The 288,358-nt window shown below is 39.1% G+C and overlaps 1 protein-coding gene across 1 annotated transcript; it reads left to right on the top strand.

Annotated features, from left to right (window-relative positions):
• The first annotated feature begins 66,213 nt into the window (after nt 1-66,213).
• Nucleotides 66,214-267,498, top strand: GADL1 (glutamate decarboxylase like 1). Its single transcript, XM_075212378.1, has 15 exons — nt 66,214-66,465; nt 115,649-115,821; nt 121,878-122,004; nt 135,004-135,094; nt 139,721-139,827; nt 140,201-140,316; nt 147,604-147,683; nt 160,008-160,062; nt 172,926-173,042; nt 175,189-175,253; nt 175,344-175,425; nt 198,936-199,135; nt 208,514-208,565; nt 217,572-217,661; nt 263,997-267,498. Exons 1-15 carry the CDS (start codon nt 66,423-66,425, stop codon nt 264,168-264,170), a joined length of 1,572 nt encoding a protein of 523 aa, XP_075068479.1. The 5' UTR covers nt 66,214-66,422; the 3' UTR covers nt 264,171-267,498.
• The last annotated feature ends 20,860 nt before the right edge of the window (nt 267,499-288,358 follow it).

The raw sequence follows: 288,358 nt of genomic DNA, 5'->3' as shown, positions 1-288,358 counted from the left end.
CCAAGCCACATCAAGACCTGTTCTGCCACAAACCAGTGGCACCTTTAAAAATACTAAATACAAAAAATAATACTCTGCAGTACTCAGCTCTCTGATTGGTATGGGCGCGCTCACTTTTCATGCGGATCTTTCAGACAGCTGTGTGTGTTAAAATTTTTGTACCTTTTTCCTGCAATAAAAATGTTGCTTGAACAATGTGGTTTATTCTGCGTTCTTCACAATTATAAGTTAATCAAGGTTAATATAACTTTAATAGGTTATAAAGGTATAAGTGTATAAAGAGTAAATATGAATAACACACGTGCTTTACACAAGTGTAATGGTCTGCAGCCAGACAGGTGCAATATACATCGATACAAAACACAAGTCACTGATGTGTGGATTCCGCACCATGAGGGACTGGGACAGACATAAAAAAATTAACATACACACGCCCCCCAGGTCGAGGAAGTATCGGAGAATTGTCGTGGATCGGTCGGAAGTTTATACACACTACACAGCGGAAACGAGATTGGAACGAAAATATTAAACGGTACGACCAACCAAATGAGGCGACAATCGTCCATTTGGGCAGACTTTCGACCATCGTGTCACTGCACACACTGACCCGACTTTTGTACGAGCGGCCGTATGTCGGCTGATTCAGCTGATTATTGGACGAAAACCGTGAAGTGTGTATCCAGCTTTAGAGACACTGCAGTCACCGCCTTGATGACTTGTGCCCAATCCTGAAGTTTCAAGATATCTGGAACCCACCAAGGGTGTATACCAACATTGTGGGTTACAGGTACCTTAAAAATAAAGAACTGGATGGATCTCATTTGTTCTATGCTGGAGATTGGTGATGGTGTTTCGGCTTCCACCAACTCTATTTGGAACGATTGTGAAGAATATGCTATTTATGCAAGTCGTGCATAAACCTCTGATCCAGTGGTGTTATTTCCATCAGGAGAAATCTGTGGTTCTGATATACTGGTGTGCCTACAGGAGTAGGTTGACTGGGTGTCAGTTCCCTAACTAGCTGGTAAAAGGTGACGTGGCCAATGAGCCGGGATTCACAAGAGTACATCTCTACCCATAAAAAAGTGTCCGGATTTGACATCAATTGGGGGGATTGGCTGCGGACCTGGACTTACTTCCTACATCACTCATGATGATTGTATTGCTTTCATTAGTTAAGCTATATCATTCAGAGACTGTGTAAACAAGGGTACTACCTAAAGGGTTGGTGACTTATATCGCTATTGTTAAGTGTGTTGTTACCAACAACCTATTGTTGTTACTGTTTTGCAATATCATTGTATTTTGCAATAAAATATACTGTTGTATTTTACCTATCTACTGTACCTGTGTGACCTGTCAACCTAGTTAATAGGTTTTATAGAGTGAGCTACACCATGACATATAGATAAGCCTTTGGCGTGAAAATAAAATAGTATCCCTAGTAAATGATTACTCCTTGCACTAAATAATTATCTCCAAAATGCAGGGTCAAATTTTAAAACTAGCATTTCAATTCCCCAAAGAGAAAATGCAGTGACAATTTCCAATTGTGGAATACCATTGCTAACCAAGCAAATTAAGCTAGGAAAATTATCTGTTGTTATATGATTACAAATTAGGAAATTTCCACTTATACCTCTAAACTTTAATTATGGCATTGGTATTTTATAACCACTGTAAATATCCATTATAGTGAATACTGTTATCATCACGTATCTTAATCTTGTTTTAAATATGATATACAATAAATAATACATACTGCTAGCATTAGCAGTATGATTTATAATGCAAAACATTTAACTAAACATAATTAAACATTGGTTGCTTATATTGCAAGAGTTTCTAACAGAATTGCTAAGTTCTTTAGATGTTTCAAAAACAATGAACTTCTACAAGTATGCAAATGACATTATTTAATCATATAAATAATAGAAATACTTCATAGATAATGAGATGTTCATAAAGAACACAATATTTGCATATTCTACGGATCAAAAATATGGTCAGAGTTTTGCAACTAAGCATTTATGATTTTAGCACAGAGACACATTTATAATTATCTGTCTGGAGGACAAATCAGGAGTTTAGCAAATTCCAAGTATTCCAAAGTGGTTTTTTTATTCTCATTTGAAATACAAAAGGATAACAAAATAAAATCTAATTATGTACATGTCATTAAGATTGCATTATACTACTTTATTTAGATCATTTTGCTGTGAATTCTGCATTGCAGATCCTACTGGCAGCTGAAAAATGTAGTATGATTCCAAGTTTAAAAATAACTTAAAAAATAATTCTGTTGGAGACATCATTTGCTGACTACTTATGTAAATATGAGCTAAAGAACATGAAAGCTTTCTGGATTTGTCAGAATTTGGATGATTTTAGTCTATGAACAATTTGGTGAAAATAAATACAGTTGAAAAACATATTTTTTAAGAAAGAAATGAAAATGCTATAAGAAACCTCCTGCCATTTCAGTGAAATATTATTTGGTTTCAATAGCTACTACTATCATTGACATTAGAAGTGAACAGAGTGGCTGCAAGGAACTTTTCATAGCCTGCAATGACAAGGTCAGGAACGATTTGAAACAGAAGTATAGAGTCTCCAGCGCTATTGACTGTAATCACAAGTAGAGATGAGCGCACTCGGATTTCTGAAATCCGAGCCCACCCGAACTTTGCCGATCCGAGTCGGATCCGAGACAGATCCGGGTATTGGCGCCAAATTCAAATCTGAAACTGAGGCTCTGACTCATAATCCCATTGTCGGATCTCGCGATACTCGGATCCTATAAATTTCCCGCTAGTCGCCGCCATCTTCACTCGGGCATTGATCAGGGTAGAGGGAGGGTGTGTTAGGTGGTCCTCTGTCCTGCTATATCTCGTGCTGTTCAGTTCTGTGCTGTGCTGTGCTGTGCTCAGTCCAGTGGTGCTGTGTCCTGTGCTCTGTCCTTCTGAGGTCAGTGGTGCTGCTGGGTCCTGTGCTGTGTCCTGTTCAGTCCAGTGGTGCTTTGTCCTGTGCTCTGTGCTTCTAAGGGCATAGTTATTTCCCCAATATTCCCAAGTGTTTAAAAAAAATAAAAAAAAGTTTTTTTAAAAAATACAAAAAAATAATTTAAATTTTTTTTAATTACAACAAAATTTGCACAACCAATCCTGCAGTATAAGCCCATTGGTACTGTAATATTACCAAGTTCACACATTCAGCAGTAAAAGTCCAGTGGTACTGCAATATTACAAAGTTCACACATTCTGCAGTATCAGTCCAGTGGTGTTGTGTGCTGTGCTCTGTCAATTTTGAGTTCAGTGGTGCTGCTGGGTCCTGTGCTGTGTCCTGTTCAGTCCAGTGGTGCTGTGTCCTGTGCTCTGTGCTTCTAAGGGCATATTTATTTCCCCATTATTCCCAAGTTTTTAAAAAATAAAAAAAAAGTTATCAAAAAAAAAAAAAAATTATAACCAAATTTGCAAAAACAATCCAGCAGTATAAGTCCATTGGTACTGCGATATTACCAAGTTCACTGATTCAGCAGTATAAGTCCAGTGGTACTGCTATTACAAAGTTCACTGATTCAGCAGTATAAGTCCAGTGGTACTGCTATTACAAAGTTCACTGATTCAGCAGTATAAGTCCAGTGCTACTCTCCTGTGCCGCATATATTTTTTAAAGGCTTTGCCGAGTGTGTGTGGCTTAGGGGTATGCTCTCTTGTGCTACATATAATAGAAAACCAAAATTTGGAGGATAAAGTAGGGAAAGATCAAGACCCACTTCCTCCTAATGCTGAAGCTGCTGCCACTAGTCATGACATAGACGATGAAATGCCATCAACGTCGTCTGGCAAGCCCGATGCCCAATCTCCTAGTACAGGGCATGTAAAATCCAAAAAGCCCAAGTTCTCAAAAAATAGCAAAAAAAGAAACTTAAAATCATCTGAGGAGAAACGTAAAGTTGGCAATATGCCATTTACGACACGTAGTGGCAAGGAACGGCTTAGGCCCTGGCCCGTGTTCATGACTAGTGGTCCAGCTTCACCCAAGGATCTCCCCCCCTACAACATCTCTCCTCCTCCCCCCCTACAAAAAATTTAAGAGAGTTATGCTGTCAGCAACAACAACAAAACAGCAAAGAACTCTGCCTTCTAAACAGATGACATCACAAATCCCCAAGGCGAGTCCAAGGGTGTTGTTGGTTGTGAACCCTGACCTTCCCATCACTGTACGGGAAGAGGTGACTCCATCCAGCATTTGCAGCACGCCCTCTGCATATGCTGGAAGGATCACCCACAGTCCAGTTACAGATTTGGCTAATGAAGGTGTGAATGTTGTACACCGGGAGGAGGATATTGATGTAGCTGGCGCTGAGGAGGATGTTGATGATTATGATGCAGACAGATACCAAATTGCCCTTCTCAATTTCTATTTATATTCTAGATTATATAACGGCTGAATAGTTTTCTGTTTTACTCCTAGTGGAGAGGGGATCTGATGCAGACAGATACCAAACTGCCTTTGTCCATTTCTCTGTATATTTGAATTTCTAGTTCTACAGTCTATGCAGGCTGCTTTATTTATATTCAACTACAAGTGTAGGGGGGGGGGGGGGCATATATAGCCACCAAAGTAACGTGGTCCATTTAATTTCACTTTCTAGCTCCACAGTCTGTGCAGCCTGCTTTTTTTATCTTCAAAGTATTTATATTTACAAGCCTTGCAATCTAAATTAACTAGAGGTAGTGACGTGGTAGAACTCCAAAAGGCAGTTTGGAAGCCCCTGTACAAACTGGCTCTATTTTTTAACTGAGTTGTCCCCCCTCCAGTGTGTACTCGGAAAGAGTTTTTAGTGCAGCGGGGAACCTGGTCAGTGAGCGGCGAAGGAGGTTGCTTCCTCACAACGTTGAAAAAATGATGTTTATAAAAATGAATAATCAATTCCTCAATGAAGTACAGCACTGCCCTCCAGACAGTACAGAGGGACTTGTGGTTGTGGAGTCCAGCGGGGACGAATTGATAATGTGTGAGGAGGAGGAAGTACACACTGTAGGGGGAGAGGAATCAGAGGTTGAGGATGAGGACGACATCTTTCCTCAGTAGAGCCTGTTTAGTTTGTGCAGGGAGAGATAAATTGTTTTATTGGTGTGGGGGCCCAAACAAACCAATCATTTCAGCCAAAGTTGTTTGGTAGGCCCTGTCGCTGAAATGATTGGTTTGTTAAAGTGTGCATGTCCTATTTCAACAACATAAGGGTGGGTGAGAGGGCCCAAGGACAATTCCATCTTGGAACTTTTTTTTTTGCATTATATGACCAATCAACAGTCGTTTGCCATGTATAAAAAGTAAAACCAAATTTAAACAAATTCAAGAAATTAAACCAAAAGTAAAATGCCCTGTCATAATTTAAAACAAGAGGGATTGACATGCTCTAGAACTACTGTATTGTTGTTTATATTTTATAAACACTACACTTGAAAGCTTGAGTCTTTCAATGACAAAGTAACTCTCCATTGCATGAATATTTGCAACAGGGACAATTTTAGGGTTAAGAAAGTCAACAAATAACACTTCGACGCTATCTGTCTTTATAAACACTACACTTGGAAGTTGGAAGAGGTATTGTGGCCCCGGCACCAAATTTACTACCACTCCACTGTGCAGTCCATATTTAGGTGTATAAGATATTAAACAACGGTGACAGTTGATGCCCAATTTTTAAATTATATTGTTGGCGCTGTAAAAAATTGTGTTCTGGGCACACCACACTACGCAGTCCATACCCTTTTTTGGTGGAATTCTGACCCGTGGAGGGTTTCTTAATTATATTGTGGCCTTGGTACCAAATTGTGTACCGGGGCCACCACACTACGCAGTCAAGAAAGATAGATGCGTATCATAGATAAAGTACATTCAGTGTTGTGGGACAAATTGAAAAATATTCGAAATGCACTGTCATTATCAAAAACAAGGGGTTTTCACACGCTGAAACTCCAACATGTATATGATGGAGAGGATGGAGGAGCAGCCGTATGTGCAGGGTAATGCAGACCTGTTGAAGGTTTTTTATATATTTTATTGTGGTGGCCAGTGGCCAGTCCTCTACGCAGTCCAGATACTATTTTTGGGTGTAATGCAGACCTGTTGAAGGTTTTCTATATATTATATTGTGGTGGCCAGTGGCCAGTCCTCTACGCAGTCCAGATACTATTTTTGGGTGTAATGCAGACCTGTTAAAATTTTTCTATATATTTTATTGTGGTGCCCAGTGGCCAGTCCTCTACGCAGTCCAGATACAATTTTTGGGTGTAATGCAGACCTGTTAAAGGTTTTCTATATATTTTTTATTGTGGTGCCCAGTGCCCACTACTCTACGCAGTCCAGATACTATTTTTTGGTGTAATGCAGACCGGTTGATGGGTTTTTAATTATATTGTGGGGAACACTCCTCTACGCAGTCCAGAAAGACACCTCGTTGCAACGTTTTGTACTAAAAAAAAATAAATATTGTGAGGTGTTAGGTGTTCAGAATAGCCTTTAAATTAGTGGAAATGATTGTTATTGAATGTTATTGAGGTTAATAATAGCGTAGGAGTCAAAATAAGCCCAAAAACTTTATTTTTACACTTTTTAGTTTTTTTTCAAAAAAAATCAGAATCCATAACCTTAAATCCGAACCAAAACCTTTCGGTAGGTGTTTTGCGAAACAAATCCGAACCCAAAACATCGCGAAAATCCGGATCCAAAACACAAAACACGAGACCTCAAAAGTCGCCGGTGCACATCCCTAATCACAAGAACATACAATTAAAACAAACAAGTAGAAAAATACTTAAATTTATCTTGAGGATTTCTCAATCTCTCTTCCAATTGAAAGACATTCGCTCAAGATTTTTCCAGTGCATTGTTGCATGTGAAGAAAAAAACAAAAAATAGAAACATAGCATTATACTGTTATACAAATTTGTTAGTGCTCTCCCTCAACACTTAAAATTCTGTGATATCTTTAATTAGTATACAGAAAAACTTATTTGTTCCTATTTTCCAATAGAGACACACTTACTAGAAATATAAATAATTAGTGCTTTGTATCTTCTATTGTCACAATCATTCTGCCTTCACCATCCATCAACAATTGTGATTGCCCTTACAAAAATTAGGATATTTGAGAGCATTGTATATCATTCCTTTAACAACCCTTGCTGTTGTTGTTTTTCTGGTAATTTTCAACTAAATTAGGAAAGGAAAAAATGTACATCAAACTTTAACAAAATTAACAACTGCATAAAATCCAAGGTAAGTAAAATACAGGTGCTTTCCTACCAGAAGGAGACAATGATAGACATTGTAATTAACATTGAAGTTCCCGGGATTCTCACAATGTTGAATCCTCCAGTTGTTGAAATTCCAGGTAGTGGTGTTTTCATATCCGTAGGGGAAAATGACCCTGAATATCAATGTGTTTCAACCTTTGAGGCAGGTCTTTTTCAAGGATGAGGCTCCCTTGTCTCTTCACTCCCTTTTATACTGATAGTGTCCATAAGTATGATTAGAGGGTCAAAGCTCATAATTATAACTATTGTTGTACTATGTAGAACTTTAAAAATACATTTATGGGGGCGTGGCTAGGCAGCCATTTCAGGTGGTCACTTTCCACATCAGCTCCTGCACTTAAATCAGGTATTTGGGGAATTACCTGTAAATTCTCGGCTCATTCTCCCTGAATCTGGCACCAGAGGATTGGGGCACTACCCTGGATATCCCAGCTGCAGCTGGTCACTCACCTCCCCCTCCCGACGGTACCGCAACTGGTTCCCGCCGCGCTGGGCCTCTCAGCTCCTGACCGCCCATACAAAGGACAACTCCCTGGGGCTTCTTTAAGCGGAGCTCCGCTTCCCATCGAGCCCCCACGGCACTCGCAGCCACAGACGCCGCCATCTGACAGGATTGGGTGAGCGGGACCCGGAGGCCTACTTCCGGAGAAGGCCTGGGGCTCAATTTAAGACCTACCCGGCGGACATCTCCACTTCCGGTTCTACCGCGGGGACTTTCCGGTCGGGCGATTCGTCCCAGGGCTTCCTGCGCTGGGCCGTCAGCTCAGCTTAGAGCCTATGACTGGGCTGGAGCTCGTAGGTTCCTACCATCAGGGGTCTGCCATTAGCTAACCACCAGGCGCACTTCTGCCCTGACAATCAGAGGCGCAGGTATATCCCCCAGCGGTGCTGGACCAGAGGACACGGGCCAAGCTTGCAGCTGAAGATCCCCGAAGAAAAAGCACCCGGACTGGCGAGGAGACTGGAGAAACCACCCACTGCCAGCGCCCAACCACAGGAGCCAGGTTAGTGTGAAAAAACCTGCTACACACGGGGCAACTACACTACCCCTGCCCATTCTGCCTGTCTCCTTCAAGTATTCTGAGATTCTTCTAAGACTTCAGGCTTCACACCTCCTGAATCACTATAGTTCTAACCCATATTGTATTTTACCTATTATTGGAGCCGACCCCAGAGTTCCAGGGGTGCGCAATGACCCTGTAACCCCCTAAAGTGCTGACAGGGGCGGGAAGTCTTTTCCATGCTATTTACACTCAGACCCATGTGAATTCTCTTCCCTATGTGGGCCCACCCATTGTAATTTACTCTACTATCCGGTTTGCTCACACAGCCCCTCTTACTGCCTGACAGCCCTGCCTTTGAGGATCCTCCACAATGCCTAAGGGCAGTAAGAAATCCCACCCCAAAAGCCTCCCTCAATATTTCTCGAAGCAATCAACCTCAACCCCGCATCGGTCGAGGACGGGTTCCCCTCACACTTCTGCTGAATCTGACTCAGAGGAAGATGATACGTCCCCGATAACCAGACGGGACTTCCTAACGTTAATTAAAGAAATGAAAGAACTGAAATCTTCCGTGCACTCAGAAGTACAAGCTGCCCTCCACTCACTGCGGACAGAGGTGGCTTCAATAGGAACCCGCACTGACCAAGTTGAACAAAGATTAGAGACGGTGGTGTCCTCTCAGACAGGCATGGAGGAAGACATTGTACGCCTACGAAGTGACTTGACATCTGTCCAGGAACATCAAGAGGATATGGACAATCGGGCGAGGCGGAACAATCTGCGCCTAAAGGGCATTCCAGAAACGGTCGAACCTGCGCATCTGGACCAATACTTGAAGAAGCTTTTCTCCCAATTGGCCCCTGAGGTCCCGGAGGACCACTTATTACTGGACAGAGCCCATAGGGCCCTAAAGCCCAGATCTACCGACCAGAACCAGCCTAGAGATGTCATCTTACGACTTCACTTCTATACTACCAAAGAGATGGTCTTGCGCGGAGCCAGAAAATTACATACCTTAACACTCGAGGGTCACAACATACAGATCTTCCAGGACTTGTCACCAACCACTCTGGCCAGACGTCGGGAGCTTGCCCCGGTAACGCAAGTCCTACGAGATCATAATGTCCGTTATCTCTGGGGCTTCCCCTTCCGCCTGTTCCTCTGGCACCAGGAGAGACAGATTTCCGCCCGCACACTACCGGAGGCTCAGGCCCTCCTACACCGCTTAGGCCTTGCTCCTGAGCCCCCTACGGGCGCCTCTCATTCATCTACCTCGAGCAACCAGGATATAAACCCACGGCCCCAAAGAGCTCCGCGAGGTGAATGGTCTACAGTACAAAAGTCCTCCACTCCTCGCAAGACCTAGTAATTTATATCCCTGACTGTCTTTTAGGAATCAGAAACTCCCCACCCAGGGAAGGTCAATCTGATCCGATCCAGGGCTACTGTAAGCCGTTCCTGACCGCCTAATGGCCATTTCTACCGAAGGACATTTGAGGAACTATACTTACCCGGAGACGAGCCCTCCGAAATGTCCATATGTTACCTAATTTCTCAATATATTGTTCACATGCCTGAGGTCTGGGGTTTCTGTTTGCCCTGCCTTGTTTTTTGCTTTCTCCGTATACAGGTGGATTTCCATACCCATGGCCTTCTAGGAGTTACAGCGGAATGCCGCTATGGACCCCCCTGGGAAAGGCTGCATCTCCCCCATGACCATCGGCAGGCATGTTTATCTGTTTTTTGGGCCCATTTGGACTCGTTATGTAATTGTTTTTTGTTTAATTGTTGAAATTCTCTATACGCTCACAGTGGTTCAAATTGGCATTTGTAAGCATTCGTTTGTTATCTCTGTACCCTCTGGTTCAACAATGTTACATAGTTAATCCATATGTTTATATGTTTACATGATGTGGCCCCACCTTACTGATACAGCCCTCTCTGTCATCCCCTCCTCCCCCACACCCACACACATGGGCCCACTGGGTAGCAGATATCCACCTCCCGCCCCCCCCCACCCCTGTCAGCCATCTACCTTTCGCCCTCCCGATTGGTAAGCCCTAGCCACCTCCCCCATAGAGCTTGGCTGCTCTCAGCTGGTCCCCGGGTACCTAGAGTACCGTTCCTTCTGCCCCACCAGCATCCTGGATGGGTTCCCTGCACCACTCCCGTCCTCCTTTCCCCACTCTCCCACCACACCTACAATGTCTCCCCAACCATGGTCGTCTCTGGCATCTATCCCTTCAGCAAGTCAAAACTACAATTCACTACATATATTTTCACCTCCTGACTCTCCCACTTTGACTTTCTCATGACACTCCGTCTGATTTCTTTCAATGTTAAAGGTCTTAACTCTCCCCAAAAAAGAGGCAAACTCTACGCTTCTTTACAGGCCCTTAAGGGCGACCTAGTATTCCTACAGGAGACCCATTTTATCAAACACTTGCACCCGGAACTTAAATCCAAGAGATTCCCCCTTTCTTATCATGCTTGTGACTCTGCCAAGAAGAGATGCGGGGTGGCAATCCTCTTCTCACATAATCTTGTCTTTGATCTCGCAGACTCACACAGAGATAAAGAAGGTAGATACATTATCCTAATAGGTAAATTGAACAACCTCCCGTGCACACTAGTGAATATCTATGCCCCAAACCAAGACCAGCACAAATTCTTTAGGCGCCTGGGAGCTACACTCTCTCAGGTTCGCAAGGGAGAATTGATAGTGGGAGGAGACTTTAACGCGGTCCTCACCCCCCATTTGGATAGGTCTGCCCCTTCAACTGCTCCTTCCGACGGGAGGGACAGGAGGAACTCTAGGGCCTTGCAAGATTTCATGAAACTGCACAATCTGTACGATACTTGGAGAATCTCTGACCCCTTGGCCCGGGATTATTCTTTCTACTCCTCAGTCCATAACACCTATTCCCGAATCGATATGATCCTGCTCAGCCACGACCTGACCCTCAAACTCACTAATTCCACTATCCATTCAATTACATGGTCTGACCATGCCCCAATTTCGGCGGACCTCTCCTCCCTAGTATCTCGCTCCTCCACTTTCTCCTGGAGACTCAACGAGTCCCTTCTCCACGACAAAAATACAGTAGCTCATATTAAATCCCTAATATCCGAATATTTTGAAACAAATGAATCTCCTGATATCTCCCCCTCTACTCTCTGGAATGCTCATAAGGCGGTCATTAGAGGCCATCTAATGGCTTCGGCAGCAAATGCTTAGAGGGCTAGGGTGGCCGAGACCATGCGTCTCTCCACGACCCTCCACCAGTTGGAGGAACAACATAAATCTAACCCTGACCCTGCTTTATTTGAACAAATGGCCTCTGTGAGGGGTGAACTTAACCTACTTCTCTCCCACCGAGTGGCCAACAAGCTGAAATGGCTGAACCAGCGCTTTTACGAAAAAGGTGATAAGGCGGACAAGCTCTTGGCCACTCGTCTGCGGACCAAAGTCTCGGCCCGTAATCTTATGGCTATTAGGGATCCCTCCGGAACTCTGGTCTATGACCCAAAATTAATCCGCTCAGAATTCCAGAATTACTATTTAAAATTATACAACCTCCCTCAACCCCCCAACACTTCGGCCCATCGGGAACAGTCAGAGCGTATAGATAAGTTCCTGGAGGACGCTCGCCTTCCGAAGCTTACTCCCCAGGCTGCAGACCGCCTTAGTGAACCCATCTCCCTGGAGGAGGTAGTGCAGGTTATTAAGGCTCAGAAAACAGGAAAGGCACCTGGTCCTGATGGGTTTTCAGCAGCCTACTATAAGAAATTCGTTGCTCTTCTGGGCCCTCAACTCTCCACTCTTTTTAACTCTATCCTAAAGGGCAAACCCTGGCCTAAAGAATCTCTGGAGGCTCGGATAACCCTGATCCACAAGGAAGGCAAAGAAGTCCATAATTGTGCTAGTTATCGCCCAATATTCCTCCTTAATAATGACTTGAAACTTTACGCTAAGATCCTGGCCAATCGCCTAAACACTGTACTCCCCGGGCTAGTTCACTATGATCAGGTGGGGTTTGTCCCTGGTAGGCAGGCCAGGGATAACACAAGGAGAACTATCGACCTCATTCATATAATTAACACTAGGAAAACTCCCTCCATCATTTTATCCTTGGATGCCGAAAAGGCCTTCGACAGGATCTCCTGGCAGTTCATGACTCATACCCTCAAGCATTTCGGTCTGTCTGGGGATTTCTTGTCGGGGGTCCAGGCCTTGTATTCTCACCCCTCTGCTAAGGTTATGGTCAATGGTTCTCCTTCTGATCCCGTCCCAATAAGTAATGGCACCCGCCAAGGATGCCCACTCTCCCCTTTAATTTTTGCCCTGGTCATTGAGCCTCTGGCAGCCACTATCAGAGCCTCCCCAGATATCAGAGGAGTGGAGACAGGGTTCCTGGAGAGTAAGCTCTCACTATTTGCTGACGATATACTCCTCACGCTCCAGCAACCAAGAATATCTCTGCCCAACCTGTTCTGCCTCCTCTCGAGATATGGCGACCTGTCCGGGTATAAAATCAACATAACAAAATCCGAAGCCCTATTTCTTAATGTGCCCTCACAGGACTGCTATGATCTCACCTCCCATTTTCACTTTAGATGGCAGAAGAAAAAAAAATACCTGGGAGTATATATAACCACCTCATATGAATCCCTGTATCAGGAGAACTATCCAGCCCTCTTCCACAAACTCAAATCAGACATTTTCTCCTGGCGAACCCTAATCATCTCGTGGCTGGGCAGGATCATTGCGGTTAAAATGACTGTTCTCCCTCAACTTCTTTACCTTTTCCAGACACTGCCTGTGAGAATACCCCTAACTGAAATTTACTCTATGCAACAACACCTTTCTAAATTTGTTTGGCGAGGCAGGTCTCCCAGGCTCCGATTGGCACTACTTAAAAAACCTAAGGGCTGTGGAGGCAGGGGCTTCCCCGACCTCAAGGCCTACTACTGGGCAGCTCAGCTTAGCTCAATAGCTTCCTCATTTGCTCCTCCGGCATCTCATGCATGGGCAGACCTGGAGGCTGCCTACCTTTCCATACCCGACTTGTCAGGCCTTTGGGGAGTCCCTTCTGATATTCGGAAGGTCCTAACCAAACGTTTTCCAACTCTGGAATTTGCAGCTCGGATCTGGGAGACCTGCAAGGGTCATCTCTCTATCTTTCCCAACCCTCTGCATATTATACCCCTGTGGCATAACCCCACCTTCCCTCCGGGAAAGTCCCGATCTTTCTCTCGGCTATGGACTAGGGCAGGTTTCCGTTTTGCCGGGAGCCTTCTTGAGCGAGGAAGGCCCATATCCTATGACGCCCTCTGCTCCAGAGTCCCTAACTTTCACCCGCCGTTCTACCAATACCTGCAGGTTCGGCACTTCCTCCTGTCACTCCTGTCGGACAATTCACCTCACTCCCCCTCCCAATTTGAATCTCTCTGCCTCTCTTCCCCTCTGCGAAGGGGGTATGATCTCGTCCTTGTATAGTCTACTACTAGGAAGACTGATTCCCTCCGGGAACGCACATGAAAGGGAGTGGGAGAGGGATCTGGGCCCTCCCCCGGAGGAGGACTGCTGGGAGACCATCAGGCTGAATGTGGCTTCTAGTTCCATCTCCACATTAATTAAGGAAAATGCGTACAAAGTCTACTACAGGTGGTATCTCACACCTGACAGGCTCGCAAAAATGTACCAGTCAGCCTCTCCCGATTGCTGGAGAAATTGTGGCCATCGAGGCACCTTCGTGCATATTTGGTGGTCATGCCCGGTTATCTCCTCCTTCTGGGACAGGGTATCGAGACTTCTTTCCTCCCTCCTCCAATGCCCTATCAGAAAGGATCCATGGTCCTTCCTCCTCTGTTATCCTATACAAGACCTAGGCACCCACTCCGCAAAACTTGCCTCACATGTTCTGGCAGCCGCCAGATGTCTGATTGCTAAGTTCTGGAAGCAGGCGAACCCCCCCCGCATCTCTTCTCTTAAATCTTATATATGGTTTATTGCCAACATGGAAAAAATCACGTCGCTGCTGCGAGACAAAGAAGACAAATTTCATCAAATCTGGGCCCCCTGGCTTTATGCCTAAGATCCCCGTAGCTTTCTCTTCCTCCAAATAGTTTCTCCCTTCACAACTCCAGATAACATTGACCCCTTTACTCCTTTAAAACACTCCCATGCAGATATGACAGCACCCCCTTCTGAAGGTGAACATGCTCTTCTCAAGTATATCCTATGATTCGACCATCTCCCCCCCCCCTTACCTACCCTACACCTCCTCCTCTTCCTCCAATGCCCATTCCCTCTCCCTCCCGCCCCTCACCCATTACCATTCTGTTATATTGCAATATACTTTACTGTTTTATGAGTGACATTGCTGGATATCTACTATGCTTTATGATTATTCCAATCAATATGCTTGTTGTCTAAAGTCTATGTCATTCATACTTTATTATACAATAAAAATTTTGAGTTAAAAATACATTTATGTAAATAGATATTATAATTAAAAACAATTCCTACTCATTATTCAAACATTAAAAATACCTTTCTATTCTATTGATTTTCAAGTGGGTGTGTCTGTTTACTGTAATTCTCCTTTAATGGTGATTAAAAATAATGGTTTGATTAAAATGGTTATATGGCTTACAACTGAGAAATCATTGACAAAACATCTGTAGTAGTTTCTAAAATTACTCCATGCCTGATCTCCTCACCTCTCTTCCCCTGTCACTTCTTTCTCTCTCTTCTTGCGCTAGATCCCCTCCACTGATTCCCCATTGTGCCTGCTGTCTGTTTGCCCTCCCTTTAGGATGTAAGCTCTTACGAGCAGGGCCCTCTTCCCTCCTGTCTCTACTCATGTTCTATAACTAGCTATGCTTGGAACTCTTGGAGTCTTGGTATTATTTGTTTATTGTTCTGTACTGTTTTACCCTGTATGGTCTACTGTTTGTATTTTGTAGGGCGCTGCGGAAATCATGTGGTGCTTTATAAATAAAGGATAATAATAATAATAGTAATAATAATAATAATAATAATAATAATAATAAAACCTCACATACCTCTGAATTGCCTTGATCTCTTTGGGCACTGGTCATTGAAGCACAATGGAGAGCTTCTGTACCATGTGTTGAATCTTTGGACTGATTTATGGAGCATTTCTCCATCTTGGCAAATATTTGACCATCCAGTCATCTCTCACATGTGGTCATCATGTTCCACAAGGATGCTGGAGAAAATGTGGATATCATCTGGCATGACCCAGTATGCAGTGTCCATCCTTCATATTGACGGTTGACTTATGCACAGGTTTTGGAAAGAATGTTGACTAGCACCAAGAGGCCAAATTCTCAGGATGAAAAGATAGCAGCCAGGAGACAGAGACGCCAACATCCTTGCTTCCATGGATCATCTAATACATAGAAGTGTTGCTCCGGCACATATAGATCCTTGAAACTCCAGTATTAAATTAAAAACAATTATAATATAGTATAATATAATTATACTCAACTATTATTGGCGGTCTATGCACTTTGAACATTTGTAAGCTGGTGGGTGTATGGAGTAACACTTTTGGTCCCGCATCTCAAGGGGTGCTTTAATCTCTGGGTTGTTAATTTTCTATGGGCTGTGTGTCCCCAAACAAGAAAAGCAGACACATCAGTGTACACAGTGGAGCATAGAGGATTGTGCAAAATTTAATTTTTATGCACTCACACGAATTAAAAGAATATTATGCTTTGGACATTCAATATACCGATATACCTCAGTACCTCAGTAGCCGTAGTGGAATACTCTCAGAATAAAATCTTTTCATATACATATGAATAAGTATTCTTTTATCAGGAGAACAAAATTAATGGAAACATTATTTGTATATAATTCAGATTTATTTCAAATAAAAAATGAGCAAACAAATGTAAACAAAACTACACTAATACAATAATAAAAGTTTTTTCAAAATAATCAAAGAATTTATACAATATATGTGGATAAAATACTTCTCCTCCACTCAGATACAATGCATTTCCCAGATCTCTGTCTGCTTACTCAGGTAGACTGCTGTAATTTTGTGTCAGGAATCTCCTTCACACTTTGGGGTTGCCATCAAAACTTTTGTTGTGCAAGGTGCTGAGGCTCCCAGTGTAGCCTCTCAGTCCTAATTTTCTTGATTCCTACCAGAACTGCATTATGTGTTAAATTACAGTGTTACAGTTGTAAGGTGTACTACCACATGTAATTTGTAGTCAGTATTGCAGCAGATCCTCATACGGTTGGTTTACTCACTCATTTCCTTCTTTTATTTTAAAGTATCTTTGTTTTACACTAATCATACCAAGCTACAAGCAAAGAACTAAGAAATCAATTTTAGCATGTTCTTCTCACAATAGCATCCTACTGACCCTTTTGAACAAGCCTTTGGTATTATTATACTAAGTTTCTAGGAGTACAGAATGGCAGGAAAGGAAGCCAGACAGAAATACATGCTGGAGGGTTAGACGAGTCACCCAGAGGATATGCAGCTGGTAGACATATGCAATATTGGATGGAAAGTAATGCTTTTGTAAATGTGCAAACAAGAAATAGAGCAGTAGCAATCTCAACAGGACCAGAGTACCAGGAAACCCAAAGTGGACAGAGAGGCTAGTGGTTTCCAAATTGCTTGGCGAGTCCCCAGTCGCAGTGTGTGTTTGAAAAAGGATGCACATGACAGCCATCTTATGCTGCATGTTGTTAGACCAGCCAGAACCCAAAATAAATAAAGGACAAGTTTGTCATCAAGAAAGTTTCCATTCTCCATGGTGCTTGCTCAAAATTTGACTGCAGACTGCACAGTGATTTATCAGTTATTTCTGCTGCTTATCTACTGCTAGCCTAGGGTTCATTAGCATCAGTTGCAACAGGTACAGTCAGGGCTGCCAAGAGGAATTTAGGGCCCAGGTACAGCAACTTTCTGGGCCCTCCTCCACACATAGTAGGAGAAGGGATGTTTGCCGCCGCGTAGCGTTGGCGCTGTCGAAGGGGGCATGATCAAATAGTGATGGGGGCGTGGTCAACATGTACAGTGGCTGTGCCTCCTTACACATGACATCATGAGGGGAATTCAATTAGCCACAAAGTGTCTCTGGAACGTCTGTGAGGCACTTTGTGGCGGAGATTTTGTCAGAAATGTCTGTGCGCCACATCACCAGCAATTGAATTTTCCCCATTTTGTATTAAAATGGGGTTGCTCTCACTTACCTGTTATTGCAGCTTTCACAACCTGGTACTGGATTTTTGTATGGATCCTGGAATGTTGGTACCTGTTTGGAAAATGTATAGGTACATGAAATATGGAAAATAATTGGTGAACACAACACACAGCACAGATCACGCGATATATAATTATATAGCAAGCAAAATATGTGTGATAAAATAATCATATATCCATATATGTTTGAAAATGGTCAGATAATGAAACACAATTGTAAGTGTATAAAAGAAATGGCTACCTCTAGGGGTTTTGCAACCCCACACAAAGATAAATGCACAATAAAAATTAAAAGGCACTCAAAACCCCTTAAACATAAATTCAATAATGAGAGAAAATGACATAACTCAAAACTAATTTATTCATAAAGTAATAATATGGCAGAGATTCAATTTCTGACGATGTGCCACACGGACATTGCGCTGCGCACATTGCTGCCAGTTACAGTTGGAATCTCAGTTGCGAGGTGTCCCGTGGACTATTCTATATATATAAAATTATGTTTTATTATAACGTATGCATTATATAAAAATTAAGAGGCGCTCAAATACCCTTAAAAACACACACACAGACACACACACATATATATGTGTAAGGGTTTTTGAGCGCCTTTTCACTTTTAGCATGCAATATATAAGACATACATTATAATAAAACATAACATTTAACACGTCACCCCCTCCAGCCACATCACAGCACCCCCCAGCCACATCACGCAACCCCCACAGAAACATTACGCCACAGCCACATTAAAACCCCCCCAGACACATCCTTACTCCCCCTAGACACATCATAACCACCCCAGACACATCATAACCCCCCCAGACACATCCTAACCCTCCCAGACATATCACAACCCCCCCAGACACATCATAAGCCCCCCCAGACACATCCCAAGCCCCCCAGACACATCCTAACCCCCCCAGACATATCATAAGCCCCCAGCAGACACATCATAAGCCCCCCAGAACCCCAGTAGACACATCATAACAACCCCCACAACCCCAGCCCAGCTCACTTACCTAAGTTGAGCAGGAACTCCTCCTCCTTGCTGCTGGGACAGTGTTTGAAGTCACAAACTGTCCGGGGACTGGGAGTTGTTGACAGCTGTCAGCTCGCTCCCTCCCTCCCCTTAGCATTACCTACAACTCCAAGTTGTGGGTGTGAGCTAGACTGACGTGCCCGGGTCCCCATGGCAGCCCGGGTAATTTGTACCTGTCCCCCCCCCTTCTTGGCACCCCTAGGTACAGTTGTGGCAGTATTTTGCTCCTCCTCATATATTGATCTCTGCATTGGAGGTAGTCATTATAATGACACTGATGATGCCGACAATGACTATACTGACAAAAAAAATCTGATTTGAAGAATGCCTATAAAAACTAAAGATGCTCACTGACCCTTGTGTTTTGGTTTTGGTTTTGGATCTGGATTACGTTTGGGTTTTGGTTTTGCCTTTGCCAAAATCGCCCTTGCGCTATTTGGTTTTGGTTTTGTTTAGCCATTTTTCACAAAATTCCATTTTTTAGGCTAAAATCACATGATTTAGGTATTATTTTGTACCTACATTATTATTAACCTCACTAACACTATATTCCAGTGATTTCCATTCAATTTTTACCATCTCACAGGTCACAATATGCTTTTCATACACTTTCAGCCAAATACTGCAGCGATCTGGCTGGATGGTAAGCGACAGAGCAATGACTCAAACCCACAGCAGTTCCTATCACATCTAGGACACATTGGCACACAGCAATGGCATAAAAGAAAAGTGGGGCAAGATGGAATTGTCCTTGGATCATGAAACCAGTTATGGTTCATTGGATCACTCTACCTGTTTCTTGGATAACTGAGGTAATTCTACAGCTAATACATGGCAACGAGCACTAACCTCCCCGGGATGCGTGCTTTTATCAGACATACACCAATCCAGGGTGCTAGACAATGCACTAAAAAGAGCCATTGAAATTCATAGCAAAAAGCCAGTTCATCAGTGAGCTTCGAATCATGTAAAGTGCTGATTACAAACACAACAAAACATGTGTGGGAGAATGTGGGCTCTAAGAGGCTGACTACTAGACACAAAGACATTGCATGGATGGCTATCCAGGGATGTCTGCCTCTCAGGATATTCATGCACTCCGGGAACCTGTGTCAATATGTCCTCTGCCCCTACTGCATCACCAGAAGGGAAGCAGCACAGCATTTTTTGGGGGACTGCCCCACTGCACAGGCACTATTGGATGCCTTGGAACATGACCTTAAGGACAATTTGCCCAGAACTTGCCTTTCATACTATTCATTATTTTATGGATTATTTCCTGGGACCCACATCATTGGGGCAATCCAGGAGGCCTGAAGCCTAATGAACTGCATTAAGGACGCTATTTGGCTTGCCAGGAATCGCCTCATCTTGAAAAGGGGGAAGATGACCATCCAGGACTGTTGCAGGCTGATCCACAGCCTACTAAGAGACTATAACATCATTGACAGTCCTGAGTAAGAGGAAGATGATTCATTTTCTGTCTCCATCTACTCCTTTTCCCCCTATGGGGCATATTCAGTTCTCGGCGGAAACGCCGAAAATCTCGCGGTCTGCGCACGATTACCATTATTACGGTAATCGTGCGTGGGAAAAACATTAATACGGTAATTTACTCGCTGGATTTCAGCTCGCAGCTCCCTGAGCCGCAAGTTGAAATCCAGCTATCTATTACCATATTAACGGTAATAGTTTTTCCGCGGTGCGGAAAAAAAAGAATTGAATATGCCCCTATGTGTCTGTTTATTCAATGTAACACTGTTGCATTTGCCTGCAAATTCTACAGACAAGCCTGCTTGTCTTCCTCTTCATCTTTGACTGTTAGCAATAGAGCACTCGTCTTTGGGTGTATATTAGACCCTACACTTATTAGTGCAAATTAAGAAAATAAGCCTGCAAAGACTTGTAGATTAATAAAAATGACCAAAGCAGCTCTTCTATATGGGTGTATGTATTACACCCTACACTTAATGCAAATTAAGAAAAATACAGTTTAATCACTGCTAGGCCCTCCCTAAACAAGCTAACCATCTGCTTGTTAGAGTAATGGCAGAAACACACATCAGTGCCAGGAAAGATTAATGGTGCAAGATGGAATTGTCCTTGGGATCTTACAAGGACATGTACACTGTAACAAACAAAGCACTTTAGCGACAAGGGCTGCCACTTTTGTGGCTGAAGTGCTTGGTTTGTTTGGGCCCCCACTAAACCAGCTATCAATGCCCTAAAGGCATGTTAGACCAACAGTGCTGTGAAATGAAACAACAACCCAATTATTATTATTATTAATAATAATATTATCATTATTAATATTATTGTTATTAATGTTGAATATGATTACGGTGCCAGTGTGCTGGAGTGCCAAACAGTGGGAAACAAAGGACATATATAAAACAGGGGCATACGCTATAAACAAAATAAATGCAGAAATAAAAACAAAGGGTTAGGGAAAGCTAGGGAGTTTGTATGTTCTCCACGTGTTTGCGTGGGTTTCCTCCGGGTGCTCCGGTTTCCTCCCACACTCCAAAAACATACTAGTAGGTTAATTGGCTGCTATCAAATTAACCCTAGTCTCTCTCTATGTCTGTATGTTTGTGTGTGTGTGTATTCGGAAATTTAGACTGTAACCTCCAATGGGGCAGGGATTGATGTGAATGAGTTTTCTGTACAGCGCTGTGGAATTAGTGGCGCTATATAAATAAATGGTGATGATGATAATGATGATGATGATGATGATGAAAGTCATGCTCATGAGACAGCCAACAGTCTAATATTAAAAGGACAGAGTTGTGATAAGAGAAGCGAGTCTAATTTAGAGTGGCGATTGGGACAGTTGTTGTCATTGGGGTGAGTATAATAGGTGTGAGTAGAGTAAGGTTTTAGAGAGTTTAAAGATTTGAAGGCTATGGAAGAGTCTGATCAGGCATGAGAGGGAATTGTATAGGTAGATAACTGCATTGGCGTGAGTAGAAGATTAGTCTTGCTAGGATGTATTGAAATAGGTGTGTGAGGGCAATTCCAGATAGGATGAGGTTTATGTAGTAGAGATTGGAGATAACAAGAGAATGAATAAGAGACAAGGGTTACACAAAGGCAGTGGACTTTGGTGACTGAGGAAATTGCTGTGTGATCACTCTGGGAGGAGTGAAAATAAAAAGCTGTTTTGGAGAAACTGTGCTTTTGGTAGCATTAGGACATCAATGTCAGTGAGCCAAGAACCAATCCTTGTGGACCTCAACAGAAAGTGGGAGTGGAGGAGAGAATGCACCAGGGGTAGAGGCACTGAAGTAGTGTTTGAATACTTAGAAAGTGAAACATGAAAGAACTGTGTCACAAAGGGTGTACAGGAGAAGGTGATAATCAACTGTGTTGAGAGGAATGTTTCTATGTTAATATTCTATGTTTCTTTATAATATGCTACTGCCACCATAAATGTTATACAATAAATGATCTATGTACTACAAGTATTTACCATCAAAAATAATAAAAAAAATTCCAGCACAAAAAAAATAGGACTTGGCATTATTTTAAACACTAGAAGAATTTGGGGAGTCATCTGTCCAGATTGTAAAATTATTAAAATTAAAATCAGACAGGTTTTGTAAAAACCTGAAAGTTTAGGATAAAAATGAGCTTTAAAACTGTCAGCTGAGCAAAACCTGAAGGCCAATCCTTAATTCCTTTTTACATATACTGTAGTTCCCATGTACTCTTATCTTCATTTTGAAGGTAGCAAACATGCCTGTGCCAAAAATAATTCCAAAGTGATAATAACAGTAAACATTAGGGAAGCAGTTTTGATATTTTGTACTGCAAATAGAAAAGCAGTAGCTTAAAGATCTGAATGGTTAGTTCAGGAGGATTAAGCCTTCAGCACTTGATAGATCTGTCGATTGAAACAATAGCCATGCATATATTTGTAAGAGTACGACAAAGGAAACTTACTAATTGCAATATCGAAAAATAACATAAAAAAAGTATTTTTAAATTTCAAACATTGACACACAGAGTTGGACTGGCCCACAGGGGTACTGGAAAATTCCACGGTGGGACCCACTGCCAGATGTCAGCCCCCTACAAAGGGTTGATTGACAGGCTTGGTTCATCCCCCTGTATCAGGGCCATCTTTTCCATTGGGCACGATGGGCAGGTGCCCGGGGGCCCCACGGGCAAGGGGGCCTCATAGGCAGGGCTCCTAATTAGAATAAATAATCCTGTAAAAGAAAAAACCTGCAAAAAAAAACTTCAAGGGTCACTGAGCAAGTACATCTATCTATCGCTATCTCTATATATCTATATCTGTATCTCTACACATGGTGCATACCACATGTTATGCACACTATCCCACGTGCGTAAGGGAAGAGATGAGGATGGAAGACCAAGCTTCTGCAGCTCCAGATGAAAGAAAGTGAGTGTGGGAAGAGGAGGGAATTTTATTGTAAAGTAATTGATTCTCCACCAGGGAGTCTTTGATAAATGGGCCCCCTAACAGAATGCCAAGTTGAACATTAGTGCAAGTAAAGAGAAAAGAGTAGAAAAGCATTCCTGTAAGTATGATAAAATAAAGGGTCCCAATTTCTCCCTCCCTTTTTTCATCTCTTTATTTTCTACTACCTCTTTTTTTCACGCCACCCCATTCCCACCCCCCCCCCCCCCCCCGCCCTCCTTGTTTCTATCATTTGTCTGTTTCTCCCATGCTTTTTTCCTTACCCTTTGCTTTTGGTTTATATGTATGTTTTGTGCTTTTTACATGTATTATTTTGTAACCTTCTCTGCAATTGTGGATTTATGTATATACAAGCTACATTCAACTTGGAGTACACAATATATATTTATTTATTTGTTGGTTACTTTTACATCATTTCCACACAATCACACACAAACCTACTACTTGCACCAGGGAAAATCTGTTTTAATTTTTGCATTCCTGTAAGTATGTATTTACAGGAACAACTTAAAAACTAGTTTTTCAGACACATTATCCAAAATCATAAATACTTTCCTACAGGGTCCCCTACCACTCCATTTCTGGTTGTCTATCATTTAAAGTAAAATACATTTTTGAAACATTAGGTACATTAATTAAATAGTAAGCAGACGTTTAAATAAATGCTAAATAAATTCTTAGGCAGAGCTGTGAGCTGGATGACAGAGAGAGTTGTACAAAACACCCTCTGATTTATACGCTACTAACACCTCAGCAAAGCAACACTCCATTTCCTGTGCTAAAGCATTTCTCATATAAATGTCAAGATGCAGCTTGTTAGGAGAGGATATTACCTAGATATCTTTGAGACTTCACAAGATGTCCCACCAGGACAGAACAACGGAGACCCTGAATGGGGCAAAGGTTGTGTCATCTTGTTGGCAAGAGGGGTGATTTTAATATAATGCATGGGCTATTAATTTAATGATGAGGGTGGGGGGTAATATTTAATAGTGGGTATAAGATATAAATTTATTGTTGGGGTTATGGCTGGGGCTATTAATTTAAAGAGGGGTAAAGGGACTATTTATTGCTGGGGTGGTTTGGGGCTCATAACTGAATGTAGGATGTTTGGGTAGAAGGAGGGCAATTTATTGAATGTTAATACTAATTATTTAAAGTCCAGGCTGTTTATGGAGAGAAATGGGTTAATTAATTAAATACTATTAATTTAATGTCAGGATGCACAGGCTTTTTTAAATGTGCATACTATTGAATTTTGGGGCTGCTTCGGGGTTAACCCTTTGTGTATATTTATTAAATGTTAATTCTGTTAATTTAATGTTGGGGTTGGTTGCAGAGAGTTAGGCCTTATTATTAATTGCAGGTTCTATCGATTTAATGTCTGGGCTGGTCAGGGAGCCTAAAGTGTTCACTCATTGCTAGTCTTTCCATATTTCATGTACCTATCCATTTTCAAACCAGGGCCTCAACATTCCAGGTTTCAGACAAGCAGCAACTAAGCATAAACCACCAGCAACTGCAGATAGTGAAAGCAGCAAGAACACATAGGAGAGAGCAGGACAGCCTGCCAACTGTTCTAATGCTGGTGGAACTGTCTCGATTTTGGGTGATCCGTCTGCTTCTGGATGGGGCTTAAATTGGTTACTCTTTACATGCACTCCAATGTTATATACCACACTTTGGCTAGCCATGTCCTGTATGGGCTGACCATACCAGTCTAGTCACATTGTCTGGCAGCAGGTCGTACCCCCTTTATTGGGCTCCTACCATTGTATCCCTCTGGTGGGCCCTTCAAGTCCCAGTCCGACACTGTTAACACATCTAAAGAACAAAAACTAAGAAACATTGTGTAACTTTATAGCAAAAACATAGCACAAGCAAACCAGAGCTCAGTTGCTGTGATTGCTCATATATTATTTACATTTACATTTGTGTATAATAACAAAATGAAAATCATTGCACTAGATCTGGCAGTGTATAAAATAAATTCTTTTAGGATGGGCTGGTAAGTAGTGCATAGTTATTGTAAATATTTTATGTGGCTGTGTGCCTGCTAACTATGCCTACGAAGCCTTTACAAACAGTTGTACATTAGATGTATTGTTCCGTATAAATCAGCTAGGTTGCAGTATAGCTGTTTAATCTCAGATGCCTGTACAAGAAATAATACTAAAAATAATATTTTTTTCCACCATATGGCTACAGGAAAAAAAATAGAAGGAGCCCTGATTCTCTAGCACGGCGACACAGCTGCTAGCTCATAATGGGTCTGCTCACTTTTCTGATAGCCCATTATTGTAAAGGTAAGCGGTGGACCGTTTATCTGTGCTTGTGGCTTCTCTTCCCAACAGGCCATTAGTTGCCAGCTATTTGTGCCTAGTCAAGTATGTGGTACGATCAATACTAGCAATAAACTATCTAGATTTAGTCTACTGGTAAAAGACATTACTTATATATTATGTGTTGTGGAAGTTCAAATAATGTGTTGTCAGTAAAAAGTCATATTTATAATCATATCAAATGTGTTAGAATTTCCATTTCCATCTTCATGTTTGTTATACTGTAGAAAATATGTTTGCCAATTGTGCTGAGCATTTGAAAAACATTGTTTTTTTATTCCACTTATTTTAACATAACTGTTTCTTTTTATAGGAACACATACATTTATAAAAACTGATGCACATATACAGGATATAAAATGATCTCTAACCCATAGTAACCAAACTAATGTTTGTCTTCACTTTCTAAACTGTATTAGAAAAACAACAAATACACTCTGATTAGTAACTATGGTTTACAAGACCTTTGCACAGTCATTTGTTAAACAGTCTTTGTGATATCACATATCTGTACCTAAACATTTTAAGATATTTTGCCAAATTGTTGATAATGTTCTTTCATTTTAAAGAATTATGAATAAAAGCAATGATTTTATTATAACCTGTATCAATTAACATTGAGGAATTGTGGAGTACCCCATAATATAAGAGAAACTTTTCCTTTATTTGTCATTGTATGAATATATCTTTTTCTTCTCTTGGGGTAGCACCCTCTGCTATAACTAATAAGGAATTAGATTATTATCAAATATTGTTTTCCTAAGCACATTTGAGCCGATTAATTTAATTAAATTAATATTTAATTCCTACATCCATTATAGGTAATTCTGTGCTGAGAGTTTTTCTCCTTTCTTCATTCGAGTAAACTACATGTTTCCTTGGACCCAGTGACTAGGACTGATGGGAAGATACATATAAAACCCTTGCTGAACAGAGAGTTTTCTCTATTCAGCCTGGACCAAATAGGTAAATTAAGTGTAGATAAACGATATGGTAAGAAAAAAACAAATTGTCAGCATATTTTTACCTTGTTTTTATGCAGCATATATACAATGTAATTAAAATATTACCCTTGTGAAACAGTGGAAAGAAAAATGTGTAGTGTAAAGTATAGAGCAAAATCATGAGAGACCCCTTTCCAGGTATAAATACCATATTTGTCTATTAAACAAATCCACTATTATTTATGATATTTCTGGAATAAACCACAGATAATTGATATATATAATTGATGGTGAAAGGTAATATCACATAACAAAGAAAGAACACATTACATCTTATCTCCAATGTACAGTATAAATTAGTTTTACCATTATTGTTTGCATTTGTTGAACAACTGGATACAAAGTAATACTAGGTTATTAAATTGCAACTGAATAATTCTTAGGCTATGGATTTAACATCCTTTAGAAGGGATTTAATTTGCCCATATATATAATAGTCACACTGTTTTTATGGTTGTTAAGCATTAGATAGTTTAAATTCATATACTGAGATGCAAAGACTCGCCTTCATAGAGAGGAAGGTATTCAAACTGTTTCTCTACGACTGAATTCATTAATTAGAGTTAAATGTTACCATGTCAGCAGGATATTATTAGCTTATTCAGTCACTTGTAATGAATTATAGTATTGCAGCGAAGATTGTGATATGTTTGTCATTGTCAGAAGCTTGTGTTATGCTGATAACCGCTGCCATGTATGCTAGTACTGTAACAATGGTTGCAGTTCCCTTACCACCAGGGCCGGATTAAGGGAATGGAGGCCCCTGGGCTAAGGGGGCCTCCATTCCCCTGTGAGGACGCCCCCCCGCGATCCGAGCTGCCCTTCCCCCGGCACTTACCTCCTTCTCCGGCGCGCTGTATGCTCTTTACTGAGGAGATCTCGTGAGAGTGAGACTCACCGATCAATACTGCTGCTGAGCACTTTCAAGGGCCCCCTGGATGCCATAGGCCCCTGGGCTGTAGCCCAGTTAGCCCTATGGTTAATCCGGCCCTGCTTACCACCACTATGATACTATCTGGGGATGCCCCCCAGCCCAGCCTACCCCTTGGTGCTATTGTTTTAGAGTCTAGTATAATGCAAACGCCTAATAAGAGACTTTGTCTTTTCTGTTTTGTAACCGAATAGATTCTGGTAAATTGTAGCAATAATTGTGTTATACTAACCACTGCTACTTATTAACTGGCATCAGGTCAGCTGCAAATGATGTCCCATTAGAAACATCATTGTTGATAGACCACATAGTTTTCACAAACTATTTAATTTTGGGCAGTAAGATGAGCTTCTGGAGTCCTAACCTATTTATAATGAAACTAGCCAATCATTGACTGGTATTTTATGATTGACAGGTTATAAGAATAGAACCAATCCCTGAGAACTTTACGGCACCAGGCACCACAGTTTGCTTTATTAGAGGCTGGGTGTGTCAAGCACTAATCAATTCCTTGTATTCACTCATTAAAGCATAGTGTAGGCCTCAGATCTTAATAATGTTATAAACTGTTTATGCCTAAATTAACTTTTAAGTGACTAGATATGAGTCCAACTTGGCCACCTGTTGTAAGGAATCATAGTATCTACAAATTCATGTGATGATAAATATTTTGCTCATAAGTTTAGCTTTAATCATCTAAATCATGAAGAAGATAATCATCACTATTATTTTTTGCTTTTGAAAGAGAATATTGCAATCCAGTAGAGGGTGCAACTTCTTGTTGATAATTACACACTAATCTTTCATCCTGTCCAATATAGTATATTATATAGTATATTGCTAATAAGGGTCATTTATATATCAAAGTGCAGTGCATATGAAATTTTGCAACAGTATGTACCTATTTTTGCATAAATGTACCCATAATAATGGGGAAGCAAATAGATTTGTGGAACAAATAGTGGTGCCATTTGCAGGGGTCCGTACTTGCCCATAAAACAGGTGCATATTTTAAAAATAAGACATGGCACATTGCAAAACAGCACATGTGTTATGATTTTGCTGCTTTATAAAGTTTTGGCCAAAAATGATGTCTGAGGTGATTTTGATGATTGACTCTAATAATTTTGGTTGTCTCAGAATAGTCACAAAAAAAATAAAATTAGGAAAAAATTAAAAATGTATTTTCTCATTAAAAAAATGGTTAAATATAGTTAATAATTGAGTATACCAAGTATGAAGGCACCAAACATAGATTATATAACTGTGTTGAAATATGACCTCACTCAACCAAAAAAATATTAGCAATATGAGTAAAATGTAATTTACAGGTCCAATGGCCATGACAAACACCAATAGTGGGATTGTATAAAATCATCAAGTGGGGATAAACTGTCCTTAAAATGGAGGTAAGTTATTCACAATGTCGACAATCACACTGCTAACATTTTGAAGCTGTCACCAGAATAGAAGTGTCTGCATTTTGCCTGCAGACGTTTTCATGTCTACATTTTTATTGTCATAAAGCTTACCACATCACAGAATAACTTATTATAGTGATCTATAAGGAGTTCAAGAGATTCTGTGTGTAAGAATACATATTGCATCACAGTCAAGTGCATCAGTGTTTATTTCTTAATGGTGCTTAAGCCTGTTCAGTGCAGCAAACATTAACAATATGTAAGGATGAAAGGATGAAAGGTAACACAAGTATCTAAGTATGCAGATTTAGTTTCAACCTTGTACATATTCAGTTTGTTCCGCTCTCACCTTTCCTGATATCAATATCTTCCACCCATGTTTACATGCCTACTCCTTTTGTAATTTGCGCTTTCTAGTTATCATTATTCCACCCTTTACCTACTTTTACACCTGTATTGACCTATGTGGTTAGTTCTGAATCATTCAACTCACAATATATAATAATTGCAGGTAATAATTTGTTTCTTAAACACGAGAAAAGAAAAATGAGCAAGAACAAGTCTTAAAACCTTGCAGTCTGCTTATCTGACTGTTTACATATAAAATATATATGTGATAATGCCCTTTTTACTGTACATTGTGTAGATATTAGAAACCACGCAAGGTTCTGTGACCATAAAATTGCACGACGCTGTAGGCTGCATTTCCTAAAATACATCTTCCTAATGAACATTTAAACAAGGACACCCCACCTCTGTGTGTATACATAAATTAGTGTTACTTATATACTATTAATAAAAAATTATAATCATGTACATACTGTAACAGTCAACCATCTAGTTTTCCTAAGGTAACAGTAATAATTAATTAAAATAAATGTTAAAATTATTTTAAAAAAGTCTCCATATATTTATAATAAAAGAGGAGCACGAGCTCCTTATTGGGCCATCAGTGGTCTGTTTCTACATTAAAACATATATCTTCATTGTGTTTAAATTAAAAATCAATATTATTGACTAAATGTACCAGCAGATAACTATAAGTAGTGAGTGAACGTGTAGCGATTGTGGTTAAAATTGCAGTAAAATTATCCAAGTGGCCATTGTATTTATAACAATTGTATAGGATTAAAGTCTCAATATTCTCTGAAACGTAAGAATAATATATATATTTTGAGTATAAGATTCAATAAATCACATTTCATAAAATTAAGTTTAAGAAAAGACCCTTCTATTTAATCCCCATCCATTTTACAAATTTTCAGGTGAGATTATCCAACCAACCTGATTATCCTCTAATTGGATATATTATCATATAATCAAATAGGGATAGTTAAATGTGCATATAAATTTGTGTAGCTTCAAATATCTGCTACTATTGCAATTTTAAAAGGGGTTTGAAATTGCAAAAAACATAACAATCAGGCTGTCCTTTTAGCTCATGTAGTTATAGACCAAATGGTAAATCACTCTTTTTGGATTATTCTACTGTAATGTATGTTGCAATAATGCTTCACTGACTATTAATAGAAAACAAGAGTGTAAGATCTGTATTGCCTTTGATTATTCATATCCTTGCACTAGTTAGGTGGTATTGCTACACTTAAGTTATTATTTGGAGACTGTGCGTACAGTAGGTTGTGGGTTTATAATCTCCAGTGCAGATTTATTGTGAGTTAAAAAAAGTTCAGACAAACTAAAAACTAAAGTAACTCCAACACAAATCTTAAAACACTGAGAAAAAAAAAATTATTTCAGGAAGTGTAAGCAGGGCATAGTTTGTTTTAGTCATTAAGTCCAAATCTTAATGTATAACTGAAAGCAAGCAATAAAACAATAAAGACTCTTACTTAAATGTGACAGCAAAGGGCCTAATTCATAAAGGCAAGTATTGTGAGTGCAACCCCCATTCAGTAATGATTATATGTGCAACATTTTATGAATGTAGGATACAATGTTATTGTGATTCAAATGATTTTAGTAGATTGGTTGTTGTTTGTTCTAATGAAAAAGAATATCTTTAACCATTTCATGAACTCATCTATGTGTATTGGCTTTTAGTTTCCAGCGCTGTTAACTCTTTGTTAAGCGTCTACCTTTTAAAAGAGCCCACAGACTCTTTCTACAGCTGCAGGAAACATAATTGCCTATTAGAGTGTTTTTTCAATCATTCTCAAAGTACATCCATCAATGCCAGGGACTTTTTTGCTTTTTAATAGTTTTTAAAAGTCTTTGTTTTACATGAAATACATTGTAATGCAATGTAAAAAACAAAATTGTCCCAAGAATTAAAGACAGTCTTCATGTCTCCTCCCTTTTATGATTAATGTCATAAATGAGGCTAAACCAAGCATCACTTTAGGAGAAAAAAACTGAAATGTTTACTTAATGAACGGGGTCCTCCTACACAGAACCCTGCTGCAGATATGAACCTGGAGAGGGAGGGTTTGGGCATATGTGACATGGTGAGAATGGTAAGGGAGCAAATGTGACAAGGGTATAGTGGGGAGAACATATGCTCCACACAATTCTCCAACTGTCACATACGCCAATAGGAAGGGTCATATGTGACAATGGGAAGGAAGGTAGGGACATGTGTGACAAGGGAGGATTGGGGGCTTAAAATGTAACCAAGAAAGAGGGGCATGCGGCAGGTTATAAATAGGTGAAGAGCTGAAGCTCTCATAACCTCCAGATGTTTCATTCAATTATCTCTTACATTGTCATAAGGGGGGGCTCTGGCTTATGCTAGGTTATGGTAAAATCTGAATATAATCTTAATATTTTATTACTGCACCAAAACTCAATTCCTTAATGCTATCATTACCTCAAAGTTTAAGAGTCAAAGCCTCAATATATAATGCAAATAAAAAAGTAAATTACTGACACCCCTGGTTAATGTATCAATGTAATGTAAAGGGAATGTACAATAGACTGGAGTCTGATGAAGCTAGTACCATATCCAATTTTTTCCATATATTTCCAGGAGAAATTTTACTCAGGGGAATCAAATGCCATCAAGGGAGGCTATCCCTGTCCCTTATGTTGTCATGTCATTATATATATATATATATATATATATATATATATATATATATATATACAAGTTAACCCGTGCATGATACTCATGCATTCTAGTCAAATCAAGCTACTTAAGGTGTTAAAAAGGTTCCCGTCATGCATTTGGGCCTAGCCCAGGCCTCCTCAGGGGAAGAGCGTTACTTCTCGACGCAAGCACCCTTTTTTAACGTGGTTTTGTCCACATGTCACCACCTCATCATTTTTCTCCATCACCTCATCCTTCATCTTCATCGCCACATCCTTCAACAAGCTACTTAAGGTGTTAAAAACTCCCCACTGTCACCCCCGGCAACCACCAACCACTCCCAACTGTCACTTCTCCTTCAAGAAATATATAGGTCAGTGTATAACTCTGCCCAGCAGGTGGCGCTGCAGCTTGGTTTCACGCCACTAGGCATTTATATATTAGATATATTAACTCTCCAAATATTAATTAAGGTCCCTATTACATCTGTGGGGTCATTACCTGATATTAAGAGTAATACTGTCATAGTGATGTTGGGATGATATTACCTTGAAAGGTTCTCTGAATTATATGCAATAACTGAGGTGTATATATGTATCTTTGTTATACCTGAATGGGCCAGAGGACTTATTTCTAGAAGGTCTCTGATGGCATCTTGGCATCTAAACTTACTTCTTGGTAAGCAGTGGGAAACAGACATACGCCAAGTTTCTAATTAGATCGGCCTCAGAGCTATGTGACTGTGGCATGTAAGGAGACATAGAAGTGTCTAAAACAGTTTGCAGTATACTCAGATCTATTGACTATATCACCCATTGAGTTTTCAATAGATGAGCTTATTGGGAAGCCTGCTTTTCCAAACACCATGTAGGCGAATAATTTACTAGATAAAATGCAATGTTCTTAGAAACACTGTTCATAGAAACAGTCCTTCATAAAGAACATTTTCTTTTTATATTTTTACTTAAGTAAAAAAAGAATATACCCTTTCCAGAAATTGTCATGGAATTGCTCTTCTATGGTGTCCTTAAAATATAATAACCTCCTACAACCACTTATTTCTATTGTCTTCAATATATACTTTTATTTGATGTAGTATTATTTCAGTGATTGCCAGAAGGCATTCAGCTTCCATGCTGTGATAGTCATATTTGTTTTAAGGGCCAAGGAGAGATTGTGATGAGTGATCCAATATACCCTTTGGCAAGTGTAAATCCTCCAGCAAACTGAATTGCATGCTAGGAACAGTGGTCTAGCCATTAGAGGATATGCCTTGCTGATGTATATGTTCACTTTGCTGGTGGTCAGAGTCTCCATCCATCTTTCCACCCTACTTCATATTAATTGGAGGAAGATGTGACAATTGTGTGGGAATTCACCAAGGCATGCATTCTATCAGTGCCAGCATTTTGCATTATATTACAATCCCCTATACATGTAACATGCAGAAGGAAAACTGCCTGGAGTATGTCAAATTGTTGATAATGTCTATTTTTATTTCTTACTGACAGATACAATGGATAATATATTTTTACAAAGCAAAACTTAACAATTCACAACCCTTTTACATCAGCTGCGAGAAATATTAAATATACCAGTCACGGTATAAAAATGCAAACAGTACTAGTTATAAATAAAGTTCAAATGAAAGATTACCCCGTGTACTGTTATTGCTTAAAGGACCAGAAATCTTTTCTCTTGAACCTGTACCTGAACAACACCTCTGTGCTGCCAGCCAGACATGAATAGCTGGCACCACAGTGAGTGAGAGAGAAAACAAAGGGGAACGCTGCATGGATACAACTTTACAACTTGGTAAATATTTAGTACTAATATATTTGGTGACCTGTACACTTTTCTCAAGTTACAGCACATGAATACACTTGAACCAAGATCACACACTAAGAGGTACATTTACTAAACTGCAGGCTTGAAAAAGTGGAGATGTTGCCTATAGCAACCAATCAGATTCTAGCTGACATTTTGTAGAATGTACTAAAGAAACGACAGCTAGAATCTGATTGGGTGCTATAGGCAACATCTCCACTTTTTGAAAACGACAGCATGACAAATTTAGATCTAAAGCTCTGACGACAGTATCATATTTCACTCTAATTATATTTTATTAAATTGTACAGAATTGATATGTATGGTGATCATTTATACTATACAATCTTATATAGATGGCCAAAATGATTGCTAATATGATCAATTTCATTCAAAAGGATCATACTCATTTCATAAAAATGTGTGTATTTTAATTGTGCATCTGTCATACATTGTGCATGAATTGAAAATGTGTTTCATTCTGCCAGATCAAAATTATGCAACCACTCATTATATTTTTACTTACAATCTTATAAATATGATCAAATTTAAAGCAAGCAGATTGTAATGTGTGTGCCTCAATTGTTCATTGGTGAGGTTGCATGGAAATGCAATCCTTCATACTGAAACCTAAAAATGTGATGCATGGCTATTAGCTTAAGAGAATGACATCAACTGGTTTCTTAATACTTATTGTGATTGGCTGAGGGACTCCGTAGCAGTAGGTTGCACCTGTCAAAATTTGCTGTGAGTGTCATGTGATTGGCAAAGCAACAAAGGGTTTCAAGCTCCATTATTGGATAATGAGGGGCGGGGGGGTAAACATTATATACTGTATCCAATAATGACACATTAAAGAGTGTAGTTGTCTGTTAAGTCAAGGTCCTATGATGCATTCCCCTTTAACACAGGTTACTGGGGAAAGTATTTTAAACTTGTTAAGATAACTTGAAAGTTTGCATTTCAGTTTAATTGTAATGTGCTGTATGATAATGACATTATTCCACTATATTTATATAAACCACTAATATTTGATTAACACCCAAATATGCATTGTATACTATTATATTTATTTGTGGGGAGGAAGTTATCAAACATTGAGAAGTTTATACACTTCAAAAGTTCTCAAATAATGAAACATCCATATAAAAATGTAAAAATGTTCTCCTATTTCATTCATGAGCAAACAGGGAAGAAGGTGTCAAAGAGTTCACACTGGCATGAAGCCAGGCATATTGAAAGAAGGGAACACAGAGACAGCTGTCGAAAAGTGAATGAGGGAGAGGTCGTCTGTGCTGCAGCTCAACAAAATTAAAAATAAATAGAATTTAAAGAAATTAAAACACAATATAAATATTTAAACATTCTACAATTCTTTCACTTGCCAATATAAGTCATTAGGACTTTTATATACATTTTCGATGTATATATTTAAAAAAAAATACAGCAGATGTAAATCTGTAGATCTTGGTTAAAAATAAAATTATATATATGAAAAAGCATACTGAAAGTGTCCATTAACCAGTTTTAGTGCTGCAGACCTCTGTCAGGAGGTAATTGCTCATGTTATTTCTGCTTCATATTGCCTCTGTACCACACGCACTGGCTGAGAGCTCATAGTGGAGATCAATGCTCATCAAATCAGCAGTAACAGTTTTAAGCAGAGGTAATTTGGGGAGCTTAAGAAGGAGTGCAGAATTTCTGTCACTATGGAAAGGCTTTTATGTGGTGAAAGTATTGTATTTTGCATCTGGGGGGCGGCCGGCCGGCCTACCCCCCCGGCCCGAGTAGCGGCCTGACCGAGCGGCCCCTTGCCCCCCGGGCCAGCCCGCCCCTGAATATGTGTAAGCTATACAAGGTCTTACTCCATAGAGTTCAGAAGCAAATGCATTTTTACTTATGTTATTCTGCCTCTGTTATATGTATACAATGCACACATATACAGTGAACATACAGTATATAGGCATGACTCAAAATCTCAACGTGTATCAGCATGTAACCAGTATATGTACGTAAATAAAATGCAGATTATTTTATTATAAGCATAGTAACAATCACATTAAAATCTATGTTTAACCAATATTAACATGTTTAATAGTCACAAGTCAGTAACTGTATTATATAATAGTAATAGTTTTAATGGTCATATTAATGATGGCTAAACATGTGGGTGCGTAAGTTCGATATATATATTTTTTACACAAAAATTCGATAGAGTATGTCGAAATCGTATAATTGGATGAACGAAAGTATATTGGTTAACATTGTTTTGCCGTGCGATTGCGATCAGTATGCCACGTAACACGTCGCGTAGCGCGATTGCATGGTAAAATATGCACGCACACACACGCACTCTAACATTTCGTTATTTATATATTTCATATTTATATTGATTCCATTCCACAGGGATTTGTGAGCAGATAGTATATAGTTTACATGCTGATTCCCGTGCAGCCCCCTTCACTGGAACGACCTCCCTCGTTCCATCCGTCTCTCTCCTACTCTGTGCTGCTTCAAACGTGCACTGAAAACTCACCTCTTCCGCATAGCCTACCAACTATCTACTTAACCCCTCATCTCCACCACTCGCTCTCCCTTCTGGCTCCCCTTGTGCCTGATTCTGTCTACCCTCCTTTAGGATGTAAGCTCACATGAGCAGGGCCCTCTTCCCTCCTGTCTCCTAACCTGTTCTTCTGCTCCGTGCTTATTGCAGCAGCCTGCCTGGAGTTCTGAAGTATTGGTATTTTTGTTTATTGTTCTGTACTGTTTCACCCTGTATAGTCTACTGTTTGTACTGTGTACGGCGCTGCGGAAATCTTGTGGCGCCTAACAAATAAATGATAATAATAATAATAATAATAATAGTTTATTATTAGTTTATATATTATGATTATATGTACCTTTTAGTGTTATTTAAGGTTCAGGTTACAGGAAATGTGTCATGTATGGTATCATTTTAATCCCCTATTCATCAGCAGTTATCCGGTTGCTTCGCCGAAGAGTTCGCACATTGCATACTCTAGTTAGCAATGTTAGGGAATAAATGTTTAAAGAAATACTAACTATAAAATGCTAATAGACTAGTTGTAACTGGATTCTTGGCGGGAAGGTAAGAGCATAACCCCTGGAGAGATGACCCCCACCTTTGAATATTTTGGTTTGAACTAGCCTATGACCTGCAGCACTTTGGACCTTCCTGATACCTGGACCAATAGAAGCAAGCCACACCATCTGCATTGTTTTCACTGTAACACTGAGTGTATATAATACAGCTCTAACTGGCACTGGCTTCAGTCTTCTCTGACCACAGTATTCTGGAGTGAAGTACTGTCCGCCCAGTGGGAGCACAGCTTAGCGAGCGCATGGGGGTGCGGTATGTATGTTTCTTTTTGGTATTGGCTGTACTGTATTATAATTATGTATTGAACTGCTAACTTTTACATCTGCTAAAATAAATTACTTTGTGCTTTGGAAACACAATATAATCACTTATGCAATGCTTATTTGAAAACGATAGAATTACTTTAATAAGTATATACAATGGGGCTGATTCATGTTTGGAGATATGTGTGTTTGCATGATGTATCTTGTGTGAAATAGCCCTGTGCATGCTCAGAAATGGACATTGCGCCAATGAACGCAATTGCAGTCAATTCCTGTCCAAAAGCAAATGACACTTGCTACTGCCTGTGACTTGAAGGGCAGAACAGGGGTGGGAAGGTCGAGTTGGACGTAGGTAATGTACAGTAAGGGTGTGCCGGCACTGACACAGCCAAATCAAGTCCTGGGATTCTCTGTAGTATGGTTGTTTTCAGACATATCACTTGCACCAACTACAGGGCAGGTGTAAGTGCTGACTGATAGTGATGACTGGCTCGGCATAGTCTTTGTTTGGAAAAGTACATGTATGCGTGCCACTAGATACACAGAATGAGCCAGAGTCAATAAGGAAAGCAAAGCATAAAAAGGAGTAACTTTGCACCTGGCAAAACAATGTTGCATTAGAAGGGGCGGGGGGTAAATTTAAAATGTGGGGACAGATTTATAGTTGGGATAGGGCATGCTCTAGATCAACTTTAAATTTCAGCGTAAAAATAAAGCTAGCAAGTATTTGTGTGCTAGACGAAAAAACAGCCAGTATTTAACTTATGTGCAAAATAATAAACTAGTTTGCATCCCTTGCATTGTAACATGGTTTGTCCTGGAGAACATTTGCTCCTTTTTGTCCCCTCATGCCCAGAATTTGTATGCAAGAAAGACAGATTATAAAAAACGCATTGTATGTACAGTACGCATTAATAACATCTTGATTTATGTATTTAATGTAAAAAAAAAAAAGATTAAAAAATATATATTATATTAAACCAACCATATTGGTAAAATGAGAATGTACAAGATATATGATAGAATCTGCTATGTGTAACTCCTACACTTTTCCTTTTTAGAAGGTTTAATAAATCTACCCCCTATTATTAGGTTAGTGGATTCATGTCTGGTGATATTTTGTGGTATTTGGAAGATTTGACATTTGAGAATCTGTTTTCATAAGTATATAGTGCTGTTGCCATCTATCATTAAGTGCAATGATCACATAATGTATGCTTAAATAGCATAATACTGGATTTCAATGTGTTTTCTTATGGGTATAAATAACTGACTCAAACAGAAATGATTTGAAATCTCTCCAGTGAACACAATCAACTTGGTACCTTACCATTAAAGATCTTGAAATGTTTTTGGCGCATTGACTGAGATTTCCTGCATTATTATTACTTCTCTGTGTGAATATTTCATGATTTTACAGAGGAACCAGAGTTTAAGTGAAACTAAAACATTCACTTCATACCTGTTGCAACAAAACGTGGTGCTACTGGACTGAGGACTTTTTATTCATCACCCTTTTCTTACAGTTTAATACACCTTTTAATCCTTGGCCCAGTCTAAGTATATACACCTAATCATTGGTGTATTATGTGTATTATTATTTTATGTTATAAGGTCCATTTTGCCTTGCTATTACCTGCAATATTGTATTATTAGAAATATAAGTAATATTGCCATATTGTGTGAAAATAACAGGACAGAAGTTTTTTTGCTTGTGTTAGCTAAGGTAATTTCCACTTGTCTCAAATGCCCATTGTCATAAGATGTGGCTTAGATATCCTTGGAAAAGTACATCAGGGGTTACCATATCTCCATAGGTAACACTCAGGAGTTGATTGAATTAAGATACCATTGTTATTTCTGTTTGCGCCCTATTGTCCACTAGTGAGCTCTACAGACAGCCAGGAGCCGGACCCAGCAGGTGTCACCTGAGGGAGGACACCTGGGGAGGTAGGGGAGGGGGCTGGATAGTGTGAGAAGCCCACCAATCAAGACTTTTTGCAACTCCCCTGGGCAGGCAGTTCCTACGGTGGAATTAGGAGATGATAAAAGAGGCTACCCTGGGAGCTGGAGACAGACGTGACTGCTTTTGGCCAAGAGGTGATGCTCTGCCAGAGATGTGCTGTGAAACCAATCTCACTGGATTTATTTGAACTGAATTCCTCACTTGTTGGACCTGCTATTGTTAAGGGGGCCGTGCTGTACCTATCCCACTGGATTTATTTGAATTGTTATGCGGAATAAATCATCCTCTTATGCGGAATAAATCATCCTTCTGTTTTTCCTCTAATACCGTGTCTGAGTGATTTGGGAACCACGTATCTTCACACCTGTGATTATTATCATATGAAGACAAGCTGGCAGGAGCTGCCATATTGGAACAGAGCTGACTTGTAAGACACATTAAATTACTCAAAATAATAACAATAGTGAGGAGTATAAGATAGTTTGACCTCCTCCAGAAAGTACCTGCAATTCCAAAATACATTTCTGTATGCTGCAACATTTTATTTCCTTAAGCATCCAAACTTGAGATATTGTCTCTTTAAGTCCTCCCCTTACCAAGAAACTACTTCAGCATTTCATACATTTCCAAGATATTCCTTTAGCATGTGTGTCCAATCTGCATTCCTCCACTAGATCAACTAGTACAGTATTTTGATTGGAAGGATTTACAATAAAGTTAGGCTTTGTAATTTAGTTTGGTAAGACATAAAGCACAACAATTAAATTTGCCTCATCACCATAGACACATACTGAATGGATGACAGAGGTCAGGTGAACATTCTGAATCATGCAGCATTGGAATGTCATTTGAAGGTCAGCATATCAAAGGGCTAGATTAAAGATCACTTAAATCAGGGCCAGCACTTAGACACATACAGTAGGAGATGACAATAATATGTTTAAACTTCACACACTGCTAGGTCAATCTTCTTCTTTTTGCCACTTTCAGTCTACTTGACAACTATCTTGGCCCAGATTTGTAGATTAGTGTGGTTCCAAAAATCCACTTTACAGTAAAAAAAAATATTTAATGCACCACATTCTTTTTATTCTGTAAATATACCTCCGCCATGCGAACATTAAAGAAAGTAGTGCTGCCCTAATATGCAAAAATATTTTTTTTGTGTGAATGTGCCTGATTTTATAATGCACAAGTTTGCATGGTAGTATAAGCTTGGGTGTAACATTTTGTATGTTCTGATGGAGGAGGCTGGACTGTTAGAGGGACTAATAATTAAATGCAGCACAGCTGCAGTTTTATAGGTCGCTGCAGAGTCCTTTCTCTTGACAAAAGTACTACATGGTAAAGAACTTTCAGTGACCATTTTATGTCAGTAGTTATCACAGGGCAGATTATAAACATGTATCTCAGCCTTCACTATGTTGAGAAGGACCAAGGGGCCTATTTATGAAATTGACAGGTGCCATAAATCATACAGAAACGGACGTTTCCACATAATTATGGCATTTTAAAGTTTTGTTTTCATTTATTAATGTTGTAACGCAGGAGACATCACAATTATTTCCTACTTTACTGTAATAGCCGATGTGGGCCACAGATGAGCCAGAATGAGAACGGCAGTCATGAGTTATTTAAGAAGTTTCATCTCAGGATGGCGTTTGCTGCTTCTTGGCACTGAAAATTTCACCTGTTAACGGAAAATGATTGGGGTAGACTGATCTTTTCAGATCCCTCCCATCTCTGCCAGCAGCTCATCCTCGCTTCCTCCACACTAATGGACCCCTGTCAACATGATTCAACACACAATATTGCCAGCAAGATAAGTCACGTTATGTTTAATTATTGTTATTACACTATAATAAAAATTACAATTAGCAGGAATGCTGTAATTTCTTTTTATTTACTTTTTCCATTTTCTTCACTGCATATAGTTATCATTTCTTTAACAACTATTAATTTATTGGTTTTTGGCCATCACATTTTAAATTTAGGGCTAGATTTACTAAGCTGCGGGTTTGAAAAAGTGGGGATGTTGCCTATAGCAACCAATCAGATTCTAGCTTTCATTTATTTAGTACCTTCTATAAAATGATAGCTAGAATCTGATTGGTTGCTATAGACAACATCCCCACTTTTTCAAGCCCGCAGCTTAGTAAATCTAGCCCTTAGACTCGGTTTTATATGTCAAGTTCTATGTTTATTTTTTTCTGTGTGCACCTAGTAAATTTATTTTCTGCTGCACTATCACAAAATAATGTTTTATATCAGGGTTGGGTACTATTTTATGGTGCGGATAATTCCGACACCAAGCAGTACTACAACTAAATTGCGAATGATTTAAAAAATGGAGTGTGCAATAATCAGACTTACCTGCATAGCGACACTGTAGATGTCCGATTGCATTATTATATTGACTTGAAGTAACTCCGACTATTGACATGTTAGTCAGTAGATGTTAACGTCAGCGCGACCTGTCTGACTTGTATTTTAAAGCGGCAATGTCGGGTTAAGTGTTTAAACACTTAACCTGAGGGCTCCTGACATTGCTGCTTTAAATTACAAGTGTGATGGTGGAAATTGAGGAATACTAGGTGCAATAGTGTTTGCACTGAAAATCAAAAGGAGGATTTATTTCCTATGAACTCATAAAAAACAAACCAACAACAGGTTTGCTTGATTAGCACAGCCTATCCATTTAAACACTTGGACAATATTCCACTATTATTAATGTGGACATTCAACCAGTTTAATACTGACAATATTGATAATCATCTTTATTGAGGTATTTACGATGAAAATGCATCACTATGTTTAATATTGTTATCACTATTATCCATATTTTATCGACCAACGTAGACATTGATCATTAGAAGTGTATACATTTGATCATTAGTTGGCACTATTAATATAGTTGAACATCATTTGCATTGCTTATTCAATATCCTAGTGTTTACCTTACTCCTATCCCTTTATTTGCGCCCATTCCATACCTTGTTTTACTATCCAAGGAGCCAAATCTGGTACAATTGGTGTCCTAAATGTTTAAGAGACTGGGAAAGATAGGGCACATTGTACAACAACATTTAAACGGGGGTCAGGAATGTTAAAAGAGAAGTTTTGATAAAAGTGATAACAATAATAATAATAATATTTTTTTAAACATTTTCATGAAAGCTTTATTCTTTCTTTACGTTTAACACTAAAAATGTTAACAAATTAGTAATTAATAAGAAAAATCATAGGCAGATCTTTTTTACTGCTCGTCCAATATCTCATTATTTTAATACACTTTATAAACCGATCTTACAAGAGATGCTGACAATTAAATTAATAAGTATGTTACTTTTTTTATTCTAATGCAGCAATAATACATAGTTTAAATAGTTGTAAATAAATTTGATTGTAAAATCATCTTATGAAACCTGTGGTTTTCCAGCCTATGTTTTTATCACACTAGATGACATGAGTTCAGATAACTTGTTACTTTAAACTCTGTATACAGTTTTCTCAGCTACATTTTGATGACACAACAAGATATTAAATACTGTGCTAATTAGTTACAATAATTTTTTTTAAATACTTCCAGCACTGATTTTTAACTTCTGGTGTAATAAGTAACTATGATTCTTTCTAATTCAAGTTTATTATTTCAGTTGAGCTGTGATTAAGGCTTTAAACATAAGCCATGTCACCCATGGAACAATGGTTTACTTGTATTTTCCAATTGCAATAATTTCAGTTGCAATTTTTAAAGTGTATCCTGTATTTTACCACTCCTAGAGCAGAATTAAGGTCAACTCATAAAAATATGCAAATACATTTTTGATGCAATTTTATTGAAAATTGATAAATAGACTCAATTTACGTTTAGAGCTTCTGAAACTGATTTCTCAAGAGAGACATTGCCTTCACACAACACTTTATCATTCTCCTGTGTCCATATTGTCTGAAACCTGAACAATGACAAGTGTTTTGCAAAACTTGACCACCTGTGTTAAAATCTGATATTCTAGGTGGCAATACTAATAACACAATATCAATATAACAAGAAAACAATTTACTAGGCGCTATACACCTTAACAATGATAAACAGTGCTAATCTCAGCTGTAGCTCTCAGAAGCAGGCTCTGCAATCGGTAGCAACCAAACAATAGCAAAAAAAATCAGGAGAACGCTAAGCTTAGATGAAATCTAAAAATTTTGTACATTATATTAGTATTAATAAAAACATGAAATATCAATGGCATTACTCGTGGAGTTGGATCAATGTAAACTTCAAGTGCAGCAATATATATTATAAATATCTCAGAAACTTTATATAGCACGATCCAGATTATTGCATTTGATGGTCAAAAAACTTCATTACACTACTGTGCAGAGAATAATAATAATAATAATATATATTATCTCCACTGGTTTAGGATACTGTATATAAAGTTCTCTTAGGCCAATGGTTCCCAAACTTTCTCAGTTTAAGGCACCCTTAGGGTCTCCATAATTTTTTCAAGGCAGCCCTAAGTCCAAAAAATTACGGGGTAGTCCCGATTTTTAAGTAGGTGGGTCAAAATACCATAATAAGTATTTAGGTCAGGACAGAAATACTTAAGTTGTTTGCAAAAATAATATACATAAATCCAAGGAAAATTGTTAAAAAAAACAATTATATTTATTTTAAAAGAATAATCAAACAAAATAAAACAACAATATGTACAAAAATGTGCTTGGTTGTTAAAGAATATTATAAAAATACCAAACTTATTATTATTTATTAATGGAGTGTGTGTGCATGATGTGCACTACAAAACTTTTCAAACCTTGGAATCAGCTTGGACACTGCCACCCTCATTTCCTGTTCAACATTCATTTTTGAACAGTACCTGCTTTTTATTACAGCAACAGCCGAAAACCCAGCTTCACACAGCTATGTTGTTGCAAATGGAACGAGGATTCACTGTGCTTTAACACTTAGCATTGGATATTCATCTTTAATGGATATCCAAAACTCTTTAAGTCCCATGCTGCTAAATTTTAGTTTTAAATACTTGTCACAGGAGAGCTCAGTGAGATTTTCTTCTTCTTTAGAAGTAAATTCAGATGGGGCATTAGTACTGAATGGGTCTTGGATCCATACAAATTTCTCCATATTCTCTGGAAAATATTTTCAAACTAATCACTGAGCTTTGTTAGATGCTGCTCAAAAACTGATTTAAGTTCACGTGTCAAGTAAACATCATTGGATGTAACAAACAGATGCAACAGGGGGAAACAGTCATTGTAACCAACTTCATTTAATTTTCTTTTGCATTGAAGCAGGTTTTTCCTAAAAGCTGATACTTTCTCAGACAGTTTAAGAATGTGTGTGCTGCTTCCCTGTAGTAAGAGATTCAATGCATTCAGTTTGTCAAAGAGATCACACAGGTATGCTAATTTGGACAAAAAAAATCAGTATCCAAGTAATTACTGGCACACTCGTGCACTTCTTCTTTGAGATAGGAGTAAAGTTCCTGCCGTAATTCAAAGACATGGGAAAGTACATTGCCACGGGAGAGCCATCGTGAGCTAGAGTAATACAAAAAAGATGTGTGCTCAGAGCCCATATCCTCACATTTTTGTAACAAACTGCCTTCTGTGTCCAAGGTTTTATGAAGTTCACCACTTTCAACACGCTTTCCATGACTGCATTCAGTGGAGGACTCAGTTGCTTTGATGCAAGGGCTTTACTGTGGATAATGCAGTGCGTCCACTGTGCATCAGGAACTTTGCTTCTTATGAGTACCTGCAATCCTCCATAACAGCCTGACATAGAGCGACCACCATCAGTACAGACACCAAAGCACTTTGTCCAGTCTAAGTTGTTTTCACTCATAAAACTGTTAATGATCTGAAACAAGTCTTGTGCCTATATACCTGCAGTGATACTTTTACAATAGAGAAGGTCTTCCACAATATTGTCTGTTGTCTCATCTAGTTGTAGTGCAAATTCCTTCCCTGTCATTTTTTCAATTAACTGGTCATTCAAATCTTCAGCCATATATCGGATTCTGTGACTCATGGTATTGTTGGAAAAAGATACCTTTGAAAGAAGCTTTCCCGCTGACTCCCCAACCATAATGGTGACCATATCCATTGCAGCCGGTAAAATCAGTTCTTCTGCGATGGTGTGAGGCTTTTTACATTTTGTAACTCTATATGCCACCTTGTAAGATGCTAGAAAAGCATTACTTGGTATGGATGTCTTTTTAAAAAATGTACCTTTTTTTTCTTTCAATTCTTTTAACTTTCTGGTGAAGTAATCACGTGATTTATTAGCCATGTCAGGGTGATTGGTCTATAAATGGTGTTTTAGTTTGCTTGGAATCCTCCATTCTGGAGACAATATTTTCAAGCATAATGCACACTGTGGACGCTCTTCCTGGTTGACATCGACAAACGTAAATCTGAAGGTCTAGGTTGGTATTGTTGTATCTGCGATGTTTCGTTTTCTTCACGACTTTGCCCCTGGTCTTGGGTTCGCCATCCTTTTCTTCACTAGTACGCTTCTTTCCAATGTTCAAAATTCTTCTTTCTTCTGTTCTGCTTTCTTCTGTCTTCTACTATTCTGTTTTTTTCTAACTTCAACTGTTCAGCATGAACAGACTTCTACTGTTCTGTCTTCTTCCATTCTGTGTTCTTGCTTTTTGCTGCACTGCTCTTCACTGAAAATGTCAGGCGTGATGACGTCACATCCGACATACAGTGCAAAAGAGCAGGGAGGAGTTTGCCTTTTTGTTTGGCGGGCCAGCGGACAAGCAGAGGGTGGCAGGAAGAGTGGAGCGACACCCCAGGGAGCCGCGTCGCAAAGTTTGGGAACCACTGTCCTAGGCTTAATCAACACTTTTCTCACAGCTGTGTGTGACTAAACTTTAGAATGATTGAAAACATAGTGTAGATATTGCAAGTGATAAAGATAATACTCATCCGTTTCTTCAGCTAGCAATATAGAGAGAAAACGTAGAGATCAGTCCCACAAAGATCCAGTGGTGTGAAACAAAAAATGTCCTGGTAGCAGATGAAGAAGTAACCTCGGGGTTTGAAACACACCAAGCTCAAAACTTCACAATCACCTGACGCGTTTCTCAGCTGTCAAGAAGCTGTTTCATCAGAGTTACCTACGTTTTCGCTCTATATTATTGGCTGAAGAAACAGATGAGTATTATTTTTATAACACATGCCCCCAATATTGTATATAGTATAAAGCTCAATCCCATATTAAATATATTACACAGCTACACAGCTATTATGTCCGTATCTATGGTTGAAGCACACAAATATCTCACATTTGAAAACAACATTATTTAAATAAATAGTAAATAAGAGATCATGTAATATATTTAAGAATGATCAGCAATAACAGTTGTCAGCTACATTATACAGATTCCAAGGCACAAACCATCCAGTGCGCAGACACTCCATGTTTTTTTTTAAACTAAAGTTTTTAGGCATTTGCTTTCCTATAATGAAGTTTTAGAAGAAGTGTAATGCAGCATTAAAAAAGTCACAACTGATGCCTAGTCTTATATGCAGTACCCAGGGCCTGATCAACCACTAGGCTGATCAGGCTACAGCCGGATCAGTCTAGCGCTACTGGGGCACTATGTCCTGGGGAGCGCAGCGTCGGCACACTAACAAGCATTTGTTTTGTTTTTTTCAAATGAAGTGATCCTACTCTAACGGGCCCACCCCTGGTCTTAAGAAGGTGGCCCTGCATGTCGATGTAACCAATCAGGCTGAGGCAGGCAGCTAACAGCAAATCAGATGCTGTAAGCTACCCTGCTAGTGCGACTGTGGTGCTCTGCTTAGTGTAGTCATGTGAGATCTCACATGTCATGTGACCACACTAATCACAGAGACCACACCTGCACGACAGGGCAGCTAACAGCAAAGTATTTGCTCCCGGAGCCTGAATAGAAGTGGAGCAGAAGACATCAAGGTAACTGCAGTTTGTTAAATATCAGGGGGGGGGGGAGACACATTGGCTGTGGAGGGGAGAAGATGACTTGGGGTGTTAATGAATTGGCTAAGGGGGGGATTAACGAAATGGAAATGAGGAGGTAATGAATTGGCTAGAGGGGGGTTAATAAATTAGCTAGTGTGGGTTAATGAAATGGCAATGGGAAGGTAATGAATTGGCTAGAGTGGGGGGGTTAATGAATTGCCTGGGGGGATTAATGAAATGGCAATGGGGAGGTAATGAATTGGATAGAGGGGTGTAAATGAATTGGCTAGGGTTGATTAATGAAGTGGCAATGCGGAGGTAATGAATTGGCAAGAGGGGGGTTAATGATTTGGCTAGGGGGGTTAATTAATTGGCTAGGGGGAGTTAATGTATTGGCTAGGGGGTTAATGAATTGGCGAGGGGTTTAATGAATTGGCTAGGGGGGATTAATTGGCAGGGGGTGGGTGAGCAAATGATTGGCTGGGTGGGTGATAAAATGAATTGGAGGGTCATAAACTGTCTGGTGAGGGTTGATAAAAAATTTTGGGGGGATGAATTGTCTGGCGGGGGGAGGTGATGAAATAGCTTGTTGGTGGATATGATCTCTGTATTGTGTGGCGATTATGTAGATGCTATCTGTGGTCTCAGTGGTCACTAGAATGCTAAATACTAGACAGACAGGGTTGGTAGATGTTAGTATATGCTTATAAATAATTTTCATATATTTTATTGTCTCTATATGCCTGTACTAGGGGGTTGTTTTATTTGGTCATAATGGAGTGTTGTGTTTGTGTTTGAATTATTCAGGGTTTGTTAACATTTTCCATTTTAATACAAATTTTGCACATTTTCAGTATTAGGACCCCAGGTTTCCAAAAGACAACAATGCTGCAAGAACAAGCAAGAGAGAACATCAGGTAGTCTAAGCTGTAAGATCAGGTAAGAGAGAGCGGCACAATTTATCTAACTTGAATGCAGAATTTTACTGTAATGATATATTAATATGTTTGCAGAATTAAGTGTTTTATGTATTAATTAACATCTCTGAATTTTGTATATGTATATATGTGAAGGATTTGTGTTTATTTAATAATAATATATACACAGTGGACTAAGTGGGCAGGTGGTATGCCATACCCGCCACTGCTACTGTCTTCATTGCAAAACTATTTAAAATTTTCACTTTGACCACTGTATATATATATATATATATATATATATATATATATATACAGTGGCGCACGCAGAGGGGGTTTCTGAGTCTCTAGAAACCCCCCCCCTGTGCTAACTAAGTGGCCACTGTCCTATACAGCGGCCGCGGCTGCTGTATAGAACAGCGCTGGAGAAACGGAGCTGCTGCGCATGAGCAGCAGCTCTCTCTCGGGGTTTTTTTTTTTGTGTCGGCGGGGGGAAACCCCCCCCCGACAATCCTCCGTGCGCCCCTGATATATATATATATATAATGATAGTTAAGAAGTTGCCCCCTTTTTGGGTTAGTAGAGAATTTTAAGCACTCTGTTCTGGATCTATAGGAATTATTAGCAATGTTAATGTCTTTGCAACATGTAATATATTGGTCTACAACATACTTGGAATAAGGAATAGATCTATAGCTAAATAGGTTCATTATTGCAATATTAGGTTTACATTTATTTTGTTTCCTATATAACATCTCACCTGGAGCTCTTTGTATTTTTAGTGACATTGTATTTTTTTTTTTCAATATTTTTTTTTATTAAAGCTTTTAATTACAGGGTATACACACACAAAAGAAAGAAAAAATACACACTTTAAATACAAAGAAGATGCAGGGGGGGAAGGGAAAAGGTGGAGGAAAAAAGGGAGGCAGTACATCTCCATACATATCAATAGCATCAGAAAGTACAATCCCAACATCTTAACAAATTACAAATCGTTCAAAATGCAGCTTGGGGGGCCACTTCCAGATATTACTGTGACGGATTATGGGGGGACCTCAAAGAGACTGGCTGAACTAGAGTTTTGGAGACATATTGATTCCAGTCAAACCATTTGATGTGGGAAGAGGAGGCAGAAGAGGTGTATGGTACTCCAATAGTTTCCTTGTCGCAGCTCAACTGAACCTTAGAGATTATTTTAGCTATGGAAGGTACCGTAGCTGATTTCCACGCTTGGGCTATCACCGCACGGGTAGCTATAAAAATGTGACCTATGACATACCGATCCCCTGATAAAACTCCTGGAGGAAAAAAAGTGTAAAAGTGCTACTTCCAGAGTATTAGGTATTGGAGTTTTGGACGACCTTAGATATCAAGGCATATACCTCTGCCCAGAGAGCAGAGGTATATTTCCTATTTCCCCACATTCGCGCCAACATGCCCTAGTCTGGGCCGGCCACATCTTATGCAATCTGTCAGGTGTCATATAGAGTCTGGTTCAAGCACTTTGACATCCTATGGGCATTCTGATAGACACAGTCCCATTGATCCAGTTCAAATTCCCGGCCAAGATCTCTCTCCCAGGCTAATTGGGAGGAGGCCTTTACCGACTGCTGACTTGTGTTGAGGTGAGTGTACCAGTAGGAGATAGCCGCTTTGTTGGTTCCAGTTGAGAGTCTCAAAAGGAAGAGGGCTGGAGTGTGTAGTAAAGGAGTGCCTAGTGTGTGCAAGGAATGTAACCAATGCCTAACTTGGAGATATTTATAGAAATCTTGGTAAGTTATTTGGAATTGTTCCCTCAAATCAGAGAAAGGCAATAGCGATGTGTCAGAATGAAGCATTTTGATATTGGTAATGCCCCTTGTACACCACAAGGATAGGTTTAAATTAGGTATGAGTTTAGCTAAGGCAAGGAGGGAGAGATTAGAGGTAGGAAGGGATACGAGATTAGATACCTTTAGAAATTTGTCCCAAATTATAAGGGCATCACTCGTAAGATGTGGTAGGGTAGCCTGAGAGGGCCTCTAGGACTTGGGAATCCAGAGAAGATCAGCCAATAGCAATGCATGATTAAGACCTCTTTCCAGGTCAACCCAAGGTTTGTGGGGACCTGGAAGGGACCAGTCTTGGAGCTGAGCTAAAATGTCCGCTTCCTGGTATTTTACCAGATTCGGTAGGGCAAGACCCCCAGTCTTTTTTGGATGGGACATAGTCGTATGAGTGAGTTTAGGTGGTTTCCCCTCCCATACGTAGGTGGTAAATAGGCCACATAATTTATCCATATAAAGTTTGGGCAGCTTAAAGGGCAAGGTCCTAAATAGATACATCATTTTGGGTAGGAGGGACATTTTAAACGCGGTTATCCTGCCTAGCCAGGAGACCTCATGGTGTTTCCACGATTTTGCTAAGGCGTTTAGTTGTATCAATAATGGAGTACAGTTAGTCTCAATCAAGGCGTCTAGAAGAGGAGTGATCATAATCCCAAGATAGGGCATAGAAAGGAACTTCCAAGAGTATGGAAAGGCCGCCTTCAGGCGCACAAGGAGAGAATCCGCTATATTAATAGGGACATTAAATTTTTAGTGATCTGTTTTTAGTTTTTTATTGTTCGTTTACATATTGGGTTGCATATGCATACTTTTTTAGAATATTTGTTGATATCATTTATTTGTTAATATTTGGTCCATGTACTTGATATCTACTAGGCAAACTTTTGGGAATGTAGATCTCCACACCCTATGATCGTCCGTGTACACAGGAACAATAAAGTTCCGTTTGTTTTTGTGTTTTTTGCTTTTTCATTACTGCTCATGCGAAGCTCCAGCAAATAAGAATGTTAAAATGTTCTTGGACAATAAAGTTTATATGGACTTGATTCCCGCGCATCCGCACTTGTACTGCCGAGTGCGCATGCGATACAATGGTGGAGCGCACTATATGAAGCCTCAATATCTTCTAAACAACACTCCTGATGAAATCTTGCTACAAGACGAAACGCGTTGAGGCATCCGATTATTATTATTATTATTATATTATATAGACTGTCTGAATCCAGCGGCCGAGGACTGTTCATGTGATCGGCGATGTAAGCCAGACTCATTCCTTCCACTGTGATCCCACGCTGGGCTATACAGATAAGCTTTTATTCTTTTAACTATGTGAGTGCAACCATTTGTACTGTACCTAATAAATTTGTTTTACATATTACACTACAGCCATCATTTTTGTTTTCTACATACCATCTGTGGAGAAAGCAAGGATACATCTATGTATAAGATGTTTTAGAGGATCGATGACAGATAAGCCATCTCTATTTTTTAATTATTTTTTTGGTATGCAGAACACCATTGGGTGACTCACAAGCACGAATTTCTGTGTGTTTTTTTTCACTGGTGAAGTGATTTGTAGAAAAGTGGCCAGTATATTTATTACCTGGTCTTACGGTATATATCCATGCATCACTGGGTGTTATCTTAAAATAATATACTATTACTGGTTTCCTTTGCTGTATCTTTTGTATGTGGTGAGACTCCAGGATATATTCTGATAACCGGAAGGACTGATAATTTGATATGACTGCTGACAAGTCTTAATCTGGTACGCATACCACTACCTTTATTTATATTTCTGTACTTTACAATACTACACTATGAGGCGCCTTCCCCTCTTAGTTTTTTATAACTTTTTTCTGGATTGACCATCTGGTTTCACGCAATTTGGCCGCTTGGAAGTAAGACTGTGTATGGGGTATTTTGGAAGATTCCATCCATATTGTTGTTTTCTGGACAGCAATATTATATTGGGACTGTATGTACATATTGAACTTGATTTTGTAATCAGCGCCATTCACACAATTTTTTTGTGTTATCCATATATATATATATATATATGTATATATATATATATATATATATATATATATATATATATATATATATGCATGTATATATATATATATATATATATATATATATATATATATACATGCATACATACATACATACATACATACATACATACATGTGTATGTATACATAAATATATATATATATATATATATATATATAAATATTGTGACAGAGTCACTGGAATTAATTTCATGTCTGTTTATAGTAAAAAGGTTTGATTTTATACACATTGGTTATCACATATTTGTTGGTTTATTTTATATTGAGAAAGATAAGATATAAATGACTCTGATCTGAGAGGACTGACCTTTTCCCATTTGCAAGTGTCTGATGCAAAGGTATAAGCGCTTTCATTTGAAAGTGTGGTCGGCCCTACTTTTTCCTGTCTATATAGTGGTGATTAGAAGCATAAAAGGATGTGTTTTTGTATGTGCAGCAGAGATTCCTGTAAATGCAAGAATTATGTTCATATTGTACAATAGGAATATATTGTATGAGATTGGATTTGTGTGAAGTGCTGATTCATGTTAGAATTACTGATACAATGTTAGTAGTAGTTTTAGAATTAAGGTAACACACCTGTTCAGGAGATTGGGTGTGAGCGTTGTTAAATAGGAAGGAAGCAGTATTCCCTGTATGCCTTGACAAAGATTTTCATAATCGAAATGCGTTGTTGAGTATAGACGTCTGCTAAGAAGCTCTTTATCCTAATTATCTGTGTCCTGGATTGCGGGCAATCTTAAGAGCGCTGATTCAATGCATTAATAACATCTTGTTTGGGTAAGAGTCCATCTTTAGAGATGTGTTCAGAGGAATTTTTTTCTTATTTTGTTTTATTACGAGGAATGTTTTTATAAGTGTCAAATAAAATCTTTTTAAGGAAAATAATGCACTATCAGCACTTTTTTATCTTTCCTTTCAAGTTCTGAATATACCATTGATCTCTGATGAGAGATATCACAGTGAAAGATTAACAGCACACTGATTGGGATTGAGGTGCGGGTTTGATACACAGTTTAAAGAACACTGTCTTCTGCGTAGTTGACATGAAGAGGATATGTTAATAAACACAGATGATCAGAATTTATAGTAGAACATTCATCAGAGACTGTTTTTTACCACCTTCACATGAAATTAGGACATTTATTATGAACCTATATTGCTGATCTTAAATCATATGCTGTTTTGCTTATTTAGATTTACCTTTTTAAGATAGTATATCCTCGAAACTCTAGCGCTTTATTTATGTTGCATATTCTGTTACCTGTAGTCTGTTATTCCTTACTCTATTGTGGATTAGAGTAGCAGCATAAGGCAGCTGTGAGTTCTAGGTCTGCGCTGATATATATCATCTTTATTTTTTGTAATTAGTGATACATAAGGCCCAATCCGGGTCTTCTGGTCTGCCAGAGACTGATCAGGAGATGAACCTGTGAGGTGCCTGTGAAAAGGCAGCTGGGATATGCAACCAGTGTCTCAGACCTGGGAAGGAGGTGAGTTGCCTCCTGGGACACTCTGCTATGGTGAGCAATATTATATTGACTGTGTGTTTGGACACAAGGTCCAACACCAGAGAGAGGGCCTTGCTAAAATGTATTAGTTAGTAGCCAGATGGCTAGGATTTTATTTATGTTTTGTTTTGTTTACAAGCTGGTGAATAAACTGTCTGTGGCTGTTATCCTGAAACCTCTGAACTTGTGTGGTTTACTGCTGCTATTCACTGCATCTTCCGCAAGGCGATAGTACCTATTCCCCTGATTATACTACATATAGTAGAGAATTGGTTTGCAAAGATCTGCGTATGTCAAGAATAGCAGCAGTTTTGGAGAAACTTGCAGAAACCAGCTCTGTGTGTGTGCTTGGAAAGTTTGAAAGGGACAGACACCGTGGTGAATTACATGCATGTCTTGTCATATGGATAAAAGAAAAGTTTAAAAAGGTACAGACACCGTGGAGAAATACGTGTATGTCTTGTCATGTAGATAAAAGTAGCTAAAAATTGGAATGTTTATGCACAGCAACAGGGGGAAACAGGGAACCACGTGGATGTGAGTAATAAATCCTACTGGTAAATACTGCTTAAACAAAGTTGCTGCATATATGATGATTTGAGAGGAGTTAAATATTGTCAGTGAAACTGGCTTTTTGTGTGTTTGCAAAGACCAATGAGACACAGATTAAAGGCAAAGAAATCAAGTGTTTTCATGAACTGAGTTTAATTGCTCTAAAGCAGGTGTGTTCATTAAGTCTGGGAAGAAAACCCAAATATATGTTACTGAAGATGTGTATTTCTACAAAGCACAAGTTGAGTGTGGCCTGGTTCTGTGCATAAGAAAAGAGCAAGAGACTTTAAAAAGGAAAGTTTATTGAGAATCTTTATCAGTGTAAAGTGGATGTTTCTATGTTGAAACAACAAGAAGCATGCAAATGTGTTTGCAAAACTATTGAGCAGAAGTTAAAGGAGGAAAAAAACAACTTTTTGCTCTGCAAAGGAAAAGTTTGAGACATATGCTGGGTGTTGTAGTGCCATACGTCTTAAGTCATGTGAGGTGCTCCTTCTATATAGAAAGTGCTTTGTTCGTATAAAGATAAAATTGGCTGCTTCTCACGCTACAGTGGGCAAGAAAGAGCAGAAGCCTACTGTCTAAACCCAGAAAGAGACTGTGTGAAAATGTAAAGGGACAAGCACCCAATTTTGGGAAAGTACTCTATATGACAAAGTCTTATGAACCCTAACCCGGGACATCGCCAGCTCATTAAGAAGGCTACATTCTGCCCTTTTCCTGCACCGGGAGGTAACATGGAAGATATAGTCAAAGCATTGTTACAATCTTCTGCAGCTCCTCAGAAAGCTACCAGGGTACAGCAGGCAGCTATTGCAGCTCTGCAGGAAATTAACAGGTTACAGAAGATAACCAATGAAGAGTCCCAGCAACAAGACCTTGAAACCTTGAAGACAGAGTGGCAAACAGTTCTGGCAACTGCAGACAGGGAGAAGAAATGGTCAGATGCAAAGTGGGACACAATTAAGAAGGAATTTGATGAAATGAAAGTAAAGAGCAGTACTCTTACTCAGTAAAAGGAGAAGCTGCAGGCAGAGAAAGTTCTGCTGCAGCAGCTGATTGAGGAGTTAAAGGGGCAGATGAGAAGTAGTCATGTACCAGCACAACTGCACACAGAATCCAAGAGAGCCTGCGAGGAGACCATTGCTCAACTAAGCCAAAAATTGGCAGAGTCAGAGCAGAATCACAGGAAGGCTGAGCTGGAGCAGGGCAAGTTACTGGTGGAGAAAAAGACACTAAAGGAGGTATGATGCTTCTCCAAACATCCTCCACTCCTTGCCAGGAGCATGAAAAATATATTAAGGATATGAAGTTAAGGATCATACAACTGGAGAAGCAGTTGGCAGATGTTTCACAGAAATGTGAAGAGGAGGCAAATAGAGGAAGCTCTCTCTTATCAGGAAAATTCCAGGCTGCGGGAAAACCACATACCGCTGACAACACACCTGCAAGCCTCTGCGGCACTGATTACAGAGTTGGAGAAAGCTAAAGCTGAGCTAGCCGTGATCAGAAAGCAACTGGAAAGTGAGACAAAAGACTTGACTGAGTTACGGACAGAGCAGCAGAGAGGTTACTATCAAGCAGCCCTGCAAGCTTAGTTGGACAGGGAGCTAGCTCTAAAATCAGAGTTGCAGACACAGCTGAAGAGTGGGGTTGGAGAAGAGTGGGGTTGGAAAAGAGGCAGGCTTGCAAGAAAGGCTGAAAAACGAGGCTGCAGTAAATGCAGAGTTGCAATATCAAATAACTAAAGAATCTATCATACATGTAGAATTGCAATCACAGTTACAGAAATTGATAGAACAGATGAGTTCTGACTATATGACGCGGAAGGAACATGAGGAGAAAGTGTCACAGCTGCAGAAATGCGAAGAACAGATGTAGCAAGAGTATATAAAGGCACATGACAATTATCAGAGTGAAAAAGTGAACGGTGAATTACCGCATCTTCAAGCTAAGATACAGAAGCTTGAAGCAAATATGTTACTGTTGCAAGAGTCTAACTCCAAACTCAGCAAGAGAAAAGAACTGTTGCTGGCGGTAAAGAAGTTTCATGAGGAAGGTGTAAAAAGTGGGAGGGCCCAAATACAGCAGCTTACTGCAGAGAATAGAAAGTTAAAAACTGATATTGCAAGGGTAATTGCAGCCCAGAATACAAATAAAGGTCAATGTCAAAGTGCAAAAGAGGTAGCAGAAAAACTGAGGAATGGAAAGAAAAGTCTGCAGAAAGAACTTGATGCCAAAGTCCCAGATATACAAGAGAAAATTAAAATCACGTCCCAGGTTGAAAATGTTGGAAAGCAATATAAGACTTAATATGAAGAATTAAAGATTCAGCATTATAAGTTGATTGCCAAAACCCTCCTAGCTCAGACAGCACCATTATCAGTTGGAGTACCGCAAGTCTCAGTGCTAGGTCCTCTGCTGTTCTCTATCTAAACTGCTTCTCTTGGAAATCTAATAAGTTCCTTTGGATTTCCGTATCATCTCTATGCGGATGATACCCAAATTTATCTATCCTCTCCTGATCTCACGACATCAGTGTTGTCCCTTATAACTGTCTTTCTGCCATATCATCTTGGATGTCCTCTCGCCAACTCAAACTTAATCTTTCTAAAACAGAGTTAATAATATTCCCACCCACCAAGAGCATATCTGACATTTCTATCTCTGTTGATAACATGACCATAAATCCCACCCCACAAGCTCGCTGCCTAGGTGTAATCCTTGACTCACACCTATCCTTTGTTCCCCATATAGACTGTATATCTAAATCATGTTACATACATCTAAAGAACATTTCCAGAATTCACACATATCTCAGACAAGACACTGCTAAAACCTTATTTCATGCATTTATCATCTCCCGCATTGACTATTGCAATTCCCTTCTTACTGGTCTTCCCCAAAACAGACTCAAACCCCTACAAACTATTTTGCACGCTGCTGCAAGATTGATTTTCCTTGCAAATCGTTATTCCTCTAATGAATCACTCTGTATGTCTCAACACTGGCTGTCTGTTTTCTACCGAATCCAATATAAAATATTTTTACTAACCTACAAGGCCATCAACAAAGCTGCACCAACATACATCTCCTCTCTTGTCTCAAAATATCTCCCAACTCGGCAACTCCGTTCCGCACAAGATATGCATCTCTCATCCATCCTCATTACATCCTCCCATTCCCGGTTACAGGACTTTTTCGGGCTGCACCCACTCTATTGAATTCACTCCCACGCACAATAAGACTCTCCTCTGGTCTACAAACTTTCAAGCGTTCTCTGAAAACCCACCTCTTCAGACAAGCTTATAATATTCCTCAACTACCCTCTTAACCTCACTACCTTACCCTATTACCCGTTACACAATTTCACACAAGACAACTACCCCCTGACCAACATTGTTGTGTGACAGGATCATTTAGCTTATGAGTCACTTTTACCTTTACAGCCTGGCTGGGCCGAAATGCAAAATGTAGACTTAGCCTTAGCCTCATGTGTCAAACTTCCATTGTCCCATAGATTTTAAACTTGCGAGCAGGGCCTTCTCACCTCTTTACCTGTTTTACCCTGTTTGTTTATTAGTTTACTATGTTTGTCCTCAATTGTATAGCGCTACTGAATATATTGGCGCTATATAAATAAATGATGATGAGGATGATGATGATGATTAGAAGAGCAAGCTTTTCAAACAGAAGTACAAGAGTTAAGAGAGTCCCATGTCCAGGCTGAAATAGAGATATCTGACCAACAAAAGATCAAGAGTCAATAAGTGGAAAAGGAAATGAAGGTAAAGGTCAATGGAGCAAACCACAAAAATTCTAGCAAAGTTGTCTACAGTGCAAAAAGAACTACAGAACGCTACTAAAGCTATTCAAGACAATGTCAGCAGAATACAAACTGTTAAAGAACTGGGAGAGGTTTGTCTATGGTTTTGAGACACCTTCCACTCGAGTTTCAGGAAAAGTAAAGCAGCCAAGTGATCCAGGATTGTCCAAGATTTTACCGGAGCCTCAAGTTACAAGAACTCAGGAAATTAATAATATGCTTTGAAAGGTGCGAAAGACAGCGAATATTACCAATTTGCATCTGCATCAGTTAGGTGGGCTGAAAAATCAGCCACGCCAGGAAGCTAAGTTCCTGTCCTCGTCTATTGCTCCACTGAAAGTGGTGCAGACAAAGTATGTTGCAACAAAAGAAATGAAGAATACACCACAAAATGCTCTGGTTCGGAAACGGCGATATCCAGTGGATTCTGGTAAGATTGTTCCAGGGAAAAAAGGTGCTGGGTGGTGGAATGAACTGAAATGTACAGAGACTGTAGGCTCAGAACCTGGAGATTGGCCAGTTATGCCAAGAAGGTTCCGGCCTCGTAAGAAATGTGATAAAAATGTAATTACTTGTTTTAGATGTGGTATCTTAGACCATATTGCTGCTATTTGTTCAAGTACCATTGAATCTATGCAAAATAATAATGGTTATGAACCTCATAGAAGGTGTTTATATGCCCAGCTAGCCTGTAATGCAGACAAACAGGCTGACAATATGATGTGTGAAGCCACCATAGAAGGTAAAAAGGTAAAGGCTCTGCTAGATTCTGGCAGTATGATTTCTCTTGTGAAAGCAGAGTTAGTGAGCCCCTTAAGATATCAAAAGAAAAATGTTGGGGTAACCTGCATACATGGGGATACACAGCATTCTGTTACCACGGAAGTAAACATAAAAACATTGTATGGTTTTGTGGTAGTCGCTGTGGGAGATATTGGGGAGAGACTTTTCCCACTTCTGGAAGCTACAGGAAACCCAGTTGGTTGGAAACATAAATAGACCAGCCCCGCATGACAATATTACTGATATAGTGGTAGCGGGAGTGTTCCCCAAGTCAAAACGGTTCCCTTTATCCAATGTGGTTGGTGAGTCAGGAAATTACAAGAGCAGCAGTAGAGTCTAGGATGTTGTACCTCCTATTGAAGGGGGGAATATGGTTGAACCTGTTGACTATGCACCTGGGGTTAAAGTAAGGAAAAATGTTTTTGCCTTAAAGCAGTTAAAATAACCTACCCTGGTAAGAGCCAGAGAAAGTGTGAGAATTATTAATGGGAAGCCAGTAGAACCTGGTAATAGATTGTCGTACCCTCACATGGCAATAACTCAGGGGTTATTGTGTCAGTTATTTAAAAGAGGAAAAGACATTTTGGAGCTGGTGGTAGTTCCTAAACTGTATAGAAGATCAGTGTTAGACTAGGCTCATAGTTCCACATCTAGGGGTAGGAAAAACCTTAGATAAAATTTTACAGCAGTTCTTCTGGCCAGGGGTTCGAAAAGATGTCTTTGATTGGTGGTCATCCTGCCCCGAGTGTCAGTGCCATGTTTCCAGGCCTCAGTATAAAAGTCCACTGGCAACTACCCCAGTTTGCCCATTAACTGTTATTTCTTTGGGTTTAAAGGGAGCTGTAGCCAATGACCTCACACACAGTCCATGGCATGAGTTGTTGGTAAGAAATGGAGGTGCATTGGAGGATTGTAGGTGTTCTGCCCATGGGGTGAAACAAAGGGGGGGATATGTGACAGAGTCCCTGGAATGAGGCTAAATGGCAGAGGTATGTGTCCCAGGCTTCCAGCATTGTGTACGTTAAGACACCAGGGAGAATATGTAGATGTGGGAAAAGCTTCCCACAGAGTGTTTCCATGTGGTACCATACATAAGGACCAGTCCGGGTCTTCTGGTTTGCCAGAGACTGATCAGGAGATGCACCTGTGAGGTGCCTGTGAAAAGGCAGCTAGTATAAGCAACCAGTGTCTCAGACCTGGGGAGAAGGTGAGTTGCCTCCTGAGACACTCTGCTATGGTGAGCAATAATATATTGACTGTGTGTGTGGACAAAGGTCCTAAACCAGAGAGAGGGTCTTGCTAAAATGAATTAGCTAGTAGCCAGATGGATAGGATTTTATTTATGTTTTGTTTTGTTTACAAGCTGGTGAATAAACTGACTGTGGCTGTTATCCTGAAACCTCTGGACTTGTGTGGTTTACTGCTGCTGTTCACCGCTTCTTCCTCAAGGAGATAATACCTATTCCCCTGATTATACTAATATATATATATATATATATATATATATATATATATATATATATATCTCTATATATATCTTGATGGGAGGGAGTTGGGAACTGGTGTATTAGCCTGGGGCGGCTGGAAGCCTTAATCAGGCCCTGGCAGTACCTTACCTGCTGGCAAATCTAATGGAAAATTAACCTCAAGAATTATTTTTATTTGTGTTGTGTGCAGGAATGTAAATGTGAAAGTACTTATTTTCCGAATGGAAGGGGAGTGGTGAGGAATGTACAAAAAAACCTTAATATATGATTTTATAAGATTTATATCTCTATTAAATGCATAATATAGTAAAGCTTTAAAAAATGTGGCAACTGAACCCTACTATGCAGATCCATAACTATTGCAAGACTAATATGCAGAGCCATATTTTGTGAAGGTATAAACCCCTGTCACTGTGTGTACGGTCCTGGGGGTTTATCAAACTGTGGGTTTGAAAAAGTGGAGATGTTTCCTATGGTAACCAATCAGATTCTAGTTCTCATTTTGTAGAATGTACTAAATAAATGATAATTTATGAATGTGATTGGTTGCTATAGGCAACATCTCCACTTTTTCAAACCCGCATGTTCATAAATTTACCCCCTGGGGTGCATAGGTGGGTAAAATACTTCCTTACTTACAGCTGCCCTTGCTAGCTCTCTGGCATGGTTATAAATTACCAGAGGGCCCCTGCACATGCAGGTTTTCTACAATGTCTCTTTAAGGGTACAGAGCAAACAGATGTCTCAACGAGTTTCCGTGCCAGACCATCTCTATAAATTTAAACTCTTTATTTACACTCCTTTTCACTCCAGCACCATACATCTCCTCTTCTGCCCGGGCCTTACCCCTTGAGCTATAGCACACATGCTCTCTCTGCCCCTCGATTCTGACACTCACTCGAATTTGTACAAGCTAACACTCTATGCAGCCCTCTAAGCCTTGCTTGGTAGATTTGACACTCTCATTAGTGTCCTCTTGCAGCCACTACATTCACCCCTTGGGCTATAATACCCTCTCTGGTGTCCTCTCTGGCCCTTTGGTTCACATTAAATAAAGCTACATTGCATCTTGGAGCAACCCTCTCCATAGGTTACGTTTACATGCTCTCCCCTCTTTAGACAAGGGGGGCTTGATTCATCATGTAATGTTCGTTTTGTCGCTACCAATAAACATTGTTAAATGTGATTATTGTGGTTCCAACGCACAAAGAGGTTTAATAGCAAAAGATAGCAAGATTTACAGCAAGCCATGATGATGCATAAAAGGTATAACAATAAACAGGAAAGCATAAACCAAATACATTACATTACACAAGTGCATCCTGGGACCAGGTCCAGATTCAGCCTTGTAGTCTGCAGTCAGGAAGAGAGAGCTTTACAGTGGCCCAGGGCCTTGCTTATATGCAGTTTGAATTAACATAAACAATTATGATGTCACAAATATACACAAATAACACTGAGAGGTCTTCATTGGTCCAGGGTTAATGAGGATCCAGTAGACTGCTGGTCATAGGTCAGTTCATTTGATCTCTTCTCCAAAGGTGGGGGCAACTTACTCCAACTGTTGCCTACGTGTCTTCCTGCCGAGAAAAACAGTTTAAACTGACCCATAAACAATGTACTTTTGAGTATTAATCTCATACCATTCATAACTTGCGATCACAATATGCGATCGTTTCTCTATTGACACCGGACTTCAGAGAGTAAAATACAGATTAATAAGAGACCAAAGTCCACACATTTCTGTGGACCTGAACCATAATTACCCTTACTGTATTATTATCTATGTATAAATAATCTCTAATACATTTTACTAATAAATAAATGTGGATTGGAATCTTAATAAATGTGTACAATTTACAAGTGTGTGAATGTAAATGTGTGTGTTATTAATCCATGCGATTACATCATTACTCGTGGCATACTAGTCGCAATCGCATGGTTAACCAATATTAATTTAGCTGACTTCATCCAATTATTTGACTTCCACAATCAACACATGCATTCTGAGCACAACCTGTGTTTAGTGTCAAACGCACATACTTCGGCTGTGCGCACTATCGAATTCATCAATGTGTGGATCTCAAGATACGTGTACTGTTGAAATAGGGGGCATGTCTGCTGTGCTCTACTACACAAGACACTGCTGAATATGGCCAATCCCTACGTAGATTGCACTGTATGTTCGCTAAAAAATGCACAGGAAAGAAACAAAGTTATGCAATTTATGTCACCAGTTAATAATATAGGCATTAGTGATAAAACAGTAAAAAAAAAAAAGTTTTTTCCCCCCCTGTGAAATACATTAATTATGATGTTGTTGATGCCTACAGAGGATAAAATACATATTAACAGTTACCTGTGATTGCAGACACAGGTTATGGCATGCATACAGGACTGTCATTACTAATGATCAGGACTTAGACTAGCCCTGTAGCTGATGCAGAAGAAAAACAAATAACTTTGAGATGGCCAGAGCTGAATTCAGACTTGACTGTGTGCGCTTGAGTTTGGCGCACCCTTACTATACAGTGACTATGGCAAAGGGCACTTACCTGCCCCGTTCACTCCTTGAAATCGTAGGCTGTTGTAAGTGTCCTTTGTGTTTGAAGATGGAGTGGACAAGGCTGCATCCACGACCCTATATCTCTTTCTTTGAATAATGTTTTCCTTCTGTACCTTGTTAAAACCCATGACATAGCTGTCATGTCCCCCCTTTCCCTTCTCTGCTCCAATCTATACATATTAAGATCTTTTAGTCTTTCTGGGTAAGTTTTAGTTGCCCTTCTATGTACAGTCTCTAATGTATTAATATGATTCTGGAGATATCGCCTCCTGAACTCAGTATTCTAGAGGAGGCCGGACCAATGACAGCCCAGCCTGCCTTCTCCCCTCCTTCCTTGGTTCCTAACTTTCACACTCTCCCTACACACTTCTCCTCAGCTCATACTAGCCTTATGTTGCTAAGCAACTGTCCCTGGTGTGTCACCACTGGTTCCTAGTGCTGAGCCAACACAGCCAATGGGAGGTATATGCCACAATGTCAGCTACATTATACAGATCCCAGATTCCCATAGTTGCTTTTGACTAAATTTTTTATGTATGCCTCCTCCTACAAGTTGGAGAGGAGGTGTGATGAAATGTTAAAAAAGTCATATCTTCAAAACCATATACCGCTAAATAAAGGCTAAATAAACCAATCAAAGGGATGGTAGTGAGCCTCTCTAAACCTCAGTTTCTCTGCACATATCTATATGTATACTGCACGGCTTTGTAATATTTCTAATGTCATTTGTTAAGTAAGATTTTCAACTTGGCAAAACCATATTGCGTTTAAAACCTGTGAACAGATTTAGAGTTTGGAGGGTGTCCCAGTATTGTAAAAGTAAAGATGCTTAGGTGCCTATTTATTAAGTAGTAGTACTAAAGTATACTTACCGTCATTCTGACGCAATTTGGAGTATTCCTCAAATTTATGAATGTTGCATCACAGCAGATATTGTGGATATCTGCTGCTTTGCATTCTATTTTGTTTTTTGAACAGTCACCATAAAGTAGTATGGTGACTGCTCCCTAACGCAATCTAACAAGTTCCAAAAAAGAGATTGAAGCTGAGCAGGAGCTGGCGTACATCATCGGAAATGAAGACTTCACTTCATTTTTCATTTATGTCCAGCTCTGCTCCGAAGAGTAGAGCTGGACAGCGCATGTGCGGAGGGATCATGTGATCCCTCCCTGTCACATGATATAATTTCTACTGTAGGGTTCCTGTGCGGAGGCTCCACATTTTCGTTCGGGACATACGCACATGCATTCTAAAGAGGAACGAAGAAAGAAGGAGATCCTGACATGAGCACATTACGAAGACGCTGTGGTAAGCATTTTTTTATCACAAAAACAGCAGTTTATCGGAACTGCTGTTCCTGTTTTGGTTTTTTAATATATATGATAAATAGTTCAATCCTTATCAATACGATAAGTATTGAAAACTATTTTTCATTTTTGCCATTGTTTGTTAAATAGGCCCCTATGTATCTGTCTAATACATTCAAAAGCATACATTATTTACCAGGTTCAGAAATAAAATTTGCATTCCACCATGGTCTGTCTAGGGGCAAATTTGCACCCTTGAGTTGGGTTTGCTTCTAACTCTAAATGAAGCTCAAAGTTTGCAATTTAAACTTTTCGTAAGGTTTGTAATTACCGTATATTGTATTACAGTTATTTACATAGTGTCTACATGTTACACAGGATTTTAAAGAGAATATATAGTCATTCAAATCAGTCCCTTCCCCAGGGATTACATTTGTCAGAAGCCAATTAACCTATCAATATGTCTTTCAGGTATGGAAGAAAACTGGAGCACTTGGAGGAAACCCACATACAAACATAGAACATACAAACTGTTCACAGATAGGGCAGGGCCATCTTAACAACATTATGGGCCCCCGGGCAAAGCAGTGCACCGGGGCCCCTAGATATAGATAAATAGATGTATACAGATACAGATATAGATATATAGAGATAGAGATAGATAGATGTACTTGCTCAGTGACCCTTGTAGGTTTTTTTTGCAGGTTTTTTTTCTTTTGCAGGATTATTTATTCTCATTAAGAGCCGTGCCTATGGGGCCCCCTTGCCCGTGGGGCCCCCGGGCAGCTGCCCATCGTGCCCAATGGAAAAGATGGCCCTGAGATAGGGCCCTGGTTGGAATCAAACACATGACCCTAGAGATGTAAGGCAGTGATTATAACCACTGTGCCACAGTGCTGCCAATTATGGTGACACATCTTATTAAAAAAGGGGTTCTGTGTTATATTATCCTACAGAATATGTTACAGTTCTATTTATGTGTTTTTTACTTGTTGTAGCGGTTATTTTTTGCTAAATGTAGATCTTGTCAGCACAAGTGACAGAAAAGGAGACATTTAGATTTCTCATATTAAGGAAGGTGCAAAAGCTGAAAAGAATCATCATTATTCATCATCATTTATTTATATAGCGCCAGCAAATTCCGTAGCGCTTTACAATTGGAAACAAACATTAATAAAACAATACTGGGTAATACATACAGACAAAGAGGTAAGAGAACCCTGCTCGCAAGCTTACAATCTATGGGATAGGCTCAGGTATGGTTTAAAACAAAATTGAATCATCTTTAAATAATCACATCCACATGACAAAATCTTATTTTTGCAAGTAAGTGCATAACTGGAGCATTGACTTAGCAAGGAACGCTCCAATCTGCGCAGCTCCTCTCATCAAAAGGTGCCACATTTTGCACAACCACAGGCTCTTCTTGGCCCCCAAATCACACAAAAATAGGAACAAAATTCAATGTGGAATTGTAGTTTTGCACTTTCAGAAGTGATGCTTAATGGGCGCACAAAATGCTCTGGGAATCAGGTAATTTTATGCACATTTGTAATTCTGCACTGTGCAGAAAAACATGAGCAATGATGCTATGCAAGATGCTAATATTTGCACATTACTTCTCATAAATGACTTCCATTGAGGCTTACTTATAGTGGTAAAATGCTGCTATGTGTGCAAATATGTGTAACCCATGGCAGCAAATTTTACTGCATTTTTCTAGTGCAGTTTAGAAAACTTGCATTACTGCATTGCACAATATTATTTTATAACAACCACTATGGGTTAAATGTATCAAGCTGAGAGTTTTCCGGTGGGTTTGAAAAGTGAAGATGTTGTCTATAGCAACCAATCAGATTCTAACTTTCATTTTGTAGAACGTACTAAATAAATGATAGCTAGAATCTGATTGGTTTTTCAAACTCGACGGAAAACTCTCAGCTTGATACAATTACCCCTATGTCTTTAGTTTAAATCTTATTCCAAACAATTTTTGCATCAAACTAGCACAGTCTATATTCAGCAAAGCTAACCTCCATTGCCTTTGCTATAAAAACAATCAGCACTTTTTTTATAACTTTTTTAAATACAGAAGTTGAAGGTCTGTGTTTTATTGCACTGAATTCATTCTGTCAACGTCAATTCACAACAAATAAGTATTTTCATTTTAAATCCCTGACTTTAAGAGGTAGAAAATCTGACAATGTAAAAAATCAAAACTTGTCAATCACACATACTGTAGGTCAGAGCTGTGTGTGTATTGCAGCTTTAAGTACTGCCCCTCCCTCTTGACCATCTGGTCTGGAATTTTTTATCCTCCCATTCTGTACAACTTGGACAAGGGCCAGATGGTATTTGTATTAATAGATGCCCTGGTTTGCTATTGGAGAGAAGCACTGAGGCAGCAGCTGCAGCCGCAGGACAGACCAAAGCCAGGGTGGAGACAGGGAGGCTGACACCAGACACCTGTAAATTATTCACTTGTGCAGTGAACACCCGCAGTGATTTCCCCAGAGACTGGCATTTCATTTGGGGAGCCCTTAGGCGAAGCAAGCAGAAGTCACCTTGAACAGCCAGAGGCATCAATGAGCAGCAGCCAGAACACACACACTGCCGGGCAGATGGAGGGTAACAGACTGCTTCTATCTATCTATCCTTCCAGCATCAGTTCATTAGGCAGCATGCTGCAGCTTAGATTCATATATAAGTTTGGTTTTACAATGACATTAGGAGCATAATCAATCATGTGTTTTCCTAATGGTGTGTCTATAACTAGTTGGTCATTTTATGTAGGTTTACTGTTTTCCATTCTGTATCAATTCAGAACTTGTTAATGTCATTTGCAGACGGGGACATTAAAGGGAGTGTACACGTCTACTGATAGCTGAGCTGCCTTGTGAAAGAACTAACTTTGCAAAAGTGCAGATTATTATATAAATAACTGGATATATTATGTTAAGCTGAAATCATTTCATAAATAGTATGCATCAAAAGGCGAAAAATATTTTTGCACTATTCCGACACATTATAAGGGACATTTATAAAAACTGGTGCCCAGTTAATTAGAAATAAAAACTACTGTAACTCATAAGGTTAAATCAGTTTCTAGATGTCATTTTTGTTGTACATATTACAAATGCAATACAAACATCTGACTGTTTGCTATTTTATTTTGCACCATTTTTCAGACATTCCAACCCCATATTGTATTTAGGTCTGTGATCATCTTGTAAGAGATTTTGCACATAGTGAATAAGATCCACCCATCCAAACTGTCACTAGTTAGATCAGTTATTGGCAACCTGGTACACTTCAGAGGCCACAGATGCGGCCCTCTAACCTTCACAATGGCTGCATATCACCCTTAATCTCAGTATTAAGTTAAGACATTTACTCAAAGAAAGAGGCACCTATCTGTAGTAACATGTTACCAGGCTTTTGTGGTGCTTAATGTACCTCTATATGTAAGACAAACAAGTGTTTAAATGAAGTTGGAGAGGAGGTGTGATGCAATATTAAAACAGTCATATCTACCAAGTCTAGTGTGCAAAGCCTTATCTGGTGCTTAGTATAGTATACCAAGCCTTTTATCGGTATACCTTATAATGTATTATACCAAAGATTTAGAATCAAACAAATCTGACATCAAAGCTGGAATGAGCTAGGAGCTGTAGGTGGAAGCCCAGAAGGCCATATGCAGCGCTATGGCAACCTGTTGCCGATCATTGACTTAGAGTCTAACGGGTATATTTACTAAACTGCGGGTTTGAAAAAGTGGAGATGTTGCCTATAGCAACCAATCAGATTCTAGCTGTCATTTTTTTAGTGCATTCTACAAAATGACAGCTAGAATCTGATTGGTTGCTATCGGCAACATCTCCACTTTTTCAAACCCACAGTTTAGTAAATCTAGCCCTAAGTCTAAGTCTTAGACAATGGTTCATATTAAGGAAAATTACATGGCTGACAACTTTACAAGCTAGCTGAATGTTGACGTTTATTGAATATAGCCATTATTAGCAATATTGTATCTATTTTTAGACATACTTTAATACCTTTTTTAATCTAAGTACCTAAAATTGGATTTACAACATTATGAAAAATAAAAAAGTATTTCCAAAAGTTGCACACTTTTATTAACCAATGAACAGATGCCACCAATTGTAAAACATAGTAAAAGGGACAATAACAACAGAAGGTAGGTGAAAAGGCGTTCAGGGCTGATTGCTTTTGACCATGGTCCCAGGGTCAAGTCCTTGCAGGACGTTAACTGCAGCATTTAAATAATAATAATTTATAAGTAGTAGGTTATGCAGCTCAGAAAATGTCAAGTGTCGTGCTCATCTATGATGTAATACTCTAATTTAGCATATGTTGCTTCTGCAATATACAAAACTTGCACTGTTTTTTTTTATTCGGAAAGAATAAAAATATAACCAGAGTCATTTACAAAAATACTGTAAAAGTACACGCAAAGAAGTGGTTCAGATGCAGTTATGTTGTTTTATAGTACAATGTATATACACCTTAATTTCACATCTGTATTGTGCACGAGAGGTGAATGTCTGAACTTCTCAAAGTATAGCATACATTCATTCACCTTTGAATCACCCCTACATTAATTTGAAATTTGTTCTCTGCCCCACCTCATTTATGAATGCCAAGGTTCACAACTTTTAATTTTGAGTTCTAAATTACATTTATAAGTATGTGTGCAGCTACTGATGTGAATCCTCTATAAAACAAATCCTAGATTTAGCAAAAGATCAGAAAATTATTGTGTAAGTTCCAATTGACATTATCTTCTAGGTGGCATAAAAATTCTGGTTGAAGGTTCTGTAGACTCCTTCTAAATTAAGGACCCCTCCAAACATGCACATTGTACACTGTTTGAAGTGCATAAGAATAATTTGTCCTGCGGATTTCTGAGCCATTTCATATGAAAAGGCCTATTCCTTGACTTCTATTTTCGTAACAATTTTCCAAAAACTTCTAGGTCAGTATCTAGAATCTATTTATATTTATTTACCGATTTATCTATACATTTTCCGTTATATGTCTGGAATTTATGCAGATTTAAATATCTGAACTTTTCACAAGACAGGGAACTTTCACATATATATATGATCATGATACCAAATAATGGAATTTGTTATTTAGCTATAGGTATGGTTTGCATGACAAGCATTCTTGAAAGCTAATCTTAATTACCCTTATCTTGTATTTACACAATTTACAAAGTGCTGCACATAACTGATGTGATTGCTTGTCTTGTTTATAATTAAATCTGAATAATTATAAACACCATTAAATTTAGTTCAGTAATTGCTTAGCCAGTCCACATTTCAGATGTTCCAAATAGTTTAAACATATGTCACAGGTCAGAAAGAAATGTTTAATTGGTCAGTATACCTGAAAACAGAAAATGAAACAATGGTAAAAGAGAAAGTTGAACTTATAGTTATAGAAATTAGGCTGCACCTATGCATTGTGCTTTTGCATGGAAATTTGTAATATAATTTTTAGGTGTATTTTATAGTACTATTTCATGTTCTTCTACTGTATAGGACCTGGATGCTAGTAAAAACCCATAAATGTGAAAAAATATTAAGTCCCTGGCCAGTTCTGGGGACTCTAAACCAGGATCTCCCTGGGAACTCCAACCTAGCTACCATCTAATTCCCAATCCAATCCTGTTTTTTTCATCTTTTGTTTTTCATTATCCTTCCATTCTTAATGTTGCTTGGGATAAAACAACATGTAGCCAATCAGATCATAGGAAACCTCACAGCATCCATGAGGAGACAATAAAGCTAATCTGGTGATTATTTTAATAGCTGCATATAGCATGAAGGAAGGAAATTGAGACAAGCTGTGAGCCAATAGAAGGCACAGGGCCCCCAACAGCCATTGAAATGAGGTTGTGTCAAATGGATACTGGAAGATTGTGGTGCTTAATGTACCACTGTATGAAACAAAGTTCATATATCTGGCTTGTTTAGGTTACACAGATTTCCATATTTTTCAAAGTGGCTTATGGCACAAAATGGTTTGTTCCAGTGTTTCCACTTTATATTGCAATTGGAGTAACCAATATTCCATATTAACTGTGGTTTAACATCAATTCAATAATTTGACTCAAGACCTTCTAACTAAATATGCAGCAAATCATGTTGCGTCACCTGCAGCAGATCACTAGGTATTATGTGAAAAGCAGTCATATGGTGAGACTCTCCCAAGTATCAGAAGGTGAAGAGTGTTGTTATAAAGATTGCACAGTGCATGCCCTTGCACAACTAGGGTTACAACTACCAATTGTGTACATTGACCTGTATTAAAAATACATGCAAAACACCTGCGTGGCTACAACGCAGATGGTAAATTATTATTAGTCTAACTTTGTTTGGACAGAGTAGGTAAGAGAAATTGTAATTCTTGCTTACAGTAAAATAATCGTGCCTGCTTATATTAATAAGTGACTATAACACTGTAAGAACAATGCAAAGGAAGCATAATTAAGGGCAAAACTTGAAGTGAGTTAATGGATGTGATCAGTTTAGAAAACATGGCATTTTGAGGACAATTGCAACATAATGCACATTATGATATATTGAATTGAATTGAATTAAACTGTATAAATGTCAGGTTTATTTATACTCAATTTTTATAAAATTGCTTTTATGCATATGTAGGGAACCAGACTGCTTATATTTTACATTGTGAGACTTTATAAATGTTAGAGAATGGATTTCTACGGTACTTAACTTGTTTAACATGTTATATACTGGTGAAATAAGTTGTGAAAAAGAAAGATAAAATAGATGACAGAGAGGTGTCAGAACTGTCTTTAGAGCAGTGCAGAGAAGGCATGGCAGCTGCTTGCAAGTGGGGCAGGAGGTCAGTGAAGGAAGACACTGAGAGATTGCCAGGGTGTACTTCAATACACTCAGCATTATTTTTTTTAAGGAAACTATGTGGTTTTTTACTGTGTGTCACTGTCATAATAAGTAATCATATAGCATATTTTGCTACAAGGCTTCAGAACATAAAATATTTACACGTCACTTGGACAGTCAGATATAGTAGTAAACAAATTAACAACCAATTTATAAACAGTAAGTTACCAGACAAGGAGATGTGCTGCCTAGTTGATTGATAAATAATAAAAGTGAAATACTAATAACCACACTGGGAGGGTTAGGTATTTACAAAACTGCGGTTTTAATCCTACTATAAATAAGATGCAACTTTAAAACTCAAGCCGCAGTATTTATTATCATACAGTTTTCATTATTTCTTATGTGATATATAGTGAATTGCAAAAACCCAAATCAAATGCCGTTTAGAGCAAACCACGCATGGTCTGGATCAAACTACTAGTTTTTAAAACAAGCTTCATGAAAATACTCTTTGTGTTTTAAACCAACTGTTTCAATGTGCAGTTTTCAATTGGCTCACCAAAAGACACAGGATGATAATCTCAGATTATAAGCAGAAAAAGGGAGTTTAAATAATATGCCTCTAGAGCAGGGCCACCATCAAGGTGGTAAAGGGGGTACTGTTGTATCGGGCTCGGGCTCACCAGGGGGCCCGCTGTCCTCCAGTACCCGGCGTCTCCGCTGCTGCTGTCAGGTAGCTCAATGCGGTCGCAGGGGAATAATTGCTCCGCCCCTGCGGTCATGTGATCTGCCTGTGACAGCCAGGCAGCTGTCAGTCGTGATCGCAGGGGAATGATTGCTCCACCCCTGCGATCATGTGATCTTCTCCCTGTCAGGTGATGGACTTCACACTGATGTTCCCGCCATCGGAAGAAGAAGCAGAAAGGCTGCAGCATCCAACTTCTGATAACTAATGTTATTTAGTTGCCTAATATTATATTATTATATTTATTGTGATAGGCTGTTGTGTATCTTCCACATTTTTACCATAATTTTTCTGCTTATTAATTATTAATCAATAATAGAAATATTCTCTTTATTTTCATTTGTATATATATATATATATATATATATATATATATATATATTGTAAATGTTTATATATGTTCATGTATTTACTCTCTAGTTGTGTATTGTTATATGTATATATATTCTTAGGTATTTTAAAGAGTTATTATAGGTTCAATATTTTATTATAGTTTTGAAGGATATGTGTATTGTATTGCATTTTTCACCAAATTAGTTATGAAAGTAGGAATCAAGGATCTTGCTAATTATCAACATATGAGACTGATTACTTAATGAGAGCTAGGGCTCTCTATTTAAGGATGGTTGGTGGAGAGTAAGTCACATTGCTTGAGAAAGTCTGCATTAAGCAGTCAAAACACGTAGCTATCTGCTAATATCTAATCCACCCAAGACTGTATGATTATGCGGGACTAAAGGACTGGTGACTTTGGCACTTTTATTTGGCTTATTTTGAAACCGCTGGCTATTAGCCGCTATATGGAGGAACTTTCCTGCAACTTCTAAGTTTTTGTCAAGACAGGTTATTTGGTGCAAACCACAGAGGAAGCCCTGATTGGCTATCATCAGTGAGCCGTTTTACAGAGATAGGAGCATACAAATGGAGAACTTTTTCATGTAGCTCCCGGCTCAGGGTGACTTTTTGACAACAGATAGAGGCATATTAACTGCAAGTCACTGTGCTTTAGTTCCGGAGGATGTGTGGATCACCAAACTTCACTCATGCTTGGTTCTGTAGATATGAACCATATTGCACTAGGGATGAGCGCACTCGGATTTATGAAATCCGAGCCCACCCGAACGTTGCGGATCTGAGTCGGATCCGAGACAGATCCGGGTATTGGCGCCAAATTCAAAAGTGAAACTGAGGCTCTGACTCATAATCCCGTTGTCGGATCTCGCGATACTCGGATCCTATAAATTCCCCGCTAGTCGCCGCCATCTTCACTCGGGCATTGATCAGGGTAGAGGGAGGGTGTGTTAGGTTAGGTGGTCCTCTGTGCTGTTTAGTTCTGTGCTGTGCTGTGCTGTGCTGTGTTCTGCAGTATCAGTCCAGTGGTGCTGTGTGCTGTGCTCTGTCCTTCTGAGGTCAGTGGTGCTGCTGGGTCCTGTGCTGTGTCCTGTTCAGTCCAGTGGTGCTGTGTCCTGTGCTCTGTGCTTCTAAGGGCATAGTTATTTCCCCATTATTCCCAAGTTTTTAAAAAATAAAAAAAAAGTAAAAAAAAATAAAAAATTTAAAAAAAAATAAAAATATATAATAATTATAACCAAATTTGCAAAACCAATCCAGCAGTATAAGTCCATTGGTACTGAATTATTTCCAAGTTCACACATTCTGCAGTATCAGTCCAGTGGTGCTGTGTCCTGTGCTCTGTCCTGCTGAGTTCCGTAGTGCTGCTGGGTCCTGTGCCGTGTCCTGTTCAGTCCAGTGGTGCTGTGTCCTGTGCTCTGTGCTTCTAAGGGCATAGTTATTTCCCCACTATTCCCAAGTTTTTTAAAAATAAAAAAAAAATAAAAAATTTAAAAAAAAAAAAATATATAATAATTATAACCAAATTTGCAAAACCAATCCAGCAGTATAAGTCCATTGGTACTGCAATATTACCAAGTTCACACATTCTGCAGTATCAGTCCAGTGGTGCTGTGTCCTGTGCTCTGTCCTGCTGAGTTCCGTAGTGCTGCTGGGTCCTGTGCCGTGTCCTGTTCAGTCCAGTGGTGCTGTGTCCTGTGCTCTGTGCTTCTAAGGGCATAGTTATTTCCCCACTATTCCCAAGTTTTTTAAAAATAAAAAAAAAGTAAAAAAAAAAAAAAATTTAAAAAAAAAAAATATATAATAATTAGAACCAAATTTGCAAAACCAATCCAGCAGTATAAGTCCATTGGTACTGCAATATTACCAAGTTCACACATTCTGCAGTATCAGTCCAGTGGTGCTGTGTCCTGTGCTCTGTCCTGCTGAGTTCCGTAGTGCTGCTGGGTCCTGTGCCGTGTCCTGTTCAGTCCAGTGGTGCTGTGTCCTGTGCTCTGTGCTTCTAAGGGCATAGTTATTTCCCCACTATTCCCAAGTTTTTTAAAAATAAAAAAAAAGTAAAAAAAAATAAAAAATTTAAAAAAAAAAAAAAATATATAATAATTATAACCAAATTTGCAAAACCAATCAGTATAAGTCCATTGGTACTGCAATATTACCAAGTTCACACATTCTGCAGTATCTTGTGCTACATATAATGGAGACCAAAAAATTGGAGGATAAAGTAGGGAAAGATCAAGACCCACTTCCTCCTAATGCTGAAGCTGCTGCCACTAGTCATGACATAGACGATGAAATGCCATCAACGTCGTCTTCCAAGCCCGATGCCCAATCTCGTAGTACCGGGCATGTAAAATCCAAAAAGCCCAAGTTAAGAAAAAGTAGCAAAAAGAGAAACTTTAAATCATCTGAGGAGAAACGTAAAGTTGCCAATATGCCATTTACGACACGGAGTGGCAAGGAACGGCTTAGGCCCTGGCCCGTGTTCATGACTAGTGGTTCAGCTTCACCCACGGATCTTAGCCCTCCTCCTCCTCCCCCCCCCTACAAAAAATTGAAGAGAGTTATGCTGTCAGCAACAAAACAGCAAACAACTCTGCCTTCTAAAGAGAAATTATCACAAATCCCCAAGGCGAGTCCAAGGGTGTTGGTGGTTGTCAAGCCTGACCTTCCCATCACTGTACGGGAAGAGGTGGCTCGGGAGGAGGCTATTGATGATGTAGCTGGCGCTGTGGAGGAACTTGATGATGAGGATGGTGATGTGGTTATTGTAAATGAGGCACCAGGGGGGGAAACAGCTGATGTCCATGGGATGAAAAAGCCCATCGTCATGCCTGGTCAGAAGACCAAAAAATGCACCTCTTCGGTCTGGAGTTATTTTTATCCAAATCCAGACAACCAATGTATGGCCATATGTAGCTTATGTAAAGCTCAAATAAGCAGGGGTAAGGATCTTGCCCACCTAGGAACATCCTCCCTTATACGTCACCTGAATAACCTTCATAGTTCAGTGGTTAGTTCAGGAACTGGGGCTAGGACCCTCATCGGTACAGGGACACCTAAATCCCGTGGTCCAGTTGGATACACACCAGCAACACCCTCCTCGTCAACTTCCTCCACAATCTCCATCAGATTCAGTCCTGCAGCCCAAGTCAGCAGCCAGACTGAGTCCTCCTCAATACGGGATTCATCCGAGGAATCCTGCAGCGGTACGCCTACTACTGCCACTGCTGCTGTTGCTGCTGTTAGTCGGTCATCTTCCCAGAGGGGAAGTCGTAAGACCGCTAAGTCTTTCACAAAACAATTGACCGTCCAACAGTCGTTTGCCATGACCACAAAATACGATAGTAGTCACCCTATTGCAAAGCGTATAACTGCGGCTGTAACTGCAATGTTGGTGTTAGACGTGCGCCCGGTGTCCGCCATCAGTGGAGTGGGATTTAGAGGGTTGATGGAGGTATTGTGTCCCCGGTACCAAATCCCCTCGAGATTCCACTTCACTAGGCAGGCGATACCAAAAATGTACAGAGAAGTACGATCAAGTGTCCTCAGTGCTCTTAAAAATGCGGTTGTACCCACTGTCCACTTAACCACGGACATGTGGACAAGTGGTTCTGGGCAAACGAAGGACTATATGACTGTGACAGCCCACTGGGTAGATGCATCCCCTTCCGCAGCAACAGCAACAGCTGCATCAGTAGCAGCATCTACAAAATGGCTGCTCATGCAAAGGCAGGCAACATTGTGCATTACAGGCTTTAATAAGAGGCACAACGCTGACAACATATTAGAGAAAATGAGGGAAATTATCTCCCAGTGGCTTACCCCACTTAGACTCTCATGGGGATTTGTGGTGTCAGACAATGCCAGTAACATTGTGCGGGCATTAAATATGGGCAATTTCCAGCACGTCCCATGTTTTGCCCACACCATTAATTTGGTGGTGCAGCATTACCTCAAGAGTGACAGGGGTGTGCAGGAGATGCTTGCGGTGGCGCGCAAAATTGCTGGACACTTTCGGCATTCAGCCAGTGCCTACCGCAGACTAGAGGCACATCAAAAAAGCATGAACCTGCCCTGCCATCACCTCAAACAAGAGGTTGTGACGCGCTGGAACTCCACCCTCTATATGCTGCAGAGGATGGAGGAGCAGCAAAAGGCCATTCAGGCCTACACAGCCACCTACGACATAGGCAAAGGAGTGGGGATGCGCCTCAGTCAAGCGCAGTGGAGACTGATTTCCGTGTTGTGCAAGGTTCTGCAGCCATTTGAACTTGCCACACGAGAAGTCAGTTCCGACACTGCCAGCTTGAGTCAGGTCATTCCCCTGATCAGGCTGTTGCAGAAGCAGCTGGAGAAAGTGAGGGAGGAGCTGGTAAGCCATTGCGATTACACCAAGCATGTAGCTCTTGTGGATGTAGCCCTTCGTACGCTTTGCCAGGATCCGAGGGTGGTCACTCTTTTAAAGTCAGAGGAATACATTCTGGCCACCGTGCTCGATCCTCGGTTTAAAGCGTATGTTGTGTCTCTGTTTCCGGCGGACACAAGTCTACAGCGGTGCAAAGACCTGCTGGTCAGGAGATTGTCCTCTGAAGAGGACCGTGACATGCCAACAGCTCCACCCTCATTTTCTTCCACATCTATGGCTGCGAGGAAAAAGCTCAGTTTTCCCAAAAGAGGCACTGGCGGGGATGCTGATAACATCTGGTCCGGACTGAAGGACCTGCCAACCATTGCAGACATGTCTACTCTCGCTGCATTGGATGCTGTCACAATAGAAAAAATTGTGGATGATTACTTTGCTGACACCATCCAAGTAGACATGTCAGACAGTCCATATTGTTACTGGCAGGAAAAAAAGGCAGTTTGGAAGCCCCTGTACAAACTGGCTCTATTTTACCTGAGTTGTCCCCCCTCCAGTGTGTACTCGGAAAGAGTTTTTAGTGCAGCGGGGAACCTGGTCAGTGAGCGGCGAAGGAGGTTGCTTCCTCACAACGTTGAAAAAATGATGTTTATAAAAATGAATAATCAATTCCTCAATGAAGTACAGCACTGCCCTCCAGATACTACAGAGGGACCTGTGGTTGTGGAGTCCAGCGGGGACGAATTGATAATGTGTGATGAGGAGGAAGTACACACTGTAGGGGGAGAGGAATCAGAGGTTGAGGATGAGGACGACATCTTGCCTCAGTAGAGCCTGTTTAGTCTGTACAGGGAGAGATGAATAGCTTTTTTGGTGTGGGGGCCCAAACAAACCAATCATTTCAGCCAAAGTTGTTTGGTAGGCCCTGTCGCTGAAATGATTGGTTTGTTAAAGTGTGCATGTCCTATTTAAACAACATAAGGGTGGGTGTGAGGGCCCAAGGACAATTCCATCTTGGACCTTTTTTTTTTGCATTATATGACCAATCAACAGTCGTTTGCCATGTTCAAAAAGTAAAACCAAATTTAAAAAAATACAAGAAATTAAACCAAAAGTAAAATGCCGTGTCATAATTTAAAACAAGAGGTATTGACGTGCTCTAAAACTACTGTATTGTTGTTTATATTTTATAAACACTACACTTGACAGCTTGAGTCTTTCAATAAAAAAGTAACTGTCCATTGCACGAATATTTGCAACAGGGACAATTTTAGGGTTAAGAAAGTCAACTAATAACACTTCGACGCTGTCTGTCTTTATAAACACTACACTTGGAAGTTGGAGGAGGTATTGTGGCCCCGGCACCAAATTTACTACCGGGGCCACTCCACTGTGCAGTCCATATTTAGGTGTATCAGATATTAAACAACGGTGACAGTTGATGCCCAATTTTTTAATTATATTGTGGCCTCGGTACCAAATTGTGTACCGGGGCCACCACAATACGCAGTCCAGATACTTGTTTGGTGGAATTCAGACCAGTTGAGGGTTTTATTATTATTATATTGTGTGGACCACTCTATCTATACCACACTACAACTCTATATACCACTCTATTTCATACTTTAATTCTATTTCATACTTTAATTCTATTTCATACTTTAATTCTATTTCATACTTTAATTCTATTTCATACTTTAATTCTATTACTAATTACCATAAAGAGGAACAAAATAAACCAATTTTACCAAAAGTATAATATGACTTAGACTTACAAACACTACACTTGAAAGATCGTGCCTTTAAATGAAAAAGTCAGTCTTCATTGCACGACTATGTGCAACAGGGACAGTTTTTTGCGTTTACAAAGTCAAACAATAACACTTTGACCCTGTCTGTCTGGGATCTCAATGACGAATTGTCTGTAGCATGTTTGGAGGAGGTATTGTGGCCCCGGTATCAAATTGGGTACCGGGGCCACCCCACTATGCAGTCCAGATACTTGTTTGGTGGAATTCTGACACGTGGAGGGTTTTATTATTATTATATTGTGTGGACCACTCTATCTATACCACACTACAACTCTATATACCACTCTATTTCATACTTTAATTCTATTTCATACTTTAATTCTATTTCATACTTTAATTCTATTTCATACTTTAATTCTATTACTAATTACCATAAAGAGGAACAAAATAAACCAATTTTACCAAAAGTATAATAGGACTTAGACTTACAAACACTACACTTGAAAGATCGTGCCTTTAAATGAAAAAGTCAGTCTTCATTGCACGACTATGTGACACAGGGACAGTTTTTTGCGTTTACAAAGTCAAACAATAACACTTTGACCCTGTCTGTCTGGGATCCCAATGACGAATTGTCTGTAGCATGTTTGGAGGAGGTATTGTGGCCCCGGTATCAAATTGGGTACCGGGGCCACCCCACTATGCAGTCCAGATACTTGTTTGGTGGAATTCTGACACGTGGAGGGTTTTTTAATTATATTGTGGCCTCGGTACCAAATTGTGTACCGGGGCCACCACACTACGCAGTCAAGATAGATAGATGCGTATTGCGTATCATAGATAAAGTACATTCAGTGGTGTGGGGCAAATTGAAAAATATTCAAAATGCACTGACATTATCAAAAACAAGAGGTTGTCACACGCTAAAACTCCAACATGTATATGATGGAGAGGATGGAGGAGCAGCTGTATGTGTAGTGTAATGCAGACCTGTTGAAGGTTTTTTATATATTTTATTGTGGTGCCCAGTGCCCACTCCTCTACGCAGTCCAGGTACATTTATTGGTGCGAATCATAAAAGTTCAGGGTTTTTAATATATATTGTGGTGACCCACTCCTCTACGCAGTCCAGGTACAATTATTGGTGCGATTCATAAAAGTTCAGGGTTTTTAAGATATTGTGGTGACCCACTCCTCTACGCAGTCCAGGTACATTTATTGGTGCGATTCATAAAAGTTCAGGGTTTTTAAGATATTGTGGTGACCCACTCCTCTACGCAGTCCAGGTACATTTATTGGTGCGATTCATAAAAGTTCAGGGTTTTTAAGATATTGTGGTGACCCACTCCTCTACGCAGTCCAGGTACATTTATTGGTGCGATTCATAAAAGTTCAGGGTTTTTAAGATATTGTGGTGACCCACTCCTCTACGCAGTCCAGGTACATTTATTGGTGCGATTCATAAAAGTTCAGGGTTTTTAAGATATTGTGGTGACCCACTCCTCTACGCAGTCCAGGTACATTTATTGGTGCGATTCATAAAAGTTCAGGGTTTTTAAGATATTGTGGTGACCCACTCCTCTACGCAGTCCAGGTACATTTATTGGTGCGATTCATAAAAGTTCGGGGTTTTTAAGATATTGTGGTGACCCACTCCTCTACGCAGTCCAGGTACATTTATTGGTGCGAATCAAACAAGTTGATGGTTTTCTTATTATATATATTGTGGTGACCCACTCCTCTACGCAGTCCAGGTACATTTATTGGTGCGATTCATAAAAGTTCGGGGTTTTTAAGATATTGTGGTGACCCACTCCTCTACGCAGTCCAGGTACATTTATTGGTGCGAATCATAAAAGTTCAGGGTTTTTAATATATATTGTGGTGACCCACTCCTTTACGCAGTCCAGGTACATTTATTGGTGCGAATCATAAAAGTTCAGGGTTTTTAAGATATTGTGGTGACCCACTCCTCTACGCAGTCCAGGTACAATTATTGGTGCGATTCATAAAAGTTCAGGGTTTTTAAGATATTGTGGTGACCCACTCCTCTACGCAGTCCAGGTACATTTATTGGTGCGATTCATAAAAGTTCAGGGTTTTTAAGATATTGTGGTGACCCACTCCTCTACGCAGTCCAGGTACATTTATTGGTGCGATTCATAAAAGTTCAGGGTTTTTAAGATATTGTGGTGACCCACTCCTCTACGCAGTCCAGGTACAATTATTGGTGCGATTCATAAAAGTTCAGGGTTTTTAAGATATTGTGGTGACCCACTCCTCTACGCAGTCCAGGTACATTTATTGGTGCGATTCATAAAAGTTCAGGGTTTTTAAGATATTGTGGTGACCCACTCCTCTACGCAGTCCAGGTACATTTATTGGTGCGATTCATAAAAGTTCAGGGTTTTTAAGATATTGTGGTGACCCACTCCTCTACGCAGTCCAGGTACATTTATTGGTGCGATTCATAAAAGTTCAGGGTTTTTAAGATATTGTGGTGACCCACTCCTCTACGCAGTCCAGGTACATTTATTGGTGCGATTCATAAAAGTTCAGGGTTTTTAAGATATTGTGGTGACCCACTCCTCTACGCAGTCCAGGTACAATTATTGGTGCGAATCATAAAAGTTCAGGGTTTTTAAGATATTGTGGTGACCCACTCCTCTACGCAGTCCAGGTACATTTATTAGTGCGATTCATAAAAGTTCGGGGTTTTTAAGATATTGTGGTGACCCACTCCTCTACGCAGTCCAGGTACATTTATTGGTGCGAATCAAACAAGTTGATGGTTTTCTTATTATATATATTGTGGTGACCCACTCCTCTACGCAGTCCAGGTACATTTATTGGTGCGATTCATAAAAGTTCGGGGTTTTTAAGATATTGTGGTGACCCACTCCTCTACGCAGTCCAGGTACATTTATTGGTGCGAATCATGAAAGTTCAGGGTTTTTATTATATATTGTGGTGACCCACTCCTCTACGCAGTCCAGGTACATTTATTGGTGCGAATCATAAAAGTTCAGGGTTTTTAATATATATTGTGGTGACCCACTCCTCTACGCAGTCCAGAAAGATACCTTGTTGCAACGTTTTGGACTAATAACTATATTGTGAGGTGTTCAGAATACACTGTAAATTAGTGGAAATGCTTGTTATTGAATGTTATTGAGGTTAATAATAGCCTAGGAGTGAAAATAAGCCCAAAAACTTGATTTTTAAACTTTTTATGTTTTTTTCAAAAAAAATCCGAATCCAAAACCTTAAATCCGAACCGAGACCTTTCGTCAAGTGTTTTGCGAGACAAATCCGAACCTCAAAAATAACGAAAATCCGGATCCAAAACACAAAACACGAGACCTCAAAAGTCGCCGGTGCACATCCCTATATTGCACATAATTCGAATGCCTTCACCCTATATATTTCTCATATGGATAAAGATAAGACTCATTAATTCCAAGACTTTTGAAGAAATCTGTCCACTCATTATAAATGGTATACTATGTGTTTTTTTTATTAGAGGAACAAACTCTCCTTGTCATGTTTATTTTATGCTGCTATTTTGTGTTAATCTATTTGTTTTTATGTAGTATACTGGGCCACCTGTATTTTTTTTTCTTTAAACTAGTCGGGGAAGGGGGATGGGACCCTGCCAGTTTCATTTGTACTGGATCCCACAATTTCTGACAGCAGCCCTGCTCTAGAGTAACAACCCTATATTGTTTATATTGTATATTTTTAATATGGTTCCTCACTTTGGGTAAATATAACTCTTTTGCTTGTAAGCGAAGTATTTTTCAGTGTTTTTTTTTTAATGACCTACTTCTACCACTGTGTAATAGCCATATCACCTCCTGGTAGTAATGCCAGTGCATCCTTGCTGTCCTCTGCTGCAACAGTAGGCCAACTTTGCAGTTTCTCAAACCACTTTGATACATTCAACCATTTGTATTTTTCCTAACTTGTAAAACCTGAAGTGCAGTATGAGCATTTTCAGTTTTAGCTCATGCAATATGATGTGCAATTTTGCCTTTGTCATATTATAAGAAAAAAATTGTCATCAGAAACTATAAATATAAAACTTGTCATTGTGCAGAGTAAAATCCTAGACCTAAGAGCTATTTATAGTGATCACTGAGATGTTATGCTGGTCATGGGAATGTAAAGTTATATGCAAATGTTTGGGAACCCCCTGGTTAAATTCCAGGTTTGATTTCAAAGTATGCTTTGGATTCTTAACTTGCTGAAATATCCAACATCTTTTGAACTTAAATTTCTTCACTGACATTGGAACATTAGCTACTAGGGTTTATTGATATTTAGAATCCATTCTTCCTTCCACCCAGACAACATTTTATGTGCCATTAGCTGCAACATAACCTCACAAGATAGCAAAAAAACGTAAGGGATTAACATTAACACGGTTAACAATTATTTAGGTTTTTTTTCATCTGTTCTTCAAATTTATCATTTGAGGTTGTGGTCAAAAAGTTACATTTTTGAGTCATCATTGAAAGCATCTTCTTCCACTAGGTTTCTGGCTTATCCAGTTTTTTATTTTTTTGAGTTATTCACTTTTGTCATATGGTCATAGGAAAGATATAATTCTGACAACTCTTCCGTGCAGAACATTTTTGTGTAACCAATACTATACTGAGCACCTGTGTAAAACTACTCGGAAGTAGGCTAAACCTTTCTGCATGTTCTTTGCAGTGATGTGGGCAGCTGCTTTGCAATTCTGACCAGATTACAGACAGGGTTTTTTACTTGGTCTTCAAGATCTTGCCTTGATTTCAATAGTTCCCCTAAACTTCCAGGTCTTAATGATATTTCTGACAGTGAAAGTCCCAATCTGGAAGTATTTAGATATCTTTTCATAGCTTTCTCTCGCTTTGTAAAGCTAGGTACACATTACAGTTTTCGTCCAATAATCGGCTCAAACAGCCGACATACGACCGCTCGTTCAAAAGTCGGGTTAGTGTGTGTAGTGACACAATGGTCGAAAGTCTGCCCAAATGGACGATTGTCACCTCATTTGGTTGGTCGCACCGTTTAATATTTTCGTTCCAATCTCGTTTCCGCTGTGTAGTGTGTATAAACTTTCGACCGATCCACAACAATCCTTCCTGTGTCAGTTATTATCATGCCAAGAGCTTGAGGGGAAATAGCCGTGCTGTATTTAAGATCTGAAAGTGTTCTCCCTGTTGCCAAAAATCTTAGTGTTGCCACCAGTCTTTGCTCTGGCAGTATGGGTCTCCTTAATTGGGTGTTCTCCATCTGAATGAGAAGGGTTACTAGTTGGAGCAGTTCCTGAAAAGTTGAATCATTCATATGAAGAAAATTCTTAAAGTCATCTGGGTTGTTGTCCCGTATCTCCTGTAGCAGGGGCATATGAGAGAACGTGTCTCTCCTCTTGAACCAATCTTTGCTCCAACAAGATCTACTCTTTCTCCTTCTTTCTCTTTGATTCCGTACCAGCAGTCTTCTTGCCACAGCAAGCAGGAAAAGTGCAGTTGCTTGTTCTTGTACTACTGTAGCCATTGTAGGTTTACAAATAGGAATGAATGAAGAGACAGTGTAGCCTTCTGTTTTTATGCTGTTTTGGGAGTTAACTATAGCGAAAGCTCTGCCCCTTTATGCTAATGTCTTTGGTATCTTATTACATTTCCCGCAGAATGTCGCTGCAGTGTGTACGAAATTAAAATCATTGCTCACAACAACATGGCAGTAAAAGTCGCTAAAGGGACGTCCGCTCTTCAGTTTATCGTCCTAAACAAGGCTAGTGTGTATGCAATCCATGGACCGAGCAATCGGACCATCGATCGCATGTAAAATCGCTCGGCATACAAAGTTGGTTGAAATTTCAGTAGTGTGTACCCAGCTTAACTGTCAATTATCTTTATTATCAAGTCCTCAGAGAGCTGCTTAGAGAAACCCATAGGTGTTGAGTGTTTAGAAGGGTCATTTAGTACGTATTCAGCTCTGGCATTGTATTCAGCATAAATTTATTTGGGTTGGGTATGTCTTTCTGGGTACCACAACCCCGACAATGACGATGTCTACAAAGAAACAATGATTTAAAAAAAAAAACTATATCAATATAAACAGACTTACCTACAAAGCGACGCTGCAGATTTCCGATGGGTAGATGATGCTGAACACAACTAATTCCGACGACAGACCTCTCTGGCACTTAACTTCCGCGTCACTCAACAGTGCGACCTAGGTAACTGTTCATTTAAAGCAGCAATGTGGGCACCCCGCAGGTTAAGTGACACTTTAAAAACGGTGTTTCTTTGTAGGTATCATCATTGTCAGGGTTGTGTAATCGTTTTTATGATTACCACCGATTAATTTAAGGCCTAATGAGTAAATCAAGTTTTTGAGGCCCTATACAAGTGTCAATGAATAAACCAGAGGGTTGCCCAAACATTCGCATACCACAATTAATTTTTTATATTTTAAATCTATTTAAATTCAACAAGTAAATATAAATTCTAAAATATACAATAATCAGTAATTTTTACCCTGCAGAGGTTGTGTCAAATTCTTTTCACATAGAGATTCAGTCAAACATAAAATTTGACCAAAAGCGCACAAAGTTTAGCATTCAATTGTGAGGTGGATGCAGATCATCATCATCATCATCATCATTTATTTATATAGCGCCAACATATTCCGTAGCGCTTTACAATTGGGGACAAACATAATAAACTAATAAACAAACTGGGTAAAACAGACAAAGAGGTGAGAAGGTCCTGCTCGCAAGCTTACAATCTATGGAACAGCAGTAGAAGGTACAGGTCTCATTAAAATGCAGAAAAACTTTGCATACATGATCAGTGACCCCAGTGGCTGTAGTATTTTCAGTGTGATTTGCTCTCGTAGGGCCTGATTCATCAAGGAGCGTAAATGACAATTATGTGCTTATCATCTGAAAAATCACTCTGTGCATGCCCACAACCGGTCCATACACCACAGAACGCAACCACGTTCAATTCATCTTCAAACGCAAAGGACACTAACTTCATCCTATCATTTCAGGAAGAGAAAGGGGCAGGGAAGGAGTGTTTACCCATAGTCAGTGTACAGTAAGGGTGTGCCAAACTCGAGCCCACACAGCAGCATCCAATCCAAGCTCTGTGCATCTCAAACGTTTTTCAGCAGTATCTCTTGCTCCACCTACAGGGCTAGTCCGAGTGCTGCTTACTAGTGATGATAGCTGTATATAACTGTAAAAATGCATTTTATGTATAGTAGACATTAATTATTAACATATTTTTATTTTTATTTTTTAATGTTTTGTCATTAATGTCTATATTATTACCATGTGATATTAATTCAGGTTTTTTTTTTCTGTGAGAATTTATATTCCACATAGTATTGGATCTATCTTGCAGTGTCCTGTGTAGAGCAAAGCAGACATACACCCGTATTAATCTGTGCTTGTATCTTCAGATTCAGTTCTTGTTGAATTTGAGCGTGTGCAGACCCAAATGACATGCGTTCTGAAACAAATGCACATTATGCTCAGTATGCATCAGGGCGTAGTGTTCTATTTTGAACTTGAGCATAAGATCTAAAAAATGCTCATCTGAACGAGCCCTGATGTAACCGAAGACCTGGCAGTGTATCGCTATGACCTGCTGCAACTGTCTGAGCAATACTTATTAGTTTGGCAAGGTCCCCCTCCCTCTTCGACATACATGCCCCCCTCCCTCTGCACAGTGCATGCCCCCTCAAACTGAAAACTACACGCACCCTCTCCCTTTTCATAGTACATGCCCCCTTTCCTCATCAAAGTAAATGCCTCCCCTCCCTCACTTCTCAGAGTACATGTTCCATTATCCCCTTTCCCATATCACAGTAAAGTCGCTGCACCCCTTCCCTCCCATATCACAGTAAATGCCCCCAATTCACTTACCTTGTTGTTGGTACAATGCAGCAGCTCTCAATCATTGATTGACTGGTAACGCGCCGCACAGCATTGACATCACTGGGATCTGCCGCATTACGGAGGGATAGGTGTCAGGCGGTCAAACTAAGGGGCCTGGACTAGCTGTACCCACCTGATAGTGGCCCTGTCTCTACCCTGCGAAACTACCACTGTGGATAGACTTTTAACTTGTCATCATGCAGCAGCATACTCCAGACACTATTCATCATCATCAACTTGATGACGATGAATGGCGTTTTGTGGCAAAAATGGTGATCTAAGCACCAGTGCTCACGGTGACAATTGTGGGTGATGATTAGCATGGGATTCCCCTTGTAAAAGCAACAACCAGCATCAGACTATAACAGGCTGGGCTGGTGACACTACCTGAGTCCTCAAATAAAAGATATATGCCCCCTCTCTTCTAAGAAAGCTTCATGCTCAAATCACTTGGGCTTTTCCAACACCAACACATGTCAGAAATCAGTGTGTTTAATAAGATATAATAAACTATGACGTGCCCTTATTTCTCTGCAATTGTACAGTGTGTGTGTGTGTGTGTGTGTGTGTATATATATATATATATATATATATTTCCAGTAAACCTACAGCAAGCACCACTGAACCTACAATTGAACATAATACCTAGCCCAATTCAGGGCACTGATCAGCTCTTTCTAACATTCTAGTCTCTCAGATCCTCTCAGGACCCTCTCAGGAGTCTTGTCTCTCAACTCCAGGGGCTTCCGTAGAACCGCCGAATCCCGACGCTTTAAAGTCATTTTTTAGATCTGCATTTTTATTAAAGACAATGCCCAATGATCGTTTCAGCATTCTACACTTTCTTCAGGCGCCACTGAAACAATCATTGGGCATGATTCTGGAACGTATTTTATACTCTTTGAAATGTTTTTATATTTTTGCAAAGCCTGTGCTGGTTTGTACATATATATTGAATATATATGGATTTATTTGACTTTTTATGGACTGTGCATGGTATAGATGACTTGAATTGAGTGCTGAACAAAAATGCAGCTGCTTCAATATCAACAGATAGTGCAGAGTAAAATTAGAGTGTAATAAATTGTTGTGGTAAAATACCCCCATTACACTCCATGAAAAGCCTGTGCTTGGCCCTGCTACATAGTAACCTAAACCTATGAATTGCATACAATTAATTCTACAACCTGTTTGCTAATTAATGGATTTTGTATTCAGGAACCTTTCCTTTTTTTAGATCACCATATTTTATTACAATTGACAGTAATTAACCGCACAAGGTTTTATTTACTCGCTAATAAGCACTGAATATTTTGCATTTACATCTGAGCTGCTGAAGAAAAGCATTGCACTTATGACTAGCATTCTCAGACCATTGCTGAGCTGAGCTTATTAGGAGTCTAGAGGGTTAATGCCAGTACTGCCACAAATTTAAATTACCTTATTTTAAGCTGCTTTTGCATATCTGCTTTTGTTAGACAATTATCAGTTAATGCTAAGGTCAGGGCACATTTACTCTAGGCATTATTATAGAGAGCATATCATATTCTTAATTTATAAGTATAATTTTTATAGCACTAGTTTTCCAATTTGATTCAGAGCATGGTATTGCTTCAATAAACTTTTTGCTTTTCCTCTGCTATATTATAACATATCCTATCTATTCTTAATATAGTTTCCCTGGGACTGGCTAGCAAGTTATGATTGTGGTTGTGTCGGATGGGCAAGTCCAGTAAGTGGTTCATAGTATCGAAGTACCAGCTATACATCACAATAGTACACCATAATGGGAAGGAATCTGAGCAAGTGCAAGAGTTTTGAAGAGGGGATTCCAACTTTGTCTTTTTTCAAAATATCCATATTAATGGGCCGGCTGGGCTGAGGGGTAGGGGAGCATCTGCCTCCTGTGCCCGTCCCATATTGGGCTAACTTGGGCTGGTCATTTTTTCTTCTTTAATAATTTCGTAATAGGCCACTGAGCTGAGTTTTGACATTGGGCTAAAATTTGCTAGCAAACCCCTTTCCATGTTCTATTTTTATAACTAGAATGACTTCATTCAGTATATTTAGCAAATATTATATATACATTGTGCTCTGACAAAGCCTATAAATAACATTTTCTTGAAAAATGGGGATAGTGCAAGTGATTTTGTGGGGCTCGATATACCACAACTTTTCTTTATATTTTACTTCCAAAATCTTGCCTTAAAGATGTATTCTGAGCAACTGTAATTTCCCCCTGAGCTTGTGTAGGTTATGACTATTTCCTCTCCTGAGTGAAGCCTTTTAGTGAAACCTGCTATATAATGGTTCATATGGGCTATAAGTAAATAGTAACCAAGTATATAATTGCTATCAGCAGTGACTGCGCTAAGTGACAACCGTCATCTGCAATGCAATTCCCCTACTGGTTCTGTTGTCAACTATAATAAACCTGACTTTTTAGTCATGCGAAGGTCATGCAAAAGCCCTTTTTGCCCTGTTCCTTGTGAGCCTTTCTAGATGATCGCTTTTCTTATAGCTGTCTCCACTTAGACACATTTTGCGATGCCGGAACACACATTCGGTTGCACACCCATGACATCCCTTACTTGACAATTTAATTCCGCTCTGCATGAACTCACATTCCTAAGCAACAGATTCTGTATCCTGGTTGCTTGTGCTCTATATCATTATTTTTTTTAAATAGTATCCTGCTGATTCTTTGTGTACTAACATGGCTTGTTCTGACCTATTGCCTTGTTTCCTGTACTACTTGAACTTTAATGTAGTTTACTGATTTTGCCCATGTACTGCTAGCCCTGACCTTAGTCTAGTTTCTAACCACACTCATGTTAGTCATAAGCTGCGTAGTGAGACCAGCTCTAGAGATGTGTTAATATCTGTCTGCCACGCATTTTCCTGGATGCTATTTTCTTCTTGTCTGGAGCTCTGGAAACTAGAAAATACTATCTAACTTCCTGAATTCACGAACCTCATCAGCAAGCCTTCCAGCGGCAACAGGTACTCTGCTGGAGTTCCATCCAAGAGTGGTTCACAATATTATAATCAGGACAACTTGTTCAAAAAGTATTGGCAAACATCACTATACAGGAAAAAGTCTAAAATGCTATTTTGCATGCTCCATTTCCATGCCTATACCTGAACACTTCTCCAAATTTTTCCAGAAGCCTTTAGGTAATACTTGAGTTTAAAGCCTCACACTTATCACACTGAGCAGGTCTCTATCGCATTTGTCCAACCCTTGCTTCACAGAAACCCCAAGTGTTTTGCTGGAACCCCATGAACCAGCAAACTGGATGCCTTCTTCCAGGCCATGGCCCTACTATACGAAGATACAGATAAGTAGGCATTTGCATCTGTTTCTCTATATGGTCTTGCTAGTTGAGGTTCTCTGTGCAGACTCATCCTCCGAATTCCACGGAAGGGAAATTATATTTCAATTAAATGATGTGGTCCTACACCATCAATACAGAAAAGGACTTTCAGAAGGAGTCAAAGATGCATTAGTTTATTTATTTTATTTTTTTATTTTAATTGACAGATGTCAATTAAAATGTCAAAAAAAGTATTTACAACTCCCACAACCTTACCCTTCAGAAACCAATTCTGCTAGATGCTACCTGATATATGCCAGAGTGAAGAGCTTGTAGGAGTCCTCAGGGATTTTTCATGTAATGCGGAGAGAAGGGGCACTTCCTCTTTCCTGTCTCAAGCATCTATGCAAAGCATGTGCTTTGTTGTATTTGGAGAGAGACTGATTGCTAATGCAACCCTCTCATTAGCAATTCCTACTCCCAGATACCATCAATTGACCCTCCAGTGACATTTTCATTTCAGCATTTTGGAATTTGGGGTGGATGGGAACTTTATGTATAAAGGTTTTGCTAGTTGTCATACTTTGCCATATTTGTTCAATAGATGTCTCCTGGCCATTGCAGGATTTCCACTTTCTTCTAGTCCTTCTTGGTTCTCCACTTCTGAGCTACACATCTCTGGGAGTATGCTACACCAATAAGTTATGGTCTTCCATCTAACCTTGTCTCATTCAAGTCCCATCATCCTATAGTAAATATGGCTCTGGCAGTATAATCCAGTACACTGACTGACATGGGTGTGTTATCTCAAAACCAAACCTGTTAAAATTACTTTTTCTCTACACCTCTCCTGTTAGCCACTGCCCTTTGCTAACAAGCTGCCGATAAATTGCTACCTCATAAATCCTGGCATTGTGCCATAGACCTATTTGCTGGAACACTGCTGCCACAGGGTAGAACCTATTCTCTATCATATCCATATCATATCCAGGGATTTGAGCAATGCAACAGTAGATCTAGGAGGATCTACAAAAATATTTATTTCACACTCCTACCTCTGCTTTGAAAACAGAGCACTGAACATGATTACTGTGAAGAACAGGTATCCCATTCATCTCAATACAGAATTATTTGACTGTGGACTAATTTTTTACCAAACTGGATCTTAGAATGTCTACAATTTGATCCATACCCACCAGGGCAGATGAGTGGAAGGCAGTGTTCAACACCGGAAATAGGCACTATAACTGCCTTGATATGCCCTTCAGGTTGTGCAATGCCCATGCAATCTTCCAAAATTTTGTAAGTTTCATCTTCTGAAATATCCTGGGACATTACATGGATGCATAGCACAATGACAGTTTGTTCTATTCATCTTCCACATTGGAGCATTTACACTTCACTGTAAGAGCATAAATTCCATGAATAATTAGTGAAATGTATATTTACGGTTTCTATGTGACCATCCTGAGACATATTAGTATAATGTACTAACTTTGCCCCATGTACTGCTAGTCCTGACCTTAGTTTGGTTTCTGACCACATTCATGTTAGTCAGAATCTGTTTAGCAAGACCAGCCTTGGAGATTTCTTAGTGAAGCCAATCACTTCTTTTTAAAAGTCCTTGTGTAAAGAATGTTTTTAAACCCATAATACTCCCCATCCTAAGTTTGAAAGGGCATATCACATAATTTTTGGCATTACATTCTCTTTTTTTACATATCACTACTTGAGCCTTGCATTGTTGATATTGATATTTATGATCAGTTATGGGAAGTGCAGTTTTGCACTACATGAACCAGGTTTAATTAGAATATGGCATCTTTCACCAAGATATGCTAAAGGGTTGTTCTGGTTTTCTGTTTAGGTAAAAACAAGAGTCTTATAGAGGCAAAAGCTTTTCTTGACAAATCTATTAAATTAATTTATTTTACAATTTTACAACTTTATGCACCTGACACACACCTTTACATCTTTTACATAGATTTCATTGCCACAGAATGTCTGTAGTAACATTCTGGTGGTTAATGATTCATTATCTTATATAAGTGTTGATATCAGTCTCAAAATCACATTGACTATGAGTCACATTGAGCTAATTTTTCACATTCAATATATGCTCTACTTTCATGATTATAGCATACAGTATACAATCATGTGTGTCGGTAACTCATGCGTTAACGATGCTGAATTTACTTCAAAGGCTAGTTGAATGTATATATTTGGGTAAGCTTGTTGTAATCTAAAGTGTCTATGTCTTGTCACATAGCTAGGTTATGTATATTTTGGTGAAACTGGACTCATCTACATAAATTTCCAATAAGATCAGCAGATCACATAAGGTTTTATGGTACCCTCCAGATATTGAGAGACAATATGAAAATTCTAAGTCTTTCTATATTATTGTTTTCAGGGAAGGTGCATGAATGTAATTAATATTTTATAATTGTAATTTTATATTCCATAACTTAGAGGACCACCATACATATTTATAATGTGGGGACCGAGCCCCAACAAATATGTCAACTATAACAAGACCGGGCAGAGCATACAGTTATAACTTATCTTTCTTATATTTCATAATGATGTACCATATGTATCTACACTGCATATGCTGCTCTGTTGATTGGATGTATTATTATATTTTATAATGCATCAAACAAAAGATATATAAGTCCTGCATAGTAATGTATTTTGAACAAAGAACATTAAAGGGTTCAAAATTCTGAGCAGCATACACATAGACCTTCTTTAAGTTACTTTACAATGAATGGAGAGGGTGGAGAACAAAATATTGCTTTCAAAATCATTAAAACATTCTCATTTCTTAGAGGTCAATCTGCTATTGGTCAGTCTATGTTTCAACCTACACGAAAGCATGTAAATTTTCAGTTTCTGTTTTTACTCCTGTTTAATTTATGGAACTGTTTAGCAGTAATTTTAGTGTATGTCCTTTTTATTATTGTTTTATACTTTAAGCATTGTGACTACCTTCATCATACTAAACTCTATTTAAACTCTGTTATAACGTCCTGTTTTTGTATTGTTAAAGATTCCATGTGGCTTGGTTATTCAGAAATGCTACATTTAAGAAATATAACTGTTTCGGTTACAGTGACTCTGATTAATTTGAGTTGCGAGTGTATTTTGAGATAAGTCAGGGGGTAACTGAATACTTCACCAAAGTGTCAGCTTTGGAACCAAATCTAAGTATTGACTAGGTGGTTTTTCTTTGATTAGCCTTTCCACAGCCACATGTCATGCATGCTCACGTGAGTCTTGTCATGATATCTACTCTATTTGAAAACTGCAAAAACCTCATAGACCAACATAGTCTCCTAGTTGAACTCTAGAAAAAAATCTCTTTCTGTTCTACCCGATTGTTTTCAGTCTAACTTCCATATACTTGCTTGAAAGACCTCAACACATGTTATATACCACTCCCCTTCATGTAATGCAAATAAGGCCAGTCACTGTTGATCAATTAACTTATTTTTAATGTGGAAAAAATTCATGAAGCTTTTTGGTACTATTAGCTTTAGCTTTCTGTACACAAACTGTTTATTTGACATTGCATACTTGCAAATTAAAAGGAGTTACAGGCAGTGAAATTCCAGGATCTAGACATTATGTTGCAAACATCCTCTTCTGAATTCTTAATGAGTAGATGAATGTCCCTCTTGTTCCATTTAAGAGAACCCTATGTGTTTTCATCAGAGATTACTTCTGAGTAATGCCACAAACCCCTCTTTTGGCAGTGATCACGAAACTCATAAGCGTTCAATGTGATATGCGCATTGAACATTTTGGCGCATAAATGAAGCTGCCAGCAGATCCTGGTTACCCAGGGGAGGTCATAGTCGCCAATATATGGCCGAGAAAGGATAAACGGAACATCCATGTTTTAAGCACATGTTCCTGGTCTTTCTTTAAATTTCAGAAACAGGTGCCTTTCATTACATGATAGTATAGAGGATGTTACCTTGGAAAATGTTTAAAGAAAGACAGGGAAGGGAAGGGAAGAGGCAGTCTAAAGTAGATCAAGTAATAGCATGTTTGTTTAATAGCAGTCAGATGCAGACCCACACAGATACACATATACAGCTGTAGCCATAACAATTGTGTTTTTGAGGGCAGGTGCAAATAGAGACTGATAATAATGACAGTCTCCAGCACTACCTAGCCTCTTCTCATTGTGGATTTACCCCTGAAGCAGATAGGTGTATCCTTTATTGATCATGCATATATTATATGATCTTGTGGGCATACTTTAGCAAGATTTTTTTTAATTTATACATGAAAAGTAGAGTTATACCTGCTGTATTTGAGTTATTTTTATTATATTATTCAAATTAAATAGCAGATGCATATTTCGCTATCAAAACAAAAGTTTGGGTATAAGTGTATCCAATCATGAGATACGTCCAAGTTTCCATGTTTGCACAATTACAGTAATTACTTTTTTAATGACAGCGTCCCAGGAAAGAAATCTATTACCTTACATTTGTTCAAGTGCCACAGTCTGTCTCTCTCGCTTTAAGTAATATGTTCATAATGGTTAAATTCAACACTGTAACAAAAGACCCACACCTGAATAATAAATAAGTAATGTTTATTCTTGATATAATAAGTGGCAATTATGAAACTATTTTGCAAAATCTTTTACAATTATGGTGCTCAGTAGAGTGCCATACCGAGAATGTGACGAAGTTTCCTGTGACATGGCACAAAAATGGTCAGGAATTAGAGAGAAAAGAGGTTGAGGTTATCAAAGGGAATTATATTTACAGCTGGTAAGTAACATTTGTGACAAACTGTCAAGGTGTTACCGTATATACTCGTGTTTAAGCCATCTTTTTCAGCACACTTTTTATGCTGAAAAAGCCCCACTCGGCTTATACTCGTGAGTCCCTGTTCTCCTGTCCATCAGCTCTTAACTTCCGCAGTGGAACGCATGTGCGTTCCACTAACAGGAAGTTCAGCATTTGGAACGCAAGTTTGTGTTCCAAAGTTAAGGACTGAAGAAAACACACACACACACACACACACACACACATATAGAGCTCCTCGTCAATGAGAAAGATATGCAAGATGTGTGTACTCTCCTAGAGACAGCCTAGTAGGAGATGGGCGCAGTACCTGGGGTGAGCAGTTTATCTAGTAATTATTAATGACAAACATATCCTCTCCAATATTTTCCAAATTGTGGCATCTGCTATCCCATGTGAACGCTATAGACACCTTACTAATAAGTTTGCTGATTTGTAAAGCACCTCTGCTCCGCAGCACCTGACATTGAGGAAAACAGGGATGTATATGAAACTTACTTGTCAATACGCACAGTTATGGAACTAGCTGTATATATGTTTATCTAATGCATAGAAGCCACCCCCCAATATTTTTATTTTTGAAATTTACCAGTAGCTGCTACATATCCCACTCTTTTTGTGTGGTATAATTAGGTGCCTCGGCTTATATTCGGGTTGGCTTATATTCGAGTATATACAGTATTTGGGGGACATTTATATAAACTGACAATGCAAATTTTATAAATGTAGGGAGTTTTGCAAATTAAAATATTTCAGTTTTGCAAGGTATTTCTGTGCAACAGTTTTTAGCATAATTCTATGTACTCAATTACAGTGTTTTTGAACCTGGACTATGGGCAAATAAATATTATACCTTTTGCTTTTAACATTCACTTCCTGGTGACTAAAAATAAGTAACTTTTAACTGAGAAATGTTTTGTTTAAAAATGTGTTGTATAGAAATGACAGTAATGTATTGTATAGTATTCAATTGTTCAAGATTTTTTTCCACCAGGAGCGCTGTAAGATTGCACTCTAAGGGGGAATTCAATTGACTGTGAGATATTTTTTAACATCGCGTTAAGCCATTTTAACGCTTTTTTTTTTTTTATCATTTTCGAGTGGTTTAACTTTACCCGTGATTCAAATCCATTTTTAACACTCAAGTTTTTTTCATGAAACGGCCATCTCGCGCTCCAGTAGAAGGTCTATTGAAAGTATGGGGTGGGTGAAAGCCCCACCGCGTTAAAAGCTATTCAATTGTTTTTTAACGTTGCGCGTTAAACAGGCCAACATACTGTTTTATCTCACACCTCTTTGGGGTGTGCTCAAAATACAAAACCTAAGAAAACTATTTGAAATCATGTAATAATGTAAAAAAAAGAAAAGGATAGACTATGTTTATCAGTAATGCATACATGTAAAAAGTTGATTTTGTTGTAGAAAATAATGAAAAAAAAAACCATAAATAAATAAATAAATTAAAATCACTAATTAAATATATTTATGTGTGTTTTTTGTACAAATATGAATGTACTAATGTGTTTTGACATGGTATAGATGATTCTATAGTGAACTAAAAAAATATGCTAAAGAAAGTACTTTAATGTAGATATTATTAAATAGAATGGTTGTGTAATGCAATCTATGCAAATGTATGCCTATGCTTTTATTTTGTTATACATGACCATGTTAAACACTCCCTTTCACTCCCCTAAAACTCACAAACAACTCGCGGGGCAGCATTACCTCTTTTTCAATTGAATTGCACGAGTTTTAACGCTGTGTTAACGAAAAATGGTTTCTATAGCAGTTAAAAACTTGTGTGGCATTTTTTTTTTATTTATTTTTTTACGCTGCAGGAAAAAAAATATCCCATGGTCAATTGAATTCCCTCCTAAATATAATAATTCAAGTTACTTTGGCAGGGCAAACAACATTGTAGTATCCATTCTTCTTATGAAATGAAAAAAAAAAATAATGCAGGTGGAAACTTAAATAAATATGACAGAAATTATGTTTCTCTATTTGTTTTTATTATATGTTAACAGTTTAGACACATTAATATGCCAGTAAAACAATCAGTTAAACATGTGAGACATATGTTGTTTGTGTAAGTAAATTTTGGCAACATGCCCAGAATAGTGTTATAACAATATGATACAAAATCTATAAACATTTAGTGTAAAGCATTATTGATTTATTGGCCTGGCAAGTTGCCTAGTGTAATGAATTGAAACATAATATGCCACTTGTCATTCTGTCAAAATGCCAAAAAGGTAAAAGATTCTATACCCAAATTGGGAAGACTTTTAAATGATCTGGATTGAGTCACATGGCCTAAATAACAAAATAGGATACACAGATTATGTACTTACTGTATGTTTCAACATAAACTACTATTATAGAAGCCGTGGGTTTAAGACAATGTGGTTGAGGTAAATTTTTATTACTGTTTCACTGTTTCCACATTTGTCCCTTAGATGAGGTATAGCTTAGTATTACCCTATCTTTTTGGCTTCTCATATATATAAGTGCAAAAGAGATAAACAACTTTACCTGGATGGCAAAAATACTTTGGTGAAAAACTTAGAAGATAATGAAAATAATGTGTGTAGCACAAGTTGCAGGAGAGCATTCATAAATCAATAAATAGGAAGCATCTGAAGGTAGACAATGTTTTTAATAGCTCTTCAAATAGTTGTAAATAAAAAAAAAATCACACATACATAGGTGATAGGCAAATAAATAAAAAAAATACAGTGACATTATTGGTTGCTATAGGCAACCAATCAGATTCTAGCAACCAATCAGCCACTTTTTCAAACCCACAGTTTAGTAAATCTAGCCCAAAGTATCAACTCTTCTTATCTTCCTACTCTACTACCTGTACTCTTGACCCTGTACCCTCACAAATCAGTTGTTGCCTGTCTCCTGCTCTCATTCCACCCCTAAGTAAAATCTATTCTCTCTCTCTCTCTCTCTCTCTCTCTCTCTCTCGTAGTGATTACTCCTATTCTGAACAAAACTAAATTCTGGCCTAAACTCTATGTCATTTTGTCTTGGATGTCTACCTCTAGGGACGGGCCAGGCTAGGGGGCAGGGGGGCATTCCCCCCCGGGCCAGTCACCCATAAAACATTTTGGCAAAACTGCACCAATATATATCTCCTCACTTGTCTCAAAATATCTCCCAACTCAACACATCTGTTCTGCACAAGGGGCCTGATTCATTAAGGATCTTAAATGAAGAAGATCCTTATTTCAGTCTCCTGGACAAAACCATGTTACAATGGAAGGGGTGCAAATGAGTGTTCTGTTTTGCATATAAGTTACATACTGACTGTTTTTTCATGTAACACACAAATACTTGATAGCTTATTTGTATACTGAAATTTAAAGTTGATATGTGTGTGCTACATGAAAAAACAGGCAGTATTTAATTTATGTGCAAAACAGAACACTCATTTGCACCCCTTCCATTGTAACATGGTTTTGTCCAGGAGACTGAAATAAGGATCCTCTCCATTTAAGATCCTTAATGAATCAGGCCCAAGATCTGCATCTCTCATCTACACTCATTTCCTGTTCCCATTCTTGGTTACATTTTTCGGGCTGCATCCTCTTTGTGGCATGCCCTCCCTCGTATAGCATGACCTTCCTTTAGTCTCCAAACCTTCAAGCGTTTGGAGACTAAAGGAGACCTCCTTGGAGACCTCTTCAGGCAGCTTATCAAATTCCTCAACCACACTCTTAACCTTGTAAGCATACCCTATTAACACCCCTTTACATAGTACACACAAGACTTACACAAACAACTCTCTAACCCCCTGGCCAACATTGCTGTGAGACTGCATCATATAGCCCACTAAGCACTTTGCAATCTGACTAGACCAATATGCAATATGTAGTACTCAACCTTTTGAATAAAACTTCTTTTGTCCTATAGATTGTAAGCTTGCGAACAGGGCCCTCTTATCTCTCTGGTTGTCTGTAATACCCATATTTGTATTATTACTGTGTTAGTTTCCCAATTGTAAAACCCTACAGAATATGTTTTATTTTATAAATAAATGTTAATAATAATGAAAGCGCAAAAGAGAGAGAATGAGAGAAAAGTGGGGAGAACGAAAAAAGGGGAGTGAAAGGTAGAGAGAGAAAGAGAGGGTGAGAGAGAAGTTGCGAGAGAGAATAATGGAGAGAGATAGAAATGGAGGGAGGAAGAGAGAGAACAAGAAGGGGGGAAGATTAAAGGAGACTGAGAGTGAGAGAGAAGGGAGACAGTTTGAAAGAAAGGGGGGAGTAAGAAAGACAGAGAAAGGGAGGGAGAGAAGGAAGTAAGAGAGAGATAAATTGAGAGAGAGAAAAAGGGAGAAAGAGGTAAAGATAGAGAGAGAGAGAAAGAAGGAACAGAAGGTTAGAGAGCGCAAGGGAGAGAAAGAAAAAGGAATGAGGGAGTAAGAGTAAAGGAAACAAAGAGAAGGAGAGTGAGAGTCTGTGTGCATACCTGAAATGACGACTAAAATGTTGGCCATTTTGGCAATAAAGATTTTAATTCTTCTGTTTGAAATGAATCTGTGAGTGTGTCTCTCCTCTACTCTTTTGCATTTCTTTGCTGAATAGCACCTGGGGAATGTATAATTTTACATGGTATACATAACTTTTTGAACTATATACTGATGAAAAACAATATATTAAATAACATATACTGAATTGACACTTATGGACACTCCGTTTAATAGTTTATAGCAATTGTTGCAATCTCTTTTAAGTGAAGATCATGTATAACATGTTTTTAACTTCAGTAGTGTTACCTGCTGAAGCCCAAGTCTATAAATGGTCATGTGATTAGCATTGCTGCTTCAAGAAAATAGAGATGAAAGCACTTGTGCGCGTTGCATTTTTGACAGTACCTTAGGCTATGAAAAATAATCAGTTCTTAGAAAAAAAACTTGGCACCCATGGCTGACAGGCATTCAAAAATAAGGTCAAATAAGGTAAATAATTGAATCTCATCCAAAAGCAAATGGATGACAGAAACAGCTAAAAAGGGCTGATTACTAAATATCAGGTTGAGGCAAACCTACTGTGGATAACTGTAAGGGAAAAACAGATTGAACAAGAGCATCCTGGTTTGGTAATTATACATATTCACATAATCCCTATAACAATTATAATAATTACAGTATATTCATTTTTTGAGAGAGGAAAGGTGTGGGCCGCTGTACTTATTATTTGTAATGTAACTTATTCAACAAGGAAATTACTTTTCTGACTTAATACAAGGGCTTGAAAAAGTGAATTTAGATATTTAAAAAAAAATCAGTAAATGAATCTAGATGTTAATGTTTAGCTTCATCTTTACTGATCATAATGCAATTTAAAAATATCAAAAAGAGTATATGATACTGATTTAATCCCGATAACATTGCGTAGGTGATTTAAGACTGAGGTTACTGTTGTATCAGGAGCTTCCTGTTAATTATAAAAACATGACAAATGTTTAAACAAAAAAACATTTTTTTTTTATCCAATTCTATCTTACTGAACAAAAATAAAAATTAATGATACATTTCCATGATTGTCAAAGTATAAAAAACTACAGCTTACAATGGGTGGTAATCGCTTCAACGATTACCACCTTACAATATGCCCAAAAAGTTCCAATGCTGCTTCAACAAAAGTGGCCTATGAGGCATACATTAAAATGAGTTATCTAACTGGAAGCGGAGACATGATTTTCCTTTACCTCAGAATAAAATTCCAATCATTTTACAGGGTTAAAAAGTGCTGTGAGGCATCCCACTAAACAGGAAACTCCCCCTAAATGATCCACTCCGTTACTTTTAATTTATATATACTCATCTGCAACAAAAAAAGTTTTTGCATGTAGGTGCAATTTTCAGCCTACACTCATCAAGGAATGGCCCAATTCTCCTAGCTCTTCCCAACAGAGAATGCTAAATTGTGCACACTTGCATGCGACACCATTTGGATCGCAAAACCATGCCCTTGCTTATAAAAATAGGTGCATTCATGTTGGTTTCCACGCTATCAGTGTGGCCCCACACCTATTTTTTCCCTCCTTTAATATGACCCAGCACAGATATCTAGGGCTGTCCAGTACTGGGACTGGATGAGGACTTTTTTGTGGTGCCAGAGCTGCCCATTTTTTGTATTATATTTTTTAAATATTCAGAAATTCATTCATTTTAATAGTCCAGTTTTTTCATTAGGTTATTTTCATGTAGTACACAAACCCAATTCATATGAATAGGCTACTGAAGTGAATATGAAATTCTCTGTGCCAACTGTGTTCTGAATGCATTTGCAAACTTATGTGAATGCACCCCTGGCATACCAACCACTGGAGCACCACTTGTGAACAGTGTATCAAAGGCATGCACAAACACATAGCATAGCACTTGCGATTTTTGGAACAAGTGGTTTCTCACTCTACTCAGCCAATCACAAAGGGCAGCTCTGTGATTGGCTCTGTGGGGCAATAAATCGTTTCTAATGCGTGGTAAGAATATTTGGGGTAAGGTTATTTGTTAATTAAAGTTTGTTTAAATAAGGTGTGAGTATCTATTTTTCATCTTTACAAGTGCCAATAAGCATTAACAGTCATTGGAATTCAGTGCATGCTAGCACTTGCAGTTCCATAATATATTTTTCAATCCAAATTTTACAATCATTACCATAATACTCAACAGCCAGGGTTAATAGCAAGAGATGATGCTCTTTAGGTGAGGGGACCTGCTTTCTTCTTCAGGTGCTCCCATAGAAGCTGAACATAATCCTGAACGGAATGGGCTGATATGTGCTAATGCAGGGAGAACACATGCTCTCTGTCTCCCTGTTAATAGTGTTAAAACTGCCAACTCTGTGTTTCCTGGTGTACCCAGGCAAACAGAACTTGCTATATAGCACTGGTGCTGTTTACTTATCGAAGGGGGGGGCAACATTTTTAAAAGTACTTCTTTTTATAAACCGTTTGCCCGGCTGAATGGCACCCACCCAATCTGTGAAGTCAGGAAGATGCTATCTCACCATCCACTCCAGATAACAAAAATTGAAATACTATTAAGGTCTTTCTACACATTTGTCCACACTATTACGTTACGCCCGTTTTTCTTTATGTGTCTATATCACAAATCACTTTATTTTCTATGGCTTAAGTAATTTAAGTTTAAAAACTGTACATTATATGATACTATAATGATATTAATAACAGCATCAATACTCCACAATATCTACTGAAACAGTATACAGTTACAATATTTCAAGCACAGATACAAGAAGGAACATCAAATCAAGTGTAAATGTTGCTGATAAACAAAAACATTTTAAAAATTAAAAGATTTTAAAGGTCGTTACCCAGGGATCCACATTATTCATCAGAGACTCAAGTCCAGAGTTCCTCATGTCAATGTGTTTACCAAACCTGAGCAGCTAGAGAATTTTGCTAAAACTAAAGTGAAAGAAGGTTGTTGGAACGTGCAAGCTGGACAAGCCACAATAAGACACAAATTGTCCAATCAACATTCATATGACACTCACTTTCCGCCACTATGAAAATTATTCAGGTTCAGGAGGAAGAGTTAAAATAAAGTTTTAATACCCTGAGCATGGATCTGAATAATGAACAGATCCCTCAGGCTTTTAGCAGTTGAATGATAGGTGGATTTATCTACATTTGTCAGATGCTTTAGTTCTTGAGAATATTTTGAAATTACGTTGTGTACCCAGTTACATTTAACTTTATTTGGGTTTATAATTTTCAAAATACATCAATGCACAAAATGATAAGATCATTGAAAGAAAGAAAGTATTTGTAGTTGGTCTTAGAAGTGTGGACCAATTCAATTCAATAAATTACATGAGCGTATAATAGTATTTAGGTAGAGATTATGTGTATGGGTAACTTAGGTATATGCCAGTGTACGATAAAGAAGGTTAATGGGTGTAATGGTAATGCAGGTGGGTCGGGGGAGAAAACAAGCTAACTTCAGGAACTCCACCGAAAACAGTTTATCATGTAATTATAGAAGCAAATACGTGAGATTTATTGTGTACCTGTTGACTGGAGGGGAGTTCTAGGATTTTTCGATTGATGTGCGACCAGACACTTAGCTGTATTAAGAAATTGTGTGGGCAATTTACCTGAGGGTTTGTCCAAGCCCTCTATTGATACACCCAGCAGAAAGGCCCAAGGGAGTTTTGGATAAATGTAAGGGTTATTTTGGATTAAAGGGTATTTATTTTATCCTAGAATTTGGCAATTTTAGGGCAGGACCATCAAATGTGGTATAAGGAACCCAATTCCCACTTCCTCTCCAACACAGTGGGGAAGTGCTTCCAAATATCCTTTGGAGACTAGTAGGAACTAGATACCATCTACAATAAATTTTGTAAGAATTTTCCTTAATACTAGTTGAGATCAAGGATTTTGACACCCTTTTATTGTGTAGCAGACTGTTTTGTACCTATCAGTATATTATTGAGCAATGAAATCATAGCTTTTGAGAGGGGCTATGGAAACAGTGGGACTCAAGTTGCGTCAGGGATTTTGCAATATGAGTCTATGGGAGGATAGATATATGATGTCCGACTAGATATTTAAAGAGACTTCCCAACCGGAGCCCAAATTTTTGTTGCAGATTCTCCAGTGAGGAATAATTGCCCCTATCCACGACATTCAACTCCATTCGAATGCCCCTGGAGGGGGTTGTGAGAAACAAAGATATATTATTATTTTCTTTTGGTATTAAATTGGAAAAATATTTAAAGTAGCATACTTGCTTAGACCTTTTTTCCTTTACATAGCAAGTTAAATACCTTTCAAGCATGCATCTGTTATTTTTCTTAGCTTCCTGCTACAAATAATGAGTTCCTTTTCAAAATTTCTCTGGAGTGAAGAGGAGCATGGTTGTCAGTCACATAAACTGACAGCATGTCATGTGATGGCAGAGACGGAAAAGGAGGGAACGATTATACAATGCACACTGGGCTCAGAGAGGGATTACATAGCCTCTCTGGTTGCCATAGCAGTCACAGGACACTGTGCAAAACTTCTGCAGATTTGTGTAAACTGTGCAGAATTATAAATCATTAATAGCAGTTTGAATAAACAAAGCAAGGACAAATGGTAATTATCGAGATTCTAATTATAGCCTTACACAACTATATGTTAAAATAAACCACTACATTACATTGTGGAAAAATGTTCATAAACAGAAGGACATTGCACTGATGAATTTTAAAGAGCATGTGTTAACCTACAGCAATATAATCTTATTTAACAGTGAAATATAAGCAGAAGTTACAGTACAGGTGGAAAATTGCAGCTCTGTGCTGTGATCCTAACAGTGTTAAAGTATTGTCAGTTGGGTTAAAGCACTGTCAGTTGTGGATGAGGTCCCAATTAACCTTGCATTTAAATTAAATTGCTATGCTGCTGTTAATTCCTTTGTTATGTCTATCTGACTGGATTTCCATGCATGGAGGTTGGTAGTGCGGTGGACACAAGATATTATACAATGGATGCAAACACACCTCCTTATCTAGCACATTGTTATATTCTGGAGACAAACAAAATACATCTGAGCTGACTTCTCTGATAAAAAAAAATGATATCAGCAGAGGAAAAAAACATTATTATCTGTGAATGTCTCCAGCGTTGTTCAGCATACAAAAATTACATATTGGTTTGTGTTAAACATTCTGACCAGTTTGTTAAAGAAAACTTTCAGTCAAAATAAAGGGAGGCAGGTTATTAGGTGGATTTCAGCAAAAACTTAAATTGTCTGCATACTCATTTTACAGTTTATAAATAACCTTTAAAGGTATTTAACCTCACTGTAAGCTTTTGATTCATTTTCAGATATTTTACCCTTATATTCTAGTTTCCTTTTCTGTATTGTGTATGTATGTGTGTATATATATGCTTCAATATGGAGTTTTTCCCCCTTTTGCAACAATAACAGCTTCCACTATTTTTGGGAGGCTTCCCACAAGATGTTGGAGTGTTTCTGTGGGAATTTGTGCCCATTCATTCTGTAGAGCGTCAGGGCTCAGTGTGGGCCAGTCAAGTTCTTTCACACCAAACTCATCAAACCATGTCCTTGTAGTCCTTGCTTTGTGTACTGGGGCACTGTCATGTTAGAATAGAAAGGGATCTACCCCAAACTGTTGCCACAAAGTTGGAAGCATGACTTGGTATGCTGAAGCATTAAGATTACCCTTCACTGATGATAAGGGGCCCAAAACCTGAAAAACAGCCCCATACCATTATCCCTTCTCCACCAAACTTTACAGTTGGCATAATGCAGTCAGGCAGGTAACATTCTCTCGGCATTTGCCAAACTCAGGGTGATCCATCTGACCGCCAAACAGAGAAGCCTGATTCGCCACGCCATAGAACACATTTCCATTGCTCCACAGTCCAGTGTTAGTGTACTTTAAACAACTCCATCTGCCGCTTGGCATTGGTCTTGGTGATGTGAGGCTTGCATGCAGCTGCTCGGCCATGGAAACCCATTCCACTAAGCTCCTGCCGTACAGTTTTTGTGCTTTCATTAATGCCAGTTGAAGTTCGGAACTCTTCAGCTATGGAATCAACAAAATGTTGGTGACTTTTATGCACCATGCGCCTTAGCAGTCGTTGACCCCGTTCTGTGATGTTACATTGTCTTCTGCTTTGTGGCTGAGTTTCTGTTGTTCCTAAATGCTTCCACTTTCTAATAATATCACTTATAGTTGACCGTGGAATATCCAGCATGGATGAAATTTCACAAACTGTCTTATTGCAAAGGTGGCATCCCATCACAGTACCACGCTTGTAGTCACTGAGCTCTTCAGATTGACCCATTTTGTATCACAAATATTTGGAAATGGAGACTGCATGGCTAGGTGCTTGATTTTATACATCTCTGGAAATGGGTCTGATTAAAACACCTCAATTCAATAATTAACATGTGTGGCCATATACTTTTGTCCATATAGTGTATATCTGTAAAAATCAAGGTGCTATTTATGTTTAGCGATCCTTTTGAATTGATCATATAAATTAAAACATAGTTTCTATTATAATACAAGAATATATGAGATAATTAGTGATTTTTAAATGAAGCTTGGGTCATTTTTTCAGGTGATATATAATGTTTATCTTAGTGTGCCATGCTATCAGAGAAATGTAAACATTTGTTACTAGAAAAATGTTTACAACTAAAAGGTACCTGCACTTAGCAGTAACAAAAGTTAATGCTGGTGTTTCAGGCAGTAACCCTGGGACCAGTCTTGTCCTATTCAAACTTAGGGGTATATTTATTAAAGAGAGCAAAGTCCTATTGGTCGAGAAAAAAGGTGTTTTCCCCTGAAATAGGGATTCACCCTATACATGAAGTGGATACCACTGGCGACAACAGTGCTACGGCTGGCGGTACTTCAAGCAATAACATTTGCCGGTGATAGCTTCCTTTTTCATGGGGGAGACAATTTTTCAAGCACTGTGGCGGTACTTGTACTGCTGCAATACTTGTTCTGTTATTACCATCTCAGGATGACAATAATTGAAGAAAATGAATGAAAAAATGTTTTATTCTTTAATTAAAACATTTTTTGTTGGATAATTTTTTTAAAATATTTGTATGTATTTTTTTTGCAATTTATTTGATTAACAGATTTTTCTATATTGGTGACACTGGAAACCCAATCCTGGGCTTTCAGTTCCACTGTGTATGCGCGAAACAACTAGCCAGGTAACACATGTGCATATCCCCAGAGACTGGCGCGGTTTTATTGATAAATTGAGATAACAGTTTTTTATTGTTCCGCAGTAAAGGAGTGATAAAAAAAATCATTCTTATTGCAGCTTGTTGATAGACAGGTCCCTTAGAGTTGCAAGTATGTCCTTGGCAAAACATAGAGTTTACTTAGATGGAGGGGCTTGCTGTATATTCATAAGAACATGGAGAAACTGATTAAAAGCACATTTTCAGTTTTGGATGAAATATGTAACTTGCTGCTTACAGTAAAACACTTTGGCTGAGAGACATATTATTCATTCCACTAAAAAATTAAACCCAACTGTTAAATAGAGAATATTGAAAACTGCATTATCATTTGAAGCTAGAGAGGGAGGGCTGGCGAATTTTATCTTGGTGGGCAAAACTCGACTCTGCAGCCTATTAGGAACATTTTAAAGGAAAAAAAATGCAGCTGGCCCAGTGACCCAGCCCAATGTAGCCTACTATGTGAACTGCCTGGGGAAAGATGCTCCCCTGCCCCCTAGCCCCCTAGCCCATAGTGCTCCTGTCCCCCACCATGAAGCACCAGGGTAACTCTATGCATCCATGTTTCCTGGGGTTCTGTGGTTCATTTCCCAATCCCGAACGGAAACCAAGGTTGTGTGTCTCTGGGAATGTAATTGAGAAAACCAATCAGAAGCTGCAATTTCTGTGATTGTGGCTTCTGATTGGTTCTCTAGTTCACTACCTCATTCCCCAGACATTTTAAGGGATGAACGAAAGATATAAAAGGATTATGATTGTTTCACTGAGTGAGTAGGAACTTGAAAAACATGTAGACTGGGACGATCTCTTGAGCATTAACCTTTACCATTGATATCTTTAATCTATTATTGCTTTGCAGGGGTGCTGAGGGATAAAAGCGACATGTGATTTGATCCTTTGGTGTTACAACACAGTTTTGCTTATAGTGTCACTGTATTATATAAAACCCAAATTTTTCTTTTAATGTTGTTTTAATCATTTTTATGTGTCCAATATACATGAAAGTTGGATATAATTGTGAATGAGCCCTGGGGGTAAATGTATCAAGCTGAGAGTTTTCCGGCGGGTTTGAAAAACCAATCAGATTCTAGCTATCATTTATTTAGTACATTCTACAAAATGACAGCTTGAATCCACTTTTCAAACCCGCCGACAAACTCTCAGCTTGATACGTTTACCCCCTGATGTATATACTTGACTATTTCATAATGATATAATATAATTAGTATTTTTTTTACCATATTTTTTAATTGCATGTTGGGTAAAATGTATTTTTTTTTTACATCCATAACATTTTTTTTGTTCTCCTGTTTAAACATCCTTATCAGTAACATATCTCCTTTGAATTAACTAATTAGATAGTGCTGTTTGAGGTATTAGTGCTACGGAATTAAATATCTGAACTCACCTTGCTGTTGGTAATCCAGAATCCCTGGCTTAGCCCATTTCTCTTTGATAATGTATCAGTGTTTCTAATCCTGCATTACATTATTGAAGTTACAGTGTATGCCTCCAATCTCCTACATCCATATTTTACTGCACAATTGAACACTTCTTCCCAGGTTGTTAAATATAAAAATAAATAAAACTGCTCTTGTCACAATATCTGTAAATTCACCATAATTCAAATAGAATCTCCCTATTGAGGTATGAACTCATAAAAACCATTAGAATGCTTTGTCATTTCAATTTAGTTGAACTGAACCAATCTAGCATCCACAAGGGAATAGCTGGGAAAAAAAATCAACAAACGCTTTCTGTTAGAAGTACATGATCTGGTTACACAGGTGATGAAGGGGTTAATGATGTGTGATATGAACAATGTTAGAGATGGATCATTGCTTTACAGCTTCGTTGCACTAACACATGTTTGCAAATAGTGCAGAAAGGATTTGAATAATTGAACGTCAAAGAAAGCTATTAATTACTGTCAAATATATGTATTTTCTGGAAAACAAAACCATTTGATACATAAATGCTTCTCGATAGTTTTTTAATATGCTAACAATTTGAGTTGTTTTCCATGCAATTTTTGTGCTTAGCACATTTTAATGTATGCTAATGGAGCAAGTGATAAATGAACAATTTTTTAAATAAAATCCTGTGAATTTAATGATATTTGGTGTTTCAAAACTACCAGAGAAATAATTCAATATTTACAGCATCTGTTTGCTTGTTCTGGTAACGTACAGTGGGCGAAGTGAAAATTTAGAAGTGGCAGGATTGAAATTTTAGAAGTGACGGTATGGAAAATGTAAATTAATGGAATTTGATAGGATTGCAATGAAGGCTGTAGGAGAATGTCACCACTGTATACCAGCTCACTTCAACCACTTGTAATATGTATATTCTTGTCCAACCACATGACAAACCATGTATGTAGAAGTTAGGTTTGTGTGGATGATTTGGTATCCAACCAAAACTTTAATGGCACCATTGTTAAATTTTCTCCCATATCCATGTTCACAAAATGCTCCTCGGTCCTCCTTTTTTAAACCAAGCTTCAGCAAGAACAATTACATTTTTTAAATCACCATTGCAGCCTGATGTGTCCTACCCTCCCAAACTACTATACACTAAGGAATAAATTTATCAAGCTGTGAGTGTCCAGCGGGTTTGAAAAATGGAGATGTTGCCTATAGCATCCAATCAGATTGTAGCTATCATTTTGTAGAATGTACTATATAAATGATAACTAAAGTCTGATTGATTGCTTCTTTCTCCACTCTAGAAATTCTTGTCTTCACCATTTGTGACACCTATTCTTCTAAACTTCACTACAGTTTCATCTCCGCTTCCTAAAGCCAAACTATAACAAATGATTTATTCTCCTATATGTCACTTCATCATTCCGTACACAACTCTGAAACTTATCAACTTTTATGCATTCCCCAGTCACTATTACATCTAACAGCTGTACCACATGTAGCACCACACTTTCTTAGGAATGGGTTATTATCATTAATATTAATTCAGATTATTATTTGACTGTGACACAGTCCAACAACTCTTCCCTTGCTCCTGCAGGCTCATTATCTCAATAGATAACATGCTGCTTGTGCATCTGCCTTAGCAGGAGCTACGAAAGCATCCCACATCATGGCAGATTTATTGGGGAAGACTCCTCACATCTGCTGAGCTAGGCTTTTTTCATAACAACATGCTGCCTTCAGGAGCAAGGAGAGCATCACCAGACCACATCAGACATCAGGGGAATGCTGAACCCCAGATAAGTAATATTCTGTACTAATGGTTAATTTATAGAACTCCACCAAAAACTAACTTGTGGCTATTGTCAGTTAATTTTCATTGTCATTGGAGTCTTTGCTACATACACTAATCACATGTCCTTGATAATAAAAATAAAGGTTTTGAAATTACATTGTATTTTATTACATTAGGTAATCTTGATCTAGCTTTTAAGATCCTTTATTAAGAAAAGAAGCATGCCATAAATCTATATTACTATGTATTATTTTGTCCAGACTGAGATTTCCCACATGCTAACTACAATACTCCTTGGGCTAGATTTACTAAGCTGCGGGTTTGAAAAAGTGGGGATGTTGCCTATAGCAACCAATCAAATTCTAGCTTTCATTTATTTAGTACTTTCTACAAAATGACAGCTAGAATCTGATTGGTTGCTATAGGCAACATCCCCACTTTTTCAAACCCGCAGTTTAGTAAATCTAGCCCCTTGTGTCTAACAGCAGCTTCAAATAGAGGCCAAATAGCAAATAATTAGAGATATACCACTATTATATGTCAGAAACAGGATTTGTAACATGTACTGTTGGCAAATAAATGACCCACTCCCCAGGACTAAACACAATTGAACAGCTGTCAATGACAACTGGTCTCAGTGCACTACAAGTAAATAATTTCAACGGACGCCGTCCCTGCACTTCCAATGGGTGCCGGGGATGGTCGTCCACTCTCTCTGTACAGCAGCGTCCCGTTATGTAGCAACGGGGCTCTTCCTCTCTGCCTGGGTCGGTGTCCAGCAAGTGCTTGCACAGTTATTTCTGTGTCCCAAAGCTAGGCTACGGGACATTATTAAGCTTCATTGTCATCAATCATCAATTGGCCAATCAAGCACCTGCTCCCTCTATATAGGAGGCTCTGGAACCACTAGGATGCCGGAGGATCAGGTCCCCTCAAGCTCCAGTGCTCCAGGTTCTGTTCCCGCTTACTGACTGACCTTTCGGCTTCTGACTCAGCTAATCCTGACACTGATCTTGGATTTTGCCTTGGACTGTATTTGTCTCTCCTGGTATTTGACATCTGGCTTCCTGGCTACCTTTTTGGTTTAACCCCTTATACCTCATATCCCACATGGCTTGATCTCAGAAAGTACAACCATGCCTATTCACTCACTACTTCGTTGGTGGCTGTCTTGGAGAACCGTGACCTGCGTGTCTCTTGCAGCAAAACCCATACTCTCTTTCGGGGGTCCTTAGCAAAGACCAGTCTAACCAGGCTCGTAACACCCTGAAATAGTGTGTGTCGCTACAAAGTGGCAGCGTGTTGTTGAAGGTGCGTGACCAGCCACCAGAGAGGCATTGCCAGCCTCTAGAGGTTATTGAAGGATAGAAGAAATGCCCTGGTCACATCAACTGAGTAATTCTTCCATCCTTCTAGCACAATGTGTGTGGAATGTAGCTATCATTTTAGCCAGTGAGAGGCTGCTATCCAACCCCTTCTCACCCACTTGAAATATATGAGCAATGCTTCATGCACAACTGTAAGGTGCTGTAATGTGCATGCAGCTTGCCATTCATGAAGAGAGTGATATGAAGTGGGACATGCATACCAACTGTCCCTTCAGTGGGGTAAAAGTCTTAATTGAGCAGGACAGTCATCCAAAATCAGGATTGTCCCACCAGAATCAGGACAACTGGCAGATTGACCTGCTTTCTACTGGTGTTTTAATATCAGTTGTTGCTTGTCTGAATCCTAGAATGTTTGAGTATTGTTGGAAAAAGAATAGGTACATGAAATATGGAAAGTATAGCAATGAGTGAAGTCTTCCAAACCATCCTCGACATTAAATGAATAGCATCAATATTTAATAAATAGGCCTCCCTTCCTGAAACCAGCCTAGACATATAATTAATACCATTCACATTTAATAAATAGACATATTCCCCCCAACACCATCTAACATTATAATAATAGTATTCACATTCACTAAATAAACCCACCAACCCCAGAAAGCCATGACAGCTAAAGAAAACTTTAAGAAAGCTTAATTTTTTTACACATTTTTGGGAGACAGAGGATTACAGTTCCTACATTGTCCCAGGAGATAAGGTGTGGTAATCCACCCAGAATCTTTGTCTTCAAGTACCAAGCATGAATTTTGGTCCATGATACATTGGCCTTTTGAGATCCTTAAAAAAATAATCTAGTGCCCTTCAAGTTGGAGTTACCAGCAGGTTCCTATTGTGTTTCTCATGTGTTTACATAAATCTATGGTGATCAAACATTTTTTCCTCTACCAGCTCTTCTCCTTCCTCCATCTCAGTATATCAGTAAGAGGAGTATGAAGTTAAACAGATCTTGGACTCTTGGACTTCAAAAAGTCATCTGCACTTCCTTGTGGACTGGAAGGGGGACTGTCCTGAGGAGAGTTGTTGGGTCAGGCCTCCTGAAACTCACACCCCTCATCTCCTGAAGAGTTTTCACACAAAAATTCCTGATAAGCCTTTTATGAGGTATCGGGAGTCCAGAAGAGGGAGGGTACTGTCACATTCCTGACACTTGGACCATCAAATGACAATGGGACTCCATGTCCAAAGCATCTGTTCTCATCTGAGCAGGTCCCAGTGCCCTGTGCCCGCCGCTGCCCGGTTCTGCTGTAACAACTGGAATGTGGCTGTCCTGAGAACTTGTACTGGTGGTCATGGAACCGCAGATATTTTAAACCCTGCTTTGTGAACTGTTCATTCTCAGAGTATTAGACTCCATATTTTGGCTATTCTTATGATTTCTCACCCGGACTGTTCCTGATCTATCTTCTACCTGTTATTTGATACTTCTTCTAACCCAGCTTGTTCTAATGCTCATTCTTTTATCCAATCTGGCACTCTGCAGTCCATCCATGTTCCATTTCTGGTTTTGTTGACCAGTCTCAACTATTGTCCATTACCAACTCATCACATCTGGAGGTAGTGCAAATGCAAACTCAGCCGCAGCAAATTCCAAATCTTTTCAAGGGTCTCTTGTAAAAACATTGTTAGTTACGTGCCTCTGTTACTGCCAGTGCTTGTTATGGCTAGCAGCTACTGACATAAGCTCCCAAAGCAGGTAGCAGAGGTCTTGCCCTATAGCAGCCACCTTTCCAGATAGGCTTGCTGTGCTCACAGGTACCTAGATGCCCCCTAGTCTTAACTCATAGCGTAGTGGAAGTTTATATACAATACCACAGCAGGTAGATTGGAGGCGGTAGCTAAGATAGAAGCGGATGGTCAGAAGCAGGCCGGGGTCAGGGGTCTGTAGTAGGCAGAATAGTCAGGAAAAGGCCAAAGAGTTGGGGCTGGCAGTGAACAAGGATATCCAAACAACAAAGCCAAAGGTCAGGGCAATCAGAGATCAAGCAGGGTCCAGAAACAAGCCAAGAGTCATAAAAGGAATCAATCAGGATTTCAGCAGAGTATCCACAGAACACACAGGAACACAATAGCAAGGCAAAAAATGCTCAACATAAACGCTATAACCTAAGCCCTCCCTGCCTTATATACAAGGGGACTGATCAAAAAGAAGGAGGTGCACATGGGATAATCAGTCTCAAGAAGCTGTTAATTAATTTTATATATTTGCACACACGCCTGTCTGCTTCTTCATACCGGCATGCGGCGCTAACTGACAGAGTATCCGACCGTTACCTTGGTGATGGCCGGACAAAGAGGAAGTGATGCACTGGTCATCATGGCGATGGTCGGGACACGACCCATAGCGGCGCTAGTCCAGTTTGGTGAGAGGGGAAGCCACTAAATCCATTAGACATATGAGAATGACTGCACCCAAATCATAAACAGTAAATAGAATATACCTCATTACAGACCCCACAAAAATGCAGCTAAATTATCTACACGTGCCACTACTCTTATGAACAAAAATGTTAAAAAGTATATATATAAATAATGAGCACTTTCTCTGGTTACACACAAAAAAAACCAAATGTATACCACTAAAAAGCCCCAATATGTATATTAAATGTCTTAAAATCTCATGAGGTATTCCTCAGTACAGGTAGAAAATCTTTCTTTACCAATGTAATAACCTGCTCTCCGATGTGTGAATAAACACGTAAAAGAAAGGAAATTAATAGTGCAATAAAATCTTTAAATAAGTGACTTTAAATGCACCAAGTGAATGAACTGCTTCTCATTGCTAATGCTCTCACATTAAGTTTACTTGCAATGTAGCACAGCTTGTGATGATTGCATCTTAAACACAGTCTGCACTACAATTCATTTTCAATAAATAGATTCACCTCTCATATAGCAAGGAAAAAAAAGAAAGCAATCTACCATAATATTTTTTTTTATTCATAAAACATTAAAAAGAAATGTTTCCAATTCACTCAAATTAAGTAACCATATATTATATTGAAGGAACATTTGAAATATCCTGAACTTTACAATAGAGCCTCCTAACAGAGATCAAACCGCACTTCTAAAGTCCACAGGAGCTGCGATGGAACCAGGGATGCTTTGCACAGCGGAAAGAGAAGCTTGATCAGATCCACAGATAGGAAGGTACATTAAATTTAATGGAATTACCGGAATTCTTCACTGTTGGGAATGAGCACTCAGGGCTGTAGAGTTCTTTAGGATGATACCATCTATTTACTTGTCCTTCATCATCATCATCATTATCATTTATTTATATAGCGCCACTAATTCTGCAGCACTATACAGAGAACTCACTCACATCAGTCCCTGCCCCATTGGAGCTTACAGTCTAAATTCCCTAATATAGACACACACTCGCACACAGACAGACAGAGAGGGAGACAGACATACAGGGAGACACTAGGGTCAATTTTTGACAGCAGCCAATTAACCTACCAGTATGTTTTTTGGAGTGTGGGAGGAAACCGGAGCACCCTGAGGAAACCCACACAAACACGGGGAGAACATACAAACTCCTCACAGATAAGGCCATGGTTGGAAATTGAACTCATGACCCCAGTGCTGTGAGGCAGAAGTGCTAACCACTACACCACCGTGCTGCGCCGTGATGTATGACATAATCTACTAAAATCTGAATATATTAATATAGTTTTAATGAGTGATGAAAATGTAGACTATGATGAGGAATTCTGTATTTTTGCAATTCATATTGAAATTCTAATAGTTTTGTATAGTGAGTGAAAAGGTTCTGAGTTTATTTCATATCAGAAATAGGTCAGAGCCCTTTATAGCAGCTGCAGACAGATAAATCACTTCAGTAAAAACACTGAAAGTCACCGGAATCTTGTTAATGGTGAGGGGTTCTAAGTAAAAGTCAGGGCAGTGACAATCCCTTATGTCTGTCTGACATAAGATTATCTATAAAGAAAGAGAAACTTTAATCCCTCCCTACCAGACAGTACATGCATGACTGGTGGGGAGTTATTATAGTGATCTGAGTCTTTGGAAATCACTGAACCATTGTCTTTTTCTTTTCCTTTTTCCTCCCGCCACATTATGCAGCACTTTAAAGAGAATATTTAATCATTCGCATCAGTCTCTGCCCTAATGGAGCGCATCTAAATTCACTTCCATAAAAACATATAGGGTCAAATTTTGTCAGAGGCCAATTAACCTACCAGTATGTTTTGAACTATGGAAGAAACTGGAGCACCTGGAAGAAACTCACACACACATGTAGCTGTTTCCCCATTGTTGTGAGGCAGCGATGCTAACTACTGTACTATGGTGCCATTGTGTTGTGTCTTTATAGTATTTTAAGACACTCACTAAGTACAGTGCTTTATAAATTTGCATTGACTTCCAGGGAAGACAAATAAAGAAGAGGTTACTGGGTAAATCAAGGTAACAAACCAATTAGCATTTAGGTGATATGTTTGGACCCTGCTTGTCACAGGTCTATTTGACAACTTTGCTCACAAAACTGGTAGTATGAGGAGGGTTTCAAGAGGTTGAAGATAAAATGTTAAGTAAATATTTAGATGTAGGATTTTCCACAACATAAGAAAATGGCTTTAGATGATATAAAGTCAATTACAAAAGGGATTAGAGAGCAACTTGGAGAACAGTAGATTAATAGGTCCATGGTCCTTGAATAAGCTTTTTTATCTTGATTCCAGGGCAAAACAAGCTATTTTTCATTTTTTTTTTAACATTGAACATAGCTTAACAAATATAAATACAACTGATAAACTAATTAAACTTCCATTAAAGAAAATAGCACTAATGTGGCAAAATTTACCAAACAACAACTTGTGAAATTTTAATTTGTCACATAGTACATTATCATTTTTTTTATTTTTTTTTAGAAATTACAGTTCAGTACGAAATCCTAAAGAAATCAGATATACTTGTTTTCACAAGTCAAGTCTAAAACTTGCTTGAGCTAACAATTGCTATATCATGATAACTATTCTAGTCACATTGTGTATGTTTATGCTAAAGAATTTCTGAATGCATTGATTTTCAGGTTTTATGACTGTAAATTTACATTGAACTTCTATTCATTAGACAAGATAGCTCCCCCATTTAGTAATAAAAAGCATAATAAAACCATTATTCTGTAGAAAAGATTTTATTTTAACAGGATTGTATACAATTATCTAGAATAATCTTTTTTCTAATTGAGATCATTTTGTTTGCAGCTGGTTCTAGCCCACGGGAAACAAGGAGAATGAAGAAGAATGCAGTACTTGTGGAAGGTGTTGTATTAAATGGACCAATAATTGATAGCAGTTCTGGAGAAAAATTTGTTGAAGAGGTATATAGGATAGTGATGAATGAGGCTGTATATAAAGCAACTGACGTCACTGAAAAGGTAAATGTGTTATAACTTCTCGTTGATTGAAATGTGCAATGTTGATGGTCATATATTCTAATGACATTAATTTTCTATTACTTTATTTATGTAAATGTGTTCACTCCAACCATCAGTGGTGGCTCTCTACTGTTAGACAACTTTAATGTAGTGACTTATATATGCCCCCAGCAGCGTATATCAAATTCATTGCTTTATCTTTTTGGCTTTATTATGTATTTTTTACCAAAGCTTTTATATTGTCTAGGCTCAGTGTTTCTATTGTTTCATTTGCCCTGGATTTTAAAACAAACATTTACTGACTATAAAGGTATCCAATGCACAGTACATCGAAAGGCATTTAAACCCCCTCTAAGGAAGTAGATCTTTTTTATTTTTTTATTTATTCTGTTCTTTGAAACCGTTGAAGGCAACAATAAAAAAAGAATATGCAGTAGAATATACATCCAGGGGAAGGTGAAAGATTGTGACCTAAACAACTGTACAAGAAAGAACAGATACAAAAATGGTGATGTTTAATAGTCAACAGCAGGAGAGGGAGAAAGGCAGGGACTAGAAGTGACAGGCGGCAGATAATAAAATAAACAGGGAGGGGGGGTACCATGTGGAGAGAAAGTGAGGCAAAGAACATGGCAGTGTAGCAGTGGATGTTTGTGGTAGGAAGCCCATGGAGCCCAAACTTTCTGGAAGGATATGGAGGAGCCCCTCAGGATTCTGGTCAAGTGCTCCATTTGGTATATGTGCCACATATGGTTGTAGATAGAGTGGACTGTGGGGGGGGGGTCTTCCAAGAGGCTGCTATCTGTCACTGCTCATATGATATGTCTAAGTAACTTATGGAAATGCATAGGGAGATCTGGAATAGGCAAGGGGAGCAGTACATATTTGGGATCTGAAGGGATGTGGAAGCCAATAATAGCAGTTGCCAAGCAAATAACTTCAGACCAGAAGGATTGGAATTTGGGACATGATGTGAGACTTAACAAAGTGGAAAAAATGCCTAACCAGCAGAAAGTGGTGGAATGGTCCCATCAAGAAACCAGGGGGTTAGACAGATCAGAGAATTGGGGGAAAATAGCCATTTGGAGAGGTTATTTAAAAGACTGACTCTAGCTCTAGCCTGTGAGGGGAAGCTGGGTTAGACCAGAGGGGAACCATAGTGGAGGGTGACGGGGAAAGGACGGCTATTCTATTACAGTGTGACCAAATGGACAGTGAGAGATTGATCACAGGCTGTATGCAAGCAGCCGCAGGCCTCTGTATGGAAGTCAGACAAAGAGCAGATCGGGAAGCACCTATCAGTGCTGATTCTATGTCTACCCAAACTCTGGTCCCAGGGGGTGAGTGCCATTGAACACACCAGGCTAATCGAGCTGAATAATAATAAAGAATTAGTATAGAGGAAACTTATGGTTGCCAGAGGCCAACACTATACTGAAAATATAAGGAATTCAAGTGAATTTTGATGGCCAGGGGCTCAATAAAGAGGGCAAAGATAAGGGGGATAGGGGATATTCTTGTTGAACCCCATTGTAAACCCAAAAGGGTTTACAGTTCACCTGGACTAATGTAGTGGGGCTGTGGTACAGTTCCGAGACACCCACAAGGAGTTTTGTCACAGAAACCATATGAAGCAAGAGCCCTCATCATGAAGGACACCCAATGTGGCGTCAAGCCTTTCCAGTGTCGAGAAGAAGAAAGAGAGATGACAGCCTGTGCTCATTAACATGGTGTATTAAATTAATGATCTATCTCGTATTGTCCGCAGATTGACGGTTATAGACAAAACCGACTTGATCTGTGTAGATTAAGGACGGAAGGATGAGGTTGACCCTATTCACCAGAAGTTTAGCAAAGATTTTGAGGTCAACATTCAATAAGGAGATGGGGCAATGTTTGCTACAATGAGATAGGTACATGTTTTGCAAGGGTCAAATCAAAGATCCCTCTGTCCAAAATAGAGTTGAATAGAGAGGTAAGTTTAGAACTTAGGACACCAGAAAACTTCTTATACTATGAGGCTGGAAGGTCATCAGGACCTAGGGTGGAGGAAACTTTCATGGAGCAGAGAGGGGCTATGGTGTCTTATCCTGAGATATCAGAATGAAGGAGATAACTTGGGGAGTTTGCATGAGAGCAAACTCAATCCTTTGTTCAACATCAGGGGGAGGGGGATGGGAGGCATCTAGATTTTAGAAGATAGAATAGAAAGTCTCAAGTTGCTTGACTATCAAAGCAGGGTGTTAAAGGGTCCTACCTCCCGAGCTTGTAATACAAGTCTTCTAGAAAGAAGAGAGTCGACCTTATCACTTTACTTCTAAAAAAGCTGTTGAGCCCACCTAAGTGACTGAGCAGTCTTCTTAGCTAGGATTGTGTTGAGGTGACCCCAAACAGATGATAACTCTGTAAGGTAGGCAGGGCTGAGGGATCCCTGATGTTGGGTGAGTGGAAAGAGGAGTTGGGACCCCAAGTTCACCATAAGATCTTTCTCTTCTTTGTTCCCAGCAGCAGCTATACAAATAAGCTTACCTCGAATGGTAGACTTGTGAGCTTCCCAGACCACTGAGGGAGCCATTTACGGAGATTCATTGAGTGAAATAGAGTCTATGAGGACATCTGTCAGCTCCCAACTATTAACAGGACTGAGCAGAACAGACTCATCCAAACTCTAGGTGGTCAGCCTTTGAGATGGATTGGTAATGTCAAGTTGGAGGGATGGTCGGTCCAGGCAAAACAGATGAACACTAGCACCAGAAATGTTGGTAGCAAGACAGAAATCAACAAGAAGATAATCAATACGGGTATAGACTCCATGAAAATGGGAATAGAATGTGTAACCTTTATCAGAGCCAAGTACTATCCACCAGTATGCAACAGAGTGTTCTTTTGGTAGGGTAGAAAACCAGAGTTGGGCGCATAGCAACAGTCTAAAGTGGGTAGCTGAGTCAAGATACCAACAAGCAAGAGGAATCTATCATCTGGATCTGCAACTGTGTGCTGTGCAACAAATGTATGTCTGAAAGTAACAGAAGCAAAATAGTCTGAGAGAAAGTTTACCTTGAAGTGACGGCTGCAACCAAAATGATAAAAGTTTCTTGCAAAAGAACAATGTCTGGCAGGACTTTTTGAGGGCCGCCAAAAAAATAGATAATTTTCTGGGAGTGTTCAACCCTTAGCATTAACAGTAAGTAGTTTAATAGTCATTGTAACAGGAGAGAGTGGGCAGGGGTCCTAAGAAACTCCTTTGTATCCAGGTAGGAAGCCCCAACCTGGATGCAGAGGAAGTATATATTTAATCGAGAGGCATATACAGTATATTTCCCTTTAATTGTTAAAGAAATTATTAAAATGAGTGTGTGTGTAATTGACACCAACTATTAGGCCCTGCAAAATAAATGATTTTAGTTTACTGTTAACCAACGTTGTTCTAGAATCACCAATTACATTTACTCATAAGTAGCTGTGTTTTAGAAAGCTATGTCCGTTGTCTTGCTCTAGGCATGAATTTAAAGATTACTTTACTTTTGTGCAAAACTGCAGACCCATGGATAATTCAATATTTCCTTAATTCAATCAAGGACTGTGAACTTTGTGTGACACAATTACAATTAATTAATGACTTAATGTCCTACCAGTAAATGATTTAAAAATAACATTTACGAGAAAACATTCTTACTGAACTAAGGCTACACTTGCGTTCCCCTTCCTTCCCCCATTCAGCCTATCTCAGCATAAGGAGTGCTAAGTGTAAGATGCGACACAGTCTGCATTTGGATGGAAGCATGAGCCTTGTTTGTGTGCATGCATGGTACAGAAATGCGTAATTCATGCAATAAAAAGTTGTGTATGTTCAACTCTACATGAGGCCCATATTGTTTAAATAAGTCTTTCTTAATTTACCCCCTTTCTGGGGCAGAAACATTATTTTCTACATCCTGTGATGGTTGTTTTTTCACAAATTATATTTGCATAAATATTTTATTGTTTCCATTATTTTATTAATCAAAGTACATGCAATATATGTGAACATATAAACTTTTATAGTACAGTTTGTGTGGCTTATCATATGTCCAATTTTAAGTTTATTTTCTTGCTTTAGAATAAATCATTTTTCATCTGGTAAATCTCGTATATTATGCAAATAACTTTATGAAAAAGGCATTATAATTTCACTCAATTTGTTATTACAAATATTCATTTCAAATATTTGTATTTCAATGTCCACATAATTGTCACTCAATGTTAATTGAGTAACAAAATGATTCTTTTGCAAAAGAGTTACCATGGCCAAAGAAAATTAATAGATAAAGATAATATCTAATAGACAAAGATAAATGTGGACATTAGTAAAAGTCTTATCTTAGAGTAAAAGTCCAATATAACCCTTTACTATCTGTACCTCACTTTAAATGTCAGCTTCTACCTAGTTATGTAACTCCACAAAGGCTTAGGTACTAGTTTTTAAGGTTTGTGCATAATTAGGTGTGTTAAACTCTGAACTCCAAGGATTTGACATAAAAACTCCCCTTATGTTTCTAATAGCAAGAGAAGGATATTTTGTAATGTGTTTACAGGTGAGAGCTTCGACAACCCTAAACAAAGCCCACTTAAACAAGAGGAAGAATCTCCTGCCCCGCCTTTAGGAAAAATCTACATCTAATTCCACTAAGTACTACATTTTTAGATTTGGATGGAGTTTGCCTTTAATTGGCTCAGTATCTTAACAATAGCAAATGTTCGGACCATCTGTAATTGTATCTAAAAATCGATGGAATAAGGGGGCACTTCCATAGTGTAAAATCATTAAAACATTTTATTATAAAAGAGATGCACAAATACAAAGAATGCACACGTACCGAATATCAGATGTATTAAGGCATATATCAACTCAAGGCTGTATATTCCTGGAAATTCCATTTCAGATATTATGGTCTAACATCACTAATAATTAGGCAATTTTTTAAAGTGAAAATTTCATAATTTTTTTTACCATAATGGGGCATACATCTGTGAATGTACATAGTGAACAAATTGCTGTCTATACACAAAAAAAAATATTGCTACTTCACACATTTTTTGCTGTTCCTAAATGACCCACACACACTACACTACCTATATACGGCACATATATATTTAAAGGGCTTTTCCAACCAGTGGTAGTCAATATAACAACACTCTAAAAGCAGACAGTACATACACACCGAAGACCTCATTACAGACAGACTGGTAAGACAGACTGCTTGAAACAGAGATTTAAAGAAATTGCGACTGCTCAAGATCCCGACACACTCTGATGACATCACATTTAAGGCCCACACTATAATGCGTGCTGTTAAGGTAGTAATTTAAGGAGGCTCCAGCTGTACAAGGTTCTTTACAAAGCTTTGCACATTCTACAGCCCCAGCCTCCTTAAATTACTAGTGATAGTGGGTGCCTTAAATGTGATGCCATCAGAGTGTGCCGGATTCTTCAGCAGTCGCATTTTCTTTAAGTCTCTGTTTCAAGCAGTCTGTCTTACCAGTCTCTCAGCAGTGAGGTATTCGGTGTGATCGCGTTGGGGTATGTACTGTCGGTGTTAGAGCGTCGTTATATAGTACCCAACCCTTTCCTACTAGAACATCAGTTTTACTAAAGAGCTTCCTTTACCTGCTTGAATTTGGCCAAATCTATTTTCCTTCTATGAATTTAGCTAGATTTTCTTAGCCTAACTAAAGTTTGAGAACTCATTGCAAGTTTTCAAACTTCAAAGCCAATTTGACAAATCAGTTTGAGAGCCACTTTGAAACAAATTGTGGCATCTCTTATCACAATGCTTTATTTTGTCAATTATAAACTAATACTGGGGAATGACATTTGATATATGTTTCAAGAATTAAGAAAAAAAATATTTGAAACTTCTATTTGCACAACACCATGATCTTTCATTGATCTTGGATAATTTGATTCTTTTGTAAGTAAAAACTGTGATTGTTATCACTATAGCAATGCAAAATATATTAGGATAGATTGTTACTGAAAACAGAAACATGAATCTTCTTTGTAATTGCTGTTTTAGGTTTGTGAATGGAAAGAACCTGAACAACTTAAGAAACTTCTGGATGTAAATATCAGAGACACTGGAGAGCCTCATCAGAAATTACTGCATCTTTGCCAGAATGTCATTAAATACAGCGTTAAAACAAGTGAGAATTTAAATATATTTTCCATATGTTGATAGTGAAAGCTAGTTTGGGAACTCATTTACATATTTAGTCTCTTTGAGTCTGATAGTTCACAAAGGACTGGAATATAGTATATCAAATAAGAAAAAGGAAAAGGAGCAAACAGGAGCATAACTAGACATTTGTGGGCCCTATAGCAAAATTTTGTAAAGGTCTCCATGTATCTTCCAAAGATGAATAACTGACATATGATGTATACATGGGGCATTGACAGGGAATATGGGCAATCCCCAGCTAAGGACCCCGTACTAGCTGTACCCCCTTCCCCTATGGTAGCAATGCCTTTGATGTAGACATACAGCCCTAAAATGTAGTTATTGCAATTGCTATTTCTTGCTATTTGCATGACATTTTATACAAGGTATAGTGGTAAGACTGTCTGTAAATAAATTTTAAAAAATTTGTTCAGAGTGATCCTCACAATCCCCCAACCAGTCCCAGTGCTATACATCCTGGGGCTGGTGTCCACTAAAAGAGGGATTCCCATGTGCGTGGAATCCTCCTACAACATTGGAAATCACCTCCAGACTGGGTCAGTTCCCTCCATAAAAGGGAATTCAGCAGTTTGGTTTCTCACTGTCATAGTGGAATCATCCCCAACCTTGTCAACTAAAGCCTTTATGGGAAGTAGGGGCTAACAAAACAGCACATCCTATGGGCTGTGACAACTGGGATAATGAGAAAGATTGGGACCCTTTGAGTGACAACTTTTGCACCTTCGTGGTCTCAGTATATAGGGATCCAATCCATTATACTATGACCATTGAGGTGGCAAGCTTGACAAAACAGGAGTACAAATCCTCTTCATTACCCCAGCTCCCACAAGAATCTTTTCATTGCAGGGTTGATAACCTCTGATGGGGGCCACTGATTTTTTTATAAATTGCACAGAGTACAAACCGCACATCTAACTGCATTAAAACTGCAAATTGTAGACTACCAAATCACCCCCCACATGTCTTCCTCTGATGAAACCATAGTAGCAGAGAAACATGTCATGATGGAGACTCTCTTTGATTTTTTTTCTAAAGCGCTGCTTTCCTCCTTTTTCTATGTTTGTTTCATTCAGGACTACAGAGTCCCCTATACAAATATACAATTAGCTGGCTTGTCTTTCATCTAAATGTATATATACTGTATTAGGAAGACCATTCTAGCTTTTACTGCCCCCTGAATCCCCTGTGGATTGGAAACATTCCTTAACGTTTCTGGTCCATGTTGACATGATAGTATCGCTTGCTGCAGATTTGTCAGCTGCATGTTCATGCTGCAGTTGTCCCTTTCTACAACATCCCAAAGATGCTCTAGTGGATTGAAATCTAATCACTGTGGAGGTGATGGAAGTAGACTGAGCTCATTGTATACTTAGCAGCTGTTTACACCTCCTCTCCGGGAGATCCCGAAGTGGAGGTGAAGTGAGAGGGTGGAAGGGGCATGGTGTGGCAAATCGCCTAATTTTGACTCCACCCTCGAGATGCAGTGATGCATCATTTTGCCACAGGGGGCAGGGCCAAAATGCTGAGATTCACAGATAATCACATCATGGAGATTTATATCCTACCCACTTCACTAGGAAGTGGACAGGATGAGGGAGAAAGGCCTGCTCTCCCGGGAGTCTGGGAAACCTATCTGGTATTCAGGAGTCTCCTGCACATTCTGGGAGAGTGGGCAAGTATAACTCATTGTTTGTGGAACTAGCCTCAGCTGATATGTGCTTTGCGACATGGAGCATATCCTGTTGGAAGTAGCCATTAGAAGATGGATAGAGTGTAGCCATAAAGGGATGCCCATGGCCATCAATAATACTCAGTTAAACTTTGGCAGCTAAAAAATGCTCAGTTGGTATCAAGGGGCCTAATGTATCAAGAAAATATTTCCAACACCATTACACAACCCCCACCTGCCTGCAAAGTTGACACAAGGCAGGATGGATCTATGGATTCATGTTGTTTATGCCAAATTGTGACACAACCATCTGCATGTTTAAGCAGAAATTGAGACTTGAGTTTTGGTGAGCCTGTGCCCACTGTAGCCTCAGATTCCCGTTCTTAGCTGACAGGAGTAGAATTTGGTGTAGTCTTCTACTGCTGTACCTCATCCATTTCAAAGTTTGCCATGCTGTGCGTCCAGGGATGATCTTCTCCATACCACTGTTGTAAAGCATGATTATTGGAGTGGCCTTGCTGTCAGCTATAAGCATTCTGGTCATTCTCCTCTAACCTCTCTCATTAACAAGGTGCTTACCCCCACAGAACTGTCACTGACAGGATGTTTTCTGTTTTGCACACTATTCTTTGTATACTCTAGAGACTGTTGTGCGTGAAAATCCCAGGAGATATTTAAACCACCAAATTTGGCACCAATAATAATTCCATGGTCAAAGTCACTTATATTAGAATTTAACCCCATTCTAATGTTTTGTCTGAACAAAAACTGAACCTCTTGGCCATGTCTGAATGCTTTTATGCATTGAGTTGCTGTCACATTTGCATTAATGAACAGGTGTACAGATGTACCTAATAAAGGTCACTGAGCATATATTTCATTATTGTTAAAGCTTTTATTTTTGTGATTTGCTATATTTAAAATAAAGCATTCATTTTTATCTTCAGGTGGAGAGTCTCTTTAAGACCTCTCCATATGAAAGCGAAATAATTCTATTTTATTTCTGTAGTTTATAATAGTAATGGAAATCTTTATAGTTCTCTCTTAAATGTATGTCATCTTTGACAGCCAGAAAGGGGCATTTTCTTGCATGTTACTAAAGTGGACTCAATATTCATCAGTTTCATCCATAGATACAGATTGTGTTATAGAAACATCAATAATTACATATAGACAAACATGTACTTTATATTTAATGTAGTATAGAAGTCACTAACTTCTGTGAATGTATGTCTAGTTTCATGCAATTAAAATGTCATGAATAGTATATACAGTACATACCTCTCTCTAGGAATTGAAGCCATAGAAATTCAGTAAAGTTAACATTAGATAGTTGCTCTTAGCTTCTGCTGCATCTCTGTCTGAACATTGCTGCTGTTTTCACAGTCAGACTCCCAGGCAGAAAAGTATTATTTCCAAAAGAGCAGCTTGCTGGGAGAACATTATATATGACACACTAAGGAATCTTTTTCAATTCAACATGTAATATTCCTGAAATTCTTCTGAAACACTCTGGTTTTGCTATTATTGATATAACTTCATCATGTATTTATATAACTCCAACATCAAAGTAGTAGCCCAGAGTTAGTATGAAGCACAAAAGCTTTTATTCAGTCTGTATTGTAAAGAAAAATACATTATGGTAACACAGTCTCTGAATAATGTAACTGCTCTTAGACTTCCAGAAAATTCAGCAGTCTTTCTGAGTCACTAAGGAGAGCAAAGCATAAAAAAGGAGTAACTTTGCACCTGGGCAAAACCATGTTTAAAATGTAGGGACAGATTTATAGTTGGGGTAGGGCATGTGCTAGATCAACTTTAAATTTCAGTGTAAAAATAAAGCTATCAAGTATTTGTGTGCTAGATGAAAAAACAGCCAATATTTAACTTATGTGCAAAATAATAAACTAATTTTCACCCCTTGTATTGTAACATGGATTGTCCCTGAGAACATTCATTTCTTTTTTTTGCCTATCTTTCCTTAGTGACTTAGGCCTACAGGGCCTGAGTCATTAAGGCACACATACTGAGCACATTGTGCAGTTGTTCACAACGGTTCGTAAATCAGCTCTGCATACCCCTGGAGTCAGCAAGGTGCGGATCTCAAGATATGTGTGGTGTTGACTGTGGGTGTAGGTTCACTCTGCTATACTAAACTAGACACTGTAGGATGCATACAATACGTCTGTGGAATCAGGGCCGGTGCTAGGGTCCACGGCGCCCTAGGCATTTTTAAAAAAGTGCCCCCCCCCCCGCAAAAATCCCCCCCCCCCCCCGCCGCCTCTCTGCTCTGTCTCCTCCCCTCCACTCACTGACACTAGTAAGTGGAGGGGAGGAGACGGAGCAGAGAGGCGGCGGTGGTGACAAAATAGCCTCTTCCCCCCCTCCCCGTGCATCTGAATGCTGTGCGGCGGCCGTGACAGGTATGGTCAGCGGTCGCCGCACAGTTTTAAAGTATTTTAGAATTCTGTGGCGCCCTCCAGGTGCCCTCCAGAGCCCGGCGCCCTAGGCAAGTGCCTAACCTTGCCTAATGGGAGCGCCGGGCCTATGTGGAATATGAAATCTCAAAAGAACGCACAGAAAAAAAGATATTACTCAATTAATGTTACCTGTCAATAATATAGTCATTTGTGATTAGAAATGGAAATTGTATAAAAAAAATATATATATATTTTTTTTTTTCCGTTGATAAACATTTATTAGACTGTCCTTAATGTCTACTGTACACAAAATACATTTTTACAGTTGCTCCTGATTGCAGACACATGTTATAGCATGCATACAATACTGACTCAGGACATAGACTAGACCCTTAGCTGGTGCAAGAGATACGACAGAAAAGCAAGAAACGTTCACAAACGCAGAGCCTCATTTTGACGTGGCTGCATTCGCTTCAGTTTAGCACGCCCACAGTGTGCATTGAGTACGGGCACACGCCCATTCCCCGCCCCGTTCACTCCCCGAAATCATAGACCGTCACAACTGTCATTTGCGTTGGCATACGCAGCAGTCTTGCTTTCATTGACGGCCGGGTGTCCTCGTTCTGGGCATGCGCAGAAGGGATTTGTGTACGATACGCACAAAATACAGAGATACGTCCCTTAATGACTCAGGCCCACAGTGTCTAAGAAATTCTAATCAATTAATTCACACTTCACATAAAGCTGCTTTCTATCCTTGGTGAGGAAAGCTAAAATGGTGCAATAATGCAAACCTAGAACAAATAATCACCAACTAAATTTTTTTTATATGAATCCTCAACACCCAAAGCCTCTTTGTCAACTAATTCTCCTGCTATATTATGCTTCTGACAGCTTCCTATGTGTGGAAACAGGGTGAGTTAGTACTAAGCTGAGGATTAATACTTGTCTTCCATGCACCCAACCCTACACCATCTGAGGTGGGGAGTAGTTGAACATCCATTATCCTAGACAGGGGAGGTTATTCTGGTTATATCTTTGCCTAACAATATTATTAACATCACTCCAGGATGGGATGGTAAGTCCAATCTAAGCGAAGATGGAGTTTTGGTAACGCCCTTCCCCATGCAGACCTGGTAAGGATGAGAAAAGTACCCTAATAAACAATGACAATACTCATGCATGTTGCTTTTACACCTAAAGTCACAGTTTATGTTTTATTCGCACACATCATTGCAAACATCTCCACATGAATCACACCATTATACATCATCTGTGTTCACTCTACTTCAAGTGCTAAGGTGTGAGTTGTTGTTTACATATCACCTGCATGATCAAATTGCTATAGAAATACAAGTTATAAACAATGTCACTTCCCCAGCATGAGGAATTTAAGCATCCTCTCCTTAACGTCGCCCCTGAAGCAATGACAGTCTTTATTAACTTCACTAATGCAACAGTGGGATGCTCTCATCGGTGTACAGCAGAGAATAAATCTCTTACAAGGGATTTAAACAAGGTGATGCTCATTATTTTGCATTTTCTTGGTTGATAGGGCAATTGTTTACTCAGGAAATGATTATAATATTAATATTATTATAATAAATAAATCATTTATATTGCTGGTCTTTGGTTAAAGCTGCATCTTTTAGGCATTCTGTCTCACTAAAGATATTGATTTAAAATTAAAGATACTGCTTTCTGTGTACAAGATTTTAGAATTTGGTGAATTGTTCGGCTCCCATATTAGATTCAGTATTTATGCAGGAACTATACAAGAACAATGTAGCGTTCATTTCAGAATTTGAATTGTGACATCAGTTCTAGTTAAGTCTCGATGCAGATACAGGGTTTGTTTTAGTTTTTTTTGGCCCAGCAAAGGTTCGACTGATGTCTCTTACACAAAATTTGCAGGATTGCAATATCTCTTTAAAGCCCTCCTTACTATTATTAGAATAAGATAAAGTGGTGTAGAGGGCACATTTTTTAGTGTGTTTCCGCTTCGCAAAAGGATTTCATTCATCAGCAGCTGTTTATATAGTGCCACTAATTCCACAGCACTGTACAAAGAACCCACATCAGTCCCTGCCCCATTGGAGATCAAAGTCTAAATTCCCTAACACAGATGCACACACCATCAAGGTCAATTTAATAACAGCCAATTAACATACCAGTATGTTTTTGGAGTGTGGGAGGAAACCCATGCATACATGGGGAGAAAATACAAACACCACACAGATAAGGCCATGGTTGGGAACCGAACGCATGACCCCAGTGCTGTGAGGCAGAAGTGCTAACCACTAAGCCACCATGCTGCCCATTTGTTACACAAGCTCTGAACTGATGGAGTTCAGGTCTTGTCCTATACTTTTAATGTAGCTCATGTTGTACCTCCCACTTTGTTTGTCCAATGTAACGCAAAGCTTTAAACACTCAATAGTGCATATGTAATCAGGACAGTCCCATTATCCCCTCACGCTTATGATTAATTTATACCACTTAGGCTAATTTCAGCAGTATTTTAGTATAAAAATTGTAACGTTTTATTTGGTGAATAGTGTGGTCCTAAAGTGGTTTGAGGTGACATATATGTTGTTACAGAGTGCGCCTCTTCAGAATTTCCTGCCTCTGCACATACCTAGACACACTACTACTTTGCAGATGGTCCAGCTTTCATGAGAGAAAGGGTAGCTGTGTTCTTTGCTGTTTGCATATTTAACCATTAGGTGGACCATCTGGATGTATAGATGCAAAATGAAATATGCTGCACCTCAAGTTCACTTTGTTAATGACCTTCATATATGAGAAGTGATAGAAGTAGTGAATGACAAAGATTGTGTGTAGTAAGTGATATTTGATGAACATTGAGGGCCTCATTTAGAGTCAGAGGCAAAGTCCATTTTAAGCGCATCCTGCACATTTCCATTGATGTGGCATGCGCAGTAAGCAACAGTTCCCTGCAGTTCCGTCTGCTTTTCAGATGCAAGTGTACAACAAGTACACAACAAGTACACAAGTTGCAAGTGCAACAGCTTGCGTCTCAGTATGAGAGAAAGAGTGGAACATGGAATTATGGAGTCATGACTGTGAATAATTCAGATACTATGGGCGTCTACCTGCAAAAACTACCCAACACGCAGGCGAAACACACGTCAAACAAGACTGAAAAAGTGCGTCAGGAATTAGGTGGCGCAAGTAGTTAGCTAGCTGCAGGAACTGGTAGCAGCCTGGTAGAGTATTACAAGTGGGACACAACTGGGGTTGCATGCCACACGTAATACCCTACCAAGCTGCAGCACACTCCCACTCCTACTCTTTCATGTAAGTCTTAGACGCACCTTGCGTCCGACTCTAAATGAAGCCCTGAGTGATTAGGGACAAGGAATGAGTTATAAGTGGTAAGGGATTAGTATTGAGTAACAGGGAACGAGTGGTAAGTGAGTATGAGAAGTGAATTAAACAGGTACGTATTATTCAGGCGCTCCTATGTATATGACCCCCTCAAAATCTTATATAAGCCAAAATTTAAACAAAATATACATACTTTGGTGCATACAAATATTAAAAAATATGATCATCAAGTGTGTGAAATTAAAAGGCCCTTAATAACAGTAGTTCCTTCTAGATATTCCTCAAGGCAAATGTGTATAATCTGTTGATGAGGAGCCTATGTTTTCCTAAATAAAGTTTCAAACATGGAAAACAGAGGGAAAAAAACAAACAAACCAATATGAGGTAGTAGGGTGGTCACAAGTCCTCCATCAGAAACAAAGTAGCTAGTTTATATAGAAGAATTCTGTAATAATTAATATGCAGTTCTTAGAGGTGTAGATGTCACTCCAAAGAGGGAAACCACATGATAGGAAAGCTAGCAATCATCCTTATCACTGTAATTGGGGCTGCCTTGATAAATAAGCCCCATGATGCCGTAAAATTAATATGAATCAATGCAGATTGTTATAGAAGAATGCATATTAAATATAAAGTATATTATCTGAAGTAAGATGTGGGATTCAAATAAATGGCATATTACCAGAGTAAAGTGCAGCTGCAGATAGATAAAATGTAAGATAGAGGTATACAATGGTTCAGCTTTATTCACATGATACAGAACACATATAAAGTCTAGAACACATGAACGCTTATCTGAAAACCCATATGTTGGCTGCTGGGAATGAAAAGCACCTGGTCTTTACTGCTGTCAGCTCATGTGGAAGCATTGCAAGGAGGAGAAGGTGGCTGTGCTGTAGCAAATGCTCAGGTGGCATTCACAGTAGGGTATTGAGCAAACAGCAAAACACTTGTCTTCACAGCATGACGTAGGCAAAACAATTATCAGAAAGCCACACCAGATGGTTTTCATATCTATGGATATCAACAGTGATTTCAGATAAGTGGAAGACACAAAAATGAAACTGCACTAGTTGATCGGTGCATTTTGACTGACTGAAAACCATTTCAAGTCATCATTTCAAACACATTATCTAAAGCATATGTAGTTAACATATTCAGTTAATGCTTCACTATAATCAGTATATATACTTAATACTTTTTCTCACAACCTTTTGCACTTACTGGTGTTACCAACAGGAATGTCAATATCGCATCTTCACATGTTCAAGGATACTTATCTCAGTGTGGCTCACAAATTTACTCACAGCACGTACTGAATTGTAATGAGAATATTACTTTAATAAAAAGCATGGATGCTCGGATCACATGCGTGGCTGGGGTGGATTAGAGGCATGGATCAAGCAGGTTGGGTTATATTTTGTTCAGATTTTTTTCAATTTACAATATTGGGATTTACCATTATTGCCAAATTATATCCCAATAGGGATATAAATTGCCATTATATATCCCTATTTTCCTGGGACAGACTTAGGTTTTAAAGTTGTAACTTCTAATTCTGTATATGTATGCCTTTAGCAGGGTTATTTATGAGCTAAGATTTATAAGTTAATCTTTATTGAAGAGAGCATTCAAAATACCAAAAATACATTATGGCTTAGTTTAGTAAAAATGTTATGATGGGGATTGTAATATACACAGTTTTGCCAAGCCAATATACTGAATATGGTTTTTAGATGCAGCTATTCCGCAGTAAAATATCCCTGGAAAATATTTTCAAACATTGATAGCCATAGAGTTATGCAAAGTTGTCCTGGGAGCAAAAGCCATGTGATGTAGTCTTTCTTATAAGCAATGCTTGCCCTTCTAGAGATATGTATTGTGGGTAAGGTTGGGGCTGGATGTTGTTTGATTTTATGGACCAGGTGTGAATGTTGGTTAGTGAAACCAGGAAAGTACAATTTTCCTGTTAAGCACAAAAATAAACACATGAACATATCTTTTACAAAACAAGTATATTCTGATGACTTTATGCCAGTCATCCTTATGGATGAAATAGCGTTTTCAATTGGGTTGCAGGTATTTAGGAGTTAGGTAGGACTGCAATGACTACACAGTGATGTGTCTAGCCATAGGTCCAATCATATGTTGAGTTACAATATTTTGGTCTGTGAAATTGTTTAGTAGTCAAAAATTTATTTTGTACCACTGTAAGGATTAGCGTATCATTATGGGCATGGGTGACAATTGTTTTTCCTACAAGATCTCATTGGTGTAACATTACACTTATCAGAGTTTACTGTTCCTCCTTTGTAGAACATATATAATTCTACAATATCTGACTAGAGTACACAGCTCTGTCTCATCTACCACGATATCAAGTGTATGTAATTTTATTTCGGACATCTCAAGTTTTCATAATTCCTAAATATCTGAAGTCCAGTACTATAAATCATTTCTTACAGGTTGACCTATAGTATGTCTCTTATTTGCACTACTGAGTAAGAGCAAAATTCTGTACTTAAGTGAAAGTAATAAAAAGTGAAATGATATAATAAAAATAGGAATGTGAAGGAAGGAAATATTGGGTGAAGCAAAAAATGGGAGTAAAAAACAAACTGAATAATAGATTATCATATGATGCTGTATATAAATGTTTGTATTTACATTTGGAAATATCCTTACTTAACAATCAAATGTTGAACAGGTTATTTATTTATTTATTTTTGTATTTGTTTGGTTCCGTTTTTTGTCTTTTTCTTACCAATTCTAACAACAACTCTGCTGTTGCCTCACTCTACCCTCAGCTAATAAGATACTGAATCTTTGTTATTGGTAAGGGTGACATAGATGAAATCTAATCTGAGAAGCAGAGACTAAAAGGGAAAAGGTTAATTGGAAACATGTCAGACTGAATGCATTCAAATATAAATACAATCATCTTAACTTCAAAGAGATAATTTAAAGTGCTGAAATGTATGCTGTGAATTCATGTGCACTTACCTACTTCATGTGGAAAATATCTTTTATTTAAGTCTTACTTTAATTCCTTCATATATGCAAAAAATAAAATATACTATACTATTCTGGTCTGAATTGTAATTTCATATACTAGTACAACTAAAAATCAAAGGGGCCTATTTATCAACCTCCAAAGAGGTTAAAATCCCCCCAAAACTGCGCTTTCAGGGGATTAACACATTAATTAGTAACAAGGCTATTTATGATTATAGGAACACAGTAGATATCGCCGCTATATGCTGCAATCCCAGCCTCATTGTTGGCAAATCCAGTCCCCATAGGTGTATATGAGGACTGCGATTATGCACTATATATCAAGCTCTGAAATTTGGAGCTTGAACCCAACAGCTAATGCCATCGTAAGCCGGTGTAAGCAGTTAGCCATTAGTGTTGAGATATTGATTCTGATGGAGCATATATAGCATAATCAGGCCTTTAGCCTTCAGCTTACACTTATACATGCTGTGCTTGTTTATACAACTCACTGTGACCTGGCAGATTTTGTAGACAATCATTTATCATATCTCTTTTTGTACAAAATAAAGGACATATAGAATTCTTTTTCATTGGCACTTTCTAGCATATGTGGGGGGCTTGTTTTGAGGCATAACGCTATTGGTACTCAGTAGCAGATCTTCTTTCTAAACAATTTCACAGGCCAATGCAAGATAGACCCAAGTTTTTCCATCTGCATATCCCTTAAAGAATTATTTTACGTTATATCATAGTAGGGGCTACCTTGACTTTAGGAAGTGTTTGGAAAAGAACCCAACCTTCTCTCCTTAGAGGTGTTAGAAAATATAAGAATAATTCCAACAAGTAATATGTCCTGAGTGGCTTCCTTGAGACAAATTCATCTTCTCACCAAGATGAAAACCTCTGATCATTATGATGGAATATTTGGTCTCCACAGATATAGATTGTGTATGTTTTTACTTTTTGCTTTCTCACCCACTAGCTCTTATCTGCGCTATCCTTGTGGCACCCCTCTTTTTCACTTTTCTTTTACTTTCCTTTCCCCACTTTCTACTGTCTTCCCTAGAGTTGCTTAGGACAATACATTACCATTTTATCAAAATTCTGCTATATGTATAAATATGGTAGTCGAAAAGACGAGTTTGTGAGTGTCAGCAAAACAGAGACTATTAGCTGCACCTCCTATTACAGAATTAAATTTAAACTCCTCACCCTCACCTTTAAAGCTCTTAGTCAATCTTCCCCTCCCTACATCTTCAATCTCATCTCTACCTACACTCCTAACCGCCCCCTCCGCTCTGCCCGTGACCGCCACCTCACTACTTCACTGATCACCTCCTCTCACTCTCGTCTTCAGGACTTTGCCCTAGCTGCTCCCCTGCTGTGGAACGATCTTCCACGTTCCATCAGGTTAGCATCTACTCTCAAAGGTTTCAAGCGTGCCCTTAAGGCTCATTTCTTTATTCAAGTCTATCAGTCCTCCTCCTAACTTCCTTGTCCTGGCTCTCTCCCCCAATTAGTACCACCCTTTATGTGTCTCCCCTTCCCTTTAGGATGTTAGCTCTCATGAGCAGGGCCCTCTTTCCTTGTGTGTTCCTTCTACTATTCCTTCACCCTCTGTACCTCTTGGCCTGCTTCACTAACCCTGTTTTCTTAAGCCTTGGCCTTCTTCTCCATCCCTTTCACTATCTGTCACAGAGTTGATGTGATTTGCTTTACCCTGTCACCTGTGTTTGTATATATTTTTGAATCATGTTGTGTCCTGGTTCTGTTTTCTGTATATGTAATGTACGGCACTGCGGACCCTTTGTGGCGCCTTATAAGTCAAAGATAAATATAATAATAATAATTGGGGGATTTAACCATCGTTCTGCAACAATGCCTGGCGCAGGAATCACCGTATACCTGTAAATGGAGAGTGCTGAAAGAGAGAAAGCATTTGATAGGTCAAGTGTATGTCTAACGCCGTCATTAATATAGTATTCAGACTTATACCACATGTATAGAAAAAGGCATATAAATGAGTCAGCTGACAAGAGCCTTGTGTCCTCCTCTGTTATGGTTATTGGATTTCTCTTTCTATATGCTATATGGAGACACTTCTGACAATGCTAACCAGCTGACCTTAAAACATTATATAAAGCACAGTTTTTGGGATTCTTGAGATTTTCAATCCCTCTCATTGATTATTTATTTGACCTCAGGATGTGTTTGATGTTTAGTAGGAAGGAGAAGGAAATACTTTATATCACCATACCTTTTTACATTGTGTTATTTTTTTTTAGGATAAGATCGGAGATTTCTTTTATCTCTCTGTCTCTTACATTAAACTTTAACTTTTTTAAGTTTAAATGTCCTTTAAAACCAATATATACAGGTTTTACATTATAAAATGTTTCACAACCAACCAGTATTCTGTTGTTTTTTTTAATATGAAGGCCATAAAATGCATTATATTTCTATACACCTAATTTAATACAGATATTATTACTGGCTAGCTGATCACATATTTTATTCTTTTGTAAAGGTCATCCAAGATTCTTCAATCAATTGTATGCTGGAATGGATCATTATTCTTTAGCAGCTCGTTTTATTACAGAAGCTTTGAACCCAAGTATGTAAGTACCATTACATCTATTAACAAATGAAATGATCACTTGATTCATAAAGAAATAACTTTCAGAAAAACGTAACTGTTTGAGTCAGGTTCTTAGGATAGGCATGTTAGACTAGCGCTAGATAAGATAAGCTGTCAAAGAACCCTTGTCTGTTTGGTGGGTAGGTAGCCAAAAGTGTATACTTACTTGTGCAGGTACAAGCAGGCAGAGCAATGTAGGGATGTATTGGCAGGTTAAGTTGGGTTTAGGTAACTCCAGTTAGTTAGCATATGGTGATTCAGTTGCATCGGTAAATGGTTCTGCAGGTAGGGGCAGGCTGGCATGATCCATTCCCTGTTGTCAATGTTGGACAATATCAAGCTTATTTCCTCCATAAGGTGCAAAGTCAGTATAGAATACAGAGCACATAGGTGGTCAATTGTACAAAAAATAGCCAATGTACCTTACAAAGCCCAATTAGTGTAGGTCGGTGTACCATATGGAGCCCAGCCCCTGGTGAATAGTGTGAAATATAAAGCCCAATCCCTTGTGACCAATATATCATACAAAGCCCAGCACCTTGTGGCATTTGTACATATGGATCACAGTCCCTGGGTTTCTGCAATTATTGTACACTATACAGCCTACTCCCTGGTGGCCACTGTAGAATATGTAAAGCATTCTCTGGTGACCAAGTATAAAAAAAGTGACCAGCCCTGGTGACCAGTATATAATAAAGGACTTAATCTCTAGTGTATAGAAATTAATTAACTCCATGCTCCTGCCAGGTCTCCAAACTGATAACAGTCTATTATATTGTCTACTCCAATTCTTCTCTTCAATTGATATTTTTGAGTTACTCAAAGTTTAGAAAACTCAATACTATCAGCTAATAATTGAAAAGTCTGATAGCTTTTAGTTAACTGTCCTGCACTGAATTCTACCTATATATTTCAGTGATTGAGAGGAAGCAGAGATTCTTTCAGCCAGTATAATAGAGGTTAGCACCTCCATGACCCAGTGGCAGCACTCAAACATTGACTGAGCCTTTCCTTTGGTTAGCTTTGGAATTGATGTGGGAAATTGTATTCCAGTAAATATGTGACAATATGGAATAGCGTGAAGATTATAGGTTACAATCTGTCCAACCTCAAATTGTTATTTATCTAGGAATACATGGTGTGTTGCCAAAATGGATTTCAGCAAGACTATTTTTAGAAAAATGGTTTATTGATGTAAAAAGAAAGAAATAGACAAACAAGATAGTCTCAAATAGAATCATAAAAAAAGTTCACTCTTAAAAAGTCAAGAAAAGAATTCTCAAAATGGTCCTTTCTTGGATCAAATAGTTTAAATGATCAAGATGCTAAGTATGTTCCACATGTCCGGCTTCGAACTCCTCACACCCCCACTCACAAAATGCGCTTGGCTGCCGAGACAGGAAGGATGGTGCCTAAATTCACGTTCCCCACTGCACTGCTGTCAGCCAATGTACCAGTCAATACCAGTGTCCACTCTCTTCATGGTAACAAGTACTTTGCCTCACTCTATCCTCAGCACTGTTCCCCCTTGCTCTTCTTACCTGCACACATGTGCAATCACTGGATCAAAGTCACATGAAGTATTGACTCCTGGGAAGGATATTTGATTATGTCCCCTGCTGATGCTGGAACGATAACCTTCATCTTCTCTTATACAATCCCTGCACTCGAGGAGCCTGGATGATTTTCTGTTTTCAGATTTGATCCCAGGTTCATTGTCTTTAATGTAAGCTGGGCTGTGTTCATCGGGGGCAGAGTAAGCCTACATTACATATAATAGATTGTACAACGAATCATGAGGGACACCAGTTTATTTACTTTCTCAAGCAGCAGAATGATTAGGCAAACTCCTGCTATAGTAAGCTCATTAGTGTCACTACCATCTTCACGCACGCAAAAATAATATTTTAAAACTTTGAAGATTTCTGAATGAATTTTTCAATTAATGGCTTTAACATCTTTTGATTAAGAATTTTTGTGTGCTACACACGTAGCAATAATTATCATCATCTAATATGATCACAGTGTGAAAAAATTTGTTATGTGCTTGGGCATCTAAAAGTCCTAGCTTTATTTTAGAATCTCAGTAACAATCACCATAGAGTTAATATTCATCACATTCTGCCACAAATACTAGCCCAACATCATATTTAGGGGCATTTATGAAAGTACTTTATGAGACTTATCATTTGCAATAATGTTACAAAGTAGAATTGGAATCCTATATAATTGGTTGCTGAAACTTGTAGCAAAGGCGGCAGGGCTTACATAAAAAAAGCAGGTGATCAGTTTGCAACATTTATGAAAGGTCACTAGCGCTTGCACCAATAACTTTGTACTTTTATTTGTACTAGTTATTTCCTCTTTGTCAGATTAGACCTTTTATAGGACAAGCACATGATGCTATTCAGATGACATTTATATATTAAAAAAAAAAAGTATTGGCACAATTGTTATAAATATGTGCATTTTTTGGTTGATCATTAACAGTTTTTAAACAGTACCTTCATATTCAGCACTTTACATTTAAAAATATTTAATTATTCGCATCACTCCCTGCCCAGTGGAGCTTCATACACACACAGGTTAATTTTGCCAATTAGCCTACCATGTATATCTGTGGACTGGGGGAGGAAACTGGAATACCCAGAAGGAACCCATGCAAACACCAAGAGAAGTCCACACAGATCAGGAATTAACTTATGACCCAATACTAGTTTTACTTGGTGTTCTAAATATCTGGAACATTTGCTTGTGTTATCAAAAATTAACACATATATTAAAGCAATTATTAATATTAACAGAAAAAGTGACTCAAATTACTGGAGCCACTTAATATGTAAAATAAATTCAAGTTACTGTTTCTTCTTTCTGGCAGCATTTTTATAATTTATTCCAGTTCATTTGTACAGTACTTCAGCATAGCTTCTGCACATGATCTAATGCTTTCATAACATTTCCCAAGTGCATTTCTTCTTCAAACCTCATTATTGCGGTGTTTTACTGAGTTTAGTGGTGCTGTAATAATAAGAAACGTTTGTCTCCTAATAAAGTGTGTTTGGCTATGCTGTTTAGCCTGGAATTATTTAATATTAAATGCACAGTAGTTAGTAGGTTGTGGCATGTGACATTCTACATTTTTTACCCCGCTGATTATGTACTTCGGGGCTCAATTATGAAACGCAAATAGGCTTGGGGTAAAATTCTCTTTGGAGGTGCTGTCTGCCCAGATTTTCATCAAAGTGCATGGGTTTATGAAGCAAGATATCAACATTTACAGTGTAGTAGAAGTTTGCACCAGCTGATGGGTCAAATTATTGAAATGGAATTCAGTGTCATCCCTTGATGTGCAAAACCACTTTCTATTCCACAAAACCATTTGATCTTTGCTTTAGCTCAGAGCTGGCAGAGATAGAATCTCGCACAATACTTTCAATGAGGTGCATATTGCACCTACCAGTTAAACTTCTAGATGCACGTTGCATGCTCGTGAATAATTTGTGCCATACATTAGGCTAAACAATCAGTATTTTAGTTAAAAAACTTTCTCAAAAATGTTTAATTCAGTTAATGAGATGTAGTGCAGTAAAGGGTGAACTTTTGAAGTGGCCTTTCACTTTTGTGGAGGAATTTTTTCTGTTTCATTTTGTGGAGGTGTTTTCTGAGAGCAGAGAGTAGGTATGTAACTTGCTGTGCACTGATTGGAGTATCAAGGTGCAGCGCTACCAAGCAATAAAAAAATTTAAGATATGCATCCAGGGCACTTTGTAAATGAGCTCCAATGACAGCAGATTAATATTGCTTGAGCTATTTGTGAAGTCTCATGGTTTCCAGGTGATTACAGAGAAAATAGAAAAGCTATGTTTTGTATTAGGTGCTCCACCATCTCTTTTGCAGAAACTGCTGCTTGGGCAGCTGCAATTGCATCCACTCAGTGTTCTTGATGCAATGAAATGTAAGGATGTGCATTCCATAGCCTTCTGTCTTCTCCAGTTGGCAGAAGGTGAGGCTATCTTGACAATTGACAATTTATTCTATTGCTTAGGGACGTTCTTCTCTATGTAGGAAATTGCAACCAAGTTAAAACATTCAGGGCCTGATTAAGGAACTTAAATGAAGAAGTTTCTGAGTTAAGGAACTTACGGTAAATTAAAAAGTTTCTTATTTAAGTCTCCTGGACAAAACCATGTTGCAATGCAAGGGGTGCAAATTAGTTTTCTGTTTTGCACATAAGTTAAATACTGACTGTTTTTTCATGTAGCACACAAATATCAACTTTAAATTTCAGTGTACAAATAAGCTATCAAGTATTTGTGTGCTACATGAAAAAACAGTCAGTATTTAACTTATGTGCAAAACAGAAAACTAATTTTCACCCCTTGCATTGCAACATGGTTTTGTCCAGGAGACTTAAATAAGAAATTTCTTAATTTAAGTTCCTGAATGAATCAGGCCCTCAGTGTGTCTTCATAACATTAATAATAATTAATCCCTAGTCAAATTGAACAAGTAGAGGAGTAAGCTAAAACTCTTGTACGTAACAGCCATTAGAATCATTGTGTTTTTTTAATTTTATTTATCATATATATTTTGTTTTATCTTGTAGATATACTTATGAAGTGTCCCCTGTATTTATACTAATTGAAGAGGCTGTTCTGTTAAAAATGACAGAATTTTTAGGTTGGAAGGAAGGTGACGGTATATTTAGTCCAGGTAAGCTTGCTTTACATTTTCTATTTGTAATACCATAGCACAGATTCGTAACTTAGAATTCTAGCGCCTGGGGCGAGAAAGACAAATGCCGCCCCCTAGCCCTCAATTTTAACCAAATGGACCTAAAATATTCATAAATTGTGCCCCCCTTCAGCGTTGCGCCCTGGGCGGTCGCCCCTGTCGCGCAGCCTTAGTTATGGTCCTGCCATAGCATATTAGGCGGTCTCAATCTGCTGATTTGTAGAGTGGTACCATATATATTAGGGGTGACTAGTGGGTCATTATAGTTTTCCAGACTCCCACTAGAAAAAACTTGATTACAAATATTTGTATATACATGAAAAACCTCTACCCTTTTATTTTTTGTCTCCAGGTGGTTCAGTGTCCAATATGTATGCAGTAAATTTAGCAAGGTACAAATATTGCCCTGACATAAAAGAGTACGGACTTTCAACGGCTCCCCGGCTTGTCATGTTTACTTCAGAAGAGGTACGGTATCACCCATTCAATGCTATTTCTTTCTCTTTCTGTTTGTGTCATGGACTGACTGAATTAATCTATTGTAAAATAGAAACTAAAGATAGATTCCAAGCTCCCTGAACATCACTAATGACACTCAAGGGTGTCTCCTAATGAAAAAAACTAAGATAAATTTTCAGTGCACAGTATATTCATGTTTAGGGAACACTAATCCTTTTCTGCAATTCAATGACTTCTCTAAATGGTTATTTGACAAAAGAATATTGAATTTGTTATACTTAGAACTAGTTTATTTTAAGGTGGTCTTTAAGCTATTGCAAGTGAATTGCATTAGCATTTATGGAAGTATTGTATAATGAATACAGATAAGCTAGACAACTGATTATTTTTCTAAATGCGTAAGAGATTAGATTTGCGACATGCAGATTGGATCAGATGTAAATTTGTGAAACTATTTTTGTTTATTTATGCCTTTATTTTCCCTAACCAAACTTAAAATCTTTGTTCAGTGTTTCAATTGCCTTTTATAGGGTTAAGTTGATGCATTTTTTACTATCCAATAATATTTACAATTCAGACAGTAAATAGATGGCACAGCTCATCTTGAACCATATTGAAATTCCAGGGATAACTACTATCTGGGATAAACAGAGCTATGTTTGGGATAGCTGTTGCTGTCTGTTATACATCCCTAAGGCATATATATATATCAGAATTCAGAATTAAATACAAATAACCCTTCTTCAAGGGCATCCCTATGTATACACACATCCCTGTGTATATACATGAGTTGAGTACATCATCAAAAATCATATAAAAAAAATCCTAAACATTACAATTTCCTGCAATAATTGCAAGTATTTAGCATGAAAAATTAAGCAGGCTGTGAAAGTCTTTGCTTTATAAAAGTCATATATTAAGAGCATAAGCATCCGAGCTGAAATACCTTAATTGTGTGATTCTGTATCTACTTGTGCATATTGTGGTGCTCAAACATGGGAAATCTATGTGATAGATGCCTCTGTATCAGATTTAATTAACCTAAAATGAAATCAACATAGAAAACTTCCGTGTCTGGGTTAATTTGTCAGCATAGCAAATATAACCGTTTTTTTTAACAACTGCAGGTACAGTATATATAAGAGTGTATGAAATAACATTTAAGTCTTGCTTGATACACATACCTTGGTCTTGTATACATCAGACAACTTCACTACCTGCTAACTTCAATGAATTTCTTTAATGTTGGCTTCAACACATGATGTGGGTTTGAACAGTAGACATTATACATTACTTTGCTCAAGTGCAGCAGAGTTGACCTTGTTCAAAGGGCAAAGGCTGGAAAATACCAGCAGTTCCCTTCAGACAATGATATGTGCTCTGCATCAACTCAAAGAGGCCACATTGTAGCAATTGGGTAGATCCATTGTTATGACTTGTGTCACATTTATAGTAAATGGCTTATCAACTGGCCTACAAGTGTTATTCATTTTAAAGGCACTCTCATCCCATATTTATAGCTTTCCTTATGATTTATTTAATTAAATTAGAAATAAATATATTAATACAAAAATTCTACATTATTTTTTTTTATTAATATTTTTTCCATTCTGGAACAGAGCCCCCTATCCAATCTGCAGTAAATAAATGTCAACGGTTATTTCCACTAGACAGCTGTGATCGCATACCATACCCCAGTTCTGTCTGTCACTTTTTTAGTTATAAGTATTTTGGGAGTGTTATTAGTATTGTAGTTAACAGTAGAGAGTGAAAGATTAGTAAATGATCAGGTATTAGTTTTTATTTTGTTTATACATGTAAAAACATAAATTAATCAGAATTGCAGTCTTATTGATTTGCACATTGCATTCATTATATGCTATAGTATGTTCTGCAGTGACGACCAGATCATAATATGAAAATGCTAATGAGCTTTTTGCATTTAAATAATAACCTCAATGGCCTAGAAAGACATAACCCAAGCATACACTAATTCTTACTTTCTTATTGCCACTAATTCTGCAGTGCTGTACAGAGAACTCACATCAGTCCCTGCCCCATTGGAGCTTGCAGTCTAAATTCCCAAACACACACATACACAGACCGAGAGCAATTGAGCTCAATTTAATAGCAGCCAATTAACCTACTAGTATGTTTTTAGAGTGTGGGAGGAAACTGAAGCACCGGAAGGAAACCCACACAAACACAGAAATAATATACAAATTCCATACAGATAAGACCACGGTCAGGAATTTAACTCATGACCCCAGTGCTGTGAGACAGAAGTGCTAACCACTGAGCCACCGTACTGCCCAACCAAATATGCAGAGATTTACTTCCTAGAAATATACCTCCTTTGACAAATCCACTTATTTATTTCAAGGCCACATTATATGTAAAGCAGAACAACCTGTACACACGTATAGTGTAAAATGTACAAATCCTCTGAGAACGACCATCACCTGGAGCCCCCTGGGTGCCCTTCTTTATGGGCCCAAATGGAAAAATAGTATGGGACCCCATTTCCCTACTGCAGTCCTCATACTAAACAGCTATACAGGGAGGATATTGTGGCCTGCAGAACATGGATTTCCAACATCGTCTGGTCAATTCAAAATTTTAAAATGAGAAATTTCAACTGGTTTTGGCAGTCATGCAATTGTAGCTAATAAATATAAAGATAAAAGTGATGTATGTATACTTGGCATCATACATACTGAGACCATTAGTACAATAGTGATGTAACTGAATTGTATTCTTACTTTATGTTTTACATTTCAGGGCATATCAATGCTAAATGCTCAAAACCTTCTTATATACTTATAACTGGTCTGCCTACCTGAGCAGCACCATAATTTACATCATCTAGTAAATGAAAATAATTAATTTCTGTCTGCCCTTGCTAGTACAAACATTTCCTATGATTAATATGAGTTTTCAGGGTCACATGATAGAATATTTTTTACATGTAAAGAGTTATTATAGTGCATGTGTTATTTTCTAGGCCCTCTAACAAGCTCTGACATGTATATGGTGTTCTAGTATACAACAGTAGTAGCTAAACACTCATTGCGCTGTGTTTCTCCAATTGTCAAAATTGTGTGTGAAATTGTATCACTCAAATTAAATGAAATCGAGAAGTAATCTCCATTTTAAAGTATAACATATAATTTATTGGTGATAATAGTGTTCTGAAAGTTTAGAGTCTCTGCAAGGGCTATAAAGAGCCACAAATTCCACAAAAGCAAAACTGCCACTTAAAAGCAAAAAATGCACATCATCGATTCAGGGCACTGTCATGTGTCCAACCAGCGAATAACACAAACTGCCCTGTTTCTTTAGTAGTATGTCAGGAAAACACAAATGCAGCAATATTAGAAAAAAAATATCTGTATGACCTTAAATGGCAGAAAAAATTAGCCGTTACAAATGTTCAATGTAAGATCGAGTAATTTTAGTGGTATTTCCGTTTTTCTGTCTCTGCTTCTGCAGACATGTCATAGTATGAGAAATATAATTTTAAATCATTTGAAATCTAAAATATACAACCTTTGTTAAAAGACCAGATAACTTTCCTCTATATTGAGAAATGGACATATTTGGGTTCCTTGTATTAAATAAAAACAGCAAAATAAATGTTTATATTTATGCAGTGCCATTATTAATTGATCACTGTTATCGGTGAAATCCAGGCAGAATACACTTTTATCATATTTTTTTAGCCTTAATTCTTTATATAACACAAACATTTTTGTTGTTTTAAAATATGTATATGCTGCTAAAATATATCCCTATCTGTCCAAAGAATTTATATAAAATACAGCTGTATAATGAAAGAAATAAATAGCAATTGTCAGTCTGTCACATTGTGAAGCCAGAAATGAACCTGGTCCGTTAAACCTGCAGGCAATGAAGTGATTAAACAGCCTGAATAAAGTACCATCATTTTCATTTTAAAAAAGACTTTCTCCTATTTTTGTGTCATAAAATACTAAGTCACCACCCCACCCCCATCTGTACCACTCCCCTTTCACACTGCAGATAAATGTTAGTGTCCTGGAAATAGAAATAAGAATAAGAATAAGAATTTAAACACTCAGGGCCTCTGAGTTGGACGCAATGTGCTTCTAAGATGTACATGCAAGAGCAGGAGTGGGAGTGTGCCGCAGCTTGGTAGGGTATTACGAGTGGCATGTAACCCCAGTTGCGTCCTACTCGTAATACCCTACCAAGCTGCGACTAGTTCCCACAGCTAGCTAACTACTTGCGCCACCTAATTCCTGACGCACTTTTTCTGTCTTTTTTGACATGTGTTCCGCCTGCATCTTGATCCGACTAGGGTTGATTTTGCGGGTAGACGCCCATAGTATCTAAATTTTTCATGGTCACGCCTACATAATTCCGTGTTCCGCCCCTTTCCCTCGTACTGAGACGCAAGCTGTCGCAAGTGTACACTGCGTATGAAAAGCAGACGGAACTGCAGGGAACTGTTGCTTTCTGCGCATGCCCGTCAGTGGAAATGTGCAGGATGCACCTGAAACGGACTTTGCGTCCGACTCTAAATGAGGCCCTCACTGGTAAAACCACGCATCATTAACTTCCATACTAGCAACCGAAAAAAGGCTTATTGAATTATGCAGTTCCATTAGATTGAAAGTTAAAACTTACAAAATAAAATTATATATATATATATATATATATATATATATATATATATATATGTTTTATTCCTTTTATTCCTCAAATAAAGTTCTTTAATATACAATTTGTCAAAAATTATGCATTTGTGCATAATCCCCAGTCTTTCAGTTTGATTTTCAGTAATTTATTTTTGCTGAAAAATCATAGTGTTTTGCAACTCAAATATATATTTTTATTTCCATTTCCATTTTCATTCATACAGATAAATTGTTTGGAAATATTTAGTTGGCACATTGTTTCTGTAAAACATTTAAATACAATTGATATATACACATTGTTAAGAAAAATAACATATGTACTTATCAATGAGGTAATTAAGCTTATGCACCAAAAAAGACCAGAAAAGATTTTCCCTGAACTCCATGAAAGAGTATTATCACAAAATTGAGAAACTAATAATCCATTTATTACAACAAAATCATTTCGTTTTGCAATTTTATTATTGTGTAAAATTGCAAATGAGAAAAATATATGAGGCCAGCTTTGCTTGTAATCCTTATAGTCAGCATTAGAATTCTTGCTAGGTGGTTGCTGGTGTCAGATTTTATGAAATTAGACTTAAACTTAAACTGCCTAATGAGAATTCTGAGGACTGATATATGACGTCATAGCAAAGTCTACCTAAAATCTATTATTATTTTTTTAAATTATTTTAGTAATTTACTTTTCAAGACGGAAAAGATAGAGAAAACAGGGGATAAAATGAGGACACAGAGAGAGATAGAAGGGAGAGAGAGAGACATCATGACATTAAGGGAAAGAGATTTATTATTTAAGTGGTGATAATAAAATGCCAGTGAATGCAACACAGATCCTTTAAATATTTCATGAAGCTAACAGCCTGGCCTGTGGAATGCAAATAGATAGATTTTTTTTTTTTGATTGTGAAAAACACTTTAGAGAATTATTTGAGTGAAAGTTAAACAGAAACCTAGACAAAGCCATAGTAATTAACATTTTTTTATCATATTCGCTGATTCATTTGAAGACACCAATTTTATAAAAACCATATTGGCTTGTCTCAAGAATACAACAACATATACACTTTGAGGAAACACTATTCAGAGTTTATTGGGAATCTGTCTCATTTAAATATATTTAAATGAGCTCATAGGAATGAATGTACATATTGAAAGATATCTTTATTAACTTTCTTCAGCTATTAATTTTCATGTAAAATACAGTAGGTTACTTCAGACATTACAGAAACAAGTGAAAACTGCACTGTGACATTCTACACATACATATATTTGTATCAAAATATATAATTAAGAACATTTGCTTCAGTTCGTATCCACTAAGTTTTAGTAAATACATGAAACTTTTCTTTAAATAGTTCATAGCAAGAATAGACATAGATAGATAAGTAGAAACAAATGTAAATGTACATACTACAGAAAGAGATAAATAGACTTTTACATACTGCCTTTCCTTTTAACAATACTTCTATATTATCTTCTTTATTCCTGTCTTTCTCATTCAGATTTACTTCAGCTAGACACTACGCTGCATAAAAAAAACACATAGCATCTCTTCCTGCAAGTAATCCCACTCCATCCCCATGCAGCAACTAAAGTGGTACATGTATGTGGAATGTGCTCAATAGATAATGCTATCATATCAAGCCTCAAATAGACTCAAACAAGTTTGAGACCTTTTGAACAGTCTTAAACCTGCTGGAACAGATTCAAATTGTCAAAACTTTCACACTTGCAAAAGTTTGAGTATTTTCTGTGATTTTCTTGAAGTTTTGCATAGATTCTACAAACTAGTTTGAGAACCATTTTCAAAATGGTTAGAGAATAATTTCCACAAGCTCTATAACTTTTATTTTTGATACAAGATTTGCTAAGAATAGTTATAAAGGTGACATCTTATATTGACTTTGATGTATATTTTGTGTTTTTATGACTTACTATTATTATTATTATTATTATTATTATTATTATTTTATAAGACACCCTCCTTACTAGGTAGTAGGTGATAAGAGGGCAATTAACCACAGACTTAAGAACCCATTTTCCCTTCAAAAAGACAAGTTTTTGTTTAAATTATAGCAAGGGCAAATGTTTATTTCTCCCTGACTATGTGGTATACATTTATGCCAAGATTGTAAATCTTCTCACAAGAAGGGGCATATTCAGTCGTTGGCGTTACATGTTAAAGTAACGCTACGTGCACACTATTGCCATCATTACGGTAATAGTGCGCGTAAATACCGTTATTACGTTACCTTTAATGCTGGATTTCATAGACATAGAATTACCGTAATAACGGTAATATATTTAACGCCGCGGGAAACGGCAACAATTGATTATGCCCCAAAGCATTTTAACAGAACATACCTGGAAGTGTTTGATGTTAAAATATGTTGCCATTTTTAAAATTTGTTAAACTGGTGAATATAATTTGCCTCCAGTCATACAGTTAAAATTAAACACAGAGTTCCTGCAATTTTTCATATTTCTATTAATTAATGAGAATCTGTTTTTGCCAAACATGCTATACTGTATTGCTCAATACTTTATGAGAAAAATTTATATTGTACTGTTCATTTGTCTTATGTATATACAGTCATTATTTTGTTTTCAACAGTGTCACTACTCCATGAAGAAAGCAGCTGCATTCCTTGGTATTGGCACACACAATGTGTATTTTGTTAAGGCTGATGATCAGTAAGTGGATATGCAATTTAAACCTTCATTTTTTAATTATACAAAGTGTTTGCAATTTTACAAAGTGTCATTCACATGCTTTATAAGCATATTCTTGACAGATACTTGCCTCAAAAAGAATGAGAGTTGGATTGTAGTTTGCATTTTCAATTATCATTGACTCTACTGGACAAATTCTTCAAAAAGAGTTACAGTTTAGTATTCCTCATTTGAAGTTGATAACTTTTAAGCAGTGTTATCCAAATGGATATAGTTGATATTTAGAGTTTAGAAGCATTTATATTGTTATCAAAATGTAATGAACATATAAAGGATTTAAACTTTAAATCAACTATTTGCAATGGTACGGGAGGTGATACTATTCTTTTTAACACTAGTATGTAGTGGAATGTTAAGTGTAAGAGAGAACAATGTATTTTTACCTTCATTGTACATATCTGAAAATAATCCTTTATTTTCAGATATGTACAATGAAGGTAAAAATACATTGTTCTCTCTTACACTTAACATTCCACTACAGGCTCTGTTAAAAAGAATAGTATCACCTCCCGTTCCATTGCAAATAGTTGAAAATCCTCACACAATATTTTAATGTCATAACGGAATGTGATATTGGTCAAACAGCTGTTAATACAGTAATTTGAAGATCAAGTCTGCCAAGCTGTCAATCACCTTGTCTAATAATAATATTTACAATCAAAAAGTGCTTTGCTGAAATACAGCACTTAAAGATAAACTCCACCCCAAACATATGTAACCAATAACAGCCATCTGCCATCACCTAACAGATTGGCGATTGTCAGCTATCTTCCCCCCATTCCCCCTCACTTTGTGAGGCACTTACCCTCACACTCTACAAAACTGAATTTCTGTATAGTTCCACTATATTACACAGCACTGGGAATATTACACATATTCTGGGAATATTGATTCATTCACATCAGCCCTTGACTCAATGGAGCCAACAGCCTAAATCACCATACCACACAAATACACACACACACTAGGGGCCACACACATACTATTGTCTTCTGGTTAGATGTCAATTAATATACTTGGACTATGGGATGAAAAAGAAGCACCTGGAGAATCCTACACAAACACAGGGAAAACATACAAATTCCAGACATATAGTGCCCTGATTGAAATCGAACCCATGTTGCTGTGAGACAGCATTGCTAGCCCCACAGTAACAGAATATATTTAGAGATAAGTGTAGTAATCTAAGTAGGAAAAGAGTCATAGAGGAAAGCAGTGGAGGGAATTTCACAGCGGAGAAGCTTAACAATACCATAATTTAGACATAGTTAAAGTAAATAATTTTAATTTACCATCATAGTCAATATTTGAGTACTTAAATATAGCTACAAATGTTTTATTTGTCTGTGGTAATTAAAGAGGAGCAAACGCAATCAAAATGCACTATGTTAATAATTATAAAAATTCAGAGGCTTACATTCTCTTTCAATGCAATGTCTTGCAGCTTTTATTCTGATAATAATTTCATTTAATTTGGTATTTGACTGCTAAGATCAGCAACATGTACAACATGTTTTGCATGATACAACATGCTTCACCAGATATAATCTCAACTGTGTTTATAATGTTCTATTTTTTAGTTTTGATTCCCCACCCCTAAATTGATGTCACAGTGAGTGTTTCCCCCAGACCATTAATATAGTTGGTAACACTGTTTAAATGACAGTGTAATGTCAGACTATTATTTTGGTTGTGCTAACTTAGATCTTTCTTAGCACTTTGACCTTTTGCATCTGACCAATTTCATCGAAGCATCTCTGTTACTATAGAAACAAATTCTGTTTTGTGACAGCTGCTGATGTTTTTGCTTTTACGCAGGTGAAATCAATTAAAAATCTCAGCAAGGAAGTAGAAGAAACAAGTTGCACACTGTGACATCGCTAATTAGCATGCAGGATTTTACCCTGTGCTAGCCCATGACTAGTACCTGTGCTTAACTGCTTCCTGACTGCCAACGTGTGTAAACAACAGACCACACTTCAATGAAGTCTCTACCATTTAAAAACAGCAGCATTTAAAGATGGCAGCAGATTGGGAGTCTCTTCTTTCAGCTCTGGAAACAGGTTTTCAGTAATAGGCTCCATTTTCAACACTGTACCCAGGAAATAATTGGCTCCCGGGTAACCAGTCACTCTTTATATAACCCCCTGTCACTGTGTAAGGTTTTGGGGGGCATGGGTTTGGTACTGCACCTCCTTCTCTAGCCCTGGATAGCTTTTTGGTGAATATAAATAAACAGGGAGACCCTGCACATGTAGGTTTTCCAGCAATGTCTCTTTAAATGTGTTGGGACACAGGGGTTGTAGTTTTGTGGTGCAAACAGATATCTCAATAAATTGGTGCCAGACCATCTCTATCAAAGTAAGCTCCTTTATTCTCCAGCCTACTTCTTTGTTTTAACAAAGAGTTTTCATTGAATTTTTTAGAGATAGCAAAAACAAGTATACAGACAATCACAATTTATGTGACAGATAAAAACATCAGGTATAAAAGACAAATATACATCAAACCAAAAAGACATATCAGGGGGTATCACAAACTACAGGGAAGAGGTGAGGAAAGGAGGGGGGGGGATGGGAGACGTCACCAGAGAGTGATCTAGCAGAGGAGTCGGTGAGACATACTGGCGATCCTTTGTTTAATAAGTTGAACAGAAAGGGGCTTTACTGAGACTTAGAAGATGAGGCTACAGCTGAATGGGTAGGATTATAATCAGACTAGGTGAACCACTTCATCAGGGAAGAGGAGGCTGAATAAGAACTTGAAACCAATGGTTTCCATTGTATAACTATGTTGAATTTTTGCTATGACTTTGGAAAGAGGCGGGGGAGCCGGGTTCTTCTATTGCTGGGCAATAGCCGCTCTAGTGGCAATTAGAATATGACCCATCACATACCGGTGGTTTTATGGAAAGTCAGATGGATATAGTTGGAGTAGAGCCAAAGTTGGTTGTGGTTCAATGACTAATGAAGTTACCTGCCGAATTAGATCAAACACTTCATCCCATAAGGATTTAATTTTGGGACAGAGTTCCAGCTTCCCCACACTCCCTCCAACAGATTTGAGATATCAAGGGCCAAATTCTATGCAGTTTAAATGGAGTGTAATACAAACTGTGGATCATTTTTATGAGCATCTCTGAGTGATTAATACATTTAGAGATTTTATATATATTCTTAAAAATACGTTCCCAGTCTTCCTCTATCAGGGGTTGACCAATATCAAGTTCCCATTGCACTTGTACAGTCATCTTACTATTTTCAGGTGCGGTTAGGAGGCACTGGTACCAAATTGATATACATCCAGCGTGGGAACGTGAGTGGGTCAAAAGCTTCACCAGTGGTGGGGAGGACGTAGTAAGGGCAAACCAGACCTCTGCTCTTGGATCCAATGGCGAGCCAGAAGGTATTTGTAAAAATCAGATGTCAGGATCTGGAAATGCTACTGAAGAGAGGAGAATGGCACCAGAACCCTTTGCTTATAAAGATCCGGTAAGCTAGTGAGTCCCCTGGAAATCCAAAGATCCAAGCGCAGATCTGGCATTAAAGATGGCACAGCAGAGAGGGAAAGTGGAGGAGATGGAAGAGAAAATTATGAACCACCCTTACCAACTTATCCAAACTAGCTAGAGAGTCTTTTACACTAGGCAGTATGGACAATGTGGTTGGTCTGGTCATCACCTCCAACCAAAGCAGGTCTTCAATTGGAAGTGGAGAAACAGTGTGGGCTACAATAGAAACCCATGTTTTGTGAGGATGGGAAGCCATCCAATCCCTAAGCTGGTCAAGCCTTGCGGCTTGTTGATAAAGAAAGTTCCAAGTAAGGGGCAGCAAGGCCAGCTCTTACTTTGTGAGGAAACAAATATCACCTGGCCAACCTGGGCCGCTTGCCTCTCCAGACAAATCTCAAGGTGCTTGAGTAAAACTTGTTAATTATTTGGAGGGGAACCAAAGCGGGTATGGACCTTAACAAGTACAATATTTTTGGTAAAACATCATTTTGAGCGCAGCTATCCTACCGAGCCACAAGACCTCAAACTCCGTCCATGAGGTAGTAAATGCTGAAAAATGGTTCAGAAGTGGGATATTATTAGAATCTATTAGGTCTTTTGGGTGAGAGGTGATATAAATGCCCAGGTATTTAAGTGATGAGGAGCACCAATGAAATTTGTAAGTAGCTTGAAGGGGAAGAAGACTGTCTTGCGAGGTTCCCACCCCCATGGCTTCTGATTTGGTAGAGTTAAATTTGTAGTAGGAAGCCTCAGAGTATGCCCGGTGGACTCCCTGTAAGGCGGGTAAAGAAGTCTCAGGCTCGGTCAGGAATAGGAGGACATCATCTTCAAACAAGCAGATCTTATGATGCATGTCACCAATCCTAGTGCCAGTTATAGCGGGCGTTGTTCGAATCTGTTCCGCTAATGGCTCCATTGCCAATGCAAAAATAAGCGGAGAGAGCGGGCAACCCTGCCTGGTTCCATTAGTAGTATCAAAAGGAGTTGATAGCAACCCATTACTAAGAACTCTAGCCGAAGGACAACTATAAAGGGTTCGGATTGCTTGAAGGAAGAGTCCACGAAACCCAAACCTGGCTAGGACGGCCATCAGGTAGTCCCAATGGATCCTGTCAAATGCCTATTCAGCATCCAACAAGAGAAGCAGCAGAGGCAGAGCTCGGGTCGTGTGGGCTGATAATAGATTGAGGACCCGGCTTGTGTTATCTGGGGCTTGTCTGCCCAATACAAACCTGGTCCAGATTAATTAGGCTTGGCAGGATGGGGTTCAGTCTATTGGTGATTAGCTTAACAAACAGCTTAAGATCTGTATTTAAGAGCTCTATTGGTATGTAGTTATGGCAGTGGGCTGGGTCCTTGCCAGGCTTGGGATGGTGACTATCCTTGCCGCCATCATCTCTTTAGGTAAATATGAATCTTCCGTAGCCTTGTTAAACAGGGTTTTAAGCACTGGACTGAGCGCTGCCCGAAAGGTAAGATAGATGCCATTTATGAGACCATCAGGCCCCTGAGCTTAAGGGATTTTATAGCCGTCTGAACTTCCTTCTCTGTCCAAGCAGAGCACGGATCAGATACTATATCCATTGTAACTGTTGGGAGCTGAAGGGAGTCCAGGAAATCCGCTATGGTAGCAGGACAAAGGTGGGGTTGAGAATCATCTGACCTAAGATTTTAGAGCTGCGTGTAGTAAGCGGCAAACTGATTAGCAATATCTGGTGGATTAGAGATATGAGTACCATGGGGACCAGCAAGGACTTTGATATTATTAATAGCATTCTTCCCTCTGAGTTTGCGGGCTTGAAGTTTGCTCGCCCAATTTCCGGGGGTATAGAACTTCTAATTTAACCTAGCCCTAGCTATAGAGTTGTTAACTTGCAGCAGTGCAATGGAATTTAACTTTTTATGGAGATCAGCCAAGGACGCTTTGATTGCAGGGTCAGAGGGGTTGAGCTTATGCCTCTGCTCCAATACAACAATCTTGGATACCTAGGATTCAATCACGTCTAATTGGATGCGTCTGACTCTAGCTGCGGTTTGTATGAGGTGTCCTCTGGAGTATTGGTCTGCAAATAGGAGTCTAGCGAATCACTCAATACCTGTTTACACACAGTGTGCAAGAGGATGTATTTGGCTATTCGCCAGGGTCAGGAGAGAGGGTCCCTAGCTGGGGCTTCCAAGGAATATTTTAGCGGAGTATGGTCCGACCAAGTTATGGGGTTAATCGAGATGTTAGAAACCCGCTGGAGAGACCATTTATCGTAAAGCAGCTATGTGGGAGATGGAGTTATGCATGGGGAAAAAGAACGTGTAATCTAGTTCTCCAGTGTATTTCTCTCTCCAGGTATCATATAGATCAAATTCAGCAAGCAGCTGAACAGAGTTATTGGTTAGGGGTGTAGCACAAGGGGATGAGCGATCAGAAGCGGGCGTGGATCTATCAAATCTGAAATCTGAAGCTACATTAAAATACCCCATATAAAATATATATGAACAGTTTGAAGAGTACGTTTCATAAACGTGATTTGCCGGGAATTTGGGGCATATATGGAGACCAATGTAATGGCCTGCTTGCCCAGGGAACCTACTAATATGAGATAACGCCCATTTTCTGTTAGCAAACCTCTTTTCCAGATTAAAAGGACATCCTGCTTTCAATAATATAGCTACTCCATTACGCTTTGAGGGACCACAGGCCACATAGGAGGCGGGGTACCTTTTGTTGTGCAAATTGAGGGGGAGAGTGCAGGGAGAAATGCATCTCTTGGACTCCAACTATATCCGCTTTATGTTTAGCAAAATATTTGAGAGCAATTTTGCACTTGTTGGGGGAGTTTATAGACATACATTAGACCATAGTGGAGGTTGATGAAAATGAGCAACAACTTTGAACATAACTTGAACAGTGGGGAAGATGCATCTAGTGATTGTCTCCATAGGGCTGGGGGAGTGTGATGGAAATGGGGAAACACTGGGGAAGGAACTAGCAGGGGGGAAAACACAAATAGTTTCCATAAGGAAACTAAGATTTTTTCCACAGGGAAGAGGAAAAAAAGTGGCAGAAAAGTGTAACAATTGTGGGAGGTGTAAATCTGGTCCTGGGTGACCTGACCCCAGGGTATTCAAACAAGAGTACCAAAATTTAACATAGACATGAAAATATACTATATATGATATACAAAACACAAAACGCAACACAAGCAGCAACTTATAGACAACTGGCCTAAAGAGAAACAGTGTTGTAAACATTCAACAACAAGATTTTGTTATACGTTCAAGAGAAGAATGGAACAAACTACATCAGGCATCAAGCATCGTGTCCGTCTCCCGGAGCCACAAGGGACCGGTCCGGAGCAAACCAAACAATTGCGTACCTCCGAGGAGAGAGACAGGGCTATGTAAATCCAAGTAACTAACACAGCAAGTGTTTATGCTAAAGTATCAAAATAATAGATCAGAACAGATTGTGAGGAAATATATGTAGGGAATAGATATGTAGATATGTAGGGAACCTACTACTGTAATTTAGGTAGGGTTCACACCAGAGGGAAAAGAAATCGTCCATCATGTAGCGGGTCTCGACCAATCCTTTCGAACCCTGGTAAGGGATGGTAGAGCCATCTCCTCTACAAGAACGTTCCACTCACGGAAAATAGAAGGGCCATTATCCAAGGTGGATATCACCACCTGAAATCCATTCTATTGGACAAGGAGATTAGTAGGAAATACCCAACGGTAGGGAATTTTTGCCAACCATAGAGCCATGGTGGTTTGGCAGGACAAGCGGCAATTGGCCAGCGTAGCATTTGAAATGTTAGGGAAAAGCTGGAGATTGCCAAGTGCCTCCTGGCTGGGGGAGGTAGGTAGGACTGTCCTCTGGATTTGTTCCTTGATGAGAAAGAAGTGTACCCGAAGCAAGGTATCTTTAGGGGTGGCCTCTGGGGCTTGGCAGTACGTAACGACATGTCAATTGAGCACCAGCCAATTCATCAATTCTACGTTTTCAATTTTTCTCGTAGAATACTGCTTTTTCAAGTTTAGAATAAATCATTAGAATAAGGTGACATCCATCATGACTATATTCTTTTCATATGCCAAAGTTGTAGTTTCTAACGTTCATTTCCATCAGAGTTTTGGGATCCTAAAGAGTATATACGCGTGTATACAGGGTCACATACATCTCAAAAAGAGTAGTATTTCGACATCAAGTGTACAATAATGTAGAGATGCAACTTGATATTATTAGTAGTAAATTAGTAACTGCATTATTCTATTCATCCAAAATATAATATATCCAAGAAAAAAGAGTGTTATTACAAGTGTTATTTATTGTAAGTCACAATTTACATGTAAAACATAATGAGATACAGGCATCCCACATATGTCATTTCCTACATTTCCATACATTCTTGGTAGTCCAAATGGAAATTAGAAATAAATAATTAAAATAGAGGGCCACAACTTAATATAATATACCCCCAATGCTAATGACTTCAGTACTATCAGATGATGGGATCAATATGCAAGCAGTCAATCAGAAGTAGCTAAATATTATTTACACCAGGCCTCCGGTACCCTCAAAAATAATGCCTCCTAAGAAGGGTATTTGGGGACGCGTGCAACACTCTCTAAGTTGCATTTGCAGGTGCAAGCCACACATCACTCTTATGGTATGAATGAGGTGCATTGAAATATTTTATTAATGGACCTCAATGATAAAATGATATATGCAACTCAAAATAACTAAGTAAGAGTACAACTTTGTGGCCTGCAATTTACATGTACATTGTGCTCAGCTCTAAATAAGCCACTAAGTTTCCAACCAACCACCCAACTATACTTTCCTTTCTGTTCATGACATTTATTGACACTATATGACTTTAATAGTATTTCATATACACACCGTTTTCACTATCTTTAATGTGCCTCAATAATTACTTGCCTACAAACGGAAAAATGTTAATTAGTTGCTATCTAAACTCATAAACAATCATACTCCAGTGCTGGTAATTTCACCAATTGTCTGCAAGTTTTATTACTTTTAAAGTTTTATCCACTTTTTTGGACTTTTTTTGGTAGACTAATGTATGTTAATAATCAAAGGATAATTTAAAGCCAATTACACCACCTACCTTTCTATACATACCTACATCGATACCTACCTTTCCACCAATCATCAGCATAAAATCATGTACACACATGATCAAGAAATTAAGTTACTGTTCAGACCAAATACTACAATGGGGAAAAAATGTGATCCAACTGACCTTGACTGTGGAATGATTCTTGGTGCTAGACAAGGTGGTTTTAGAATCTCATTAACTGCTGATCTTCTGGGATTTTCACATACAACAGTCTCTTGCAATTACAGAGAAGGGTGTACAAAACAAAAAACATCCCGTGAGCAGCAGTTCTGTGGCAAATTGCCTTGTTAAAGAGAAAGTTCAGAGAAGAAGGGCCAGACTGGTTCAAGCTGTCTTGACAGGCACCAATAACTCAAATAACCATGCGTTACACCAGAGTTATGCAGAAGTGCATCTCTGAACACACAGCACGTCAAACCTTGAAGTGGATGGGCTACAGCAAAACACCATACCAGGTTCCAGTCCTGTCAGATAAGAACAGAAAACTGAGGCTACAGTAGGAACAGGCTCACCAAAATTGGACCGAGTGGAAGAAATCTTGGTCTGATGAATGTCGATTTCTAATGCAACATGCAGATGGTAGTGTCAGAATTAGGCGTAAACAACATGAATCCATCCTGCCTTGTGTCAACAGTGAAGGCTAGTGGTGGTGGTACAGTGGTGTGGGAGATGTTTTCTTGGCACACATTAGGCCCTTTATTACAACTGAACATTATATAGTGCATGGTTAACAGTCTACGGGGTATTGTTGTTGACCATGTGCATCCCTTTATGGCCACAGTCTACCCATCTTCTAATGGCTATTTCCAGTAGGATAATGTGCCATGTCTCAAAGCATATTTCATTTTAAGTTAGTTCCACGAACATAACAATGAGTTCACTGCACTCCAATGTCCTCTACATTCGCCAAATCTCAACCCAATAGAGCACCTTTGGGATGTATTGGAAGTGGAGATTTGCAGCATGAATGTGTGGCCAGCAAATTTGCAACACCTGCATAATACAGTCATGTCAACATGGACCAGAATATCTAAGGAATGTTTTCAGTACATTGTTGAATCCATGCTATTAAGAATTCAGGTGATCCTGGGGAAAGGGAAATACATCCTACTCAGTACTTTGAAGGATGACCAATAAATCTATCTATCTATCTATCTATCTAGTCAAAGGAATAAACGGCACCCTTCATGGAAATGCGCTAAAATCATATGTGAAATTAACTACACATGCAATGGGTGATGTTTCGGGTATAAACAAAGTGGTAGTTTTTATTTTGGAATCAAAAAAATCTTTTTACTAGTAACATAATTTTTTGAAAAAAACATAGATTTCAAAAACGTTGTCAACCCCACAGGGTCGCCAAGAGAAATTTCAGGCTACAGTACAGCAACTACTTGGGTCCCCTTCCTTAGTCTCTGCAGGGGGCATAGCCATATTAGGATATAGCCTTCTCCCACTCGTAGGCAGCCCAGGGCCCCCAGACTTTCCCGGGGCCCAGTTCTTTATACCTGCTTCTGCCACCCTCTTGGCACCTCTGAACCCCATTATTAATATTTTGGTGAAGCCTCCACTGGCGCGAGTAACAGCACTGAGCCTCTTTCTTTAACGCTTGACAAGGTTGGAAAACACTTTTTGGACCACTCTTCAATGCAAACCATTTCCAGTTCCTTGATATTCTTGGGTTGCTACATGTGGACTGCCCTCTTTGATACACACCACATGTTTTAAATATGGTTTAAATCTGAAGACTAAGAGGGCCATTGCAAAACTTGGATTTTGTGTTCCCACAACCATTTCTGTGTGGATTGGGATTTGGGATCATTACCTCTGGTGAAAGTTTCACCAGCAGCTAAGTTTCAGCCTTCTGGCAGAGGCAGATTTTGGCCTAAAATATCCTGGTAATGAGTGGAATACATTATGCCAATGTTTTTTACAAGAGCTTCTGGACCACTAGCAGCAAAACAGCTCCAAAGCATCAATGATCCACCACCATATTTGACAGTGGGTTTTAAGTGCTTTTCTTTACATGCAATTCCTTTTTTTCTTCCTCCAAAAGTGAGGATGGTGTGCATGGCCAAAAAGTTACATTTTTGTCTCACCTGACCACAACACTTGATTCCATTTGCAGTTCCAATGACATTTTGCAAACTTCAGGTGCTGCATTGGTGTGCCTTGCTGTTAGGAAAAGCTTCATCCATGGAACTTAACAGCGAATTTTGAAATTTTAAAACTGCAGGATTGAACTAAACTGTACAGTTTTGAAACTGTGATCTTTCATCAACATCATCATCCACATTTATTTATATACTGCCAGCAGATTCTGTAATGCTTTATAATTAAATAATACAGGGTAATACATACAGAGATGTAAGAGGGCCCTGCTCACAAGTTTACAATCTATGGTATCTTTGGGTTCATCCTTGCCTCTGTTACCATCCACCTCACTGTACGTAGGGGCAGTATGCTCATGCATCCTCTAGCTGGCAAATTTCCAACTTTTCATGCTTTTTTTGTTTTTTTATTATTACACTGATTGTGCTTAATTGTAATTTCAACTGATTACTATTTTTTTTTATAACCTATTCCTAATCTGTGCAGGGCCACAGCTTCCTGTCTAATTGGAGTTGCCCGCACTTTGGTTTTAGCCATGTTGATGGATGACAAAGGAATTTTTCATGAGTGTATCTTCATATTTATACCCCAAGGAAACAGAAAATGATAATAGCCAACAATGATCCTGGAGACTAGGAGCAATAAAAAGACAGATTTTTTTTTTTACACTAAGATGCAAATGAGTTGGTTTTATTTAAAATATCATTTAGTGGTGTGAATAATTTTGTCCCATACGTTTTTGAAAAAAATACAATATTCTTGAACAACACTCTTGTAGGAATGATATCTGTTATATAAATTGTAAGAAATTTCTTCTAACATTTGTGAGGAACATTTGAACCATTATATGTATTGTTAATTCTATATGTTTGTTTTTGCCCAATTCTGAAGTTGACTATCTATCTATCTATCTATCTATCTATCTATCTATCTATCTATCTATCTATCTATCTATCACATAATGGTACTTATAAACAAGTCATCAATAGGTGTGTATGTATATAGGTTAATTGGCTGCTATCAAATTGACCCTAATCTCTCTCTCTCTCTCTCGTGTGTGTGTGTATGTTAGGGAATTTAGACTGTGAGCTCCAATGGGGCAAGGACTGATGTGAGTGAGTTCTCTGTACAGTGCTGCGGAATTAGTGGCGCTATATAAATAGATGATGATGATGATGATAGTGGTCAAAGTGGGCTGGTATTCAGTGGCATGCCATACCTTCTGATGGCTTGTTTATAAGTACTGTTATGCTCTAATATTTGCTGTATTATGTTCTATCATATTGGTATGCTATTGAATGTGATTTTGAAAGCAATTTGAAATAGTTCAGTGTTTTATTTCTGCCTTTGTTGTAGCTTAGTACTGTTTTATGTTTTCTGTAGTAGTGTGGTTTTCCTTTTCAATCTTACAATATTTTATTTATTTAGTATGTTTATTTATTCTATTTTATTTATTCATTCCTTTAAGCATTTTCTCATATATTCTGTATGATTTTTAATGTACCTCTGTTTTACACTTAGAGGCAAGATGATACCAGACGAACTGGAGAAGCAGGTGCAGAAAGCAAAAGAAGAAGTAAGTGGTCAAAAAAATAAATTTAATTACTTTTTTTTACTCAGAAAGAAAATATACACATAATGTAAATTACAGACTGAGGGCCTCATTTAGAGTCGGACGCAAAGTCCATTTCAGGTGCATTGTGCACATTTCCACTGACACGCATGCGCAGTAAGCACCAGTTCCATCTGCTTTTTAGACGCAGTGTACACTTACGACAGCTTGCGTCTCAGTACAAGGTAAAGGGTGGAACACAGTAACCGTGAATAATTTAGATACTATGGGTGTCTACACGCAAAAACAACCCTAGACGGATCAAGACGCAGACGGAACACACGTCAAAAAAGACTGAAAAAGTGCAGCAGGAATTAGGTGGTGCAAGTAGTTAGCTAGCTGCAGGAACTGGTCGCAGCTCAGTAGGGTATTACGAGCGGGATGCAACTGGGGTTGCATGCCACTCGTAATACCCTACCAAGCTGCGGCACACTCCCACTCCTGTTCTTGCACGTATGTCTTAAGCACATATTGCATTTGACTCTAAATAGGGCCCCAAGTGTGAAAAAAGACAACACCATCAGGTAGTCACATGTGTATATTGCACTAAAGACTAATGTTGTTGGTTGATTATTTATTTTTTTGCATTTTTTCTGTGCATTGAGAAAACACAAACCAGTCATTGGCTTTAGAGATTACCAAGCAAAGATGCAACTCTAGTGGATCACTAAAACAATATCCCAGTTTTGTACAAAACATTCCTTTCCCAAATTTAATTTAGAAATTAATAAACTAATAAAACTACATTGATACATTAAATTACTTAATAAGCTAATAAATACAGTGTGGAATCTAAAACACAAAAAATATGCAATGAAAATGTATAACCTAATAATTAAAATGTAAATTGCAACAATCAGAACCACTTATGTTAATATTTATTACAGTGAAAAATGGCTTGATGAACAGACACATTTCTTTTGCAAGTTGTATAATATAAACTAGTTTAAGTAGAAAATAATTTGTAGTATTTTTTACATAGAAAAAATATCTGCTTATAAAATCTGGTAAACAGACATATTTATGTTGTAGTTTGTATAATTAGAACAAAAAAAATGTCTGCAAGGCTAGGTAAACAAAAAGAGACATCTGTAAATAATAAAAAAAATGTATCTTAATTTATACAATATATATTATAAAAACTGGTACTGACTATTATGAAAATTATTACATGAAAAATATTTTTAAATGGTTACCATGTGGACAGACAGGTAAAACTGTTGCAATTTGCATAATGTAAATGTGGTGATCAGCTGGAGATTGTTGATTAACTGAGTAACTGAGGAATAATAGAACTAACAAAAAAGCATACAAGAGTATTTTGGGAGATTATGCAAAGAAGGTTTATGATTTAAGGACATAGCAAGGCTGATACAGCAACCAAGGGAAGGAGTCACAACAAGAGGATAATCCGCTAGGCCAAGGTCAGGAGTTCAGAGCAAGCATTAATATATCTAAGGGACAAACCAAAATAGTTAATCAGGCAGGCAGGTGTCAATACCAAGGGTCAAATGAAACCATAAACAGAGCACAGAAACAGCAAAGGATACCAGACAAGACTAAGACAGGAATAACAAATGATGGGCAAATACCTGTTATCCAAACCAATATTTAGGAACCAAGTTCAGGATCTCAGAGTGTTTTGGGACCTTTAGCAGCCACCTTTCTCCACGGGACCTCCCTTAGGAACCTCATGAGGGATGTCAGAGATAAAGCAGACACACAGATGTTGATAGGACCAGGAAAGAAAGAAAAGAACAGGTAGAGGCAAAATCAGAACAAAATAGACAGAGGTGAAATAATGTGACAGGGAAAATAGTATATACAAGACACAGAATAAAATAATGCAGAATACACAAAGCCACAGTCTAAGACATGGACTGATATTAAGAACATGCAGCAAGTTTAGATCCACAGATACAAAGCAGGACGAGATACAAGGACAGACCACAAAATGTTCCAACAAACTCCAGGGTTTTTGCAGGCCTTAGATACTCCTGAAGGTTGCTGGCAACTCATTATAGCTGGGCTCTTTAGGGTGGATGATATATATACACAATGGAAAGACAATATACACAAAAGGAAACAATGGAGAAATAAATACCACAGCACTTGTTTTAATTGACTATAGCCTAAGGAGTAGGCAGAGTCCCAGCAAACCATTACAGAATATTTCATGTTCAACATTCAAAACTCCTTTATACCTATTAAATATCTATTAAGAGTTAAAGCTGTAAAACAATAAGTAAGCAGACAAATACGTTATGTGTATATAGAGCAGTGTAGAAGAGTTAAGGACACATCTGAGAGTTTTCATCTATTATACAACCCAGGAAAAGTGTGTGTTAAAATGTCTGCTTGCTCCTTTTTTTAATTTATGGTCACGTGATGGCTGTTGCTGAGTTATTGGATCCTTTTGTATTAACTGTGATTGGTCTGATTTTGCTATGCATTCATGCTTACATTTGTACATTTTGATCAAATTAAGGACAGATTTATTTGGCAGTGTCAAATCTAAGAAATTCATATGAATTTTAGATTTGGCCAACTCAATACACTAATTTCTAGATGATGCAAGAGAGCTGGGCCTAGGGAGATTGGAATAAGGGATTCCACATAACATCATGACTCAAGATCCTCTGACACTAGTACCGCCCATTAGAATGTGTTTTATTATTCCTCAACACAAGGAGAGTCTGGTGCACTAACCTAACCACTGTGGCACTGTTTAATTTGTTGTGCTGATACAGGGTTTTTCCTGAAAGCTGATCCTAACAGGAGGCGGTTCTAGGGCAAATCCAATTGACTTGTATACACAGTACAGCAACATTCTTAAGAATGGATGGGGAGATCTTCTTTCTTCAAATAGTGTACAGCTGTCTCTTGTTCAACCAGACTCTAAAGAAGGCAAGCTGTGGCTTCAGCACTATTTAGGATCCTGACACATCCTGCATAGGAAGTGAAAATAGTACTTGTTAATTAAACAGGAACCACATGGAGTCCCGCCAGTCATTCAGTTATGTTGAGTATGGGTGATACCGGGATAGCTCTCTCCGGGAGTTCCCCAGTCTCCTCCCACCTGTCCCCATGTAAATGTAAACTGTATGAGTTTTGTGCCAATGATAGCCAAAGCAAAGGAAAAACATGATCTCACATATCTGATGACAGTTCACTAAAAAATAGTAAGAGCTTCCTTCATTCCTGCTAACTTTATCCACATATGCCCATCAAACATCTACTTGCCTGCAAACTGGTATTTAACTATTATCTTTGTAAGCACAGTGTTCAACGTTTGGTTGAGTTATGTTTTTAGGTTCTTGAACTTCAGATTTACTTTTTCTAAACTGTTTATTTTAAACTGCATCCGAAAATATACAAAGGACAACAATAGTATCAACATAGTAAAACATATAAGTTCCACATCATATCACAAACCCAAATTACTCCATATAACAAAAGTGAGTATTCATCTAAACAAAAATTAAATAAAAGCTAACAATAGGACAATACATAAAATACTGTGTGATTCAAAATGAAAGAGAACCATACTATCATGATGCAGTTTTTGGTTTATCAGGGTTTTTTTTCGGAAATGGGCTAGGTAAAGGGGTCAGGGGATGAAGTGAGAAATGGTGAGGGTGGGAGAAGGGAAGGAAAAACCAAAATAGTGAAAAAAAACAAGATCTGGATCTCCTATCTCACATTCAGAGCACTTCAGTCTAGGAATTCTAGATTGTGAAAAACTGTACCATGGTGACCATACCTTATGAAATTTGGCCATGGTATTATTAAGCAGACCAGAGATATATTTCATAGTGAAGACATAGTTTACCCTGTTTAGCAATTCTTATTGTGGGGGGGACTAGGCTGCTTCCAATGCCTGGCAATCAGGAATTTGGAGGCCTGTCAAACATGTTAAACCAATTTATCACCAAACTTGATCAGGAACGTAAGATGGCCATGAGCAGTAACATGTAAGATGGCCATGAGCTGTAACACGTAAGATGGCCATGAGCTGTAACACGTAAGATGGCCATGAGCTCTAACACCAGAATGTCTGTGGGTACCCGAATCTCTGTAATTTGTTTAATCAAATTAATGGTAAGAGGTCATAATTGCTGGATAATGGGACAGTCCCACCATATATGGAAAAACATTCCGATGGAGCTACACTCTCTCCAGCAGCTGTTAGAGGTAAGAAGGTAATTGCAATCTAGTTTTTTAGGACCATGTACCAATGAGGGTATATCTAATAGGAGTTTTCTTTAACACTCACATTTATACATGCCCATGCCATGCGTCCTCTGATGACTGACCATCCCTTCATGTCCAAGGAGCTTCCCAGGTCTCTCTCCCAAGCTTCCTTATAAAGTTCCAACAAAGGAACCTTCTTAACAAGTATTAAGTGGCAAATCAATCAGATCGTGCCCCGGTGACCAAGTGAATAAATGCAGTTCCTTTCAAAAGGGGAAAGTATGCGAAGAATTTTGGAATAAGTTTGTTATTGGATAAAACCATGAATTTGCAGATATTGGAAATGGAACAACAGAGGATAATTATATTTTTCTCCTATGTTTGTAAATGTAGCTTCTAGGTTTCCAAATAACGGCTACTGGGTCCGAGTGACCCGGAGGAAAGAGTTGGTGCTTCCATATCGGAGTTAAGGGAAAAGGATAAGTGGGCTGATTGTATTGAGCATTTACATTATCTCATATAGAGAGGGTAAAAGCAATTGCAGGGCAAGTGTATGCTAAGGTGGCTCTGCTGATCCTAGGCAACAACGGGAGATGTCAGAGACAATGGCATACTCAATGCCCACCCAATTCTTAAGCCCTGGGTTCATATGCCAAGACATAATATGATTAAACTGAGCTGCAAAATAGTAAAGTACAAGTAGAGGTACTACGAAGCCTCCCGCTAGACTCACCTTGGCTTGTATGTTTGTTTTTGCTGACACAATATTTTTTACCTCCCCAGAAAGATTTTTTGCAGACCACTTAAAGGGTCCTCTGGGTGGAAAGGGGAATATGTAGAGTAAATGTGGGAGCATCTTCCTATCCACGAGATATACATATGTCTTCAATTAGCAATATCCCTCAGGATTGTACAAATAAATGGCAATTAATTAAGCTGATACAGGCAGGAATAATTTTTAGAGATAACTACTCCAATATATATCGGAGTACCCGGGGGCACCAATGAAATTAAAATTAAGTTTCCAACCTTTACTTGACTTTCCAGGGAATGTTGATCACCAGAGCCGCTCTTACACCACTTTGGCATGATGTATGAAGTTTATGACTCTGCGAGTGTTATGTGACACTTGTCTATGAGGTATAAACCCCACCTGGTCTCGGTAAATGAGAGTGGGAAGGATCCAGCTCAATCTCGTACCTTGGATTTTCTCAAACAATTTGATATCGGGCATAGGGATAATAACAATCGGGGTAAAATTTTTGTTCTCTAAGAATGTGATTAAAGAACTGGGCAAGCCTAAGAATCAGGGCGGGGCAAACGTTTTGTAATAAACAATGGGGAAGCCATCAGGGCCAGTAGCCTTGAAGGGTTTTTGAGATTGAAGGGCTAACTAAATCTCTTCATCAGTGATTTCCTCATTCAGGGAAGAGGCATATACCAGATGAATGCATAATATAGATCCATCTCCATCTTTTTTTTTATTACCTTTTTGATAGTTTATCGCAGTATGGTTTAAATTTTTTATTAATCTTTCTAGGGTCACATGTCAAGGAGGCCTTATCATCTTGAAGTGCCGGGATAGTTGGTAACTCCATTTTGACTTGCATTTGGTTCACGAGAAGAGTGTCTGCTTTATTGGATTTTTTGTAAAATATTTGATCGAGCAAACAAAGGCTCCTGTCCATTTTTTCCACTAATAAGTTCTGTAATTCACTCCTAAATCTATCCAGCTCATCCAAATCATCACATATTCGGGTGCATTTATGGATTTGTTCTAGGGTGTGAATTCGGGAGGCAAAAGCATTCACCTGTGTATTCTGCTGTCGTTTATGATGAGTTGCAATTTTAATAATTTCACCCCGTATTACAGCTTTGTGTGCTTCCCAAGTCATAGAGAAATCAACTTCATCTGAGGTATTGACATAAAAATATCTCAAAATTTTGAGCTGTCCCCTAAATTAAGAAATTTTCATTAGGGTCTCATTGAGTCTTCAAGAGGGCCTACTACCAGAGAAGATATTGAGATCCAGACCAACCTTGATGGCAAATTAATCAGACCACGGATTGGTGTGAATGGAGGCTGATTGCAAAGAAGGAAGTAGGGGTGTATAGCAGTGAAAATGATCTATTATGAAATAAGTGTTGTGGGATTGGAGTAGAAGTTGTAGCCTCTGGCAGACAGATGCAAAACTTGGCAAGTATCCAACAGACTCACTTAGATACGGTGATTTAAAACCTGGGGTGGAAGTTACTACATGGCCTGACCCTGACCTCGCCAGGGACTGTGATAAAACAATATTAATATCCCCCGTTTTCAACACTATACAGAACTGGTGTTTATATAGTGTTTGGAAGAATGTGTGGAAGAAAGCAGCGTGGCCTGAATTCGGGTGTATAGGTTAGTCAAGGTTAAATTTTGTGGTCCTATTTTTACCCTGATGATAATGAAGCATCCTTCAGGAGTCGTGAATGCTCTCCAAAATCATCAATGGAACAGAGTTGCGAACCAATATACCCACTCCATTTTGCTTAGTATTGTGGGTGGAGAAAAAATCTGTCGGAAATCAACTGAAATACAGAGAGGGATGGTCCTCACCTTTCAAATGAGTTTCCTGCAGAAAAATCATGTCAGCATGAAGTTTTTGGACATAGGCATGTAGTAAAGAGCATTTTTCAGGGGTGTTAAGGCCCTTAATGTTAAGTTAAGGGAGAAACTTGAATGGCATAGCTCAGTCTAAGGCTCAAACAGCACTACAACTTCACGCTATAGCACGTACAGAAGGAGTGGAGATTAAAGCAGAGTGGAGAAAGCATGCTTGAGATATATACTAGTGAGGCAGGAGTTTCAGGGGGAAGGGAAAAAATAATAATAATAATAATAATCAAAAGAGGGGGGACACCAGTATAGGAGGCTACTAGGAAAAGGGAAGGTACAGATGACCGGCTTCTCTAAAGGAGCCCCTACAATAGAAGAGGAGGAAAGTCGGGATCAATAAACTGTCCAGAGAAATCCCTAATTGATGGAAAATGGTAATGACCTTCGCCTCCAGAGCACTTAGCATAAAACATAAACATGTAGAAACAGCTATAAATAGAATGAGAACATTGTAACAACTGTGTGAGAACTTGAACCTAGAGCATATGGGACAAGGCAGAAAATATTGTTCAAACAATTCGACCACACATAGCCACAGCATTAGGAAATGAATGATGCCAAAGCAGATCTGTCTTCATTTTGGAGGGGAGACTCACCCATGGGCGCATGAGCCTGCCGTTACAGCACCTAGAAGCAAAAAAAGAAAAGACAAATGACAAAAGAGAAAGGGCAAATTTCTTACACACGAAAACATCAGGAACAAGCACAATGTAGTCTCATCACTGGAATTGCTGGGAACCAGGTTTTGGTTCAGGTCTGACAAGATCCGATGCAGAAGGGAGATTCAGTTTTCTCAGAAGAGAATGGCAATCATCCAGAATCCTGATCGAGTATTGTCTGCTTCCAATGTCCACTATCAGATGGAATGAATACCCCCATCTATATTTATAGTCTTGCGCACGAAGGGTAAGAGTGACCTCCTTTAAGTCAAGCCAGTCTAGCTCCCTCAAAGAAATAGAGTTCCTGGCTGCTGAGAAGATTCTGCCCTTAATTTTAAAGGAGAGTAATTTTAGTACTATATCCTGAAGAGGGCAGAGTCCTAAGGCTTGAGTCTGAGCGCTCTGTGGGCTCTTTCAATGTGTTTTTGGGAATCGGAGATGAAAAGTACAGTGCCAGGTTGTTCAACTCGATTGATTTCATAATGTGTTGTATATGGAGGTTATTCCACCTTTCGCTGTTCTCTAGGTCTTCATTTTTATCTCTTAGGAATTCCAGCTCTTTACTGAAATAATCAAGATCCCTTCCTGTTTCCGTTCGTTTGAAAAGTATGAAGTTTGGAGGAAGAGTGCTCTAGGGGGAGGTACACTGGTTGAGGACGGCAATGCCTTTTTTGAGTTTTCCCACAGTTTTCTGGCATTTACTAGTAAAGGAGCTGTTAGGGATAAGGAAACGTAAATTAGTAATATCTTTTTGATCTCTCTTCCATGTCAGTATGTATATCCTATGAAACAGTGTATGGGGGAGAGGAAGGCCCAGCATTTCCATGCTTATCCTGATGAGTGAAATGATGAATTATATCAGACGTGTTGCTTCTTTTACCCCTGACCGTCGATTTATGCATCTCGACAACCAATCAACAAAGTAACACAGTAAGAAAGAGTGAACTTGCATGTAAAATTATGCTCTGAAAAGGCGAGAGAGTTGAGTTATAGCATCAGTGTTATCTTGGGATTTGGTTGAGGAAAAGCCCCACAGACCATTAAGTTCTGGTTACAACCGATAGAGCAGATACTGAGATACCGACGTTGGATGGTTTCTGGGCATCTCATAAAAGGTCTTGACCTATAGGTAGCAAGGATTTCATTAAACCAGTTAATGAGTGAGTCCAATGATAAAGGGCTCCTCCACAGGAGTCCCAGGTGTCACAAGGGAATGGCAACCGTACCTCTACTGCTTTTAAAATTTGTAAGCCACACAATATTAATTAGCAACTGTAACAGATTGGTAGAGTTGATGTACAAGTAACCTCTAGGTGGCAATGCAGACACTCTCAAGAAGTACAATGAATTAAGAGAAATAAATCACAATACACCCTATCAGATGAGGCAGACTGCAGACATATATTTTGAGTCTACACTCCTTAATAATGGTGCTCTTAATGTTAGGCACAGTAATGAAGTGCTATGTAAGTGGTCACCTTAGGAGTAGAAGAGCAAGCTCACAAGATAATATTGAGGGCAGTCCTCAAGCTGGTGGCCACTCATCCAGGCAGGGCAACCCCAGGTAACCTTCAAATTTTCCCACTTTCAATGACCGCTGTGTTTAGATGGTGATATTAGATGGACTCCTATATAGGTGGGAATCCCAAGACCCGTACAGTCTAGAGCACAGTCCCACAAGGAGGCAGCAGGGAGAGTGGTCTGTGAGCAACACCATGGAGCTGAACAAGACACTGCAGTATTCTGAGAGGCAGAACCGGTCCACAGTCCCAGGAGGATATTTGTCTGTAGCGGAGTTCAACTTGCCTGAGCAAGTTGCATACAGAGAAGAGGTGACTAGTCTGCAGTGCATACAAGATGGAGGTTCCCACAGAGGAAATGCGCCTGTTGGCAGTGATACGTTCCCTCCTGGTCAGGTAATTGGAATAGTACCAGGCTCCGACCCCAATCTGAGGCAGCACAGAATAGGGCAGCCAATCCCCTCCATGGATGTTTCGGAAGACCCTGGTTGACAAGCGGGCACTGGGTTCAAATGTAGCTCATTCGCTCAGTCCGCCCAAATCACTGTAACAAGTGCAGGGGTGACATCCCTGGCCAGAAAAGACCCAAGATGTGCAGGGTCACTATCTTGTGCATGGGAGGCAATGCAAGGCAGGGGGATCCCCAATGTCTCTAGTTTTTGGCCTCATCTCGATGGAGTTCTCTAGGTATGCATCTGAATGGCTAACAAGCCACACACTCCAGAGTTGCTATTTCTGTTCCTCACTTATTGAACTATAGTCAGCTAACTGTCATATACTTGTAATTGTAATCTTTTGTGTCTTACAGACTTTAGCTCTGCTGTGACTCTAAATCTGGGTACACACTACAGAAAATTGCTAAAGATGCAGTTTCTGTAACAATTTTACCAATGATTGAAAGTCCCGATGATGATGCAGATTTATGTGCACACACCTACATGATTTATCTTCAGATCTGTGCTCTTTATCTCTCATAACCATCTGCTGAAAGATGGTGACTGTGCACACTTTATAGAGATCTCTCTACACTGCTGGTCATGTGTGCATACATACTTCCACATTTGCCTGATATCGTTCCATCATTGATCGTTATTTTTAGGAAGTTTAGAAAACCAAACCAAACGATGTGCTTTGGTGCGATAAAACATGAATGTGGGAGATTGGACACGAATGCAATATCTGACCAAACGGTCATTTATTATGTGTTCTGCACAATGAATGCATGAATCTACTGTAGTGTATACCCCGATGTACTCCTAGCTAACTTGAGGGCTGAGGTCAGTGGTTGTCTCCTCAATACAACAACAATCATCATCATCATCACCATTTATTTATATAGCGCCACTAATTCCTCAGCGCTGTACAGAGAACTCACTCACATCACTCCCTGCCCCATTGGAGCTTACAGTCTAAATTCTATAACACACACACACACACAGATAAACTAGGGTCAATTTGTTAACAGCCAATTAACCTAAAAGTATGTTTTTGAAGTGTGGGAGAAAACCAAAGTACCCGGAGGAAACCCACGCAAACACAAGGATACCAACATACCAACTCCACACAGATAGGGCCATGGTTGGGAATTGAACTCATGACCCCAGTGCTGAGAGGCAGAAGTGCTAACCACTAAGCCACCGTGCTGCCAACGAGGACAATACATCTGATATCTCTTGCCTCCCTCAGTAAATTGCATTGTGCATACACTTGACAGTACAATGTAAGTTCACATTTGTTTTACAGTATTTATGTGTGGCAACAATCCACATAATCACCCAACACCTAAAATCTATCTAATAGTATTCTATACACACCAAACAATTCTGTTTTTACCAGGACTTATCAGGAAACATTTTAAGTTTCACTCTTTACACTAGTGGTGGGCAACAGGAAGCCTACAGGCAGCCAGAGGCCCACCAAGCATTTAGCTCCAGCTCCCAGACGGTTGCACCTGATCTACCTCATTTTCTGCTTTGTTATTAAGTAGAGAATAAGGCTGAATTGAAGCAGCTGGCCTCCATGTCATGTGACCTACTCTGCACAATGCAGTGAGATCATGCACACACCCAAGCAGAGGAGTAGTAAGAATAAGTGCAGTGCATTCTGCACTCCTCTGTGGGCTCCAGCTGTGCAGGTAAATGTGAAGGAGGTGTGAAGGTCATGTGCAGAGGTTTGAGGGGCATGTGGTGGAATTGTGGAGCAAGTAGGTAGATTTTGGGATGAGTGATGTGGGGGGTGCAGACATTATTTGGGGGCTGTTTGTTTTTTATTCATGTAATTAAAGGTAATAGAGGTCAGATGGCCCATGAAGTAAATCAAGTTGTCAATCACTGCTTCATACCCAACTCCTCTTTTGTGTTTATGATGTATGTTATGTAAATATGTTCCCATTTTGACACTCTAAAGTGGAAAGGGGTAGGGATTATTAAGAAATCCCTTAATATTATGATGTGTACTATAATGTTACTGATTTGAAAAAACACAGGCATGTTGTCTATTTTACTAGTTAATATTGTTGAAAATATAATATACTTAGTAAATGACTGCTGCAATGGTAATATTGACAATACATGCAGCTCAAAATGGAAGAAACACAATTCAGAATCCATTAGTAATATAATTAACAAAAATCAAGTAATAATAATATTAATCTCCCCCAAAACTGCAATATTTTAGCACTGAGTATCTGAAAGTAACAATCACCAATTGCAATGCAATTTTACAAGATTTATAATGCAGAGGAAGGAAAGTGAATTTGAAAAATGTCTCAATGACCGAGGTACAGAACATGCAGTACAATCCATCAGCATGAAACTGTCTCATTACCAAATGTGCTCATTATTGAGCATTGCCAAATGTAATGTAAACATTTTCTATGCTTAATTATAGCTTCTGGTAATTAAATTAAATTTATATTTGACTTCAGTATCATTCAATGACTAATTTTTCAGAATTAATACCTTATATGTGAAACATATATTTTTCAAAGAAAGGACAATTCAAAATAATTATTAAAAGTTTATCACAAAGTAACTAGGTAGTATGCATGTGATATAAGTGTTTTTAAAATAAAGAAATTTCAGAAGAATAGAGTTTAACTCTTGTGTACATGGACCGATGAGTCTAATCAAATCAGAAGGTAATACTTATACATTTGCACGTTTGTTTTATAAGGAGTAATCTTTGCACCCGAACGGTGAAGGGCGTTTAGCTTGGCATTTACACTGATTAGATAACTATTAATTACGTGCACCTCTACTCAAGGATGTGTCTCCTTGACCACACTATGTTAAACTGAGGTCATATCTCTGCGGTTTGGAGGCACTAATTCTATTATCATTGTTTCAAAAAAATTACTAGTACAAGGTCGGAGTATTCTGTGGCTTGGTACTAGAAGTTTGGTAAATATTATGGGGGGTTTTCAATTGTTAGCGTTAACGAAAAAAAACGAGCGCTCAAAAAATATTACCGTTTATTCCGCGAGTAATTACCTTATTAACGCTAATATTTTTTGAGCGCTCGTTTTTTTGCGTTAACGCTAACAATTGAATACCCCCCTATATGTCATCTTGGCCATGTTCTCTAGGCTATTCATGGAGGTCAGTGGCGTTTGCCTCTGGCCACAGTGAAGAGCATCAGTAGGACCTAAACTAAAATCAATGAGTGCAAAGGATAAAAATATTGAAGAAAAAGAAAATAATGTGAAGAAATAAATCCCACCAAAAAAATGTTCACTTACACAGAAATGATCAGAACAAAATGTATGATTTTTATCTGTATCCATTTATTTCACAGGGAGCTGCACCATTTATTGTCATTGCCACATCTGGCACTACGGTATTAGGAGCATTTGATCCTCTGGATGATATCGCTAACATCTGTGAGAAACATAAACTTTGGCTCCATGTGGATGTAAGTTACTAGATGATGTGCTATGCTGGTTAGAAATAGCAAACTCACAGAGATACTAAGGGGCTCATTTAGAGTTGGACACATTTGTACACTGAATCTACTTAGGAAAGGACACACATAATATAAGCCAAATTCAAATCAAGATGCTTCCAGCTCTAAAATAGGAGCATTTGTGCCAGATGTATGTCAGGAATACAAGTACACTTACACCCTTGATAGCATAGAGATGTGACTTGACAGTGTTAGTAGTAAATGCTAAAGTCACATTACCCTGTTTATACACAGTATAATAATGTAAAGAAAAGAAAATATTGCCTTGATAGTTATCATTAATATCTTAATGTCTCTTTTTCCTTTTAAAATGTAATTAAACACAAACACCACCACATCTGTTGTTTTCTCCTTTAAAATAAAATTGGATTAAGTAATGGGCATAGATGGCTGCAACTTGATATAATATAGCTGGTATGCTAATGATTTAAGTATTATCACTTGGAGTAATCAATACACAATCAGCCAATCAGAAGCAACTAGATAGTGCTGCTAATAGTCATCATCATCATTCTGCAAACAGCCCTCCAGTAGTCACATAAGATACGTGTTCTAAAAGCTATATGTGGAAGTATTCATGTCTAATTATATAGTAATTCCTGTACTCAGCCTGTATGTCTGTTCACCCCCTTAAGCCTCTCCAGGCATAAGAAGATGTGTGTCAATAATAAGCACAAAACCTAGATACAGACATGTGTATATGCATTGCTGGTGCACGCGAGCAATGCAGAAATACATCACTGAAACAGCAAAACTTGTTGATTGTCCAACTCTAAATGTGTAACTTATTCTAAAGCATGATTTGCAGGTACAATTTGTTGGAAAGGCAACCAATGCCTTACATATTCTCAATTATATTTGGTGTCATATCTTATTTATGATATGAGACATAGGGCTAGATTTACTAAGCTGCGTGTTTGAAAAGGTGGGGATGTTGCCTATAGCAACCAATCAGATTCTAGCTTTCATTTATTTAGTACCTTCTACAAAATGACAGCTAGAATCTAATTGGTTGCTATAGGCAACATCCCCACTTTTTCAAACCCGCAGCTTAGTAAATCTAGCCCATAGACTATCAAAGAGTAACAATTTCCACACATTTACTCCAGTAACAATTCAATATGTAATACACTGTATTTGGGAACTATGATGATTGTGCCAGATCTTGTCAAACCTGACCCCTTAAAATAAATAGAAAGGATACCTTCACCCTGTGTTCTCCTCATTTCCAATTTCACCATGCACAGCACACCCAAATCTGAGCTTCATATTTTCTCCCATTCTAGTTTCACAATGATCGATATCTATATTTCATTTCATATTCTATTCTAATGCTCAGCACCGACATCACCTCCCAGCTCTACTACTTTCTTCTTTTGTTTCCACTTTTACAAGGACCAGTACTTACATCACTCTGAACTTCACCACCTTTATCTCCATTTTGTTACTTGTACAAAGCCTAGTGTGCCCACCAATATCTCTTGTCATTCCTCATTGAATGTGTGCAAGTAAATCAGTACCACTTTGTTGCCATGCCAAAAAACATCTTTAACCTTATGTGGAGGTTGTGGTAAAGTCTCCGGGCCTGAGTCATTAAGGAAAGTAAGGCAAAAAAAGGAGTTAATGTTCTTTGGGACAAGCTGTTACAATGCAAGGGGTGCAAATTAATTTATTATTTTGCACATAAGTTAAATACTGGCTGTTTTTTCATTTAGCACACAAATACTTGATAGCTTTATTTTTACACTGAAATTTGGGCCAGGACATGACTCCAACTATAAATCTTTCCCCATATTTTAAATTTACCTCCCCCTCCAATGCAACATGGTTTTGCCCAGGTGCAAAGTTACTCCTTTTTTATGCTTTGACCTCCTTAATGACTCAGGACCACCATGTCTATATCCATATCTATTTCATGATTAATCTTAATGTGCCCAATGAAACTAAGTAGTATAATGCTTCCTGTCTACTTGCTATCATCCCTCAGAAAATCAGTCTTCCCACATCATTCCTTTACTTCCTTACTACACATACTGTACTCTCAAATCTCTTTTCCCATTCCTAATAGCCTGATTTCCCATCCATATTTTTATAGGCATCTTGGGGAGGATCGGCATTAATGTCAAGAAAATACAGGAAACTGCTACATGGCATTAACAGGTAATTGCAGTTATGTTCATCTAAAATTGTACGAAATATTTTGGCAGCAATGCAGTTTATTTGATAGTAGACATATCTCTTTTCAACTAGGGCTGATTCAGTTGCATGGAATCCTCATAAAATGTTAATGGCTGGGATCCAGTGCTGCGCCCTGCTGGTGAAAGACAATTCTGTGAGTCTAACAAAAGTACAATTTTTTTGCTGCAATAAAAATTCCGTTCAATATGAAACAACAAGATACAAACTATGTCTGAGAGCAGACTATTGGGAAAAATCAGGCAGATTAATATATCTTTAATTTATTATAAGGACAAGTAAACAATGTAAGTCTAAGTAACATTTTCATCAATAACTTCATCGCGGCAATTAATGCTTACCAACGATCACTATTTTACAGCAGCTCTTTTACTAAGGGTGATTTACACAGGTGGGTTTTAATCCTGTATAGTGTAACTACTGCCTTTGATTGGGCAATGCTATGATTTGTGTCGCTTCATGCAATTAATTGTGTCCATTGACTACAATGGATGAGAGATTAATTGCTCCTTCAGGTGATTCTTTTGTGTGATTCAGGGAAGGAAATGCTACTTTAACCTATGCAAAGAGACTGTAGAGAGATTAATATTAGACAATTAATTGTGCAAAGTAGCAGAAAGTAGCACAGTGTTTTCTAAGCCACCAATCTCATGAGATTGAAAAATTGCATGCCTAATGACCAAAGGAACTCAAAGACTAGTTAGGATTATAGTTTCAGACCCATTCATATGTAATTCAGAAACATAATTGAACTTAAGTGTAAATGTATAATTGTAATGGTCATTAGGGACACCTGTCAGCCACTATAACCAGGCTAGTCATGATCTTTGGCTTTAGCATACCCCTTTCTCATAACAATTAATGGGCCTGATTCATGTCGAAAGCAGCTTGCACGTAAGTTGCCAGTTTAAAAGTAGCATGCAAATTGAGAGTAGTTCCTGCTGTATTCAAATTCAAGTGTATCTTAAGATACACATACATTTGAATCTGTGGGGAACTACACTCTGACTAAAGAGTACTTGCCATATGTAGACACACAGTAAAAGTTCAGAACATATAAAACTTTTATTTGATCAAAATTTAAAACAGGAACTGTTAACAGTATAATCATTTATAGAAATATTTTTTGAATTTTTTTATATTAATTACATAAAAATAGAGGCTTTCAATGTGTACTGTACATATAATGCATTTTTATAGTATATATTAGTATTTCTTAGTTGCCTTCAGTTATGTGATAGCTACTGACAAGCATACATGTAATTTTTATTTGAAAGTATATGCCCTGTCAGTCATCACTATCAATCGGCATTTAAACCTGACCTATAGTGGGTGCAAAGATACTGCTGAAGACAAGCGTAATTATGACAAACACAGGACTTGAAACGTCCCACCCCATTCCACCTCTCGAGTCGTAGACAGTTGTGTCAGTTGCATGTGGACACGAATTGCATGCAATCGCATTCATTGGAGCAACGTCTGTTTCTGGGCATGTGCAGAGCTATATTATGCGATATACACTATGCAAACAGATGTAAGTCCGAACATGAATCACGCCCAATGTGTTCACCCATGGTAAGTGCAAGCAGCATGGAACAATGTCAGGAACAAAAGGACAGTCAGAAACAGAATATTCACAGACTAGAGAACCAATGTTAGGAAGACAAAATATATAATGGGCAACCACGTAAGACTCGGCGCAGCCATCAAGAAGTATGGACAAGACACTAGACAGGTAAGTATATTACAATAATAATGACTGCAGGATTGTAAATTCCACCAAGGTAGTTTACTCACTAAAATTGAAGGCAAAGGCACATTTTTTTGTAAATTGCTAAATAAATAATATTACTTATAGAGAAAACAGTACTCCATTTACCACCAGGCACTTGTAAACACATTTATTATTTGTTACATCTGAAACTTCGCCCTGTGTCCCACAGGCATTATTTTTCACATAACATGGGCATTTTTGTTAAATTGATGATCAAGTCAATCATCGTTTTTCCAGTGTTCACAGACTCATGGCGCATTCAAAAAGAATGTCCTTTTGTCTTAAAATTAAAGGCTTGAAGTATGCAATTGTATATTTCACTGCCTATCATAATATTGTTGCATTCGTTTAATTGTTTAGTATCTGACAACAATTACATGGTTCCCTGACACATATTGATACATAATAAGCTCTGTCTTACATCTCGCTGTCTGGTACAGAACGCTGCAGAACCCTCTAATTTTAATCTGACATGTTGCAGTTTAGTTCTCCTGTCAGTTCTTCAAAGTCATCTGGAATCACCAGTGTTTACCCATCAGCTTGATTTGTTACAATGAAGCATAATGTTTTTTATTCAGACACTTTGCAACTTGTTATTAGCTAATGCAGAAAATAAATAGAAAATAAATAGAACGGTCTATTAAAGCTAGTGTCTGAAATCTAGCGTAATATGTCTGCTGATTTATAGGTCTTTGAAAAAATGTTGCACACAAAAAAGTTTTACTCTGATTACCGCACTTGACAGTTTGCTCTCGCCACTTTTCATGGCAACTGTATTTGACTACTCTGCATATTGTATATGTCCTTTACCAAGCTCTAACTTTCCTCATGAGCACATTTAGTTTTGTTATTCCATGATATATTTGCACTTAAGTTGTGCTGACACCAGGCATGCTGAATGCTCACTAACAATAGATCATTTTTACTTATGTAGCCAAAGCAAAAAGAGCAAAAACATTATAGCTATGAGAACACAAAATGATTATGACATAATACAATATTTTGCAGCTTCCCTAGCTTTGGTAGGTGCTATCATTCTCAGAAACTGGTGCTGAGGCTTAGAGAGATTGGAGCTGTTTATTTCATTACCTATCCAACATACAGGTAGCCATGTATAATGCATTTAAAATGTGTATTTCCTGGTACAGAAAACCTAAATAGATTGTACATTAAACTGAGGTGAATGTAGTTATGTAGTTGTTTTAAATTGACATCTATAATAGTTATCAGTGAAACTTGTGATAGCTGTAGCTTATCAAAAGAGCCCCAACATGTACTATATGACTGATTTGTGTACTATATGACTGATTTGTTTCTATGTTCAGTTTAAATTATAGTAAAAAGTTTGTGCCTCACATGCGTGATGATTCCTCTGACCACTGTGTAAGATAAATGTTAATCCATAGAACGTCCAGTCACATGTTGACCAGGTTGTTGCTGGTTCCCATTGTGACAGGGGTATCCCACACTGGAGGCCTCACTGTTAATGGTGTGACCATTCCAGCCTATCTAGTCTGCTGCTGGCTTCCACTTTAGTATGGGGCCCACAGTCGTCATGCTGGGTATTGTCAGTGCTGGTTATGCTTTAAGATATTTAAGAGATCTGAAGATATGTGCAGCACACAATACAGACATAAAAATGCAAGTGTACAGAGCAGGCCCAGAATGTTTAACATTCTCTCAACGTTATCTCATACACTTGCTTAGGTTGTCAATTTGATAATAAAAGTGTCTAACCCATTTTTTAAGTTTAACTACCCACCATCATTTCCTTTTTTGTAAACAAAAAACCTAAACACAATGTTACAATTGAATCCAGAGTCAAATATGCAAATTACGTCGCATTGCATAAGTTATTGGGGTAAATTTATCAAGCTGCGGGTTTGAAAAAGTGGAGATGTTCCCTATAGCATCCAGTCAGATTCTAGCTGTCATTTTATAGAATACACTAAATAAATGATAACTAGAATATGATTGGTTGCTATAGGCAACATCTCCACTTTCTGAAACCTGCAGCTTGATAAATTTACCTTATAATTTTTTACCTGAAATTACAGTTTGACTTGCCCAGTTATTAAACTTTAAGGGCCTGAGTCATTAAGGAAACTAAGGCAAAAAAAGGAGTAAATGTTCTGGGACAAACCATGTTACAATGCAAGGGGTGCAACTTAGTTTATTATTTTGCACATAAGTTAAATACTGACTGTTTTTTTCATGTAGCACACAAATACTTGATAGCTTTATTTTTACACTGAAATTTAAAGTTGATCTAGGACACGCCCTACCCAACTATAAGTCCGCCCCCACATTTTAAATTTACCTTCCCCCCAATGTAACATGGTTTTGCCCAGGTGCAAAGTTACTCCTTTTTTATGCTTTGCTCTCCTTAATGACTCAGGTCCTAACTGTTTTTGCAGAATGGAAATGACTGTGTGGCCTTTCTCCAAAGCCAGGAACATCTCTAAAAACGTGCATCACATCTCATTTTAGCACTCTTTTTTCAAAGATCTAATTTTTGAACGAGTCCACAGAACTAGACACAGTTTTCATTTCGCTAGGAACACTTTCGGTCCGCCCAACTACTCCCATTGGCTGGTGCAAACTCCACTAACTTCTCCTGAAAACCAATGTAGTTTGGCATAATAATAGTCACACCAGTGCAAATTGTTTATGCTGTAAATTACTTTAGTATCTGCAACTTAATATCTCAAGAGATTTAGTTGTTTTAACTTGACAATTGATATCTTAATGTAATGTTACTGTCATGGTACAGTACATTTTATACATGGCACACTTATTGTTCTTGTAAATCTTGTACAAGGGGTGGGTGCGTTTATGTATCTTATACCATTGTTGACTGATAAAAATATTAGCATTTCCAATATTTTTAGGAGATAATTAACTGCATGTTTCTGTTACAATCCACCAACTGCACTGAACACATGTTTAAATAATACACTAAAACATGGCCAGGAAAGTCTTTTAGCAATGGGCACTAGTCAAGCTTCTTCTGACAATATTCCAGTGAATAACAATTAGATGGAAGTACTAAAGGACAAGTCACATATGATTCCTCCGTTTTCTGGGGATATGTTACAAAATTGCTTTGCTCTTTACTCCCTTTTTCAAAAAACTTTTATATCTTTCCCATGAGCATATTTTTGTGAGATACTCAATAGTTTGACAGTTTGCTGAATTTCATTACCATGTTCATTACCACTGACATGAAGTTGTTGTTAAGACACTGACACATCCTGACATATTTCCATTTCCTTACTGTATGGATGACTAAAGAGTTTGTGTAAGAGTTTCTTGACAGTTTGCAAGCATTGACCTCCTTCTCGAATGTGCCCATTTTTTGCGTCTAGTTGTTTAATGAATTAACTGATAGATATCACAACAAATTGCCTGTATATTTCTATACTAACATAGATATGGACAACAAATGTTTTTTATGACAGTCAGTGTGATATAAATGGGTGTAAAACTAAAAAAATCAAGTAGCTGTCTAGCTACAGGTACACAGCAAGTACAATTGGTAGATGCTTGCTAATTGGCTTCTTTACATTCCATGCGCTGTAATCAGCAGATTCTGTAGTGGGTCTTTTAACTTCTGCAGTTTTTAAAGAATTTTTTACTAATTTGCAATTTAGTTTGCCAATGGCTAATCTCTGAATTTTATCTATCTATTCCTAATACAATTTAATGCAATCATCTATTTGGTTTTATGTCTCCAAAAAAAACAATATTTAAAAAAACATGTTTATTATATTTGATAGCTTTCTATAGCAACTATTAAAGTGCTACTATTTTCTACACACAGTGGAGGCAGCCATTTGTTGGCCTTAATATGTATGAGAATAAAACTTATCAATTTACAAATATTATGTCACTTACCTATCTGTATATAACCATTCCTCTATCTATCAGCCATCACCTAGCAATACTTGGGGGATGTGACCTTTGCGTTCTCTGCACTGAAGGCCATCACTCTCTTGCAGTGGTCCCTGGTGAAGACTGGGATTAAATTAGACTCTGTGCCCTAGTTTTTGCCAACCCAATTAATGGGTACACATCTAAATTTATTATGGCATATTTGTCATGAAGTGCCTCAGTGATAGCATTGGTTGCTAGTGAATTGATTATCTGCTTTCCCAGAAATATTATTTTGCCCACAAAATCGCCACATCCACTGTTTGTAGGTGACAGGTGCTCTTTGAACTATGCTTTAGTTTGTATATTGGATGTAATACTATATAAGAAGGTATATTATTTTAGTTAAATAATTAGTGAAAAATCAATTATTATCATTACAATACCTTCACCAGCTCTTGTTTATGCACATTATTAATGCATTATGCTATAAGGAATGAACAGATGCTCACCTCTCGCTACATAATAAAGTTAGAAGATGCTCCTAACCATAGCAATCTATTGTACTTAATGTCTTCATCGCTGTTATCAAACTAATTAGGATTTTATCACACTTTCAGTATGTTTTATCTGGGTCAGCGTATGCTTATTCATCTCATGAATGAAAATAGTCAGGGAAAATACTAATTAAAATATAAATTAAGAAGTTACCTGTAATGAAACCTGTAATGGCACGTGTATTAGTAATATGAGCACATCTCGATATTTGTCCAGTTAAAGAGGTCATAGACCCTTACATTTGATAATAAATTCTCATGTTTGCATATGAACCTTTACTATATCTTGAGTCTGAACATGCTTTCTAAAGATAATTTTACTCCCTAGCCTGCTGCATCACTAGCCAGATTTCCCAAGTCCAATTCTATACTTCTCCTACATTAATGAGACTTGTCTTGAAGACAACCAGGGCAGATGAGTGTTGGATGAAACAAGAAAGGGGAAGGTGTTAAGTAACAACATTATGCCAAGCTGATGAATGCACAGGAACCAGTTTTATAAATTGGTTGAAGATTGCAGTGTGGTGCTGGAGCAATTAATTAAAATCTAAAAAAGTAAGAAAATGTAATAATTGATTTAAAACTGTGTCAAGTAGGTCTGCTCCTGCGGGCATTTATATGTTTATTGAAAAGTGTAGGTTTTATTAAAGAATGTTATAAATTAAGATATCCCCCTTCCCCCCATCACTTACTCAGAGAGAAAGCATATTGTAGTGCCCCCAAGATGCTAAATAGCTTATTGTGGTTCCTCTAACCACCCTAATCTTTTTTGTACTCTCAACCAGTTAACAAAGTGCTGTGAGGCCTGACCTGGAGGAAGAACACTGGAGTGTTCTACTTAGTAGCATAAAAGTCAATCAGGAAAAGCTGTAACTTTCCAATACCAGTATCCTACTTCTATGTCAGCCACCCCAGCACTTCCTACTGGTTGCTATAACTATCAAATAGAAGGAGGGCTGGTGGAGTAAAGGTACATTTTACCAGGCAAATTGTTAAGCATATTAAGCGAGCTGAGACTGGGCAAATATGGGGGCAGGGCCATCTTTCCCATTGGGCACGATGGACAGGTGCCTGGGGGCCCAGGGGGAAAGGGAGCCCTGGCAGGTCTGCTGCTGTAAAAAATCCTGTAAAGAAGGGAAAAAAAAGAAAAAAAAAAAGAAACGTACCTTTTGTGGTATCCTGACCATTCAGGTTAGGTGACGATCCGGCTCACTCCCTGGTCCTCTCTTCCGTGATGAGCTCGCAGTGAATGTTGGGCGTGATGACGTCATCACGCCAGACATTCACTGCGAGCACAGCATGGAGGAGCACAGCGATGAAGTACAGAAGATAATTCAACTTATCGCGATTGAAAGGTAAGTTAAGAGGGGGATTTGAAAAAAAAAAAAAACGACTTTACTTTTATCGTTGAAATTGTATGGATCGTTTAAGTTGGGTGTGTATATATATATATATATATATATATATATATATATATATATATATATATATATATATATATATCCTCTCTTTTTTTTTTTACTTATATATTTATATATAGGGGCCCCGATGCACTGCTGTGCCCGGGGGCCTATACTGTTGTTAAGGTGGCCCTGTATGGGGGAAATTACATTTTAATTTTAAGAAACTTTTTACTAAAGTGTAAACTAAATGAACAAGTTTAATAGCCTGATATATGTCCACTGAAAGATATTGTAGAGTTAAATAGAAATTGTATTAAAGTGGTTGGTCTAATTTAACTTTATCTAGACTGTGGATGCTTTATTTTATCTATAATCTATCTCTAAGTATCTATAGTAACTCAAAGTGTTGGCTGCTTGCCAAGTCATTTTTGGTGAATGAATGAGAAAGGGTATGTGAAAGCCCGTGGGCCAGCTGCATTGTTCACACACATAAATGTTAAACAAGCATTACAATCTATTTTCTATACACCAAAAGGAAGCAGAAAAAAGAATATTGAAAATAAAAGCTGAAGAATAGATTTCTCAATTTGTGAATGTCCATTTTTAATTTAGTCTCTAATATAGGTCAAAGTCTGTATATTACAGGGCTTAATTATTTACCTGAAATAAATGGCATGTTATAGTTAACTAAACCTGTCATTTTATGACAATTGCCATATTTAAGGGTGCTTAGAAGGATAGAGCTTCCCTATCTTGCATTACTTTTGTGCAATTCAGAACCCTGAGCATGATTTCTATACTTACAGTCTTCTAGTTAGCTATAATGTTCAGGAGAAAAATGAATTTATGCATAAAAGCATAGTAGGTGAATTAACTGCCACTGTTTTTGGAAATGATCTTATATGCTATTCCTTTATATTTAAATGATGATAATGATGATGATCATTGATTTTTGCCAAATAGCCTAAATTTTAATCCTTGTCCAAGAAATGTTCAATGCATATTTTGAAGTTTTTGTTCAAAGCAAGAACATACTTAGTTAAAATCAAGGAAAAGAATAACCCTACATTGTTGAGGGGTCATCTTGTTGAGAGCTTTGTCTTTAAAGGTGAGTAATTTGAATTGAATTCTGGAGAACGTGGGGAGCCAGTGTAGAGATTTGCAAAGTGATGTGGCCAGAGGTAGAACTAGCGATCTGTGGGCCCTGGTGCAGGGAGACTGGGAGGAAGGAACTGGGGCCCACGAGCCTCTGTATCTGCCATGCAGTGGGCCCCATTATCACCTGCTGCACAAATGGTAGTTCCACTGCTGAGTGTGGCAGATGTAGAACCATGAGAGATGAAGATCAGTCTTGATGCAGCATTTAAGACAGATAAATGTATAATATTTGATTAAAATCTTTCAAATATCTGACAATTAACTTCCTTAGATACCTGGGATGACATTTTTTACATATTTCAGTGGTGAGTTTTAGTTCCAGTCAATTTTGGCTTGTGTAAGGATAAGTGAATGATGTAATCAGTCTGCATTCAGTTTAGTTGAAAGCTTACAGTATTGATATTGACAAACTGTCACAGTATATTTAAATATTTATGTTATTATATATCTGTTCTTTATTGCAAAATTTGTTTTGTTTTTATTTTGAGTGGAACACAGTGAAAAACAAATTTAAAATCTAAACACACAATCCACTCTGTTACCCTTGTCAATATATTTACTGACCTTTAGCAAAAAATGAAGCAGTAACTTGCTCCAGCAATATCTTTAATTTCCTCAAGATACTGTATTTTGGTAGCTAACAAAATAAATATTTTTATGCTGCACCATACTCAGAATACCTATAATGCATGCACAGCAAATGCTCCATTAATCTGTTGTCTTTGGTTTGTATACAAAAGCATAACTATAGCCACAAGTAAAACTGAAAGAAAAATACAATTTAATTATATTTGACATAATAAGTGTGACATGCATCATATAGTGTATATCAATATACATATAAAGCATTACACAGATTTTTTTGTGATGTCACATACCTACTTTTACAAAAATTCACTTAGTTTCAGGGGAAAGGTATGTGTTTCTGGACCAAGATGACAGCATCACAACTCAATGGCAGGAGTTCGGATGATCTAGGGTGTTCCTTGCTAAATGCGGATTAGGTGGAAATTAACATACCCTGCTTTGCAAAAGGGTGCACATGGTATTTCTCTCTGCAAATGCAGTTAATTTCTCAGAAATCCTGAGGCCCTAAACATCAGGGGCCTGATTCATTCAGATGAGAAGGAGGCTTCAACCTGACTATGCCCCCTTTGGAGGCTAAGGAAGGGGCCCCAAGAAGTTGCTGTACTCGGGTCTGAAATTCTTCTTGGTGGCCCTGTGGGTTGACAACATTTTGGAATCTATGTTTTTCAAAAAATTATGTTACTATATAAAAGGTTTTTTTGGTTAAAAAAAAACAAAACCTACTAATTTGTTTATGCCGGAAATATCACTCATTGCATGCGGGGTTTATTTCACATATTGGGCCTGAGTCATTAAGAAGATCAAAGCAAACAAAATGAGTAACTTTGCACCTTGGGAAAACCTTGTTGCATTGGAGGGGGAGGCACATTTAAAATATGATGGCATCGTTATAGTTGTAGTAAGGCGTGTGCTAGATCAAATTTACATTTCAGTGTACAAATAGATCAAGTATTTGTGTGCTACATGAAAAAACAGCCAGTATTTATCTTATGTGCAAAATAATAAACTATTTTGCATTCCTTACATTGCAACATGGTTTTGTCCAAGAGAAAACACTCATTGATTTGCCTTACTTTCCTTAATGAATCAGGCCCCAGGTCTCAACACTAGATTTATAATGTGACACATACATAATAAAGAGTCCCTTGATGTCCCCTCACTCTCATAGCACCTGATCACCATTGTCTGCGACCTCTCCATCCTCTTCTCTGTCTCATCCTCTATTCTTTCTCATCCTACCTTCTGTCTAGCATGATACCCTCAGAACCACCTGTTACCACACCACCATGGACATTATGCTTAGTGCCATAAACTGCTCCACTACGTACCTACACTTAGCTCATTAGTCGCCTTGTCTCAACACTGCCCCATCACCTAGTCCATATCCCACTTGATCCCACTCCCCACCACCCTCTCCCTCTAGTATGCTGCTCTCACAAGCAGGGGCCTCTCTATGTGTCATGTCTGTCCTCAATTTGTCTACCTCATACGTACCTTGTCATGTCTGATAATTTGTTTCAGTATGTCATACATTTTGTTCTCTTAATTGCATCCATTCATTTATTACGCTGCTCACTTGTACCCACATGCCTTTTATTGTGCTTTCAGTTGTCATGTATGTCACATATGTCAGGCACTATGGAATCTGTTGAACCATATAAATAAAGAATGATGATTCCTTTAAAATATAAATGAAGATAATCAGAGCAGTATTTTAGGAGAAAATGAGAAAGTTGAATTTAATAAAGGAGGTAGTCTTAAAGACACATACCCATCAAACCAAAATAGGTCACCTGTCCCTTATTTTACTAGGAGCTCCTCAATTCCAAATTCACCATTTGTGCAAATCAAGGTACATTTTGGGTACAAAGCTGCATTTGTGCTGCAGAGCTGGCATTTAGTAAATTACTTTCATGATCAGTAGGGTTATGTTTGCTTCTTTGTAGATGACATAGAGATATACAACATAGTTAATGGCATTCTAGGGGCAGGACATCAAGACATCAATATGTATCTGTTCTTTTTGTCATTTTCAAATTCTGCACAGATGGGCAAAGGTCCTATCCTGCAAATGACATTATTACATTATTCCATAGCGGTGTTCCTTAGCAGCAAAGATTGAAGTTCATCACATGTGAGAGACTGGTGATTCTTCTTGCTGTTTTTAATTATTAAACCAATGTCTATAGACCCATAATGTTACTGCCTTGGTGGCATGGCAGAGGCATTTTACCAAGTCTCTCATAAGTATGGTACAATAAGCTGGGATAACAATATTACTTGAAGATTTGTAAGCCCATAATCTTTTCCTATAGTGTGTTGCAGAAAGACAAGAAGGTGCCTATTTCTACTTTTCCTGATAGCCAAGATGTATCAGGATTCTGAATCCTTTGAAAATTAACATTTTGAGACTTTCATTGATTAAAATAATGACTCTTCTTGGAAAACTGGAACATCTTGATATATAGATAGACATACAATACTTTAGAGACTAATTCCACATTTATAATGAAAAATGTAGAAACTATTCTACCAGGACACCACAATGTTAATGATAATGCAGATATTAGAGACCTGAGTGTTAAGGAACATGTTGAGAAAGTGGCACTATATGCATTTGATATCCTACTCTTAAGTAATCCTTATACCTTATTAGACATAGTCTTACAAGCTATTGAGATGTCTAGCTCATACTCAAGATCAACTCTCAAAATCAACAGGAACAAATCTGTTATACTCCCACTAAACCCAATTCCAGCTTAAGTAATGCCTTCAAAATTCCTACTGATTTTGTCCAATTACCTAAAATATTTTGGAATCACTGTTACCCGTTATTGGGAGGATTCTGTTAAGCTAAAATGTTATACCAGTTATTTATACGTTTAAAGATAAAATTCACAAATGAAGCACTTTGCCTCTGACACTCTCCAGGTGAATAAACTTAATAAAAATGACCTCCCTTAGTCACAATATGTGTTGAAAATGTCTCAATATACTCAGGAGGATATGAAAATGCTAACCTTGCTACTTACCACTTTTATTATGGCTGGCAAAAGATCTAGGTGAGCGATATCGGTGTTGGAGAAACCTAGGAATGGGGACTGGCTGTTACTAATTTCTTTAGGTACTATTTAGTATACCAGCGTCAAATAAAGTTTTGGTTTACCCAGGAAATCTAACTGCAGTGTATAACATGCCCTGAGCTTGCTACAGGGGTACCCAGAAATATAAGATATGCAATTCTGGTATCACAGCAGCCATTTGAACTTAATCTAATTACACATATTATCTAAACAAATAGTATTTGAAATGTTTGAGCGATAAGTTATTATTCCACACATATAAGTAAAACCTTTTCAATGTTTTCTTTTAATATTTCTGCAAAATAAGAGTATATTGTTTTATTTAATGTTTATAAGCCACAATATTATAATAACAAAAGTTGCTGAAGCCAGATTTAAGCTAGATAATGCATGGGTTATTGCTATTACAATATTTACTTTATGAAAATGGCTTAAAACACTTGACGAAATCAGCCTATTTTTGTTTGAAATGCAAAATGCATTTAACAAACATAGCAGAGATTGAAGGGAATTCTTGTGCATTCTACTGTGACAGAGATACTGACATCAATTTTTATAACAGCGGGCTACAATCACGTCTGGGACTCATTTCACATTAGTATCATTTGTAATAACTAGTCTGCAGTCAGATAACACAATAATAGGGAAAAAACTCCCTTATCTACCATACTCCAGAAAGTGGTCTAGAATCTTAATTGTCTGTGATTTTGTGGGATACCTTATATTGATTTGTCTATTTGTCATTTATTTTGGTAAATAGACTTTCCAAACAATAAACAATTCTGTGACCTGAGGTGCAATGATCTAAATTCTTCTTAGGCTCCATGTGTAAATGAGTTTGTTGTAACAAACAAACAAACAAACACTACATAAGTAACTCATTCTTTTTTTCTGAATTGATGAATAAGCCACCTTAGAACGCATAGCAGAATTTTTTGTTAATTGTAACACTAATGAATATACCACACTGAAAGAGGATTTTACAGAGGATGACATTTGAAACTCAAGTGGCATGTAATCTGTAAATAAGCAAACTCTCCCCATAAATGAAAAAAGTATAATCCCAAGGCGCAAGAAGTATAAATTGTAAATAATATGGCAGAGTGAAATAGAAAACAATAGCAATAATAATGATAGTCAAGAGGTATATATGGAAGCAACTACAGACATAATAGTTATTGAATAAATGTATTGAAACAATAAATGTTCAGTGCACTGGGTAATCAAAACGGAACACAGTCCAGGAAAGTATATACATATATACCAATATCGATGATCAAAAGCAAAAAACAAAACAAAACAAAGTCCTTCAAATAAATCAATACCAAAAGGTAATAAAGTCTAAATATCAAAAATGAGTTATTGAAAAAGTGGAGATGTTGCCTATAGCAATAAATCAGATTCTAGTTATCATTTATCTAGTACATTCTACAAAATGACAGCTAGAATCTGATTGGTTACTATAGAAACAACTCCACTTTTTCAAACCTGTAGTTTAGTAAATATATCCCCTGGTGTTGATAAACAGATATAACAGTGGAGTGATAAAAGTCCATGCATACCAAGTTGTAGTGTAGATAAAATTAGCATATAACCGGAAGCATATTAAGATAGACAAATGGAATCCTGTTGAAAAGTCCTTTAGGGAAAGTTGCATTGCATTTCCTAGTAGGCGGTGGTGGTAGCAGGACAGGGTAAAAGGCAAAGAACTTACCCCTCAGAGGCAATGTTCCCAGGGCTCCCGGTCCTCTCCTTGTCCCTCCATCCACAGCGCGAGTACCAGGTGGTTACCGGTGAGTGCGTTCCAAACGCTGGAAGTAGAGGTAACAATGTTCTTTCTTGCGGCCGAAAAGATGTTTGCAATATGCATGCATCCGGAAACCTCAGTCAAAATTGTAATAAATGACAAATTAAAGTAGAATGTTTAGTGTGTTAGGTGGTGATACAGTCCAATCCAATATGTTTCGCCCTCTAGGGTTTTCTCAGAGATGAGTAAACTTGTATTGGGAGGTTGTCCGGTGTATATAGGCAGGTCCAAATTATCCGAGCAAACATGATTGGATAGAAAATGGTTGAAGCCCATTGGTTAAATGGTTTTGTCTATAATGAGTAGTTGATCGGCTTCTATGCGAGAGAATGGAATAATAATAAAGTAATTTAAATAATTTTAAATACAGTTAGTAAAAATGTAAAACAATGCAGTGAATGCATTCAAATTGTGTTAATGATGGATAGCAAGGAGAAGCAGAGAGTTCCTTTAAATATATCAAACTTTGGTTAATAAAAATTCAAGTCAGTAAACACAATAAAACAGTGTCATAGAACCATGGTTAATGTATAGACAGAGGAAAGTACCCTTCTCAAAATGTTGAGACCATTGTGGGACAATGTCTTTAGATTGTAGATCCATTCATTTTCCCCATGAGATGACTAATGTAATCACCCCCTTCTCCAGGATCTGTTAACCATACAGATACCAATAAAGCTGAGTTGTGAAGGGTCATGGTTATGATACTTCGCAAAAATGCTCAGAGACACTATGGGCCTGAGTCATTATGGAGAGCAAAGCATAAAAAAGGAGTAACTTTGCATCTGGGCAAAACCATGTTGCATTGGAAGGAGATAAATTTAAAATGTGGGGACAGATTTATACTTGGGGCAAGACATGTGCTAGATCAACTTTAAATTTCAGTGTAAAAATAAAGCTGTCAAGTATTTGTGTGCTACATGAGAAAATAACCAGTATTTAACTTAAGTGCAAAATAATAAACGAATTTGACCCCTTGTAATGTAACATGGTTGTCCCGGAGGACATTTACTCCTTTTTTTGCCTTGCTTTCCTTAATGACTCAGGCTCTTAAAGTTTAAAAACTGGGCAAGACAAACTGTAATTCACCAATTTGTGGGAAATTTTAATTTATCAAGTTGCAGGTTTGAAAAAGTGGAGATGTTGCCTATGGCAACCAATCAGATTCTAGTTATCCTAGTTAGGTAGGGTAGCTATTAGGGGTCTCTGTTCATTGTTTTGAGGAGACTTTCTCTAACTGTCTCTCTTAACTCCATATATTCAATTTTAGATAGTCTCCAAAATTGAGACGATTAGACTTGATATCTCCTCCTTGCATCATTCTCTAACAAAAACTTCTGGTGCTCCTTCAGCACTACCTCAGGTGAAGAAATCCACTAACTTATTCTTTCCTCTCCCCATTCTACCTGCCACTTAGATCACATCCCCTCTTACCTCCTTCGCTCCCTCTCCCCTACTGCCTGCTCATGCCTTGCACACCTCTTCAATCTGTCATTCTACAGTAGCATCATCCCCTCTTCCTTTACACATGCCCTTATCTCTCCCATTCTCAAAAAACCCAACCTTGACCCGACCTTGGTCGCTAACTACTGCCCCACCTCACTTTCCACCTATCTCTCTAAACTACTTGAGAACGTTGTCAGCAACCTCCTCACTAGGCAGCTCCCGGACAACTCCCTCCTAGAGCCTCTCCAATCCGGCTTCTGCCCCCTCCACTCTACTGAAACTGACCTGCCCAAAGTTACTAATGACTCTCGACTAAATCTAGGGGTCACTTCTCCCTGCTCATCCTCCTGGACCTCTCTGCGACCTTCAACATCATTGACCACCCCCTCATGTTACAGAGCTTTCTTTCTCTTAGCCTCTCTGGCTCTGTCCTTGCATGGTTCACCTCATACCTCGTCAACTGCTCCTTCTCTGTATCCATTTCTGGTTCATCCTCACTCCCCACTCTCTGCCCTCCTTGTAGGAGTTCTTCGGGGCTCTGTTCTTGGCCTTCTACTCTTTTTACTGCACACTACCTCACTGGGTGATCTTATCACTTCTTTTGGTCTCCAATATCACTTTTAAAAAAGTTGACATTCAACTCTACATCTCTTCTCCTGATACCCCCCCCCCTCTCGTGTATCTGATTGTCTTTCCCCCATTTTCTCTTGGATGTCTTCATGTTTTCTCAAAATTAGTATTGCCAAAACTAAGCTCATTGTCTTCCCTCCTACTAGATCTTCATCCCATCTATATCTCTATGTCACTGTCAACAGCACCACCATCTATTTGTTCTCTAAGTTTGCAGCTTGGGCTTCACCCTTGACTACCCCCTCTCTATTGACCTCCACATTCAATCTCTCGCCTAATCCTGTCGTTTCCAATACCACAACATCGCCTGCATCCAGCCCTTCGTATCTCAGGACACCACCAAAACTATTATCCATGCACTCATCATTTCTCATCTTGATAACTGAACCTCATCCTCACTCTCCCACCTCGCCTCCCTTAGGTCTATACTCAACGAGGGTGCTAGTTTCATCTTCCTCTCTCACCACTTTCCTTCTGCTTGCCCATCTCTGTCTTGCCTTACACTGGCTCCCCTTCCCCTACAGAACTCTTTTCAGAACCCTCACCATCATTTACAAGTCCCTCTCCAACTCCACTGTCCCATACATCTCCAACCTCCTCTCCATTCACACTCTCTTCCATTCCCTGTGATCGGCCAGAGGCTGTCGCCTGTTCACCGTGATCACCTCATCCCACTCCAGAATCCAAGATTTCTCCCGGTCTGCCCTCTCCACTGGATTGATTTCCTGTGTTCCATCCGACTGTCCCTTAATTTGTGTACTTTCAAACAGGCACTCAAAACTCATCTGTTTCTCAAAGCTTACCAGCCATCCACCTAACCTTCTGTCTATATTTATCTCCTCACCTCTGTTCCCCTATCCCCCTACTCACTCCTCTTGCACTTGATGCCCTCTGACTCCCCATTGTGGTTCCTGTTCACCCTCTTCCCTTCTGTCTATCTAGCTTTTATTCTGCTCCAACTTCACAGTGCAAGCTATGTTTGGAGCTTTTGAAGTCATGGTATTTTTCGTTTATTTTTCTGTACTCTTTTACCCTGTATGGTCCACTGTCTATTTTCTGTACGGTGTTGCAGATATCTTCTGGTGCTCTATTAATAATAATAAATAATAATTACAGATGCTCTGGCTCAGTTTCTGGAAAACCAAACCCACCGGAACTTGGCAGATCTGGCTCGGCTTGGTACTCGGTACTTCGGCTTTAACCTTTTTAAAGAATAAAACACCTCTGTATTAAAGGTGAAAGTTTACTGTAGAAAAGCATAAAATTGCCAACATGCCATTCTACCCAAAATATTAAAAAGCATACCAGCATCAGCTAGCACCCTTCTCTCAGCTAGATCCGAGCATCTGCAGTCTACTCTGTCATCATCCTCACCCTCATTAGTGTGTACATAATCCTCACATAATATTAATCCACCTCCGTTGGAATCCACCATTAGAGAAGTCTCTGTACTTTGATGTAATTGCTGGTAATGGCCTTCCCATTGGAATTTGTAGTTCAGTTTATGACAGAGCTGTCACGATTTTTGGGCAATTCTTTTACACCAGACCAAATGTCAAAATGTTGTGCTGACTCATCTGCATCACCACTGGGCGTCTTGGGAAAGCTAAGTTTTTCTCTAGCAGCAGTCACCAAAGAAACTGAGGGAGGATGAGTCATTGTGTCATGTACCACTTGAGCTGTCAGCTTGCTGACCAGTAGCTCATTGCTTTTCTTTTTCTGGGTCAGCTTGAAAGAATGACCTAGGATCATGCACAATTGCCAAAATGTAGTGATCCAATTTCAAGATATTGATAACTCTTGGATCCTGACAAAGTGAATAAAGTACTTGATCTACAAGTCCTACGTAGATAGCAGAATTGCTTACTTTCATCTTCTCCTTCAATTTCTCTAGCTGCTTTTACAAATGTCTAATTAGGGGAATCACTTGCTAACAGTGTCTGAACTCACTTCACAGGTGACTACTTAGAGTAGTTTCAGCACCTTGCACTTTAACAGAGCCTGAGTTTGGAGTAAACCTTGAAGCCCTGCTCTAGGTAGACTTACCCCCAGAGAGGTGCAGAGTCTAACGGTAGAGAGGTATTCACCAGGGATCCCTGCAAGGGAATATGGACTTAGCTGCTCTCTAGCCGCAGGTCGCAGTCCTCTAAGGGGATTAGAGCAGGGTGAGATGGAACTGTGGAGTGGAGCAGGACTGCTGGATGAAAAATACAGAGGTTCAGGTGAACGGCAGTCATCCGAAACGTTGAGATCTTTAGAAAGTGATTAGCTGAGAACAGGACTGATTATGAGGCACGAGGTTCCTGCAACAACACCACAGGTCTTGATTGTGGAACAGGTAACACAGGATACCAACTGAGAGATGGTTAACTGCAGAGAACTGATGCACTAAGATCCCTGGAAAGCGAATAGCTTGAGGACGGGACCGATGATGAGGCATGAGGTTCTGGCAATACAGGTCTTGAACAGGTAACACAGGATACCGATCTGCAGACGGGAGCCAGAGAGAACAGCGTCCTAAAAGGGAAGGAGACCTGAAGATCTGGCAACTTAGTAGAGCAGCGGGTGCTTTAAATAGACAGAGCTGACAGGCAATTAGTTAAGAGAATGCAGGAAGTTTTGAAAAGACCAGGGGCCTGAGTCATTAAGGCAAACAAGGAGTAAATGTTCTCTGGCACAAACCATGTTACAATGCAAGGGGTGCAAATTAGATTATTATTCTGCACATAAGTTAAACACTGGCTTTTTTTTCATCTAACACACAAATACTTAATAGCTTTATTATTACACTGAAATTTAAAGTTGATCTAGGACATGCCCTACCCCAAATATAAATCTGTCCCCACATTTGAAATTTACCTCCCCCTCTAATGCAACATTGTTTTGGCCAGGTGCAAATGTTACTCCTTTTTTATGCTTTGCTCTCCTTAATGATTCAGGCCCCAGGTGTGCAGATGCTCAGTTCAGACCAGCAAGTGAATGCAGGGAGGGAAAACCAGGTGAAACAGGTAAGCGCAGAGACCAAAATGCAGGTTAGCTGGTGCAATGTGTGACATGCACAACACGGAAAGTATTCTCCAATGCGCTGGACTAAAGTACATACCCCCTCAAATTCGACTGTTCTTGCAGCAGCTGCAATCTTCTACATGCTGTTGCAGAATGCTGAAAATTACCCAAATTATTTTGGGATACATCTGCTGCATATCACCGTCATTTTTTAAAAGGCTCGGTATCACCAACTTGATTGTGTGAGCAAAACAGGGAATGTGATGGAATTCTCGCCGCTGTAAGCGGAATAAGCCACGTTGCAATGATATCCCTTAGTTTTTCGTCTCTGGAATTAACTCCAGAGACAATAGGCCTCCCTGGTGGATTGGTCAGGGATTTATTAATGTTTGGTAACTGCTAGATTATGTGTAATCATTGGTGCTTAATCAATAGGAAAGCTAATTCAGACTTGTTCAATATCAATTATTCAAAATATTTTTTTGCTATGGGGCACAGTGTTTGCGGGTTACTCCCTTGATCTTTGGGAACTTTTAATATTGGTATAATTTAAAATATAGGTACATCATGTCTACTATATTTTTAGTGGTCTAATCTGTTTGATTAGTTCTGCTTTTGGACCCTGTTTACCTTTTTAAAAATCCTTTTCTCCACCAGCCTTGTTGCCGTTTTAAGGAGAATAATTATTGACATCTAATTATTTGGTTTAAGGAACCATAGCACTCACTCTATTGTAGGATAAACTAATCAATTTACCTGTCTTTCTAAGAACCACATTTCTGCAGTCAAAAAGTAATTTTCTACCTGGATCAACCTGTGACTATCACAGTGAGAATAAAAAAAGTTTTCACTTGTATGAGTTCATTATCTTTAGCGAGTCTGTTCTTCCGTATAATCAGTACAGGCTTTCTCATTTTCAGGCTCTTAGTCAATGTGCCACTCAGCGTTTTCAAGTCTGTCTTTTTCTATACTCATCTTGCTGTTCTCACCAGACATCAGCAGCAGTGCTTACCATTGCTTTTAATTTTAAGAGAAATGTATAACAACCTACTTTATAACTAGGCAATATTTAAATCTAATAACTTTTAGTGCCAGTGATTAGAGATGAGCGGGCTCGGATTCCGCTAATCCGAGCCCACCCGAACAGTGCGGATCCGAACGGGATCCGAGCACTGTTCGGATATTTCCGGCGGGCAAAAAATGAAAACGAGGCTCTGTCGTCCAAGTCTCGCGTCGAATCTCGCAAGGGGTGGGAGGGAGGGCCCAGAACAATTCCATCTTGTACCTCTTTTTTTGGCATTATGTGCTCAAGCTACCTCGGTGCAACCTTTTGGCCTAAAAACAATATTGTGAGGTGTTCAGAATAGACTGGAAATTAGTGGAAATGATTGTTATTGAATGTTATTGAGGTTAATAATAGCGTAGGAGTGAAAAAAAGAACACAAAACTGTTTTTTAGCACTTTTTATGTTTTTTTCAAAATAAATCCGAATCCAAAACCTTAAATCCGAACCAAAACCTTTCGTCAGGTGTTTTGCGAAACAAATCCGAACCCAAAACCTCAAGCAAATCCGCTTACAAAACACAAAACACGAGACACCAAAAGTGGCCGGTGCACATCCCTACCAGTGATACACCTATTTGATAAAAAAAAAAAATTCTGAAGTGTTTTCTGTTGTTGTCTAACCTATTTTAAAAACATGCAAGCAAATACTTTTGTTCAATAAAAGTTACTATATGTCTAAAGATTTCACTTGTACTTCCATTGGTGTGACCTTTGCATTTTTACTTTACAACAGAAAAAATGTCATTTCGGGAGCACGTTATCAAGAAAATTAAAGTCTGTCTTTTCTTTAGCTGAAGCACAGCAAAACGTAATTTGTGTAGTACTTGAAGAAGATTGAATTGTTTTCTTTTTTTTTCCGTTAGTATTTAATGTACTGTTGAAATGCTGTCAAGTTTTATAGCAGAAATGTACAGAACAGCCAACTTATAGCATAAAACAAAGGCATATGAAACAGATGGTATTTCTTTGGGGACTACAGCAATCATTATAGAGATTGGTTTGGTTTGCATTATGCCGAGTGTAAGAATTTCCAATCACAGCTCAATATGATTTGCTGCATTTCTCATTATTCATAAAACTAGGATTAATGCAAGAAATTTTGTATGCTCTATCATTCCAGTAAACGCCATCTACAGTATATGATCATTAAAGCCAGCAGCAGCAGCTGGTCTAAAAGTATGATAAAGAGGAACGGTAGCTAAACATATTTGTATTTATCACACCTACAGAAATGTTGGCTAGATAATTCAGGGCACTGACACCAAAATAATTTTATAAAGAGGTTTTGTGAAAACCCCAGCTTGACTGCAGGTCAGTCTATTCTTTGTCACCTTTGCACATTCAATTAATACACTGTGAGCATACTGGAACTAAGCAAATAAACTGAGGTTAAGGAAAATGTGGGCAATAAACCTGTAAATACCATATAAGAAACAAAAAGCATAACAAAATAGCTACCTGCATAAAGGATACATTTAAAAAGAAGTTTAATAATTACCTGTGTGGCAAGTGCTGTTTTTAGCAAAGCAGTGTGTGTGTGTGTTAGTGTGTGTATGTGTGTGTGTGTGTGTGTGTGTTAGTTTGTGTGTGTGTATTTTTAGTAAGATCTTGAACAATCTCCTTCTTAAAGAGGTGTCCACTTTAAATATAATCCCTTTCCTTCCCAACTTCCCAATACCAGTATTTTGATGGGGTAGCAACCCGGCCATTCGCTGTAGGTAGCAGGAATCCAGCACCCACATACTGCCGATGAGTTTGACGCTGCTCAGTTCCCTCCATAGTAGGAGAGATTCTATAAAGTGACTCTAATTGAAACCTGGTTGCTTATTGGAGGAACAGCTATATGTAAGTGCTTGGACCACGCTAAATATAGAGAATGGTGGGGGTATTAATGGTGAATATTTCCATATTTATTTTTCTAGGTTAAACACAAGGAGAGTCAAAAGCTCTATTAGCGTGCTTGTTAAAGGATTCATACACATTTCTTTATAGTTGTTGTTTGGTCCCCTCCTGCCTCCTAAGAATTATTCCCAATCATTCAGTGACTGTTGGGAGAGGATGTGGGCAGGAGGACTTACTGTCTCATGTACGGTGACTATGCCTTAAAGTGGCCAAATACTGGAGTGATATTCATAACCTAATTCTGGAAACAGTGATCAGAATCACAATATCCCTTTTTTATTCCCTTCCCTCATGTGATATGCCAGGCTTATTGAAACATGGTGATCATTACTAGCAAATTCATGGAAATGGCCTCCCACCCATCACAGCGGTTATGTATAAAGTCTGTCTGGTCCACCATGTTGAATATATAACCAGTATTATACATGAACAACCAAATAATTTAGCTGTATCTGGGCAGATTTGACTTCCCAGTTTTGACTGGCTATACAGTATCTCCTCTTCAACACATGACTCAACATTACTCTAGAGTTGGGCTTTGTTTTTGTCCTACCCCTCCATATTGCTGCCCACCTTTTTACAGTACTAGCCACCCTTCTTTCTCCTCCTCTTTCCCAACTGAATAAGTGCTCTGTTAAAGCAACCCCTATGTCCCCATAGGCAAACCGAGGGGGGTTTCCTAGTGCCTGGAACCCCCCCCCCCAACAGGCCTGGTGCACTGTATAATTGAGGTGGCTGGACCCTGCTCTGCTTGAAAAGGGAGAGCTGCGTGCACCTAACAGTAGTGCACGCAGAATTGCCCATGTATATTATGGGGATAGGAAGAGTTGGAGAGCAGCCAAGCACTGTCTAAAATTATAGCCACGCCCCCATGCATGCTGGTCACGCCCACTGACGGCGTGGTGTGGAAACCCCCCTCTACAAATCCTGTGTTTGCCCCTGGTCCCCTAGATTGTTAGATTCTAGTCTTCAGTATGTCTTTTATTTACACATTGATATTTATGTTCAATATGATTATTTTTATTTCTTCAACATGTAAGAATAGTTCACGATTGATATTTATGTACACCCTCAGGTTTCCTTTACCCTCCCTTTCTGTCTATCCTTTCCCATATTCGTGACTAAAACTTTCAAAAAAAAAAAAAAAAAGAAGAAATTACTAATTAAATTCCTTACTTGTAAAGCATTAAACAATCTAATAATGACTGTATAACAACACAAATTGTCACAGATTTTTTAACAGTCATGAGCACACATAAGCATGACACATTTTTCTCTATATAATTCAGGGTAAGATACTGTTCATTGCCAGTTCATTATTGTCTGAATATTTCTGTTCTGTCATCTTTTGCAGGACTTGCTTAAAAGATGTCATTCAGCGGAAGCCTCCTATCTCTTTCAGCAGGATAAATTCTATGATGTTCGATACGACACTGGGGACAAATCTATTCAGTGCAGTAGACGAGCAGACGCATTCAAATTCTGGATGATGTGGAAAGCTTTAGGGACCATAGGACTTGAAGAGAGGGTTAATCGTGCCCTAGCATTATCAAGGTATGATAGCTCTTGACTTTAAAATAAAATAAGCCAAATTGTATAGGATCAAAACATGGATGTTAATTCACATCACATGTATCCCTACTAATCATATGTTTCCAATGAGGAAACAAAAAGATGAATTATCTAACAGGTGATTGCGGTCTACTTACATCAAAAACTTATTTCTTCAGTGACAAATTCTTAAATAGAATATTAGGTTAGTATTAAATTTTCTACTCTGTAAAAACACAGCATTATAAATCAATGTGTATGGGGCAGCACGGTGGCTAAGTGGTTAGCACTTCTGTCTCACAGCGCTGGGGTCATGAGTTCAATTCCCAACCATGGCCTTATCTGTGTGGAGTTTGTATGGTCTCCCTGTGTTTGCGTGGTTTCCTCTGAGTGCTCCGGTTTCCTCCCACACTCCAAAACATACTGGTAGGTTAATTGGCTGCTGTCTCCCTGTATGTCTGTCTCCCTCTCTGTCTGTCTGTGTGCGAGTGTGTGTCTATTTTAGGGAATTTAGACTGTAAGCTCCAATGGGGCAGGGACTGATGTGAGTGAGTTCTCTGTACAGCGCTGCCGAATTAGTGGCGCTATATAAATAAATGATGATGATGATGAAGGACAAGTAAATAGATGGTACCATCCTAAAGAACTCTACAGCTCTGAGTGCTCATTCCCAACAGTGAAGAATTCCGAGTTATCAGATGTATTGTCCTCGTTGGCAGCACGGTGGCTTAGTGGTTAGCACTTCTGCCTCACAGCACTGGGGTCATGAGTTCAATTCCCGACCATGGCCTTATCTGTGTGGAGTTTGTATGTTCTCCCTGTGTTTGCGTGGGTTTCCTCCGGGTGCTCTGGTTTCCTCCCACACTCCAAAAATATACTGGTAGGTTAATTGGCTGCTATCAAAAGTGACCCTAGTCTCTCTCTCTGACTGTGTGTGTGTGTGTGTGTGTGTGTGTGTGTGTCTATTTTAGGGAATTTAGACTGTAAGCTCCAATGGGGCAGGGACTGATGTGAGTGAGGTCTCTGTACAGCGCTGCGGAATCAGTGACGCTATATAAATAAATGGTGATGATGATGATGATGATGTTTATGTGTCATCATGAAATAGTGAAAATCCAATTACGACCATTATCCACTAGATGGACCATTATCAATTAGAGAGCCTCATTTTGCACTATGACAGTTAGATTTATAAATGTGTCTTCTTGGTAACAACTGAATAAGCAATACATTCGCCCATTTTCTCTGAAGGTTTAGGGCCCCCCATGGAGCCTTGTGGTCTGTGGCTTCAACATATACAGAGTTTTAGATTTGTTGCAACATAAGGTACAATAGGGAACCCACCAAAAAAACATTGAACTATATAATTAGGCACTAACAGCCCCATAAGAAAATCAATATTGTCAATAGGTGTCTATCATTTGTACCTGAATGACAGTAGCTGTTATCACAGTAACTTTAATGTCTCAGATAGTAAAAAAAAGAGGATCAGTATTTATGGAAGATAAAACTACTTAGAACACATTGCTAGGTAAAATATTAAAGATGTATTTGTAACATGGTTATATTTTATTTGTAAAAAAGAAAAGTTTATTTATTTATTGGCCTTATTTTCCAATTGCTGAATATTCTCGACATTAGGCTATTCATACATTAATACTGTATATTGCAATGATATTTGCATCAATCCATTAGCCAATTGGTGAAGTGGAATAACAAAAAAGTCAACCTTTATACTCTAATTGAAAACAAGATACAGTGATAAGGCTTTTAGTGAACACTTAGTAACACTTCTTTTCCACTTGTCTACTGGTTGTAATATGTTGCTGTCATTACTTCAGTTTGGCTCTACAGAAACTTGCAGTGCTAATGAGATTATTGCATCAGTCAAGGCTTTTATAGCAGTGGCGTTATCTGATGCAGTTACACAAAATACTCTGATTTGCTTTTGAAGATGATGGGATGTGATAGGGTGTTACTTCATCTGCCAACTGTCTCTTTTATTTTTCGTTTTTGTTTTTTTATCCAAGTTTTCAGCTGTTTTGGCTAGCTGAACTGTTCACGTCTTGCTGATATATTACATTGGGGATTACTTGAAGGATACAGAGTTAATGTGCTTCTGTGTCTGAAAATAGATTTGGCTTTCAGAGCTGGTCTTCTGACCTTATAGCTTAAAGACAGTTCTTTTCTGCTAGACGCCAGCTCTAAGGTGTTAAAGTTGTCATAAGTGTCATTTTGTCACTGACTCATTCATTCAAGTTATGCCAGTGAAGGTACAGTTACATCAATTACATATTATTAGTTTGAATTTTATTTTTAAAATCCATCGGGGAGATTCAATCTTTGTCTGTCATGTTTAAGAGGAATGAGTCCATTTATCTCAAACTAAATATCCCTGGATTTCACTACTACTTTTCAAGAGCTTAGAAACAATGTGTATGCAAAGCAATTTTGTTCGGGATAGAAATGAAAATTTGTTTTTGACAACAGATGCTAAAATTATTCTGCAAACTTGTAACAGTTTAACTGAAATCATTTTGTTCCAGATTTTTGGTGTACATGTACTTTCAACTTATCATAAGGACTCTGACATTTTTAGGCGCATCTAAAAATATCTTCAAAAGTGGTTACACTCGGACATGCATAAAATGAAGTGTAAGGTGCTAACATAGCAGAAAGGTTTTCACGTCAGTCAACTCCTACATGTACGTGCAGATCCACGTAGAAGAATCTCGGAACTCATTAAAGCTACTTATTGGGGCTCCTAGGCTTTACCTACAGCTTCAGGAAAAGCTGGTGCCTGGGGTATGACTGCATGGACCTATAGGAAGCTATTAGTTCATGCAGTCACCTCTTCACATATAATCAGACTCAGCTGGGGCTATGCCCACATTCTAATCACAACGACTGCACTGCCCCCCCTTCATTGGCCCTGTGTAGACAAGTTAGTAGTGGGAGGAGTTAGTAACATTTTTGTCAAATCCGAGCATCTAAGCATAACAGCAGCACAGAGCAATGTTTTGATGCGCTTGTCAAACTCCTGCAGGTAGATTGTGGTGTTTGCAGCCAAAAATGTACTCTGCCTAAAGCCCTTCTTTCAGACACATAGGAGTGTATTCAATTGTTGCTCCGGACCGCAAAAAAACGAGCGCGTTAAAACTATTACCGTTTATGCGGTAAACTTGCGCGTAAAAACCGTTAATACGGTAGTTTACTCGCTGAATTTCATCTCGCAGCTCAAGGAGCTGCGAGATGAAATTCAGCGAGTAATTACACGAAAAACGGTAATAGTTTTAACGCGCTCGTTTTTTTGCGGTCCGGAGCAACAATTGAATACCTGTTTCCCTGTCACAAGAAAGCAACTTAATTGTCAAAATGTTGCAAGTAGTTTTTTAAGAGCTGAGACACTCTCAAGCGCCCTCATGTGGCAGTGAAATCAGTTGTCACATTGAAAGCTATGACATACACTATAAGAATTGGAGCATCTGACAGCTTGAATGAAATACATTTTTAGCTGAAAAAAAAATGTATGTCTGAAACTAAGCAAAGAAGACTTGCATTTTGGAAATGAACAGCATTATAATATAATTTGGAATAAAATGGTTTAATATAATGAAATATCAATCTCGAAAGCTTCTAGTGAAATATCTATAATGTGTCATTGAGGACATTACTATAATATTATGTAATTAATGACTTCTGGACAGCTATTTTTAAGTGTATTGTCTTCTATATGTTGGCTGTAAATAGTATTCACCTCTTTTTTCACATTTCATTTTCTTCAGTCGTGGAATAAAAATTAATTTATTTTGGAATTCTTACAAAAAAACTCTAAGGAGGCAATATCCGGCTGTGGTTGTTTTGGCGATTTTGAAATCGAAACATTAACCACAAAATTTATTTAAAATTAAATTTTGAGGGCAAAATTAATTTGTAATTAAGTTATGGGACAAAATATATTTATAATAAAATGTGCGTAGTAATATCAATTTTTAATGAAATTAAGTGGACACTATTATTTGACTTTTAATGGAGGCAATCATTTATTATGACAGGCCAACGATTATTATTTCATGATTTGGGTACCATTTATAATGCACACTTGGGGCAGATGGGCACATATGCATGCTCTCAATTGTAGTGCCCAGGCTTTTACTGTCCATGGATTGCTTCTCCTTCTGCCATGGAAGACAAGATAAACTTGCCATAGATATAAGGCTCATTGACGGATTCCCTAAAAAGTGACTTTATCGCATAAATACTGAGTCTTGAGGACAGCATAGTCTAGACAAATTCATAGTCTGAAATCTTTTTCTATCCTTCTCCTCATTGGTACTTTTCAATAACCTTTTTACAGATCTGCTTTAAATGTTCTTTGATCTTCTATGATGAATGTCTCACATGAAATAAATTGAAAACAGTTCAAATGTATAAAGGTCCATTCTATTCAATTCTTTATGTGACAAATGACTGTGCATGAATTATTTAAAATCAGTTAAGAAAAAGCATTATACTTTTTTTTGTTATTATTAATAAAGAGTATCTTATGGTGATCAATGGTAAAAACTCTCATATATCTTTTCATTTAATGATGTAAGAAAATTGAATGTGAAAAATGGCAAATGTTCTAAAAAGTTTTATAGTCACTGTATGGGTTTTAGCAATGTGTTATTATTATTATTATTATTATTATTAATATATATTTATAAGGCGCCGCAAGGCATCCGCAGCGCCGTACAGAGACAAACAAAATCACAATACAATGGGAGACAGCGCAGTACAGTAAACACAGCAACTCAGTACGCTCAATGCACAGCTAGAGAGGGCGGGGAAGGGGGAGGGAGGATCCGCAAACGACGGGGCCCAAGAAGGAGGGCGCGGAAGACAGGGAGGGAGGAGGGAGCGAGAGTGGACATGGGGTGAAGGACCCTCGAGGAGGAGGGCTAAGTAGCTGGAGAGCAGAGTTAGAAGTGGTGGAAACAGGAGGAGAGATGGCCCTGCTCAGAGGAGCGTACAATCTAAGGGGAGGGGTGGACAGACAGAGAGACGCAGGGGAGAGAGGGAGAGTAGGGGGACAGAGGCAGAAGATAAGGTAGGAAGTTAAGTGGGAGACAGAAAGGCTTTAAGAAAAAGGTGGGTTTTTAGGGCCTGTTTGAAGCTGGACAGATTAGGGGAAGATCTGATGGAGGGAGGGAGCTTGTTCCAGTGGAGGGGGGCAGCGCGGGCGAAGTTTTGGATACGCGCGTGGGAGGAGGTTATAAGGGGGGAAGAGAGGCGACGGTCAGAGGCAGAACGGAGAGGGCGGGATGGAGCATGAATAGAGAGGAGGGTGGAGATGTAGGGCGCAGTGGAGTTGGCGAGGGCCTTGTAGGTGAGTGTGAGGAGCTTAAAGAGGATTCTGAAGGGGAATGGGAGCCAGTGAAGGGCTAGGTAGAGGGGGGAGATAAAAGAGGAGCGGCGAGAGAGGAAAATAAGCCTAGCTGCAGCGTTAAGGACGGATCGAAGGGGATCGAGATGAGAGTGGGGGAGGCCAGTGAGGAGGAGGTTGCAGTAGTCCAGGCGGGAGATGATCAGAGAGTGGATAAGGCATTTGGTGGCATCTTGGGAGAGGAAGGGCCGGATGCGAGCGATGTTGCGCAGCTGGAAGCGGCAGGATTTAGCAAGAGAGAGGATGTGGGGGCCAAAGGAGAGAGAGGAGTCGAGGATGACACCAAGGCAGCGAAGTTGGGGGACAGGGGAGATAGAGGTGTTGTCGACAGTGATGGAGAGGTCAGAAGGGGATGGGGTATGAGAGGGAGGAAAAACTATGAGCTCAGTTTTGGCAAGGTTAAGTTTGAGGAATCGAGAGGACATCCAGGAGGAGATGGCAGAGAGGCAGGCGGACACCCTAGAGAGGAGGTTGTTGTGTTGCTGGACAGCGCTTCAATGTCTGGCTGAGAAACATTTCTGGATACTACAGTAAGAGGAAAAATCTGTGATTTAGTATCGCCTAAAGGGAAGGAAAACAGACAGCAGTACAAAGGGAGTCAGAAGATGGGTGAAGCACAGGAGGAGCAAGTAAGGGATGGGAAGAGAGAGGTGAAGAGAATGAGCATGGAGAGAGGATTAGGTGGAAGGTTGGCAGGCTTTGACTAAGAGGTGAGCTTTAAGTGCCCGTTTAAAGGAGCACAAGTTAGGGGACAGTCAGATAAAGCGTGGAAGGTCATTCCAGTGGAAAGGAGCAGCTCAGGAGAAATCTTGCATTTGGGAATGGGATGAGGTGATCAAGTTGAGGGTGAGGCGGCGGCCATTGGCTGAACACAGGGAGTGGGAGTGAGTGTGGAATAAGAGGATGTTGGACAGATAAGGGGCAGTTGTGTGGTAGAGGGCCTTGCAATTGATGGTGAAGAGCTTGAAAAGAATTCTGTAGGAGAAGGGGAGCAGTGTAAGACCAGACAGAGAGGGGAGGCAGAAGAAAAGCAGCGTGAAACAAAGATGAGGGGTGTGCCCATGTTAAGTATAGAACAAAGGAGGGCGAGGTGAGAACGGGGGAGGTGGATGAGGAGAAGGTTACTATAGCCAAATCGTGAATTGATGAGTGCATGGATGATGGTTATGTATAAGCTCCATTATAAAGTGAATAGGATATTGAAATTAACGGGCCATTGGCATAAATGGAACTTTTACAGCATTGTTTATTTGTTTATAGTTTTTCCCACTATCAATAGAGGTTCAATTATTCTCTATTGATGTGTGATCAAAGCAAGGAAACACCTGGACTTCCCTGACCATCAGCCAATCACATCGCTACTACAGTGTGAACTTGCTTATAATTTACTAAGATGAATTTACTAAGATGAGCAGTACAGTGGCGTGGTGGTTAGCACGTCTGCCTCACAGCACTGGGGTCATGAGTTCGATTCCCGACCGTGGCCTTATCTGTGTGGAGTTTGTATGTTCTCCCTGTGTTTGCGTGGGTTTCCTCCAAGTGCTCTGGTTTCCTCCCACACTCCAAAAACATACTGGTAGGTTAATTGGCTGCAATAAAAAAAAAATTGATCCTAGTCTCTCCCCCTCTGTCTGTCTGTCTGTGTGTGTGTGCCTATAGTAGGGAATTTAGACTGTAAGCTCCAATGGGGCAGGGACTGATGTGCATGAGCTCTCTGTACAGCGCTGCGGAATTAGTGGCACTATATAAATAAATGATGATGATGATGATGATGAATTCTTGGGTGGAGTTTTTTTTTAATCTCTGAGACATTGGTCTCTAGTTCTTTTTCTGTTGTCTGTGTTGAGCTGAGGATTCAAGAGAAGAAGGAAATACCTTGTAAGGTAAAACTGGCTTTTGGTGGTGTGAGGCTGCTCAGTGGTTGTTTTTGGGGGTGTCTCCTGCACAGTAGTGACGTTGAAAATTGTATAATTTCTCCTTGTGCGGAAGCTCCTGCATGGGAAAATTGTATCTCTTATGCTTGTAGGCAGTTCTTTCGTCAGGCTTGTTATGGACCTGTCTGTGTTGGTTTTATGCTATTGCAGTTTAAGCTCTCATGCCGTGATAAATAGCTCCTGTGTGAATTGCATCTATATTTCTTAAGTGAATAGATGGAAGTCTAGAGCTCTTATTAAGCTGGTAGATATCTATAGCTCTGCAATGTTTATAGCTTTCCACAGAAGGCTATGGGTCTTTATAGCTTTTGGGATGTTTATAGTTTGTGTTGTTTAGAGAACAAGCAGATGTTTATAGTGCCATTGTGTATTTGGAAAATAAGGTGATATTTTTCAGGGCGCTGTGTTTTTTCTGTTGTATGATGTTTTGCAGGATTACTTGATTTATTGTGTGTGTGTGTGGCTGGGTGGGAGAGATTGTGCTCTGATAAGAGCAGGTAATTATTTGAAATGTATTTCTCTGGTAGTTCCAGGTGTAAATAAACTAGAACATCTTCACAGATAGTGATTCTGGGCTTTGGAACACAGAAAGCGTACTTACGCTTTACAATTCAGGTGGAATATATAGATGCTGATGAGTTCCACTAAGGAAATGCTGAATATAACAGCAATCACACAGGTGCATAAAGTGAACGAGAATTCCTGACACACAATGTAGTTTTCTATGTTCTCTTTATCCAATGAAATTCCTCCTAATAATCGATGGTCTTTGTCATGTTTGAGAAATACATTTAAAACTGTGTAGCTAGGAACTTTTGATTCTGAGTATTCGTTAGTAAATGAACCTTGCTAATTGCCTATTCCAGTGAATATAGTGTTCTCCAAAATCAAAGCTGCCAAGAGGAACCTCAGTCCCTGATGAGGCAGTATCTTGGGCTCCACAGGCTACACACACAGCTTAGGAGACTCTGGCCCCATAGACCCGCAGCTGTGGGCATAGCCAATGCAGCATGCACAGCCTAGATGTGTATATGATCATACAGAAGCTTTTGGTATACACATTCACTTTTCCATGCCTATACTTTGTTTTAAATGGGGCTGTGAAACGATGGGTAAGGAGTCGTGGACCATCCAACCAACCGTAGTCCGACACTCACCTGTCTCGTTGCACCTGTCTACAATAAATAGCAATAGATCAGGTTAATGGATCATTTTAAGGTTAGAACTTTGGCTTAGTTGTTGCTAAGTTCTCTGTATAGAAAATTATACTGTAGATCAAACCTTTTGTGAATATAATTGAAGTATTTTACAGGAACCATGTTTTACAATGACATTAAAATAAAGAACCGTTTTGTAAGTGAGTATATCCCCTTCTGTAAAGTCACTAAGGAGTAATGATCAGAAAATGCACACAGCTGTATGCTGAATGCTTTCATACAGGTCACAGAATTTCAAGGTGACTGAAATAATTTACAGTAGGGAGTGTATTAGTCTTTATAAATACATATTTTCATATTGAACACTGAAGTGATCACATCACTGATCATTAGCAGTAGCATGATAACTAACGTTTTAAACATATAATCTTTATAAGAGATTATACATATATTAGCTTCACTACGGTTATATGGTAATATATCCAATTCTTTGTGCAGAATAATTTCTATATGAAAATATGATGATATATACAGTTCTTCATGCAGAATGATTTATATACGAAAATAAAGTGGAAAAAACCCTCTACCTTCTTATCTAGTGCTTTCACTTTAAAGGCAATGGAAGGACTTTTATACAGTCTTGTAATAATCTGCTTACTTTTCCCTTCCACATATATAGTATATTATCTGCAGAATTTCCACTATCCTGTTATCTTTTTGTAATATTTATAGGTAAAGTCATATACAAGCTTTAGGATTCTATTTTCTTCTTGATATTTACATGGCATCCATTAAAAGGAATAGCATAGTTCTCTATACTCTGGTTATCATGCATAAATTGTCATTTACTTTTATTGTGCAGATACCTAGCAAATGAAATTAAGAAAAGAGACGGGTTTGAACTTCTCTGGGAGGTAAGTAATCTTACTCATTCTTTACTTTCCCACATGAGGTACTTAAGCTAACGTTCATTTTAATGGATTTATCTTCTACTGTGACTTTGTGATTGAAAGACTGCAAGGCTGCAATTACCACCTAGTGCTTTGCAAAAAGAAGTAATGTTTTTTTCAGAAGCAGTTTACTTCTTTCTTTGGTGTTTTTCAGAATTATGCAAAAGAGATTTCAAATGCGAATGCCGCAGTGTCAGCCACTCCCTCCTTCATTATTATCATTCTCCGTCATGAATAGTAACATGAATCTATCTAATTGTAGTCATCTGAACTGAGCTGTCATAGGTGCTCAGCTAGGGTACAGTGCCTATAGCAGGACTTGTCTGTGTTCCAGTACAGCGCATGTTGAATACAGCTTAAAATTAACTGAAATGAAGTTCATTGATAACTATTTACATACATAGTGACAATACCCACAGAGCTTTTGGAAAATGCCTAATGAACAGGAAATAAAAGAGACTGGAGTACTGGAATTATATTCTTTCATAGAGTTTTATGATCTCCTTTCACTGTGTGGTGAACATAATGCAGTGCCCTGACTCACATCAAGGCTCTCATATACAAGAACCCATAGTGTATGTCAAAATCATGTATGTAAGAGCCCATAGTGTTCTTCAAAACTGTTATATGTAAAAATGCATAGTGTGCTTCAAAACTCTCATATGTAAAAACCAGAGTGGGCTTCAAAACTCTCACATGTAAGAGTCCAAAGAGTGCTACAAAACTCTCATGTGTAAGAACCCATTTTGACGATTATGTAGTATATCTAATGACTGATTGTTATCTTCTGTTGAATTCATGTATGACAATGTGAATATTTTATGTAACCTTGTAATATAATCTTAATGTGTGCTTTGCTGGATTACATAAGTTTGAATTTATGCAAGTGTCATTAATCTTTTGAAACTAACCAGAGCTGGGATAGATAAAGATCTTGGAGGAGTTTGAAGCCCCAAAGTTTTAAACCATCTAGCCACTCAAGCAAAGCAGAGGTGAAGGATTCTCTGAGGTGCCCAAACACATAACTTAGTAATAGATAATTTACTTCGGAAACCTCTGTGTCATTTTGGGAATCAATCCGACTTAATTGAAAATGTAATTCCTAAGGTGGGGGTGAAGAGCCTGTAAGAAGGGTTTAAAATCTTCTGCTTTAGACAAGAACATGTACATTTTCATGAGGGGGTCTATCAAGACTGAAATGTCCCATATTTCTCAAATGTGTTCCCCAACACACCAGGTCTTAACTAGTAAGTAGTATCTCTGATTTTATGTTCTATTTTATTTTCTAAAACTTATTTGTGCAACATATTGTATGTCATGTTATTTATTTTTGTTACTAAGCCTTGGAACCATTTTTCAGATTAAATAAATTTAATCTAGTGTGGTCTCCGTAATTGTAATTGTGAATTTACGAAGCCCAGGGAGGCTCATGCTACATGAGTATGTGATTTAATTGTGAAACATTAACAAGTGGTTTTGGTGAACGTAAGGACACCAAAATAAATCCTTTGTGGTGGCAGAAAAAGTGTATTCGTTGCTAAGTGACTAAGGTGACGCTAGTCACGGCCAGCTGTTCAGATTGCTGTATCTGGGACAGGCTGGGCGTTCGTGACAAACTGGTTGGCAGCTTGGTGGGAATGATAATATTTTTCTTTTTATCATAAGAACTTAAGTGAGTTAGTGGTGTGTGATTCTAGAGAGAGTCAGAATCCTAATTGACCAGAGATTATGCTCAAGTCTTACAAAATTTTAAAAGACATACTGTGCAAATAGTTTCTGTTCACCACCTTCTTGTTTTCTTTCTATTTTTTATTTGGTGAAAGTGTGAGGTCCAGGTTGGCCCCTGACTATAAGCAGGGGCTGCTAGCCTGGCCGACAAGTACACAGTTACCAGGGCTCCTGTAACGAAGAAGAGTTGGGGAGCGCCAGGGCAAACTACATGGAAAGAGAGGCAACCTGGAGGATCACCCCCGAGTTCCTCGTCAACCAAACCAGCTGTTGCAGCACCTTTTGGGGGGGAGGAACCGGGGGGGACGACCAGTTTTGGCAACTGGCCGAAGGCGTTTAACATGTGATGAAGTGGGGCACATTAGTGTCAAAGAAGAAAAACAACTCCTTCTCCTGTGGATGTGGGTGTGCAGAAGGACCCCAAGAACGCCCCAGAGACAATCTGCAAGTGGCTAAGGCAGGACACCAAGTCACACTTGGGTTGTTAGACTCTAGTGCAGACCTGACTCTTGTACATCCAGCTCTAGTGAGCTCAGAGAATATTATTCCTGGGAAGACTATTGCTGTACGAGGTGTGAGGGGCCTACATTCCGCAATACCCCTAGCCAGAGTGTACGTAGATTGGGGATCTGGCAGAGGAATACGAGAAGCTTGGGTACTAGATAATCTGCTTGCCACGGTGCTGTTGGGGACTGATTTTGGAAGGATGTACGCTGCTTATATAAATGAAAAGTGATGTCATTTCTGATGCACTGGTGCAAACTAACCGTATTTGTTCCCAGGTGAATTCTACTGACCAGCATAAAATAAGTGCAAAAATATGTAATGAAATTTCATGTGCTGCTGAGAATACTCATGCAGATTTGCAGGTACCTATGATGCAGAGGGAGGGCTTATGTGTCAATGTGTTTGATGATAATGCTCTTGTTGGAGAGACTAACACTTTAAATTCCCTAGGTCAGGGATTGGCAACCTCTTTCTATCAGAGTGCCAGCTAAAATCTAGTCAAGCCCAGGTGTGCCAGTTGGGTGTATATATTTATACAGGGCTGCCTAGAGAAATTCAGGACCCCGGTACAGCAACTTCATGTTGAACATGGTAAAAAAGTATGAATGTTCGTACAATTGGGGGTGTGGCGGTGCATAATTGAGGGCGTGTCTAGCAGGTGAAAAGCACTAGGCCACCCACTTACAGAAAAATGCATTATTGACACATGCGCCCTCTCTGCCCAGCACCTTTAGTCGCAAATGCCCCATCTACAGCACACCTTCTTCTTACCTTATTCTCCACTGCACAGCACACAGGACAGGAAGATATTCAGCAACCAGCCCGCACTGAGTACCATGTGACCGCTGCAGTCACATGACCTGGTGTCTGAAGGTACCTGAGCTGAAGGGGATTTAGTCACTACCAATCCCCCCTGTACACCCACGAGCAAAAAAAAAAAAAAAAAAAGAAAGTGCTTTTAAAATATATCTTTTTTTTAAAAGATAGGTCTCCAGTGGGGCTCTGGGCCCCCCAGGCAGGTCCGGGCCCGGGTAATTTGTAGCCGCCCCCCCTCTCGGCAGCCCTGTGTATATATGTATATATATATATATATATATATATATATATATATATATATATATATATATATATATATATATATAATATAATTACGCCTCATTTTTTGAGGCTAATATCATGTTAACAGTAACGGGACCAGCAAAAAATATTATGCCGCACTATAGTGTCCCAGTTCACATCATGCTTCATTTTTGTGCTCCCAATTCAACTTATGCCTCATAGTTGTTCCCACAATTCATATCATGCCACATAGTTGTGCCCTCAATTCATATCATGACACATAGCTGTGTCCCCAATTCATACTATGCGACAGTTGCCCACAGAAATTCATAGTATGCCACAGTTGCCCCCAGAAATTCATAGTATGCCACTGTTGCCCCCAGAAACTCATGGTATACCAAGTATATGGGCCCCTCAATTTGCTGCTCTTACTTACCTTTGGAGACTCTTCTTCCTCCAGAAACCCGGGAGCTGCTTCAATAAAACAGCCATTAATGGTTGTCATCGGCTGCTTTACTGAAGTAGCTTCAGTGCCGGCGTGCTAGACAAAAGTGATCAGCGTGCCACGTCTGGCACACGTGCCGGGGTTGCCGACCCCTACCTAGGTTGTTAATTTGATCATGGCAAAATGTGTGAAATTGTGCCTAAATGTGATATCATGTCTGCCAATGTTTTAGGTAGTCTGATCGATTTACATGTGCCCAGTTCTGAAGGTGATCCAAAGTGTGAAAATGTATCAAATGTCTTAGCAGTAGTGACCCGGAGAGCAGCACAGAGGAGCTGTGTATTAACCCCTGAAAGTATGGAGGGAAGTTTGCTAGAAGCTAATCCCCCTCCACTCCCCTCCCTCACTGTAGAAGCTGCAGATTCAGGCAGTGATTTGAATGAACGACCTCATGCTGTGTGCAACTCTGACAAGCTCAGAAGTGACACTTTTAAAACAGAAGAAAACACTGATCCCACTTTATCAACAGTAAGGGGAGGGTCAGTCAGGCCTGTCTGGAAAGTATTGAACACAGAATTTTTTTGAAAAATGGCCTTTTGTACAGAGAGAAAAATGTCACGAGTATGCATCCAGATGTAATTGCTGACAGGCAAATAGTAGTACCTCAAACCTAAAGGGAAGGGTTGCTGAAAGTAGCCCATGAGATACCCCTAACAGGCCATTTGGGTGTTGCCAGAGTTAAAGCTCATTTGGTACATAATTTGTACTGGCCTGGCAGGCTGTCTGACATAGCCAAGTACTGTCGCTCATGCCATGTGTGCCAGGTTGTTGGGAAATCTGGTGATGTGGGTTGGGCCCCTCTCATTCCCATGTCCGTCATATCAGAACCCTTTGAATGGCTTGCTGTGGATATTGTGGGTGTCCTAACCATTCCCAGTAGCTCAGGGAAAGAGTACATTCTGACTGTAGTGGATTATGCTACTAGGTACCTGGAAGCAGTAGCTCTTTCCTCCATTCGCTCAGAGAAAGTAGCAGATGCCCTTATAACTATTTTCTCCAGGGTGGGCCTCCGAAAAGAAATATTAACTCATCAAGGTACCCAGTTCATGTCTAACCTCATGCAGAGTCTTTGTAAAAGATACAGGTGAATCATTTAATTACTTCCCCGTATCACCCATAGGCCAACGGGCTGCGCGAACAAGTTAGTAGCACCCTAAAACAAATGATTAGGACTTTTGTGGCGTTGCAGGGAAGAGACTGGGAGAGGTTCCTGCCGCACCTCCTCTTTCCATACCGCGAGGTACCACAGGAATACACTGGCTTCTCACCCTTTTAACTCCTGTGCGGACATCGGGTGCGTGGCCCATTAGATTTGATTAGGGAAGAGTGGGAAGGGAAATTGATCACCCCAGAAATGTTAGTGGTACACTATGTAGTGCAGTTCAGGGAAAAATTGCAGTCCTTAATGGGGATGCCACAGAGCAACCTGAAAGCTGTGCAGGCGAAACATAAGCTGTGGTATGACCGCAATGCGAGAGAGAGCATATTTGAGGTGGGAAAAAAGGTACTTGTTCTGATGCCTATGCGGCAAAACAAGTTGCAGGCTGCCTGGGAGGGCCCCTACACCATAGTACAGCACATTAATGATGTTAATTATGTAGTGGCAAAAGATGAGGGCAAAAAGAGGCAGAAGGTACATCACATCAACAAAGCTTATCATGACAGGGAAGCTTGTATATTAGCTGGGTGTAGCTTGCCTGAGAGTGACCAGGAGTCTAACCCCTTGGTAGATTTAGTAACTGCTGCTAAAGAGGCAGGGTCCCTAGCACACGCCCACTGCAGTGAATAGCTTTCTGACTCTCAGATAAAGCAGCTAGCTGACATGCTATGGCCCTATCAGTCCCAATTTACAAGGGAAGCCTGGAAAAACACACTTGGTCACACATGATGTAAACACAGGCAACCAAACCCCCTCAGACAGTCATCATATTGTACTTCCCTAAAGTGCTAGAAGCAATGAAAATGGAAATAGTTGAGATGTTGCAGCTAGGGATAATTCAAAAGTTCTTTATAGACTATAGGAGGTTGAATGACGCCACAGTGTTTGATGTTTATCCTATGCCTAGGATAGATGAACTACTAGATCAGCTTGCCTAGACATGCTACATCACCATCATGGATCTCAGTAGAGGGTACTGACAGATCCCATTGTCACCCGAGGCACGTGAGCGCTCAACATTTATCACCGCATTTGGGCTATTTGAGTTTTTTGTCATGCCCTTTGGAATGAAAAATGTACCTGCGTCCTTCCAGCACCTGGTCAACGACCTGCTAGAGTGCCAGGAGGGACATGCAGTTGCCAACCTGGATGACATTGCGGTGTTCAGCCAGAACTGGAAGGAGCACCTGATCCACATAGTGTGTTAGGCCGAATTACTGAGGCAGGTGTGACTATCAAGCCAGAGAAGTGCCAGCTTGGCATGGGTGAAGTGCAGTACTTGGGGCACTGTGTAGGGGGAGGTACCCTCAGCGCAGAGCCAGGCAAGGTAAAGGCTATCGCGGCATGGCTGACCCCTACACACGAAAAAACAGACCATGTCTTTCTTAGATACAGCTGAGTATTATCGAAAGTTTGTGCCCCATTATAACACTCAAACCTCTGACTGACTTAAAAAAAACAAAAAGATTACCATAGGTGTTTATTTGGACAGAGGATTGTGAGAGTGCATTTACAGCTCTGAAATCTGCTCTGACCAGTCCCCTGTGTTACAGCCCCCAGATTTCAAGCGGAGATTTATAGTACAGACCGACGCGTCTACCTATGGAATAGGAGCTGTACTTAGCCAGGGAATAGCACAGGGGGAGGAGCACCCTATCATTTTCCTAAGTAGAAAACTACTCCCCCAGGAGGTGGCATATGCTACCATTGAACGAGAGTGCCTAGCCATCGTATGGGCACTGCAAAAGCTACAGCCCTACCTGTATGGATGGGATTTCACCATTATTACAGACCATAATTCTCTAAGCTGGCTAAATAGAGTTTCTGGGGATAATGGTAAGCTTTTAAGCTGTAGTTTAATTTTGCAGCAGTATAACTTCACCATTCAGCATCGGAAGGGCGCAGAACATGGAAACGCAGATGGCCTCTTGCGCCAAGGGGCAGAAGTGGTGAATGGGCAAGAGAGACGATGACAGGTCACAGTCCTCCGTGCCCTAGGTTTAGGGGGAGGTGTGACGATTATGTAGCATATCTTATGACTGATTATTTTCTGTTGCATTCATGAATGACAATGTGAATATTTTATGCAACCTTGTAATGTAATCTCAACATGTGCTTTGCTAGATGACATGAGTTTGAACCTATGAAAGTGTCATTAATCTTTTGAAACTAGCCAGGCCTGGGATAGATAAGGATCTTTGATGAGTTTTAAACACCAAAGTTGTAAACCATCTAGCCACTCAAGCAGAGCAAAGGCAAGAGATGTCAAAACATATAATTTAGTGATAGATAATTTATTTCGGAAAACTCTGTGCCATTTTGGGAATCAATCTGACTTAATTGAAAATGTAATCCCTAAGGTGGGGGTGAAGAGCCTGTAAGAAGGGTTTAAAATCTTGTGTGCATTTTTATGTTCCATATATCTCAATTGTGTTCCCTCAAACACCAGGGGGTAAATGTATGAACCTCCGGATTCTTCAACTCCGGCAAGTTCAGCTTCTTCAGCGCTTAAATTTAAAGCGGCGCTGCCTTGTAAAGGGAAGTCTCCCTTTACAAGGCAGCGCCGCTTTAAATTTAAGCGCTGAAGATGCTGAACTCGCCGGAGTTGAAGAATCCGGAGGTTCATACATTTACCCCCAGGTCTTAATTAATAAGTACTGGCTCTGATTTTATTTCCTATTTTATTTTCTGAAACCTATTTGTGCAACATATTGTATGTCTTGTTATTATTATTTGTAACTAAACCTTGGAACCATTTTTCATATTAAATACATTTAATTCAGTGTGTTCTCCATGATTCTTTGTGAACTTACGAAGCCCAGGAAGGCTCATGCTACATGTGTATATGATTTAATTGTGAAACATTAATAAGTGATTCTGGTGAACGTAAGGACACCATAATAAATCTTTTGTGGTGGCAGAAAAAGGTGTATTCATTGCTAAGAGACTAAGGTGACGCCCAGGGGCGGGCTGGGCCGGGGGACAGGGGGGCATCGGCCCCCCGGGCCGCTCACAATCACGGCTGTTAGGGCCGGCCGCCTTCCCCCCCCCCCCCGGAAGTAATATAAATGTAACATCACGTGTCATGTGATGCGGCCGCCTGTGCGGTGTGTGCCCCCGGGCTGACGTCCGTCAGCCCGCGCCTGATGACGCCAGTCTGGGCCAGCTGTTCAGATTGCTGTATCTGTGACAGGCTGGGCGTTCGTGAAACCCATAATGTGCTTCAAAACTCTCACATGTAAGAGCCCAAAGAGTGCTTCAAAACTCTCATGTGTAAGAACCCATAGTGTTCTTCAAAACTCTTACATGTAAGAGCCCAAAGAGTGCTTCAAAACTCTCATGTGTAAGAGCCCATAGTGTGGTTGAAAGTTATTATATGTAAGATCCCAGAGTGTGCTTCAAAACCATCATATGTAATAGTGCACAGTATGTTTCATTAATCTAATTTAATTATATGGCAAATTTTGGTTTTTGTAGTAACTGATATCTATTTTTTCCTTGACCCACTTAGAATTAAAAAAAAATGTTCACGAGATAACATAAAATTCAAAGTATAAAAATATAAAATACACTACATTCTAAATATATATTATATTTATTAATCTTCTAGTTTTGCACAGGGCGACACTTTGTACAGTACCAAAGTATTTCCCTGATAATGAATTTTAAAGTAGGAATTTGCATGAATCACAGGTTTATGATATGACTCATATAGCTCCATTATTATTTATGTGTGGAAGCTGTCACAACAATAATACTGCATAAAAAATAAATCAGCAATTAAAAATGTTGTTTTACATAAATGTTACCATTCGTTTTGCAAATGTAACGTTCACAGGTGTCAAAAACTAACAAAGGAGCAGAGAATTAAGACTGAAACACAGACTATATTGCTTGTAACAGATTTATATAAATAATAATTTAAATGATGTGGTTTAAAAAGTAGTGAAGATATATAGTTGTGAAAAAATGCGTTAAATGCATTCAAATGTATTGGATTTCTTTTTTCTAGCCGGAGTATGCAAATGTGTGTTTTTGGTACATTCCACCAAGTTTAAGAAACATGAAAAAAGGACCAGAGTACTGGCAGAAACTGAACAAGGTAAGAATGAATGTTGTATACCTAGATATGGTTGCTGGCTGCTAATTCTGCATTTCTACATGAAGCATCTGCAGTATAAAAACTGTAAAAACTAACAGAAAATGAGTCATTGTTAAGGGCTTATTAAGTTTCTAACTCCCCCAAGTGGTATATAAGAATGTGTGCAAGCAACTGCAGTTAAAGCAAAATAACATTGAACCACCTTTTTTTAAGCATTTAATCTTTAAGAATAAATAGTCTACATTTTGCTTATATACAGCTTTTTATCTACCCATAGGTTTAGCTTGAATTATATTACCTCTTATTTATAGGGTTTTTTAACATGAATTTTACTTATATTGTTACCTTAATGAATATGTGATTCACCTATAGATTTACCTGGAACTATATATTTTAAGATATTTTTACCATGTTTAATACGTTTGGTTTATCTTGACTAAACCATGTGGTGTAATAGGGCAGAACAGGCGGAAACAACACTCTTGTATTTTTTCTACCAGCTAAGGTGAATCTTATGTACAGAGACACTTTTACAGTCCAGGTTAATGAGTCAACCTGTCTGACCTATATATTAAGTGGTGTTAGGCTACCTCAAAGCCCCAGTTTCCTAGGAGCAGCATAGCAGAAAACGTAATAAATGACACTTATGATAATCAAATATTTTTGTTTGGAACCATCTAAGATATGAAACTGTTTAGTACATTATTAGTCATTTAGTTTTTTTGTTTTATTTGCTTCAATTGGAGAGGCAAGATCACATTTGAATCTTATCATTATTCACTGAGATACTACAGTAAATAAATAAGCCTGTCACCAATTGTTTTCCATTAGTGACTTCAGTGGCCATCCATCAATCTAAGCCAGCCTCAAGAGAAGAGATGCTAAAATAGGAAGATGGTTTAGTAAATAATTGTTGTTGTTTTTTATTTTCGTTTCGTTTTTCATTTCTAGTAGTCCGGGACTCTCGATGAAGAGGATGATCAATTAGGAGTGTATTTTAGGAAGCTAGATAGAGGTTATATAGGGATTGATGACCTATTCAATAGTGGAGCAAAGTTCATGTTCCTTTGACAAATCAAATGCTTGTGGGCCAGCAGGAGTTCTAAGGATTCACCGTATCCTGTACAATCAGAGAATCAGCAGTTAGCAGTTTGAGTGGGTAAAGAAAATATTACAATTACATGAACTGTCACACTCGACATTAAACTGTAATAAGAAGGAGTGGTCTACTACTGCTGCTGTGCCACAATGCTTCATGGATCATTGTAATATCTACTATATTAAAATAAATGTGCATTCCTATGTATATAATATGAAATGGGGGCATATAATCTATTTAATAATTCAAATAAATAAAGCAAGAAAAGCATTTTTTTTACTGATGTTTGCTACCAGCACAAACATGTTTGGTTTGTACATTTCACAATTTATGTGTTTCATTTATTTATTTTTGGAAAATGTATGCCTACAAATAAGGTCACTTTTCTCTAACACCAATTACATAACTTTTTCATACAGTCATACTGATCAGTTACGCCCTTTCAGTTTCAACATATCCCATCATTTGTAGTTTTGTTAATCTCCCAATCATTCATTTGCAATTTAAAACTGAAAGTTTAAAAATACAAAACAAAAACAGTAAAAATCTCTCCTTAATGTTGAGTGAAGTAATGATTCTTTACAGTTATAGATGCACTGCCGAAGATTTCATAATGTAATTTATTTATATCATGGTTAAATCTTGCACAAAAGGAATCTAAGTGATTTGATTTTCCATGAAGTGTTACCAAGTGTAGTTACAGAAATCATTATTCAGTAAAGTAGCATTTCTTTTTCTGTTTGTTTAACCCCATAACTCCTTTATCCCCTCCAAAACCTCTCATATATGTCCTCTTCATGTGTATTACAAGATAATACATTGGGGGCAAGGCCAAGTAGCTAATAGTGAGTAAAACATAATTGAGATGAGATATTATGTAATTGAGAGCATGTTCTGGGTTCAGAGTCCCGAAAATATGACAGAAAATTGTCAAGAAGGTGATGACTTCATGAGTTGCGCTTTGCCTGCACAAGATAGCATAAACACTATGGGGGGAAATTCAATTAGCTTCGAAATGTCTCACCACCGTTACGGAGATACTTCACGATGGATAACGGTAAAAGTGCACAGCCGCTATGTTCTGAGGAACATGGCGGCTAATTGATTCCGCCTCTATATCTAGCATGTGAGTTCCCATATATTAGGCACAATTAACCAAGGAAGAATAAGGAACAATGTTGATGTTGGACAAGACTGGTAATACAGCATTAAGGCGTTCAGCAAAGGCTTTCGAATTGATTTTGATGTTTGTGTTCAAGAGTGAATTGGGCCTATAATGGGCACAGTCCGACGGGCCACCCTCCTTCGGGATAACAATAATACGTGCCTCAAGAGCTTCTATCGAGAAGGAGCCTTCCTTTAGCACACTGTTAAACAAGTCAACAAGATAAGGTGAAAAAAGCTTGTTATATGTCTTGAAGTACATGGCTGTAAAAACATCAAGGCCTGGTGCCTTGTTCGCTTTCAAGTTTTTGATAGCGTCCCAGATTTCTTGTACTTTGAAATCTGACGTAATTGGTCAAGTGCGGCTGGCAGGAGACTGGGTAAGCGGCATTGAGAAAGGAAGCGTATAGAGGCCTCCACCGAGGATTGGGAGGAGCCACCTGATTGTGAGATATTGTAAAGTTTACTATAATAGCGCCTACATTTCTCCGTTATCTCATTTGGATCTTGTTTGAGATCACATGAGTGAGTTTTATATGGAGTTCTTTATGTGGGGAGAGTTTAGATCACAGACGGAACTTCAACAGCCTGTCCACCTCGTTACCTTTCTCATAAAAGCTTTGGTTTAGGAATTTTTCTCTCTAGCAGAGAGCAGAAGGTTTAACATCCCTCTCGCTGCTATGAGTTTAGTATAGTCCTCTGGTAGGCCTGAAGTTTTGTAAATTCTGTCTAGGCTTGTTACACGCCAGGAGGCCTAAAGAAGTTTACGAGTTCTCAATTTTTTAGCATACGCAGCCGCCCTAATTAGACTGCCACTGATAACAGTTTTGTGGGTATTATTATTATTATTATTATTATCGTTTATTTGTAAGGCGCCACAAGGTTTCCGCAGCGCCGTACACGGTACAAACAGTAGACTATACAGGGTAAAACAGTAAAGAACAATAAACACAAAGTACCAATATTTCAGAAACTCCGGGCAGGCAAATACAATAGAGACGGAGCGGAAGAAAAGTTATGGAGACAGGAGGGAAGAGGGGCCCTGCTCATACGAGCTTACATCCTAATGGAGGGTAAACAAAATCAGGCACAAAAGGGAGCCAGTGAAGTAAAGGGGAGAGAAAAGAGGGGCCAGGGGAGAATGAGCTGAAGAGATGAGAGGTTAAATGGATGGTTGGTAGGCCTTAAGGAACAAGTGAGTTTAAAGTGTCCATTTGAAGGAGCACAGATTGGATGAGAGATGGATGGAGCGAGGGAGGTCATTCCAGTGAAGGGGGGCAGCACGGGAGAAGTCTTGGATTCTAGAGTGGGAAGAGGTGATCAGACTGGAGGAGAGGCGGCGATTGCAGGGAGCAGGCAGGAGTGTGAATGGAGAGAAGGTTAGAGATATAAGGGGCAGTAGACTGGGAGAGAGCCTTGTAAGTGGTGGTAAGGAGTTTGAAAAGGATTCTGTAGAGGAAGGGGAGCCAGTGTAAGGCAAGACAGAGAGGGGAGGTGGAGGAGGAGCAGCGTGAGAGGAGGATGAGTCTTGCAGCCGCATTGAGTATAGAGTGGAGAAGGGGAGGTGGGAGTGGGGGAGGCCAGTAAGGAGGAGGTTGCAGCAATCGAGGCGGGAGATGATGAGAGCATGGATGATAGTTTTGGTGGCATCTTGAGAGAGGAAGGGACGGATGCTGGCAATATTACGGAGTTGGTAGAGACAGGCTGGGGCGAGGGATTGAATGTGGGGGGCAAAACAGAGAGAGGAGTCAAGAGTGACACCCAGGCAGCAGAGTTGGGTGACAGAGGAGATAGTGGAGTTGTTAACAATAATAGAGCGGTCGTGGTGGGATGGAAGCCTGGGTGGAGGAATGACAATGAGTTCAGTTTTAGAGATGTTAATTTTAAAAAGCGTGAGGACATCCAGGAGGAGATGGCTGAGAGGCAGTCCATTACACGACAGAGGAGGGAGGAGGAAAGATCAGGAGAAGAGATGTAGAGTTGAATATCATCAGCATAAAGGTGATACTGAAGACCGAACGAGGAGATGAGAGCACCAAGGGAGGAATATAGAGCGAGAAGAGTAGAGGGCCGAGAACAGAGCCCTGAGGGACTCCTACAGGGAGAGGGGATTGGGTGGAGGAAGAAACAGACGTGGATACAGAGAAGGAGCGGTTAGCAAGGCATGAGGTGAACCAGGCATGGACAGAACCAGAGAGGCCGAGAGAGAGAAGAGTTTGCAGCAGGAGGGGTTGGTCCATGGTGTCGAAGGCCGCGGAGAGGTCGAGAAGGATGAGTATGGAGAAGTGACCCTTGGATTTGGCTTATAGGAGATCATTAGCAACTTTAGCCAGGGCAGTTTCGGTGGAGTGAAGGGGGTGGTAGCCGGATTGGAGAGGGTCAAGAAGCTAGTTGTCAGAGAGGTGTCTGGTGAGGCGGCTGAAGACAAACCACTCAAGTAATTTGGAGGCATTGGGGAGAATAGAGATAGGGCGGTATTTCGCAAGAGAGGTGGGGTCACCAGAGGAGCAAAGGGGAGATAAAGGGGTCAACATTTGTCTCGTCGTAGTGGTGGATTTCTGTGTCTATCTGCGACTTAAGGTGTGGGTTGAGTAGCCCTTTCAGCTTTTTAAAGTGTATGCAGACACTTTGAAGAATACCTTACAGGACTGCAGTCTGTAGAAATAAGTCTGTCAGTAGGTACAACAGCTCTTGAAAATCCTTCATTTTATAACTGTTGGACAGGCATCTCCCACCTTAAAAAAAAATTACAGTTTTTAAGATTTAGACTGTAACTCCAACAAGGCAGGAACTGATTAGAATTATATATATGTTCTCTGAGCTGCAAAATATGGTGGTACTATATATATATATATATTAGAGATGCTCAGGCTTGGTTCGCTGAGAACCGAACATACCCAAACTTAACAGATCCGAGTACCGAACCTAGACGGCTTGGTACTTTCGCACGCCCTCGGAATTGAAAATGAGGCAAAACGTCATTGTTAAGTCATCGGATCTCGCGATTTTTGGATTCTATAAGTACCGACCTCCACGGTGACCCAGCGCCATTTCACAGAGGGACACAGAAAGGGTAGCACAATTCTTGCTAGCCTGTAGAGCAGTTGGGCAGTGTCATAGGTACAATAGAAAGATGAGGGGGTAGCAGTGTTCTTCAAATTCTACAGTGACATTCAGGAGAGCTCCATTGCTCCATTGCTAATTGTCGTTGCTGAAATAGAAATAATAGGTCTGGCAGGCTTGGTCTTCTAAATCTGCAGTCACATTGTACTTTGTTATATAGGTAACACACAAAGAGGAGAGCTCCATTGCTCCATTGCTAATTGTCTTTGCTGAAATACAAATACTAGGGCTGGCAGGCTTGGTGTAAATCTGCAGTCACCTTGTACTGTGTTATATAGTTAACACACAAAAAGGTGAGCTCCATTGCTAATTGTCATTGCTGAAATACAAATACTAGGGCTGGCAGGCTTGTTCTTCAGAATTTGCAGTCAAAGTGTACGGTGTTATATAGGTTACACACAAAGAGGAGAGCTCCATTGCTCCATTGCTATTTGTTATTTCTGAAATACAAATACTAGGGCTGTATATCTGCAGTCACATTGTACTGTGTTATAAAAATGGATTCACAACAGTACACAGAAAACTGAAGCTTTATTGAGACAGACACAAATATAGGGAAGGGTGTATAAATTAAGGCAAGACATGGGTTGGAGGGGGTAAGTGAGGGGCACAAGCCCAATGTTTTATCGAATAAACATACACATAGGGGGAGAAGGAGAAGAGGGAGACAGACAATTAATCATCTTCCTCCTCCTCAAGACTGTAAATGGTGTTATAGTCATTGAGCAGGCTGTGGATCAGCCTGCGACAGTCCTGGATTTTCATCTTATCCGTTTTCAAGATGAGGCGATTCCTGGCAAGCCAAATAGCATCCTTTAAGCAGTTCATAAGGCGACAGGCCTCCTGGATTGCCCTAATGGTGTGAGTCCCAGGAAATAATCCATAAAATACCGAATGGTATGAAAGGCAAGTTCTGGGCACACTGTCCTTAAGTTCATGTGCCCCACTGCAACAGTGCCTGTGCAGTGGGGCAGTCCCAAAAAATACACTGTGCTGTTTCCATTCTGGAGATGCAGAAGGGGCATATGGGCACAGGTTCCGGGAGTGCATGAATGTCCTGAGAGGCAGACCTCCCTGGATAGCCATCCATGCAATATCTTTGTGTCTATTAGCCTCTTAGAGGTCACATTCTCCCACACGTGTTTTGTTGTTGCAGCAGAGAGCCCTGGAACAGACTCCATAATGTCTTTAGCTCTGATGAGCTTGTGGACAGTTTTTGGCTTCCACAAGTCTGATTTAAATCCCTCCAGATGTTGCTTTCTCACATATTGTCCAATATCCAGGTAAAACCAAGGCATTGTCCAGTTGTCAGAGAAGGAGCTGTCCCACTTGTCCCAACCAAAGGTCCTCCAAAGAGTCGGGAGGAAAAAACGAGACATGGACTTCCCAGCAGAGCAAATGTTCTTTTCAATAAGAGTTCTGTGGATGCAGTTACAGACAAAGAAGGCTCTCAGCATGGTGGGGATATCTGGGATCCCTTTCCCACCTTTGAGGGTCACCTTGTACATGACTCTGTCCATGTATTAGCTGTAGAATTACCACAGTTATCCAAGGAACGGGTGGAGCGATCAAATGAACCATAACTGATTTCATGTTCCAAGGACAATTCCATCTTGCACCACTTTTCTTTTCTGACACTGCTGTGTGCCAATGTTTCCTAGATGTGCTAGGAACTGTTTTGTGTTTGAGTCATTGCTCTGTCACATAGCATCCAGCCAGGTCGCTGCAGTATTTGTCCGAAAGTGTATGAAAATAATATTGTGACCTGTAAGGTGGTCAAAATTGACTGCAAATAACTTGAATTCAGTTTCATTGAGGTTAATAATAATGTTGGAACAAAAAAAGAGCAAAATGATGTGATTTTAGCATACTTTAGCAATTTTGCTAAAAAATACAAATACAGATCCAAAACCAAAACACGAAGTTAATCCAGATCCAAAACCAATATATATATATATATATAAAAACAAAAACAGACATAGGTCCTCTGCACTCACCATGTACAGACTGGGGTGCAAGAGGGGGTTGCCCACATTGTATAGACAAGAAAACAGGGATACTCTGCACTCTCCAAACACACAATCAATGCTATAGCTGTGTGCAGATAAGCCTTAAGCCCAGATAAAATAGCATAGCATTTGATCATGTTAGGACTGACCAGAATGGGAAGACTTTGGCGTGAGTTGGTCAGCTTAAACATATATTGCAATATGTGGAACTAACATTCCCTGTTTTTAATATAGAACAGTATATATATATATATATATATATATATATATATATATATATATATATATATATATATAAAAAGAAGGCAATTCAATTGTCCGTGGAGTGCCTCCAGAACGTTTGCGGGGACGCTCCCTGGTGATTAAACACTACAGACTTCTGCTCATGCCTATAAATGTGTGCAGGAAAATCTGTGAGTTAGGGTACTGTAATTAATACGTGAGCAGTGAACATTGCATCTATGTTTGGCAGTAGATCGCGCACCACAGAATACCCATTAAAGATTTAAAGTGGTAAAAACAAGTCTAGACAATTTGAACATATTAAAGTTCTAAAAATAAAGAATTTAATAGTTACATATTACGAGTCTACAATGCGTAAATTGAATAATTTCCAGTTGTTGGTGTCATAGTCAATGTGACCCTTGTAGCTATTCACAGAACAATAAATGACCTTATGTGTGCCTATCTTTTAAATGGCATAAACAATTTCAATACAGTACTAATTCCAAAGCATTTTGTTCAAAGAAAGGAAACTGTTATTTTTAGTTCTATCAGATGTACTTTTACTTGAACTTTGCACTGCAATTCCTTAGAAAATAATGTGTTGTTTTGAAGTCAAATAGTTTTGCCTGAGGAACTCTAAAGATATAAACCTGGTAGTTTAGATTGAATTTTTGATTTCAGAAATATAGTAGTTTAATTTTTTTTCTTGATAACAGAGCAGCACATTTTTTATTTACTCTCTTCCAACAAAAATACCTCCTGAGTACAAGAAAGTCTTGGTGATAAAGTCACAATTATAAAATGAAAGACATTTTAGTGCCAACAGTTGTAGTTTTAGAAACCACAGTAATAGTGTGTAATAAAGTATCTTACATATAAGAAGTTTATTCCATACATATTTGACTGATAGTTTCTTTAAATTATTAATCATTATTATCCCTTGTTTATAAAGTTCCAACATAGTTTGCAGCGCAGTACATTGAGGGGCTCATAATACAAACAAATTACGTAAATTGAAATGAAACAGAAAGTAAAGATGGCTCTGTCCAAATGAATTTACAGTCTAAGTGGTGGGGGGAACAATTAATACATAAGGTAGCGGAATAACACTTGTAGATACTGGAGGGGAAAGTGAGTGTGGCTACTGCAAGACAAAAGCATTAACAGCTCCAAATAATAAAGCAGCAATTGGCAACTCCCCTTTTTGTGTCACCAAAGGGGGTGTGTTATGGTTGGAATGACGACATGAAAAATTAACTGGTCATTATAGATATGTTACGACAGCTGCTGACAACCAGGACTGTCCATTTTCACCAGGACTGACCGTTTTGCACCAGGTTGGCACAAGTTTGTAGCAGAAGCTGCTGTCACCAAGGAAGCCACAGAGAACTCCAAAGGAAGAACAGAGATGGCAACACCAATGTCAGCTCAACTCTTTGGGTCCAGCAGCTGAACTGATATATGTTTTATGTAAATATAAGCCTGAAAATGCAATGGGTGTGGGTATTGGAAGATGGCAATTGCCCAGTACATCCATCTAGTTTTCACAGATGAGTACCATCACTTAGATGCCAACAGGACTCTTTAAATGTTACAATAACTCAATTAAACTGCACACAGTCAGTGTATTTAGACCCTGTGAGGCTACTTAAAGCAGTCATGTTGTAGATTTAACTACAAGGCTGCAGGATAAGCATTACTAACCTATTGGAGGACATAGCTGGCAACCATGATTACATACCTCTGAGCAGGGGTGCCTCCATATGATGGATCCTCAGTGGCGATAATGGTGGAAGCAGATGGGGCTCAAATCCCAACTGCCATTCCACAATACAATCTGAGTCAAATTTATTGTAGGCGGGGAGAGTGACTGCATGAACCGATAGCTCCCTATTGGTCCATGCTTTAACACACATTCCGAGTCTATTCGCTTTGCCAGTCTTTGTTGTGGCAGGAAACACTGCACCAGGACCTGAGGTAGCTCTCTGTGGCCCTGCTTCTATTTTCCCATAAATGCTTATTATGGTAACCATGTACATTGAGCTGCTCTACCAAAGACCACTTACATCAACAAATACTCTTATTTTCAAGGCATGCAAGCAAAGAACCCTACATACACAACAGTTTAGTTAAGTTCAAAATTCTATACTATGGCAACTCATTGCATAGCATTGTAGATCAGTCAGAGAAATGCAAAGGTTCCTGTTTGCACTTGGATGGCTACCACTCTGAATGACAGAAGTGCCAGTAGCAATTGAACCCTAGCAGAATAGAGGAGCCTCTTATAAGATCATTAGAGCCAAATTAAGGTGACACAAACTGCTGCAAAAGCCAGTGCGGCATGATTGGTAGATTTTGCTGCATTCTTGCAGACACAACAAGCCTCGAAGCAGCAGGATGCAATTGTGATGGCAATCAGAGGGGGCTCCCATCTCATTCTAGTAACACAGTCTTTGGCCCCTGCATCTGGCTAATTGCTGTGCCTCTTATGAAATGGTGATCTTGGGAGAGTGGCATCTAAAACTGCTGCTATGAATTCACACAGACCAAAAGTGCTCCACTTGCATTGCCTGAAGAATTCCACAATATGGAACATGTTCTCAAGGAATGAACAACTTCTGTCTTTGGATTCTGATGCTGGAGGTCTGCCATCCTCTTTAGCACTATCACCATAAACGCTCTCTAACTCTGGCACATCCTCCCAACCACTTCCACCATCTGTCCCACATGACCCTTTCTTTTTCTCACTGAACAACTCTTATCTTGGTAAACTAATTCACTTTTTTTCCTCCAGTTCCCCGTCTATGTTAACAATACCCAAATTGACCTTTTCCCCCTGACTTCTCCTCCCCACTCTCTCATTAAAGGAAAGTCAGTCTTTCTTTGGTATTTAGAACAGGTTGAAACAAGGATAAATTGTTACCTTATGCATGTGTCCCTGTTTCAACCTGTTCTAAATGCTGTAGCAAGACTGACCCTCCTCTCGCTCTCTGCTCCACACACTCACACATCATTTTGTAAAAACCTACACTAGCACAGCATATCATCCAGAATCCAGTTCAAGATACTTACCCTCACCTACAAAACCCTCAACAACAACACAATTTCATACATCTCAAACTTTGTGTCAAAATATCCTTCCTCTTTCCCTCTTAGATCTGCCTCTCCTCCTCGCTGATAACCACCTCACTCAATCTACCACCTCTCTCATTTTGTTGCCCACCTATGGAGTTTCCAAATACCTATTAATCTCTCTCATCTCATTAAATACAGCCTTCGAATCTTTAAATACTCTCTGAAAATCCTCCTTCTGCTAATACTATCTCCACTGTGAGCCACACTTGCTCCTGTCTTAGCTTTACTTTGTCTACCGTGTATGTTCTTGTTTTATGTATTCTTTGCATTCTCCATGGTCAATGTTGCAGAGCACCTTACAAATCAATGGTGATAACAATAATAATAATAATAGTATTGGACACCAATAGGTTGTAAGTCACTAGAGGACTAAATAATTAAGTTGCAAGATAAAATATAGGCAAATTAATAGTCCAAATCTCTGAAATTAGATTCACTGAAATATCTAATTATAATACCTCACAACATTTCTAATTGCAAAATTTTGACAAATTAGATCATGCCCACAAATCACTCCTGATCCCCCATAAAGTTTGCTCCTAAGAGGTACATGGTAATGATGGCGTTATTTTGTTGCATGAGTTCTTAACTGATTGACTGAAGTGCATTATTTAAAGCATTTCCCAGGAGGCTTGGCAGAAACTGGGTCCATGGCATCATATGAACCAATCACTTGATGCGCTCTTTGTCCATGTGTGTTTACCATTTGACTGAGGGTATTCATCCAACATATATTAACTGAAAATTCCTCCTACAAAAGTATGTTTTTGCATGTTGTGTGGAGGATGGACGTGTGTGAAGTTAGCATTCAGTGAATATCTAAAACTTTAATAATACAAGTAAATAATTTATATAAATATAATTAAATTAAAGGGAATACATTTAAGTGAACTCATTGCATACACACAATGGAGGCAACTATCAATAATTTGCTTATCAGCTCACTAATATCCAGTGATGCAACTGATGCAATTACAAGAACATGAAGCCATTAACCTGTAATATTAGATCAATAAGTTGCATATAACGTGCCCTTCTCACAAGGATCTTTACAACCAGCTTAGACAACTTCTCTCCAGTAGCAGAGGAACTGAGGGTCTAAGGGTTCCATTAATAGGACTTCTTCTACTTCAGACTACAGTGACTATTTTGGTATGATGAATGATGTCCAATTTGATTCTGATAATTTACTCCATTTATGTCCTGAAATGGACACTGTAAGAGAACAATGTGTTTATTCACATTTACCTCTGTTTTATGGCATTGATGTGCCCTGTATAAAGCATGAATTAGAAATTATCTCTATTGTATGCCAGTCTAAATCAAGAGGCTAGTAGTCTTTATTCAATTTTATTATTCATTAATAAATAGAATGTACAGTCTCTATCTACTATACTGTGTTGACTGTAAGTCTAACAGCCTGCAAATAGTCTGAATTGTTTTTATTTTCAAAGACTAATGATAGAATTACCACTATATATTGAACAAAGATTTTTAAAAAATAAATGTGAAAATGCATGCAGTTTCCAAATGCATTCACTAGATGGTGTTGAAATCTAGTGCATCTGTTTTCAAAGAAACAATAATACCCATACTGTAAAAACACCAGAAAGAAAAAGGTTGCTAAGTCTTTATTTTGAAAGCATCATCTACTGCAAATTGTAGACTAGTACAGATAGATAGATATATATATATATATATATATATATATATATATATATATATATAATTATATACAGATAATATATACAGATAGATAGATATCTGTGAACTACATATGTTCATAGTATTCATCAGAGATTTTGAATAAATATGGTGCTTCCTTTTATAGGTTAATAATTATAGTAGTGATATTAAAGATATTAAAGTATAAAAGTCCCGTTGAAGCACTGAAGTTCTGAAGCCTGTGCAAAAGCAGTTGGCTTGTGTTCTCATGCGTTTATATGGCTACATTTAAACCAATTAAAATAGGAGAACAAGTGACATGGCACTGATATGCAGTCCACTGGAGAGATTGTGAAGTACTCCTATTGAGATCAGTAATTTTATATCCCAATCAGACTCAATACATAAGAATATACATACAGCAATAGACGTCACCAGCAAAGCCTGATCAAGGGTTCTGGCCGCCCTAGGCTAATATACCTGTAGCACACCCCCCCCCCCCCCCCTCCCAAATGTATTGGCATATGGAAATACTCCTGAATATGAATGTTCAGGAGTATTCTCCAGCAGTCACATTTTGACAGATCGTGCCGTTCTCTCTTACCTGTTCTTGCTCTTCTCTCTTGCTTGTTCTTGCAGCTTTGTTATCCTCTCCTCGCTGGCTTCTGGAGAGTTGGGGTTCTGTGCGAAATGTTAACAAACCCTGAATTATTAGGCTCTCTAGTTTAAACAACATATATAAACAATATCTGAACATTTGTGGTCAATCAAATACAAACCTCTACCAGCCCCATCTCACTAGTATTTAGTATTCTAGTGATCACTCAGACCATAAAAAGCATCCATGTAACTGCTACACAATAATGCTCTATTTTTTAAATATCCCCCTCAGTCATTCCTTATCTCCCACTCTGCATCCATTCCCCCCTACAGCTATTTTCCCCACCCCCCCTTCAGCCATTGCCCCCTGCAGCAATTTCTTTACTTCCCACCCTGCATCCATTCCCCATCCCACCTGCAGCCATTTTCCTCGCCCCCTCCCCCTGCAGCAATTGTCCTCACCCCCATTCAGCCATTCTCTTTAACCCCACTGCAGCAATTTTCCTTACCGCCCCCCTGCATCCATTCTCCCTTCCAGCAGCTATTTTTCTCACCCCCCCCCCCGCATCTATTTTTCTCACCCCCCTGCAGCTACGTTTCTTACCCCCACTGCAGCTATTTTTCTCTTCCCCCCTGCAGCTATTTTTCTCACCCCCCCTGTAGCTATTTTTCCCTCAGCCTAATGGTTGATCAGGCCCTGGTCACCAACACTACATTGTACAGGATATTCCATTATTTGCTTCTGTCAAGGGCACAGGCTGTCTCAAATTTTGCTCCATTCATATACTAGGGTTAATCTTATTGTCTCTCAAAATGCAAAATGCAAAATTAGCAATGGAGCAATGGAGCTCTCCTCTTTGTGTGTTAACTATATAACACAGTACAAGGTGACTGCCAGCCCTAGTATTTGTATTTCAGCAATGACAACTAGCAATGGAGCAATGAAGCTCTCCTCTTTGTGTGTAACCTATATAACAAAGTACAATGTGACTGCAGATTTATAAGACCAAGCCTGCCAGCCCTAATATTTCTATTTCAGCAATGACAATTAGCAATGGAGCAATGGAGCTCTCCTGAATGTCACTGTAGAATTTGAAGAACATTGCTACCCCCTCCTCTTTCTGTTGTACCTATGACACTGCCCAACTGCTCTACAGAATAACAAGAATTTTGCTACCCCTTCTGTGTCCCTCTGTGAAATGGCGCTGGATCGCTGTGGAGGTCGGTACTTATCAAAAATCACGAGATCCGACGACGTAACAATGACGTTTTGCCTCGTTTTTCAATTCCGAGGGCGCACAAAAGTACCGAGCCGTCTAGGTTCGGTTCCCGGAACTGCTAAGTTCAGGTATGTTTGGTTCTCAGGGGAACCAAGCCTCCAAGCCTGAGCATCTCATATATATATATATATATATATATATATATATATATATATATATATATATATATATATATATATACACAAGTTAACCCGTGCATGATACTCATGCATTCTAGTCAAATCAAGCTACTTAAGGTGTTAAAAAGGTTCTTGTCATGCATTTGGGCCTAGCCCAGGCCTCCTCAGGGGAAGAGCGTTACTTCCCGACGCAAGCGCCCTTTTTTAACGTGGTTTTGTCCACATGTCACCACCTCATCATTTTTCTCCATCACCTCATCCTTCATCTTCATAGCCACATCCTTCATCAAGCTACTTAAGGTGTTAAAAACTCCCCACTGTCACCCCTGGCAACCACCAACCACTCCCAACTGTCACTTCTCCTTCAAGAAATATATAGGTCAGTGTATAACTCTGCCCAGCAGGTGGCGATGCATCTTGGTTTTTTTTTTTCACACACGCCACTAGGCATTTATATAGTAGATATATGCCTATTCCTGTCAGTTTGGTATGAAATATGTATGGTAAAGCTTTGCAACAGTTAGAAAGAAGCCTTGTCTTATATATGAATTTCTGTTAAAAGAAATATAAATGTAATAGACATCTTTGACTCAGTAGTGAATGTCAGTGCCAGATGATAGGCTGGGTAGTTGGTGTTGGTGTTATGATCAGAGTTGTAACATTTTACTGGACTGAATGTTAAGGCTTTGAAGAGCAAAAGATGTCTGGCATGGACACACTGCAGGGAAATTCAATCCAGCTCATTTGGCACCTGTGCTAACTATGCTCTAGTGATGTAGAAAACTGTGGTAAACCCAATTCTGTGCCCTTCCTTCAACCAAATGGAACCAAGACTAGACCCAAATACTGCTGCTGACAGTTTATGTCCAGCAAAGTGGTTCTTAAATGTATATTTGAAGATATGGTGTCTCCAGAATGACCACTTATAAATGCCCCAATACAGGGTCGGACTGGTCATCTGGCACTTCTGGCAAATGCCAGAAGGGCCGATGGCTAGATGGGCTGATCCAGCCGTCCGCATCTTCATTTTTATTTCCAGCAGTCACCACAGAGTTCACGCCGCTGGTGACTACTTTGATGTGTGGAACCTCCCCGCACACTGCAGCCTAATGGACCTGCAGCTTGGACCAGTCACTCCCCGGCATTCTTGTTGAGTCATATAGTTTGACGGACATTCCAATAATTCACCAAAGAAAGCATTATCTGCCCTCTAAACAAACCCACACAAAAAAAATATAACATTTATTTGAGTATGTTCTCTGGATGCGTTTATGTATGCTTAAAAATGTGTCTGGTATTTGAGGTACAAAATATCACCTGTCATTACATGGTTAAGGAACTGTGAAATAGCACAAGTAAAATCAATTAAATTTAACAAATAAATGTTGAGACAAAAATGTATACTTTTTCTGACCTATCCCTAGACATCCGTATAATATAAGATATCTTCATTCAGCCAACGTCCACATAAGAATTATGATCCAGAGTGGAAATGCATTGGCTACCAAAGGAACATTGTTTTGAAGGCAGAAACTGAATTTTGTTGGCAGGAAAACCTTTATTTCCCAATATTGAAGAGGTGATCCGGCCAACAATAATAATGGTATCTGGAGAGTAAAACACATTCCTTTTACAATATAAATTTTATAACTGAGTTGTGAAATGCACACATACTTCTAATTTATTTTTATATTTTGGACTACAGGTTCGGAATGCAGATGTGTTAGTTTGGGATAATAAAGTAATAATAATGATAATGTTATTTTTCTATTTTCGTCATTCAAAACGTTATCTCTGATTATTATAGAACAAAAAATAGCAACTCACCTTATTCACTGTGTTTCTTGGACACTCTCTGTGATCTTTCTTGGACACTTAGTACTCTTCAAAGGATGACGTTTGTTCACAATTATAGTCTCTTTACGCTAACAGCCTTCAGACTCATATCAGTACACTGTGGTTAACATTTTGAGCCGTGCTAAATCTCGCACAATATGGCCGCTATTACCACACGTATGGCCCGAAAATATCTGAAATGTGTGTGGCCAAAGGGGTACAATCCCACAGTCATAAGATTTTGCCAACAAAGCTACAATAAAATAAAACGTGGTACCTTACCAATAAATCAATTTAAAGTGAAACCTAATTTTGTTGAAATAAATATCACTGTGCCATTGTGTTAAGACTGTGATGGGCAACAGGCAGCCCTGAAGTCTTCACATGCAGTCTCCTTCCTGCTTTTTGCCCAGTCATCCCTTTCTCCCCATCATCCCTAATTTTTATTATCTGCTTATTTATCCCACTGAGCTTCCACTTTGGCCGTAATAATTGAATAAGAACTGGGGCAATGGGTGATGCTAAGCAGGTCATCTTGATGATCATCATAATCGTCAGCTATTTATATAGCGCCACTAATTCCGTAGCGCTGTACTCACTCACGTCAGTCACTGCCCCACTGGAGCTTACAGTCTAAATTACCTAACATATCCACACACACAGGAAGAGATAGCAGCCAATTAAACTTCTAGTATGTTTTTTTGGAGTGTGGGAGGAAATCAAAGTACCCGGAGTAAACCCACGCAAAACGGGGAGAACATACAAACACCACACAGATAAGGACATGGTCAGAAATTCAACTCATAGCCCCAGTGCTGTGAGGCAGTAGTGCTAACCACTAAGCCACCGTGCAGTCATAAATCAAAGAGCAGTTAACTTACACACAACGTGACCTCCATTGCAGGAATCACACAGTGGCAATGGGTGGTATGAGAAATGATTGGGGGGTAAATGGGGTTCTAATGAGACTAGTAACTATTAGCATTTGTTAATTTGTAACAAAACATTAGTGGTGCAATAACGCATTCCATGAACACTCTCTGGGACAAAAAAGATCTAGGGACACGTCTTTAGAAAATGATTACGTGTGGATTTCAAGATAATTTGAATCACCACTATTATTTTAGATAATCTCTTTCTAAATCCATGCCTGAGGAAAGTTAGATCCAATGGAAATACTTAACATTTTAGTAAATTCACATATGTTCAAGCACTGTTAGACAGTTCTCTGAGGATACAGACCGAGAATCACTCCCTAGTGCATACAATTTTCTCTGCTTTCAGCTTGCTCCAGATAAACAAATAAGTTAAACATTGGCTGGCACAGGCCAGTTTTGTAGCTTCAGTGCAAAGGGATGGTCCATATGGCTTCTTATAAAAGCAGTATTGCAACATGCAAAGTGAATAAAAATGTATCTGGAAATAATTCAAGCAGTCTGGGATCAGAATAAATTACCTTACAAGGCAGAAAATAGAATAGTAATGGAATGAATTGGACGTGAGTTTTATCTTTAAAACTTGATTAGCTAACAAATAAAGGTCAATGAACAATAGCAACATACTTTAATTTGTAGCCTTAATTTAAGTGTAATTAAAAGTGTATGTGTTACTTTAGCTCACTTGCAGCTTAGTTAGTTGATGAAATGTCAGAATGTTACAGGGAAAGATGGGTGGGTTTCCTATAACAATTCTGATAACAGAAAAAAAAGCAAATAATGAAAATAATAATGACAACATTGATGTCAGGAATAGAATCCTGGATTAACTTCTCTCATACTGTTTCTCACTTGTGCACCCTTGAGTAAAATTAATATATTTCCCTGGTAGCGAGTGTGGCCTTATTTTTAGTAGTAGTAATGAAATAGTGAGGCAGCGACATTTTTTTTTTAAATTGTCTTTATATTCTTATTTTTAAGTGGTACAATTAAACAGAAATGTCCTGGATTCCAATGCAATGACATTAAACTTTGACCATCAAATGTTGAAAGAACAACAGATAATATGCAAAACATACCTTCACATCTTTATAGTATTTCTCAAGAACTTGTTGATGTGCAAAAACAGTTGATAAATCACAAGATCAGTTTCCTGACAAGCCTGCGGTTGTACTTATAGTGCAATTTTTCAAGAAGTTTGAAGGTAGCACGTTATTTGTAATAAGCTACTTCGACAAATGCCATCTTTACTTTACTCTACTTTTCTGCTTCTAACATCCTATGCAAAACGTCTTACAAATTCTAAAATACATACATATATCCCTGAGCATGTTAAAATGTGAAGCATTCTTAAGGGTACACTACATTTCATATAAAATACATTGTAAATATATATATTGTTCTTTAACCATGGGACTTAGGTCCTTCCCACTGTCATTGCTGGTAGATTCAACGTAGCCCATATCTAACAGCGGCTGGCATGTCAGCTACTGGTAGACCAAAGTTAACTGGATCTATTGATGTTTATAGGAAGGAGAGATCTGAGACAGATCTTAGCTGCAGCCTCTTGGGCATTTTTTCACGCTAATTACTATTAGAGTACCTCTGCTGAATTATTTAATGAGAAGGGTGTTGTTTTAAACATCACGTAATTCATAAAGCACAATTCACTGCAATGGTACCTTCAGTGAAAAATTCAGCTGCAGAGCATTTTGTAGCAGGAGCAATGGGTGATGTTGTATCACTGTGTCAGGTATCCCCCATATGCTGTGTGTAATGCCAACTACTGTGCCACCAAATGCTATCCAGTTTGATAAGTGTCACCTGCTGTGCCATTCCCTCTTATGAAATCTGAGTTTGACTACCAGGTAACCCACAGAGTACTTATTTGGCAGTAATATGGAGCAGTTGCAAATAATTAGCTACTACTGTATCTATAAGATGAGCTTGTTACATGTACACCAGTCCATGGCTCCCTCTTTATCACTGTCGGGTGAATTCAAGGTTGTTAATGCTAGCAAAGCATTGGTAGTAAACTGAGCCAACCAAAAACTACTCTCTGAGTACTTGGCTTAATATCTGGGACCCATGCCTTTTGAAAGAGGAATACCTGTTTTGGACCCAAACCACATATCTAATTTTCCTTTCAATATTGTCCCTTTTTGAATTAACTTTAGAAGAAAAGACAATAGATTATTTTATATAGTGTGCTGTACAATTATTACTATTGTCAGTGTATGATCTTTTTACCAAGAATATATTCAAATTTCAATGTCAGCATCCAATCTCACAGAAAATCATTGCATATGTAAAGTGCTTTCAATGCTGCTTTATTGAGCTGGCCCCTGCTTAAAGGGATCCAGCTGAAAGACAATAAAAGAAAAGAATTATGTACTGAAAGTATTCATTTGCATCCTACTACGCACAATCAGTTTTTAAGGATTTTGACTGCTGTAAAAGTGGTTAACTTTTCATTCCTTTTTCTGTTACATCTGACATTTAAAAGTTTGCAAGGCATAATGAACCGAACCGTTTTTGAATGGTCTGGTATTTATATTACAGTTTGTTGAAGCTAAGATTCTTCCAAGCAGCTAAAAGAGTAAAAGAAGAAGTTGTACCGTACATGTATTTCAGCTTTGCTTTATTTTACTTATTTTGATATGCAATCAGTTACAACAAGTATAACTATAAATTGTAGTGTATTTGAGTCTTTGTAAATGTAGACACAATTGTAGAAGTTATTCTATTATGAAATAAATATCCCATTATGCTAATGTTAGTATAATCATAGTGATATATCTGGATGTTCTTGCTTCAATTGAGAAGATTCAGAAGATTGAAAACACTAAGCATGGCTTTGATATTTAAGCCTAGATTTAAGTTTAACTTTTTAGGCTAATTTTTCTGTCCCACTTCATCCCATTTTCACTACATCACTACAGAGATCTGTCGCACCTCATCCCTGCATTCCCTACATCACTACAGGGATCTGTCCCACCTCATCCCCGCATTCCCTGCATCACTACAGGGATCTGTCCCACATCCCCTACATCACCACAGGGATCTGTCCCACCTCATCCCCGCATTCCCTACATCACTACAGGGATCTGTCCCACCTCATCCCCAAATTCCCTACATCACTACAGGGATCTGTCCCACCTCAACCCCGCATTCCCTACATCACTACAGGGATCTGTCCCACCTCATCCCCGCATTCCCTGCATTACTACAGGCCCACATTCCCTACATCACCACAGGGATCTGTCCCACCTCATCCCCGCATTCCCTACATCACTACAGGGATCTGTCCCACCTCATCCCCGCATTCCCTACATCACTACAGGGATCTGTCCCACCTCATCCCCGCATTCCCTACATCACTACAGGGATCTGTCCCACCTCATCCCCGCATTCCCTGCATCACTACAGGGATCTGTCCCACATCCCTTACATCACCACAGGGATCTGTCGCCCCTCAACCTGACGTCTCCTTCATCATCACAGAGATCTGTCCATCCTCCACCCCACGTCACCTAAATTACCTCTACTTTCCAAAAATCCAGACCTGCAAATGTACACTGTCGTGCCCCAGTTTTTCCAAGTGTAAATATTTCACAACTTTAAATTATTATTTAACTATAATGCAGACTCATATTGCCTTTACATTAAATAATTTGTGTATAATATGTTCTTCTCTGTTTTTCTGCATAACTTAAATTAAAGCAAGGAGTGACTTTAATGGACTTATCATATCATCATCATCCTCATCATTTTGTAAAATTCTGCAATGCTGACAGTCCGTATATCAAATCATATAAAAAACAAATCATAAATAGAAACATAACAAGAAGTTACAAGCTTGATAGAGAAGGTGCAGACATGAGACAGAGTGCAGAGAGGGTCTTGCTAATGAGAGCTTTAAATATACAGGGAGAGGGCAAAGCTGAGACAGAATGAGCTAGTGTTTTGGGATGGTAATTGGTTGTACCCAGAGGAAGTGGTATGGTGAGGGGAGGATAGGCTATAGTGAAAAGATGGGTTTTGAAAGAGCACTTAAATGATTGAAGGTTGGGGGAGTGTCTGGTCAGTTGAGGTAACAAGTTCCATAATGTGGTATCAGCACTAGACAAGCTTTGAGGGGAAAGTGGAAGGTGGTAATCAGAGGAAGAGAAGTGCAGGTCAAAGTCATATCTAAGTGGGAGTTAGGGAGAGTATCTTATGAGCTCAGAAATGTATGAAGATTAGATTTTAATGAGGGCTTTGAAGGTGAAGGTGGGTATCTTAAATTGGATTATAGAGTTTGTGGGGATCCAGTGATTTCCAGAGTGGTTAGGCGAGAGAGGGAGACCAGTCTTGCTGCAACAATTAGGATGGATTGTTACAGGGAGAAATGGGTGAGGGGAGTGTCAGTACTTAATGTAGGAGATAATGAGAGAGTAGATAAGGGTCATGGTAACATCTTGCAGGAGTAAGGTTTGTATTCAGGCAATGTTTATAAGGAGGAGGCTACATGATTGGATGTGTGGATTAAAGCTGAGGGGTAAGCAATTAATGATACCAAGGCTTGGGCATTGCGTTATGTTGTCAACGATGAGGAACACTAGAGGGGAATTAATTGCACTGGGAGGACAGAAGCTGATGAGCTCAGGTGTGAATATGTTGAGGTTTAGGTTGGTTCATTAGCTACCTCTCCTCTACAGAGTCCAGTTAAAACTCCTTACCAACACCTATAAAGCTCTAACCCAAACCTCTCCCCTCTATGTCTCCACCCTTATCGCACTCCACACTCCATCCTGCCCTCCTCGCTCTGCCAGTGACCGTCATCTCTCCTCCTCATTCATTACTTCCTCACACTCTCATTTCCAAGGCTTCTTACATGCTGGTCACCTCCACTGGAAATCACTCCCTCAGGCTCTCTACCTCCCTCCAAAGTTTCAAACAGGCTCTCCTCCCAACTTACTCCTACTCCCCTTGCTCACCCTCTCCATTTAGAGTGTATGCTCTCACTAGCCGGTCTCTCATCTCTCATGCCCTCCTTTATGCACACGTTACCTCCAACATGCCTACTCTTCCCTTTTCGTTCAAGAACTTCGATACTGTTTGCTGCATCCACTATACCAGGTTTAAGCTCCAATAATGCTATTCTACTCCTTCTATTTTCTTCACTTTCCATGCCTTATTTTTTTTGGGAGAGATTATCCCTCTACCTTCTCAGTGCTGGTTACCTTGTTCTGTCCATTTTGTAGTGCTGTTCCTTTATTGTCATTTTACTGTTTTGTCTGTAATGTTTTGCCCTGTTTTTCCATGTAATGTCTCTGTTCAGTGCTGTGGACCCCTTGTGGTGCCTTATAAATAATGGATAATAATACTAATAGGTAGGATTAGGACATCCTAGAGGAGATGGCAGAGAGGCATTTGTACACAAAAGATCAAAGAAGGAGAAAGGCCAGGGGAGCAAAGGTAGATTTTGGTGTCATCTATATAGAAGTGGTCTTATAGTATTCTTACATAGAAGGAGTGTATTACATCTCCAAGAGGTGAAGTAAAAAGACAGAAAAGCAAATGGCCTAAAACAAAGCTTTAGGGTACCCCAAATGATAGATAGATTGGAGGCAAAGAGGTGCCAGAAATGTAGAATGTTAAAGGATCCTGTGTTCCACCATAATAATGATACAGTGCCTTTGATCTTATTAATAACTAATCTCATTAATTATTGGGATATAATGCAATTCGCATCTTTTTAGCTATTTTAGTCCCGTTGAATAATACGCAACCGTGACATCTCACATGTACATTAGAGGCATTATTTCACACAACCTTTTGAGCTTTCGCCTCGTACCATGCCAACTGTAAACAAGGTATCCCAGTTGTTATGCTTACGCATCCCAACTAGAAATCTGTAAGAGCGACTTACGCGATCCCTGTGTTTGACAAGGCTATATATACCGCCTAAGTATTACACATCTAATGACCTCCACGTCAGATAGCCCACCATTATGTGTTAATCACTAAATAAATACCAATCTATCATTTACCTCACTATACTGCGTTATTTATATAAACATCCATTCATCCCAGTTATCTAAACATACAAAACAGACATAAAGATATGTCTTTTTACTTTCTTTTAACTTTCAAACATACAATACATAAATGCATACATACAATACAGATAATACATTATAGGCATGATGTTATTGCAGAGGTGGGTATATAATATCCTATTCCATTGTCAGTAGCCTATACTTTAGCAATCCTCCTATATATATTTAATTTCAGTTTCCTTTGTGTGGGTATGTGTGTGTGTGTGTGTGTGTGTGTGTGTGTGTGATATAGATATAGATATATATATATATATATATATATATATATATATATATATGTGTGTACTAGTGTATATGCTGTAAGACAGAAAGTGTATATGAGTGTATGGTCAGTATTGCTCTTTTGTGTAGTGTGTGTTTAGATGTAACAAGAGAGAGGTAAGCAAGCAATGTTCGTGTGTGTTTAAATAGGAAGAGTATGTGTTTTAAATGAGAAAGATACAAAAAGAAATATTACAAGCACATGTTTGTGTGTGTTTAAATGTGTAGAGCGAAATGTGTTTAAGCAAGCACATGTTTATGTGTGTTTAAATAGGATGTGTTTAAAGATGAATGTCTGTTTGCTTGTAAGATAGAAACATGTGTTCAGGCCTAGAGATAATACAGACCAAGCATAGAGAGAGAGAGAGAGATGGAGATGGGGGAAGGAAACTAGAGTCCATTGTAAAAAGAAAGTTAATAGAAATAGATAGAGTATATTAAGAAGATATACAGACATATAAGGAGATAAAAGTTACAGACAGATAAGGTATAAGCTTACTGAGGAGTGTGTGTGTGTGTGTCCTGTAGGCTCCAGGTGGAAGAGATATCCCCACTTCTAAGTGTGTATGTGGTGTGGTCAAAAGAGGACTGTATTCCTTGCTTCAGTGGCTTATAAACATTTACCCAGGATGCATTGCTTCAGTTGGGGGTTGTTAGCTTTACTACACCTCCCACAACTGGACACTGCCGGCAATGATGACTCACTGCTCTGTGTTTCTTAGCTGTGACTTCCTGTCCTGTGAGCACATTTTTTTGTTTGACATGCTCTCTGCCAAATGCCACATGTGAGAGACAATTTTGTTGTCTGAAATGCTCTGTCTTTCAGCCAGTTCATATCTTAATCTGCACATAAGTTTGGCGCATTTAAACAGCAGTGGAATGCTAGTGGCCATTATGCGTGGCTAAAGCTTCGCCCACCGCAACTGCATCATCATCAGTGATAAAGGAGCTCCTTCACATAGAATATGAACGAGTAGAGAATAGTTCCACAAAGTCCAAGGCAGTGGATGATACGAGTGTGGTCAACAGTAGGGGATAGGGATAAGTGACTCTTTTACTGTGAGCAGATCATTGGTTACTTGAGTGGGGACAGTTTCTGTTGAGTGAAAAGGGTGGTAGACCAGTTGCAGAAGGTTGATGAGGGAGCACTATGAGAGAAAATGGGTTAGGTGGTTGCACACATGCTGCTCAAGTATCTTAGTACCAAAGGGGAGGAAAGAAACAGGGTGGCAGTTGGAGGGAGAGGTAAGGTTGAGAGATTGTTTCTTGAGAATAACAAAGATTAGCTTGTTTGAAGGTGGAATGCAAAGTGCCAATGGAAAGAACCCGTGTTAATAATGAGCTAGATGGGTACAAGCTTAAGGAAAGAAATAGAGGAGGCAGGAGGGATTGTGGTCAAGGGGTCAGGTTGAAGAGGAAGAAAGGAATGAAAAGAAATTGTCCTCTCTAATGGGAGCAACATCATTCAGGGTAGATATTGGTGTGAAGGAGATTGGCAGGTGTGTGGTTCTTGATCTAGTAAGAGAAGAATTCTTGGCAGATTGTGTGATTTTTCCTTTGAAGTAGATGGGGAAGTCAAGAGCAATGAGAAAGTAGGGAGGGGAGTGATGGTTCACAGAAAAGCGAGTGGGCAAACAATAAATGGGTTGGTAGATTGAGTGGCTATTAGGAACTTAAAGTAAGTTTTGTTTGTCAGCACTGTAGTACAAAGAAAGGGTAAATTGATAAAAAGAGAGATTTTGGGTTGCAGAGAGATTTTCTCAAATGGTGCTCAGCAGTAAAGTAGTGCTTTTGCAGCTGTCAGGTTTGTTTAGATTTCCAGGGTTAGTGCTTGTAGCTCCTGAGATGATGCGAAGTGGCTTGATTTAGATGAATGGGGTGTGGAAGGCAAGGTGATGCAGAAGGAAATAGATTATGATCTGAGACTGGGTTGAGCTGAAGAAGCTGAATATGGAACAGTCAAGAAAGCACAAGATTCAGGAAGTGTTCCCTGAAATGGGTCTACTTTCTCCCTTTTATTTTAAGAAACTGTTTTACATAATATAACTTATGTTTTCTTATTTTTATATATCCTTAGCATTGTGGCTATTCTGCCATATTAAATTGCATTTAATAACGTTCTGTCTCTGTGTTCTTAACAAATTATGTGCTAGTTAAGCTAGGTCTTTTCTAATGCTATATATCTGAGATAAAGGGTATTATTTAGTTAATGATAACTCTGATTTAAGTTTTGATAGTAGTTTGAGCTAGATCAGGGAGAAATTATAGGCTTCCTGTAAGAGATTCGTTCTTGTAGCAATCCTTGATGGTTGCAGAATTTTGGAACTAATAGTGATATGGGTATATTTATGTTCTATATAATCATTGGTAGACATACCAGATGCTCTGATTAAACTCTTGTCACACACACAGTCTCAGATGAGTGCTGTTTATAAATGACATATAAATGACATAAGTCGTGGTGAAAACCAGGAAACTCACACTTGGAAGAGTGGGTGTGAAATTGACTGAAAGTAAGTTTATAAGGAGAATTAAAGGTAAAGGATGAAATATTGTGAAAGAACAGTTTTAGGATGCATTGACTGTAAACAATTTAATAGGGAGTGTTCAGACAGTACACAATCCTTTGCAGAAGATAGCATGATCTCACAGTAGAATGCTGGATTTTTTTATAATTCTTTATTTTGAAAGGTCAGTCAAGTATACAAGAAATATAACAGTAAAGCTGTGGCTGGGACAGAGAGGAACACAAATGATACAATGGTGAGACATGGGAAACATTTGCAAGTGACTAATTTTTAGAGTTTCACAAGCAATATTGGTAAGATAAACAACAGTGATAGAGTCAGGAGTGGGAAGAAAGACATGGTCAGGAGTAGGAGGGGGAGATGGACCACAAAGTAGTACAGTATGGATGACCGGAGAACGGGCAGTATAGGGATAGCCACGGGTACCAAAGAATGGAAGGAGGGGTAAGATGGGGTAGACAAATTTCACCGCATGTGGGAGGTTGATGGACGGGGATGGGAACCTCCATTCTGCAAACAGCTAGGGGGCCCAGACTTGGTTAAAGACATGGTCCCTGTCGTGCAGGTAGTAGGTTATCTCCTCCATGGCTGCAACATGCCAGATATGATTTTTGAGCGCAGAAAGGGATGGAGGAGAGGTTTTATCCAGTTCAGGGTTATGAGAGTTTTGGCAGCAGCCAGTATGTGCACGGTCAGCTTTCTGGAGAATTAGTAAAGGCCTTGGGGTACGGGGGTTACACAAAACAAAAATCCAGGAATCTTTCATAATGGGGGCCTCAAACAGAGTATTTAAAAAGTTATGGACCGAGTCCCAGAAGGGAACAATAATCGGACAAGTCCACCATATATGTGACCACAGCAATGCCAGCAATCCGGCGAAGAGGAGGGGAACATTCTGTGAAATTAAGTGGGCGGGAAATAATAGTGGTAATAAATCTCGTATGAGGTCTAGAATGTTGGATTTTGTCCTCTTTCAGAGTCTGTTTAGATCGAGAGTTCAACTCCAGTTTAACCTCTGCATGAATATCTATGCTAGAAATCTTGATATACACTTTTAACAAACACAAATTTAAGAAGAAACACTTATAAACACACACATTAAACATTAAACAATCTACACTAGGATTTCACCATACACAGACTGAACTTGTAAGGGTTACAGAAATGTAGTTAGTATCTGGATTCACCCCCACACCCCAATTTATTGCCATAGGCTATAAATTATGTGTAATATAAATGTACAAATACACTACAGAGTTAAATCCAGAAATCAAAGATTGCATCACCTGAACTCTGTGAAACTGCCTATTGTGCTGTGAAGCAACACTTCACCAGTTTTTCTCATCTCAAATTGCATTGATGAAAAGGCAGAGCAGCTACTCAATAGGACAATCACCCAGGGCAAGAGGTAGCAACACTTCTTGGGATAAGGACGGATACTCTGTTGTGGATGGTGGAAAGACTGCAGGGAAACCAAACAGTTCATTAGAAAAAGAACTATGACCAGGCTCTGTAGAGTAATGCAAGAAAGCAGCTGGGATTTGTTTTGAAGCAATGAAAACGCTGCACAATACACCAGTATGCTCATCATAAACAGCAATTACACCGTACCCTTTAATTAAAGCAGAACAGCAATGTAAAATGAAGATAATTTTAACACAGCATTACAAGAAAATTGTGTATTGTGAACGTAGAAACTGGATCTATTTGAAATATAACATTTAAGAAAAAGAATCAGCATGGAATTAACTCTACATGTTTGCTTTTCAACTGTAGGGCAAAAGTGCATAAAACATATTTAATTATTTTAGAAATAGGAATATTTTAAAGTGTTAAACAGTTTCAGCTCGCACTACAATACTATTTTATATATATATATATATATATATATATATATATATATATATATATATATATATATATATATAAAGAAGAAGTTCATTTATTTATCTGTTAGCAAATATCTTCCATGGCCAAATCTTACATAGTTATTTATTATTGGATGGAGGCAAGGCCACACTTTTTGCCTGATGAGGCACAAAGCCTTACAAATACCCCATCCACACTGCCTCAAAAACCTGGGCTACTTCCTGGGCGAACCCCGGCAACCCAAGTCGAGGATGTGTGTGAACGGGGTCCCATGCATTTTCCCAGGTCGGATGACCTGGGAATTGAATCCGGGTCTTTTGCAGGGTTATTCCTGTGTCCGATCGGGGTAGATACCAGTCTGAACGGTGAGATTAGTGTTTTTAAACCCAGGTCTCACCGAAAAGTTTCTTGAGAATAACAAAGATTAGCTTGTTTGAAGGTGGAATGCAAAGTGCTGATGGAAAGAACCCGTGTTAATAATGAGCTAGATGGGTACAAGCTTAAGGAAAGAAATAGAGGAGGCAGGAGGGATTGTGGTCAAGGGGTCAGGTTGAAGAGGAAGAAAGGAATGAAAAGAAATTGTCCTCTCTAATGGGAGCAACACCATTCAGGGTAGATATTGGTGTGAAGGAGATTGGCAGGTGTGTGGTTCTTGATCTAGTAAGAGAAGAATTATTGGCAGATTGTGTGATTTTTCCTTTGAAGTAGATGGGGAAGTCAAGAGCAATGAGAAAGTAGGGAGGGGAGTGATGGTTCGCAGAAAAGCGAGTGGGCAAACAATAAACGGGTTGGTAGATTGAGTGGCTATTAGGAACTTAAAGTAAGTTTTGTTTGTCAGCACTGTAGTACAAAGAAAGGGTAAATTGATAAAAAGAGAGATTTTGGGTTGCAGAGAGATTTTCTCAAATGGTGCTCAGCAGTAAAGTAGTGCTTTTGCAGCTGTCAGGTTTGTTTAGATTTCCAGGGTTAGTGCTTGTAGCTCCTGAGATGATGCGAAGTGGCTTAATTTAGATGAATGGGGTGTGGGAGGCAAGGTGATGCAGAAGGAAATAGATTATGATCTGAGACTGGGTTGAGCTGAAGAAGCTGAATATGGAACAGTCAAGAAAGCACAAGATTCAGGAAGTGTTCCCTGAAATGGGTCTACTTTCTCCCTTTTATTTTAAGAAACTGTTTTACATAATATAACTTATGTTTTTAAACCCAGGTCTCACCGAAAAGTAAAAAAAAAAAAAGAACATCAGCCAATCAAAGTTCCTCTTGTGATGTTGCCAGGGAGACCTGGGTTCAGTGAGAACCCGGTCGACCCAGGAATTTTCTAGGGTGGGAGTCTCTGTCACTTGGCAATTTCCCGGGTTGATATAGCTCGGGATATTGCAGGGGCAGCAATGTGAATGCAGCAAAAGTCTTCTGAAGTTAATATTTAGTCTGTATTACATTCACATCACTTGTTGGCATTTCTCAAGCAGAGAGAAGTGTGCAGACAAGTACAAACTTGTATACCTTTTAACAAAATATGTTACACAGTGTAATGACCTTTACTTATCTTTCACAGTTTCCTAATACGATTAACAATGTTCTAATTCACATTGGCTATCTTGAGATAAAGAACAACATATTTAACATATTTCAACATTGTTTAAAACATATTTGGTGGCATCGTATATAACTCACTACACCTTATTTTGCTGGACCTTCCTTAAACATAGACACAAAGGGCCCTATTCATCAAGGCACGCATTCTGAGTGCAACCTGCGTTTACTATTAAACACACGGACTTTGGCTTTGCGCACTTACCAATTAATCAAGGCACGATTTGCTGTTGAAATATGGGGGCAGATCTGCTATGCTCTACTACACAAGACGCTACAGGATGCATACAAGACCTATATGGATTATAAATTTGCTAAAGAACGCACAGAAAAGAAAAATATTGAATTAATGTCACCTGTTATTATCTAGGCATTAATTATAAAGCACTTAAAAAAAAAAATGAAATACATTTATTAGAATGTTGTTAACGTCTACTGAGCATAATATAAATTTTCACAGTTGTTTATGATTACACACACCTTTTATAGCATGCATGCCAGACTGTCATCACTACTGATCAGAACTTAGACTAGCCCTTTAGCTGGAGCAGGGGATACATTATAAACACAAGTAACTTTGAGATGACCAGAGCTGGATTCAGATATAGTTGCGTGCACTTTAGTTTGGCACACCCTTACCGTAGGCTGTAGTAAGTGAATGTCCCATGTGTTTGAAGATGGAGTGGACAGGGCTGCATTCACAGACGCATGCACCCAGTTCTGGTCACGTGCGGGGTGATTTTGCGTAAGATATGCTCAAAATCTACAGATACATGTCTTGATGAATCAGGCCCAAAGCCTGTCCAGTTGTCATTAAAATGAAATCTATTCAGACCATGTCAACTTTTGACCTCCTCAAGCTGACTTGGACACACTTATTCACCTCGCTAAAGTCTAAGTATAATGTATTGCCTAACTGATAAAATATTAACCATTAACAGTAAATATTGTGTCAATCAGGTTGGCTTCCACGTGAATACCTTCATTGCCATTCACACTCGTTTACTGCTGCTCGTCCATGCAGAACAGCAGTGAACAGAATAACTCCCAACTTTGCCACCGACCGGGACAAAGCTGTCCAGATGGGGATGGTTGGGAGGTATAGTCTTTTGTTTTGAATGGTTTATGCATACTGAGATATAATTGAAGGCTGGACTATTTGTGATAAGAGTCTACACTTTATAAATTAACTGAAAACACAACACAAGTAAAATATCTTTCAAGCATGAATAATTTATTATAGCTATCCATCTACAAATTATCTCCATTTCAAAATATCTTTGTTTGGCAAACACAAATAGCTTTGTGGCACAGACACAATCAGACACTGGCTCACAGCTCTCAGCATGTCAGTTTGATGGCAGGGGGGTGAAAGAGGATGACACAATGTAGAGGGTTTCCAAAGCCTCTCTACCACAGTCACATGACACATGATGTAATGAGCAGCTATTGAAGTTCAGAATCATAAATCATTAAAAGCAGCCTGAAGAAAAAATTAAGGGAAAATGGTAAATACCAACATTGTTCTTATAGCCCGCCACACCTATTTGTGATTAAAAGAAAAAAACATGGGATTGCTGCTTTAAATTTATATTTGAAATATAATCAAGCAAATGGCTCCAGGGATAACAGGCCCTGGCTCTCCTAACAAATCAGTTTGAGATTATGTGTTAACTGTCTATATACTGAATTCTAATAGCTTGAGGTGATTAATCCATTATTTGTATGATGACATCTGCTTTCAAAGTGTTGCAACATTTTTACAAATATAGGTGTGTCATTATATTTAAATAAGTACCACTAGCTACAGTGTAAACTAAGTGGTTGTGGTCTGAAATTGCTTTGTTCAAGTATATTTATTCTTTTTAAGAGTACAATGGTGTGGGAGGGCAGCAGACATTATCATCCTATGTGCATTTCTATAGGAAAGGCTTATGTATGCTGCAGGCTTAATCAAAGCACTAACAGACTTGCACAAATCAGCAGCCAAAAGAGGAGACATGTTTGACTTGCAGATAATTCCTAATTCCATTGTCTCTGATGACAACTGACAAATGAAGCCATTTGTTTGGAATTAGCATTACAAAAACTCTGCAACTGATCTGAATCTGCTGCTAATTTTATAGCTAAACATAACAAAATGTCCTTTTCTAAATCACAGATTAGCACATGCTGAATAAACTGTTCTGTTCAAGTATTTATTACTTGCAGATTCACTGAGCACACACAATACATAGGCAATATCACTTGATGCCTCAATAGTATTATTATATTGCACGTCAAAAGGTTCTCATAACAGTTCTTGGCAAACACTGACAGCCCAGCTTAGTATGTAATGGGTAAAATAAACTTAACCAATTTCTATAATAGACAAAAGTTCAAATATTAATTATTTAACAATACAAGTATTTCAGTTAGATATATATTTTTAGTTTATAGCAACAATATATTAATTTACAATAGTAATATGAGAAAACATATTGTATAAGTAACCCTAAAAATGTACTACTGTCAAAAGTAATATGCAAGTTGTTTACAATTGCAAAATTAACTATTACTATTAGATCCAAAATAATAAACAAAATTAAGAAAGCTTAAAACAGTTTGGAATTTTTGAAATTTTTTTTTTTAAAAAATCACATATTTAGTCCTAAAAATTAAGTGGTACCTCGAGGTGCCAGGTTGCAAAGACAGAAATATTGACAATTTTCATTCTTAATAATGTTTTGAACGGTGCTAAGAGGGAGAGTAAAAGCCTTTGAAAATTTTTTGCAGCCTTCCCCTAACTTGTGCCTTTCCACAACTTTAGCTCAGATTCCTTTTGAAAGCCACTTTCTAACCATGGCGAATTCTTTGGCTTACCATGCAATACTAGTAGTGGAATCATCAAGCAACAGCTGGTTTTGGTGGTGGCCAATTAGCCTATTGGGTGATCTGGAAAGTCATTGATTGTTTCTGAGCAAGTTTATAATGGTTACTTTAAGGGTATGATCACTTATTCAACCCAGGTATTTTAGTAATTAAATTATATTAATTGTTAAAAAAAATTGTAAATGTTATTTTCACTTTGATGTTGAGGGTTAAATGTGTAAATACAGCTGGGAAAAGTTTGACGTAATTGACCTACATTTCCATGGTGTAATGTGACAAAAATGATATTGACAGGGTATGATGATTTTCTATAGACTCTGGATTAATCAGAGTTTGTTGAATTCTCCTAAACTTGCAAAATACCTGGTTTTAGAGTTCTGCCTAGTCAGTGTGCTAGTCAGACTTCTAAAGCCATGTATACTTAAAACTCAGACAAGAATGAAAAAACATTAGTTTTGGGAGTGTCAAGCATTATATACTGTACTGGAAAAATGCAAAAATGATAGACATTGTAAGAAAAGAAATCTAGACAGTGCATTCCACTTAATTGGGTTTCTATTTCAACACAATTACAAGCTTGTTTAAAAGCTTAGGTTCATGCTATAACATGATAATGACCCTTTTCAGTGTCACATTCCTACACCTTTAGTCTTTTGACATCTGACATCATTCACTTGTCGGTACATGCTTTATGTCTTTGCTATCATTATAATAAGCTGTCAGACAAACACGCTAATTACAATGCTACAAAATATCCCTCGTCTCACAGCAAGAATTTACTTCATAAATATCTGTAAGAAAATTGTTTAACAAATTTTAACAGAATAAAACAATATACAGAATGTTTTATCCTAAAATGCCTGATCCATAAAGTTCTAAAACAACAGAAAAATACAGAAACATACAAATAGTATTGCTCAGACATAATGTTGCGCATACAATCATGATCACAAAATATTTCCTAGTTACTGTGTGGAGCACTGCTAAACACTTCAATGCCAATGACAGTGTAAGGAAAGGCCGGGATATTTTATAACTTAGTATATTTTATTGTATGGTATTTCAAATTACAGGGAAAAAATCATTTATCCAGAAAATTCTAATTCCTAAGTATTCCATATAAAAGATACCATTCCTGAATGTCAATCTATTAAATGCTGTTTAAAATGTAAATTCAGATGAAAAAGATAAACATATAAGGGGATTTTTATCTGGATATTTTAAGTTAGGTACTCTGGTAGTGCATGTCAATTTTCAAACCACTCTAGGTTTTTTATGTGGAGTTCAACTGAATATAGTCATTCTATCATTAAATGAAAACTTCCCTTTCATAAGAAATAATATTTATGGATTAAACCTAAGGTTCTATATCTGCAAATATAAACCCTATTAGGTGGGTGTGACTGAGGCAACAGCGACCAGCTGAGTGGACCTGTCATGGCCCCTACATAGTCAGCAGGGAGCTTTATGAAATCCCTGCTGTGTGACTATTGACACCTTTAAACAGTTGAAGCTCCAGAATGCAATCTAGGGCTCCAAAACGAAATTCTGCTCAGTGGGTAACGGAACGTCAATGTTTCCTTACTCTCAAAGCAGAAAGTGTAGAGCAGAGGCGGGCAGAAGGCAAGTAAGGGAATGGGAGGGTGTCTAATTAATGATTATATAGTTACCCATGTATGTACCTATTCATACTGCTGTATAAGCCTCCTACCTGCAACACCCCATTACCCTCCATAATATCTTTCTAATATCACTGAGCAATGTAAGCAATATTTTACAGATCTTGGGGATGATGCAAAGTGGGACTAATTGCAGTTTGTCTAGTGTATTGTAACGCTCCGGTCCCACAGATAGTACCTGTCTCGTTACCTGCAGTCCATTCATCTGGAAATTACCAGTATCAGACATTCTCCAGTTCATTCATTCATCTACATTCAGATCTGTGCAGGTGCAAGCCTATTGCACTTCAGGACCTCCTCCCTCTTTTTCATTGGCTAAGCACTTCTGGAGCACTATTTAAACCTCCTGGATTCACCAATCTGATGCCTGTTCTTCAAGCTCACTTCCTGCAGCCTGTGGTTCTGGTTCCTGTTCTCCTTGTGGTTTGCCTGTGTTCCAGTCTGCTCTCAGTTCGTGGTCTGTGCTAAACCATCGCTGCTCCAGTACCTCTTTTACCATCTCCGGTTCTCTCATCGCTACCACTCAGTGCCGCTACTACATCTGTGACTCATCAGCTGTTACCACGGGTTACCTCCGCTACTCCAGTCTGCTTTAAGTCTCTGGCCGTGTTGAACTATCGCTGCTCCAGCACCTCTATGACCATCTCCAGTGTACTTCATTGTGACAGCTTCAGTTCTCTCATTGCTACCGCTCAGAGCCGCTACTCTCTCTGTAACTCATCAGCTGTTACTACGAGTTACCTCCACTACTCCAGTTTGCCTCAGCCTGCGGCCGTGTTGAACTATCGCTGTTCCAGTACCTCTATTACCATCTTCAGTGTACTCTATTGTGACAGCTCCAGTTCTCTCATCACTAATGTTCAGAGCTGCTATTTCATCTGGGACTCATAAGCTGTTACTACGAGTTACCTCCACCACTCCAGTCAGTCTTCAGCCTCTGGCTGTATTGAACTATTGCTGCTCCAATACTTCCATTACCATCTCCAGAGTACTTCATAGTGACAGCCTCTCTCCTCTCATTGTATACCACAGAGCACCTATTCTCCTAGTGATTCATTGGCTGCTGACCATCAGCCTATATCATTGTTGTGCCTGTATTTATACCACTCGTCTGTGGACTCCATCGTCTCCTGGCTCCCCCACATTGTTCTGCCATACACTCACTCACGGGACCGCGACCTGCAGATTTGGTGCAGCCAAGACCATACCTCCTGGCGGGGGTTCCTGGTGAAAACCACCTGTCTGTTAGACTCCGCGCCCATGGGTGGGTCTAGCGGAGCCTAGGGATCAATTTCCTGTAAGCCAACCGTGACATGTATTCTGCGTGAAATTGCTCTGCGCATGCTCAGAAAGTGGGCGCACACCTTTGCGCCTTTATAGACTTTTGTGTTTCTGGCAATTATGCCCAGATGAACCTGCAGGAAGGACGCATGAGGCATTCTAAAAATAGCAGAGTACAGTAAAGGCATGTTTACGCAAATGAGGCTCATGTAGACCTGCAGAAATAAGCATATACGCCTGTAAAGAGGCGTGTCTATTGTACCCCCTATAAATCAAGTTGAAATACTCACTGATAATGATGACTTCTCAGTAACCAGGCGAATATGCTACTGATGCACAGGCGGATATATCTCGAGATGTGTACAGCTCTGCATATGGGAGAAAATACACTTTTTTCCCTGCTCTTTTTTTTAGGACAATTTACTCCTGATTTGTGGCCAACTCTGCATCAGCCCTCTTGGTTTTTTTCAACTCATTCAATCTTACTAGGGCCTGATTATCCAATAGGCTGACCAGGCTGCAGCCTAGGGTGCTAAGCTTTGGGGGTGGCGGCAGACAAAATTTTGGAGGATGCAAAATTGTAACAGGGAGAGGTTTAAACGAAAATTAATTTTAAAATATAAAAGAATAGTTGTCCTCCAAAGAAAAAGAAAACATGAACGAAAAATGGAGTAAGGTTTTAATCTAGATGTATTCCCATGGTAAAGGTTGAGGATAAGAGAGAAGCGGAGACAAGTTTAGCGATAGGCACAGGTGTGATAGTCCCTCCACCTTTATATGTTTACCCTCAGTAGTGCTTGTTCATGCCTCCATTATGCTATACAGTTCTGATTTTAATGAAAAGTAAATGAATGACAAAGATTGCGATGAACTCTCTAAAGAGATGAGTGGAGCTAAATTCTTAAACATTAGGCGGGAAGGTGAAGGAAGCTGGATTTTAGATTAAAAATGGTATAATTTTAATCCACTGCATATTAGCCGGGCATGGAAGGAGAAGGGGTGCTACGAGCATATTAGCCTAGGGCGACCTGAACCCTTAATCAGAATCTGAAGCTTACAATAAAAAAAAGCATTTTGTGCCATGAGTGCAAAGTTAGTTCTCCCTGGTTACAAGAAATCTGTGGTTTTGTCTACAATAGAAATGACCAAAAAAAATCCATAGTGAACCTATATTTATCAGCATTATGTCACGGTAGAGGGAGAAAGAGCTATACAGTTCACCACAGTAAAACCAACATCTTCACACAATAACAATCATACATGCTGTACTGCTGAAATTAAATCTGTTTTCTTGTTTAAATGGATTATAGAACTGTAAGCGCTGTCCTGTCATAAGTTTGTTTAGATACCCACCACCTAACTGTCTATATCTTGTAACTGGTGTTCCCTGGCGCTATAGGGTAAATGCAATTGTAGAACATGATGTGAATCTTGTTAAGTGTGATTTATTGACATACTCGCACAATAATAAGGTTCTTATACAGAAAGTGCATTTTTAAAAATATATAACACATGAATAAGAGATGAATAACAAATGAATTAATGTGTCCAATATCTGTAGCAAATAAATAAATATAGGTAGCCACTGATGTTGTATCATATTCTAGACAGTGGTTTAAGGTCCAGTAATACGTTAAACTTAAATACTTTTTTTTTGTCTACAAAGGTCTGTCTTTGTAATATAAGAGACCAGGGGGTAAATGTATGAACATGCGGGTTCTTCAACACCCGCGTGTTCAGTGTGTTCGGCGATTAAATTTCAAGCGGCGCTGTAAATGCAGCGCCGCTTGAAATTTAATCGCCGAACACACTGAACACGCGGGTGTTGAAGAACCCGCATGTTCATACATTTACCCCCAGGTTGGAACCCTCCTTGTAGTATGTGGTATAGTAACTTGGTTAAAAAAAGTTTAGATTTCTCTGACTCGGTTCAGTATTAAAATTGTATTACAAAAGTCAGTTGAATACGGAGTAATTCTTATCGTCTTCAGTAGTCTGTGGATTGATTTTCTGCAGTCCCACTGCTGCTTTACCACATTGTTAGTGGCTATGATGGGGAAGTAATCGCTTGGCTTAATTCTGCATTTTTGTACGTCCACAAGTAAAGGACACTTGTAGATGAAGAGTTAATTGTTTTCTTTCTTAAGTGGGCTAATACTGTAAAATTAATAATATGCACATAATGAATTATATTATATTATTATGCTTCTTTATTTTATATTGCTACAGTATGTACATGTAGAAAGTTAGTTGCAATCTTTTCACTGGTTAATCCCCTTGAGCACTTTGTTGTTCTTTTCCCCTCAATCGTTCTTGTAACATATTCTCCCTATAAATGTTCTTTCTTTATTCTTACCAGCCCTGCAGCTACATGTTGTTTTTCCGTAGTGACACGCTGTCAAGACTGAGAGACAAAAGCTACAAAGTTAGCAACAAATGAACATTTACTGACTATGAAATAGTAATATAGAAAATGAATAACCATTGTATTGTCCTTCATTTATGTCTGCTTATAAATATCCATTATAAACAGCTTTGCTAGTAGTAAAGAGAGAAGAACGGCATCTAAATTGGTGCTAAAAATAACCAAGATAATAATAATAAAATATAAGGAATATTAAAAGAAGCTGAATTTTAAAATAAAGGAGGAAAATAATTAATTATTTGATACAAATCAGAATATCACTAGCGCTATATGTTGCACAGACCATATTGTATGTATATATAGAAGCCTTTAGTTGGAAGTCCTAAACAAATATTTTTAGGCAGTGATGCTTTTAAAACCAAATCTCAATTATATCACAAACCAGATCATATAATACACTGATGTTCTTATGCTTCTGGGTTCTGACTCCTGTGTAACAGTATCCAAATCTCCATTCATAACAGTGAGTTGGCCAGCTCATAATTAGTAACATTCAGTTTCATACAAATTAGAAACAGAGTGTTCCCTCATGCTGCAACTACATTGGTAACAGGTTCTTGGATAGGTCTGTAGGATGTGGTCTCGTCTTATTCCTCCTCTGAGTGTTCCCCCTGACGCATTTCATCAAATACTAATTTAGCAAAATGTAGTATTGTGATAATAGTATCTATTCTGATATATCACTTTCCTTTACTAAATGGGTCATATTAGTCTCTTATTTAACAATGTCATTGCATTCTGGATTACTATTCTAATATTAAAATAATTTAAAAAAACTTGCCTGTGACACTTAACTATTATATTAGCTAAACATATATCTATCACAGAGCCTGAGTTTGGAGTAGACCTCAAAGCCCCTCTCTAGATAGACTTACCCCCAGAGAGGTGCAGAGTCTAAATGGAGGGGATTAGAGCAGGGTGAGATGAAACCGTGAAGTAGAGCAGGACTGCTGAACAATAAATGCAGAGGTTCAGGTGAACATCAGTGAACCGAAGCACTGAGGTCTTTAGAAAGCGAATAGCTGAGGACAGGACTGATTATGAGGCATGAGGTTGGTGCAACAATACCGCAGGTGTTACTTGTTCTTGATCACAGAACAGGTAACAGGATACCAACTGAGAGGTGGAAAACTGCAGAGAACTGATGCACTGAGATCTCTGGAAAGCGAATAGCTTGAGGAAGGGACTAGGTAACACAGGATACCGATGTGTAGACAGAAGCCAGAGAGAACAGGGTCCTAACAGGTAAGTAGTAAGTAGACCTGAAGATCTGGCACCATAGTAGAGAAGCAGGTGCTTCAAATAGACAGAGCTGATAGGTAATTAGCCAATCAAGAGAATGCAGGAAGTTTTGAAAAGACTAAGGGCTAGATTTACTAAGCTGCGGGTTTGAAAAAGTGGGGATGTTGCCTATAGCAACCAATCAGATTCTAGCTATCATTTATTTAGTACCTTCTACAAAGTGACAGCTAGAATCTGATTGGTTGCTATAGGCAACATCTCCACTTTTTCAAACCCGCCGCTTAGTAAATCTAGCCCTAAGTGTGCGCATGCTCAGTCCAGCAAGTGAATGCAGGGAGTGAGAACCAAGGGAAACAGGAAAGAACAGTGACCAGAATGAAAGGTAGCTGTTGCAAGGTGTGACAGTACCCCCCGCCCCCCCCCCCACCCCACGTTAAAGGTGGGCACTGCACACCTAAGGCATAGCTTTGTTGGGATAATTGGCATGACATTTCTTGCCCAAAGATGGAGCATGAACATCAGAAGCATTCACCCAGGACCGTTCCTCAGGTCCATATTCTTTCCAATTGGGAAATCTTGAATTCTTCAGATTGCTTGACAGCTGGAGGAGATTGCGTATTTATAGCAGAAAAACCCCCGGTTAATGATTAGAGGCTTGAGGAGCGAAACATGAAAGAAATTTGAGATGCAGAGTGAGCTAGGAAGCATGAGTTTGACTTCATGAAAGGGACTTGTAGGTGGGTTTTTTTGAGGACAGCCACACCTTGTCCCCAATCTTGAGAGGAGGAACCGCCCAACATCACTTATAGGCAAACCGTTTATAACTGGAAGAAGACACTCAATTGTTTGGTTCCAAATAGCAAGGAAATCGTGAAGGAGATCATTAGCAGCATGAACCTGGGTGGAAAGGAGGGCTGGGAACTTGGGAAGATAAGGATAAAGGCCATAAACAATGGAAAACATAGTGGAAGAGGTGGATTCGTTATACAGGTTGTTATGGGCATATTCTGCCCATGGTAAAAGATCCACCCAATTATCCTGAGGAGTCGAGGAATATAGATGAATAAAAGTCTCCAAATCTTGGTTCAGTCTTTCAGTTTGAGCATTGGATTGTGGATGGTAAGATTTCGAGAATCAGCTGGATATCCAGGAGTTTACAGAGAGCTCTCCAAAATTTGAATGTAAATTGGACTCCCTGGTCGGAGACCATCTCAAGAGGACATTGATGCAAGGAAAATATTTTCTTGACAAATATATTTGCTAAGCAGGACGCTAATGGCAGGCCAACAAGTAGGATAAAATGCGCCATCTTCGAGTAACGGTCTATGACCACCCAGATGGTGTTAAACTTGCGTCAGGTAGGGAAATTAGTGACAAAATCCATGGATATATGCAACCATGGTTTGCATATGGGCAAGAGCCCTTATGTTGTGCACAAAGATGACAAGCCGCAGCAAACTGTTTAACATCCGATTTAAGGGTGGGCCAATAATAACTCCAAGAGATGAGTTCTATAATTTTGGCAGATCCAGCATGACCAGAAAAGCGAGAACAGTGAAACCAATGCAAAAGCTTCTTTTGAAGATTCTGAGGCACAAAACTTCACCCAGGAAGCAGTACTGGGTCAGGAGACACAGACGAAGTCCTGAAGAAATCTGGGTTCCAAAATAGGCTGATTAACAACATCCGAAGATTCAGGTTCACAAGGGAACGTCCTTTATAGGGCATCAGATTTTTTTATTTCTTGAGCCCGGCCGAAAAGTGACACGTAAATTAAAATGAGAAAAAAAGAGAGACCACCAGGCCTGGTGGGGGTTAATACATTGCGTAGACTAGAGATACTGCAGGTTTTTGTGGTCAGTAAAAATGGACACTAGAAAACGTGCCCCAACTTCATGGCTAGGAGTTCTCTGTCACTGTTAGTATAGTTCTTTTCAGCCAGTAGGAATTTGTGTGAAAATAATGCGCAAGGATGAAGCTGTTTTCCAGCAAAGGAGTACTGGGAAAGAACTGTGCCAGCTCCCACTGCTAAAGCATCCACTTCAATAAAAAACGGTTGAGAGGGATCAGGTTGTTTGAGAACTGGAGCTGTAGAGAACGCCTTCCTGAGGGTACTAAAAGCAGACAAAGCCAGCTGGGACCAATTCTTATGTCAGCGCCTTTTTTGGTTAAAGCAATAATGGGAGCCACAATAGAAGAATAACTTAGAATAAACTGTCAATAATAGTTGGCAAACCCTAAGAAGCATTGAATGGCCTTCAGACCTAACGGAATAAGCCACTCATTGATGGCTTGCACTTTCTCAGGGTCCATACGTAAGTTGACTCCGGAAACATTGTATCCCAAAAACGAAGTCTCTGTGACTTCAAAGACACATTTCTCGAGCTTGCAATAGAGGTGATTGGTTCTGAGTCTTGAGAGAACCTCAGCAACATGTTGTCTGTGGGAAGGCAAATCTGGGGAGAAAATTAAACTATCGTCCAGATAGACTGCTACTGAAGAGTGGAGAAGGTCTTTGAAGATCTTGTTCATAAAACTTTGAAACACTGCAAGAGCGTTACTAAGCCCAAAGTGCATGACCAGATATTCATAATACCCGTCTCTGCTGTAAAAGCGGTTTTCCACTCATCTCCTTTTCTAATTCTGATTAAACTGTATGCAGCTCTCAGGTCTAGCTTGGTAAAGATTCAAGCCCCTTTTATCTGGTCAAACAGTTCAGTTATCAGCATTAAGACCCCTATAGTTGATGCACGGACGTAATGAGACGGTTTTTTTTACAAAATAGAAGCCGGCACCAGCTGGGGAGAAGGAAGGACAAATGAGCACTGATTGAAGGTTTTCTTTGATGTAATCTGCCATGGCCTCTGTCTCGGGAACCGACAGTGGATAGACACAGCTCTTGGGTGGCATCTTGCCAGGAAGGAGATCAATAAGGCAGTCACAGATACGATGCAGAGGTAAGACCTCAGACTTCTGTTTATCAAAAACATCAGCAAATGAGGAGTATTGGGAAGGAAGAACCGCTTTGGTGGATTCTTTAATAGTAGCAACAGAACGTAAAGACTTAACATGTATCAAGCACTTGGAATGACAGGATGGACCACAAGACAGAACTTGAGCTGACGGCCAATCAATATGAGGAAAATGTAGACAGAGCCAAGGTAAACCAAGGATAACCGGACTGGAGGTGTGCGACAACACATAGAAAGATATTTCTTAAAAATGCAGAGCCCTGACTTGGAGAGACAATGGTTCCGTTCATGTCAGAATTCTCCCATTAGGAATCTGACTCCCATCAATGGTTGTTAGCACCACTGGGGTAGGTATTAACATGGTAGGGAGTGACAAGGATTCCACTAGATAAAATTCTCGGCTGCCCCAGAGTCCAGAAGAGCAGGCAGTTATTTAGATTCCCTGGGATCATGAAGGGTAATGAGAATTAAACAAGCAGGCAAATTATTAAATTCTGGAGATGACTTGAAACTCCCCAATCTGACCTCACGATAACAGATTAGGGTTTGGCATTTCCCTGGCGTTTAGAGCATGAGACCAAACAATGCCCGGGTAGAGCACAATAGAGACAAAGTCCACTAGAAATTCTCCTCCTTCTCTCTTCAGGAGAGAGCCTAGAGCACCCTAACTGCATAGGCTCCTCTGTGGCACTATAGGGTAGGCTCTTGGTGACACAGGATTCCGCAGAGAAGGTTCTGTCTCTGAAGCCCTCTCTCGACATCGGATGTCAACTTGGTGGCACAAAGAGATCAGAGCGTCTAGGGCAGTAGGCAGTTCCTGCGACGCTAAAACATCTTTAATTCGGTCAGCCAGCCCTTGCCAGAATGTTGCTACGTGCGTTTCATTATTTCATTGCAGCTCGGATGAAAGTGCAAGGAACTGGATAACGTATTGAGTAAGGGTACGGGAACTCTATCAGGGTCTAAGTAAACTTAAAGCGGCTGAGGAAAGACGCCCTGGCTCATCGAAATTTTTTTGGAAGGTTTCAGTAAACGTAGCACATTCTTGCAATAAATGATCTTTCCTCTCCCACAGAGTGGAAGACCACACCAGAGCTTGTTCAAAGAGGAGCAATATGATGTAAGCCACTTTAGTGCGATCATTGGGAAAATTTTGTGGGAGTAGCTCAAATTGAATTGAACATTGATTCAAACTTTTGAAGAGTAGATACACATAGAGATGAGGAGGATTCAGTCTGGGTAACTTGACTGGGCTCGAAACCGGTGGTGCCTAGGCGACCAGTAAGGCAGTTTGCAGAAAATCTAAACTAGAGGCTAGGGCCTGTAGGCATTGAAGAAGTTGTAGTTGCGTAGCATTCTGATGTTCACTGTGACCGACCAGGTCAGCATGTCTTTAGTAGACGTTCCCGATCGGGGTCCATTGCTAGTTTGGCCAGATCTTACTGTCACAGAGCCTAAGTTTGCAGTAGACCTTGAAGCCCCGCTTTAAATAAACAGAACTGACAGGCAATTAGCCAATCAAGAGACTGCAGGAAGTTTTGAAAAGACCAAGTGTGCGCATGCTCAGTTTAGACCAGCAAGTGAAAGCAGGGAGTGAGAACCAAGGGAAACAGGTAAGAACTGTGACCAGAATGAAAGGTAGCTGGTGCAATGTGTGACAATACCTTTCAAAACTGTTTCTCCTGATAATTGTGAAAACATTTAAACCAGCACCAGCACCAGCAGATGACTCTCCTCTATTGGCTTGTACATGCTGTTTCATCAACTTTTTCTCTCTTCTCCGCTTCCCACTAATATGCATTTATTAAAAAGTTGCAGTAGGTAATTTATAGAACAATACATTTAAATCATCTGAAGGTGGAAAACCCATGTTAATATTGTTAGCAGCTGTGTTCAATCGCTTCTTTTTGCTTCCTATAAATAAATGTATCAGTTGGAAAACAGTTTCAAAGTCATTGAAATTGATAATAAATTTCATATTATTACCTCTTTATATACGTAGATGTACCATACAATACTTAATTGTACTTAATTAAAAAGAAGCTGGGACCCTTAGTGTTTAAATAATAAAACACAATCATTTATAACAAAAAAATGATTATTAAATCAAACAAAGCAGCCTAATTGTACTATTCCAGAATCGTTTTTTGTCATTTCACTGTGCATTCGCTGATAACAAGAAACATTCTGCCTACGCTTACCTTGGAAAACGATTAGAACATTGAACATACTGAGCTGTAAACCTGTACTCTGTCGATATCTCTTAAAACACAACCATTGTTAGATATGCAAGTCTTTGTTTTTGAACTATTTTTCACCCAAATGAGTCATTACGTAAATCCCACACACAGGTAGCTATCCATCAAACTATAAGTCATTTATTTATATATCACCCTATATCACTCTTTAAATAATAAAGCAATCTATTATGTGGATAAGAGAATGTGAAATGGGGTTTATTGGTTGAGTATAAAACATTTGCAGTGTGCATTTTTAAAATCATATGCATTATTGTATTCTTTAATGTATTCGTCTTTCTCTTTGAATTTTTTACAGATTTTATACCTAAAACCTTTTTCTCACATACCTGTCTGGGCAGCAATTTTAGTTACTGTTATGATTCTAGAAATTGAATGTGAGTTAAAAGAAAAATGGGTTGAAGGCTGTTTGCATTGATGACACTGTAGTCGTGAAATAAATGTAGATACTATTGCAATAGAGAAAAAATTGCACGTGTCAAACAAACAGAATTAAGCTACATCCACAAAACAAAGCAGTGCTATGGCTCTAAACAAAGCACAGTTACAGCCATTATAAACTTGGCTATTCAGATTGCTAACATGAAGCAACCTCACAGCATATTAATTAATGTCTCTTCTACAGTGTACAGCAATATATGGGTGGTAATGGGGTTATCTCTGTGTAAGACATAGCTAGATTAAGGGTTATTTTGTGCACTATGTGACTGGCAGTGGGTGGAGAAAATGCTCTATGCACTATTGAGATGAAGTACCCCCACATAGCCTATGAATATAGGAATATATCTGCTAAGCTTAGATGTATAACTATTTTTTAGCATAGGCGTATTGTTAAATATACCTAGTCTATGAGTATAATAATTAATCCTCTAATTAATGTGTGCAGTAGGTAAGACTTGCTGAGTATAATAATACCTGATTACCTAATACCTGATACCTGCTGATTATCGTGAACATTTGCTAGGTATGATAATAGGATCAGTTTTCTGGTTATGATGACGATGCCAACTCGCTGAATTGCAGCTTTTTGCTTTGTAGGTGATTGGCATTCATTTCCTGTAGTTTTTCAGTATCCGTGTCTCATCATCGCATCTGCCCCCGGGCCGGTCCCATAATGGGCTACCTTGGGCTGGGTCACTGGGCCACCTGCTTTTTTTTCCTTTAAAATGTTCCTAATAGCCTCCTGAGTCTAGTCTTGCCCCACAGGCTAAAATATGCCAGTCCTCTGCTTATGCCTGCTTGCAACTGGAGAGGTAGGACGAGGGAGGGAAGGGACGGTTTAACGTATGCTGAGGAAAAGAGGGGCATATTCGTGTAATTGAGAAAAAAAGCAGACTCGCACAGAGACGCAAGTACATCTGTCAAAGCCGTATTAATTGCAAGTGCTAGATGGCAGGTGCAAATACTCGCTGATGATAACAGTTGGCTGCACTAGAAAACCGCTTGTGATTGGCTGATTGTGGATTTACCCCTGAAGCTGATTTAATTCTTTTATTGCTCATACATATATTATGATGTTTTGAGTGTAGTTTAGCAAGATTTTTTTCGCTTGTGCATGAGAAGGACAGTTATACTTGCTGTATTTGAGAAGTTTTTTGTGAACATTCAATCTCAGCATGAGTCCCGTAGTGAGCAAATTAATATTATAAATAGCTTTCCTTTCAACCCTAATATGCATTTTTTGTTTGAACCAAAAAAAAGATTTGAGAATCATCTATGTGAGGAAAAAAATAATTTTCCATTAACATGAATATTTCCTTAGATCGTAGGGCAATTGCTCATCATCAATCTTAATAATTAAAATATTTAAAATTTGTGGTATCATGAAAGAACAAATAGGGCGGTAACCACTGTAACAATGAAGCTTATCCTTTACTATATGCTGATCTCAAAAGGAATAAGAATAATTGCCAAAATTTGGTAAACCCTAAACCCTGGTGCCCTGTTGTATTATAATGGCAAGGAAGAAATACTACACATTTTTTTCACAATCCATGAAACGGCAGGTCTATAATAAATAATTCTAAATTGTAACTGTATTGTCTTTATATCTAATTTTCAGGTTGCGCCTATGGTTAAAGAAAAGATGATGAGAAAGGGGAGCATGATGGTGGGCTACCAGCCTCATCGGGATAAAGTCAACTTCTTCCGTCAGATTATCATCAGTCCCCAAGTGAGCCGTGAAGACATGGACTTTGTGTTGGACGAGATTGAACTGCTTGGCAAAGACTTGTAGCTGTGGCAAAGCAGCACAATGTGCTGCTCGTCTACCGGTTCTTAAAACAGAGACTGAAACATTAAATGCTCATCCGCAACTGTAGCACAGATCTAGTCAAGACTGCTAGCTAGTTATCTATAACTTCATGTATGTTTCCTCATTTATTTTTACTTTAATTAAACATATTCAAATATTTAGACTCCTAAATCTGGAAAAACACCAGTAAACTAAATGAGGGATAGTCATTTTCTGCTTTAGGAAAACTATGCTGTAGCTTTCATACTGGTGTAGCTTATATAATTGAACATTTTCTTATATTCACAAGCTCAGATTTTAAGTTGCATGGGAGTTTAGTAAAGACACTCCTCACATCAGCAGTGAGGCAGGGGCACTGTTGCTATTAATGCTAACGGAGAACTTGCTTGTTTGGTTCTTTATAGACTTGTAGAAATGTTTCCAATATGGCAACTATACACTAACGCGTGTATAAATGAAATATTTCTATGAAAGCACTGTAAAGGATACCTATAAAAAAATGGAAAATCTAATTACGTGTAGGATATTGAACAGTAATGCTGGATTTAAGTAGAATATAGTAAACAGAAAATTGGTAAACATGATATACTACTGTGTCATTTAAAGTAAAATAGAAAAGAAGACTGAAAGAACAGGAAACTATTGAACAAAATGATTGTTTGCATCTATGTACAGAGCAAAATATTGTATGATTTATTAGCTTTTTATTGATAATGAATTCAAGGTTCCATACTGTTGCTGTTCTTGTTGTACACTGACACTGTTCTCTAGTTGAAGATATCCATTAGCTATAGATGAAGTGGTCTTCACTGCAACATTTAACTTACTCGATTCACCAGTTACCAGTGCCATTTAGATCATTATCATACTTTTTGTTTCAAAATGAATGGGGGAATAGCCGTGACATGCACAATAGGAAGTACAATAAAGTCAAATCTATATAATGAAGAAATATGAGCATTTTGTGTGAATGTCTGTAAAAATATGTCCATAGATTTATCTAGAAAACTGTCTTGAGAAAACATTTTCAATCATTAATGTCCTTTATCCACAATTATATTACATCATACAGTAGCTAACATGCTCCTTAAAAATAATTCCCAGTGGTACTTGCTTCCTGTTTATTAGCCATTGATATTATAAGTACATTATATATACATGTCATATGGTCTCATTAAAATAACAGTGTAATAGCGTATAACCTATAATGTTGTCAGAGCAAGGAGAAGCCATAAAATGTTTTTCAGATCCTCCAAACATTAGGTGCACAATGATTTTCTGGGAAGTTTTGTATTATGACACTAACATCTCAACTCTTGTGGAATGGTTCCCATAGATTAAAATGTGAGCATCGCAAATTAATTATGAGGAAATTTCTACTTATACTTCCCTAATTCAACACTTAATTTATGAATATATAGTATTTGTTAAATGCAATAAATATGCTCTTATGTGTTATTATGAATTAAATTATTGCCCTATAGCTAATATGTTCCTGCGCAAAGTTGAAAGCACCTATTAGCATGAGCGAAGCATTCGCAAACAGCCAATCACAAATGGTTCGCCATTGCTGGCAACCATCATCTTCATTATCTACTATTTGTACCTGTCCTTGACCCCCAGAATCACGGAAATCCGAATGTGCAGAGCAATTTCACGCAAGATACGCTACACAAACGTTCGTTGTACTCACAATGTGTCAGGTCCATTGTATTTTCAACTACTCATTGGACCACCAGCTTCATCTGAAATTGTTTCCATCCTCTATTATGATAGATATGCTTCCATAGCTTCTGCTGGTCCCTCTGTGACTGGTGAATAAGTAACAATTCGGTCATTAATTAAAATGCTGCAAAGGCTGTGTGCATTGTTCATATTAGTCTCTAGCAGATGAGACTTCTTATCTGTTAGTCCTTTCCAGGCACCCTGTTAATCAAAAGATATGATCAGTAATACCTATACAACTGTTGTAATGGAAACAATATGGAGCTGGAGCAAGACATTCAGCCTTATTAGCAGGACAAAATGTAATCAATTTACACAACTGCAACATACTGTGCCATTCTGAAAAATCCCCATATCAGAGATTTCTATATCTACTATATAAGCCCAGGAGGTATTAATATTAACAAATGTGAATCTCACATTAATGATCACTCACTCTACCAATAATAATAGCACCGGCTTAGGACACAAACTCACTGGTGGGGTTTTATTTGCATTTTTTAAGAACAGTCAATATACCAGTAAAAACACATGAAACGCTTTTGTGTTTCTGATTAGCAATTTTACTAGCACTAAATATATTGTTGTAAGCATTTCCGTTGAATTTACCTATGGTAAATGTAAAACATAGAACAAGATATGCTCCAAAATGTAGACACAAATAAAAACACCAGTGGATGGGGGTATTGACATGCAACTATATACGCTAAAAAAAACACAACAAATTGCAAGACAGGTAAAAAACTTACCAGTGGGTATGGTGACATTAGAAACAATGGATTCTAGTGTCAGACCCGTTGGCATGCATTTTACTAGAATTAAAAATTCTACTAAAGCACATTTAAGAAATGCCAAAGTTTATGAGCCCTAAATCAAGCAAAATATTTTAAAACATATTTTAACTTTGGGGAGAAATTGAACATAAAGTAGCAAATCTAGATGTATTCTCAAATAGACTGCATTGTTATTTTTTATTAAAATTGTTTATGCGTTATATTTATTAGCTTTTTTTTTGCAGTTATTATATTTTATTTGTATTGTGCACACAACTATTGAAAAATGTAGTTATAATGCATATAAATGCAAAAAATTATTGTAGCGTATGTATGATTATTTAGTATAATGTTAAGAATAATGGTTTTGTGGTTGGATTTTCTTTCTAATGTAATGATTTTTTTCTGCCATTTAGCTTTTCATTTAATGTAGTTAACAGCCATGTTTGCCAGACGTTTTCCCATTATTCCTCCACTCTATTGAATAGTTTTGCAGATTGTACCTACTTAAATGTAACATTGCCTACACACAGTGGAGACAGTCATCTTCTGAGATGCAGTAATATCTAGCCTATGAATTCACTGCTATTAGAAACAAGTGACATAATTGAGGAGCATTCTTGTGAATGTTGATTCAGCATAATGGCTGTCTCCACCCTGTCCATAAATCTTTCCCTTTCTGATGTCTATAAAAGGACAATATATTGATGAACAATGGAATAAATGTGAATATGTCTTTATATGTGGCAGGAAAAACTAATTGTAAAACAAATGAGCAAAATAAATCAATAAAACATACATTTATATTATCAGTGATTTAAATCTGATGGGTTATTTTTAAATTATGGTTATGTACCTTTAGATCTCCGGTGCCTAACTGTTATGGTTACGTTACCTGTGTTCCTGCCAAAGATAATCTGTTACTAGAGTGCTGCTATGTGGCAACTTTCAACATCTATAGGCGTCATGACATCATAACACCTATAAATGCTCTTTAACAGTTACCATAGCAGACCACTAAAAATGGATTTGTTTCTTTGTTGCTGTTAATAGTTAAAACATGTATGCTCACCTCCATAAAATCTATTAGCCACATTTCACTGTCTTAAAGAGCACCATTTACTGTCCTGCGTTGAACTCACATTTGGTGCCAGAGTTCACTGCAGAACAGAATAGGACGTTTTCTCAGCCAGTGATGTAACAGTTAATCGAATGCCTGGCTTGCATAATTATTTTTACCAGAGGCTGGCAAAAGGGAGTTAAGAAAAATATATACAGGGTGCCAGAATTAGGTCTTAGATGTAAAGTGGTCTCCAAAATGTGGCCTGCTATATGCTGCGTTCACCAGAATGAAGTGTGCAATGTTAAGGGATTGTCACAACAGAGCGTGCAATGTACAGGATTTGTTAGAATGGAGTTTACATTGTATTGGCCTTGCCATAAAGAAGTCTGAATTTTGTTTGGGTAAGGCACACCAACTAGGTAACAGGGCATTACTTGTGTTTTGTTTTTTAATTATTCTTGAATATCTGTCCTCATTAAAAAAAATCATAACATGTAGTCTTTTGAGTTTAGGGGCTAGATTTACTAAGCAGCGGGTTTGAAAAAGAGGGGATGTTGCCTATAGCAACCAATCAGATTCTAGCTTTCATTTATTTAGTACCTTCTACAAAATGACAGCTAGAATCTGATTGGTTGCTTTAGGCAACATCCCCACTTTTTCAAACCCGCAGCTTAGTAAATCTAGCCCTAAGTCTTTTTTTAGGCAACTAAAATACAGTCGTTTTTCCAAAACACAGAAAGCAATATAGGTGGCAGCACATAAGCTTCAGATATTGGAGCTAATTACATGAATCACTAAAAATAAAAAGAGTATGTAAATGCTAAATGTTAACTATAAAAGTATTGTAACATGGATCATGAGTGATAATCAAATAAAATAAACCTTTATTAATAACAGACACAGTAAAATCAAAACAGCAGTGCATTTAGCTTTAGTTAGTGCCACATCAAGATTTACATGAGCCTGCAGTGTAAAACAATGATTAAACCTCCTGCAAATTATATCTCACATTCCCCTGTTAACTACTCAGTTCTGCCACCACCATTAATATGTAGTTCTATTGCTGACACTTTGAGGAAGTCCAGTTACTCACTGATTTATCTCAAATTATAATCCTTATCTAATTTAATCAAAATTATTTTTAACCAAACAATTATCTACGTTTAATGTAGTGGTATAACAACCTAGCCTAAATGATACATGAATCCTTTAAGAACACAAAGACAGAACATTATTGAATGATGTTTACTATGACAAAGAACGCCACAATACTTATTATATCAAAATGCTTAAATGAAAATGAACTACAATTGTAAACAAGGTTCTTAAAATGAACATGAATAAAACAGAAAACTCACATATTTTTTGTGGGATCTGCACCAGGGAAGCCTGGGAAAATTACACATTATCTGCTGCCCACCAGCCCCCTTCACTGTGAGGTTATTAAAGAAGATCTGCGTATATGCTAATTGCCTATATGGCCTTTGTTGCCAACACATTTCTATTCAGGCATTCTTATAGATACTGCCTGAATATAAGATACATATGAGAAATTAGTATTGGCACATGCTGGCCCTGGATCCTATGGCTCACTCACCATGACCAGGGTCCAGTGAGTTTCTCTTCCAGCGGGTCACTAGTATATCAGGCTGGGTAGACACCACCCAGTTCCTTCTCTGTCTGTTCTGCTCCCCCTAGGCTAAAAACTATGGTATCAGGTCTCCTTCATTCCAGTGTTCTATGTGAAATTTCTCTTGTACCAGCTCTTTCATTTGCTTCCTGACCCTGAATGTTTGCATGTGATCTTGACCTCGGATTGACCACACTATTCTATTCACCTGCTTAATTTGTACCATGACACCAGCCTGTTTGCGAACTGGCATGTTATGATTCTCCGATTGGCACCTTTGTATCAATCTGTCACATCTGGAACCTGGGAAGAAGGGCCACAACCTGTGTGTTACCTTGCAGCGGATGCCCAAACTCCCTTGCGAGTGGGTTCCTGATGAAGACCGATGGTAAATTGGACTCTGTGTCTCTCCTTATAGTTGTGCTAATCCTGTCTGCTATGCAACGGGACGCCTAAGCACTTCCATCCAGTGGTTAGCGTCCCTGACCGCCGCGACTCTGCCTCCTATCAGGGGAGACACAGGGGGATCTAAGGAAGCCTCTTGCACCATTAGGGTGCCAGAGTATTGGTCTCACCTTGCTCCAGCTATTTGCCTGCATCTGTTCCTGACGTTCTGACCCAGCTTCCCTCCGACCTTCCGTTTGGATTTTGCCTTGTACCTTGCCTCCAGCTCTGGTTTCCTGATATTTAGCCCGTCTCTGACTATTATTTGGATTCTCCTTTTCTACCTTGCTGCCCGTTGCTTCTGACCCGGTTTGATTGACTACGTGTGGGGAAACGAGGTATTAATATCACCTCAACCAGGCTGCACCTCATTTCTCACAAACTATGGACTATAAAAACATATACCTTTTCTAGCCCTCTGGTTCCCCATGTTTGTCAGTCATATTTAATCTTGTATATATTCTATTTGAAAGTAGTCAAAATGTCTGCCAGCATGTTTTCTTATCTTGCAGACTAGTCCATTGTTTCAGCCTAAGCAAAAGGATTATTGCCCACCAATCCTGTATGAATGTACATCACACCAGAGGGTCTGTTGTCTTTGTTTAGTTGTGGGTCTGTGTGTGCTAGCATAGAGAAAAGGCCCACAGCCAGGGCTCTATGTTTAATTAAAGAAGACATTGTGTATTTAAATGTAAATGTGTCTGGATTGTGATCTGTCCTGCTTAAACAAACTCTGCTGTATAGCCACAGAACAAATCAGGAGTGGCTCATCTGCTATCCCTTTGTCTGTATGTTTACCTGTGAAAAGATAAACACAAAAAAGGACTAATCAGGCAGGTCCTGAAATTGCTGATGAGGTCATTTTTGGGCTTAAAAGAAAGCTCCAGGGAACAGCAAATTGGCATTCACTGCCAAGTGATAGCTGAAGTCAGGCTGGCGTTGAGATATAGATCTCTGCCCCTGACAGGAAAGGGACAATCGGTCCCTGAAGTACTGCCATTGCCCTGATCTACCTCTCCAGGTATTGGGGAGCTGTATGTCCGCCGAAAGCGGAGTGACAGTGACACAGGGCCGATACTTTTGCTGGTAGCCTTAAAGGAGAGAGGGGGAGAAGCTTGGCTTGATAGACAGCAGTCCCTGAAAGTGACAAGGATACTAGTGAGGTGTTTTCATTATACCCTGTATGTTGTCTGTGCCAGACTGTAGTGTTATTTGTTTCAAGTTATTATTTAAATATGTTTATTGCTGTTTGGTACTACCATTTTGTGAAATAAACATATTTATTTTATTTTGGATATTTGCCTGAGTGATATTGAACCTCGGGTAGGTACCCGGTAGGCCAGCTGTGTGGCGCAGAAGGTTACGTTAAACTCGTTATCCTCACATTTTGTGGCAGCAGTGGGATCACTCAATCCCAGTTAGACAAGCCGGGTAAAGCTGCAGGGGATACCACACGAGGTGTGGTCCAGGGCTTTGTGAATATCCAAAGCACCAACCCCACACACTACAATCTGGGACATAGTTGCTTGGGTACCAGTAACCAGTAGTTGGGAGCTGCAAAAAGATCCAATAGCGACAAGGGTACTGGCTCGGGGTCGGTGCGTTCACCCTTCGAGCAGTACAGAATAGTGGGCCATGTTCCACAAGGAGGATCGCAGACAGGTGACTTCAGCATTAGGCTTGAATTTCGGTTTAATCTAGGGCGAGAAAAGTACTGGGACAGTGAGGGTGCGAACGCCTACTGGCAGTACTGAGTGTGGGACCGTGTGCCCAGGTAAAAGACACGGGGCCTAGAGTGGTAACGGTGATCCGTCTAGGTGCAGGCTTGGTGAGGGTTGGTACATCCTGCAAGTCGGAGTGAGGAGAGTGCTCCTGTAAGTAAAGGACTGAGTAAAATGCTGGCCAGGTGTTCGCTGGGAAGAAAAAGTGACCCCTGGGAACTATGAGGTATATCCTGAGTGAAGTGAGAGCAGGACAGAACCCTGCCGCCGATACTGTTCAAGGCGCGGAAGCCCTTGGAGCAGAGTGTGTGATAGTGGGTCCCAGCCCCACAGAGTCCCGCTGCAATGGGTCGCAGCCCAACTGCTAGTAGAGTGGGTCCCAGCCCCAGGGCCATCTTAACAACATTATGGGCCCCCGGGCAAAGCAGTGCACTGGGGCCCCTACATATATATATATATATATATATATATATATATATATATATAGATATAGATATAGATGTATAGAGATGCAGATATATATATAGAGATAGAGATAGATAGATGTACTTGCTCAGTGACCCTTGAAGGTTTTTTTTGCAGGTTCTTTTCTTTTGCAGGATTATTTATTCTAATTAAGAGTCCTGCCTATGGGGCCCCCTTGTCCGTGGGGCCCCCGGGCACCTGCCCATCGTGCCCAATGGAAAAGATGGCCCTGCCCAGTTCCACAGAGTATGCTGCAGTGAGTTGTAGCCCAACTGCAAGTAGAGTGGGTCCCAGCCCCACCATAAAGATGGCCCCAAAAGATCCTTTAGAAGGGATGGACCGGATGGCGTTAGTAGCTGAATGTGAACTTCGTGGTGTTTCCTATTTCTACCAGGATCATAGAGAAATCATCCAGGACCTCCAACGTGATCAAGCAAACCCAGTCAAGGCTTTCAGCGACTTCCGATGGTGGATTCTTAAGCCGGGTCCCAAGATAAGCCTCCTGGAGCATCTCGATTGCTTAGAGAAGTGTTTTTAACTGGCACAAGAAGAGGCATCAAATTGTGGAAAGCTCGATAACCCAATCTAACAAGACCAGTGCCGGTGGGTGGATGCCGAAAGGCACCACCTTCAGCAGCTTCTTTCACTAGCTGAAGAAGTGGTCACCCAGCCTATACCGCTAGCTGTGTTGGGGAATGCCGACCTCGAACAGGTGGATGCTAGTAAGCACCGCTTGTAACCCATTCTCTCCTCAATGGGGGAAGGTCACAACAAAACTCTTAGTGACCAACCTGAGCTGTGCAATTGCAGGCTTGGAGGATGAGGAATTGGTAAGTGAATTCCAGCCACAAGCTGCCTAGAATGTTACACTGGGAGAGGTTCCAAGTGAAGTTAGACTGGTGGGGAAAAGAACAGAGAAGGCTCAGCATGTTGTTGCCATCGGGCCAGATGATGAGATACATTGGTTGGAAGAGAGTTGGAGTGATCCTGTAACCTCCCTGCAGCCTGCTGTAAACATGGATACTGCAAACGAGATTCCAACAGAGTTGCACCCAAGATTTGGCACTGGTTTCCCCAGTCCAGTTAACCCCCCTCTGTGGAGAAAATGCTCCCTCCAGATGCGCCAGAGGCGAAGGAGGTGAGAATGCCCTATGTACACCAACTCTTGTTCCAGATTATTTTGGATGTTTTGGGAAGGAGGACTCAAACCCAGATTTCTTGTATTGCAGTCTGCTGGAACTGTTCAATGTTTTAACTTTAGACAGTGGAGACTTGGCTTTTGAGGGGAAAGAGCTGACTACAGGACCCTCAGGTCTGTTTACTCCTCTGCAGCCAGCAGTGACTTATTGGGTGGGAAGGGCCAGTAGAAAATGTTGTGTGGTAACCCTGTTTCCCCATATAGATTTGCTGGGGGTTGTGAGTTCCGTGAACACAGACCAGTAGAGAAAGAAATGGTGCTTTTGGAGTTTGCCCTAGTGCTGCTCAGTGATTGCACTGACTGAGACTTATGTAGAGCCACCTATATTGACATGTACTGTTTACTTTGACGTTTGTCCAATTAAGCAGGCACTTCCACCATGGGATTTGTTTGGCCCAATTTCCTGGGACACTGATGTGGAGAACTCAGAAACTATAGACTGCGGCCTACAATGGATATTTGCCTGGGTGATTTTGAACCTTGGGTAGGTACCAGGTAGGCCAGCTGTGCGGCACAGAAGGTAACATTAAACCTGGTATCCTCACACTACGCTTTGTCCACTCTGTTCCTACACTGGTGGCCGTATTGGAGAACCGTAATAGCAGGTGTCATTGGGGAAAGTGGATTTAAAAATTGTTGTGTGTCAAGTGAGTCTTCATGTAAAACGAGTTTACAATCTAAGAGGTGTGATGAACAACTGATGCATTAGGTAGCAGAATAACAATTGTAGCTGGCAGTGTGGAGAGGCTGTATGTGTGGCTCCTTTAAGCCACCAATATTAAAGTAGCCATTGGTAACTGGCATTTTTGTGTAGCTACCAGGGGCGGATCTAGACAACTGCTTTACCCCGGGTGATTTTAGGGGGGGCGATTTAGGCCCCACCCCCTTTCTGATTTCTAAGGCTGCCGGCGTCTGCACACTATGTGCAGGTCCGCTCGGCAGTGACAGTGTGCTGCCCCGCTGCTCTGATTGTGTTTAAAACACAATCAGAGCAGCCGTGCAGCACACTGTCACTGCTGAACGGACCTGCACAGTGTGCAGCTGTCGGCAGCAAGCCCCTGTTAGGGGGGGCGATCGCCCCGATCGCCCCCCCCCCCCTTCCCCCCCTGGATCCGCCACTGGTAGCTACCAATGGTGTGGTGCTGTTAGAATAAGAAGAGACAGTGAAGGTAGAGAAGAACTAGTCATTGTATAACTCTTAAGACATTTCAACTTAACTGAACCTCCATCCTCTTCTCATGGTTTACACTTTTGTGCAGCATAGACAATGTTGTGCTTATCTGCCAGCTCTGAATAGCTTTGTGTCAAGTATTTTGTTTTTAGCATTATGGTCACTGCTGGATACAGAGCCAGGAAAATTTTCTCCCATGTTTACAGGAGTTGTGACAGCTGCTGCGGCCTCCAAGTAGACCACTGAAATCACCAAGTGAGGAATAGAGATGGAAACTGGATTGACAGTTGAACTCTCGAGTCTAGCAGTTGAACTGAAATGGTATTCCTTTAGATCTTTGTTGTGATAACACTCTTCAGAACAATCTTGTAATATCCAACTGCCTTCACATTTTTAATTGTTTTCTATTTAACCTTCAAACGGAGAATGGGTCTTTAAGTGTGTTGTATGTAGGGATGAGCGCACTCGGATTTATGAAATCCGAGCCCACCCGAACGTTGCGGATCCGAGTCGGATCCGAGACAGATCCGGGTATTGGCGCCAAATTCAAATGTGAAACTGAGGCTCTGACTCATAATCCCGTTGTCGGATCTCGCGATACTCGGATCCTATAAATTCCCCGCTAGTCGCCGCCATCTTCACTCGGGCATTGATCAGGGTAGAGGGAGGGTGTGTTAGGTGGTCCTCTGTGCTGTTTAGTTCTGTGCTGTTTAGTTCTGTGCTGTGCTGTGCTGTGCTGTGCTGTGCTGTGCTGTGCTGTGCTGTGCTGTGTTCTGCAGTATCAGTCCAGTGGTGCTGTGTGCTGTGCTCTGTCCTTCTGAGGTCAGTGGTGCTGCTGGGTCCTGTGCTGTGTCCTGTTCAGTCCAGTGGTGCTGTGTCCTGTGCTCTGTGCTTCTAAGGGCATAGTTATTTCCCCAATATTCCCCTGTGTTTAAAAAAATAAAAAAAAGTTTTTTTAAAAAATACCAAAAACTACTTTAATTTTTTTTAATTACCACAAAATTTGCACAACCAATCCTGCAGTATAAGCCCATTGGTACTGCAATATTACCAAGTTCACACATTCAGCAGTAAAAGTCCAGTGGTACTGCAATATTACAAAGTTTACACATTCTGCAGTATCAGTCCAGTGGTGCTGTGTCCTGTGCTCTGTCCTGCTGAGTTCCGTAGTGCTGCTGGGTCCTGTGCCGTGTCCTGTTCAGTCCAGTGGTGCTGTGTCCTGTGCTCTGTGCTTCTAAGGGCATAGTTATTTCCCCATTATTCCCAAGTTTTTAAAAAATAAAAAAAAAGTAAAAAAAAATAAAAAATTAAAAAAAAAAAAAATATATATAATAATTATAACCAAATTTGCAAAACCAATCCAGCAGTATAAGTCCATTGGTACTGCAATATTACAAAGTTCACACATTCTGCAGTATCAGTCCAGTGGTGCTGTGTCCTGTGCTCTGTCCTGCTGAGGTCCGTAGTACTGCTGGGTCCTGTGCCGTGTCCTGTTCAGTCCAGTGGTGCTGTGTCCTGTGCTCTGTGCTTCTAAGGGCATAGTTATTTCCCCATTATTCCCAAGTTTTTAAAAAATAAAAAAAAGTAAAAAAAAATAAAAAAGTAAAAAAAAAATAAATAAATATAATAATTATAACCAAATTTGCAAAACCAATCCAGCAGTATAAGTCCATTGGTACTGCAATATTACAAAGTTCACACATTCTGCAGTATCAGTCCAGTGGTGCTGTGTCCTGTGCTCTGTCCTGCTGAGTTCCGTAGTGCTGCTGGGTCCTGTGCCGTGTCCTGTTCAGTCCAGTGGTGCTGTGTCCTGTGCTCTGTGCTTCTAAGGGCATAGTTATTTCCCCACTATTCCCAAGTTTTTTAAAAATAAAAAAAAAGTAAAAAAAAATAAAAAATTTAAAAAAAAAAAAATATATAATAATTATAACCAAATTTGCAAAACCAATCCAGCAGTATAAGTCCATTGGTACTGCAATATTACCAAGTTCACACATTCTGCAGTATCTTGTGCTACATATAATGGAGACCAAAAATTTGGAGGATAAAGTAGGGAAAGATCAAGACCCACTTCCTCCTAATGCTGAAGCTGCTGCCACTAATCATGACATAGACGATGAAATGCCATCAACGTCGTCTTCCAAGCCCGATGCCCAATCTCGTAGTACCGGGCATGTAAAATCCAAAAAGCCCAAGTTAAGAAAAAGTAGCAAAAAGAGAAACTTTAAATCATCTGAGGAGAAACGTAAAGTTGCCAATATGCCATTTACGACACGGAGTGGCAAGGAACGGCTTAGGCCCTGGCCCGTGTTCATGACTAGTGGTTCAGCTTCACCCACGGATCTTAGCCCTCCTCCTCCTCCCTCCCCCTACAAAAAATTGAAGAGAGTTATGCTGTCAGCAACAAAACAGCAAACAACTCTGCCTTCTAAAGAGAAATTATCACAAATCCACAAGGCGAGTCCAAGGATGTTGGTGGTTGTCAAGCCTGACCTTCCCATCACTGTACGGGAAGAGGTGGCTCGGGAGGAGGCTATTGATGATGTAGCTGGCGCTGTGGAGGAACTTGATGATGAGGATGGTGATGTGGTTATTGTAAATGAGGCACCAGGGGGGGAAACAGCTGATGTCCATGGGATGAAAAAGCCCATCGTCATGCCTGGTCAGAAGACCAAAAAATGCACCTCTTCGGTCTGGAGTTATTTTTATCCAAATCCAGACAACCAATGTATGGCCATATGTAGCTTATGTAAAGCTCAAATAAGCAGGGGTAAGGATCTTGCCCACCTAGGAACATCCTCCCTTATACGTCACCTGAATAACCTTCATAGTTCAGTGGTTAGTTCAGGAACTGGGGCTAGGACCCTCATCGGTACAGGGACACCTAAATCCCGTGGTCCAGTTGGATACACACCAGCAACACCCTCCTCGTCAACTTCCTCCACAATCTCCATCAGATTCAGTCCTGCAGCCCAAGTCAGCAGCCAGACTGAGTCCTCCTCAATACGGGATTCATCCGAGGAATCCTGCAGCGGTACGCCTACTACTGCCACTGCTGCTGTTGCTGCTGTTAGTCGGTCATCTTCCCAGAGGGGAAGTCGTAAGACCGCTAAGTCTTTCACCAAACAATTGACCGTCCAACAGTCGTTTGCCATGACCACCAAATACGATAGTAGTCACCCTATTGCAAAGCGTATAACTGCGGCTGTAACTGCAATGTTGGTGTTAGACGTGCGCCCGGTGTCCGCCATCAGTGGAGTGGGATTTAGAGGGTTGATGGAGGTATTGTGTCCCCGGTACCAAATCCCCTCGAGATTCCACTTCACTAGGCAGGCGATACCAAAAATGTACAGAGAAGTACGATCAAGTGTCCTCAGTGCTCTAAAAAATGCGGTTGTACCCACTGTCCACTTAACCACGGACATGTGGACAAGTGGTTCTGGGCAAACGAAGGACTATATGACTGTGACAGCCCACTGGGTAGATGCATCCCCTTCCGCAGCAACAGCAACAGCTGCAACAGTAGCAGCAACTACAAAATGGCGGCTCGTGCAAAGGCAGGCAACATTGTGCATTACAGGCTTTAATAAGAGGCACAATGCTGACAACATATTAGAGAAAATGAGGGAAATTATCTCCCAGTGGCTTACCCCACTTAGACTCTCATGGGGATTTGTGGTGTCAGACAATGCCAGTAACATTGTGCGGGCATTAAATATGGGCAATTTCCAGCACGTCCCATGTTTTGCCCACACCATTAATTTGGTGGTGCAGCATTACCTCAAGAGTGACAGGGGTGTGCAGGAGATGCTTGCGGTGGCGCGCAAAATTGCTGGACACTTTCGGCATTCAGCCAGTGCCTACCGCAGACTAGAGGCACATCAAAAAAGCATGAACCTGCCCTGCCATCACCTCAAACAAGAGGTTGTGACGCGCTGGAACTCCACCCTCTATATGCTGCAGAGGATGGAGGAGCAGCAAAAGGCCATTCAGGCCTACACAGCCACCTACGACATAGGCAAAGGAGTGGGGATGCGCCTCAGTCAAGCGCAGTGGAGACTGATTTCCGTGTTGTGCAAGGTTCTGCAGCCATTTGAACTTGCCACACGAGAAGTCAGTTCCGACACTGCCAGCTTGAGTCAGGTCATTCCCCTGATCAGGCTGTTGCAGAAGCAGCTGGAGAAAGTGAGGGAGGAGCTGGTAAGCCATTGCGATTACACCAAGCATGTAGCTCTTGTGGATGTAGCCCTTCGTACGCTTTGCCAGGATCCGAGGGTGGTCACTCTTTTAAAGTCAGAGGAATACATTCTGGCCACCGTGCTCGATCCTCGGTTTAAAGCGTATGTTGTGTCTCTGTTTCCGGCGGACACAAGTCTACAGCGGTGCAAAGACCTGCTGGTCAGGAGATTGTCCTCTGAAGAGGACCGTGACATCCCAACAGCTCCACCCTCATTTTCTTCCACATCTATGGCTGCGAGGAAAAAGCTCAGTTTTCCCAAAAGAGGCACTGGCGGGGATGCTGATAACATCTGGTCCGGACTGAAGGACCTGCCAACCATTGCAGACATGTCTACTCTCGCTGCATTGGATGCTGTCACAATAGAAAAAATTGTGGATGATTACTTTGCTGACACCATCCAAGTAGACATGTCAGACAGTCCATATTGTTACTGGCAGGAAAAAAAGGCAGTTTGGAAGCCCCTGTACAAACTGGCTCTATTTTACCTGAGTTGTCCCCCCTCCAGTGTGTACTCGGAAAGAGTTTTTAGTGCAGCGGGGAACCTGGTCAGTGAGCGGCGAAGGAGGTTGCTTCCTCAGAACGTTGAAAAAATAATGTTTATAAAAATGAATAATCAATTCCTCAATGAAGTACAGCACTGCCCTCCAGACAGTACAGAGGGACCTGTGGTTGTGGAGTCCAGCGGGGACGAATTGATAATGTGTGATGAGGAGGAAGTACACACTGTAGGGGGAGAGGAATCAGAGGTTGAGGATGAGGACGACATCTTGCCTCAGTAGAGCCTGTTTAGTCTGTACAGGGAGAGATGAATAGCTTTTTTGGTGTGGGGGCCCAAACAAACCAATCATTTCAGCCAAAGTTGTTTGGTAGGCCCTGTCGCTGAAATGATTGGTTTGTTAAAGTGTGCATGTCCTATTTCAACAACATAAGGGTGGGTGTGAGGGCCCAAGGACAATTCCATCTTGGACCTTTTTTTTTTGCATTATATGACCAATCAACAGTCGTTTGCCATGTTCAAAAAGTAAAACCAAATTTAAAAAAATACAAGAAATTAAACCAAAAGTAAAATGCCGTGTCATAATTTAAAACAAGAGGTATTGACGTGCTCTAAAACTACTGTATTGTTGTTTATATTTTATAAACACTACACTTGAAAGCTTGAGTCTTTCAATAAAAAAGTAACTGTCCATTGCACGAATATTTGCAACAGGGACAATTTTAGGGTTAAGAAAGTCAACTAATAACACTTCGACGCTGTCTGTCTTTATAAACACTACACTTGGAAGTTGGAGGAGGTATTGTGGCCCCGGCACCAAATTTACTACCGGGGCCACTCCACTGTGCAGTCCATATTTAGGTGTATCAGATATTAAACAACGGTGACAGTTGATGCCCAATTTTTTAATTATATTGTGGCCTCGGTACCAAATTGTGTACCGGGGCCACCACACTACGCAGTCCAGATACTTGTTTGGTGGAATTCAGACCAGTTGAAGGTTTTATTATTATTATATTGTGTGGACCACTCTATCTATACCACACTACAACTCTATATACCACTCTATTTCATACTTTAATTCTATTTCATACTTTAATTCTATTTAATACTTTAATTCTATTTCATACTTTAATTCTATTTCATACTTTAATTCTATTACTAATTACCATAAAGAGGAACAAAATAAACCAATTTTACCAAAAGTATAATATGACTTAGACTTACAAACACTACACTTGAAAGATCGTGCCTTTAAATGAAAAAGTCAGTCTTCATTGCACGACTATGTGCAACAGGGACAGTTTTTTTGGGTTTACAAAGTCAAACAATAACACTTTGACCCTGTCTGTCTGGGATCTCAATGACGAATTGTCTGTACCATGTTTGGAGGAGGTATTGTGGCCCCGGTATCAAATTGGGTACCGGGGCCACCCCACTATGCAGTCCAGATACTTGTTTGGTGGAATTCTGACACGTGGAGGGTTTTTTAATTATATTGTGGCCTCGGTACCAAATTGTGTACCGGGGCCACCACACTACGCAGTCAAGATAGATAGATGCGTATCATAGATAAAGTACATTCAGTGGTGTGGGGCAAATTGAAAAATATTCAAAATGCACTGACATTATCAAAAACAAGAGGTTGTCACACGCTAAAACTCCAACATGTATATGATGGAGAGGATGGAGGAGCAGCCGTATGTGTAGTGTAATGCAGATCTGTTGAAGGTTTTTTATATATTTTATTGTGGTGCCCAGTGCCCACTCCTCTACGCAGTCCAGGTACATTTATTGGTGCGATTCATAAAAGTTCAGGGTTTTTAAGATATTGTGGTGACCCACTCCTCTACGCAGTCCAGGTACATTTATTGGTGCGATTCATAAAAGTTCAGGGTTTTTAATATATTGTGGTGACCCACTCCTCTACGCAGTCCAGGTACATTTATTGGTGCGATTCATAAAAGTTCAGGGTTTTTAATATATATTGTGGTGACCCACTCCTCTACGCAGTCCAGGTACATTTATTGGTGCGATTCATAAAAGTTCTGGGTTTTTAAGATATTGTGGTGACCCACTCCTCTACGCAGTCCAGGTACATTTATTGGTGCGATTCATAAAAGTTCAGGGTTTTTAAGATATTGTGGTGACCCACTCCTCTACGCAGTCCAGGTACATTTATTGGTGCGATTCATAAAAGTTCAGGGTTTTTAATATATTGTGGTGACCCACTCCTCTACGCAGTCCAGGTACATTTATTGGTGCGATTCATAAAAGTTTAAGGTTTTTAATATATATTGTGGTGACCCACTCCTTTACGCAGTCCAGGTACATTTATTGGTGCGATTCATAAAAGTTCTGGGTTTTTAAGATATTGTGGTGACCCACTCCTCTACGCAGTCCAGGTACATTTATTGGTGCGAATCATAAAAGTTCAGGGTTTTTAATATATATTGTGGTGACCCACTCCTCTACGCAGTCCAGGTACATTTATTGGTGCGATTCATAAAAGTTCTGGGTTTTTAAGATATTGTGGTGACCCACTCCTCTACGCAGTCCAGGTACATTTATTGGTGCGAATCATAAAAGTTCAGGGTTTTTAATATATATTGTGGTGACCCACTCCTCTACGCAGTCCAGGTACATTTATTGGTGTGATTCATAAAAGTTCAGGGTTTTTAAGATATTGTGGTGACCCACTCCTCTACGCAGTCCAGGTACATTTATTGGTGCGATTCATAAAAGTTCAGGGTTTTTAATATATTGTGGTGACCCACTCCTCTACGCAGTCCAGGTACATTTATTGGTGCGATTCATAAAAGTTCAGGGTTTTTAATATATATTGTGGTGACCCACTCCTCTACGCAGTCCAGGTACATTTATTGGTGCGATTCATAAAAGTTCTGGGTTTTTAAGATATTGTGGTGACCCACTCCTCTACGCAGTCCAGGTACATTTATTGGTGCGAATCATAAAAGTTCAGGGTTTTTAATATATATTGTGGTGACCCACTCCTCTACGCAGTCCAGGTACATTTATTGGTGCGATTCATAAAAGTTCTGGGTTTTTAATATATATTGTGGTGACCCACTCCTCTACGCAGTCCAGGTACAATTATTGGTGCGAATCATAAAAGTTCAGGGTTTTTAATATATATTGTGGTGACCCACTCCTCTAGGCAGTCCAGGTACATTTATTGGTGCGATTCATAAAAGTTCTGGGTTTTTAAGATATTGTGGTGACCCACTCCTCTACGCAGTCCAGGTACATTTATTGGTGCGATTCATAAAAGTTCAGGGTTTTTAATATATATTGTGGTGACCCACTCCTCTACGCAGTCCAGGTACATTTATTGGTGCGATTCATAAAAGTTCTGGGTTTTTAAGATATTGTGGTGACCCACTCCTCTACGCAGTCCAGGTACATTTATTGGTGCGATTCATAAAAGTTCAGCATTTTTAATATATATTGTGGTGACCCACTCCTCTACGCAGTCCAGAAAGATACCTTGTTGCAACGTTTTGGACTAATAACTATATTGTGAGGTGTTCAGAATACACTGTAAATTAGTGGAAATGCTTGTTATTGAATGTTATTGAGGTTAATAATAGCCTAGGAGTGAAAATAAGCCCAAAAACTTGATTTTTAAACTTTTTATGTTTTTTTGCAAAAAAACCCGAATCCAAAACCTTAAATCCGAACCGAGACCTTTCGTCAAGTGTTTTGCGAGACAAATCCGAACCTCAAAAATAACGAAAATCCGGATCCAAAACACAAAACACGAGACCTCAAAAGTCGCCGGTGCACATCCCTAGTTGTATGCTTGTGTGTGTGCCTCTCACTCACAATTCTCCAGATACACTGCCTTCACCCAAGTGTTCTTCAGCTGTTTTGTGGGGATGTGGATGATGACCACCATGGGCAACTTGGGAGACCCAAAACTCTCTAACTGACTGCAAATATTATCTGAACTGTGTTCAGACTGTGCCGACCGCTTGTTATTACAAATTAGTTCATAAGGCAACTTGCACCTTCCACTTGAACATGGACATACTATGATTAGTTTAACGTGAGACACTTCCCTCTCTTATAGAGATCCCTTTTTGTTTCTCTTACAGAGGAGGTTTTTCAATGTGTCCCTGTTGTCCAATACCATATCTCTCCTGCTCACCACCTCTTTTTTCTGTCCAAACTCCTTTTCTTCCTTTCTTTCTCACAGTTTGCTCCTAGCTCCCATACCTGGCGTTGCCCCTGCTCCCTCTTTTTGCTGCCTGTCCTCTATTTTTTCTCCTCACATAATCCTCAGCGCCTCTACTCCTCCCCCTATTCACAAGACCCAACCACTGGTCTCACTCATGGATCAAGAGGTCCCCTGGCTGCCAGGTATGCTAGAGGATGTGGTCCAGTAACAGGTCCTGTTTAAACTTGCAAGAGCATACATTGGATCTTGCGCATGTGTAGTTCTGTCCTCCAACTGCCAACTCACCTATAGAAAGAAAATTGCAGTAGTGAAGTGAGGTAAAAGATAAGGGTGTGAATAATTAGCTTGGTGGTATCCTAAGCAAAAACATGTTCTAGATACTGTAAAAATTTTAATTAAATACTGTGTGCATTTGCTTTGTAAAGCTGGGTACACACTACAGGGTTTTTGTCCAATAATCGGCTCAACCAGCCGGCATACGACCGCTCGTTCGAAAGTCGGGTCAGTGTGTGTAGTGACACGATGGTCGAAAGTCTGCCCAAATAGACGATTATCGCCTCATTTGGTTGGTCGTTCCGTTCAATTTTTTCCGATCAATCACCTAACGATCATGTAGTGTGTATGCACTCATGCTGATGATCTCCATAGAGTTTACAGAGTCGGGTTCTTTTCAGCCGATTTTAGCACTGAATGTCAGAGTGAATAAATGTAGAGAGTGCTGTAGAAGCAATAATTCATTTGTTCGTTGTGAGACAGAATATTTTGTTTCAGAGTCACAGAAGCTAACGAAATTTGTTAGGACATGTGTATAGCTATAACAAGGCGGTTTTAATCAGTGTGACAATGTGACAGTAGTGAATGAATGAATATTGTGCTGTCATTCTCCAGACTAGAGGACCAGACAAAGGACCAGATGAAGAGCACAGATCTGAAGGTAAATCGTGTCAGTGTGTATGCATGAATCGCCAGACTGATCGGACCTTCAGTCGTAGGTATAATCGTTTGAGATAGCACGTCGGTCTGTAGAATTCTTCAGTGTGTACCCAGCTTAAGGACAGCCAAATGTGACATTAAGGCAGTGAATTTGACACTTGCGAATCTTAAAAAAAGTCATGTAGCAGTCATGGAGTATTAGGGAATAATATCTATTGGTAACTCAGACATTTATACGCTAACTGATGATAGATAGAGATATTACCTAATAAAGAGTAAGATCACTATTAGGCTCGTTCGGGGAGGAAAGGTACATCTGGGGCTAGATTTACTAAACTGTGGGTGTGAAAAAGTGAAGATGTTGCATATAGCAACCAATCAAATTCTAAGTTGTGATTTATTTAGTACATTCTACAAAATGACAGCTAGAATCTAAGTGGTTGCTATAGGCAACATCTCCACTTTTCCAAACCTGCAGTTTAGTAAATATACCCCTGTTTTGCATGTGTACAAGTAATATTGGCTTCTATAAGAGGATAGAGTTTGTATTCTACAAACAATAGTGTGGTGAGTGCCAAGCAGTGAGGTTGATGGAGGATAAAGGAAGATAAAGTTTCACTGAATGTCCCTAGTTATTGTTATCAGAAAAAAAACAGGAAATAAACCAAAACATTTTTTTTCCTATTAAACAAACAGTAATTTTAGCAACACATTAAACATGTTTATTTTCTCAAGCACAATTAAAAAACAGCAAGTTAACCCTACTAGGTTTAAAGACCTTTCATACAATGCTGTAAAGCATGTACTTAATCATACTTTAAAATAAATCCCCTACCAGATATCCGCCCCACTCTACTTTGGAAGTCTCCACATCCAAAATGTGTATTTAGAGAAACATTAAATCAGCCTAGGGACAATCCTAAAAAAAGATTTGAAAAAGTAATAGTCCACTTCACTTGTGTTCCATATCCATATCCATAAAAGAACATTATCCTAGCAAACAGTTGACAGGTTCACAAAAACAATGAATGTTATATAGACTGCTATCCCTATTAAAAATGTATGTTTTTAGAAACCTTTTCTATAAAGCATAATTTACCATTAGCAAAACAATCAACTTGATTCATGTTATCTGGCCCATGCAGATTCCTGAGTTCCTTCTTTCAGCTGTCATTAAAGAAACATGAAATCAATTGGCTGACTATTGCTATAAATGATCATTTGTATGCTGACAGGAGCAACTTAATCCCACCACAATGGCACTAGGGATAAATGTTCTCTATTGCGCTTGATATTACTCCCATTTCTTTAATAATAATATAATTAGGACACTTTAACATGCTAGGTGTTCTATTATATTATTTTCATCCTAAGGTAAAATCATTTGCAAATGTCCTGCTTTTCTATTAGACCCAACCCATCACAGCTCTCCCTAGACATTTACAAAAATGTGACACATTCAATAATCTATTTCATTTCACAATATAACTTGTTAATTCTCAGACTCAATTTCACTGAACCCAAAAGTCAGATCTCTGGCTAATAGTCTTATGCTAATTCTTGTTATTTTACTATGTTTCTGAGTACCTGTATCTGACTTTTCCAAGCTTTATAATAAGCCTTGCATCTATCAGCGCAACCCAGCTTAGAACATGTTACATTTAAAAATGAATATATATTACTTTTGCTTTCAAAAATTACAATACAGCTTCACAATGTTTCTTTTTTGTCCTCAAATGATAAAGACATTGGGCCTGATTTATTAGTGGACTTATCTCCTGTTTTCATGCGGATCACATTGAAATCCACTCTGCGCATGCCCAGAACGGGAGATAAGTAAGAAAATCAGTTATTTGAGTAAGAAACCTTTCTTAGATTAAGGGCTAGATTTAATAAGCGGCAGAGGATAAATGGGATATGAAGCGATGAATGGTAAATGAATCATCGCTTCACATCCCATTCATCCTCTGCCGCTGCAGCGCTGGACTGCACTGACAGCCTGTTTAGTGAGACATGAGGAAATCAGTAACAGCCGGGACGTCAGGAACCTCCTGCACAGGCGCGTCTGAAGAATGGAAACATCACTACTTCAACCAGCGCTATTGGAGTGGTAGGACCAAACGGAGCTAGGAACTTTCCTTCAAAAGACTTTGTGTCTGGACGGCTATTATAGTCAGCGCACCCCATCTGTTTGCTTGCAGTCTTTAAGGAATACCGCGGACGGACTGAGAACTGCTATCAAGAAATCGTGAGTTATACACTCCAACACTGCTCTGCATTGTTCCTTATTGTTATGTCCTATACAGTTTGGAGCCTCCGGATATACCACCATTCCCTTCAGTACTGTTTATTGAGGTCTGCATCTCCTATATATCCTTTGTGATATATTACATGTTGGTATTGCTACACCAGTCAATCATCCTATTTATTTATCTAGTCTGGGAACAATACATTTGTTTTTATAGATTGTTTATATCATTTTTATTTTTGAAATTTACTAGTAGCTGCTGCATTTCCCACCCTAGGCTTATACTCGAGTCAATAAGTTTTCCCAGTTTTTTGTGGTAAAATTAGGTACCTCGGCTTATATTCGGGTCGACTTATACTCGAGTATATACGGTAATTAGGTGACAACAGTTCTGTATAACACACTCCAGATTGTGTTTTAAAATTTCATAACAAGCTGTTTGTATCTCCGCATTTCTCGTTACGCAATACTGACTTATGTTTAAGTACTAAACAGTTCATAGTCTGAGTTGAACCTTCTACTTAGGATGGGTAGTTGTTATTTTTCTCTGTTACGTAAGTTGCTTAAGAACGGATTCATCTTTTAACGTATCTTGACTTACGTTCCCCGTTGATTTGCTTATTACCTATCTCCCTTTTTTTACTAAATATACGTTGTGCAAGTTGCGAACAGTTTAAGTTCGCTAATGAATCAAGCCCTTAATTATTATTATTATTATTATTATTATTATTATTTTCATAGATTTCTAAGGCACCACAGTGCTCTGCAGCGCCGCACAGTAGGGGAAACAGTACATAAATAAAACAGGAGCATACAAGGTAGACAAAATAAACGCAGACATGAAAACAAAGGGTATGAAAGACCCTGCTCATTAGAGAGCTCACATTCTAAGTGGAAGTGGGCACAGCTGTAACAAGAGGAGCGAGTGTAGCTCAGAGTGGAGATTGGCATAGTTGTGAGGGTGCATTATTGTGACTAGTGTTATCGGGGATAAGGTCACCTCTAATAAAGAGCGTCTATAGAGTGAAGGTTGTGGGAGAGCAGTATGGGAGAAGTATTGTAGGCGGGAGTGAGAGGTGGTTACCACAGACGAGACAAGGTACAGTCTTGTGATACTTCAATGTGTATACGTTGACTTGCTGAAATCCTAGATATGTATTAATATTACAATATTTTGCCTCCATATTGATGCAATTTAGGTTTTTGATTCCAAAGTACACCCAATAAACATCTCAAAATCTTCCTTCCATACCCTTCTCCTGTTACCAAATATCCACTCCTCAACTTTGAAAACATAAAGGGCCTGATTCATCAAGGCACGTATCTACCGATTTTAAGCGTATTGTATGTAAGCCCCATTGGTTGCTGGGCCTCTTTTTTTGCTGCATGAAATCTGTGGAGCAGAAGGGCAGTGATTTGGTCCCGCTATCATTAATCATTTTTTTTACTTTTTTTTTACTGTTTTATCATTAAAGAATTTATTATTAACTGGTGACATTAATTCTATATTATTTTCCTGTACATGCTTTTGCAAATGTATAATCCACATAGGCTTTGGATGTATCCTGCAATATCATGTTTAGCAGAGCACAGCAGACCTACACCTGAATTCATCAGCACACGTATCTTGAGATCTGTTCCTTGATAAATTCGGGAGTGCACAGAGCCGATGTTGTGTGTTCATCAAACGCATGTTGCGCTCAGTATGTGTGCCTTGATGAATTAGGCCCAAGATGTGCAAAGTAGGTATCAACTATTCATTCCCCTTGCCACTTTATCATGTTCGTTATCATAAGAGGCCAGCTACAAACTCCTCATCAGGTGGTACACTTGTGTCAAATGAATAAAACATTGTGACAATT

This window comes from Mixophyes fleayi, chromosome 5 (genome assembly GCF_038048845.1).
Source record: "Mixophyes fleayi isolate aMixFle1 chromosome 5, aMixFle1.hap1, whole genome shotgun sequence".
NCBI classification, from domain to species: Eukaryota; Metazoa; Chordata; class Amphibia; order Anura; family Limnodynastidae; genus Mixophyes; species Mixophyes fleayi.
Note: the sequence above shows the minus strand (reverse complement) of the source record. Positions and strands in the feature narration are given on the sequence as shown.

Excerpts from the sequence above, each read along its gene's own strand:
- GADL1 (XM_075212378.1), top strand. The coding sequence starts at position 66,423 with ATGAGCAGCAGCCAGAACACACACACTGCCGGGCAGATGGAGG. Across the intron at positions 175,254-175,343 it reads CTGCTACATGGCATTAACAG|GGCTGATTCAGTTGCATGGA; the intron begins GTAATTGCAGTT and ends CTTTTCAACTAG. Across the intron at positions 199,136-208,513 it reads CGTGCCCTAGCATTATCAAG|ATACCTAGCAAATGAAATTA; the intron begins GTATGATAGCTC and ends TTTATTGTGCAG.